Raw genomic sequence first — 267,092 nt, 5'->3', positions numbered from 1 at the left:
TTGTCCTATCATCTGGCTCACAGTCTCATTACACTCTCTATCTACTTGTACGGTGTATCAACTGCACCATCACTCTGGTTCCCATCCAAGTCAGTTTAATTCCTCTCCAAATGCTCCAGAAAACTTACCTGCAAGGATGTTAGTGCCCCTCGAGCTCAGGTCATACCTTCCCCAGAAGAGATTCCATTGAGCCATAAATCTGAAACCCTGCTGTCTGCACCAATTCCTCAACCACACGTTCATCTGCCGCATCATCCTATTCTTACCGTCACTAGTGCGTGGCACAGGCAGCAATCCAGAAGTCCTGCTGTTCAGCTTTCTACCTAACTCTCTGTATCCACTCTTCATAACCTTTTCTTATCTATGTTGTCAGTATCAATATGTACCATGACTTCTGGCTGTTCACCCTCCCCCTTTAGAATGCTGTGGATTCTATCGGAGACATCTCTGGCCCTGGCATCTAGGAGGCAATATACCATCAAGGTGTCCCTTTTGTGTCTGCAGAATCTCCTGTCTGCTCCCCCAACTATGGAATCCCCTATCACTTCAACACTCCTCCTCTATCATCCCCTTCCCTTCTCAGCCACAGAGCCTGACTTAATGCCAGAGACCCCTGGCTTCCCCTTGCCAGGTCATTCTCCTCAACAGTATCCAAAGCGGTTTATATGTTATTGAGGGAAACAGCTACAGGGTACCATCCACAGGGGTTCTGACAGTTGCCCAGATATCTGCTCCCTGCAACTTCGGGGTGACTACCTCCCTGTAGCTCCTATCTATCACCCCTCTTCCCATATGAGCCAAAGTTCATCCAGCTGCAGCTTCAGTACCTTATCACGGTCACCAAGCAGCTGCAGCTCGATATACTTCATGCAGGTGTAGTTATCAGGGAGACTGAAGCTCTCCCAGAGTCCCCACATCTCACGCATAGAACATATCACTAACCCTGGATCCCTTCTGAACACACTACACATACAGTATATACTAATACACAAAGAAAGAGAATAAAAAGCTTGCTGGAAACTTACTTAGAGCTTCCGCCTGTTTTTGCCAAATCCCATTGAGCCAAAACCGCAGAATCAGAATCAGGTTTAATATAATATCACCGGCAGATGTCGAGAAATTTGTTATTTTGCAGCAATGGTACATTGCAACGCACAATAATACAAACCTTAAAGTACAATCAGAAGCAGATAGAAAAATAAATTTCAGTGTTCAAAAAGAGAGGGGAAATACTGAGGTGGTGCTCATGGGTTCACTGGCCATTCAGAAATGTGATGGCAGAGGGGAAGAAACTGTCCCTGAAATGTTGGGTTTGTGGCTTTAGGCTCCTGTGCCTCCACCCTGGTGGTAGCAATGAGAAGAGGGCATGACCTGGGTGATGAGGGTCCTTAATGATTGAGACATTGCCTTTTGAATGTGTCCTGGATGCTGGGGAGGCTATTGCCCGTAATGGAGCTGGCTGAGTTTACAACTTTCTAAAGCTTTTTCTGATCCTGTGCAGTGGCCCCTCCATGTCAGACGGTGATGCAACCAGTTAGAATGCCCTCCACAATACATCTATAAAAATTTGGAGTTATCCTTGGTGACATACCAATTCTTCTCGAACTCCTAATGAAATATAGGCACTGTCATGCCTCCTTTGTAATTGCATCGATATGTTGGGCCCAGGATAGATCCTCAGAGATGTTGCACCCAGGAACTTGAAACTGCTCACCCTCCCCACTTCTGATCCCTCGACGAAGACTGGTGTCTGCTCCCTTGACTTCCTACAATGGCCGCTCCAATTATACCTTGCTTCGTTGCTAAGTTGCCAATAACTTGAGCAACCTCCTGCTCTGCAGACCAGTCCTGGCAGGCCCAGCTCACTTTTTAAAATGGCACGTAGGTTCCAAAACGAATTGTCTCCAAGTCTTTGTAATCTCCTGCTCCGCAGACAGATCCCTGCAGGCCCCAATCGCTCTTCAAAACTAGGGCTCAAATTGGTGCATGTCCAATGTGGCAGGAGTGGAGTTTTTGATATGTTCCATTATCAGCCATTCAAAGCACTTCATAATGATTGGTGTCAGTGCCACGGGCTAGTTCTGAGGGTGTCGAGTTCTTTGATACAGGGATGATTTGAAACATGAGGGAGCAGTAGCCTGGATGAGTGATGTCCATGAAGGTGTCAGTGAGCTGGTGTGCATGCTGCCTGAGTACTCGGCCTGGAAAGTTGTCCAGCCCAGCCACCTTAAGGGGGTTGACTCTCTGCAGAGTCTTTCACACGTTGGCAGCTGTGGCTGCTCATCCAGAAGGGGAGTAACTTTAGTGGGTAGCGTTGTGTTGCATGCCTCGCAGCGTGCATAAAAGTTATTTAGAGTGTCGGGAAGGGAAGTGTCTCTGGTACAGTCGCTGGTGTTTTCACTGTGGAGTCAGTAATGCCTCTGATCCCCAGCCTTGTATGCTGGGGATCGTTGTCTGACTGGTCTCCTTAGAACTTTTGAATGTAGGCAGTCTTGATGCCTGAGATTGCGTTTCTCCTAGCTGCCCTGAAAGCTGTTCTGTTTCCAGACTTGAAGGTAGCATCCTGAGCGTTTAGTACGGAGCACACTTCTGCATTCCGCCAGGGCTTACGGTGTACTGTGAGATGTCTGTTCCAGAGGTACCAATGTCATCAACACACTCACAGAGATAGGCAGTTGCAGATGAACATATTCCTCGAAGTCTGTGTCTTTTCTGTTTGTGGCCGTCTCCTTGAATATCTGCCAGTTAGTTCATTCAAAGCAGTTCTGAATCATAGAGATAGCCTCATTAGGCCATACAGTGATGGTCTCTCTATTTTCAGCAGTGGTCAATATGCTGGGGTTAACACTATGAAGATGTGGTCAGAGAGGCATGGGATGGCTTTGTAAGTATCACATCTGTTTGTATGAAGATGGTCCAGTCTGCTTGTTCCCCTGTGGCCATGGTGACATGTTGGTGGAATTTGAGTAAAAAGTCCTGCAGGTCAACATGATTGAAGTCACCTGCAATTATGAAGAGCCCGACCAGATGCTTGTTTTGCCAAGAGCTGAATGTACTGTAAAGCTCTCCCAGTGCGTCCTTAGCATTTGCACTCGGTGAGATGTCGACAACGGTGAGGAACTTAACAGTGAACTCCCTGAGCAGGTAGTGTGGCCGGCATTTAGTTGTAAGATGCTCAATTGCCACAGAACACTCTTGTGAATGCCGCTCATGTGATGTGTTGCCACAAGTAAAATTTTCATTGCATCTGTGCAAAGACATACTTGTGCATATAATATTAAATTTGACTTTGACTTTGAACACAGTGAAAACTAAAGTGAGAAAGTTGCGTATCAGGGAGCTGTTACCCCTAGGTAATGTAACCTTTATAATGTGTGATGAAGACCTTAAGGTTTCACGTATCGCCTTTCAAAAGCTTGTCATGCATTTGGTCTCACCCTCAGCATAATAAAGGACAAGGACAAGGAGTTTTAAAAGATTGGTTCATCATTCTTAACAAGAACCAAAGAGAATGAGATTTAAAGTCTAGCTGCCTGGTTCTACAGTGACCACTGATCTTTCACTGGATGAAAGCTCAACGTTCACATTAGAAGACCTGCTACCATCTTTAATAGACTGGCTAAATAATCATGGAATAAGTCCAAGATCACCAAGACCAAAATACTTCCTGCTCAAAATTAGCATGATTAGTTTAGAGTTGGAAGCAGGGACAACTTGGGCACAAGGAGAGCAAAGAGTGAACAGTTTCCAGTTGTGCTGCTTGCATTGTAAACTCAATATTAACCGGTTAGATAGAGTCACCATCATAAAGATTCTTCAAGGGAGATATTTTCCAAGTATACTAGCCCTTCACAGACAGAGACAGCTGCAAAGGTTGGTCTATCGCAGCAGACTCAAAACTGGTCTTAAATATAAGTAGATGCTATAAGGCGAATTACTGGAAGGAACAAAAATGGGTCACCACAGGCTTTGCCATAAAGCTGCATGCAAGCACGATATGAAGGAATTTGTAAACGATCCCACTCAACTGGAAATCTAGGGTGAACAATTTGAACAAATGGTACCAAATCCCAAGACAGAAATTGGCTCTAATAATTTGAAAATCCACAAGACTCAAGTCATTTTTGAAATAATTCTAACAATTCTATCTAATTCTCAAATTGGTATATTTAACAACATGAGACTCTATGTCCTGGGCTAGAACATGCACCATTCTACACAGATAAAAGCACTGATGATGATCTCCATAGACTGTAGTGAAAGAGTACTGCCATCCTCTGGTAAGACACCATATAACAACCTGGAAGATCGTAATAATTGATATTGCTTTTGTTGCAAATGTGAATTGATTTACTATTTCTGGTTTAATTGATATTGTCTTGATTTTGTAGTCCCGTAGCAAAGGAACAACACTCACTACTGACTGTGAAGTACCCTGTTGACATTCAATCATCTTTGTGGAAAGGACCTTTTTTCGGACACGAGTTCTTATGAGCCCTTGACTTCTGGAGATCTCTGGTGTGCAACAGCTGCATTATTATATCAAGCTGGCTGATCAGCTAACCACATTAAAGATTTCCTACAGAGAGCAAACTGGGAAAGAGGAAGGCTCTAAAAAAATATTTTTAATAAAGGCTGTAAAAATAGACCAGAAAATTATAGCAACACACATCAATGTTGCTGGTGAATGCAGCAGGCCAGGCAGCATCTCTAGGAAGAGGTACAGTCGACGTTTTGGGCCGAGACCTGAAATGCCGACTGTACCTCTTCCTAGAGATGCTGCCTGGCCTGCTGCGTTCAACAGCAACTTTGATGTGTGTTGCTTGAATTTCCAGCATCTGCAGAATTCCTTGTGTTTGTGCCAGAAAATTATAGGCTGGTGAATGTGGCATCAGTAGTTGGAAAGTTTTTAGGAGTTATTCTAAGGGACCTAATTTATGAGTATTTGGATAGACATAGACTGATTAAGGATAGTCAGCATGGCTTTATGCGTGGTAGGTCATGTGTAACCAATCTTATAGTGTTTGTTGAAGGAATTACCAGGAAAGTTGATGAAGGCAGGTAGTGGATATTGTCTACATGGACTTTAGAAAGGTATTTGACAAGCTCTTTCATGGGAGGCTGGTCAAGTAGGATCATTCACCTGGCATTCACGATGAAGCAGTAAATTGGATTAGACATTGGCTTTGTGGAAGAAGCCAGAGTGTGGTAGAAGATGGTTGCTTCTCTGACTGGAGGCCTGTGACTAGTGATGTGCCACAGGGATCAGCGCAGGGTCTATTGTTGTTTGTCATCTATATCAATGACTTGGATAATATTATGGTTAACTGGGTCAGCAAATTTACGGATGACACCAAGATTGGGGGTGTAGTGGACTGTGAGGAATACTGTCAGGAAGACTTGCAGCGGAATCTTATGCCAGCCAGTTTAGCGAGAAGAGCGATGGACACCCTGGCTGAAATCTGGAGGAAAACACACAGAGGATGCAGAGGGGGATCACAAAGTCGAGGAAAGAGGACCGGGTCGAGACAACAGAGACTTATGGAGAAGAGGAGTTCGGTGGGTAATAAAATGGTTGAGTTCACGGCGCTAGCCAGGAGTCAGAGAACATTTCAAGAGTGCAGTGTTATGTGTTTCACTGGAACGGGGCTGCACGAGGACATATCCGAAAACTTTTCCAGACCATTCGGGCTGACCCGAAGTGCACTGAGAGCGGTAAGCGTAAAGGAGTTGGGGGCTTGCTGTTCTGGTTAACAACGGATGGTGCAATCCAGGTCATATTATGATCGAGGAACGTGTCTGTAGACTGGATATTGAACTTTTTACTGTTGGACTCTGGCCATATTCCACCGAGATACAACACTGGGCGTCACGGGAGGTTGTTCCTGCCTGTGGCCATCGAACTTTGCAGCTCCTCCCGTGGAGGATCAGACACCCTGAGCCAATAGGCTGGTCCTGGACTTAATTCCATCTGGCATAGTTTGCATTTTGTTGTTTGATTGTTTGTGGTTTTTGGATTGCTATATTTATGCTCCATTCTTGGTTGGTGCGGCTGTAATGAAACCCCATTTCCCTCGGGATCAATAAAGTATATCTATCTATCTATCTGGACCAACTAGGAAAATGGGCTGAAAAATGGCAGATGGAATTTAATGCAGACAAGTGTGAGGCGTTGCACTTTGGGAGGACCAGCCAGGGTAGGTCTTACACAGTGAGCAGTAGGGCACTGTGATAGAATAAAGGGATCTGGGAATACAGGTCTATAATTCATTAAAAGTGGCATCACAGGTAGTTTGGGTCCGTAAAGAAAGCCTTTGGCATCTTTAATTCAAAGTATTGAGTAAAGGATGTTATGTTGAAGTAGTATAAAGCATTGGAGAAGTCTAATTCGGAGTATTATGTGCAGTTTTGGCCATCTACCTACAGGAAATATACAGAAAAGGTTGAAAGAGTAGAGAGAAAATTTGCAAGGATGTTGTAGATGATGTGGGACTGGAGGATCTGAGTTATAAGGAAAGACTGAACAGTTCAGGACGTTATTCCTTGAGACATAGACAATTGAGAGGTGATTTAATAGAGATATTTTCCTCTGAGGTTGAGTGGGACTACAACAAGCGATCATGGGTTAAGGGTGAAAAGTGAAAAGTTTAAGGGGAACATGAGGAAAGGGAAACTTTTTTACTCAGCGGGTTGAGAGTGTGGAATGAGCTGCCGGCACACCTGCTGCATATGTGCTTGATTTCAACATTTAAGCGAAGTTTGGATAGGTACATGGATAGCAGAAGTGTGGCGGGCTATGGTCCTGGTGCAGGTTGATGGGAGTAGGCAGTTTAAATGGTTCGATGCATGCTATATGGGTCAAAGGGCCGGTTTCTGTACTGTGCTTTTCTATCATTCTATGACTCTATGACAAAGCGTAAATTAAAAACAGAGAATGCTGTAATACTTCACGTTAGGCAGCACTTGTGTAAAGAAAAACAGGGTTAAGTGTTTTATCTCAAAGACCCTTCATCAGAATTTGTATTGGTATTGGAATTGACTTACTAGTTCAAGTTCAAGATTAATTATCATTTAGCTATACGTGAAAAGCCATGAATACAGCCAAACAAAACAGCATTACTCTGGGGTCAAGGTACAAAACACAGTACTAACAGTCATACACAGCATAAGGCACTATAGCACATATGAGGTGGCAGGCACACAAGTTATTGGCAAAATACAGACGCACAAACAAAAGCAACACACATCAAAGTTGCTGGTGAACACAGCAGGCCGGGCAGCATCTCTAGGAAGAGGTACAGTCGACGTTTCAGTCCTGATGAAGGGTCTCGGCCTGAAACGTCGACTGTACCTCTTCCTAGAGGTGCTGCCCGGCCTGCTGAGTTCACCAGCAACTTTGATGTGTGTTGCTTGAATTTCCAGCATCTGTAGAATTCCTATTGTTTACACACAAACAAAATACAGTCCAAGACCCTGAATCCATGAACGTTCCAGCAGTCTGCAGCTGAACAGAATATGGCTTGTCTTTCACTGAGCGAACACCGAGGACAGCACTGACTCCAGCTTGGACGTTGTGCCACGCCGCCCTCGGTATTCCGGTGGAGCAGACTGGCTCCAATGCATCTTTTCTGGATTGTAAGCAGGGGAAGCTGCAGCTTGAGGCCCAGTCCCCACTGCAACCCTGGCCACACAGCTCCCATGCTGTCCACCAATAAATCAGTGAATCAGACCTGCAGCATTCCACATTAACAATGTCCAACAGGGTCTTATGGTCACAAGAAAAGTGACTAAGATGATCACCTGCTGTCGGACTGCACACTGCCTTACATTCCGACTCCACCAACACCTCTCTGACACAGGCAGCAGCGCGTGCCGCACCAAGTCCAGCTCCTTCAGTTTCTCCACCAACGAGGAACTTACTGATGGTGCAGACCTGCAGTACTCAGTAGGCAGCCGTCGATACCAGGGGATCATGGGTTTGTGCCTCTGGTGGACTGTGTCCTCTCCAGGGCGCAGGCCTGCGCGGGAAGATGTGAAGAACCGGCTGTTGCCCATGCAGCAGGTTCCCCCTCTCCACGTCGCTGATGTAGTCCAAGGGAAGGGCAAGAGCCGATACAGCTTGGCACCAGTGTCGTTGCAGAGGTTGCCAGAGTGAAGTTGTAAACAACATCAAACTGTCTTAGGGTCCCCGGCTCCAAATTTCTTCCTTGGGGTTTACTCCCGAAGCCTTTTCCATGGGTGGGTATGGCTGCAAGGCAGTGGAGGTTGAAAATCAGAGTTTTCCTTCTCCTGGTGGGCCGCCGTCCAAGGCTGACGAGGCCCACCTGCCCAAAAGCAGTACTTAAAGTTCTTAATTTCCTGCAAGGTCTTGCGATCATCAAAAAATACTTCTAATAAACACAATAACACATTTGTTTAACCCTGTAGACACCGTTGTGTCCGGGAATGCATACAATATCACGGTAATACACGAATGCATACAATATCACGGTTGGTATTATTGTCACATCCAGTGGAAAGCTTGCCTTGCATACTCAGTAAAGTATAGAATAAGATTAAACAAAATCAACACCCAATAAAATGTGAAAGGTACTCAAAAATTGCAGTGCAGGTAAATGAGATTATATAAGACTATAATAAGGTAGATTGTGAGGCCAAGAGTCCATCTTATTGTACAAGGGGCCCATTCAAAAATCTGATAAAAATGGCATAGAAGCTGACCTTGAGCTTGGTGCTTTCAAGTTTTCTGTATCTTCTGACTGATAGGAGAGGGTACAAGAGAGAATGTCTGGGGTGTTTGGGACTTTGGTTATACAGCCTGACCGATAGGAGAGGGTATAAGAGAGAATGTCCAAAGTGTTTGGGACTTTGGTTATACAGCCTGCTCTACTGAGGCAGCGAGAAGTAAAGATAGAGAGAATCTGAATCAGAATTAGAATGAGACTCAGGTTTAACATCATTGGCTTATGTTGTAAAAGTGAAAAGTGTATGTTGCAGATTGTTCATACAGATCCAAACAATAACAAATTGCAGATAAAGAGTAATAGCTACAGAGAACATGCAGTGCAGGTAGGCAATAAGGTGCAAGATCATAATGAAGCAGATTTTAAGGTCAAGAGTCTATCTTGTAGTACAAGGGAAATATTCAATAGACTTATAACAATGAGGTAGAATCTGATCTTGAGTAGGTGGTATGTACTTTCAGGTTTTTATATCTTCTGCCCAATAGGAGGGGGGACAAGAGAGAATTTCCAGTGTGGGGTCTTTGATTATGGTGGCTGCTTTACTGAGGCAGTGAGAAATAGACAGAGTCCATAGAGGGGAGGTTGGTTTCTGTGATGTCCCGAGCTGTGATAAGAGAAGGAAATAGTAAATGTTTTTCCCAACAAGATGAGGGTTCATGGCAGCCAACTGCATAACTTACATTAAGAATCCAGGAAGATATTTGGATATGTTCTGGAAAATGAGCCAATATGTAAAATGTTTATTCCTACACTGTTGTCAGAGGATTTTCATTTATTTTAGTTGTTTTCTAATTGTATCAAAACTTCAGGCTTGCTAGTGCTTGTTTAAGTAGTTTTTATGGTCTGCAACTCGCATTTGTTATGCCTGTAAAGCTGTTTGATTTTTAATTTAGATGTTATAGCATCCAAACTTTGACAGTATGCTTTAACTACATAGTGTAGTGGAACAGTCATCTGTTACACCAGTTAAAGGCTGCAATTAATTTAGAATATAGAAGTTTCCATTGAGATAAAAACCAAAATATCTTCAAAAAGTAATCTAATGAACCTAACTGTCTGACTAGCTATGTGTCAAAATTCTTGGTTGGTAACTCAAATGCTCCTCTTACACATGAGTATAGTTATATACAAGCTTATGAAAAAGACTAATGCTGAAGCTTTTTTAAGTATATAAAGGGTAAAAGAGAGTCAAGGGTAGATATAGGACCAATAGAAAATGATGCTGGAGAGATTGTAACGAGAGACACAGAGATGGCAGAGGAATTGAATGCGTATTTTGCATCAATCTTCACAGTGGAAGACATCTGCAGTATCCTGGACGTTCAAGAGTGTCAGGGAAGTGAAGTACATGCAGTGAAAATTATGACTGAGAAGGTGCTCAGGAAGCTTAATGGTCCGAGGATGAATAGATCTCCTAGATGGAATGCACCCTCGGGTTCTGAAAGAAGTAGCTGGAGAGGTTGCAGAGGCATTAACAATGATCTTTCAAGAATTGATAGATTCTGGCATTGTACCAGATAACTGGAAAATTGCAAATGTTATTCCGCTATTTAAGAAGGGTGGGAGGCAGCAGGAAGGAAACTAAAGGCCTGTTAGCCTGACATCAGTTGTTGGAGTTGATTGTTAGGATGAGATTACGGAGTACCTGGAAGCACATGACAAGATAGGCCAAAGCCAGCAAGGATTCCTGAAAGAAAAATCCTGCTTGACAAACCTACTGCAATTTTTTGAGGAAATTACATGCAGGGTAGACAAAGGAGATGTAGTAGATGTGGTGTACGTGGATTTTCAGAAAGCCTTTGACAAGGTGCTGCACATGAGGCTACTTAGCAAGATAAGAGCCCACGGAATTACAGGGAAGTTACTAGCATGGATGGAGCATTGGCTGCTCTGCAGAAAGCAGACAGTGGGATAAAAGGATCCTATTCTGGCTGGCTGCCGGTTACCAGTGGAGTTCCACAGGGATCAGTGTTGGGGCCCCTGCTTTTTACGATGTATGTCAATGACTTGGATTATGGAATTAATGGATTTGTGGCTAAATATGCTGATGATACAAAGATAGGTGGAGGAGCAGGTAGTGTTGCAGAAACAGAGAATCTGCAGAGAGACTTAGATAGTTTAGGGGAATGGGCAAAGAAATGGCAAATGAAATACAATGTTGGAAAGTGTATGGCCATGTACTCTGGTGGAAGAAATAAACTGGCAGACTATTATTCAGGTGGGGAGAGAAATCAAAATGCAGAAATGCAAAGGGACTTGGGAGTCCTTGTGCAGGATACCCTAAAGGTTAACCTCCAGGTTGAGTTGGTGGTGAAGAAGGCAAATACAATGTTGGCATCCATTTCTAGAGGTATAGAATTTAAGAGTAGAGATGTGATGTTGAGGCTCTATAAGGCACTCGTGAGACCACACTTGGAGTATTTTGTGCAGTTTTGGGATCATTATTTTAGAAAGGGTATACTGACATTTGAGAGGGTTCAGAGAAGATTCACGAGAATGATTCCAGGAATGAAAGGGTTACCATATGAGGAACGCCTGGCAACTCTTGGGCTGTATTCCCTGGAGTTAAGGAGAATGGGGGGGGGGGGCGCGTGGATTTCATAGAAACATTCCGAATGGAAAAAGGCCTGAACAGATTAGATATGGCAAAGTTTAGGTTATGAAGGCACGCAGTCCTCTTTTATTGTCATTTAATAATGCATGCATTAAGAAATGATACAATATTTCCTCCGGTGTGATATCACAAAACACAGGACAGACCATGACTGAGAAAAACTAACAAAACCACATAATTATAACATATAGTTACAACAGTGCAACAATACCATAAATTGATGAAGAAGTCCACGAGCACAGTAAAAGTTCAAAGTCTCTCACGCAGACGGGAGAAGGAAGAAAAACTCTTCCTGCCATACCCGACCACGGTCCGACTCTGAGTCATCCAAAAACTTCGAGCTCTGATCAGCTCTCCGACACCGAGTACTGAGCGCCATCTCTATCCGAACAATTCGACCTCCATCTTGGTCGCCAACAGTAGGCAAAGCCGGAGATTTTGAGGCCTTCCCTCCGAATGATTCCCGACCACGCAGTAATGACAGCAGCGAACGAGCGTTTCAGAAATTTTTCCAGATGTTCCTCTGTGCTTTCATGTCCCTCTCCATCAAATCAGAATTGTCCACGGCCCCTATTTAACAGATACAATATCGTTTTTCACTGGAGGGCTGTGCATGCGTGGCGCGCTGCTATCGCCTCCTCCCACCTTATTTCCCATGGTAGAGGATTCTAGGACAAGAGGGCATGACTTCAGGATTGAAGGACATCCATTTAGAACTGAGATGCAAAGAAATTACTTTAGTCAAAGGGTGGTAAATCTGTAAAGTTTGTTGCCATGAGTGGCTGTGGAGACCAAGTCATTGGGTGTATTTAAGGCAGAGATAGGTTCTTGATTAGCCAGGGCATCAAAGGATATGGGGTGAAAGCAGGAGGTGGGGATGACTGGATGAATTGGATCAGCCTATGACTGAATGGTGGAGTAGACTCGATGGCCTACTTCTGCTCCTATATCTTATAGTCTTACGGTCTTATTAAACTATGAAATGATTCTAGTTGTTCAACACACTGTTCAATACAAATATTCATATATGCAAGATTTAGAAAGTTATCATTCTGAAACTCAGCAGTTTGAAAAAATTTCCTGAAGTTTGTTTCATTTTTCTTTCTTATCCCTCGAATTTTCATTATAGTTTCTTTTTTTGCTCTTAGCAGACAGTGATTGATAGGGGCCTTGGATAATTAGACTGTCTTTATATGTGGATTTGAAAAGGTTGAGGAAACTTTCTAGTAAATTGAGACCAACCCTGACTTCACCCAATATTTGTTCAACCGCCTTTATGAAAAATGCAATAAAGTAAGAGCACAATCACATCACCGAGCCCCTCAGGCCTGCCCCAGCTTCCGCACCTCTTCTATGCTACTTCTGCAAAGCCTGAATTCTCTGAACTTTCGACAATTTATTAATGTCCTCTTCAAATGCTTTGACTGATCTCAGACAACATCTTGACTGTTCTATCTCTGATTCTTTTGGTCTGTGCTGAATTTCCAGTGAACCTTTTGATATAATGTTCATAGCTTTAAAATGGCTAATGGAAGGATTATAGGGTGGTATGTATTTCTGTGGCTTACAAAAGTTTGGTTGTGTAAAGTTCCCAGGGAAACTGCATCACACACAAATACTGGAGAAACTCAGCGGGTCAGGCAGTATCTATGGAGGACAATAAACAGTTGATGATTTAGACCGCGATCCCGGGACTGACAAAAGGTCTTGGCCCAAAACATCAGCTGTTTATTTTCCTCCATAGATACTGCCTGATCTGCTAAGTACCTCCAGCATTTTCTGTGTGTTGCTCAAGATCTGCAGCATCTGCAGAAACTCTTGTGTTTCTGGAAAAGTAGCATGCTTGACAATTTTCAAGAGTTTAGAATTCAGCAAAAAAAAAGAATTGAGAGCAAAAATAGAGTATGAGATTACATTTGCATGATACATAAAACTGGACTGCAAATAAGATCAGTCAAAGCCATTGTAGGTCCTGTGCAGTTAGAAATGGAAGAATTTATAAGGGAGAGCAAGGTACTGATAAAGCAATTGAACAAATACATTGGCCCTAACTCCATGAAGGACACAAATAAGCTCTCAGGAAAGTTACAGGACTAAGAGTCTAATGAAAAGGAAACAAATAAAGGAAATCAGAATTAACTAAAATAAAATTATTGAAAAAATAATAGGATTGAAAACAGATTAATCCCCAAGGCCTGACAACAGGCATTCCAGCATAGAAGTAGCCATGGAAACAGTAAATACAATTTGTTGTTATCTTCCAAAATTCTATAGATTTTGGAATCAGTGCTGCAGATTAAACTATGACATGTGTAACTCAACAGTTTAAAGAAGGAAGGAGAGAGGAAAGAGTGAAGTACTAACTGGTTAAACTGACACCAGTAATTGGAAAAATGCTGGAATCCACAATGAAGAAGGTAAAACGAGGTCATAGATTTATGGAAGGGAAATAATGTTTGATAATTTTGCAGGAGATTATTTTTAAAATGAATAGAGGAATAAAGGAACACCAGTGGACGTGGTAATTTTGATTTTCTGAAGGTAAGAATAAATAGATGTTTTCAGGGTGGCAGGATGTGATGAATGGGTTACTGCAAGGATTCACAGTTTAAGTCAATGATTTGGAGAAATAAACTCAAAAATATTTATAAGTTTGCAATTCTTATTGTTTAAATATGAAACTGGATGAGATTGTGAGTTGTGAAGAGGATACAAAGAAGCTTCACCGAAACTTAGACAAGTTAAGTGAGTGGGTAAATACATTGCAAATACAGTACCATGTGAAATTATGACAAGGAAAAGGAAAACTCTTTTTGAACTCTGGCAGACTGAGAAATGTTGATGTGCAAAGGAATATTAGTATTTAACATTCGTTGAAACAAACATGCAGCTGTAGTAAGGAGTTAAGAAAGGAAAATGACATGTTAGACTTTGATGCAAGTGATTTTGAGTATAGGAGCAAGGATATTTTGCTTCCATTATACTGAACCTTGGTAAGACCACATGTAGATATTGTGTGCAGCTTTGGTCTCATTTTCCAAAGAAAGAATATGCAAGTTCAAATTCAAGTTTATCGTCACAGGCATACAGAGACGAAGTATAAATGCCATGAAAATTAACCTTTTGCAGTAGTAGTACACTACATTACAAGCATGAAAAACAAATTAAAATGAACTTATTATCATCAATTGTACTAATACTTTATACTTTATTGTGGCCAAACAATTGATACTAGAATGTACAATCATCACAGCGATATTTGATTCTGCGCTTTCCGCTCCCTGGATTACAAATATTAAACATTAAAAATATTAACAGTAGTAAAAATTAGTAAATATTAAAAATTTATATTATAAGTCATAAATAGAAAATAGAAAAATGGAAAGTAAGGGAGTACAAAAAAACCGAGAGGCAGGTCTGGATATTTGGAGGGTACGGCCCAGATCTGGGTCAGGATCCGTTCAGCAGTCTTATCACAGTTGGAAAGAAGCTGTTCCCAAATCTGGCCGTACACGTCTTCAAGCTCCTGAACCTTCTGCCGGAGGGAAGAGGGATGAAAAGTGTGTTGGCTGGGTGGGTCGTGTCCTTGATTATCCTGGCAGCACTGCACCGACAGCGTGCGGTGTAAAGTGAGTCTAAGGACGGAAGATTGGTTTGTGTGATGTGCTGGGCTGTGTTCACGATCTTCTGCAGCTTCTTCCGGTCTTGGACAGGACAACTTCCATACCAGGTTGTGATGCACCCTAGAAGAATGCTTTCTACGGTGCATCTATAAAAATTAGTGAGGGTTTTAGGGGACAGGCCAAATTTCTTTAGTTTTCTCGGGAAGTAAAGGCGCTGGTGGGGCTTCTTGGCAGTGAACTCTGCTTGGCTGGACCAAGTCAGGTCATTTGTGATATTGACCCTGAGGAACTTAAAGCTTTTGACCTGTTCCACTTGCGCACCACCGATGTAAATTGGGTCGTGCAGTCCGTTACACCTTCTGAAGTCAACAACCAATTCCTTCGTCTTGCTGACATTGAGGGATAGGTTATTGTCTTCGCACCATGCCACCAGGTTCTTAATTTCCTCTCTGTACTCAAACTCATCATTACCCGAGATACAGCCTACAATTGTTGTGTCATCAGCAAACTTATATATTAAGTTTGATGGATACTTGGCTACACAATCATGGGTGTACAGTGAGTACAGCAGGGGGCTGAGTACACAGCCTTGTGGGGCACCGGTGCTCAGAGTGATTGTAGAGGAGAGCTTGTCCCCTATTTTTACAGCCTGGGTCCTGTCTGTGAGGAAGATCCAGCTGCAGATCTGAGTGCTAAGGCCCAGGTTCCGGAGCTTAGGAATTAGTTTATTTGGAATGATGGTATTAAAGGCAGAGCTGTAGTCAATGAAAAGGAGTCTTATGTATGCATCCTTATTCTCCAGGTGTTCTAAGGAGGAATGTAGGGCCAGAGAGATGGCATCTGCCGTTGACCTGTTGCTCCGATAGGCGAATTGCAAAGCATCGAGGTTGATGTGTGCCATAACCAATCTCTCGAAGTACTTCATAGCAATTGATGTCAGAGCCACAGGTCGATAGTCATTCAGGCATGCCACCTTTCTCTTCTTTGGCACCGGGATTATCGTTCCCTTCTTAAAACACGAGGGGATCTTAGACTGAAGCAAGGAGCAGTTGAAGATGTCAGCAAACGCTCCAGCTAGCTCGCTTGCTCAGGCCCGAAGAGTCTGTCCCAGGACGCCAACTGGGCCCGTTGCCTTCCTTGGATTTATCTTCAGGAAGGCCCTTCTAACGTCCTCCTTGGTGATGACACTAGGTCGGTTCATTCGGAGGGAGCGGGACGCTCCTCTTGTGTTCGAATCTTGCGTAGAATACGTTAAGTTCGTCAGGAAGAGAAGCGCCACAGTTCACAACAAAACAAACATAACAACAATAGTGCAAGTTGAGAAAGAGAGATAATGAGATATAGTCTGAGGCAGTGTTAGGGCTCTTTGGCTTGGTTCATGAAGCTGGGGAAGAAGCTGTTGTTGAAACTTGAGGTGTGGACTTTCAGGATCCTGTACGTCCAACCTGAAACAGTATTTAGAAAAGGGCAGGGCACTCAGATGGTGGAGGTCCCTGATAATGGATGCCATCTTTCTGGACATTCAGCTCATGTAGGTGTCCTGGATCGTGTGGAGAGCTGTACCCGAGATGGTAGACTGAGCGGGTTCCACTTTCTGTAGCCTCTTGCATTCCTGTGCTTTGCAGTTTCCATACCAGGCTATGATGCAACCAGGCAGAATGCTGCACATCTGTAGAGGCTTGTCAGACTCGTCAATATCATGCTGAATCTGTTTATGCTTCTAAGGAAGTAGAGATGTTGGCATATCTTCTTCACGGTTGCATCCATGTGCTGGATCCAGGAGCTTGAAACTGCCTACTAAGACTTTATTTCTTGAGGGGTAGGAGACTGGAGGTACATAAAATCATGAAGGGTGGAGATGTGTGGAACATAACAGTCTTTTTTCTCAGGAAAAGGAAATCAAATTTGGTAGACATAGGTTTAAGAGCGTAAGATTTAAAAAGGACCTGAGAATCAACTTCTTCATGCAGAGCATAGTGTATTATGAAGGAGTTGGCAGAGGAAGCAGTTGAAGTATGTACAGTACTTTAGGGAACATTTGGGCAGGTAACTAGATCGGAAAGGTTTAGAGAAATGTGTGCCAAATGTGGGCAAATAGGATTAGGTTAGACAGGCATCTTGGTTGGCATAAATGAATTGAGGCAAATGACCAGTTTTGGAAGGGCTGTGTTAGATTCACAACACAAAATGCATCAAGTGGGTATAAAGGGAGAGCTGGAAACTACTATTGAGATAGAGTATCAGCTGTGATCCTATTGAATAGAGGCTGGAAGTCTGAATGATCTTACTCATACGTCTATTTCTCTATGTTGAGCTTAAAGCTCTGTGTACTTGACTGAAATACATTAGTTTCATCCCAATGTATAAATCACAGAAATCAACAAGTAATTTTTAATGACTGTCACAAGCAACTAGCATTGATGGTGTCTTCATTCACATAAACACCAATAACAATAATAGGGATTCAAAGTTATACTAATTACAATTTGTAGTTTCATTAGACTCATTATTGAGTCTAAACGCAATATTGTCTAATCTAATTGTAGTTTCTATGGTTTCTATGGTTTCCATCTTCTAATAAAATATCGTCTAGTCTCTTCTTCAGAAAAAAGGAAATCAAAATTCAGTATTTTATTATTTTAAAAGAATCCTACTTTCAATTGCTTATGTATTCAATTTCTTTCTGTTTGTTGTATTCTTTGTCTATTTAGCAAAAGCACAAGAATTACAAGTTAATTACATACACAGAAAGTAAAATGATAGATTTATAGTGATGCATTTTCAAATAATTGTTTAAAATTTTGGTGAAAGCATGTCACAGAGGTATAAGGAATTATGGGTGGTGCAGATAGGGTAAATGCAAGCAGGCTTTTCCAGAGGATACGACTATAGGTCGTGGGTTAAGGGTGAAAAGTGAAAAGTTTCAGGGGAACATGAGGGGTAACTTTTTTCAGTCAGAGGGTCATGAGAGAGGGGACCGAGCTACCAGCATAAGTGATGCACGTGAGCTCGATTTCAAAGTTTGGACAGGCACATGGTAGGGGCAGACAGGTAGGGGTATGCAGGGCTATGGTCCCAGTGCAGGTCGATGGGACTAGGCAGTTTAGGCGGTGTGGCTTGGATTAGATGGGTCAAAGGGGCTGTTTCTGTGTTGTAGTATTCTATGACTCTATTTCCATGCTCAGAGACAAGAAATAGTCATTGAATAGCTGTTAACAATTAGCCCATTTTTTAAGCATTACCTTTTCTGTACTGGTTGAGATCCAGGGAATGAACCTGTCACCTTCCTCAACGATGCTGGAAGACAGCACTTGTTCCTGAGTGGACCCATCGAGTTAACTTGCTCCACTTTTTTGACCCTCTTTTCGGTTTCCCTCTCTTATTCTGATGTTAATTCCTTGTTGATATACAGTTCCACTCGAATTATTACCTGTTTAAATAATCAGCCAAGTGTCCATTTGTTCTCTGGGTTCAGACTGTTAATGTCTGAAGTCTATTCTATTCTTGAACTGTTACAGCTGATCCAGAATTGGATTGATCCATTGTTCCATTGTTCTAATAGAAATGGGTTCTATATAACCATATAACAATTACAGCACGGAAACAGGCCATCTCGGCCCTTCTAGTCTGTGCCGAACTCTTACTCTCACCTAGTCCCACCGACCTGCACTCAGCCCATAACCCTCCATTCCTTTCCTGTCAATATATATATCCAATTCAACTTTAAATGACAACATCGAACCTGCCTCAACCACTTCTGCTGGAAGCTCGTTCCACACAGCTACCACTCTCTGAGTAAAGAAGTTCCCCCTCATGTTACCCCTAAACTTTTGCCCTTGTTCTGTGGATACGCTGAGTTGAATGGGCCTTTAACTGTGCCAGTTGAAATCAGCAAATACAGAAAAGAAATGCTGGAGAGCTGATGGGTCGGCAGCCATTCTTGATAAGGCAGAGCCTCAAAAAGGTGACATCCATCACTGGTGACCCTCACCATCTAGAATATTCCCTCTTCTCATTACTACCATCACAGAGGAGGTACAGTAGCCTGAATGCCCTCCCTCAATGTTTTAGAGATAGTTTCTTCCCCTCAGCCATCAGATTTCTGAATGGTCATGACCCCATGGGCACTACATCACTATTTTCACCATTACCTCACTATTTTGCTACCCATTTGCATTATTCCAAGTAAATTTATTATCAAAGTACATACATATACAACTCTGAGATTCATTTTCTTGCGAGCACACTTAGTAAATCCAATAGCCATAATAGAATCAATGAAAGACCGCACCAACAGGGTGGACAACCCATGGGTAAAAGACAATAAACTGTTCAAATATGAAAGAAAATTGAAAAAATATAGGCAAGCAATTTCAAAGAGTCCTTGAAAGTGAGTCCTCAGGTTGTGGGAACATCTCAGTGATGGGGCAAGTGATGGTGAATGAAATTAACCCTTTTTGTTCAAGAGCCTGATGGTTGAGGGGTAATAACTATTTCTGAAGCTGGAGATGTGAGTCCTGAGGCTCCTGTACCTTCTTCCCGATGGCAGCAGCGAGAAGAGAGCATGACCTGGGTTACGGGGGTCCTTGATAATGGATGCTGCTTTCCTGCGACAGCACTCCATGTAGATGTGCTCAATGGAGAGGAGGGCTTTAACCGGGATGGACTGGGCTATATCCATTACGTTTTGTTGGATTTTCTGTTCAAGGGCATTGGTGTTTCCATACCAGGCTGTGATGCAGGCTATTAATATACTCCCCACCACACATCTATAGAAGTTTGTCAAAGTTTTAGATAACATGCCATATCTTCACAAACTCCAAAGGAAGTGAATGTGCTGCCTTGCTGTCTTCGTAATTGCACTTATGTGCTGGGCGCAGGACAGATCTTCTGAAATGATAACACCAAGGAATTTAATGTTGATGACCCTCTCCACCTCTGATCCCCTGATGAGGACTGGCTTACGGACCTCCAACTTCCTCCTCCTGAAGTCAATAATCAGCTCCTTGGTCTTGCTAACATTGAGTAAGATGTTGTTGTTGTGCAACCATGCAGCCAGATTTTCAATCTCAATCCTATACACTGATACGTCACCACCTGTGATTTGGCTAACGACAATGGTATCATCAGCAAACTTGTAATTTATGTAATTTTTATACTGTGCTGTTGCTGCAAGACAACAAACTTTTCAACATACGTCAGTGATAACAAATCTGATTCTGATTCTCAATGCTTTTTTGATTTAAGATGATTTTTTTTAGATTAGATTATGAGGACACTCAGTCCTCGTTTATTGTCATTTAGAAATGCATACATTACGAAATGATACAATGTTCCTCCAGAATGATATCACAGAAGCACAGGACAAACCAAGACTAAAACTGACAAAACCACATAATTATAACATATAGTTACAACAGTGCAAAGCAATACCGTAATTTGATAAACAGCAGACCATGGGCACGGTAAAAAGAAGTCTCAAGTCCCGATAGCCCCATCATCTCACGCAGGTGGTAGAAGGGAGAAATTTTCCCTGCCATGAACCTCCAAGTGCTGCAAACTTGCTGATGCAGCACCATTGGAAGCACCCGACCGCAGCGGACTCTGAGTCCATCCGAAAACTTCGAACCTCCTACCATCCCTCCGACACCGAGCACCGTCCTCTGCCGAGTGCTTCGACCCCGCCCTGGCTGCCGAGCAACAAGCAAAGCCAAGGACTCGGGGCCTTCCCCTCCGGAGATTCTGGATCACACAGTAGCAGCAGCAGCGAAGCAGGCATTTCAGAAGTTTCACCAGATGTTCCTCCGTGCTCTCACATCTGTCTCCATTAAATCAGAATTGTGCACGGCGATCCTACTTGACAGCTAACAGATATCACCACCGGAGTGGCCGCTGCGAGCTGTGTCGCGCTGCCATCTTTTCCTCCCGCCATTGAGAAACTCTGAAAGTATTCAAGTGGGTATTGAGGAAAGTCAGTACATAGTCTTTACTGTTGCATGAATGACAAAAAAGTTATCAGGCAAATCCAGACAGGAGATGAAAAGAAAATAGCTCGTTGACCTTTGAAGGGGATGAAATTTAAGAACACACAGGTTTTGCTGTGGTTTTTATGGTGTTATTTTTGATGAGACCATACCTGGAAAACTGTACACATTTTGGTCTTCTTATCTAAAAAGTATATACTGTAGTAGCATTGGAAATAGTCCAAATGTGATTCACAGGGTCAACCCTGCATTGACAGGGTTGTATTATCAAGAGGGGGTAGTAGTTTGTGTGCCTCTGGAATGAGGGAGGAAATCGGAGCACCCGTGTCTGCTCGGGATTCCTCCACATGCTCTGGTTTCCTCGCACATCTCAAAGATGTATGTTTAGGGTAGGTAAATTGTCGGCATGCTATAATGGTGCCAGAACCATGGTCACCAGCACAATCCACACTGATTTGATCTGATGCAAGCAATGCATTTTACTATATGTTTTGACGATATGATGTGCAAATGATAAATACGGCTACCCTTTTAATCTTTTTATCTTTCATAATTCTTCAGAGGAGTGACAGTCATTCATGTAAGATTCTAAGGGGGCCTGACAGCAGAGACGTGGAATTGTTTTCACTTGTAGGAAATTCACGAGCAAGGAACATAGCGACAAAGTAAGAGGCCATTTGTTTATAACAGATGTGGGCAGATGAAATTTAATAGGAAGTAGAAATATTAGATTTAGATATGCAATGGGGAGAGATGGTCTTGAGTTCGGAAGCCCACTGTATGAGAAGGATTTGGGCATCCTGGTAGACTCATCGCTAACAACATCTAGACAATGCTCAGAAGTGACTAGGAAGGCTAATAGAATGTTGGGCTATATAATGTGTTCAGTGGAGTTCAAGTCTAGAGACATTCTACTTAAGCTGTGTAATGTGCTTGTGGGGCCACACTTGAATACTGTGTGCAATTTTGGTCTCCGTATTGTGTGAGGGATGTGAAGACACTGGAAAGAGTCCAGAAAAGGGTGACTAGATTCATTCCAGTTCTGCAGAGTATGAGCTATGAAGAAAGATTGAAAGAATTAAATCTTTTTAGCCTAAGTAGACGTAGAATGAGAGGAGAGATGATAGAATTGTTCAAAGTTGTTAAGGGTATAAGTAAGGTAGATTCAAGCTGCGGCTTCAAAATTAATCCATCAGCAAGGACATAGGGCCGTAGGAGGAGACTGGTTAAAGGAATGATTTCAGACTAACATCAGGAAGCATTTCATTACACAGTGCATTGTGGACACATGGAACAAACTACCTAGAGCAATACCTTAGAGACTTTCAATTCTAAACTCAATGGTTATTTCAACACACTATATGAATAAGAACTTGGCAAGCTTTGTTAGGCCAAATGGCCTGTTCTTGTCAAAAACTTTCTAATGTTCTAATGTTCTAAGTTGCCGAGTTAAGTATAATTTGTTGTTGGACAGAAAATAGCAAAACTTGGCTCTAAAGAAAGTGATTTTCCAATGCAGTTGATGTAGTAGCCTTTCCTTTTTTTTAAAAAAAGTGATTTCAATTTATTGTTGTTCTCTTTTAATCTTAATATTCAGTGTGATTCCATGTCGAAGTTCCATTGATGCTGGCATCACTCTTGTACCTTGAAATGAGCACTCTTCATGCCTGAGGATGATCAGTGAAAGCTGCAGGATTTGTGACCCATGGACATTAGAAGCCACTGTGTTTGAAGTATCTTCACTTGACAGACACAGACATTGACTGATTTTTCCTCACCATTAGTCCTAAGACATTCAGATGAATTGTGATCTAGGGGCGCCTCGAGGCAACTCGTGTAGCAACAGAACTCTCAATGGATACGATTAAATATTCTCGTTTCAGCCTGTTACAGCTAAAAAGCACAGCTGCTTCCAAGGTCTGGTCAGTCAACAAAGATATCTGAATGCATTTAAACAAACTATCGCTGCTTAAAACTGATGGAAACAATGCTGACTTTGGATGGATTCATCCTCGTAGGATTCCACACAGGAAACATGGCTGCAGGTCAGGGATACAAGTACGTTTAAGGGGTTTTAAACTTCCAATATTTTCAAAAGCAGAGGTGGAGGAGTATGCCTCATGATCAACTCCTCTTGGTGCACAAATATATCAGTGCTGTCCCAATTCTGCTCACCAGACCTGGAATATCTAGCAGTTAAGTTCCATCCTTTTTACCTACGGCAGGAGATTTCTGGGATCATTTTGGTAGTGGTATACATTCCACCTCAGGCCAATGTCAATCAGGCTTTAGATGATCTGAGTAATGGGATCAGCATGCACAAAACAGCGCACCCTAACACCTTCATCATTTTGAGGGATTTTTACCATGCTAGTCTGAAAAAAATCACTAAGCAATTACCATCAACAGATCACTTGCAATACTAGATGAAACAACACACTGGACCATTGTTACACCACCATCATGAATGCCTACCGTGTTATTCTATGGCCTCACTTCGGGAAGTCTGATCACCTGGCTGTACTTCTATTCCCTGAGATTAGGCAGAGACTGAAGACTGCAGCACCAGTAGTGAGGACTAAGAAGGTTTGGAGAAGGGAAGCACAGGAGTGCTTACAGGACTGCTTTGAATTGGTGGAATAGACCGTATTCAGGGATTTATCTTCGAACCTCTACCAGAAAACCAAGTATGATTTGCGGAGGGCTATTTCAAGGGCGAAGAGGCAATTTTGAATGAGATTGGAGGCGACATCAGATGTACAACAACTCTGGCAGGGTTTGTAAGACATTACTTCCTACAAAGCAGAACCTAATAGCATGAATGGCAGCGATGCTTCACTACCAGATGAAATCATCGCCTTCTATGCCCACTTTGAAAGGGAGAATATAACTACAGCTGTGAAGATCGCTTCTGCAGCTGATGATCCTATGATCTCTGTCTCAGAAGCCGATGTTAGGCTGACATTAAAGAGAGTGAACCCTCACAAGGTGGAAGGTCCTGATGGAGTACCTGGTAAGGCTCTGAAAACGTGTGCCAACCAACTGCAGCAATGTTCAAGGACATTTTCAACTTTTCACTGCTATGGGTGGAAGTCCTCACTTGCTTCAAAAAGGTAACAATTATACCAGTGCTAAAGAAGAATAATTTGTGAGCTGCCTTAATGACTATTGCCCGGTAGCACTCATATCCACTGTGAAGAAATGCTTTGAGAAGTTGGTCATGACTAGACTGAACTCCATCCTCAGCGAGGACCTGGACCCATTGCAATATGCCTATCGCCACAATCTCAATGGTTCTTCACATGGCTTTAGACCACCTGGACAACACAAACACCTATGTCAGGTTGCTGTTCATCGACTATAACTCAGCATTTAATGCCATCATCCCCACAATCCTGATTGAGAAGTTACAGAACCTGGGCCTCTGTACCTCCCTCTGCAATTGGATCTTCGACTTCCTAACAGGAAGACCACAATCTGTGCAGATTGGTGATAACATCTCCTCCTCGCTAACGATCAACACTGGTGCACCTCAGGGGTGTGTGCTTAGCCCACTGCTCTACTCTCTTTGTACCCATGACTGTGTGGCTAGGCATAGCTCAAATACCATCTATAAATTTACTGATGCTACAACTATTGTTGGTAGAATCATAGATGGTGATGAGAGGGCGTATAGGAGTGAGATATGCCAACCAGTGGAGTGGTGCCACAGCAACAACCTGGCACTCAACATCAGTAAGTCGAAAGAGCTGATTGTGGATGTCAGGAAAGGTAAGATGAAGGAACACATACCAATCCTCATAGAGGGATCAGAAGTGGAGAGAGTGAGTAGTTTCAAGTTCCTGGGTGTCAAGATCTCTGAGGACCTAACCTGGTCCAACATATCGATGCAGTTATAAAGAAGGCAAGACAGTGACTATACTTCATTAGGAGTTTGCAGAGATTTGGCATGTCAAGAAATACACTCAAAATCTTCTATAGATGTACGGTGGAGAGCATTCTGACAAGGAGCATCACTGTTTGGTATGGTCGGGGGAGGGCTACTGCACAGGACCAAAACAAGCTGCAGAGGGTTGTAAATCTATCTTGGGTACTAGCCTACAAAATACCCCAGGACATCTTCAAGGAGCAGTGTCTCAGAAAGGCAGCATCCATTATTAAGGACCTCCAGCACCCAGGGCATGCCCTTTTCTCACTGTTATCATCAGGTAGGAGGTATAGAAGCCTAAAGGCACACACTCAGCAATTCAGGAACAGCTTCTTCCCCTCTGCCATCCGATTCCTAAATGGACATTGAACCCATGAACACTACCCCACTTTTTTGATATATATTATTTCTGTTTTTTTGCATGATTTTTAATCTATTCAGTATATGTATACCGTAATTGATTTTCTTATTTATTTATTACTATTGTTTTTTTTCTTCTTCTATATTATGTATTGCATTGAACTGCTGCTCTCAGTTAACAAATTTCATGAGACATGCTGGTGATAATAAACCTGATTCTGATATAATTAGTTAACTCTGCACTAACCCATGACAATCTGGGACTTCCTAGTTCATACAGATGCATATTATTAATTGAGGACCCATGGGGAATCTCTATCCTTCATTTTCTGTTAAGACACAGTGGAAAGGAAATTAATCTCTAGTTGCCATTTCTAAGTGCATGGGAGAGTATTGGCTACTTTAACCTCCTTTAACCTTCAATAGAACTAAATCTATAGCCAATAGGCACTTCTGCACATAATTATTGTTGGCAATTAAAGTTGAATTATAGCCATTTTGTTTAATAAGCTGCTTAATGTGGTCCCTCTACAGTGTCCTATATAAGGAGGCCTGATCATGTATGTTAATTGTTTTCTCTGTAATTACTCAGTTTTATCAATTTTTTCATACTTGCAGTCTTTAATATGATTTCTCACACCTCATGCACAATGCACGTATAAGGCAGTGTAAGGGAAGCTTATATGTTGGGTCTCTCTTTGCTCAATTGCAACACTATCCTGTCCCATATAAGGATGCCTTTAAAAATATTCTATTGTATTTTGTGGTATCTAATTCCAAATACATTTACATTGGCCTTCCCCCGACTTCCTAGCAAAAGCCCCAATGGCAGCCCATCACAAGACCCTAAACTCTTCAGAATTTCGTTGGTTTTGTAAGCAGAACAGGCTCTGTCCAACCTTTATAATCTGATGACCTCAATAGCAACCTTAGTGCTCAGTGGGGTCTTTCTCTTTTGAGAGTACTCAGTTCACTCGTTCAGCTCAGACCTTTATTGGAGGTCAGTAAGCTGGGCAAAATGATTAGTGGTGGCATCCAAACAGAATGGAAAAGCCCCATTTAAGAATAAGTGGCTTAGACTATCTGAAGATGCATATATGAAGAAATGGATATGTGACCTTGCTCAGAGGACCTCAGGTAGGAAGGATGAATGAAGAGAGAATTACAGTGTTTTCATTTGCAGGTTGGGAGATACTCCCATATTGATTTGGTCACTAATAGGCTTAATGTGAATGTGTTCCTCACTAACTGCACAAACTCTTGTCAGGAGTAGGGGCTGCAGGTGCTATGAATTTTCAGGGCTGCTTTTTCTTTGAAAAATGAATTTGGCTGCACAAAGTGCAAATTTCATCTGACATCATTGATTTCACTGAGATAGTATGTTGAAACCCCGGAAGAGTATAAGTCACCACCATTTTGATCTCAGTCGTAAAACTACTCAGATACCAAGGCCATGCTTTCCGACATTGAAATAAAGAGCATTCAAGGATTATTGTAGCCTCAGCTTGTCAGACAATCATGTAAGAATTACTTTTCATATATTAACATATTGTAATATCATAAATATTACCCTTTATTGGCCATATCCCTCACTTCAATAGCAACTGCTACATGTGAAGAAATGAAATTCTTGGTGTTGGGAAATGATTCTCAAAGATAGATGAAAATAATATTCAAAATCCTCTCTGGGGTGTGTAGCACATTAGACAGCCATATTATTATTTTTATATGATTTTAATAACAATAGAACAGAAACATTATATAGTTCTGTTTAGTTTAAAGAAAAGACACATCATGTCACATTTATAGCAGGCACTGATGTAAATAGAAATTTACAATGAATAAGAGTTTATGCACAATAATCACAAACAAAATGGTGGGGCTGGTTGTGTTAGTCAAATTCAAGGTTACATTTTCCTCCCTATGGTTCAACTTACACAATAATACATTGGGCAATAATGAAACAGTGCAGGCCTAACCTAAGTATGCAGGTGTCAACCAGTACTGAACATTGCTTCATCTCTCTGTGCCCCCAACATCATAGTTGAGTTTTACAAACACCAACTTCTGATTTTCAACAGACCTTTATGTTAACCAGAAAGGCATGAAATTGAGTGAGATTAAAATCTGTAGTAGAGAGTCATTTTTACCAGGTTAATCAATTTCTTTATTCTGGTATATTAAAACTAAAGAAGAATGTATTTGGTGGGTTTGTGAAGTCCTTTTAATAAAGGTACCAACACGCATTCTTCATTGTATGAGCTTGGGTGTACAGTACTCTGTGAGCTGTTTGACCACAAATCATAGCGGATAAGCAATAATAATTTGAATACACCCAAGTTAAATTCTTTAGATGTGCAAGTCCTTCATGTGTCACATATTTCTAAACTACAGATCACATATCAACAACAATTTCAATCATACTGCTTCAACACTGGGCCATTTTGAGTTTAGCTAAATCAATTAGTGGATTTGAAAAGGGAGCCTTACCATATCATATTTATCATCTGATGGAATTTCAGTTCCCTCCCTTAAAGTATTATGTAAAACATTTTAGTAAATGGTCGAGTATGGACACAAAGCCTTGATCTGAAACTGATTGTACTTATTCATTCTGTGCAGCTCTTTTCTTCTGTAGGACTTTCATGAGATCTGACATAAGATCTGGCTTGTCTGGTGCAGGAAGAGGTCTAGGATTCTCACTCCTCTTTGGCGGGATGACTATTTTGGGAGCAGTGTTGGTTAGAGATGGAGGAGGAGGAGGAGGTGGTGGTGGTGGTCCTCCACCTGAAGAGCTGTTAACGCAAGGAGGAGGCGGAGGCAGAAAATCAGGTGGTGGCTCTGTAAAGTTCTCTGGATCTGGTGGGGGTGGTGGTAAATCCACAAAGAGGGCATTTGTTTTTGGTTGATTTCTCGTGGCTGAATTCTTCCGCTTGATTAAGGTTGGAGGCGGTGCTGCTGATGGTGCAGCGGATGGAAAATGCTGGCCAGGTATTGGAGGAGGTCCTGAGAAGAACTTTGGCTTAGCTGGCACTGTTGCGGGTCCAGGACTTTGGACAGGTGGGGGAGGAAGTTCAAAGCTTGGAGGTGGAGGAGGTGGGAGCTCCTCATCTTCAAAATTGGTTGGCTCTTGATACATTACTTGAGCAGGCGGTGGTGGGAGGAAGGTGTCAATATCTTTGGTTGTCTTCTCCTTAAAATGGAAAATAAATGTTATTTTCTGAGCCACGCACAGAGCACTCATTGAACTATAGATGTTTTCCTAATCAAGCAAACAGCACTGCCTGGGAGCTACTAGAAACTGCACAGAATTGTGGATACAGCACAACATACAAAAGAAGCCTCCTGCCTATGTATTCTGCTTACACTTCTCATTGCCTCAGTAAAGAAGCCAACATACTCAACCCACCCCAGACGTTCTCTCTTCGGCCTCCTCCCATTGGACAAAAAAATACCAAAGTCTAAAGGCCAATAACACCAGGCAGTTTGTATCTCATAGTTATGTTTATTGAATATATATTGAATGGTACCTCATTGTGGCCTTGCACCTTATTGTGGTAACCAGAGTACATGGAGTTGATATAACGTAGAGAAGAACCAGAAGAAGAGAAGTAATTTATTTTTAATCTAATGGGTTTATCTGCTCAGGAACACACTGCATGAAAGCAGATTCAACTGTACCTATCAGATAGAAACTAGCTGTTTGCTTAGAAAGGAAATCTTCTCAGGACAAAGGGGAAATAATAAAATGGGATTCTAATTGAGTATCTATTTTAAGGAGCTGCCTCAGAACCATGGGCGAAATATTGCTTTTTACTCTATAAAATTCTATGATTCTCAGAGCTACTTCTGGCCTTAATTTTCTCTGCGTGTGACTTGTATTTCAGCTGCAAAGCAAGGGAGTAAAATATAGATCTCTGACACTTGCAAACATGCACACTAACTAAGGAGCAAAGATACTCATCTTCTTTTAGACCTTTTGCGGTTTATCTTAACTCGGTATCTTCTGGTTACTGATCTACAATGCTATTTTGATCTTAATATACAAAATCTAACTTCATATTCTTGATTTTATGCATCAGGCCGACAAGGATATCTGGGTAGAATCTTGCAAAATGTACGCAATTTACCTAACATTTGTTTGTAAGGTGCAACTGAATTTCAGATTAGCTACCAATAAAAAAATGGCATGGTTTATGTGAAAGGTAATTTTTTTCAGAAATCAAATGGATTTAATTTATACATTCCCACTTAGATGAAGGAAGGAATTGCTTTTATGGATAGCACTCCTTGATATATTATGCTCAATGGAAACTAATTAATTGTGAAGTCTAACAGTCTGAGAAACTGTTAGTGATTCTCAACCTTGCTTGGTCCATGGCATAAAAACGGTTGTGAACCACTGCATAAGACGCTTCACCAGTATTCATTGTATGCATAGAGTCATAGAAAATGACAGTGCAGAAACTGGCCCTTCAGACTGTGCTGAAACATTTAAACTGTCTCGCCCTATCGATCTACACCTGGACCACAGCCCTCCATACCCCTCCTATACATGTACCTATCCAAACTTCTCTTAAACGTTGAAATCGAAATCACATCCACCACTTGCATTGGCAGTTTATTCCACACTCTCACCATGCTCAGAGTAAAAAAATTCCCTTCATGTTTCCCCAACACATTCCACCTTTCACCCAAACTCAGTGGGGGGAAAAAAGCCCATTTGCAATGACACTATTTATACCCCTCATAATTTTGCATATCTCTATCAAATCTCCACTCAATCTTCTACTTTCTAGGGAATAAAGTTCCAACCTATTCAATCTTTCCTTATAACTCAGGTCCTCCTGTCCAGCAACATCCTTGTAAATTTTCTCTGTACTCTTTCAATCTTATTTGCATCTTTCCTGCAGGAAGATGACCAAAACTGTACACATTACTCCAAATTAGGCCTCACCAATGTCTTACACAACTTCAACATGACATCTCAGCCAACCTAGCTTATTAAAGAAAGATTTAATAATTCCATTGTTGACGTCACTGGGCTAAAATACATATTAACATTTGCTGACAGCTTGGAAGAGAACTGCTGGAGAAGTCCATTCCGTGGGTCTTTATGCTCCTGACTTCTGTGCCTGTCCATGGAAATCACAAGCCTGTTGGTGGTCAGATGCCAATGCATCCTTTTTCCTGATCTGCTGCTGGGGAATGTTTGATGCAGTTTGTATCTGATTCCTTAGCTTATATCAGCCATGGCTACGTTCATTTGAATGTGTGGGAAAGTTAAGCAAAGGTATGTGGTTTGCTTTCTTTTTACTTTTGTTCTAATTACTGTGAAAGGTTAATTAACTTGCTTCAGCATACTTCTTAATTTTTAGAAACTGTGGAGGTATTTACACTGTTGAAAAAGCTCTCTTCGTTATAAACTAGCAAAGCAGTATAAGACTGGATATTGAGATGTGTAGCTTGGTCTCACTCATGGACTGACCTGTGGGATGGTTGTAAACAGGAAGTTCCATGAGACAGGACAAACATCAGATGTTGGCTGCTTTTAACATGTTTAACTTTTAAATTTTTAGAGAAAGAAAAAAACAATTGCTATAAATAGTCACTACAATAGACAATAGATAATAGGTGCAGGAGTAGGCCATTTGGCCCTTTGAGCTAACACCGCCATTCACTGTGATCATGGCTGATCATCCACAATCAGTACCCCGTTCCTGCCTTCTCCCCATATCCCTTGACTCCGCTATCTTTAAGAGCTCTATCTAACTCTTCCTTGAAAGAATCCAGAGAATTGGCCTCCACTGCCTTCTAAGGCAGAGCATTCCACAGATCCACAACTCTCTGGGTGAAAAAGTTTTTCCTCAACTTTGTTCTAAATGGTCTACCCCTTATTCTTAAACTGTGGCCTCTGGTTCTGGACTCCCCCAACATCGGGAACATGTTTCCTGCCTCTAGTGTGTCCAATCCCTTAATGATCTTATATGTTTCAATCAGATCCCCTCTCATCTAACTTCCAGTGTATACAAGCCCAGTCGCTCCAATCTTTCAACATATGACATTCCCACCATCCCTGGAATTAACCCAGTGAACCTATGCTGCACTCCCTCCATAGCAAGAATGTCCTTCCTCAAATTTGGAGACCAAAACTGCACACAATACTCCAGGTGGGGTCTCACCAGGGCCGTGTACAACTGCAGAAGGACCTCTTTGCTCCTATACTCAACTCCCCTTGTCATGAAGGCCAACATGCCATTAGCTTTCTTCATTGCCTTCTGTACTGGTATGCTTACTTTCAGTGACTGATGAACAAGGACACCCAGATCTCATTGTACTTCCCCTTTCCTAACTTGACACCATTCAGATAGTAATCTGCCTTCCTGTTCTTGCCACCAAAGTGGATAACCTCACATTTATCCACATTAAACTGCATCTGCCATACATCTGCCCACTCATCCAACCTGTCCAAGTCACCCTGCATTCTCATAAAATCCTCCCCACATTTCACACTGCCACCCAGCTTTGTGTCATCTGCAAATTTGCTTATTTACCTCTGGTAAATTATGCTATGGTCCTCTCTGCCTATGACACACGTATACTGTATACATGGGCTAGTGTGGTCAGTAAACTTGCAATGCACAGGTGACCTCATGCTATGAAATGCAATGTCGTTAGTGAGACTGCCTTTGAATCCTGTCCTGGAATGCTCAAAGATATTCCCCATGTCTTTGATCTCACTGGTAAGGCTTTCTTTTTATGTGGAGGATGAGAAGTGGAGGAGAGTTAATGATCATACTCTGCTCAATGTTAGGGCACTACATTCAACAGTATGGTCTCATCAGGTCCCAGAGACTTATACTCCCATCACCTGCTCAAAACAAAGATTAATGCAAGTTGCTTGCTTTAATTGAAGTAGCATTCTCATGGACGTTCAAGCCATATCCTTTGTGCTGCTTGCATAACTTTGGAGCTAACCTGCAGATTCCTTGCAACAATTATATGCACCAAATCTTCATCCATATCTTCACCCTTGCAACTCAAATGAAAGCTCTTGCCATTGCCATCAGGAAAAAGGTCTAGGAGTGTCGGGCATCACACCACTAGGTTCAGGAACGTCAGATTTCTGGACCATTGGAATCTATTCTGGGGAAGTCATGACCTGTACAAAAGGGATGGGTTACACCTGAACCCAAGGGGGACCAATATCCTTGCGGTCAGGTTTGCTAGATCTGTTGTGGAAAGTTTGAACTAACTTGGCATGGAAATTGGTTGGGAAACAAAGTGATAGGGCTGGGGATGTGACAGTTTGTTAACAACTTGATGTAGTGTGCAGTGAGATTGTCAGGAAGGACCTGCAGATGAGAGGACAGAATTGCAGTCAGTGAGATGAGTTGCAGTGTAACATGGTTACAAAACCAAGATGGGTGATGGATACAGGATTGAAGGTGTTATACTTGAATGCACACAATATATGGAATCAAGTAGATGTTCTTGTAGGCAGTTTTGGTAGGTATGATGTTGTGGGCATTACTGTGTTTGGCTGAAAGAAGATCATAGTTGGGAGCTTAACACCCAAGGAAACACATTGAATCAAAAGGACAGGAAGGAAGGCAAAGGGGGTGGGTAGCTTTTTTGATAAAAACTGAAATCAAATCCTTAAGGAGAGATGACAGAGGATCAGAAGATGTAGGATCCTTGTCCACCCTGTTGGTGCAGTCTTTCATTGATTCTATTATGATCATTGGATTGATTGAATATGCCCGCAAGAAAATGTATTTCAGGATTTTATATGGTGACATACTGTATATATACTTTAATAACAAAAATACCTTGAACTTTGCAGGTCCTCTTTGCAGCACCATTTTTGCCAAGATAATGTTTGTAATGTTGATAACAACATAATGAAACTTTTAGGGAAAATCTACTCATTCACTAGTCAGCTAGAATTTCACAAAAATAATTCTATCATTTTCCCCTAGATTTTGTCTTTGCATACCTCTTCATTATACCGGGCTCGAGGTGGATTCATTGATTGCTGGGCTCGCCCTGCGTGTCCGTTTGCTTGAGGAGCAGCTTGATGATAACGTGGAAAAAAAATAATTATTGGGAATTAGTGAATGACAGACGAATGAACTCAAGGACATTAGATGCTAAACATAATTGCACCTTCATTAGCTCAAAAGAAAATTTTAAACATAAATATACAAAGCACAGTGTAAAAGAAAGTTAGTGCATTATTTATCTTAATTTTAAAATGTGACAGAAATGGAGCACTCACAGATCGAATATGCCTCTTTTGCTAAATTCCAAATTTCTATGTTCCAGGAGGTAGATGGATTGTAAAAGAAGTAAGTAAGTTTGCTTTAAGACTTCCAGTAGTGTCTTCATGGACATCTCCTGACTCTTGGCCTTTGAAAGCCATTGGGCCAGCCTGGCAGCAGCCAGTTAATGTTTTCTGAGGAGAGAAAGCTTTTGCCTACATAGAATGGAAAAGTAAATGTAATGTCCTTGGAATGAGGACATTATTTTATATGGTCTCTCTGAAATTATTAGTTCTGATGAACACTTGCTCCATTATCTGTTCCTTGCTAAATTCTTCCAAGCTGAAAATGTGCCCCATGATTTTTGTTAGAACTGAGTTTAATTTTTCACAGCATCCCTTGGTATCCTAATCCATTGCCACAGTGAAAAATCTCCTTTGTCAACTTTGTTCCTTCTAATTCATTATACTTCTAGTCCTCATTTTTAATGATTGAGGTGGTAGGAGACCTGCCTGGCCTACAATATGAAGCAGGAGGATGGAAAGCTCTTTTTATCAATAACCTTTTTTTTTTACTTTGTGCCTCTAACAAGGAGCAAGAAGAAACTGGAAAGATTTAGGTACAATTTTTTGAATATAACTAGATTTTAGATTTTACAATATTAGTGACAATAGTACAATATTAACTATTCTTTCATCAATGCTACTAATACAAAACTAGACACCTGTTGTATTTGAAAAAAAACATTGATCCAACATTGTGTTGTTTCTGAGTTTTCTTGCAAGATAGAACAGAGAAGAGTACAACACAGGAACAGGCCATTCGGCCCACAATGTTGTGCCGCACCAACTAAAAAGCAAATCAAAAACACCCAAACACTAATCTCTCCTTCCTACACCATGTCCATATCCCTCTATCTTCCTTACATCCATGTGCCCATTCAAATGCCTCTTAAAAGCCTTTAATGTATTTGCTTCTAACACCATACTTGGCAGTGCATTCGAGGAATCCAGATCTCTCTGAGTAAAAGACTTAACCCTCACATCTCCCTTGAACCTACCCACTCTCATCTTCAAGACATACCCTCTGGTATTAGACATTTCAACTCTAGGAAAAAGATACCCTCTGTCCAGTGTATCTATGCCTCTCATAATTGTGTAAATCTATATCAGATCTCCCCTCAGCCTCCAACGCTACAGAGAAAACAACCCAAGTTTATCCAGCCTCTTGTGTTATCACATGCCCTCTGAACCAGGCAGCATCCTGGTAAACCTTTTTTGCACCATCTCCAAAGCCTCACCATCCTTCCTATAGTGAGGTGACCAGAACTGTACACAATAATCCAGATGTGGTCTAAACCTGAGTTTTATAAAGTTGCAACAGAACCTCCTGACTTTTGAATTCAATGCCTTGACTAATAAAAGCATGCATTCCATAAGCCTTCTTAATCACCTTATTGACCTGTGTAGCCACTTTAAGGGAGCTATGAACTTGGATCCCAAGATCTCTTTGCTCAGAACACTGTTAAGCATCTTGCCCTTAACTGTGTACTGTCTTTCTGCATTTGCCCTACCAAGGTGCAACACCTGACATTTATCTGGGTTAAACTCCATCTGCTATATCTGCAACTGATCTATACCACACTGTATTCTTTGCCAGTCTTCTGTACTATCCACAACTCCACTAATCTTGGTATTATCTGCAAATTTACTAACCCACCTGTTCACATAAGATGATGAGAGATTTTTTTTTCTTATGTTCTGGCTTTTATTCTCTTGTCAAGGCTTTGTCCTAACAGTCAGTAGTCATTTTATGGAATATATTCTTTCACATTTAACCTTGAAAGCAAAAAAATCCAAATTGCAAATGCTACTGATTTGAGACCTGAGTCAATCTTTTCTGTTTTGTAAAAGAGGTGAATTAGTGACAGTCTTCAATATTATGAATTAAAACTGACAAAGATGACTGAATGAATTATACAAAGAGTTACGTATGATACCAATGGATGCAGAGAAAAATTAAAGTTAATTCTAACAAAAGTCATTGGGAATATTTTCAGCATGGAAGAACTTAACAGGAAATAGTGATTTGCAGCAAATATTAAAAATGGTTTTAAAAGACAATTAGCTGAGAACACTAACTAAATTATTTAATTGCTTTTTAAATTTCCAGTTTATGGGTTCATGTCTTACTCCAAGATTCCAAGTTGGCTGCTTACAGCTTCCTCAGCATTTTGGATCAGATGTAGAACTGAAGCCAAAGTTATATACACAATTTTAAATGATAATGTTGCCATACCATGAATATTCTCTCACATAATACCAGTGTTCAAAATGGCACTTTTTAATGGTCTTTTTGGAATAGGCATTGAGATCAGAGCCTGCGAATTTGCTTTTGTTGGAGTTTAATCTAGATATTTACTTAACTGTTTAGTCATGACACATTTGGGGTTTTGCTTTACTTGCTTATGAAATGCAAAAACAATTCTCAGAGATGTACAAGATGATATGAGGCATAGATCAAATGGACAACCAGAGAGCTTTTCCCTAGGGGGGCAGAAATTACTAATATGAGATGACACCATTTTAAGGTGATTGGAGAGAAGTACAGGGTGGGTGTCAGAGGTAATTTATTTTGCACAGAGTGGTGAGTGACCTGCCAGTGATAGGGATAGAGGCAGATACAATAGGGGCATTTAAGAAACATGAATAGTAGAAAAAGGAAGGTTATATAGGAATGAAGAGTTAGATTGATGAAGGGTTGGCACAACATCATGTATCAAAGGACCTCTACTGTGCTGTAATGTTCTAATTAAAAACTATTGGCAATGAATTATTTAAGGATGTACAAAGTTCTATACAAATGTAAGCTGCAGCTAGCCTGAAGAGAGAATGATTATGTACTTGGTGGTTGGAAGCTGATGATGAAAAAGAGGCAAATTTTTTCTATGTTTCCCAAAATTAACAGAAGTGCCAAATGAACTGAGAGAATACATTGGTTTCCTCAATAATAATGCATGGATATTAGAAGTCCGGAAGGTATTAAAAACTTTTGCATACCTGGATTGGTGGTGGTGGTATTGACAGACTCTGTGTTTGATAAATTCGCCCATCGGGATGCCAGGCCAGCCCGTTGTAATGCCACTTTGTAATTGTCATACAATGTCTTATTGTACTAAATATAGAAAAGAGAACTCATTATCCTCCATGGCCTTGCTAACAAAAGATACATTCTCAAGTGTTGCTACGTTTGATGTTGTATCCACTTTAAAAACATTATATATCTCTATTTTTAGAACACTGTATGGAATAGAGTAGAGTAGACAACAATGGAACAGTATGATATCCTTACTTACTAGCAGCAAACTATGTTTAATTACTAATATAGATATTTAATTACTAATATAGGTGCTAAATTGGCAGGATTTACTCCTTCAGCCAGTAATCTGACATTCATAACAAACTAACATTAATCTTTGATTGGAGGTGTGCCCATTTTTGATTAGTTAAGGCAAATGGATCCTAGCCGAGCAATATCTACAGCATTTGTTTTTATTCTGTGGTTAGAATTACTGGTCTCCAAGTAAGGGCTGATAGATTCATATACAGTGGAATCCAGTTAATTGGGGCAGGCGCTTACTTGGGACAGCTCTTAAAGAACAAAACCAAATCGAGAAAATAGCCTGCATTTGGCTGTCCACTATCTTGCACTAGGTGTCTGCGCTGGTTTTGTTCATTAACAGTCAATTGAAGGAGCATGGCAGCATACATATATTGGATGAATTGCTCCTTTGTAAACAATTAGGAGCTAATACATAGCTTTATAGTACTGCAGTTTTCTAATTTGTTGGGTATTTCATTTAAGTACATAATCTGTTTCTTAGTTTAATGGTAGTTCGTCTTTTTTGTACCTTTTTACCTATTTCCATGAAACTTTGGCTAATTGGGGTAGATGTTAATAGGGCCAACATATACTGGTCCTGATGTGTCCCAATTAACTGTATATCAAAATAGAAGACTATTAAAAAAAAGATAATAAGTAGTTCTAAAACAAAGTGTTCAGTTATATAATGCAGGGAAAATGCACTGAGCAAGAAAGGCTGAGGTCAGACGTCAAATCAGCCAAAACCTTACCTAATGGCAGAGCAGCTTTGCGGTACAGTATTGTTTACCGCTGATCTTATTTATGTTCTATGGTGGATTGATTTTCCAATGTTCAGTTTTATTCACCCAAATTTGATGTCGGGAAAGACACTGACAACATGGAAGAAATTATTTGGTTCATCCATCCCTCTTGTGTATTTAATGTTTTATGTGATATTTAAATATTAGGATACCAGGAGTATAAATATTGGCTCAAACAGGGCTTACAGCTGCTTGGCAGATCTCAGCTGTGTTTTTAGTGAGGGAACAGGGTAAAATGTAGTAAGTAATAGAGAAGAAAAATAAATCTTTAAAGTATGATTAACAAACAACAAAACAAGGGAAAATGTTTCAGAGATATATTTCCTGATGGATGCTGACCAATTTCACTATTACTGTGGAATACAGACTGCCAGAAGAAATCTTATGTTTCAGTTTTCATTGCTGCATTTTATTAAGAGATCCAACATTTCTGTTTTCACTCACCTTGCCTATTCGTATCCCGGTTACCCACTGTTGTAGAGTCCAAGCATTATCGCAGCACAGATACTTAATGTATTGTGAGTCCTTCTGTATCTGGGGGTGCTAACAAATGATATTGATCATCAAAATCAGAGCCAATTTCTGATCTTCTAAAAATAAAGTACAATCAATATTTGCATTTCTGTTTGGGTGTTAGGATAATCTGATGTAAGTGCAATGCATTTAACCCATGAAAAAAGCCTTGCCAAATTTGGAAGAACTAAAGTCAAAAGCAAAATAGAAACAAAACCTATTGGGTGGACAAAGTTCAGCTGTTGGATGAACATGAGATTTGCTCAGTTGTAATTTAGAAGTCAGCTATTCAGCACTGCAGAACTTTGTTTGGGGTAAAGGGCACACAGCTTTAAAATTAATTTAAGGCATAAGATGATACTTCCAAAACCAGCATTTATTTGCAATCACTAAATGTGCTTCAGAAGATGATGGTGAACTAACTTCTTGAAGTACTACAGTCTTGATGAAAGTACTCCTGCAATGTTGCGCTTGCTATCGGTTTATTTCAATAATTTCTTCTATTAATTTTGCTCAATGTTTCACATTCTCTTTAAACAGATTCGTGGCATTAATCCAGATGTTTGAGCTGTCAGATTCCTACTTGCACAACAATAATATCTCTCACTCTGCCAGAATATATACCCTGCAATGATGAAAAAACTTCATTGAGAATATTTCCAGCTCGGGGTGGTGTACAATTGGAATGGTGATCCCCTCCCTCCCATGCAACTGCTGCGCTTCTCCTTCTGTGTGGTAGTGGCTGCAGGTTTGGGAGATATTATTGATAACCTAGGCAAGTTCATGCAGCGCAACTTATTTATTTTGTTATTTATCCAAATAAATAAAAATAAAATTGGAGCGCAAAGTACTCTACATTCACGGTGGCTAGGCAATGAACGGTTTGGATGGTAGATAGAGTGTTCATCCAGTAGGCCGTCGATGGCAATGAACATCTTGGGTATTGTTAAAACTGTACTCATCAAGTGTTCTATCCCTCTCCTGAAAATAAGGGAAATTAAGTAACAATTGGATTGCATTTCTTTTTATAGTAACATTCCTTTTTATAATGTTCATAGAATTCATAGTCATATAGCAGGCTAACTAGTCATTCGCTCCAAGATGTCCCCCCAAAGCTGGATTCATTTCCCTATAACCTTCTAAACCTTTCCAATCCATGTACCTGTGCAAATTCCCCAACCACTTCCTCACTAATACCACCATTCAACATGCATATCAACATTTGCCCCTCAAGTTCCGATTAAATCTTCCCCTCTCTCCGTAAACAATTGTTTTTTAGTGCCTGATTCCCCACCCCTGGGGAAAAGGCTGACTGTTTTTACCCTATCTATGCCTCTCATGATTTTGTACACCACTGTAATATAATCTATCAGTCTCCTACGCTCCAAGTAATGTTCTAGCCTGTTGAACCTCTCCCTGTGTCTTCGTCCCTCAGTTTGATGCCCTTATATATTTTCACTTTCAAAAATAATATGAAAATATTGATTTTACTCTTTCCTCATATTTTAGATCCATAGATATTTGAACAGAATCCATTCTGGATAACTAATCGTATATGATATTTCTTCTGTAATAAACGAGGTGGAAGATTTAATATCTCTGTAGACTCTTACAACAAAAAGGCCTCTATGTGTTATAAATTTTGCTAGAAATCAAGCAAACAAATAATTTACTGTCCTACATCCTGATGACATCATCACTGAACTGCAAAGTCACCTTGCAGTGAGTACTGCAATAACTAGTACAAAGACTTTTTCATTTTGTTGTGTAACTGAAGTAGGATGTGACACTGCAAGTAGCTGGATTGATGGTATGGGTCTCTAAAGGAATGCAATTCAAAAGGTATTGACTTAAAAGATAAAGAATTGAAATAAATATGTAGCTGAGCCAATAAGCAGAAGATCAATCACTGCTTTACGCACTGCATTCCAGATGATGTAGCACAGAAACTTAAAATACAATAACAATAACTTGCAATATTTACTTCATTAGGAGTTTCAGAAGATTTGGTGGGCCACCTAAAACACTTGCTAGTTTCTACAGATGTACCATGGAGACCATTCTGACTGGCTGCGTCACTGTCTGCTATGGGGGGGAGGGCTACTGCACAGGATTGAAGTAAGCTGCAGAAAGTTGTAAAATTAGTCAGCTCAATCATGGGCACTAGCGACTTCCATCATTAAGGACCTCCACCACTCAGGACATGGTCTCTTCTCATTGTTACCATCAGGAAGGAGGTACAGAAGCCTAAAGGCACACACTCTGTGATTCAGGAACAGCTTCTTCCCATCTGAATGGGGATTGAACCCATGAACATCACCTTACTACTTGTTTATATTTCTGTTTTTGAACTACTCATTTAATTTAATTATGTTATATATATACTTACTATAATTCACTGTTTTGTTTCCAATATTATTACATATTACATTGTACCGCTACTGCAAAGTTAACAAATTTCACGACACACGCTGGTGATATTAAACCTGATTCAGATTCAGAATATTCCAGTAAGGGATTGCTACTTAAGGGTTCTAGAAGTTGGGACTTTGTGAATACATGTGCAAAAATTTAAGTAAATTTGAATCTGAAGCAATCTATTCATTGTTTCTGGATTGTGTCACTTAGAGATGAAGAATGCTGGAGAATGGAACATTCTTCCAAATTCCAATGAAGAAATATTCAAAATGGTGGTATAAATATGAGGTGATTCTATACACTCTGTCCTAACTTAAAAGCACAGTTGAATTTCATACTTAATTCTTAAGAAAATAGAAACAGAAGACTGTAATATATTAAGTAGAGTTAGCATGATTTACCTTTAGTACAAAGCAATGGTCAGTCGGTGCTTTGTATTTTGCTTTATAATTCATTCCGTAGTAAATATTGACATTCTCAAATTGGATGAAACAAACCAGATCACAAGACGTCTGTTGGAAAATTCAAATCTTTTAGAATCTATTTGCAAAGTCATGGAAATACTGAAGAGAGAACTCATCATCAACATAATTTCACTGAATTTCCCTGGTAGATTAATAGATAAATTTGGCTGGCTACTTGATATGTTACTGCCACTAGGAGGAGTGCAAACACTTCTGATGCTCCTTATTAATAGATTTCATGCCATGTGGGCTTTCGTTGGGAATCTTTTCTTGACTTTAACATTCAGGATTCTTAATTTAGTAAAAGCAGATTTTTACATTTCCTAACCTTAGTTTTTCCTTTAGGAACATAATAAATCCCAGATGCACGCAGAAGAAAGTACCGCCGCTTCCATGATTTTTTTCCATCTTCTCTTACATATAGGGTTCCTTCTAGCTCTGGTATAACGACAGACGTTCCACAAAAGCATTCCTGTGTGTGCATATAGATTTAATTAAAATGATTGGAAATTTAAATGTTTTAAGCAGATTGTTTTCATTACAAATGTTTTAGAACAGAGCTAATAAACATGAGTTGCAATCAGGTCAGATACACATGATGGAGTGGTTTAAAGCTCAAGGAAAATCAAAAACCTGGAAATCCAAAACAAAACAAGAAATTTTGGAAACACACTGTATGCCTGGCAGCATCTGTGTAAGGAGAAACATAATATTCTGGACACAGAGACACTTTATTGTTTTATGCTGGTTTCAGAAGGATACCATTAAGCTGAAAATAGTACAGGAAAAATTTACAAGGTTTCCCAGGACTGGAGAGATTTGTTTATAAGGAAAGGCTGGATGGGCTGGGACATACTGTATAACATAGGAGCCTGACGGATGACACTTTAGAGATTTACCAAATCACGAGGAGTCTTGATAAAGTAGATTGCCACAACCTTTTAGTTCCCTAAAATTTTGTGGTGATTCAGCCAATTCCACCCAGACTATGCAAAAGGAAGCAGGAGTTCTGTGCCAGTGTATATGAATACTAATTGTATGTTGTGTGATGTCTTACAGTTGATTAAACATTATGGGAATGATAATTGATATTTATTTTGAAGAGATTTGAATTGAGACTTATCTTGTCCTCAGTCAGAAAACACAAAAGAGATACCAGTAGTGATAAAGGTCAAACATTTAGTGGAACTGCAACTGGATTCTTGACTACCTCATGCGGTGAGGATGGGAAACAACATCTCCTCCTCGCTGACCATCAACACTGGTGCACCTCGAGAATGACTATGTGGCTAGGCACAGCTCCACTGCCATCTATAATTTTGCCGATGACACAACTATTGTTGGCAGAATTTAAGATGGTGATGAGGAGACATACAGGAGTGAGATAGATCAGCTGTTTGAATGGTGTCACAACAACAACCTTACGCTCAATGTCAGTAAGACTATGGAATTGATCATGGACTTCAGGAAGGGGAAGTGGAGGGAACACACATCAGTCCTCATCGAAGGATCAGCAGTAGAAAGGGCGAGCAGTTTCAAGTTCCTGGGTGTGAACATGTCTGAAGATTTATTTTGAGCCCAACGTACTGATGCAATTACAAAGAAGACAGGACAGCGGCTTTATTTCATTAGCAGTCTGAGGAGACTTGGTATGTCACCAAAGACTCTCTCAAAATTTTATAGCTGCATTGTGGAGAGCTTTCTAACTGGTTGCTATGGAGGGACCATTGCACAGGATCAGAAGAAGTTGTAGAACGTTGTAATCTCAGCCAGCTCCGTCACGGGCATTAGCCTCCTCAGCATTGAGGACACCTTCAAAAGGCAATGCTTCCAAAATATGGCATCCATCGTTAAGGACCCCAACACCCAGGACATGCCCTATTCTCATTGCTACCAACAAGGAGGAGGTACAGGAGCCTGAAGACACACACTCAACATTTCAGGAACTGCTTCTTTTCCTCTGCCATCAGATTTCCGAAAGGACAATGAAACCATATACATGAATGACCTCATTATTTTTTCCTCTCTTTTTGCACTAATTACTTAACTTATTTTTTTATATATGTACTTATTGTAATTTATAGCTCTTCATAATTATGTTTTGAAATACACTGCTGCCACAAAACAACAAATTTCAGTACTTACTGTATGTCAGTCACACTAAAACTAATTCTGCTTCTGATTCTGAATAGTTGAAACTGTCTTGTCCTAATGTGCCGAAACAACTATATCAATCCTACCATGGAGGCCAACTGATTCAGAACAGGTTACAGATTGACTTTGGAACTTGGTATTTTTGGGTCAGTATTGCACTAGGTATAATTTTTACTGTGATTCATGGTACAATTCTGCACTGTACTAACATGATTGTAGCCTTGGCTCAAATCAATGTACTTACGGGGATTCAGCTGGCTTGAACCTCCTTGGCTTTATCTTCCTGTTTTCAAGTGGACAGCTATTTAACCAGAATTAATTACATTATATGTGAGCTGAAAATTTGATGATAAAATTGATTTTCCTCATGAGTATCCTTACACTAACTAATTTTCTGGAAGTATAGGTTCTTGTCATGAGGAAATTGATCATATGGATTGTTCTAATTGAATTAATATTCTCTTCCAAAGCTAATATGCTTTGGAGCGATATAACAAATTGCAGCCTCTTAAGCACTGTGCAATTGCTATGAACTATTAATCAAAATGAGCTAAAGCAATGCAAAATGAATATATTTATGAATAAAATTCCATCATCATGTGAATAATTATTTTCTTACTAGAATTTATTTGTCTTGCATTTCTTGAGAATATTCACTAAATCCTAAATGTTTGATTTTCTGGTAGTTAAAAAACAAAGCTTTTAAGACAAATTTATGATTTACTATCATGATATTAAATAATAGCTATAAATAAATTGATTCAGTGCTTTGAGACTGGTGGCTTTTTAAGTCCCATGTCTAAAAAAATTGGACTTAGGTGTATTTTAGAACTTTGTTAATCTGGACTGTTCTTTCACAAATCCTAACTTTGTTTCTCACACTGGAGGCCAGTGAATAGTGGTATGCTACAGAGTTGGTGCTGGATCCTTGTTATTTGTAATTATGATTAGGACATGAACGTACAAGGCATAGTCAGTATGTTTGTGAATGATGCTAAAATGGTGTTGTAGAAAGTTATGACAAATAACGGGAATTAGATCAGCTTAATCATGTGGGCTGAAGACTGGCAAATCACTTTCAATCCAGATAAATGTGATGTATTGCATTTTGGGAGAACAAACCAGGGTGGGACTTATACAGTGAATGGTATGGCCCTGGGGTGTGCTATGGAACAGATGGACCTGGAGTGCAAGCACATAGCTCACTGAATGTGGTATCACAGACAGATACGGTGGTTAATAAGGCTTACGGCATGCTAGCTTTTAGCAGTCAGGGCACTGAGTGTAGAAGTTGGAGAATTATGTTGTAGTTATATAAGACATTGATGAGGCCACACTTGGAGAATTGTGTACAGTTTTGGTTTCTCTATTATAGGAAAGATGTTATTAACCTAGAACGAGTGCAAGAAAAGATTTAACAGGGTGTTGCTTGAGTTGTAAGAAGAGGTTGGTTAGACTAAGAATAGGAGACTGAGAGGTGACCAGATAAGATCATGAGAAGCACAGACAAAGCTAAAGTACATGGTCTTTTTTTTCCCGGTAGGTGTACTAAAACACTAGAGAGCACAGATTTAAGCAACACACGCAAAATGCTGGGAGAACTCAGCTGGTCAGGCAGCGTCTATAGGGGAAGTGAACAGTAGCTGTTTCAGGATGAGACCCTTCGCCAGGTTTAAGACCCTTGATGCGACCCTTCAACAGAGGTTTATGTACAACGTAGAACATTACTGTACAGTACAGGCTCCTCAGCCCATGAGGTTATGACAAACTTCTAATTTACCCTCAGGTCAATCTAATCCTTCCCTCCCACATAGCCCTCCATTTTTCTTTCATCCATGTGCTGATCTAAGAGTCTTTTAAACGTCCCTGATGTATCTGTCTCTGCCACCACCCTTGGCAGCATGTTCCAAGCACCCACCACTCTCTGTGTAAAAAAAAAACCTACCTCTGACATCCCTCCTACACTTTTTCTAATAACTTTAAAATGTTGCCCCTTCGTATTAGTCATTTCCACTCTAGGAAATTGTCCCTGTCTGTCCACTCGATCAATATCTCTTATCACCCCTAACAAGTCACTTCTCATCTTCATTAGATCCAAACAGAAATATCCTAGCTCACTCAACCTTTCTTCATCAAACATGCTCTCGAATTCAGGCAGAATCCTGGTAAGTCTCTGAACTGAAGCTTCTTCATCCTGCTTATAATGAGCTGACCAGACTTGAATACTCCAAGCGTGGCCTTACCCGTGTTACAGAGCTGCAGCATTACTTCACGGCTCTTGAACTCCTTGACTAATGAAGGCCTACTTACCATATGCCTTCTTAACCATCCTATCAACCTGTAGGGAAATTTTGAGGAATATGTGGATGTGAATTCAAAGATCCTTCTGTTTTTCCACATTGCTAAGAATCCTGCCATTGAACCTGCACTCTTCCTTCAGGTTCAAACTTTCAAAGTGTATCTACCTCACACTTTCCTGGATTGAACTCCATTTGGCACTTCTCAGCTCAGCTCAGCATCATATCAATGTCTGGTTGGAACCTATGATAACCCTCTGCACTATCCACTATAATATCAACCTATGTGTCATCCGCAAATTTATTAACCCACCCTTGCACTTCCTCATCTAAGTGGAATGAGTATCAAAGGTGAGAACTTTTTCTTCACACAAAAGGTGGTCTGCATTTGGAATCTGCCCGAAAATGTAGTTGAGATGGGTACATTAACAACAGATAAAAATTTGTGGCTAAGTACAAGAAAATTCCAGGAGAGAGCTGCGACAACGAGCAATCTTTAGCAGAAGACCAGAGACGGCATATGGGGCCATCAAGATGAATGTGGAGGAATAAGGGTTGGCGGTCACTCTCTTCACGGGAGGTCGCGCCAGGCGGAGGTCATTTTCTACGTGGGAGGCCACGTTGGGCTAGAAGTCACTCTCCATGGGTGACTGCATCTGGCCTGAGTTTGGGAAACCTCATGTTGACAGATTAAGACAGGTCACTCCCCATGGAAGGAGTGAGTTCGAGCTGTCGCTGTCCTTGATGCTGACAGAAGATGTTTTTGAAATTCCAAGACCCAGGTGATTCCAAGACCCAGGTGATTCCAAGACCCAGGTGGACTGTAGTTTATATTGGTCTCCTTCAGTTTACTGCGCTTTCTTTTCTGTTGCTGATTGACTGGTGGGTGAAATGGTGCTTTTTGGGTGAGGGAGGGTTGGGATTTGGGGTCTGATGTTCTTGTTGGTGTGGGTGATCTGTTAGTTTTTTGTGGTGTGAGAGAGGGCATTGGGGGTTTGATGTTTTAGCTGCCGTTTTCCGGGTGGGCAATGTGTCAGTCCTTGTGCAAGGGAGAAGTTGGGGGAAGGGTTTGGGGTTTGCAAGTTTTGTTCCATTTTCTTTTTTGTGTGGGGAAGGTTGGTATTCTTTTTTCAATGACTTTTATGGGTTTTCTGTATTTCATAGCTACGTGGAGAAGACAAATCTCAGAGTCGTATTCTGCATACATACTTTGATATTAAAATGAACCTTTTTCATGGATAGAAGGGGGTTTGGAGGCCCACGGGCAATAGAGGCAGATGGGATTAGCTCGCTGGTCAACACAGTCGGCATGAATGAATTAGGTCAAAGGGTCTATTACCATGCTAGATAAATCTATGACTCTAAATCAGTCTTATATTAGAACTTAAATAAGAATTGGAGTAAATTTTGTGGTCTCAAGCCAGCTGTGCTACTCATTTCATTATAGTTTATTAGATCTTGATCTCAGCTTCACTTTCCTGTCTGCTCCTCCATCGTCCAAAATTCTATCTTTCTCACCCTTGATTTTATTTGATATTCCTGCTGGACCTGTGCTAATAATATCAGATATACCTGATTAGCAATACTCAGTACTTGTATTGATTGCATGCAGGGTGAGATCTGACATATATTAACAGAGTCAGAATATGTGGAAAATACAGCATTAAAAGTCGGGTGTTCATTTGGTATTTTGCAGTGCTTCCTGTTGTATTGAGTCTGGGTGAATAAACCTGTCATCTTCCCTGAAGAGTGAAGACAACATGAACAGTGAGAATCAATGAGATCTCAGGAGAATTCTCAGCTCTTTGTGCAGGTTAAATGATTAAGTGGCTCTTATTGTGTATTTTCCAGTTAAGGATAAACTTGGTACTTGAAGCAAGCTTCAGAGTTTTCAACCTATACTGGAATTTAAGAGAAAGAGGCTAATTGGTCTCGTAGAATCAGGATTGTCAGAACTTCCTATTATTCAATGTTCAAAGTTCAAAATAGATTTATTATCAAAGTACAAATATGTCACCATATATTACCCTGAGATTCTCTTTTTTTGCAGACATTCATAGTAGAACAAAGAAATTCAATAGAATTAATGAAAAACACATTAGGGAACTGTGGTTAACCAAGTCTGTATATTGAAGGTTCTGTCAGGGAAAAGAAAGAAGTACATGTTGAGTAAAGGTAAATGATATCGATTTTACAGGGGATAAAGGAGAGAATTTAAGAAAGAAATTAAGAATTTTAAAATTAAAAAGGGGGATGAAAAACGTTGGCAACCAGAGTTATGGAAAATAGATCCTAAAACATTTTAATAGTATATAAAAAGCAAAAGATAGCTAAAAAAGAATTGGTCCCTTCAGGAACCAGATGGGTAATCTATATGTGGTTATGAATGGGGTCCTAAATTTATACTTCTCATTTATGTTCACCAGTGAGAAGGATTTGGATGTTGGAGAGTTGGGAAGGGGTACACTGATATTCTGGAGCATATCTCTGTCGGGGGAGGAAGATTTGGAAAGTTAAGAGCGCAGTAGGGTGTACAACTTCTCAGGGCCTGATGGGACCTATCCCTAGATTCTTTGGGAAGCAAGAAAGGAGACTGCTGGGACCAACAGAGATGTCTGCGGCTTTTGTAAACTGTGAATGCGGTCCCAGGAGACCAGGAGGATAGTGAACGATGTTCCATTGTTCAGAGGGGTGATATCGTTCAAGCCAGTAAGTCTTATCCCTGGTAAGAAGGATTCTGAGGTACAAGATTTGCATTCACTTGCAAAGGCAGGGACTAATAAGGAGTCAGCAAGGTTTTGTGCACATTTCTGATTGAGATTTTTTGAGCAGGTATCCAAGAAAATAAGGAGTCAGAACAGTGATGTGGTTTGGTTGGTTCTGGACTTCAGTCAGACCTGTGATGATGTCCCCTTTTGGTTGGCTTAGAAAGTTAAAGCAAACGGGACTCAAAGCAACACACACACACACACACACACACACACACACACACAAAATGCTGGGGGAACTCAGTGGGTCAGGCAGCATCTATGGAAATGAACAAACAGTCGATGTTTCATGCCGAGAACCTTCTTGAGGACTGGAGAGAAAGGGGGAAGACACCAGAATAAAAAGGTGAGGGGAGAGGAAGGAGGATAGCTAGAAGGTGATAGGTGAAGCCAAATGGTGGGAAAGTTAAAGGGCTGGAGAGGGAGGAATCTGTTAAGAGAGTGGACCATGGGAGAAAAGGAAGAAGGAGGGGCACTTGGGGAAGTGATTGGCAGGTGAGAAGAGGTAAGAGACCAGAGTGGGGAATAGAAGAAGAGGGGAGGGGGAGGGAATTTTTTTTTTACCAGAAGGAGAAATCGATGTTCATGCCACCAGGTTGTCATCATTTGTTGCTCCTCTACCCTAAGTGTCATCTCATCATTGCAGAAAAGGAGGCCATGGAGCAACATGTCGGAACGGGAATGGGAATGGGAATTAAAGTGATTGGCAACTGGGAAATTCTGCTTTTGGCAGAGGGAGCAGAAGTGCTCGACAAAGTGGTATCCCAATTTATGACGGGTTTTGCCAATGTAGAGGGGCACTGGATACAATAGATGACCCCAACAGGTTTGCAGGTCTGCAGAGCTGCCTCACTTGGAAGTACTGTTTGGACCCTGAACAGAGCAGAGGGAGGAGGTGAATGGGCAAGTGTAGCACATTGGTCACTTGCAAGGATAGCTGCCAGCAGGAAAGTTAGTGGGGAGTGATGAATGGACAAGGAAATTATGGAGGAAGCGATTCCTGCAGAAAGCAAAGGACGAGGGAAAGGTAAAGATGTGTTTGGTGGTAGGATTCCTGTGGAGACGGCAGAAGTTGCAGAGGCTCATGGGGTGGTGACGTCCTGGAAAGGAAAGCCAGATCCTGGGAACAAACGTGGCGGAGATGAAGAAACTGAGGAAAGGGAATTTCATTTTTACAGGAGATAGGGTGGGAAGAGGTGTAGTCAAGATAGCCGTGGGAATCTGTAGGTTTATAAATGACGTTGGTAGACAATTTGTCTCCAGAGATGGAGATGGAGAGATTGAGAAAGGGGAGGGAGGTATCAGAAGTGTACCAAGTGAATTTAAAGGCAGGGTGGAAGTTGGAGGCAAAGTTGATGAAATTGATGAACTCAGCATTGGTGCAGGAAACAGCACCAGTGCAGTCATCAATGTAGCGAAGGAAGAGTTATGGAGCATTACCAGGGAAGGCTTGGAACATGGACTGTTCCACATAGCGACGAAAAGGCAGTCATAGCTGGGTCCCAAGCAGTGTCCATGGCAATCCCTTAAGTTTGCAGAAAGTGGGAGGAGCCGAAGGAGAAATGGTTGAGGGTGAGGACCAGATCTGCTGGACGGAGGAGGGTGGTGGTGCATGGGAAGTAGTTGGTTCTTTTGTTGAGAAAGAAGCAGAGAGCTTTAAGGCCTTCTTGATGGTGGATAGGAGTGTATAGGGCCTGGACACCCATGGTGAAAATGAGACAATCAGGGTCAGGGAATTGAAAGTTGTTGAGGAGATGGATTGTTGAGAAGTGTCAGTGATGTAGATGGGAAAGGACTGAACCAATGGGGATAGCATAGAGTTGAAGTATGAGGACATGAGTTCAGTGGGGCAAGTACATTCTGAGACAATGGATCAGTCAGGTTTGTAGATCTTGGCTAGGAGATAGAATTGAGCAGTGTGAGGAAAGGGAGCTATGAATTTGGTGGCAGTGGATGGGAGTTCTCCAGCTTTGATGAGGTCAGTGAATGTGTCGGAGACAATTTTCTGATGGTTCAGAGTGGAGTCCTCTTCAAGGAGCAGGGCAGAGGGGATGTCTGGGAATTGCTGTCTGACCTCAGCAAGGTAAAGGCTAGTCCATCACACTACAACAGCAGCTGCATCATAGAAACATTGGTGCACAAACACGGTGTGCAGTCTAACAGCGAGTGATTGTCTTAGTCACTGTCCTTATGATTGCAGGACCCTGTTGGACATTGTTAATGTGGAATACTGCAAGTCTGATTAATTTTTTGTTTTGGTGAATGGTAAGGGAGCTGCATGGCCTCCGTTTTAGCGAGATCTAGGCCTCAAGCCGTGGTGTCGCCTGTTTGCAGCCACCCTGGAGTGAGATGTCAGAGTTTCTGCGTTCCACCAGAGTGTGGAGGTAGTGTGGAGTGGCATCTGTGCTGGAGTTGGTGCTGCCTTCTAGTGTTTGCATGACGGAGGCTGCCTGGCCTGCTAAGTTCCTCCAGCATTTTGTGTGTTGCTTGGATTTCCAGCATCTGTAGATTTTCTCTCACAACACACTGGAGGAACTCAGCAGGTCGAGCAGCATCCGTGGAAAGGATCGGTCGACGTTTCGGGCTGAAACCCTTCACGATGCAGATTTTCTCTTGTTTGTGACAAGATGAATGCTGTTTGACTGCAGTCTGCCGGAACACTCATGGAACCTTTATGGATTCTGGGTCTTGGACTAAATTGTTTGATGTGTGACTGTACTTTACTGTTGTCTTATATGTGCTGTCTTCTTCATGGATTGTCACCTTGTCGTGGTGGAGAAACTTGTGTGGTCCTGTGATCCTGAGAGCAATGCCGTCTGGAGCTATGCTCCTGGTAGGGTCACCCATGGTGGTAAGGTTGAGGGTGAGGTCCCTGACAAAGAACAATCCAACCAAGACCTCAATGGTGGAACAGGTGGACGAAGTTACTTCGAACTCAGCGGCTGTGAAGGCGGATGAAGGCTGCAACAAATCCATCAGCTCCAACCATTGTGGTTTCCATGCCTTTGGAATCAATTGGTTGATTTGTGAAGTATCATGTGCTTCTTGGAGTGCAACATCAAGTACACGTTAAACAAATACACGCACAGGCGTCTTCACTCTGTGGGCCACTTCTTCAGAATGAAGACCATTATCCTCGACCTCGAGGGATAGCCACGACGATGATGATATGTGCTATGTGTGCCTTCTGTTGTGGATGATTGCAGGTACTGTGTTTTGCACCTTGGTCTCGGAGTAGTGCTGTTTCAATGGGCTGTATTCGTGGGTATTCATGTATGGTTGAATAAAAATTAAACTTGAACCTGAAAGAAAGGCATGGAGAGATATGGCCCTAATGGAAGAGAGGCATCAAGATTGGCGTGAACATGCTTGGACAAAATGATCAGTTTCTGTGCTGTATGGTTCTATCACTCAAAGCAATTTCAGTCATAACAACATGAAGATACCCAAAAACATGGCTGAAATTACAAATGCCAAAGCTTAATTGCAAATATGTAGGAAATGAAAATATATTAAAAAAAACAGTTGTTGTTTTCTTGAAGGGTGTTAATGGCATTTAGCGAGGCTGAAAATGACTGAGAGTGTTGTTTATCCACTATAGGAGCGTCCTTATTGCTTAGATCACCACTGCTGAACATGGTAAAAATAATCTCACATCACATTCATTGTGGGTGTTGTTTAGAAGTACAAAAACAATACACTATTTGTCAAAGTGAAGATATGGATGAAAACAGTGCAAGCTTCTCATGTCGATCACTCAGCAGAGACCTCTTCATTTGAGCATTGCCTGTGGTTTGTGCCTGCCACACAAGAGTCATAAAATCTATTTGCTGCATTATTTCTGAATAGTTGCAATCTAGTCTCAAGCAATTGAAAATTGTCATAATGCATTTATACATAGACTGTAATTTATGGTGTTCCATCATTAATAACTATAATTTTATGCTAAATATCTTCACAATGCTTTATTAATCCACATTCTGTTTTAATAGTTCAAATTATAGAGTATCTAATGCAGAGTTCAAATTTATGTCAATATTTCCATATAAAGCTACTCTGAACGTTGCATGAACTCCATAAACACTACCTCATTGTTTATCATTCGCACTCTTTAAGTATTTATCTGCCTATTTAATTATTTCTATTTTTCTATCTACCTATCTATTTATCTATTTTTGTGACTTCTAGTAATTTTTATGCTTTGCATGATACTGCTGCCGCAAAATAACATTGTTGATGATTAGATTAGATTATGAGAACACGCAGTCCTCTTTTATTGTCATTTAGTAATGCATGCATTAAGAAATGATACAATGTTCCTCCAGAATGACATCACAGAAACACAAGACAAACCAAGACCAAAAAACTGACAAAAAACACATTAATACCGTAATTTGATAAAGAACAGACCATGGGCACGGTAAAAAAGAAGTCTCAAAGTCTCTCGAAAGTCCCATCATCTCACGCAGATAGTAGAAGGGAGAAAAAAAACTCTCCCTGCCATGAACCTCCAGCGCTGCAAACTTGCCGATGCAGCACCCTGGAAGCACCTGACCACAGCCGACTCTTGAGTCTGTCCGAAAACTTCGAGCCTCCGACCAGCCCTCCGACACCGAACACCAAGCACCATCTCTGATGAGCACTTTGACCCCGGCCCCAGCAACAGGCAACAGGCAAAGCCGAGGATTTGGGGCCTTCCCCTCCGGAGAGTCTGAATTGCACAGTAGCAACGGCAGCGAAACAGGCATTTCAGAAGTTTCTCCAGATGTTACTCTGTGCTTCTCACATCTGTCTCCATCAAATCAGGATTGTGCACGGCCCCTACTTAACAAATACCAACATCATTTCGGAGCGGCCGCGCGCGCTGTGTTGCGCCGCCATCTCCTCCTCCCCTCTGTGAGAGTCCATGATAATAAGCCTGATTCTGATTCTGCTGGTTATTTTACTGACTGTTATTCATCTTCCTGTTCCTTAACCATTATGAATCAATGAACAGATGGTTTTTAAACTAGGTCTACCAGGGTTGATAAAGACCAGAGTGATCAAGGTGATATATTGTTCAAAGCAAAATCTGAAGTGCAAGAACCACCTCATAGTTTGTCGATATTTATAAACGTAAAAGTTAGGTCAATGTTTTGTTTTTATGCCTGAAATGTTGCTCTATTCAGTACTGACAGCATCTGAACCCCCAACCAGTATCTGCTCTACTAATATTCAATATGCTTGTGAGGAAATTCTAGGGTACTTTGAAGACTGACACTCTAGAAGCTTGTGGGTGCTGTGACACAGCATGTCTATATTCCTTTGTTGTATGCTGCTCCTTTTCTTCACTTCAGTGTGGTCATGTTGAGTTCTTAGCAGGGAGATAAAAATAGTGAGGAGAAAAGACACTTATTCTAATTGCATTTCTGAATATTTTCCTCACTGCAAAGCCGTCCTTTTGGTCTAATGCACCCAGAATTATCTGAATTGACCAGAAAGCAAAGGTTTCACTTAGCTCAGTCGTAGCTATTCACTGTTATGGTGTTCTGGGCTCGACTGTTGTCGACAGCTTCTGTGTTCCTTTGTTACTTTGCTGCAGTCATATCTTTAAACTGCAAACTGTTGTTTCTGTTCCCCCCCCATACTAAAATATTTGATAGATATTACAGTTCGAACAAACTGATTCCTCTGTGTTGTTATCAAAATTTGAACATTCTATAGTGTAGGGAAGTGTATGGTCGTGCACTTTGGTAGAAGGAGTAAAGGCTTAGACTATCTTCTAAAAGGGGAGAAAATTCAAAAATCAGAGCTACAAAGGGACTTGGGTGTTCTTTATGCAGGATTCCCTGAAGGTTAACATGCAGTTTGAGTTGGTGGTAAGGAAGGCAAATGCAATGTTAGCATTCATTTCCAGAGGACTCGAATATAAACGCAGGGATGTAATGCTGAGGCTCTCTAAGTCAGCGGTCCCCAACCACCAGGCCGCGAGGAAACGATATGATTTGGCGATATGAGTCAGCTGCACCTTTCCTCATTCCCTGTCACGCGCACTGTTGAGCTTGAACGCACGTGAGGTCATTAACAGCGCGTCATCCACGTCAGCGCGGGAAGGCTTGCAAATGACGACGGGCTGAAAAGTATGTTTGACATAACATCTCTGCTGGCATTCTGGATCAAAGTCAAGGGCGAATATCCTGATAGCCACGAAAGCACTGAAAACATTGCTTCCATTTCCAACATATCTCTGCAATGAATGCAACATAAACTAAATAGACTGGACATAAGGAACCTCCTTCGAGTATCGCTGTCTCCCTTCACCCTTCGATAGGACCGTGTTGTTGCAGGAAAACAAGCCCGGGGCTCCCACTGATTCAGCGATACTGGTGTGTTGCAATGATTTTGTATGTTCATACGGGGAAAATATGTGCTGTGTGTTTAATATCCAAACGTTACTTAAAATGTTATGATGCTATTGACTGATAAGTGACTTATATAACCATAGAACAATTACAGCACGGAAATAGGCAATCTCAGCCCTTCTAGTCCGTGCCGAAAACTACTCTCACCTAATCCCACTGACCTGCACTCAGCCATATACCTATCTAATTTTTCTTTAAATAACATCGAACCTGCCTCTACCACTTCTACTGGAAGTTCTTTCAACACTTCAAGCTCCCCGTCCTCCCCTGATTGTTGATTTATCACTATATTCATGCGAGGAAAATATGCGCTGTGTGTTTAATATTAAAATCGTTAGATAAACACTTTTAGAAATGAAATTGAGTGTATTAGCCCCTTATTACCAATATTCCGGTCGTGATGAACACCCCCCGCCCGAACAGAATCGCCAAAAATGCTTTGCAGAGAATAATATCAGCAAGCAGGTACACGCATGGGCAGGTTACGCATGCGCACTGGTGCCCGCGCAAGGCTTCATGGTCATTATAGTCTTTCTTTGACTGCTACTCTTGTCCGTTGGCAACCCTCCCCCCCGGGTCGGCTGGTCTGCAAGAATATTGACAATATTAAACCGATCCTCAGCGCAAAAAAGGTTGGGGACCCCTGCTCTAAGTCATTGGTCAGGCTACATTATGACCAGTATTGTGAGCAGTTTTGGGCCTCTCACCAAAGAAAAGGTATGCTGGCATTGGAGACGGTCCAGAGGAGGTTCACGAGAATGAAACGGTTAATGTATGAGGAGTGTTTGATTGCTCTGGGCCTGTAGTCACTGGAGTTTAGAAGAATGAAGGGGGAGCTCATTGAAACCTTGCGAATGTTGAAAGGCCCGGATAGAGTGGACGCAGAATGGATATTTCCTATAGTGGGGAAGGCTAGGACCAGGGGGCACAACCTCAGAATAGAGGGATGTCAATTTACAACAGAGATGAGGAGGGATTTCTTTATCCAGAAGGTAGTGAACCTGGGGAAATTAATTGCCACAGGTGGCTGTGGAGGCCAAGTCATTGGGAATATTTAAAGTAGAGTTTGATAATTTCTTGATTAGTAATAGTGTCAAACGTTACGGGGAGAAGGCAGAAGAATAGAGTTCAGAAGGACGATAAATCAGCTATGATGGAATGGTGGAGCAGACACAATTGGCTGAATGGCCTAATTCTGTTTCTATGTCTTACAGTCTAAAATTATATCACATAATCAAACAGCATAGAAAGAACCATCAAATCATTCTGCTCTTTTTGTTTCCCTTATGGTCCTATTTTTTTCTTTTTTGATATTGAATCAATGCCTTCTTCAAAGTCACTTTTGATGTGCATCCAAAACCCTTGCAGGCAGAATATCATAGAATGAACCAATATGTTTTCAATGTTGTTTTGGTTTCCTAGCTATTACTGCTCAAAATGATCTATTGATGATGCAATAGCCTCTGTCCTGTCCCACCTGGAAAATGGGATCTCATATGCCAGGCTGCTGTTTATAGACTTCCATTCAACATCATCATACTTCAGAAACTGGTGGGGAAACTGTCCTCGCTGGGTCTTATTACTTCCCTCTGTAACTAGATCCTGGACTTCTTAACAGAAAGGCCACAGGGAGTCACGTGGGTAGCAACATCTCTTGTCCCACTACACTGAAAACTGGCACTCCCCAGGGCTGTGTGCTCAGCCCACTGCTGACACATGACTGTGTTGCAAGATCCAGATCAAATTGTGTCATCAAGTTTGTAAATGACACAACAGTGGTTGGCCTCATCAACAATGATGACGAGTCGGAGTACAAGAGGACGTGGAGCAGCTGGTGGGCTGACTAAGTCTGCGTGTGGAGAAGACCAAGGAAATGACTGTGGACTTCAGGAAGGTGCAGATGAACCATCCCCTTCTGCGCATACATGGCTAACCTCTGTATACAGAATTAAGTCCCCCAAATTCCTGGGATTTCAAGTCATGGGTGACCTCACCTGATCCCTCAATATCACCTCCCTGAGCAAGAAGGTGCAGCAACACCTCCACTTCCTGAGGAAATTGAGGCAAGCAAAGGCCCCCCCCCCCACCCCTTAACTTCAGTGAATTTTACAGGAACACCACTGGGAGTGCCCCGACAAGCTGCATCTCCATCTGGTGTGGAAGCAGGAGAGCATCGGACTAAAAGTCTCTACAAAGGATTGTGCGAACAGCTGAGAGGATCATAGGGGACATTTATCAGGAGCACTATGTCCATAGGGCTCAGTATTATTAAGGATACCACCCATCCATCCAGCACCCTCTTTGATTTTCCACCATTGGGCAGGAAATGACGATGCATAAAAACAGGAACGGTCAGGATGGCAAACAGCTTCTTCGCTCAGGCCATTAGGCTTCTGAACTCACTGCTGCATCGCATTTGAAGTGCCACTGGAATTCGAACTGTACTCTACAATATTTAATTTAATGCACTTTACTTTGTTTATCTTGTGTAATTCATTTGTGGACTTAATTCTTTCTTTCCTGGTTATTTTGTGTTACTACTGTGCTTTACATTGTTCGTTTGGTGGTACGCATATATATAGTTAAATGACAATAGACTTGACTTGATTTCACTATGGCCAATTAATGTTTGTTTTTCACACTGATGCAAATGCTTGGTTTGATGCGTTCTGGTACCAGTCATTATGCTGCTACAGGGGTTAGAGATTTACTCACCTCCAGTAAAGCCTCCTTATTTTTCTCTTTCATATTTTTTCCTTCTGTTTTCTTCTTTGCAATGTAGAAATTCTGGACATAAAAAAAAAACACAAAGAAGACATTTTTTTAAATATAAAGAGAGGCAATTTATTTTTGAAAGATAAGACTATTATGATCACTATTTTGAACGCTGACTGCAAAGCTGGTGATCAAAGTCTATTAGATGATATCTTGTGTCAATATGTTTCTCAGTCATTGCCCAGACCTGGTGACCTGCACCTGTGGGGTTTGGCGTCATCGAGACACAGGATGGAAACAGGTACTCTGGCACAACTCATCTATGCTCAACAAGTAGCCTTCTAGCTTGCCAGCATTTGGCCCATATCCCTTTAAGTCTTTCCTATCTATATCATTGTTTAAATGCTTTGTAGATGTTGTAATTGTGGCGACCTCTACTGCTACCTTTACCACTTGTTCAATATACCCACCACCCTCAATCTAAGTTTAAAAGAAGTGGACCCATTGATTCAAAGCTTGCTAAGTTCTAGGAGAGTACCAGAGGATTGGAAAGAGCCAATGTGACTCCTCTGTTCAAAAAGGGAGGAAGGCAGAAGATGAGGAAACCACAGGTCAGGATGCGAGAGTCAATAACTGAAGCAGGATCTTATATTCAAATCTATTATACATGCTACTATATCAGTCTTTGAGGCTGCTTCAGGGAGAGTTGATATAGGAGAGCCTGTAAATCTGGTGTATTTAAATTTCCAAAAGATATTTGACAAGGTGCCATTAAAGAGAGCCCAAAGATCGAAAACTGGCTGTCACATAGAAAACAACGAGTTGGGACAAATGTATCCTTTTCAGATTGGAGGGATGTAACCAATGGAGTATCCCGGGGATCAGTTCGTGGCCCTCAATGCTTTACTATTTGTGTTAATAGCCCGGAGGAAGGAACAAAACAGTTTACAGGTCTGCCGATAATACGAAGGGCACATTGTGGTTGCGCCGTGGAATATTGATTGACTGAGTGATTGGGAAAAACCCTGGCAAATGGAATTTAGTGCGGACCCAGAGCTGCCCTCGTGTTTCAGCTCACAATCTCATATAGTGCCACCCAACCTGTCCATTCGTCCAACACTCTCTTACAGTGTTAGGAAGAAAGTTGCAGCATGCATCAATAATACATTAATATGCCTAAAAGGCCATGTTCCGATGTATATTGGGACAGAGACAGGGAAGATAGGAGGACATTTTACAGAGTTGTCAAAAACTAGAAGATGTGGATTTTGGATGAGGTTTAAGGGTACTGAGAGAGAATGTTTGCAATTAGGTGTTCAGAATCGGAAACACACTGCTTAAGTGGATGGTGAAAGCAGGCACTTTCATAACATTTAACAATTATTCAGAGATGAGCAGCTGGACTGCCAAGGCCTAGAAAGCTATGGATCAACCATAGGTCAATAAGAATGGTGTAGAGTGACAAGAGATGGGCTGCACCTATGAGGAGGGCCGAAGGGCCTGTTACTGTGCTGCATGACTCTGTAACAACGTGATCATGACCAGATACTCCACTACATCGATATTTAATGTGGCTTAAATATTGTCCAGGATGCCAGGGATAACCTCACCATCTGGTCATGCCCTCTTCTCATTACTACCATATGGAGGAGGTCAGGAGACTGAAGAACCACACTCGGTGTTTTAGGAACAGCTTCTTTCCCTCCAACACCTGACTTCTGAACAGCCAGGAAGTGCAACGTTATTTTTTTTTTGCTCTATTTATCTATCTACATATCTATCTATCTATCTATCCTTTGAGTAATTTTTATGTCTTGCACGGTACCGCTGCAACAATACAACAAATTTCATGACACGTGTCCATGATAATAAACCTGATTGTGATTCTGTTTCTGCTCTTGAGGAATGAAGCTTTTACATGTTTCACATCATATGAGAGAAAAGGCAATCCTCTGTTCGATGTTTCAGTTGAAAAATGAGACGTGGTTTCACTATGCGATACTCCCTTGGTTCAGTACTAGACTGTCAGCCGAGACAGTGCATTCAAATCGCTGGAGTGCTTCTTGGTCTTGGAATCATCTAACCCAGAAGGTTGTCAATTAAGTTAGAAATTAAGGCTTTGTATACATAAACTTCTCCAGACTGGGATCAAAATTTTAAAGATACAATGTGTCTGTGAATCCTATCCATCTGGGGTTAATGCAAAGATGAGTTAAATGGAAGGGAAAACTAAAAAGCAGGCAACTGCCTCAACATAGGAATATTGTGCAGATTTTAAATCCTGCAAAGTTGGTATTGGGCACAACAGACATTTCTGAACTGTGACAGAGAACAAAACACTTTCTCCAGGGGTTATATGTTCCTTCAAGCACTAGGATCACTAGCCTAATTATACCATAGTGTTTTATCTTTTAATGGTTCAGGATTAGGAAGAAACTCTTTAGTATATTTAATATACGCGGAAATTCAGTGACTTCAATGATGGCACAGTTACTGTTATGACATTGAAACTTTTCAATGCCATCTTCTGGAGAGCAACTGAGGTTTAATTGCCTAACTTAACTATCAGCTCTCATGGTAAAGATTCAGCTTCATTGAGAATCACATGCTCCATGTCACCATTTAATCACATAATTTTAGTAACATAATTCCTGACAATGTGCAAAAGAGATATTATGGAAGATCCTAAAAATATGTAATCATTTCAACATAGTTTGAAAATTGATGGAAAAGGAGAAATTTTAGTTTCAGTATCAGATAAATTTTGCTGTCCGTGTATATTAATAGTAACAAGAAAGCCTCCACTGTGAATTCTGCAAAAGAGTTCAGACTAAGTGTATTTTAACAGCCTAATATTTGTCTTCAAATACATTATAAAAAGAGATAAAACTAATTTAATTAAGGATAACCTGCATGGCTTCCTCCACCATTTGTTTTCTCAGGACACGTATGGGCGGCAATTCTTGAACTCGAATCATTTATCACCTTTCCTGATGACTTCTGCTGCTGTATTACATGGTCTGTCTCTGACTCATCCCAAGTGACACACACAAAATGCTGGAGGAACTCAGCAAGCCAGGCAGCAACGATGGAGGAAAGTAAACTGCTGACTTTTCGAGGCCAGTCTCAGCCCGAAATGTCGACTGCTTATTTCTCTCCGTAGCTGCTGCCTGACCTGCTGAGTTCCTTCAGCATTTTTTGTGTGTTACTCCAGATCTCCAACACCTGCAGAATTTCCTGTCTCTGACTTTCTTTCTTGATCTATTTATGGGATTATTCTGGGGTTATGAAATTATGGATAGAAAATATTCACTATATGAGAACTAATCTTCAAGAAATAAAACTTGTTCACAATTTAACTTCAACTGATACATTAAGGCTATTGAAACCTATCATTGTGGGACATTGTGATGCTGAGTCTGTGGAAGACAGTAGATAAAAGTTACGGTAATCGGTGGTCATTGAAAACTTCGGATGGAGCTCAGGGAAGGCACTAAATGGCCAGCTCTAGTACTAGCGCACAATTAAATATTTCAGTGGCCACTCCTGTACTGAGTGTATTTTCATTGTTTTCTGCTTCTGTGGCCAATCCACATCAAGACTCAATGTGTTGTGCATTCAGAGATGCTCTCCTGCACACCACTGTTGTAATGCCAGGCCACTTGAGTTATTGTCAACTCTCTGTCAACTTGAACTAGTTTGGCCATTCTCATCTAACCTCTCTCATTAACAAGACATTTTCATGCACAGATCTGCCGGTAACTGGATGTATTTTTGTTTTTTGCACCGTTCTTTATGAAGTCTAGAGACTATTGTGCATAAAAATCCCAGGAGATCAGCAGTTTCTGAGAAAATCAGAGCACCCTGTCTGGCACTGACAAGGTCAAAGTCACTTAGATCACATTTCTTCCACATTCTGATGTTTGGTCTGAACAACAGCTGAACCTTGTGATCACGTCTGAATGCTTTTATGCATTGAGCGATTGCCACATGATTGGTTGATTAGATATTTGCATTAATGAGCAGTTATACAGGTGTACCTAATAAAGCAGCCACTGAGTATATCTCTGCCACTTAAGCAACACACATAAAAGTTGCTGGTGAACGCAGCAGGCCAGACAGCATCTCTAGGAAGAGGTGTAGTTGATGTTTCAGGCCGAGACCCTTCATCAGGTCTTGGCCTGAAACGTCGACTGCACCTCTTCCTGGAGATGCTGTCTGGCCTGCTGCGTTCACCAGCAACTTTTATGTGTGTTGCTTGAATTTCCAGCATCTGCAGAATTCCTGTTGTTCTCTGCCACTTAATATGCAATTCAGGATATGTCTGCTTTGTTGGTTAATATTCTGTCTAGCTGTATATTCAGGAAACTATTGCTCACACTGTAACAAAAGGGACACACACAAAGTGCAATGCAGAGGAAAAATGGTTGACATTTATTCATAATTTCTGATGAAAGGTCTCAGCCCAAAATATTGACTGTTTATTATTCTTCTAGATGCTGCCTGGCCTGCTAAATTCCTCCAGCACCTTGTGTGTGTGCTTTAATATTTCCAGCATCTGCAGGATCTCTTGTGTTTGTAACAAAAGGGATGTATTTTGGGCATCTGGAGTTTATGCTCAGAAACTTTTGGAGCACCCGTCAGTCCTAAACATTCGGCGGGGGGGCCGTTGCCAGTTGGGATGTCCCACCATTGTAAATGAGTAATTCTGCAATGTTACCTATCTATGTGTAAATGTTAAAGTGTTGAAGTGAAGTTGATGATTACGGTGATTGAAACTGTCTATTGTTATATTTGTTGCTTAGAATGTGTAAAACATTGTGTCAGGAGAGGAGAGCTGGATTACCTGCAGAAGATCTGCTGCATTGAATGGGGCCTTTTATATCTCCCAGTTACAGATTCCGTATGGCTCAGTTTAGTCAATCACATCAATGTACATGGTAATATAAGGCACTGAAACCCAATAAAGGTGGCGCAGAGTGACATTATTTAGGAGCATTTAAGCATGGTATTAGCTTAGTGGAAACATTTACGGAATCATCATGAGGAACTGAGATGCTAAGGGTTTAGAAAATATCATAACTTGACATAAAACTATCAAGGCATTTATAAGGGGAGGTAGAATGCTGAAATAATCCAGTGAGAAACACAAACATAAAAGATTGTGAAAATTCCAATTGATAAGTTAGAGGGCAAAGATTAGTGAAAATTAATATGCATCTCTTACATACACAGACAGGAGATAATTATGTGCGGAATAAGGATATAGCAGAAAATACATTATTTTTTAAAATCTGACATCAGAAAGAAGAAAATTTTCTCAACTGAAAAGACATCTTTGAAATAGTGGAGAATAGTGGGTCAGGAGTAAAAGAGAAGCTGAAAATAGTAACACACATCAAAGTTGCTGGTGAACGCAGCAGGCCAGGCAGCTTCTCTAGAATGAGGTACAGTTGATGTTTCAGGCCAAGACTGAATTTCCAGCATCTGCAGAATTCCTCATGTTTCAGCTGAAAATAGCCTTAGTTTTTGTGAAATTAATAGGATTTATAGCCAATAAATCCTTAGGATTTGCCTTGCAACCTAGGATTCAGGAAGAGGTGGTAATGGACGTAATGGATGCACTGACTTGCAACCACTATCTTCAAAATTCCTTCTAGAATAAATCCAACAACATTTTACAAAATTGCATAGATTCCAGAACACATTCTTGTTGATTGAACTGGAGCAAATGTAATCCCATTATCTAACAAAGGCCTAAGAGAGAAAATGGCCATTTAGCTGGGCACTGTTAACATGGATTATATTCATAAATCAAATCTGGTGACACAACCACTCCTTACTCCCACAAGTTCTCCCGACACCTTCCCATGCAATCACAGCAAATGTATCATCTGCCTTTCAGCATTCTCCATGTATGAACTAAACTTATCTAAATGTTTTTGCTTATTTATGATTATCTTGAAGTGGCAGATGTTTAATTATTATCAGGTCATGTGTTCTCTAAATGGCCCACTCTACTTGAGGTGACCTATTTCACTGAAGCAAGTAAATACAAGAAAGTGTTGTAGCCAAGTCACCATCCTAAGGCAAAGAGATGAAATACAGAAATACCCCTGTAATACTCTGTCATTTTCTAAAGCACTTTGAATATTTTTTCCTATTTCTTGCAAACCTCTATGCTTATTTTCTCCAAAATAGTCAAGGCCCATTTTGAACCTTTCATGTTTCATCAAATAAACTAGGTTAGAATTCATTTTTATTGTGGTTTCCTTGTTAGTCACACCTGGGGTTCAGGTGATGTTCTCTAGTTACAAAGGAGATGGTGCATTGTTTTATGAAATATTTGCTTAGAATTGCCACTTAGTTGATATCATGCATAGGATAAAGTTTGTTAATGTTGGCAACTTTTTGGAAATTTGGCATTCAACTTCATAATTATTTTCTTTTTATGACTTTTACTCACCTGTGGATTTTTAAAGACAGCATACTTCTCTTGTCTTTCAACAAACATAAGTTTGTTTTCACTGTCACGCGTCCAGTGGGACAAAGTTTCCACCAGATTCTCATGGTCTTCAAGAAATCTCTCTAAACAAAAGGAACAAGGACAAAGTTACAAAAAATCACAGAAAACAACAGAACAGGATGCAGCAATCAATGAAGTACAATTTTCCTCCATCACAAACTGATCACGTATCTCGTCAATATTTGCAGGATATACAGTACTCTTAGCAAGATTATCTATGGATAACATTTAATACATATATTAAACAAGGATTTTTATTATATATTTTGTTTTTAATCTTTCTTCTATGCTTTATACTATGGGACCCATCTGATATTGTTGTTTATCCTCTTGCTTTTATTAGTGCTGAGATTCATTGTGTGGAATGAATATGTGTGTTCTGATCTGTGGCTAGGCCTTAGATGAAATAGTGAGGAGACACTGCACTGAAAACTTCGAAACATGCCCTCAGCTTTTTCGTCTGCAGAAAGTCTGAACAAATTTAACAATCTTTGACATTCAAAGAGTTAAAAATATATTTCAAAAGACATTTCAAATGCAAAGCAGATCCAATAATTGCAATGCAGCTATCACATCTCAGACTACATCTATAAGATTAAATCTATGATCATTTATTCTTTGTAAAGGAAAACTATTGTAAATAGGCATCATTTTAAGTTCTGATTTTTTACTGTTGTCTCTGTATTACAATGACTCATTCAGCAAACCTTTGTGTGATTAGGGTCTTTTCAATCTTACATGAAGTCTTTACCACAATGATGTATTTAAATGCTGGATACAATATACCTTATATAATACTCGGTGGTTTCATTATATCTGTCTACTTGCTGCAGTGAGCAAAAACTCAGCCTTGTTTGATCAGTACCATGACTACTAGACTTCTATTACCAATGTAAAAAATATGTACTTCTGGCAAGAATATTCACCAAAATGTGATGAAACCTGCCTAATTTGATTATTTAATTTAAAAAGAAAAGGTAATATCCATCTTAATTCACCAAATTTCTGCTGCTTCTTCTAATTGCCTTTAACCTATACTGATCTCTTGGCTACCTTCATCAATACTCTGATTATTCATTAATCAATACTTACTCTGATCCCTACAGAAGATGAAGAAATTGATATTAGTCAATCTTATGTCCCAACGACTTTAACTTTAACTAACATCTTCCTGCAAAAATGAAATATCAATGTGGCTCCTGAAAATCTAGAAATGAACTTCTGTGTACTCAGCACAGTCTAACCATGATGTCACTTCCTCAAAGAAATCAACAAACCATCTTCCCCCTCTGAACCTATATTAACTTTCATTTTCATACAGATTACCTCTGCTATTCCATTGACTAACCAATCCCACAATTTTAAATGAAATTGAAGCACGTAATGAAAATATACATGCAAGAATTTGATTTGTTGCCCATTAGACCATGAACACTATATCGGCCTCTTTGGTATCTACTGACATCTCATTAGGTGCTCAGTGATACTCTTAAAATGATTGTTGGCATCTCATACATCTCCTGAAGCCAATTAGGTCAAGGACTATCTATGTGTAGAGACTAACAGAACTGATTAGAACATAAGAACATAAGAAATAGGAGCAGGAGTAGGCCATCTGGCCCATCGAGCCTTCTCCGCCATTCAATAAGATCATGGCTGATCTGGCCATGAACTCATCTCCACGTACCTGCTTTTTTCCCATAACCCTTAATTCCCCTACTATGCAAAAATCTATCCAACCTTGTCTTGAATATATTTACTGAGGTAGTCTCCAGTGCTTCATTGGGCAGAGAATTCCACAGATTCTCCACTCTTTGGGAAAAGCAGTTCCTCCTCATCTCCACCCAAAACCTACTCACCCAAATCTTGAGGCTATGTCCCTTCATTCTAGTCTCACCTACCAGTGGAAGCAACTTTCCTGCCTCTATCTTACCTATTCCTTTCACAATTTTTAATATGTTTCTATAACATCTCCTCTCATTCTTCTGAATTCCGATGACTACAGTCCCAGGTGACTCAATCTCTCCTCATAGTCTAACCCCCTCATCTCTGGAGTCAACCTAGTGAACCTCCTCTGCACTGCCTCCAAAGCCAGTATATCCTTCCTCAAGTAAGGAGACCAGATCTGCACGCAGTACTCCAGGTGCAGCCTCACCGGTAACCTGTATAGTCAGAGTATAACCTCCCTGTTCTTAATTTCAATCCCTCTAGCAATGAAGGCCAACATCCCATTTGCCTTCTTGATAGCCTCCTGCACCTGCAAACAAACCTTTTGCGATTCATGGTTAGTTGCCCCCACCCCCATTTTAAACCCTGATACAGCAAATTTCTATTCATGTGTTTCATCTTAGATGCTTCAACTGGAAGCTTCTGCATTTATTTTGACATTGTTACATTCTGGGCTCTAAGACAAAGCTTGTTTATTAGATTCTAAGGAGCCCTTCAATTTCCAGGAGCTGCAAGACGAGTTAAACAAGTTTCCAGGGATGAAATATTTTTCTAGGACCCTGATGTCTGTTTGTTTTACTATATCTTATTTGTGGAATGTATTTCTTTCTCTAAATGATGCTGGAAGGTATTAATATGAAAGTGATAAAGGGTTAATTAAAATAATAAGAGCATTGAGGAGAATTAACATGGATTTATGAGAAGGGAATCATGTCTGAGTTCTTTGAGATTATAACTGGGTTGTTATTAACAGAATATGGAACAGCAGGTAGACTGGCCTTGGAGTATCCGAGGCCATGACAGAAAGAGAAGAGAGAATGGGGAGGCTATGTCTGTTTTTCCTGGAAAAGAGGAGGTAAGAGAGGATATAATTGAAGTATCTAAAACTATGAGGCATATTGATAGGATAGCTTGCACGAAACTTTTCTCATGTTACAGCCAGGTAAATTTGGCCCCAGTGTTGCAGGACTGTCCGTGTGTGTGGCTGGGTGGGAGGGAGGAAAAGGGCTTGTTTTGCTGTTGTTGTTTTATTGCTTGCTGCATTCTGTTTTGTTGTGCTCTGAGCTGCTCTTTTGAGAATTGTAGGCATGCTCGATTGAGACTGGAATGTGTGTCCTTAGGTTGTGTTGGTTGTCAATGCAAATGATGTATTTCAATGTGCTTCAATATACATGTGATGAATAAATGAATCCGAATTGGAAAACTAGAACACCTAGAGTTAGGGTAAGTGGTATGAAATGTGGGAGGACCATTTTTACCCAGAGTGTGGTGTGTAACTGAAAATGAAATTGAAATTAGTTTAAGAAAATTGACATACTATAGTGATATACACTGAGGTCCAGTAAAAAAAATGCTTTGCGTTACATTCACACAGATAAATTCCTTACAACAGTACATTGAGGTAGTACAAGGACAAACAATAAAGAAGTGCAGAATAAGGTGTTACAGTTAGAGAGGAAATGTAGAACAGGTAGACAATAAGGTGAAAGGTAAATTGTTACGGCAAGGGTCCATTTTACCATACTAGGGAAACGTTCAATAGTCTTTTAAAAGGAGGGTAGAAGCTGTCCTTGAGTCTGGTGGCCTTGAGCCAAGTGGCCAGTCTCACTTTGGTTGACAATCTCCCCTAATCAAGCATTTATTTCCATGCTTAAGGTCAGCAAAAAGGGAACTGTCTCCACGTGACACTTATCTGTGCGGAAAGTTGTATTCTGACCTTTTCAAGTTATACATCTATGTTTATCAGGGGAAAGATTAAATGTGTATTTTGCATACACTTATCATGATACATGCAAAATGGTGTTTTAAAAGCAAAGTTGAAAAATAATCACACGTAAGTTCCCTTATTGTTTGTGACTGTTCCTGCTATCTGTTGGAGCATTGCAAAATTATTTTGAAAGTTCCACTCATTGTTCAACAGTTTTGATGGTGCAAGCTTCCTGCTGTAATATCACCAATGCACTAATGTACTACAATGGTTACAAAACATATTCAAGGTTTTTTCGTAACTCAGTATATGAGTTCAAACTCACAGCTCTCTGGAGCAGAGATTCACCATCCTCTACTCATATTCAAACACAAACTGTGACTTAGTTCCTGTCTCCTATGTCAGGGACATATATTCCCTGCAGTTTACCTGTTGCACCATTAACCAGTTAAGATTTTGCATTCTTTAAGCTCTAAAGTGTACAGGTCTAGTCTCTCATTCTCTCCTCATCTGTTAAATCCACCTTCCCTGCAACTAGCCCAATGCATCATTGCTGTCCACCTTGTGTAATATGTACATCCTTACTTCCGGTGCGGTCATACCAAGGCCCTGCACAACTGGAGTACGACTTCCTTGCTTCCCTGTTCCAATTCTTACTTCTCTGTTAGCAAAGGTGAACTTACCATTTTCCTTGTTATGCCGGGAATGTTGCTTCCAGTAATTTGCATACAAGTACACCAAGTTCCTTTTGAACATCAGCACTATTTAATCACTCATAATTTCAGGATCAGAATCAGGTTTATTATCACGGGCATGTGCCAGGAAAGTTGTACTCTGCTTTTTTGTTCCGTGCATCAAAGCAAATATCCTGCCCTTGTGTCAAACTGTGACACTTAGTTCAAACAACCTCACAAAATTCTGCATTATATACCATCTGCCACATTCATGTCCACTTACTGGGCTTGTCCATCTTCCCTTGAAGCCTCTTTTTACCCTCCTCTGTATTTACTTTCCCATCTGGCTTTAAATCACCCGCAAACAATGACATTTGATCACGTTGTTGATACAGATTGTGAATAGCTGGTGCACTGTCACCACTCCACTGGTCACAGGCTGATAACCTGATAAGAAAGCATTTATTCCAAACCTTGCTTTCTGTTCAATAACTCTATTCAATCTTTATCAATATGTTACTCCAATTCCATGTGCTCTAGACCTGCTAATCAGCCTCCTGTGTGTGTGCGTGTGTGTGTGACCTTACTCAGTACTGATTATCATAAGACAACAGGAATGTAAAGTTTATCTGGAAAACACAGCAAAGGACAGTTATGTTTGCATCAGAATGGGCAACAAGAACTGTGGCCTGCTGTGCACTTTAAAGTTTGCGGAACAAGTTAGTCTCAATTTGGGAAGAGCAGGTTAGAATGCTATTGGAGACCAGTGTTGGAATCTGGAGCAGCATGAGAGAACAGAGGAACTCAGGGGACTGAAGAGCATCTGTGGAAGGAAAGGAGTTGTTAACATTTTGGGTTGAAACCCTGGATCAGTCAAGTTATTGCAGCAGAATTTCCTGAATTAGGGAGGTAAAGATTTCTGTTCAAATACATCACTTGAAGGTGTTCAGAGAGTGATATAGGTCAAATGTTTTCTTCCATTTAAATCACATATTATGATGACATTTTTTTCCTATTTGCTAATAAAGTTTATATAAACGCAATGCTCATCAAAGCATATGACAACTGCTCAACCTTTTCGCCCTGATGTGATATAGCATCATCTGTATCAATAATGTGACTTTTCCGCTGTGCCTAAATCAACAATGTGCATTTTCTGCAGCAATGTGAAAAAAATCAATGTACATAGAAACTTCCATGAATAATCACAAAGAACAGCACATTCAGTGTGCATGCAAAAAAGGGAAAGTAAATGCAAGCTCTCATATTGCAGAATATATTGAGAAGCTCATTATAGAAATAAAGGCAAAAAGTGCTTTGTCAGTAACAGCATATGTGCAGTTACCCGATATCCATTGGTATACAGTATTGGTAAAGTAACAGGCAATCATCCTGACTAATTAACCACAAATAATATGGATAAGTGGGCACGTGGCCAAGTGGTTAAGGCATTGGACTAGCGACCTGAAGGTCGTGAGTTCGAGCCCCAGCTGAGGGAACATGTTGTAACCATATAATAATTACAGCATGGAAACAGGCCATCTCGGCCCTTCTAGCCCACACCGAACTCCTACTCTCACCAAGTCCCACCGACCTGCACTCGGTCCATAACCCTCCATTCCCTTCCTGTCCATATACCTATCCAAATTAACCTTAAACAACAACATCGAACCTGCCTCAACCACTTCTGCTGGAAGCTCGTTCCACACAGCCACCACTCCATGGGTAAAGAAGTTCCCCCTCATGTTACCCCTAAACTTTTGCCCTTTAATTCTCAACTCATGTCCTCTTGTTTGAATCTCCCCCACTCTCAATGGAAAAAGCCTATCCACGTCAACTCTATCAATCCCCCTCATAATTTTAAACACCTCTATCAAGTCCCCTCTCAACCTTCAACACTCCAAAGAATAAAGACCTAACTTGTTCAACCTTTCTCTGTAATTTAGGAGATGAAATCCTGGCAACATTTTAGTAAACCTCCTCTGTACTCTCTCAATTTTATTGACTTTTTTCCTATAATTCGGTGACCAGAACTGTATACAATACTCCAAATTTGGCCTTACCAATGCCTTATACAATTTCAACATTACATCCCAACTCCTATACTCAACGCTCTGATTAATAAAGGCCAGCATACCAAAAGCTTTCTTCACCACCCTATTCACATGAGATTCCACCTTCAGGGAACTATGCACCATTATTCCTAGATCCCTCTGTTCAACAGCATTCGTCAATGCCCTACCATTTACCATGTATGTCCTTTTTTGATTAGTCCTACCAAAATGTAGCACCTCACTTTTTTCAGCATTAAGCTCCATCTGCCAACTTTCAGCCCACTCTTCTAACTGGCCTAAATCTCTCTGCAAGCTTTGAAAATCTACTTCATTATCCACAACGCCACCTATCTCAGTATCATCTACATACTTACTAATCCAATTTACCACCCCATCACCGCTAATATATATGACAAACAACATTGGACCCAGTACAGATCCCTGAGGCACACCGCTACACACTGTCCTCCAATCTGACACACAGTTATCCACCACTACTCTCTGGCATCTCCCATCCAGCCACTGCTGAATCCATTTTACTACTTCAATATTAATGCCTAACGATTGAACCTTCCTAACGAACCTTCCGTGTGGAACCTTGTCAAAAGCCTTACTGAAGTCCACATAGACAACATCCACTTCTTTACCCTCATCAATTTTCCTAGTAACCTCATCAAAAAATTCAATAAGATTTGTCAAACATGACCTTCCACGCACAAATCCATGTTGACTGTTCCTAATCAGACCCTGTCTATCCAGATAATTATATATACCATCTCTAAGAATACTTCCCATCAATTTACCCACCACTGACGTCAAACTCACAGGCCGATAATTGCTAGGTTTACTCTTAGAACCCTTTTTAAACAATGGAACCACGTGAGCAATATGCCAATCCTCCGGCACCATCCCTGTTTCTAATGACATTTTAAATATTTCTGTCAGAGCCCCTGCTATTTTTGTGTCCTTGAACAAGGCACTTAATCACACATTGCTCTGCGACGACATTGGTGCCAAGCTGTATGGATCCTAATGCCCTTCCCTTGGATAACATTGGTGTCGTGGAGAGGGGAGACTTACAGCATGGGCAACTGCTGGTCTTCCATACAACCTTGCCCAGGCCTGCACCCTGGAGAGTGAAGACTTTCCAGGTGCAGATCCATGGTCTCGCAAGACTAACGGATGCCTTTATGGATAAAACATGTAACACGAAACAGAAGATGGCAGATTTTAGCCATTTGAAGAGATCGGGAGTTGTACAGCGGAGTTCTCAACTGTCCATACCAGGGACCATCACATTTATCAATGATTTGGACATCGTTATGCAGAACACAATTTACAAATTTGCATATGCCTCAAAACTTGATGGTGTAACGAGGAGGATGGTAAAAGATTTCAAGGAGTTATAGTGTAATAGAGTAGGAAGATGGGAGATCCTTAAAATTTAATGTTGAATGTGAAGTGTTCCTTTGGTAGGAAGAATAAGAAAAGATAGGGAATTGACTGCAAGAGCCATGAGGTAATGTTGTTGCTTTTCGTGCTTTGTGGTGCATCGGGCAGCTTTATGCCATTTCTTTGGCATTTTTTTCTGTTTTTTTTTACCAGGCCAGTTCAATGTTCTACCCAGCATGGAACCGGCCTGATTCAAACCCAGGACTTTGTCAGAGATGTTCTTGTTGTTTTATCCATCACTCCATTTTCTCTGCTTCTTCTTTTCTTTCTGTCCCTCTTCCCAGTACCTAAAACACTAATCTTGTTCTCTTGCTCCAGTTGCTTCCACACCTACTGAATGCTTACAGCACCTCCTGCTTTTATTAAGCCTACAATTTGAAAAGGACTCCTCCTTCATGCATGACCAAACAAATATTCCTCCTCTACATTCAATTGGTAAATCTTGACTTCACAATGCCCTGAAAGGTCACTTGAAGCCATAAAGGGTCATGAGACTGAGCAGGGTCTAGGTTATGACACTTGACTCCTGGAAAAGAGCAGCAACACCTTGTGTCTCTGGGGTCTTCTCCTAACGTGCACATTCCACTGGCTTCCTACTCTCAATGTCTGCAGTCATAGGAAACAGCATCATTAGGTACTCTGTGCTGATGTTTGATTGCATGAAGCTTTTAAGAACAAATTTGGTCTCTTAAGCAAACTCTAAACAGTTCGTGCAGTGCAGGGTAGTGCAGTGGATGTGATCTATATGGATTTTAGTAAGGCATTTGACAAGGTTCCACATGGTAGGCTTATTCAGAAAGTCAGAAGGCATGGGATTCAGGGAAGTTTGGCCAGCTGGATTCAGAATTGGCTTGCCTTCAGAAGGCAGAGGGTGGTGGTGGAGGGAGTACATTCAGATTGGAGGGTTGTAATTAGTGGTGTCTTCTTTTCGTGATTTTTATTAACGACCTGGATGTGGGGGTAGAAGAGCGGGTTGGCAAGTTTGCAGATGACACAAAAGTTGGTGGTGTTGTAGATAGTGTAGAGGATTGTCAAAGATTGCAGAGAGACATTGATAGGATGCAGAAGTGGGCTGAGAAGTGGCAGATGGAGTTCAACCCAGAGAAGTGTGAGGTGGTACACTTTGGAAGGATAAACTCCAAGGCAGAGTACAAAGTAAATGGCAGGATACTTGGTAGTGTGGAGGAGCAGAGGGATCTGGGGGTAGATGTCCATAGATCTCTGAAAGTTGCCTCACAGGTAGATAGGGTAGTTAAGAAAGCTTACGGGGTGCTGGCTTTCATAAATCGAGGGATAGAGTTTAAGAGTCGCAATGTAATGATGCAGCTCTATAAAACTCTGGTTAGGCCACACTTGGAGTACTGTGTCCAGTTCTGGTCACCTCACTGTAGGAAGGATGTGGAAGCATTAGAAAGGGTACAGAGGAGATTTACCAGGATGCTGCCTAGTTTAGAGAGTATGCATTATGATCAGGGTTTAAGGGAGCTAGGGCTTTACTCTTTGGAGAGAAGGAGGATGAGAGGAGACATGATAGAGGTGTACAAGATATTAAGAGGGATAGATAGAGTAGATAGCCAGCGCCTCTTTCCCAGGGCACCACTGCTCAATACAAGAGAACGTAGCTTTAAGGTAAGGGGTGGAAAGTTCAAGAGGAATATTAGAGGAAGGTTTTTTTACTCAGAGAGTGGTTGGTGCGTGGAATGCACTGCTTGAGTCAGTGGTGGAGGCAGATACACTAGTGAAGTTTAAGAGACTACTAGACAGGTATATGGAGGAATTTATGGTGGGGGGTTATATGGGAGGCAGGGTTTGAGTTTCGGCACAACATTGTGGGCCGAAGGGCCTGTAATGTGCTGTACTATTCTATATGTTGTATGTTCTAAACCAGTGGTCCCCAACCACCGGGCCGCGGACTGGTACCGGGCCGCGAGGAAGCTATATGATTTGGCGATATGTGTCAGCTGCACCTTTCCTCATTCCCTATCACACCACTGTTGAGCTATTACGCATGCGATGTCATTACCTGTGCATCATCCATGTCAGCGCAGGAAGGAGATCAACTCCTCGAGCATGCAAATGACGGCGGGCTGGGAAGTATGTTTTACGTAACATCTCTGCCGGCATTCTGGATCAAAGTCAAGGCTAAAAATCCTGAGATAGCCACGAAAGCACTGAAGATGTTGCTTCCATTTCCAACATATCTCTGCAATGAATGCAACGAAAACTAAACTGCGGAACAGACTGGACATAAGGAACCCTGTTCGACTATTGCTGTCTCCCATCACCCTTCGATAGGACCATGTTGTTGCAGGAAAACAAGCCCAGGGCTGTCGCTAAGTCAGCAATATTGGTGTGTTGCAATGATTTTATATCTTCATATGGGAAAAACATGTGCTGCGTGTTTAATATCCAAACATTACTTAAAATGTTATGATGCTATTGACTTATATAACCATATAACAATTACAACACAGAAACAGGCCATCCCTCCCCTTCTAGTCCATGCCGAACGCTACTCTCACCTAGTCCCACCGACCTGCACTCAGCCCATAACCCTTCATTCCTTTCCTGTCCATATACCTATCCAATTTTTCTTTGAATGATAATATCGAACCTGCCTCTACCACTTCTACTGGACTTCAAGCTCCCCGTCCTCCCCTGATAATTGACTTATCACCATATTCATGCGAGGAAAATATGCGCTGTGTGTTTAATATTAAATTCATTAGATAAACCCTTTTAGAAAGGAAATTGTGTGTGTTAGCCACTTATCACTGATATTTCTGTCATGATTAACACCCCCCTCCCCCCCGAACAGAATCGCCAAAAATGATTTGTAGAAAAAAATCGTACATGCGTGCCAAATCATGCATGCACACTGGTGCCCGTGCAAGGCTTCATGGTCATTGTAGTCTTTCTGGGGTAAACCCAGCATATTTGACTGCTACTCTTGTCCGTTGGCAACCCTACCACCTCCCCACCGCCCCCGGTCGGCCAGTCCGCAAGAATATTGTCAATATGAAAACGGTCTGCAGTGCGATAAAGGTTGGGGACCCCTGTTCTAAACAACAGAGTATAGAACTTTGGTGTATGGAAACAGCCACAATTCAGGCCAATATTGTAATCAAGCAGTAAAAGCAATTCTTAAGTATGCAATTACTGAATTCATATAGGAATGTCAGATTATCTTAAAGATAATTTAAGTGCGTAAGGAGGAGGAGTTACAGTGTCTTATAGCCACGGGGAGAAAGGATCTCCTGTGGTATTCAGTGCTGCACCTCGGTGGAATTTACTAAAGATGCTCCTCTGTTTGTCCAGGATGTCATGGAGAGGGTGAGAGGGTTTGTCCATAACGCTTCGTAGCTTCTGCAGCATCCTCCTCTCAGACACAACTACCAAGGAATCTAGTTCCACCCCCAAAACAGAACCAGCCTTCCTGACAAGCTTATCAAACTTCTTGGCGTCTGCTGCCCCAGCAGACTACAGCGTAGAATACAGAGCGGGCACAGAATCTGTGAATTCTAATTGCTGTGTTTGCAGTCCATGGTAAAGCGGCAGTGTTCCTGCTGACTTTTGCGAAAACAGCTCACAACAGTTTTGTGGCAAGAATTTCCCCTTTTCCAACTGTTGCTGTTAGGCATCAGTTCAAGGAGATCCCCAGCACCTGTCAGCTGTGATGCCCTCATTTGGCTGAGCTACCAATAAGAGAAATATTATTACAAATAGAAAATAAGTGATTAGCCTTTTAAACATTATGCAGAGAGCTAAATAAGAAAATAGGATCTGAAAAATAAATAAAATATTTTTAAAACTGTTATATTTTTGAAATATTCATGCAAATCCAGGTGGCTTGGTGCATGAGAAATTATATCTGACAACCCTTTTAGACAGTGGCTGTTGTCTATGTAAACTTCAGCATGGCCTTTTGCAAGGTCCCTTGTGCCAGGCTAGTTTGGATGATTAGATCACTTGAGATCCAAGGAGAAAGAGCACATTGGGCTCATAGTTGGCTCAATGGAAGGAAGCAGAGAGTGATGGTCAAAGATTGTTTCTTAGACTGGAGGGCTGTAACTAGAGGTGTGTCATCAGGTTTGGCTCTGGGACCTTTGTTGTTTGTCATTTGTATCAATAATTTGGATGTGAATATGCAAAGCACAGATAACAAATTTGCAGATGATAGATGGTGCTGTAGATGGAGAAGAAGGTTATCAAAAATTACAGGGAACATTGATCTGCTGGGTAGGTAGGACTGAGCTTTCAGATCAGTTAAATGTGAAATACTGTATTTTGGCAAGTGCTACGACTTATACGATGATTGGTCAGTCCCTGGGGAGTGTTGTGGAACAGAGAGATTTAGGAGTACAAGTGCATACAGTAATTCACTGTAAAGGCATCACAGGTGGATAGGGTGATGAAGAATGTGTTTGACAGGCTGACCCTTATCAAGGCATTGGTGTAAGACATTGGTGAGACCGCATATGGAGTATTGTGTACAGTTCTAGTCACCCTGTCATAAAATACACATCATTAAACTGGAAAGAGTGCAGAGAAGATTTGTTGCCAGGAGTCCTTTTTTCCAAGTGAAGACAAACTGAAAGCTAGAGGGCATTGGTTTGAAGATTATTAGCTCTTTCACCAATTCTTTTCCATGCAGAGGTGGAGCACATATAGAATAACCTGCCAGAGAAAGTGAATGAGACAGGTACTTTAACAACATTAAAAAAATGTTTGGACAAGGACACGGATAGGAGGGGTTTAGAGGCATATGGGCCAAACATAGGCAAATGAGACTAGTTTAGACTGGAATCTTGATCTGCACTGTCAAATTGGGCAAAAAGTCTTGTTTCCCTACTGTATTACTCTGTGATTCAAAAGATGTATTAACCTACACTTTAATCACAAAAGCCAGTCTAGCTATATTCCTCAGTACTGAAGAAGGGTTTTAATCTGAAACATTGACATTAATTTCCATAAACGCTACCTGACCTGCTGAGTTCCCCTACCATTTTTTGTGTGTTAGCTATAAAAATAATAGATTACTACACTGTTAAAAAGTAATTTCATAGATGATCCTTGCATCAAAGATGACTTTATTCCACTTTGACTTTTGGATTTTTGTGTTCAGCTCCACCATAGATGCTACAGGGAGTACCCGACGATGGGTAGTTTGTCTCCTTCTGTCATTTACGCTAACCTTCACTGCGTTCCTGAAGCAAGGGCTTGAAGTTTTTAAGAATATTACTTATTAACTTTTATAGGGCAGTGAATCCCAGAAATCAGTATACTTTATTATCAAAGTACATATATGTTACCATACACAGTGGATTTCGATTAATTAGGACACATCAGGAGCTAGACATTTTGGTCCAATTATGCGGCTGCCCCAATTAGCTGAACTTTCATGAAAATAGTTTTTTAAAAAATTTAGAAAAGTTAAACTACTGTTTACTTGAGTAACAAATTATGTTTTTAAATGAAATACAGAACCAACTAGAACACTGCCAATATTAGTACAGTATTATAAAACTGTGTATTTGTTCCTAATAGTTATTGACGGAAGAATTCATCCAGTGTACACTGCCCTGCCCTTTTGATTGACTGTAAATGAATACAATCAACACGGACACCTAGTGCAGATAACAGAATGCCTTCATTGCCTTCCTGCATGAAGTAGTATCAAAAATCACTGCTTTTTAATTCAGTGTACGTCTACCCAAATGAATAACATAACACAAGCTTACACAACTGATGCTGTTTAAAAACTGTCTGCTCTAAGCAAAGTGTAGTGTCTAATAGCCACACAAGTGAAAACGACTGACACTAGTTAGTCTCCAGTCTCATTTAACTTCCTTTGTGCAAAGGATGACTCCAACAACTCCTTTATGCTCCTTGGCTTCAGTGTTACCAGGGCTCCCTGATGTAATATTCATCTTGATTTGGACCACAGTTATAATGAGGTCTAGAGCTTGTAAAATGCAGGCTGAACAAGAAGACTATCGAGGAGTGCATAGCGTCGCAGGAAATCCCAGCTATTTTCTTGAGTTTTGAGATTTTTGTTTTTTTTCAGTGCCTTGCTTAACTGGAATCCACTGTACTACCTTGAGGTTCATTTTCTTGCAGGCATTTGCAGTAAAATAAAGAAATTCAATAGAATTTACAAATAAAAGTATACATAAAGACTGACAGTAACCAATATGTAAAATAAGATAAATAGAGCAAATAAAAAATAATGTTTAACTGGAATCTGTTCCCTGCTCATTCAGAAGAATGTGAGGGGATTTTACAGAAACATACATATAAAATTATGAAAGGGATAGATAAGATTTGCAGGAAATTTGTTTGCACTGGTAAGTGAGACTAGAACTAGGGGACATTGCCTTAAGGTTCAGGGGAATAGGTTTAGGATGGAGATGAGGAAAAACAGCTTTTCCTAGAGTGCAGTGACCCTGTGGAATTCTCTGCCCGGGGAAGCAGAAGAGGGTATCTTGTTAAATATATTTAAGAGACAATTGAATAGATATTTTCATAGCAGGGGAATTAAGAATTATGGGAAAAAGGCAGGTGAGTCCACAGCCAAATCAGCCATGATCTTATTGAATGGTGGGGGGAGGCTTGATAGGCCAGATGGCTACCCCTGCTACCATTTCTTCCATTCTTATGTCCTCAGATTTCTGCTTTCGTGTAACCAAGTGTTAAGATCTCCTGTGCTTTTGTAGTGAAAATATTTGGTAAATGAACTAAGTTTATGACAGTTCAAGTGATACCAGCATGAGTCACGATAATAGCAAACAGTGGAGCCTGTAAAGATGTATTTAATTGGCAGTCACGATTAAACAGCTAATGGGAAAAGGGATCAAGAATATCCTTAAAGATGACTGGGCCCAGCATACATATTTGAAAGAAAGGACTGAAGAATTTGTGACTGTGCCACCCAGAATGGATGATCCTCTTGAGATTTGCACTATTGTAAAAGATAGTTTTTAATGAGGTTATCATGTCAGACATCAGTTACCTAGCACAGAATCAGGCCCTTTGTTTGCTAAATCTACTCCAATTATCTAGCACTAATTCAATCCTAATTCCATTTTATTCTTCCTGTATTCCTATCAACTTCCCCCTGACTTCACCGCCCAACTACACAATGGAGACAAATGGTGGCCAATTTGTCTACCATCCTGCAATTGTTGGGAATGTGGGCGCGAAGCGGAGTACCAGAAGGAAGCCTACATTATTACAAGGAGAACATGCTCCATACAGACTTCTCCAGAGATCAAGATCGAAAATGGGTCACTGAAGTGTGAGGCAGCAATTCTATTAGTGTGCCACTTTCTCAAGGACTCGTCCCAAAGAGTTAGCTGTGCTTCTAGCTAAGTTATTCAAGTACAGTTAAAATACTAGCTTCTATATGAAAATCAGGAAAGTTGCTCAGACATGTCTAGTTCACCAAGAGCAAAACAAATGCATTCCAGTTAATTACCACTCAATCTGCCCAAATTCAATCATTAGCAAAGCAGTGCAAGGTATCGTTGACAGTTTATAATATACCACCAGCTCCTCCATAGTCTTCTTGTTCAGCCTGCATTTCACAAATTCTAGACCTCATTATAACCTTGGTCCAAATCAAGATGAAAATGACTGCCCAGACATTTTCCAAAATATTACATCAGGGAGCCCTAGTAACACTGAAGCCAAGGAGCATAAAGGAGTGGTTGGAGCCATCCTTTGCACAAAGGAAGTTGATATTGATTTTCGGAGATCAATCATCCCATCCTCAGAGCTTTGCTGTGAGGGTGTATCAGGGCACTGCCCTATACCCAGCTGACTTAACTGTTTCTTCATTGATTTTTCTTCTATTGCAAGATCAAAAATATGGATGTATTTACAGATAATTGTACAACATTTAATTCCATTTATCCTCCTCAGAATAGACATCAATTCTTAGCTGCAGGCATCAGGACTGAGAGAACATTTTGACATGGGCAGTTAAGTGACCAGCAACATTCAAAGCACAAGACTGCCAGGCCCTGCCCATTTGTAAAAGGCAGGGGTATAATCACCTCCTTATGGCATTACCATCACCAATCCCCTGACACCAACAGCCCAAGACTCAGCATTGACCAGAAACTCAGCTGCACCAACTAGGTAGTGAGGAGATCCAGTCACTCAGGCAGCAGTCAGAGTTCTGGATTATTGATCCAAGTTATGAGTTTGAATTCTGCTGTTACAGTTTGGGAATTTCAAAGTATTTACTCAAATTTTGATTTACAGCTGATTTCAATGACCATGAAATTACTGAAGTATTGTAGAAACATCTTACTCATTAGTTTCTTTCAGGCAAGTAAATCTAATATTTTTACTTAGTTGACCTATTGGACTCAAGACCCACAGACATTGTCAGTTAGTTACTGGCTCAGCCTGAAAACCCTACATCCCTTGAATGAATAAATAAATATTAAAGAATTCACTGTGTCCTCAGCTCAGGGTGATAAGGAAGAGGCAATTAATGCAGAATTCTTATCCAAATCCACCCCCTTTGTGTGAATAAGTAAAAAGAATATTGCAGCCTTTCTACCACCTACAGGCCACAAGGCAGGGGAATGGTCCCTGCTTGCCTGTATGTGTGTAGCTCTAACAAGAAGTTCAATACTGTCTTGACTGGCATCCCATCCCTCATCGTAAACCTTCATTCTCCAAGTCATTCGGGCATCATATATTGCATCTACAGAATGAGTTACATTTATTCTCCCAAGTTATTCTGATAGCACTTCTAAAATTCATGATCTCCTCCATTAAGTAGGACAAGGTATTTAAACACATAGGAACCTTAATACCTGCTGGCTTCCTTCCAAGTTATATAGCATACTGACTTGGAAATATACCTCCATTCCTTTCTGATCACCAAGCCTAATCCCATCTCCCTCTCCAACAGCTTTGTCCTTCACTTCAATGACTGTAGCAGTTAAGCAGATGGTTCACTACAGTGTTAGGATTGAATTCTATCCCGCTTTTTAATATGAGTATTGAACAGATCTCTTGTACAATAAGATAAGACTTTTGACCTCATAAACTACCCAGTTATGGTCCTTGCACCTTGCTGTCCACCTGCAAGCACTTTCTCTGTAGCTGTAGTTCTGCATTCTGTTATTGCTGTTCTATCATGCGACCTCCATGTACTGATGTTGTGAAAGGAACTGTCTGGCTGGAAAGAAATGATTTTCACCCTACCTTGGCACATGTGACAATAATAAACCCTTTTAACAACCACTTACCTTGACTGTGATATTTGCATTTTTAACAATAGAAAAATAATGTATACAAAATGTATTTTCTTTGCTAAAGTATACATCTGTGAAAAACCAGAATCTGCTGATGGTTTCACAGAATAGTGAACATGAACACCACTAGTTTCACTGTCTTTGCAAAATCCAGGCCTTGCTTTGAACTGACTCTGACTAGTGGACATTATGTTAAAATTCCGCTTCTTACCGATCTGTAGCTCAGGATTATTTTCATACAGGCACCACTCCACACTGCAGTTACAGTGAGACTTCTCAAATAAGCTGTCCAGAACTTCTCGCACGGTCTGCCTTTCATCAACCATCAGTGTTTTACTACTGCTGTCATTCATGAGGACCTTGACAACAAGCTGCAAGGTAAATATTACTGAGATTGAACATGCATGTATGAACAGATACTTTCCAATAAGCACTTAGATTCGAACATATGATTATCAATATATGCCCTAAAATTTAGAGGGTTAGTGAAAAACTTGATCAATGCTTTGAAGAAATTAATGGTAATTTCTATGGAATAGGGAGTATATACAAGGACTGAGTCTCAAGCCACATTGTTGCTGGGGGGAGGGGGCATTCCACTGGGGTTGTTGTGGTCAACTGAAGTTTTCGATGGGCTGGGGGGGGGTATAACTATCTAGAGGTATATTTTGTGTAGTTTTATTCTATCTGGGCTCAATGCCTTTTATGTGTGTGGATTGGGCCTCAAGTCATTGGTGTCGCCTGGAGCTGAGGGGGCAGAGCAGTGTCCAGGCTGGGGGAGAAGAGCTCTACTCTGTTCGATTGTGGATTGATGGTGCGATCTTTTGACTCTCATTGTGTGATAGTGATACTATTTGTGCTTGCTATTTTGTGTGTGCTTTGTGCTGTCTGTTACTGTTCATACTGTGTTTTGCACCTTGACCCCATAGTAACACTGTTTCTTTCGCTGTATTCGTGTGTATTCATGTATAGTTGAATGAAAATAAAATTTGAATTGAAACAACACACACAAAATGCTGGTGGAACGCAGCAGGCCAGGCAGCATCTATAGGAAGAAGCACAGTCGACATTTCAGGCCGAGACCCTTCGTCATGACTGAATTGAAACTATACTTTTGTGTACGAACATCAAATATCTTAATTTCCTTAATAAGTAAGTCCTAAGGATTGAATATTGAGAGGATACCCTAAGTATTAGAGCCAGGTCTTTCGAAAGAAAAATAAAATACTTCTTAATGCAATATATAGGGGATTAGGAAAAACTATTTTCATAAGTATAATGTTAGCATGGTTTCATGTATTAATATCAAATCTCTTAATATTCAAGTTTTAAGGATTGAAAACTGAGAGAATACCTTAAGTATTAGAGCCAGGTTTCAGAAAAATGTTTATAAAAGTCTTCTTAATACAAAGGGTAGTAGAGGTTCAAATGAATTCCGCATATTCCTGCATTCCCAGGATTTCCAATTGTCAGATTATTTCATTCATCAAATTGTATTTTGTTGGAATAACAAAGGAAACAGATGTTTCAGTTCTCTCAACTACAATGGTAAATTAATTTCTTAACATTTCTTTCACTGAGAACGCAAGTCCTTTTTTTGTGTAGCAAAGCACAATCTTTGGAAGTCACCACATAGCACGTAAAACAAATCTTGCCCTTTAGCAGAAGTGGTTCCAGTTTGTGGCAGGGTCTGAAGACAATGGATTTGATCAGCCTAATATTTGGGACATTTCTGCTGTCTCTCTGTATAAAAATCGGGTAGATGGACCTCTCATTATTCCCTAGGAGTAATCATCAGGAAGTGTACAAGAGCATCAGGTGTAGGCTAATTTAACCCTTGTGTTTTGCTGTTTTCTGTTTCTTGAGGAAGTGTCTCATTTCCCACACATGGTCTGACTGACAGCAGAAGCCAAGGAGGAACAAGTGATTTCTGTACCAGACAATCCTGAAGCTTGTAAATACTAAGGCACTGGCTGCAGTACCAGCCAAATGACAATTGTGGTCTAGACAAGGTCAAATCATTTTTTTTTCTGTTACAGATTAACTTAATAAACAAGCAGCTGAAAGTAGCATTGGTAATAATAGAAAGAGAGAAATTGGAATTTGTGGAAGATTCCTTATGAATAGAATTCTATAAGTGTACCTACGGAGATATACCTAATTACAGCATATATATAGGCATCCGTTAGTCTCATGAGACCATGGATTTGCGCCTTGGAAGGTTTCCAGGGTGCAGGCCTGGGCAAGGTTGTATGGAAGACCAGCAGTTGCCCATGCTGCAAGTATTCCCTCTCCACGTCACCGATCTTGTCCAAGAGAAGGGCATTAGGACCCATACAGCTTGGCACTGGTGTCATCACAGAGCAATGTGTGGTTAGGTGCCTTGCTCAAGGACACACACGTTGTCTCAGCCAAGGCTCGAACTAGCGACCTTCAAATCACTAGACGAACGCCTGAACCACTTGGCCACGTGCCAACACTAAATTTACAGCATATTTGTTATGTTTTCATGTGTAGTTTGAACTTCATGGATTACTGTCAAGCTTCCCTGTGAGTTACGTACAGAACATAATGTGAGAGGGCATTCTGGGTAGATGACTTACAAGCGAGACTAACCCCTCCATCTCTCGTGTGCATTATTCACGGCCACTCTGCATCCCAGAACCATAAACGTAACAACTGGCACCAGGTGACAGGACCCCACGCGCTATTTATTGCTTTGCTCCCTTCAGCAAGGAAAGTCTGTGTGCAATACTGCTGGTATATAGTTGTGTGATGTGGGCGAGCAATAAGAAAATGGCTGCAGGAAACATGGTAAGTGAAGAATCCGAGAATCCAAGGGGAGAGAGTGAGAATGGGTGGTTAAATAAAACAAGTAAAGGAGAGAGAGGGAGGGGGGGGGAGAGAGAGAGTGAGAGAGAGACAGAGAGATAAATATATATATGGATAAGTCTAGTTAACTTTTCTGGAATGTGATTGTGTTTGAAATGGTGACAATGTTTGGAAGTATGGGACCATATGATTGAATGGAGTTCATATACTGAAAGATTAGAATATTCTTCATCAGCAAACCAAATATCAGATGATATTCATGTTCCAACTTTTCTAACTGTGATGGGTGCAAAAATGATTAATTTATTACACAGTCTCATGCAAGTAGCTTAGCCTGGCGATATGCCTTATGAGGACATAGTTAAAACCTTAAAGGACCACAATTCACCTAAACCTTTGATTATCGCTGAGAAGTATAGATTTCAGAAAAGGGATCAAGAGCAATCAAGAAAAAAACCTATTTCACAGTTTGTGGCAGTGCTGATACAATTGTCAGAACACTGTAATTATGGGCATTTGCTGAATGGCATATTATGTGATAAACTCATGTATGGTCTGGATAGTAAGGCAATTCAGAAAAGTTTAAATAAAGAAGGCAGACTAATATTACAGAAGGCAATTGAGATTAATACATCTATGGAGATGGCAGCTGAAGAAGCACAACTATAAAGCACATCTTCCCAAGTTCATAAAGTTTCTACTGACTTTAAGAATAAGTCACCTATTGGCCATCAATGCCAGTAGATGTCTTATTATGGCAAAACTGGGCATTCAGCAGAAGAAAGCTAGTATAAGGATTTAGACTGCCGAAGCTGCAGCAAAAGAGACATGTTGACTGCGCCTGTAAGAGTAAAAAGAAAAATGATTTTTGGAAAAACAAAAAGGAGCATGTGAACAAGAAGGAGCATACTGAGAGCAGACTGAGTGACTGTCAATCTGTGGTCGAAGCTTTGCATGTTTTACCTGCTTCAGGACACAAAAATGGCTATTGGGTAACTCTGCGGCTGGACAGGGCCACAGTGAGAATACAGGTGGACACGGGTACTGCAGTATCGCTGGTGTCAGAGACAGATTACAAGGGCAAAGAGGTGGCTGCAGGAGGCAGAAGAGCGGCTACAGGATTGCTTCGAGTCGGAGGACTAGGACTCATCAGAGGATCTGAATGAACAAAACATGGTTGTCACAGACTTTACAAAAACAGTCGTAGATGAATGTGCCCCCAAAAAATCATTCAGAGTCTTCCCCAACTTAGAAGCCCTGGATGAACCTTGAGATCCACAATGTGCTGAAGGCCAGATTAAATGCATTTAAGTCTTCCGACCAAGTAAGAAACACGAGATCCAGGTACGATCTCCGGAAAGCCATCTCACGGGCGAAGTGGCAATTCATGACCAAGCTTGAATGAATAAAGGATAAAGGATGTGGCAGGGCTTGAATCACCTATTACAAAGTAAAATCAAACAAAGTAGTTTTCAACAGGGCTTCACTTCCAGATGAGCTCAATGCCTTCCATGCTCACAGTGACCATCAAAACATGGAGGGAACTTTACAAACTCCCACATCCCCTGCTGACCCTGTGACTTCAGTCTCTGAGGCTGGCTTGAAAGCATCCTTCAGGAGGGTGAACCCACAGAAAGCATCGGCCCAGATGGGGTAACTGGCCAAGTTCTAAAGGCCTATGCTGGTCAACTGGCTGGAGTATTCATCAATATCATAAACCTCCTGCTTTGGCAGTGTGAAGTACCCACAAGATTCAAGCAGGCTTCGGTTATACTGGTGAACGTGGTAACCCCTGCCTCAATGACTATCATCTAGTAGCACTTGCCTCCACAATGATGGTGTTTTAAGAAGTCGGTAATGAAACGTATCAACTCCTGCCTGAGAGGTGAATTGGATTTGCTCCAATTTGCCTACTGGCACAACAGGTCCACAACAAATGCCACTTCACTCAACCCTGGAACATCAGGACAGTGAAGATGCATATATCGGGGTGCTCGTTATTGACTACAGTTTGGCATTCAATACTATCACCCTCTCAAAACTTTGGCCTCAGTACCTCCTTGTGCAGTTGGATCCTCGATTTTCTCGTTTTCAGACCACGGACAGTTCAGATTAGCAACAACATCTCCTCCACAATCTCCATCAGCATAGGTCCACCACAAGGCTGTGTGCTTAGCCCCTGCTCTACTCACTTTACACTTATGCCTGTGTGACGAAGTACAGCTCCAATACCATATTTAAGTTTGCTGATGACACCACTGTTTTAGGCCGAATCAAAGGTGGTGACGAATCAGCATACAGGAAGGAGATTGAAAGTTTGTCTGAGTGGTGTCGTAACAACAACTTTTCACTCAATGTCAGCAAGACCAAAGAACTGATTATCAACTTCATGAGGAATGAATCAGATGATACCATTGTCGTAGGCTGAATCACAAGTGGTAATGAATCAGCATATGGAAGAATTGTGGTTGAAAATCTGGCCAAGTGGTGCCAATACAACAACCTCTCCCTCAATGTCAGCAAGACCAATGAGCTGGTTATTGACTTTAGGAGGAAGAATGATCCAATCCTCATTGGGGGATCTGAGGTGGAGAGGGTAAATAACTTTAAATTCCTCTGTGTTGTCATTTCAGAAAATCTCTCCTGGGCCCAGCATGTGAGTGTAATTACAAAAAAAGTACGGCAGTGCCTCTACTTCCTTAGAAGTTTGCAAAAATTTGGCTTGGTATCTAAAACTTTGACAAACTTCTGTAGATAAATGGTGGAGAGTATATTAACTGTTTCAGAGCCTGGTATGGAAACACCAATGCCCTTGAATAGAAAATCTGACAAAAAGTAATGAATACAGCCTAGTCCATCATGGGTGAAGATCTTCCCCACCATGGAGTACTTTTGCTGGAAAGCAGCATCCATCATCAGAGACCCCCACCAACCAGGTCATGCTCTCTTGTCTCAACTGCCATCAGGAAGTATGTACAGGAGCCTAGGTACCCACACCACCAGGTTCAGGAACAGTTATTATCCCTCAACCATCAGGCTCTTGAACCAGAGGGGATAAATTCACTCTACTTCACTTGCCCCATCACTGAACTGTTCCCACAACCTATGGCGAGACCCGACGCAGACTGGGAGATCGTTTTGCTGAACACCTACGCTCTGTCTGCCAGAGAAAGCAGGGTTTCCCAGTGGCCACACATTTTAATTCCACATCCCATTCCCATTCTGATATGTCTATCCACGGTCTCCTCGACTGTAAAGATGAAGCCACACTCAGGTTGGAGGAACAACACCTTATATTCCATCTGGGTAGCCTCCAACCTGATGGCATGAACATTGACTTCTCTAACTTCTGCTAATGCCCCACCTCCCCCTCGTACCCCAGCTGTTATTTATTTATATACACACATTCTTTCTCTCACTCTCCTTTTTCTCCCTCAGTCCCTCTGACTATACCCCTTGCCCATCCTCTGGGTCCTCCCCCCACTTGTCTTTCTCCCTGGGCCTCCTGTCCCATGATCCTCTCATATCCCCTTTGCCAATCACCTGTCCAGCTCTTGGCTCCATCCCTCCCCCTCCTGTCTTCTCCTATCATTTTGGATCTCCCCCTCCCCCTCCCATTTTCAAATCTCTTACTAGCTCTTCCTTCAGTTAGTCCTGACGAAGGGTCTCGGCCCGAAATGTTGACTGTACCTCTTCCTAGAGATGCTGCCTGGCCTGCTGCATTCACCAGCAACTTTGATGTGTGTTGCGGGACTCACTTTCAAGGACTCTTTGTCTCATGTCCTTGACATTTATTGGTTATTTATTTATTATTATTATTAATTTTTTCTTTTGTATTTGCAGTTTGTTGTCTTTTGCACATTAGTTGTTTGTCCACCATGATGGATGTGGTATTTCATTAAATCTGTTAGCTTCTTGGATTTGCTGAGTATGCCCACAAGAAAACGAATCTCAGCATTGTATGTGATGGCATATATGTACTTTGATTATAAGTTTACTTTGAACTTTGAAATTGCAGCATCTCACCGCAGAAGGGGCAAAGAAGACTTACACTGGTGAGGTTATTCTAGTGGGAGGAGTAGTCCATGTTACAGTGGAGATTAATGAACAGAAAAAGAAACTTCCAATGTACATTGTTAAAGGTAGTAATCCAGTGCTTCTGGGATGTTTGTGGTTGGAGCAGCTCAAACTCAACTGGCATGAAGTGCACTTGATTAGTTGGAGCACTGGTCTACATGGGGAATCGAAGACACACACCGAAGTAGTCAATGGAGAACTGAGCAGTGTGAAAGCAATCAGTGTTAAGCTGGCTCTTTAGTCCAATACAACACTCAAATGCCTGAAGGGAAGACCTGTTCCATACACCCTCAACCAAAGCTAGAGGCTGAATTGGAAAAACTCATCCAGCTAAAGAAATATCCAGGCAAGTCCATGATAAAGAAATTGGCATTTAAAGAGAGCAAATTTATAATGCTCCATTCATGGAATTAACTATATCATCTGAATGAAAGCAAGTTGTCAAATCATTCAGTTTTTTTGTATATTTAAGTTAAAAAACTGCCAGATCATGCAATCATGAAAGGATATTATAAATTCATCAGGCACACTTCTCTGTAATTTACAAAAGGCAATGTTTATTTTATAAGCAACACACATCAAAGTTGCTGGTGAACGCAGCAGGCCAGGCAGCATCTCTAGGAAGAGGTACAGTCGACGTTTCGGGCCGAGTCTCTTCCTCAGGACTAACTGAAAGAAGAGCTAGTAAGAGATTTGAAAGTGGGAGGGAGAAGGGGAGGGGGAGACCCAAAATGATAGGAGAAAACGGGGGAGGGGGAGATCATGTCCCATAATCCTCTCATATCCCTTTTGCCAATCAACTGTCCAGCTCTTGGCTCCATCCCTCCACCTCCTGTCTTCTCCTATCATTTTGGATCTCCCCCTCCCCCTCCAACTTTTAAATCTCTTACTAACTCTTCCTTCAGTTAGTCCTGACGTTAGTCTCGGCCTGAAACGTCGACTGTACCTCTTCCTAGAGATGCTGCTGGGCCTGCTGCGTTCACCAGCAACTTTGATGTGTGTTGCTTGAATTTCCAGCATCTGCAGAATTCCTTGTGTTTGTGTTTATTTTATATACTGTCAATAGTTTTTCTGGGTTGTTGGTGGTTCCAGAACAATTGTAATTAGAATCTGTACTTATTTGGCAGTCCGTGAAAAGAGAGATTGTTGATTTGAGAATATTAATTTTAATTTGCAGAACTTACCAAGGGCTGACCTATCAGTGATGCTACAGCCCTCATCTCCATCCAGGGGCATCCCAGAACAAACACAGGAAGGTAGCTGACTATTTTGGTGGGTGGAGTATTTGGGTAAAACTTGCTAAGTTGTCGTGGGGCTCAATGGAGATCTTTATGAAGCAATCACATGGTGCTGATGAACCTCTTGATGTTTAAAACTTTGCAGTTTGGCAGGGTGTGATTTAGCCTTAATGACATCCAGGTTTCTGTCCAAGTACCATATCTTTTTTCTATCTTTTTAGTATTCTACTGACCTTTTTAACCTTTGCTTCTTTCAACTTTTCCAAAGCAAGTTTAATCTTGTCATTTTTTTCCTTGGCCTTTTGTTCTTCCTGCAAAATGAAAGATGAATAACAGAGGAATCTACTGAATTCAACATGAAAATTGCCCATCAGAAATATTTCTTTCTCGGGTACGTGGTTGTTCTGATTTAGTATATTTCTGCCCCCAGGCATTAAGGCAACTAAAAAACTTGTTTCCAAGCCAGATGGTGAAACCTCCATAGTTCCACTTCTGTCTCCTTAAAATATCTTCCCCTGAGGAGGAAATGGGCAAATCAGGAAGAACAATCGTTGTGTGCCTATTAGATGTTTTTTAATAGGCTTGAAGGTCCTTCAACATGGTGTGAGGAAGGGGACTGACTTGCACACATAGAAACATAGAAACATAGAAAATAGGTGCAGGAGTAGGCCATTTGGCCCTTTGAGCCTGCAGCGCCATTCAGTATGATCATGGCTGATCATCCAACTCAGAACCCTGTACCAGCCTTCCCTCCATACCCCCGATCCCTTTAGCCACAAGGGCCATATCTAACTCCCTCTTAAATATACCCAATGAACTGGCCTCAACTGTTTCCTGTGGCAGAGAATTCCACAGATTCACCACTCTCTGTGTGAAGAAGTTTTTCCTAATCTCGGTCCTAAAAGGCTTCCCCTTTATCCTCAAACTGTGACCCCTCATTCTGGACTTCCCCAACATCGGGAACAATCTTCCTGCATCTAGCCTGTCCAATCCCTTTAGGATTTTATACGTTTCAATAAGATCCCCCCCCAATCTTCTAAATTCCAACGAGTATAAGCCTAGTCGATCCAGTCTTTCATGATATGAAAGTCCTGCCATTCCAGGAATCAATCTGGTGAACCTTCTTTGTACTCACTCTATGGCAATACAAAGCTGCTCAATATCCTGACTTCACCCACCATCATTACATTAAAAGGGACGGTTTTAAGCACCATATGCACAAAATGGCACATTATTAATTCACTGTAAAAATAGAACACTACTTTGACTAAGAATAATCTGATGATTTAGAAACTCATAAAGCTGACCACATTGAACAATCTTGCAATTAACTCTGACACATGCAGTCAAATGTATTTGCAGAATTGCTGATTTTGATTCTAATTCTAGCATAAACATTAATGACTAGAAATTGTGTTGGATAGCTCATAATCTTAGGAAGTATGCAATAGTTTTAAAGTGCAAAATTAATTGTGGGAGAAGGCTAGCAACTGGCCTTGTAAAAAAACAGACAAAATGCTAAGGCAACGACATGGTTGCCACCCAATGTGCACAAGGCGAGAGAGGAACAACAACACATGATAAATTGGCACTGGGCGGGAGCACAAACACATGCCAGGAAGTTGTTTCTATTTCCTGATAGGAGATCAAGCGTATTAATTTTGAAATTGCGTGTAGTTATCATGCATTTCTGAGCCATAGGTCCTCGAGTAATGACATCTGCACACATGATTCTTTGTGTGCATTATGTGCAGGAAATTTCCTTTCCAATAGATCCAGAAAAAACTCAGTTTGTGCTGCTGCCCAGTGCCAATTTATCATGTGTGGTGAGCCTAAATATCGAGAATTATAAATTCTAGAGCAGACATTTTCCCTTCTCTGGCCTCCCATTGGGCAGAAGGTATAAAAGCATGGAAGCACGTCCCACCAGGTTCATGGGCATCTTCTAGCCCAGGGATTTCCAGCCTTGCGTCCACAGATACTCTTGGTTAATATTAGGGGTGTATCACATAAAAAAAGTTTGGAAACCTCTATTCTAGACAAACTTAAATACTTAAGTATTGGAAACTGCTCTACATGGATTAAGGTCTTCATCTGTTTATAGTTTTTAAAGCAAGCATTTCAAAGACTGTCCATCTACAATAATTCTGTCAATGCCTCCCCATCCTGACATTGCAGTTTGACTGCTCAGCTCTTCTAATTTCAGTGCAATGCTTGTTGCAAAGCAGAGAGCGGTCACTGCATGAAGACTAATACCTTTCACCGTCGGTTTCCAGAAGATGTAGCTGTGCAGCGTGATTGTGTGTGGCCACCCCTTGACAGCCAGCTACCACTGGAACACATCGAAGTCCAGAGGGTGTTTAACAATTGCCTAAGATTGCAGTGGGATTCTTGTCATTGGAAATTAATCTGACAGAACTCTACTCCGCTCAAATTGCCTGAAGGAGCAAAGTTGGTCACTTATTTTTAAGCAAGGATAGTGACCTCCAACTACAGTGATCCCAATTCTATAAGGCATTCAGAGTTAAAAAGCAAAGAAATTCCCTCATTCTTTACTACCTAATTTATACCACCCAACACTATATAGTGTGCCACCTATCATATCTCCATAGATAACAGAACCTTTAACTACCTTGGTTCTTGTCTCTAAGACTTCTACTCTTGACAAAAAGCTCTTCACATTTTATCTAAAATCATAAAATAATTACATAACTTCCATCAAATTTCTATTTCCTAACTCTTTTACTCTGACTAAGCACATTCTCATTTATTCAATTATTTTTAATTTTATGCAAAGAAGTGCCTTGAAGCATACTACATCAAACTATATAAAGAAACAGAAGGCTTAAAATGTCAAAGCAGCTTTCCCTTGAAACAACTAAATATAGGCACTGGAAAATTGCAAAACGCAGTTAATTTCCTCACTTCATAGCAGTGAATGTAACACACCAGCAGTCTCTTGTATTTGCTGTGGCTGCGTTTCCATGGATGTGATCATTGTGGTTTGACTTCATTTCAAAGAATCGTAGAGAAGGAGGCCATTTGACCCACTATGCCTGGCTACTCTTTGAAAGAGCTACCAATTCATCCCAATCTCCTGCTGCTTCCTCACAGTACTTACTGAATTTGCTTCATGGCCCTTTGTTCCCTATTACAGGCAGTTCATGGTTCTGAAAAGGTTCTGTTCCTGACAACAATCTGCAACCAGATTTCTCGTAAGTCTATGACCCTGTCAGAAAAGTCCATCCTCTACTGCCACCTATATCATGTGACTCTACATACACTTGCTACAATTCTTTAATTCTAATGTACGTTCATCCTAACACTACCCATAATTAAACTAATGGAATATGTACTGTCTCCAGTCATTAATAAATATCATGAAACATTTCATTATTATCACTGTTATGAAAACTTCTTTAAAAATGTATGGGAGAATTTGTGTGAAGTCAGATTTCCATTAGTCAAGCTATCTGTGACCTTGGGTGTTCCAATATTTGTTTCTTTTTCTTTTACGTATTATCTTAGGTAGTCACCCTCTGGTTACTAACTCACCAGGCAGTAGATCACTTCTTCCTTTTTTATGATTTTGGACAATTCTGTCAAATTCTACCTTCTCTGCAACAGCAGAACTCTTTTACTTATTTCTGGACACTGTGTGTTGGTACAATCATTGTTCCCTTGTTTCATTTGAGAAAATTTCCTCTACATCTTCTGAAAGTGCTTGATATATTTAGATAAGAATGCCCAAGAATATGGTACGTTTGCTAAACAGAGAGAAGTTACTCCTCCAGCAATGGTTTAAGGACCAAGGGAAGTGAAGAGTAAAGTTAACTCAGTGGTCACTTCATAAGGTATTTTCTGTACCTGATAAAGTCATAGAGAAGTACACACAGAAACAGGCCCTTCAGCCCATGTTGTCCATGCTGAAGCCACTTAAACTGCCTGCTCCCATCAAGCTGCACCAGGGCCATAGCCCTCCATATCCCTACCATCAATGTACCTATCCAAACTTCTCTTCAACATTGAAATTGAGCTTACATGCACCACTTGTGCTGGCAACTCATTCCACACTCTCATAACCCTCCGAGTGAAGAAATTTCCCCTCATGTTCCCCTTAAACTTTTCATATTTCATCCTTAACCAATGACCTCTGGTTGTAATCCCACCCAATCTCAGTGGAAAAAGCCAGAATGCAATTACCCCATCTATGTCCCTCATAATTTTGTATACCTCCATCAAATCTCCTCTCAATCTTCTACATTCTAAGGAATAAAGTCCTAACCTATTCAATCTTCTGTTAAAGTTCAGGTCCACCAGACCCAGCAACATCTTTGTAAATTTTCTCTGTACTCTTTCAACCTTGTTTACATCTTTCCTGTAGGTAGCTGACCAAAACTGCACACAATACTTCAAATTAGACCTCACCAACGTCTTATACAACTTCAACATAACATCTCATCTCCTGCATTCAGTACTTTGATTTTTGAAGGCCAATGTGCCAAAAGCTTTCTTCGTGACCCTATCTACCTCTGTTGCCACTTTCACTAAATTAAGGACCTGTATTCCCAGATCCCTTTGTTTTAGCACACTCCTCAGTGCCCTACTATTAAATGTGTAAGACCAACCCTGTTTGATCCTATAAAGTGCAAAACCTCACATTGGTCTGCATTAAATTCCATCTGCCATTTTTCAGTCCGTTTTTCCATTTGATGCAGAACACTCTGCGAGCCATGATAGCCTTCCTTACTCTCCACTACACCATAATCTTGGTGTCATCCGCAAATTTGCTGATCCAGTTAATCACGTTATCATCCAGATCATTGATATAGATAACAAACAACAATGGACCCAGTACCGATCACTAGCCACAGACCTCCAGTCAGAGAGGTGACCATCTACTACCACTCTCTGGCTTCTCAGACAAAGCCAATGCCTAATCCAATTTACTACCTCATCTTGAATGCTGAGCGACTGAACCTTCTTGACCAAACACCCATGCGGGACCTTGTCAAATGACTTGATAAAGTCCATGTAGACAACATCCACTGCCTTACCTTCATCCACTTTTCTGGTAAATTCCTCAAAAAACTCTATAAAGTTGGTTAGACATGACCTACCACGCACAAATGCTGACTATTCTTAATCAGTCCATATCTATCCAAATACTTATATACATTATACATGGTCCCTTAGAATACCTTCCAATAACTTTCCCACAACTGATGTCAGACTTACCAGCCTATAATTTCCTGGCTTGAATTTAGAGCTTTCTTTTAAACAGGGGAAAAACATTGGCTATCCTCCAATCCTCTAGCACGTCTCCTATCACTAAGGATGATGTAAATATCTCTGCCTGGGCCCCAGCAATTTCTGCACTTGCCTCCCATAGGGGACGTGAACACCTTATTAGACCCTGGGGATTTATCCACCCTGATTTGCCTCAGGATAACAAACACCTCCTCCTCTGTAATCTATACAGGGTTCATGAGGTTGATGCCTCTTTGCCTCACCTCCATGGAATCTGTATTCATCTCCTGACTAAAAAAAAGATGAAAAAAAGATTCTCCCCCATCTATTTTGGCTCCACACATGGATTACTATTCTGATCTTCTGGAGGACCAGCTTTGTCCATTGCAATCTTTTTGTTCTTAACATATGTGTAGAATCCCTTAGGATTCTCCTCCACCTTGTCTGCTTGAGCTACTTCATGCCTTCTTTTGGCCCTTTTGATTTCTTTCTTAATTGTTCTCTTGCTTTTCTTATACTCCATAAGCTCCTCATTTGTTCTACCCTCCTATACCTGCTATGTACCTCCTTTTTCTCTTAACTGGTGCCTTAATATCTCTAGAAAACCAAAGTTCTCTACATTTGTTATCTTTACCGTTTATTCTGACAGGCACATAGAAGCTTTGTCATCTAAAAATGTTGCTTTTGAAGGCCTCAAATAGCCACTGAGTGTATGTTCGTGGTCTTTTGCACCTGTAACCCATCCACTTCAAGGTTTGATGTGTGGTGTATTCAGGATGTTGTTCTGCACACCACTGTTGTAATGTGTGGTTATTTGAATTACTGTTGTCTCCTTGTCATCTTGAAGCAGTCTGGCCATTTTCTTCTGACCTCTCTCATTAACAAGGCATTTTTGCCCACAGAACTGCTACCGACTGATTTTTTTTGGTTTGTTTTGTGAACTCTGGAGACTATTGTGTGTGAAAATCCCAGGAGATCAGCAGTTTCTCAGATACTCAAACCACCCTGTCTGGCACCAACAATCATTCCTTGGTCAAAGTCACTTAGATCACATTTCTTCCCCATTCTGTTGTTTGAACTGAACCTCTTGACCACATTTGTATGCTTTTATGTAGAGTCGCTACCACACGATAGATTAATTAGATATTTGCATTAAAGAGCAGGCGTAGAGGTGCACCTAATTAAGTGGCCACTGGATGCATAATTAAAGTATGAGAAATAAACATATTTACAGCAAAAGTAGGGATGCTTACGAACTCATTGTTTGAAAAGTCATGGGAATAGAAACAAGAAAGCAAGAAAATGGGACTAAAAAGGTTGTTTTCCATGGAACTGACAGGGATATGATGGATTAAATTACCTTCTTCTGTGTTCAATCATTAGCAAGCCTTTTTCTGCTTTACAAGACAATAAAGGTCTTGCAGAGGTTTTTACTGTGACTACATATCGTCATTGTGCTTTCTTTATAGTAACTAATATGGATTACATTATTAACTGACAGCAATAATAGAATGAACCTTTGACTTAAGTAATCAAACACTTGCTCTGGAGACTTGTTTCTATCAGCAATAATGATGGAACTTTGTTGTCAGCAATTATTCCAAATACAGATACAGCGTGATCATCAAAACTCACTGCACTCAACCTATGGCAAAGAAATTCATACCATTTTCCTCATTTCTAATTTTAATTTCTCAAACCAGTTTCTTCCTCTTTTCTTATCTCAATTTCTCAATTTGTTGCCTTATGCAGGACGTTAGTTTCATAGGCACAGGCACCCTCCTGTGAATGTGTTCAAATAGATTTATAGAGAGCCATGCAGTGTACAGAAACAAGCTCTTCAGTCCACCATATCCTTTCTAACTATTGCACCCATTTATATTTACTGGCAGTAGTTTTATAGTCTTTTATGCCCAGGACATTCACATGTAAATATAACTCTGGACAGTAAGTTTCAAAACTTTCAATACTTTTCCCCAGAAAACCAAAATGTTACTGAATTCTTACCTCTGTTAATGGCTCTGTAGGTTCCGGAGGGGGTGGTAATGGATCAGGCAGAGAAACAGAAGGGACTGGGGGAAACAAGTCCACAGGGGGTGGTGGTAAATCATGACTAGATGGCTCAGTGTGTCTGACCGGTGGCTTTGGCGGTCCTTTTGAATGGAAATTTGGAACATTTGGTGTCACAGCTGGTGCTGGTGAAGGTTCAGCTTTAATGGCAGTGGCTTTCTCTGCCTCATCGATCCCTTGCATCAAGTCTGCCATTAAAGCATCAAAGTCAGTTTCTTCAAGTGATTTGAGAGACTCTAATGGAACAAAGGAAAAAAGGAGCAATATGAAAATGGAATGGTAGATCCAAGGGACCAAATTCTGAAGAAGAATAAATAGTGCATTTGGTTACTCTCCTGTCACTGTGGACCTCTGAACATAGCCTTCAGGGATGATGCTTGTCAGATGTGAAATGAATCTTAGTGGGATTAATAAAGCAGTTTTTTAAATGTGAAGTGCTTCCTTTACATTAGGGTTGCTGATTCAATGATTCTATACTCAGTTCAATTATGGATGAAGCACAACACAAAACTACTTCAAATTACTCTGGCTGAAAGGTTTTTATGAGGCATAAGTCAAAGCTGACGTACATAACCCAATCTGAAAACTCAGAGCACAGCCGAAATTAGATTTGGATCCGTTCTAATAACTGAGGTGAAACTGTCAGAATCTTTAAGAACTCCAGAAGTAAATTCCTGCTTTGTTCAGTTTAGCTTTGGCTAGCAACTTAGCTATGTGGAAGACCCAACAGTCAAATGAAGAATCTACCTGTATTCTCAGATCTCCTCACGAGTGGTTCTGCATTCTTCAGCAGTTCTTAGCTAAAGGGCTTATAGTCATAAAATCATATTAATCATACAGCATGGGTATAGGCCCTCTGCCTACACCATCAGTGTTGACCATAAAACACCCAATTCAATTTCATTTATCCCATATTCCCATTAACTCCTCATGGATTCTATCACTGATCTATACATTAGGGTCAATGCTCAGTGGGCAATTAACCTACCAATCTATTTTTGGTATGAGGGAGAATGATGGAAGAAACCTACACTAAGACATGATAAGTGCCTTCGAAAGGACACATCCAGAGAAGCAAATGGACTGGGAAAGCTCCTTTTAATTCAACAGCAGTGATGAAAGCCCCCGTTAGCTGTGGTAATGACCAACACTGCTGGATCTAAAACCGAATAAACAGTACAATAACTACATTGAAAAATAATGCCTTCTGTGTAATTACGTTGCGTGAAATGTCTGATAATCTCTTTAACCATTTAGGTTGTGTACTCACTGCTAACATAATCCCAGAATATATGCATACATCAGGGATTTAATTGTCTAGCACACTTGCAATCTCAGGCACACCACGATCTACAAATAGCTGGGATGGTGTTGAAGGGGAAAGCAATCTTTATTAACATGATCACTGGAATTAGTTGGTGATTGTAGCTGTGATTATTCCATAAATATAACAATGGAGTTTATTCAGATATTAGTGAAGGCTGTATGCCAAGGTTTACAGGCAGCATCAAGCACTTTGGTGAAAGGAATCAGGGTATAGGCTATTTTCTGAGTTGGGAGTGAATTCAGAAATCATTCGCGCAAAGGGACTTGGAAGTCCAAATGCAGGAGTCCCCGAAGGTTAACTTGCAAGTTGAGTTGAGTCAGTAGTAAGGAAGGCAAATACAATGTTAGCTTTATTGGGTATTGGTTAGACTGCATTTGGAGTATTGAGACCAGTTTTGGGCCCTTATCTAAGAAAGGATGTGCTGGCATTGGATAGACCAGAGGAGGTTCACGAGGATGATCCTGGGAATCAAAGGGTTGAACGATGAGAAGCATTTGATGGCTCTGTGCCTGTACTCACTGGAGTTTAGGAGAATGAACCCTACTGAATACTGAAAGGACTAGACAGAGTAGATGTAGAGAGGATGTTTCCAATAGTGAGGGAGTCTAGCACTAAAGGGCACAACTTCAGAATACAAGAATATCCCTTTAGATCAGAGCTAAGGAGGATTTTTTTTAGCCAGAGGATGTTGAAATCTGTAAAACTCATTACCACAGATGGCTGTAGAGGCGAAGTCAGAGGGTATATTTAAAGCAGAGTTGTAAGGTTCTTGATTTGCTCGAGTATTAAAGGTTACAGGGAAAAGGCAGGAGAATGGGTTGAGAGGGAAATAAATCAGCAGAGCAGACTCGACAGGCTGAATAGCCTAATTTCTCCTATTATGTTTATCAAGGTAGGTTGCACATTAGATAGTGTCAATGAGAACAGTGATTTGCAATGGAGACTTTGGTTTTAGTAGCTGATGGAGTTTAACGTGGGGAAGTAAGAAGCCATTTTCCTCAGGCTAAGTTCAATTAATCAATCTATTTTCTACATAGTGAAGTGCTAAATAGAGGGAAGGCAGCTTTAGGGAATACTTGACCAGCAAAATTGAGATGCTGATAAAACGAATGGCTTCAGCAACTGACCCACCTCTTGCAATTTGTTGGGTATTTGTACCCTACTGCTAGCTCTGTTAAAATTGGGAGTGGATGAGTGAGATAGCATGCAAAAATTGCTGGAGGAACTCAGCAGGCCAGGCAGCATCTGTGAAGGGAAATAAGTTGCTGGTATTGACAAGCTGAAATCAGCACGAAAGGTTGCTCGATGCTGAAGCAGGGCAAGGTTTAAAAGCAGCTTGGAAACTTTCAGCTCTCCTTCGGCTGTCTGAAATCAATGCCGGGCCAATAAAAACAAAACTGTAAGCGGAGCTTACACTTGTTGGAGTGGGCCAGTGTTTGAGTGGCTGGCCTTGGCTCAACAGGCTTGGGCAAGCACAGGTTCTAAATAAGCAAGTAAGTTGGAAAGCTTCTAGCAAGTTTTATTTTCTGTTGGTACGTAGCTAGTGGGCTGAGAATGGATCCGGAGGTAGTGGTATGAGATGTGGGAAATCTGGAAGACCTCCACTTTCCATGATAACTTCAGAGCCTGGCTCTGTGCTCAGAAGGGAAGTGAGGAGAAAAGGAATGCAGTAGTCGTAGGGGATTCTGTAACTAGAGGAGCAGGAAGCAGGTTCTGTGGATGATGCTTCCCAGGTGCCAGGGTCAGGGATGTCTTGGATCAAGTCCTTAGTATTCTAAAGGGGGAAGTTGAACAGCAGAAAGTTGTGGTACATATTGGTATCAACAATACAGGTAGGAAATGGGAGGAGGTCCTAAAGAAAGAATACAGGGAGTTAGGCAGTAGGCTGAAAAGCAGGACCTCCTGGGTAATAATGTTTGGATTGCTGCCTGTGTCACATGCCAGTGAGGTTAAGAACAGGATGATGAGGCAGATGAACGCGTGCCTGAGGACTTGGTGCAGGGGTCAGAGTTGCAGATTTCTGGATCATTGGGACCTCTTCTGGGGAGGTATGACCTGTACACAAAGATTGGGTTACACCTGAACCTGAGGGGGACCAATATCCATGCGGCCACACTTGCTAGAGCTGTTGGGAAAAGTTTCACCTAACTTGGCAGGGGGATGGGCAGCAGAATGATAGGGCTGAGGATGAGGCAGCTGACATACAACTCGATGCAGTGTGCAGTGAGGCTGTGAGGAGAACAGGCAGATGACAGGGCAGAACTACAGTCAGTGGGATGAGTTAAAGTGTAACAGGAGGCCAAAATCAATAAGGGTGATGAATACAGGACTGAAGGTGTTATATTTGAATGCACTCACAACACGCCGGAGGAACTCAGCAGGTCAGGCAGCATCTGTGGAAACGATGAGTCAACGTTTCGGGCTGGAACCCTTTGTCAAGGACTGAAGAGGGAAGGGGCAGAGGCCCTATAAAGAAGGTTGGGGGAGGGTGGGAAGGAGAAGGCTGGTAGGTTCCAGGTGAAAAACCATTTGAATGCACACTGTATGCTGAATAAAGTAGATGATCTTGTAGCTCAGTTTGATATTGGCAGGAATGATGTTGTGGGCATCTCTGAGTCTTGGCATCCTAGAATATACATGGTATCAAAACCACAGGCAGGTAGGCAAAGGGGCTGTGGTGCCCCTATCCGTAAAAAATGAAATCAAATCGTTGGAAAGAGGTGACATAGGATGAGAAGATGCAAAATCCTTGCGGTTAGAGTTAAGAAACTGCAAGGCTAAAAAGACCCTTATTAAAGTTATATACAGGCCTCAGAACAGCAGACAGGATGTGGGCTACAAATTACAATGGGAGACAGGAATGCATGTAAAAATGGCAATGTTTTTAGGAGCTGAATATGAGGCTACTGAACAAGATAAGAGCCCATGGTATTACAGGAAAGGTACTAGGATAAAGAGAAGATTGACAGGCAGGAGGCAAAGAGTGAGAACAAAAGGGGCCTTTTCTGGTTGGCTGCTGGTGACTGGTGGTGTTGTGCAGGGGACAGTATCGGGAGTGCTTCTTTTCACGTTGTATGTCAATGATTTGGTTGAAGGATTTGATGAGTTTGTGGCCACATTTGCAGATGATACGAAGATAAGTGGAGAGACAGGTAGTGTTGTGGAAGCACGGTGTCTGCAGAAGGACTTAAGCAAATTGGGAAAATGGGCAAAGATGTGACAGATAGAATATTGTGTAGGGAAGTGCATGGTCATGTTCTTTGGCAGGAGGAACCTCGGCGTGGACTATTTTCTAAATGGAGAAAAAAATTAAATTTAAAAAATCAGAGGTGCCAGAGGAACTTGGGAGTCTTCGTGCAGGATTCTGTAAAGCTTAACTTCAGCTTGAGTTGGTGGTAAGGAAGGCAAATGCAATGTTTGCATCCATTTCGAGAAGAAGGCTAGAATATGAAAGCAAGTATGTAACACAGAAGCATTGGTCAGACCACACAGAATATTGCGAGCAGTTTTGGGCCCCTCTAGGAAAAGATGTGCTGCCATTGGAGAGGGTCCAGAGGAGGTTCACGAGATTAATCCCAGGCATGAAAGGGTTAACATATGAGCATTTGATGGCTGTGGTCCTGTACTCATTGGAGTTTAGTTGAATGAAGGGGATATCTCATTAAAACCTATTTAATATTGAAAGGTCTGAATAAAGTGGATGTAGAAAGGATGTTTCCTATAACAGGGGAGTCTAGGACCAGGAGGCACAGTCTCAGAATTGAGGGATGTCCATTTAGACCAGAGATGATGAAAACATTTTTTTAGCCAGAGTGTACTGAATCTGTGGAATTCATCGCCACAGATGGCTGTGCAGGAGAAGTCTCGAGGTATATATAAGGTGGAGATTGATTGGTTCTAGAATCATCTGGGAGTCAAAGGTTACAGGAGTTGGCTAGAGAATGGGGTTGAGAGGGATAATAAATCAGCCATAATGGAATGGCAGAGCAGACTTGATGGGCCAAATGGCCTAATTCTGCTCCTATGTCTTATGGTTTTATGATATTTTGAGAGAGACACTTCTTTAGGGCCGAGACCCTTCATCGGAATTTTCTCCAAACTTGTTCTATGACTTGTTGAGTTCCTCCAGCATTTTGTGCATGTTGCTCAAGACTTTCAGCCCCTCCAGAAATGCTTCTGACTTGAGTTTGAATCACATTGAGATTCTCTTTGAGCTTTTTAACCTTTTAACACTCAATTAACTCAAATGCTTAGGGGATTAGACTTTTTCCTTCCTCATCAACTTCATTCCCACCCGGAACTACATTTTATAGAACATAAAATAATATAGAACGGGACAGGCCCCTTGGCCCATGATAATGTGCGAACCTAATGAAAGGAATGAATCCTAATTAATGTAATCCATCTTCCCTGAACATTGACTCTATACCTCCCTTCTCCGTATATTAAAATGTTCTTAAACACTGCTATGCTATTTCCCTCTACCACTGACCCTAGCAGTGTATTCCAGTCTGCGTAAGTAATTTGCCTCACTCATCTCCTTTGTACTTTCCCCTCACCTTAAGTAAATGTAATCTTTTTTTGTGTTGGATGTTCTGTCTCCCTTTTCTCCATATTTCATGTATATAGTAGAATAGTCATATACGTACGTTTCTTTATGGACTGATTGCATTTGTATATTTGTCACATTTCAGCTGAGTGAATGAATACTTGGCTCAAAGGCGTTGGGTCAAAGTGAAAAAAACCTATTAAGGGGTGCAGCAACACTCATGTGCAGTGAAGAATTGGAAGGGAATTAATAACATTGGAAAAGAAATGTAACCCGTGGCCCAACGCTGGAGTCGGGCATTGTTCAGCCAGCTCTACGAGGGTTCATGGACGACATCACTATAACAACTGTGTCACATGTCCAAGCAAGGTGGGTATTGGAAACCCTGGACAATGTAGCCACTTGGGCGAGGATGTCCTTCAAGGCTAAGAAGTCCAGGTGTATGGTGATCAGAAAGGGCAAAGTTACTAGCAAGTTTAGCCTCCAAGTTCAGGGTAGGGTCATCCCTTCCATCGAAGATAACCCGATTAAATGCTTGGGGAAGTGGTTTAATGTGTCACTGACAATTGTGTCAATGTCACCAATGCTGTGAAGCAGATAAATGAATAGCTGAAGAAGATTGACAAATCCGAACTTCCCGGTAAATTCAAGACCTGGCTGTACCAATACGGCCTTCTGCCCATGCCTCTTCTGGCTCTTCACACTTTATGAGTTCCCCATGACTGCTGTAGAGGGCATTGAGAGGAAAATCAACAAGCACCTGCGGAGATGGTTGGGAGTTCCCCCAAGCTTCTCTTCAGTGGGCCTCTGTATTTGATCTGGGCAACTGCAGCTTCCCCTGTCACCTGTTGTGGAGGAATTCAAGGTGGCAAAATGCAGAGCCTTATTAAGCTTGAGAGATTCCAATGACGTCTTGGTAAAGCAACCAGGCGTTACAACCAGATCTGGGCGCAGGTGGGCAGCCAACGCAGCTGTGGGGCCGGCAGTGTGTTCTCTGAAGCTGCGAGGTATCATCGGCAACACCTGTGTTGGGCTGCAAGGCCTCGGCTCAGTTCACTTCCAGCAGTGGGGAGACGCAAGCATAAGGGACAGGCGAGACATGGTACAGACAGAAGTACAGATTCGTGAGGAAGAGAAGCAGATGTCAAAGGCAGTGGAACAAGGGTCCCAGGGTGCCTGGACAAAATGGGATCTGCCTAAGCGCAAGATCTCATGGGCAGAGTTATGGAGACTGGAGCCCTTCTGTATTACCTTCCTCTTGCGATCTGTGTATGACACCGTTCCTTCACCATTACATCTGTACACATGGGGGAATGAGAGGACCCGAACTGTAAGCTCTGTGGTCAAAAGGGGACACTGGCTCATATACTGTCCGGGTGTAAAACAGCTCTAACTCAAGGACAGTATAGGTGGCGCCATGATAAGGTGCTTCTGGCTCTTGCTGACACTAGAGCGAGAGAGATGCAAGAAGAGGACGGCTGGCACAGATTTGAGGAAGGCCATCACTTTCATTAAAGAGGGAGCCAGGCCTTTCGTAGCCAAACAACCAAAGCCCAATCTGCTGCTAACGGCCAGGTCCTGGGAGATGAGGGTCGATGTGGGAAGGAGGTTGCAGTTTCCCGGATGTGGTGCACACAACCCTACGCCTGGACATTGTACTGTGGTCAACTGAAGACAGGAAAATAATTCTGGTTGAGCTGACTGTGCCGTGGGAGGAGGGATGAGAAGAGGCCCACGAGAGAAAGGCCTTGAAGTACCAGCCCTTAGTGCAGGAGTGTAAAGACAAGGGAGGGCAGGCATGGTTGTTCCCTGTGGAGATCGGCTGCAGAGGTTTCCCAGCCGAATCAGCATGGCGGTTGTTGTCAGATCTGGGCCTGAACAAAAGGAGCAAAAAGCAAGCAGCTCGTAGGATGGGGGAAGAGGCAGAATGAGCCTCTTGTTGGATTTGGAGTAGGCAAAAGGAGGGAAGCTGGAAGCCAGGAGCAGATGGGCAGTGATTTGGCCACCACTGCCGGCCCACCAACTGGAGCGTGTCATGGTTAAGGGTTGAAACACTCGGTGAAGGTTGGGAACCACCTGATGACATCTGCTACTGGCTGAAGGCTATGGTTACCTTATAAGGTAACTGGGGTGTATGTTCAAGTAACAAGTTTCATAGCCAAATACTCCTTCACACAAGGAATCTGAAGTTGTTTTTTTGTTAGATCAATCTTCAACAGAAAAGGAAATTTATATTTCTACTCTTACATCGGAGATATATCATTTCTGTTGTCCCAAAGCATCAATCTTTATGCCCTTGAGAAACCACAGAGGAGAATTTTTGATTTTATTGAAAAAAATAAGATGTGAGGAAAAGTTAAAGTAGTTCACCTGTTTTCTTTGCAATTGCATATCATGCACAGAGCATACAAGCATGCAATTGTGTATCGACAGTGTCAGAATCCATAATAAGTGGTAGAAAAGTTAAAATAAAGGCTCTTTATCTGAGCGCATATGACATTTGTAACAAGCTAGATGAATTGAGGGCAGAAATAGGTACAATCCAATAGCTGTTTAGAAAATCTGATTTTAAGGTGACCGGATTTGGGAAATAAATATTTTAGGGTGCTTAACTTTTAGAAGGGACGGGAAAAATGGAAAATGAAGAAGAGTATCACACATGATCAGGCGACAGAGAAAAAGGCTCCTAACTTCGAACAAAACAATCTGGATGGAACCAAGAAACAGCAATAAAAAAAGAAAATATTACTTATTTATTGTAGCATTGTAACCCTTTTCCTTTCAGCTACTAGTACTGTATCTTAATTTCTCTTGTTTAGAAAATGTATCGACCTCTGTTGTGAATGTATTCAGCGACTGAGCCTCTGCATCCACCTTGGCTTTGACATTTCCAAGATTCATTACCGTCTGGATGTTTTTTCTTCCCTCTTGCTCCAAAGTTCTAACCTCTTATTTTGTCACTGTGACCCCTGGTTCAATGGTCCATGGCTGGGGAAGTATCATCTCAACATCTACCTGTTGAGTTTAGAATTGAGATTATTCCTCAATTCTTATTCTTCTACCTCTAATTTTCTAAACGTAGGAAGAGCAGAAAACCATCAGAATATAGTGAAGAACAATGCAAAACAATGCACTTAGTGAGGGCAAAAATAAAAATACTGATATTGTGGGAATGAATGTGATCAAAAGACGATAAATCTCCAGGTCCTAATGCCATGCAACCTAAAGTTCTGAAAGATATGACTGCGGATGCATTGGTTATCTTTCAAAATTCCATATAGACTCAAATTGTTCCAAATGATCAGAGCATAGCAAGTGTAACCCACTATTTAAGAGGCAGAGAGAGTGATAGGGAAAATTCCATATTAAGTAAAACGGAAAGGGAGACTTAGCATCAACAAAAGTTAATGAAAAGGAAATCATGTTTGACAAATCTACCACTGATTTTCAAAGTTGTAACTAACTGAATAGCTAAAGGAAAACAGAGAATATGGTGTCTTTTGAATTTCTTTTTGGTACCATGTATGATATTTAAGCACATTTCGATCACTTAGAATAAGGATCCTATACTTGCAACTAACTGTACCATTAGTTAAGATATGCTAATGGATAAAGTCATTTTCAGGTTAGAATGCTGGAGACCCATGCTAAGACCCTGGCTTTTCACAATCTATGTGAATGATTTAGAGGAGGACACCAAACATAATATTGCCAAATTTATTGATAATAAAATGCTGGATGACAAGGTGAGAAAAGAGAAGATTGCAGAAGGGACTTACTTAGGCCAGGAGAATTGTTGAGGAAATGTTAAATAGGATATGTCTTGGAAAATGTGATCTCATTTGATTGAAAAACTAGGAAGGTGGTTTATTTTAAAGTGATGAGAGATTGAAAGATGCTACTGCTTTGAGAAACCTGTGAGTCTTTGTACATGAGTCACTGAATGTCGACCTGCAGGTACAGCAAACAATGAGAGAGACATTATGTTTGTCTTCATTGCAAGAAGATTTGAGCACTAGAGTAAAGAGATCTTAGGTGACAAGGCAGATGAAGGGATGATGCTACCCCAGGCTGGAGAATCTAGAATCAGAAGTCATTGTCTCGAAATAAGATGATGGTCATTCAGGACAGAGGTGAGAATAGATTTCTTCAGAGAACAGCATGTTTTGGCAATTCTCCGTGCAAGAGAACTGTGGAGTCTGAGTGTAATCAATGAAGATTGATATTCTTAGATAGCAAGGGAATTGAGGGATAGAAGTGCGAGGCCTACAAAAGTGAAAATTTGAGAGTACAGAGTTTGTAAGCTCCTGTCAGAATAAAAGGGAAGGATAACAGGTTTGGGCAACCTTGGTTTTTGAGATGTATGAGTCCCTGGTTATGGAAAAGAAGGAAGTGTATAGCAGGTATATTCAGGCAGGAAAAAAATAATGTAGTTGAGAAGAATAAGAAATGCAGGAGAACACTTAAGAAAGGGATCAAGAGGGCTAAAAGAAGACTAATACTCTAGCGGACAAGGTCTATGGCTTCTACAGATACTGTATGTTAAGAGCTAAAGAATATCAAGGAGCACAATTGGTCCTCTGGAGGGACAAAAGTGGTCCTCTGGAGTGGTAATCTATGCATGGAGCTGAAAGAGATGGATTTTTTTGCATTTCGATTTACTCGAGAGACGGACACGGAGTCTACAGATGTGAGGCAATACAGCAGCAAGGTCATGGATCCTATACCGGTAACAGAGGAGGAGGAGGTGTTTGCTGCCTTGAGGCAAATTAGGGTGGACAAATCCATAGGGTCTGACAGGATGTTCCCTCGGACCCTGTGGGAGCTGGTGTAGAAATTGCAGGGGCCCTAGCAGAGATATTTAAAGCATCCTTAACCACTGGTGAGGTGCTGGAGGATTGGAGTATAGCTGATGTTGTTCCATTGTCTAAGAAAGGCTCTAAGAATAAACCAGGAAATTATAGGCTGGTGAGCCTGACATAAGTAGTGGGAAAGTTATTGGAAGGTATTCTAAGGGACTAGATATATAAGCATTTGGATAGACAGGGACTGATTAAGGATAGTCAACATGGCTTTGTGCATGGTAAGTTGCATCTAACCAATCTTACAGAGCTTTTTGAATGAAGTTACCAGAAAAGTTGATAAAGGCAAGGCAGTGGAAGAGTGTTCAGTCGCTTGTCATTCAAGTTGAGGTAGTAAATTGGATTAGAAATTGGCTTCGTAGAAGAAGTCAGAGAGTGGTTGTAGATGGTTGCTGCTCTGACTGGAGGCCTGTGACCAGTGGTGTGCTGCAGGGAACGGTGCTGGGTCCATTGCTGTTTGTCATCTCTATCAATGATCTGGATGATAAAGTGGTTAACTGGATCAGCAGATTTGCGGATGACACCAAGACTGGGCGTGTGGTGGACAGCAAGGAAGACTATCAAATTTGCAGTGGGATCTAGACCAGTTAGAAAAATGGGCTGAAAAATGGCAGATGGAATTTAATGCAACCGTGCTGCACTTTGGGGGGGACCAAATAGGTCATGGTGAGTGGTAGGGCACCGATGAGTGTGGTGGAACAGGGGGATCTGGAAACACGCATCCATAATGCCTTGAAAGCAGATAAGGTGTTAAAGAAAGCTTTTGGCATATTGCCCATCATATATCAATGTACTAAGTACAGGAGTTGGGATGTTATGTTGAAATTGTATAAGACATTGGTGAGGCCTAATTTGGAGTATTGTGTTTAGCTTAGCTCATCTGTCTACAGGAAAGATATAAATCAGGCAGATAGAGCACAGCGAAAATTTACAGGGATATTGCTGAGACTTGAGCTCATAAGTTATAGGGAAAGGTTGAAAGGTAGGACTTTATTCTCTAGAACGTAGAGAATTGAGGGCAGATATGATAGGGATATACAAAATTAAGAGGGGTATAGATAGGGCAAATGCAAGCAGACTGTTTCCACTGAGACTAGTGGTCATGGGTTTAGGATGAAAGGTGAGAAGTTTAAAAGGAACATGAAAGGGAACTTCTTCACTTGTTGGATCGTAGGAGTATGGAATGAGCTGCCAGTGCAAGTGGTGGATATAGGGTCAATTTCAACAAATAAGGGAAATTTGGATAGGTACATGAATGGAAGGGGCATGGAAGGCTATGGGATTAGGCAGATTAATGGTTTGGCACAGACTAGATGGGCCAAAGGGCCTGTTTCTGAGCTGTAGTGTTCTATGACTCTCTTCCTTCTGTTCTAATAGCCTTCAGGTATAATTGACATTTACAATATAGATAACTAGAAGCAGCAAAGGCCTAGAATCAAAAATGATGTTCCTAAAAATGAACAAGCTAGGATTGGAGAAAGCAGAAGCCAAGAGTGGCCAAAAATAAGAGGTCGCACTAAAACATTGCATTCAAAGGCTAACCTTCCTGGATAATCAGTGTTTAATGCACTTCTGGTTGCATTGTTTAATGTATTCTTACCATTTTCATCTGTAAAACCAATGGAGAAGTTGAACTCCATTTTCTGATTGGCTTTAATGGGTTCAGGTGGATTATCATCCACCCCCAGACTCTGTAAGAAAATTTGAAAAGCAAGCAGTTTATTTTTTTTAAATCATAAAACAACACCAAAAGATAGTATATTGAATACAACATTTTTCTAATGTTAGACTGATTAACATTTGGGTCTTTTAAGTGATAGCAACACACACAAAATACTGGAGGAAGAGGAACTCAACAGATCAGGCAGCATCTGTGGAAAAGAGTACAATTGGCGTTTCAGGCTGCATTTTGTGTGTGTTGCTTGGATTTCCAACATCCACAGATTTTCTCTTGTTTACTATTAAGTGATATATTGCTCACAATGTATGAACTTCTTTGATACCTTCAGTATTAGTCTTAAACACACCATTAAAAGGAGCAAACAGAAATATGAACAACTTAACGTTTGTGCTACTATCTGAACAGTTTAAACAAAATTTAGGATTGATTACAATAATTCTCACTTTGTTCTTTATAGTTACTTTCCTTGGGGCCGATAATGTTTTGTTATTGTTTTTAGTTGTTTTAGCTGCCAGAGGCTTAAATCACCTTGGGGAATGGACTCTGATAGTATTTAGGCTAACAAGTTAGCAGTACTCAAGGTGTAGTCCTGGCCAGCTCACCAGCAGCAGGCAGTGGAAAACTGGCTGTAATCAATGCAAAGCTGACTGCAGTGCAGGTCTGGGGAGCCTGTGTAGGAGTGTACCATGTGAGAGATCAAAACCCAGGGTTACGGTTACTTGGAAACATGAGGTGGGCCAGACTAACTTGTCGGAAGACAAGCAGCACTCCAGCTAACTCTGAGCCCTCTCCCTCCCCACCCCTTCCAAAGCATTTATTAAAAATGCACCTTTTCCTTACACATTTAGAGTCTGCTGATAAGCCTGCCTGTAAAAAGTGACCACATATCAGGATGTACCTTGACCGATAGAAGGCAGTAGACTTCAAGCATCCTGCCCAAATGTCCATTAAGAACATCTTAGAGACCCATAATTGACATAGAGCTCTGATGTCCGTATTGAAATATAACCTCTCTATAATGGTGCCCATTTCAGGATCCTCCTGTGGGGATCATATTGTGTGGGGCGCTTCCAGCTTTCAGTGGGTGTGGGCATCACCTACCTTTAATCCATTGCCACTCTGTTCTTAGTAAGTCAGGAAGCACCTACAGGAAGGAGTAAACAGACGGCGTAAAGAGTAATCCGGTCCTGATGAGGGGTCTCGGCCCAAAACGTCGACTCTTTACTCTTTCCCATAGATGCTGCTGGGCTTGCTAACTTCCTCCAGCATTTTGTGTGCGTTGGTTTAATTTCCATCATCTGCAGGTTTTCTCATGTTTGTGATATTACTCTGTTCTTGCATGGTGATAGGATACGGGTGGGATGCTGGGGAGAATAGGGTAGATGGTAGTGTTACTGGGCAAGTGTTGGAGTGAGAAATGAGGAAGGAGAGATAATGTCACAGCCCAGAATGCTAATCCAGTACTGGAGTAAATGAATATTCCGGTTTATACTGCCTACTGCAGCAATACGTTGAAGGCCCAATCAGATGGCATTTAGAATTAAACTAGTTGCTCTTATCAGTGACTTAATTTTGAAATTGGAAACAAAAGACAAACTTTATTGTAATTTGTAGGTTAAATAATAGTGCATGGTTTGAATTGAAAATGAAATTTCAATTAATTTGTTGGTTACTTCAGGCTGCCTTGTGCTCATTCTAAGTTATTTAAAGATCGAACCCTTTGTTTCCATTGAGGAAGAATGGAAGATGGCTAAGCACCATGCTACAGGTTTTATTTTTCTTTGCCTATTATGCTGTGGAACCTAGTCAAGCTTTACACAAGGACACTCTAAACAGATGTGTAATAGAAGTATTGAAAGACCCTGATGCACTCAGCTGATTGAGGCAATAGGGAGCACAATGCAGTATTGAGTGTTTCTTTTTCTCTCCAGTCCTGCCGAAAGGTTTTGGCCCAAAACGTCAATAGTACTCTTTTCCATAGACGTTGCCTGGCCTGCTGAGTTCCTCCAGTGTTTTGTGTGTCTTGTTTGGATTTCCAGCATCTGCAGTTTTACTCTTGTGTTTGAGTGTTTAAGCACTGACTGCTGATTCTGATGTAGCCTGCAGCTTCCACTTCCTCACTTCCAGCGACAGTGTCGTTCAACGATTAGTCTCACTGTTGGTTCAGGTTTCCCAGCGTACTCGGTCAGTGATTCAATTAACTTTAAAGAAGTGAATGAGCTCACCTTTACTGCTTCGTTTCACTCTACCCTGTCACTTTCTCTGAAGTCATATGATTTAAAATGTGACTTCATAGCTTTTTATTTCTGGGAAGTAAATAGTTGATCACTTTGCACTAAAGTAGACTTTTGTTTTGCTGTAATTGCACATTTTTAGTAAAAAATTGTTTAATTATTCAGCACCTCCAAAATCTGTTATTACCATCCCTTCTGGAGGGGCAATAGATGTGTGCATTTTTTATACCAAGTTCTCTGTCCAACTCAATGAGTTTGATTATACAATCAATACTGACAACTGACTGTACTCTGTCTGCAACGTTCATTCGATTCACTTCAGTGGAACTGATTTTCAGAGACAGAGAGCAATGAACTGTCATGTTATATGGTGCACTAAATGTATGAATTTCTGGGCAATGTTCACCTTTCTATCATCATCAAAATCCATAGATTCCCTTCTGATTCTTGAAGGAATACCTTCACTACTAGCTCTCTAAGAGTTTGAGAAGGGTCACTACTAACTACCTAAGTATTCCATGCAAAAGCCTTAACTCAAGAATGATTTTTGCTGAATTACAAGGATAAATTTGTAAATATTTCCACTGGTTGTGAGTTATTGCATTGAACTACAGGCGCGTGGCCAAGTGGTTAAGGCAGTCGTCTGGTGATTTGAAGGTCACTAGTTCGAGCCTTGGCTGAGGCAATGTGTTCTGTCCTTGAGCAAGGCACTTAACCGCACATTGCTCTGCGATGACACTGGTGCCAAGCTGTATGGGTCCTAATGCCCTTCCCTTGGACAACATTGGTACCATGGAGGGAGGAGACTTGCATCATGGGCAACTGCCGGTCTTTCATACAACCTTGCCCAGGCCTGCGCCCTGGAAACCTTCCAAGGCGCAAATCCATGGTCTCATGAGACTAATGGATGCCTATTAACAGGACAATAGAGATGACCTGAGTACTCCCTAAGCATCTCTTTACTGCCACTGACCTCATGGATATAAATGACATCTAGAGACCTGAATATTTTCAGAATCTGTCCAAAAGCATTTTTTTTTCTTTTCTTTCTGACAATGGAATGTTTGGGGAGGGTGGAAGAAGCTTAATCTGTGTCAGACATACAGAAACCTCAATAACTGACTGAAATGCTCGGTAATTATTTTTATGTTGTGAGTCTATGGGCAAAATGTGATGTTGGATATTACTAAACTGGACATAAACATTCTGATGAAATGCATAAGGAAGCTGGAACAACTCGGTGGGTCAGGCAGCATCCTTGGGGGGAAACGCACAGTCAACGTTTTGGGAACATTCATCAGAATAGTCTGAAGAAAATGGAAAATAATTTCTCAAAGGAATAGTAGCCACCTAATTTAATTCAACTCTCCATTAGGACTGAAAAAGAGTCTTGGCCTGAAACGTTGACTGTTTATTCTTCTCTATTGATGCTGCCTGGCCTGCTGAGTTCCTCGGGATTTTCTGTCTTGCCAGTGATATTAAATCTGATTCTGATTCTGAACTCTTCTGTTTCTTTTTTCCTGCTTGCATCAAAATTTAAATCATTTTCCTACGAAGAGGACATCTCAACATCTCTTTGAGGTTTATCTTGTCTTCACTTGCAAGCAAAACATAAACATTTCAATGCATTATTTCTCTCCTCAATGCTGGACTCTTCCTGCTGCTGTCCAATCACCTGTACTTGGTTTGCTCCTTCGCTAATGTAAAGAACAAATCAAGTACAACCAACCTGTGTCAGCAAGTCCATTTCTCCCAGGAGATTGCTGAACATGGCATCGATGTCATCACTGGCATTGCCTCCTCCGGGCTCCATCTGGAAAGGAATGAAGCAGACATTAATATAGGGAGCTAAATGTATTGCATGAAATAGAAAATTTACACATAGGGCCACCATATGTGTATGCAACCATTTGAAATCATTGCTTTGAGAGACTGATTGTGGTTTAGGAAAGGTACGCTGATGAGGAAGTCTAAGAGAGCTGCATTTGAATTGCATCTGGGTTACCCAAACACTGAAGGCTGGGCCAAATGATGGAAACTGTGATTTACACAGATGGGTGTCATCTGTCAGCACAGACATGGTGGGCCACATGCTGCGTGCCCCTATGACAAGTCAAGAGTTGCTATTGCTGACCCTTCAGTGATTGCTGGCTATTGGTGGGAGAGCAACCTGCAATCAGGAGGCCTAGACTGATGTTCATGATCCTGAAAGCCAGAGTGGCCATTGGCTTTCAGGCTTGTGGGGAAGGTGACGGATTGAGGCTGGGAAGGTTGAAAGCATCCTTTAGACCAGGGGTTCCCAACACTCTTTATGCCATGGTCCAATACCATTACGCAAGTGGTCCGTGGGCCTCAGGCTGGGAAACCCTGCTTTAGACTATTTTCCAAAAGAAGCAATTACCCTGGGGAGCCAGCAGCTCCAGCTTTGCCTTTGTGTCTTCCAACCCTTGTCAAACCCAGACAGCTACAGGAAGATGTGAATCCTCTTCCCAATTCTGCTGTAGGACCCCAACTTAAAATTCTCATATTCCATCTTTCAATACTGTGAAACTGGCTATGACTAGCAAGTTAGGATCAGGTTCCTTGGATTAGATTTTTGGCCCTTACCCACTTAAAGCAGGCACGGAGATTGCATTGATATTGAGGCTGTAAGCAACATCTCTCACCACAGACACTTCCTGAGATTGAATATTTCAAGTATTTCATGAAATACAGAAGGATCCCACCCACCCTGCTTATGGACTGTTAGCTCACCCCATCAGGGAAGAAGCTGCACAGCATCCACGCCAGGACACCAGACTCAAAAACAGTTACTTCACCCCAAACGGTCAGGCTAATCAACACCCCCACCCTACCACACCCCCCACCACTACATAACATCACCTAGCACAGTTGTATGTGCATACAATCAGTCTGTGTAAATAACTGTTACTTATACTGTACATTGTACTTAATAGGATTGCTTTTTATATTTATTCTGTTTTGTTTTCTTTTTTTATTATGTTCTTTGTGCTTCTTTTCTATGTTGCATCAGATCCAAAGTAACAATCTTGGATCTTGAACTTCCAATCTTGTATTTTCTGGTTTTCTTTCAGATTTTCAGCAGCCTCAGTATTTTGCTTTAGTTCATTATAATATGCTGATGGTTGGGATACCACCATGAGGCGATAAAATCAAAAATAACCATGAATTAGAAAATTAACTGTGGCCCAGTTGCAATAAAGTTGTGCTCAGGAGCGGGGTCGAGAAATGATGAATTGGCTCATCTCTTCTGTCAAAGGCAAGTGGTCTTCAGAACTGCAGTGAAAGAAGTGTGTGATACCTAGATAATAATTCAGGTCATCTATGAAATCAACAGATAGCTGAACTGCACACAAGAGCTGAAGGCATTCAAAGGAGTTGTATTTTTACAGTTCTGAGCATATTATTTGTGCTCCACCCTTGCCTTTATCCTGTTGTTACCTATATCAACATGGTTCTTTTAAGCATTTTGTGCACGTGTAGGAAAGGAGATGAAAAAGCAAAAAGTGGAAGGATATATAACAGCTTCTGTATGAAAATAACTTTCTTGACATCTGACACCAGACAGTGTCTGAGCGTGACTCTTGATTGCAGCCAGGAATCTATATTTCATTGGTCAATAAAAGCAGAAAGCAACAGTAAAAGGGAAAAAAATAATCTCACCTTCAGATGCAGTTCAGTAATTATTCACAGTCACATCACAGAATTGGTATGAGATGCATGTCTCAATGATAAAAGTTCGAGAGCAGTTTGAGAAATGGCAATTTAATGCGCATTTCTCCAACAGTTTGCACTGTTTAATTTAGGTAAACACACTCTGCTGAAGCTACTGCATTTCTTCCAGCGAGATGACAAGCTAGGGCATGGGTAAAGAATGTAACATCGAAACTCAGGCAGGCTTGAACTACTGCCGCGTTCCAACAAGCAGAAGTGAAAAATGCCTTCTGCACAGAGGATGAATACAAAGTGTTTCAGTTCAGTGTCGTTTAGTGATTGGATTGGGATCATCACTTATACATGTTACAGCAGGCAATGCCTTGGCTTTTTTCTCTTAACTAAGCAAATGAATTAAATGTAATAATGTAAATGAGGAAATGGGAGAACTAGAAGTGTTAAGTCAGAAGTTAGGTGTTTTAAAACCTGAGTTAAATTTATATCAATTGTGAAATGGCATTGCTAAGTAATAAGTCACTTATGTTTCAGAGATATCACAGGTCTCATTTCAATTTCCACTCCTTCCTTCTCCCAGACTTCCTTTCTGAATTGCATGTGGTTATGTACACTTTCAAAATCAGAGGTCAGTTACATCACTATTATCCAGCCTATGCTGGTCATAAGACATACTGCAGGAATAGAATTAGGCCATTCAGCCCATCGAGTCTGCCCCAATATTCCATCATGGTTAATATATTAACCCTCTCAACCCCATTCTCTTGCCTTCTCCCCTTCAGAGGCTGAAACAAAGGAGTTCGAGAGGAGATTTAACTGAAGGTATGAGGTTGTGTCAGTCCTAAATAAAAGATGAAGGCAGAAACCATTTCCCTTAGTTATGAAATCAAAACTAGTAGAAAGAACATTGGAAGCTGAGATACAAAGTACATAAAATTGTGAGAGGCTTAAATAGGGTAAGACCTTCAGAGTCTTTTTCCCAGGATGATGTCAGTACAGGATTCTGGGTGACGAGATGAACACAGAACACCAATGAATCAATGAGCATGGATCAGAACATAGGACTGTGTCATAAACACAAGAAATTCTCCAGAGGGGCAAATATAAAACACTGGAGGAACTCAGCAGGTTAGGCAGAATCTATCGAGAGGAATGGAAAGTCAATGTTTTGGGCCGAGACCCAAAATCATTAGGACTGGAAGGGAAGGGAGAAGAAGCTTAAATAAGAAGGTGGGGAGAGGGAAAGGAGTAGAAGCCAGCAAGTGATAGATTTCAGCTTAAATGGATCATAATTTGTTAAGTGTGTTCAGGGAAGGTTTCTCAAGCAATATTTTGAAGGGTGTAATAAAGAGGGTGTAAAATTTGAACTCCACCAGGTAGGGTAAGTGGCTGATGTGTCAGTGGGGGGGGTGCTTTGGAGCCAGTGACCATAATTCTATTAGCTTCAAGATTGTTACAATAAAGGATAGAACTGAAATTAGGTCTTAAATTGGGGGAAGGCTAATTTTGCTGGCATCAGACTAGAACTTTCAAATGTCCTTTGAAACTGTTTCCAGGTAAAGCAATGTCTGTCAAGTGGTAAGTTTTTATCAGTGAGAAGAGTTCAGATCCAGCATGTACTTGTTTGAGTGAAGGGTGAGTCTTGCCAGATTAGGGAACCTAGGTTGATGAGGGATATTAAGGGTCTTGCATCCAGCACCCAGGTACATAACCCAAGCTCGTGTAGAAGTGTATGCCCAGGGACAATATTAGGCACTCGGGCTTTGGAAATAACCTCCATTGTGCTGGTTGTTCGGATGCTCTGGCTCCTGGATTAGGCCGAATTTGATGTGTGACGTACATACAGATGGGCTGCATTTGGAGAGTAGGCCCTGGCTGACATCCACACATGATTGAAACATGCAGAGTACGTAGATTTCGGCAGCAATCCTTTGCAATGCTGATCAGATAAAACTCCTGTCAAACTGGACTTCCATGAGCAACTGACACTGTTTACTATTTGCTAAACATGCTGTTTGTATTTTTGGAAAGCCTAATGTTTAGCAGCAGGAATTGTCACCATCTTCGCTACTTAAATGTATCCTTAGTTATACACAGGTGAATGATCGGAGAAGGTCGCTTGTAAGGTGGTGATGCTTTTCAGTATGTGGCTGAGACTGGAGTTACAGAATACTGAGACTCAGGTCATTTAACTACGAAAATGTATATAATGTATACAGAAATGAGGCAATGTTTCTTCCAGCCAGGGTGAAGTATATAACACACATAACAAATGATATCTTATGAAGGTAAGGATACAATTTACAGATGAATCACACATAACCCAACATGCATTAATATTAAATATGGTAAGCTCCAGGACAGATTAACCAGAGACACTTTAAATACGATGCTGCCAGGGGTTCAGAAGCCTAATGGCATTGGGGAAGCAACTGTTCCTTGTCCTGACGGTTTCTGTTTTTATGCATCGTAGTTTCCTGCCTTAAGGTAGAAGGTCAATGAGGATACTGGATGGATAGGTGGGTGGGATCCTTAATAATACAAAGGGCCCGGCATATGCAGCGCTCTTGCTAGATGTCCCCAGTGGATGGTAGGGAGACCCCTATGATCCTCTTAGCTGTTCGCGCAGTCCTTTGTAGGGACTTCTGGTCCGATGTTCATACATGGTTGAGGCAGGTACAATATGAACATGTAAAACACATTTGGACAGGCACATGGATGGCAAAGGTTTAGAGGGATATGGGTCAAATACTAGCAAATGGGACACGCTTAGGTGGGTGTGGAAGGGCCTGCTTCTGAGCTGTGTGATACTATGAATTGTAATATTGAAGTTACCTCTAAGTTTAGGCAAAACTACTGGATAGGAAGGTTTTTGGTGACCATTGATTTAAGTCTACAATGAGATGGGGGAACGAGAAGATGGCTGCTGAGAAAGGCTATCTGCTTCGGTTGAGATGCAGGTGAGGCTGGAACCATGTAGGATTGCAGCAATTCCCAATTCATAAGGGACTAATGTGGAAGGATGTCCTGCTTACCCAGTGGTGTGCTCTCCAAAACCTACAGCCACAGACCAAACCCTGCTCTCAATGCAAATAGACGTGATGGTTACTATGATTTTTTTTTCGCTTGAGCGTCTTTTCAGGCTGGTACTGAATGCACAAGCATATCAAGGACAACAATATTAGGGTGGAAGTGGAGGTTATATTTAACAGAATCAATTAATCTGTTTCTCACTGAGTGGAGAATAGCAGGAATCCCAAGGATTATGAGATTTCTTAGTAGTGTCAAATGTCATCTCTTGCATCCACATCACCTTGAGGTGTCACACAACAACCTGGAATATCTGGGAATCACAAAGCATTTCATTATCTGAATGTCCAGCTGTTCAATGATGGCTAATGCCTACAATGCAGAGTGCAGTTTTGACTCATTCAAGGTGGAGGTCACTCAGTTCATTGTACCTGCTCCACCCTCAATAAAACTCTGGTTGATCTAATTGTAAATCCAACTCTACATTCACATACACCTCCAACTTTGGATTCACTACATGTACCTGATTTGTGATCATTAAGCAGGAGATAAACCAAAGACCAATGTGGTCTATGTAACTCAATTGCTCCTTGATCCATCTTGTAATAATTAAACTAAAATTTACTGGTTCCCCGAAGCTTTCCTTCCTCAGGTAGAACACTTTAGCTGATAACCATTGTTATCACATGATGACACCATTAATTCTTACTCCTTCCTGCCTGGTGAGATAGAACAACTGCTATAATTGTACCATTACAGCACATGTCTGTATCTTCTGTTCCACATTTCTGATTCACATATTCTGTTTGCCAGAGTGAAAGGTGGTGGCTTTGGATCAATAACTATCCTCAGAACAGCTGGCTGAGGATAGCACATCATAGTCTACACATAAGAAGGGAGAACCCCACTACCATCAGTAATGTTTCTGAGGAAGCCGTTAGTCTCCTCAGTCTCCTCAGTCAATGACTCTGCTAACATGACTAAGGGCAGTCTCTCTGCAAGTCATATCCTAAAAGATATAGAATAGAATATTCTTGGGCCCATTGAGTTAGAGTCAACCATCAAGCACTCATTTACCCTCACCTTGCTTATTCTCTCCACATTCCCACCAACTCTCTCCTGATTGTATCACTCACCAACACACTAGGGGCAACTTACTACCAGTGGTCACTTAATTAGGTACAGGAGGTATCTAATAACAGTGGCACTGAGTGTATATGGCCAATGAACACACCAGCCCCCGCCTTTGGGATGTGGGGCCCTAAGGAAAAGATGGTGGTGAGATGGCAGTCCGCTGAGTCGCAGCGGCTCCTACGGGGCCAGGCAAAGTGTTGCTGTCTTTTTTTAATGTATTTTTTATGATGGCAAGACCCTGCTGGACATTAAAAACTTAAAGTATTGCAGGCCTACCTCTATCAGCGAATTGCTTATTGGCAGAGAAGGAACTGGACGGTGCAGATTGTATCAGGGGGGTGTTGGTGGAGTCAGGGCGTGAAGGCGGTGAGTAACAGAGAGTGATCATCTTAGTCACTTTTCTTGTGATCTTGTGACCCTGTCGGACACTGTTAATATGGAAAGCTTCATGTCTGAGTCACTAATTTATTGGTGGACGGTGGGGGGAGCAGGTGTCCTGAGTCATTGCAAGGACAAGGCCTCAACCAGAGGTTGATAGATTCTTAACTGGTCAGGGAATGAAGGGATATGGAGAGAAGGCAGGAGATTGGGGCTGAGAGGAAAATTGGATGAGCCATGATGAAATGGTGGAGCCGACTCGGTGGGCCAAGTGGCCTGAATCTGTTCTAATATCTTATGGTCAGTTTGCGGTGTCACCTGTTTACGGTCGCCCAGGTGAAAGACATTGGAGTTGAAAGTTGTGTGGTGTGGCATCTCAACTGGAGTCAGTGCTGCCCCCTGTGTTCACTTGGCAGAAGACAAGCCATATTGAGTTCGACTGCAGACTACTGCAACATTCATGGACACAGGGTCTTGGACTTTTTTTTTGTATGATGGTACTTTGCTGATATCTTATATGTTCTTGCTATCTTATATGTGCTATATGTGCCTTGTGCTGTGTATGACTGCTGGTACTGTGTTTTGAATCTTGCCTCCAGAGTTACGCAGTCTCATTTGGCTGTATTCATGGGTAATCATGTGTGGTTGAATGACAATTAAACTTGAATTTGAAGAATCCTACTGGTTACGAGAAAAACCTGTCAACTTCACATAGAAATCACTAAGGGTCGGGATTGAAGCTCGGTTACTGGAGACGTGGGGCAGCAGTTCTACTGCATGTGCACCTCTGCTGTTAATTTAGTCACAGTGTGTGTGACAGTCAGACCAGCAAGAACATAAGGAACAGAAGCACAAGTGGGCTTTTCTCCCTTGAGCCTGCTCCATCATTTGGCAAGGTTATGGTTGATCTTCTACTTCAAGAACCCCATCTTCTATCTCATATCCCTTTAATCCATTAAGACCCTAATTCTCTCGTATCATTGCAATAACAGACTTCCATGGTAGAAAATTTGAAAGGACCACTGTGCTTTGAAGGAGAAATTTCAGTAATAAATGGCCTATTCATTATTGATTGCAGGATCTCAACTCCTTGGCCAGGAGAAAGATCTCTGCAGATACACATCAAGCTCACGATAAATCTTGCACATTTCAGTAAAGTCATGCATCCTATTTGTTGAACCTCTTACTGCAGACACACCAAATGCAGTAATCTCATGAAGCAGTCTGGTGAAACTTTGCTGAATGATATGAGATCAAAACTGTACACAAGACAGCAGGTGTTCTTAGCAAAGCTCTATCTATTTGTAATATGTCATCTTTACTCTTTACACAAATCCTCTTGCAATATAGGCCAACATACCATTCAGATTCCTAGCTAACCGCTGCACCTGTTGGCATGTACAAAATGCACAGGTCCATTTGAGTGTCAACTACAATACTCTTTTACTACTTAAAGACGCACAGCACCTCTCTTTTATCTACCTAAATAGAAAACATCACATTCTCCCATCTGCCATTTGTTGCATGCTCACTTGGCTTGTCCTTAAACCCATGAAACCTCCTTGCATCTTCATCACCTCTGAAAGGAACACAAGAAATAAGAGAAAGAGTAGACTGTCCCTCAAGCCTGTGCTGCCATTTGTCAAAATCATGGCTGATCTTCTATTTCGGATCTATTTTCCTGCACGGCCCTTTTCCCTTTATCTCTGCTTTGAATGAACTTAGTGGCTAAGCTTCCATAGACCTCTTGTGCAGAGAATTCCTAGAAGGACCACCACCATCTGTGAAGATATTTCTCCTCCCCTCAATTTGAAATGGCTTATGGTTTAATTCTGAGACCGACCCTTGCTTCTAGCTTCATTACATTGAAACACAGAGTGAGATGTGTCATTTTGCATCAATGAGCACAGCTCAAGCATTGTAATGGGGGAAGCCCACTAATGCCGCCACCCTTCTGATGCTATCATAGCATGGCCACAACTTGCTAACCCTACCGTATGTCTTAGCTATACTTTGCTGCTTTGAACAGCAGTGGCTGGAGTTTCTAGGGGTGATATGGAATGTGCAGGATAGATACACCCCAAAGACAAAGAAGTATTCTAAAGGGAGGATGAGGCAACTGTGGCTGACAAAGGAAGTCAAAGGCAGCATTAAAGCAAAAGTGAAGGGCATATAATCTAGCAAAAATTCATGGGAAGTGAAAAGATTGTGAAGCTTCTAAAAAACAGCAGAAGACAACTAAAAAAAAATAAGGAAAGAAAAGATAAAATATGAAGGTAATCTAGCCAATAATATCAAAGAGGATACCAGACATTTTTTCAGATATATAAAGTGTAAAAGAGAGGTGAGAGTGGATATTGGGCTGCTGGAAAATGACACTGGAGAGGCAATAACGGGAAACAACGAAGTGGCAGACGAACTTATTAAGTATTTTGTGTCAGTCTTCACTGTGGAAGATACTCCCAGTATGCCAGAAATTTGAGAGTGTCAGGGGGCAGAAGTGAGTGCAGTTGCTATTACTAAGGAGAAAGTGCTTGCGAAGCTGAAAGGTCTGAAGGTAGATAAGTCACCTGGACAAGATGGACTACATCCCAGGTTTCTGAAAGAGGTAGCTGAAGAGATTGTGGAGGCATTAGCAATAGTGTTTCAAGAATCCGTAGATTCCAGAATGGTTCCGGAGGACTGGAAAATTGTAACTGTCACTCCACTCTTTAAAAGGGGAAGAAGACAAAAGAAAGAAAATTATAGGCAAATTGGTCTAATTTAATGGTTGTGAAGATGTTGGAGACCATTGTTAAGGTTGAGGTTTTGGGGTACTTTGAGGTGCATGGTAAAGTAGGTCAAAGTCAGCATTGCTTTCTTAAGAGGAAATCTTGCCAGGCAGATCTCTTGAAATTCTTTGAGGAAGTATCAAGTAGGATAGACAAAGCAGAGTCAATGGATGGTATCAACTTGGATTTTCAGAAGGCCTTTGACAAGGTGCCACACATGAGGCTGCTTCACAAGATAGGAGCCTATCATAATACAGGAAAGATACTAGCACGGATAGAAGATTAACTGACTGGCAGGAGGCAAAGAGTGGGAATAAAGGGAACCTATTCTAGTTGGGTGCTGGTGACAAGTGGTATTCCGCAGTGGTCAGTATTACTACTGCTTCTTTTCGCGTTACAGGTCAATGATTTGGATTACAGAATTGATGCCTTTACTGCTAAGTTTGCACCTGATACAAAGATAGGTGGAGGGGCAGGCAGTGTTGAGGAAGCAGGGAGTCTGCAGAAGGACTTGGATAGATTGGGAGAATAGGCAAAGAAGTGGCAGATGGAATATAGCGTTTGGAAGTGTATGGTCATGTACTTTGGTAGAAGGAGCAAATGTGTAGACTACTTTCTAAATGGGGAGAAATGTCAAAACTCAGAGGTACAAAGGGACTTGGGATCTGTGTGCATGATTCGCAAAAGGTTAACTTACAGGTTGACTTGATGGTATGAAGGCAAATGCTGTTAGCATTCATTTCAAGAGGACTAGAATATAAGACCAAGGATATGATGCTGTCTTTATAAGCATTGGTCAGACCGCAATTACAGTATTGTGTGCAGTTTTGAGCTCTTTATCTAAGAAAAGAAGTGCTGGCGTTGGAGAGGGCCCAGAGGAGGTTCTCGAGATTGATCCCAGGAATGAAAGTGTTAACATACCTGGAGCATTTGATGGCTTTGGGCCTATACTCGCTGTAGTTTAGAAGGTGGGGGTGGGGGGGGGGGGGAATCTCATTGAAATGTATTGAATATAGAAAGGTCTGGATAAGGTGGATGTACAGAGGATGTTTCCTATAGTGAGGGAATCTGGGACCAGAAAGCACAGCCTCAGAATTGAGAGACATCCATTTTGAACAAAGATGCGGAAAACTTTCTTTAGCGAGGTGGTGGTGAGTCTCTGGAATTCATTGCCACAGATGGATGTGCAGGCCAAGTTACTGAGTATACTTAAGGCAGAGGTTGATATGTTCCTGATTAATCAGGGAGTCAAAGGTTACAGGAGAAGGCAGGAGAATGGGGTTGAGGGGGATAATAAATTAGCCATGATGGAATGGCAGATCAGACTCATTTTATTCATTCGTATTCCAGAGAATGCAGGAATACACAACTTAATCTCTCTTTCAATAGCATATCCCCCAGTCCTGGAACCTGTCTGATGAATCTTCATAAGAACTCACATACCTATTTAGCTCCTAAATTTCCTCCTGAAGAAGGTGTGCTGAGGAGAAGGAGCTGTCAGAGAGAGAAACCTGTCTCTACAAGTCTGGCACTTTGTGCCAGAAAAAAGAGGGTTGGTGAGTTAGCAAGAGTTAGTTATTTTTTTCAGTCATGGTTTATTGGCTGGAATGTGTGAAAGATATGATATGTGGGTTTATCCCTATTAAAATGGGGGCTTTGTGTGGTATAAAGGAGTCCTAATTGATAGAATTTATTGTTTGTTAATGGCAGGATTATATTGCAGGTTATAATGTATGAGGTGCAGGTTTTGCAATATTTATGCAAGAACATTGGAAAATATAAAAGGGAAGCAGGTGAAGGTCATTTAACACTTTGCCATCACTTTCCTGGAGTAATTCTTCACCATTGATTCCCTTTAAATCCAGATATCCATGAATCTCTGTCTTGAACAAATTTAGGAATAGAGTATCATAGCTGTCTTGTGTTGAGATTTCCAAAGAGTCACTGCCTCTGGTGAAGAAGCATCTCCTCTCAGTCATTGACAGCCAATCTTTTATGATGGGTGTATCATGATACCCTGCTTCAAGGTGCTGCAATGGGAGGAAATAACTCCCTGATCCCATTAAGGCTCCTAAGAGCTTAGATGGCTTCACTGACTTCATCTCCCATTATTCTGGACTCTAGATTCTGCTTAATGTACTTACATTGTTTCAAATAAGGAGAATTTAATTTGCAACTTCAGTGTGTGTTTTCTACTGTTTTACCCTTGGCAAAAAACATCCTTAACCTTAGAATTTTCATCCCTTTCAAGACGTAATCTTCCCTGTAATCTCCTTCAGTCTTGTAACTTCTGAGATATCTGTACTATTTTAAAACTAGTTTCTTAGTTGCCTTGAATTGAATTCCTCTGACCACGCTTTTTGATACGGAGGCTCTCAGGCTTGGACTAACTTTCCCAAACACCTCTGTTTCCCTACCTCCTTTTAATCCCTCTTCAAAGAGGTTCTATTTGACCAAGTTTGTAGTCATCTCCCTTAAAATTCCCTCAGTAACATTGCTGCAAAGTTCCTTGGGATGTAACACATGCTGTTATTGATTCCCGCTGTGGTTTTCTGCCCACTCTGGATCTTCTCATCTCAGAAATAAAATCCTGTCCCGATGAAGGGTCTTGCCGGAAATGTCAACTGTTTATTCATTTCCTTAGGTGCTACCTGACCCCTGATTTCCTTCAACATTTTCTGCGTGTTGCTCTCAATTTCCAGCATCTTCTGAATCTCTTGAGTTTTAGTTATTGAAAGAGGTTGCCAACACACTTTTTGTCCCTCTTCCCTCCAGGAGAAGGCTCAGGAGCTTGAAGACTTGTACGGCCAGATTTGGGAACAGCTTCTTTCCAACTGTGATAAGACTGCTGAACGGATCCTGACCCGGATCTGGGCCATACCCTCCAAATATCTGGACTTGGCTCTCGGTTTTTTTGCACTACCTTACTTTCCCTTTTCTATTTTCTATTTATGATTTATAATTTAAATTTTTAATATTTACTTTTGAGTTGTACTCCAGGGAGCACGAAGAGCAGAATCAAATATTGCTGTGATGATTGTACGCTCTAGTATCAATTGTTTGGTAACAATGAAGTATGAAGTATAAAGGTTGCCATTTGCTTAGAGTGACCATTAGGTGATCAGTAAGTTTAGAAATTAGCTTTAGTAGCATGAGATTGAACATTTGAAGATAATTCAGAATGCACTATGTAATAGTTAAATTATTTTGCAGAACTTTGTATAATGCACTTTTCAATCATAAATCACCTTTCAGCTAACTTCAGTACATGGGAACCAATTCCAGTCTCTACTCATGACTGAAGTTCTCTAGTCCCAGCAACATTCTTGTAAATCTTTTCTATACAGTACTTTCTCCGTGACAGGGTAAAACCAAGGTGACCAGGGGATAAGCAGTCAAAAGGGTTATCTGATGAATGAGTGAAGGGGAGCAGTTAGAGAATAAGAACAGAGACAAAAGAAATTAAACAAAAGAAATGTGGGAAACTGAAGGTTATTCCAATGCATATGTCATTAATATATCTTCTGTCTTGTTTTTTTTATCTGTATTCTCCCCCTCTAACTGTTCACACTCATTTATTCACCAGATAGCCTTCCTTACTGCTTATCTCCATGGTTACCCTGGATTTACCTTATCAGAGATGTCCCTTCACAACCCTTTCTGCAGCTTTACAAGTTTCCTTTGTCTCCTTTTCTTTTATGATGAAGGGGCTTTGACTTGAAATGTTGACTCTGTCGATGTGGTCTGAGTTGCTGTTTAGATTTCTAGTATCTGCAGTTCTTTTGATATTCAGGGTTTTTAAAAAATTGTATTAGTTTCATTTATTAGTATATATTATCATATGAAATTTAGCTGAAAAGTTTTAAAAGTTTACAACTTTAGAAAAAAGAACTCTGAGCTCAGAAATTACACCATCTGTCTTTTCAAGAGCCATTGATTCACTTCTTGAGAGAGAGACTTTATTGATCCCAAAGGAAATTACAGTGTCACAGTAGCATTACAAGTGCACAGATATAAATATCAGAAGAGTAGAAAGAATAAAAAAGAGGTTACCACAGTCTAACAGGAGGGGGTCATCACTTCTCCAGCTTTAGGCTGACTTGTTATAGAGCCTGATTGCCAAAGGTAAAAATGACCTTATAAAGAGCGCACTTTGGAGCAGCGCAATTGTCTTAGTCCATTACTAAAAATCCTTCTCTGTTCAGCCAAAGTGGCATGCAGAGGGTGAGAAATATTGTCCAAAACTGCCAGGATTTTCCATAGGGTCCTTTGTTCTACAGCAGCCTCCAGTGTGTCCAGGTTGACTGCTATAACAGAGCCAGCCTTTCTAATCAGTTTATTGAGCCTGTTGGCATCACCTGCATTGATGCCATTGCCCCAGCACACCTCCACATAGAAGCTTGGAGGTAAGAAATTTTAAAGGAGGTAAGAAATGAAATAAAATGGTGGACAATGGATAAAGTAATTGTGCAGCAATATTGCTCAGAGCAATTTTTAGATTTTATTTATCAGCTTCTATCTTGCTGTTACAGGACTCGTGAAGGAATCTCTCATACATTAAAGGTGAACGTCTGATCTCACAGTCTACTTTGCCATGGCACTTGCACTGCCCTTTCTCTGTAACTGTTACATGATAGTCTTTATCCTGTTACTGCTTTTCACTTCTACTCTCTTGACTACTTAAGCTTTGAAATGATCTGTATGGATGGCTTGTAAATCTTTGTATCTCAGTACATATGATAATAGTCAATCAATTACAATCCTAATTACAACCCCAATTCCAATTCCTACACAAATTGAAGTGAGGCAGGACTCACACAGCAAGGGTAATATAAGTAAAAATGAGTTTCCCATTGCTTCTTTTTATTGACAAACGGACACTGTTTCTTGGCCTGTGTCTGTCTGTTGATATCAAACCATTGATACCAGGTTTGGACTTGTCTAGGCTTTACCTTAAATTTGTCAAAGTGGCCTGGAGTCATTCTGGCAAGCAAGGGTAACTCTGACGATCACTTCACTATGCTAAACCTGTGAGTTAACTTTTTACTGAGGTAACCTTTGATCTTTTTCCTCTGTTAAAGCGGTACCATTAGAACAGTTAGTGAGGATCTCCTCCTGTTGCTCTTTTTATTTCCTGGGTACATTCTCTCATCATCCTTCCTCAGGTATGTGATTAATTTTAATTTTTAAGCCAGATATAAGTCTTCACATTAGAAAGAACATAGCATTGGGAGAACAGCCAGGATTATTGATTGTGGGGATGGGAAAGACTGCTCAGAAATGAAGTATTGTTACATGTGAACGAATGAATAACACTTATTTCGGTCAGTACAAACATAACAAAAAGCATCATTTTCAACGATGATTTCATAATGATGATTTCATAGGACAAAATTACAACAAAAAAAACATAGATACTCTTTAAAAACAGACTGAAAGGGTGTAGGCTGAAGCTACAGCTTATTATGCCTACCCCTCTTATATAACAACATATTTGGCATCAATCATCACATCAAAACAAAAAATTTCATAATCTTTTAACACAAAATCCAATTCCAAGTATCATCTATTTAGATTACTCCCATTCATTTTAAATCACGTATTTTATGTTTGTTCATTAAATTATTTTTAAATAATTTTTTAAACTTGTTAAGTGTGGTGCATGTTTTTAAATTCTCACTACAACTGTTCCATAGATTCACCCCCTGACTGAAATATCACGATTTTTTACATCTGTTCTTATCCTTTGTTTTTGGAATATACATAATCCTCTCAATCATGTTGACTTTCTCTCATTTTAAACAACCTTTGGATACTTTGTGGTAGCTGTCCATTTTTTACTTTATACATAATTTGTATTATTTTAAAATCTACGAAATCTCTGAATTTTAAAGTGTTTAGTTGAATAAATAGTGGATTGGTTGTCTCATAATAACTTGTCTTATTTACAATTCGTATGACTTTCTTTTGGAGTAGAAAAATTGAGTTTGTATTTGTTTTCTATGTATTTCCCCATGCCTCTACATAGTTAGTCATGTATGGGACTACAAGTGAACAGTATAATGTTCAGAAATCTTGTGCTTTGTACAGTATTGCAATAGATTTTGACATTTTTGCTTTGACATAATTTATATGTGGTTTCCAGCTTAATTTATTATCTATTACCACTCCTAAAAATTTTGTTTCAGATACCTTATCAATTTCAACATCCTTTATTCTAAGTTTACTATATGAGTTTGGTACATGGTTTCCAAATATTATAAATTTAGTTTTACTTAGATTCAGTGATAGTTTGTTGGTATCAAACCATTTCTTTATAATTTTTAGTTCTTTCTCCACTGTATCCAAAAGTTGTTTCAGATGTTCCCCAGTACAAAATACAGTTGTATCATCAGCAAATCATATACATTTTAGTGTCTGAGAAACCATACTTATATCATTTATATACAAAATGGACAGCAATAGACCAAGCACTGAACCTTGTGGAACCCCACAAGTTACCCTCAAAAGTTTTGAATTTGAGTTGCTTATATGTTTTGACAATCTTGACAGAGGGACATCTTTTTATACTCAAACGGTGGCATTTACTAAGACTCAGACCTATTTGTCTCAAACCCAAAACCTTTTATGAGATTAGCAAAGATATGGGCCTGTCAAGGCTCAATCTGTTTGAGTAAAATTCATTTTATAATAGTTAAAAATTAGTTTAAGTTAGCTTCTGGTCTTAAATTCTACTTCAGGTAATTCTTACATTTTAATTTAGTTGACAGATTTAGGTTGAAGACCAAGGCCAGTTTGCACAGTATAACCTGACTAATCAGATTAGAATCCAAGTGGCAATGGTTAGAGATAGGCTCAGTTTTGCAAAAATGCACTGTGGAAGGAAGTTATTTGCATAGGTTAAGGAAGTCAATTTTTGCTGTTGACAGATATATAAGTGTGAGGAATTTTCTGAAGATCAGTTTTGCTAATGTACTTGAGCAGAATTTATGTCCTCCATTACCAGCTGACCTTGTACTTTCCAACTTCTGGTGGAGCATGCCGATACCTCACAAGGGGGTGGGGGCTAGGTCAGGGGTAGTGGACAGGGTGGTGGGGGGGGGGGGGTGAAATGGGAAGGGCAGAGCTTCCAAGAAGATTCAGAAAGAGGGGATGAACATAAAAAGATCGTCCATTTATAAATGAGACAAGATTGTTGAAAATAAAGACTGGAACAAAAGGAGGAATAATTCAAGTGTCTTGTTTTTCCAAAACTGCTAAAGTGCTGTTGTTAAATGTTAGAATAAAGAGTGATGCTGGTGTTGGAAAACCAGGGAAGAGGCTAGCTCATGCAACCCCCGAGCGATGTGGAAGGAGGTGCCTGGGACTCGGAATAGGATTGGGTCTTCCATTATCCCAAGGGTTTCCTTGCAATTCTGTACAAGGTTAATAACCTCATTTGGCCAACAAAGGTAAACAATCCTTCCAATGTGGGCCAGCAAATGAATTCCAGGGAGACGGGCAGTTCCTATGCAAACTGCCAAATGTAGGGTCCCATAACCTCATTCCAAAAGCAGAGTCACTTGTTAAAATTTATGTTAAAAGTGTCACATCTTGCAACAGCTGACAGGGCAATGGAAGTTTGTACCTGACATGCAAGAGATTTGGCAAATGTGGGTAATCTTGAGCAACAAACACAAAATACTGGAGAAACTCAGCAACTCAGGCAGTGGAATAAACAGTCGACTCCTCTGGCTGAGACCTTTCATCAGGACATAGGATTCTGTCTGACTTGCTGAATTCCTCAATATTTTGTGTGTTGCTCACACCTGAATCCCTTGATTCCTTCTACCTAACAGTAATTCTGTTTGCTTATGGATTTATGCTGCTTTCATATGACCGACAACAGCCAATTAACATACTTCTTTTCCCTGCAGGGGAAAACGGTGCACAAAGTCAGGGAATACACATGTCCCTATCCCTGGTATCTAAGAGCACATGAAAAGAAGGCAATTGTTTTAACTGATATCCACTTTTGGACAGGGATCAGACCAGAAGACCATAAGAGATAGGAGCAGAATTAGGCCATTCAGCCCATCGAGTCCACTCTGCATTTCTTCATGGCAGATTCCAGATCCCATTCAATCCTATTCACCTACCTTCTCGCCATATTCTTTGATGCCCTAACCAATCAGGAAACTAACAACTTCTGCTTTAAATATACCCACGGAAGTCCTCCATCGCAGTCTGTGGCAGAGCATTCCACAGATTCACTACTCTTTAGCTAAAAAAATTCCTCCTTACTTCTGTTCTAAAAAGTTGCCCCTCAATTCTGAGGTTGTGCCTTCTAGTTCTGGATGCCCCCACCAGCGGGTCATCCTCTCCACATCCACCTTATAGGTAAGGTCCACTTGTCCTTTCAACATTTGGTAGGTTTCAATGAGATCCTGGCACATTCTTCTAAATTCCATTGAGTACAGGCCCAAAGCTGCCAAACACTCCTCATATGCTAACCCCTTCGTTCCCGGAATCATCCTTGTAGGTTGAAGGTTGAAGGGATGCAGGTTCGAGAATCTTTCTGCCTTCCCAGGGTCATTGAGGTCAGGTCCCATTACTTTGACCTTCAATCTCTTCACTAGCTACCATTTTCCAGATTAGAAACTCATTGATGTGGAAAGGATAATCTTCATGGCATACTCATATCAATAACATCTGGAGTCTCCAAGTCCAGAACCAAAAGTGAACATTATGGAAGACAAAAGTCTGTGATGAAAAGCAAAACAAAAACAGCTCACAGATGGTAGAAATGCTGGGAATACCCATCAACCCAAGCAGTGTCTCTGTAGAAAGAAACAGAGTTATTATTTCAGATGTGCGATGTTTCTTTGGATGTGTATCTTTAGCATTTTCTGTTTTTATTTAAGGAAACTTGTGCGTCCCTTTAAGCCGTATCTTACTCGCAGCCTCTCACCCAGTCAGCTGTCATACATGAGACACAGTTTAAAAAGATACTAACTGTGTTAGAGGCAATGAGTTAGGCTCAGGAGGATGTGGATTGTAAGGGGATTTTGGTATAGCCTGGTCATTAAAGGTGTGAAACCCACAATGAAGACTATTAAGATCCAGCTGGAGGGTGCTGACTCTGCTCTTCAGCACCAATTCCAGCACACAGACTGGAGCGCGTTTGCTGCCCATGCCACCACAGACTCTCAGATCAACATTGACTTGTATACCAACTCTGTCCTTGAGCACATCAACAAGCGTGTAGATAGAGTGACGTCACAAAAACAAATAAACGTTTCCCCCAATCAGAAACCGTGGATGAACAGAGAAGTTTGCCTCCTGCTCAAAGCCAGAGATTCAGCCTTCAGGCCTGGAGACTGAAGGCTCAGCCAGGGCCAACCTGAGTAGGGGAATCTCAGGCTAAACACATATACAAACAGAATCGAGGAGCATTTCAACTCCTTGGATCCCCGGCACATGTGGCATGGCATACAGGTCATTACAGATCCTGTGCCCCCTTCCAGCTCTGCTTCCCTCCCTGATGAGCTCAATTACTTCTACGCTCGCTTTGATCGAGGGAACAAGGAGGTCACCCTCAAAGCGGATCTCCCACCTGGTGAACTGCCTCTCTCACTTTCCACCTCCGATGTTTGTGCCACCCTGAGCAGGGTGAATGTACGGAAGGCAGCTGGTCCAGGTGGAATACCTGGCCGTGTGTTCAGAGTCTGTGCAGGGCAATTGGCCGGGTTCTTCACGGACATTTTTAATCTGTCCCTGGCCCAGGCAGTTGTCTCCACAAGCTTCGAGATCGCCACCATCGTGCCAGTGTCGAAGCATTCCACTGCCACGGGCCTGAATGACTTCTGTCCAGTTGCACTCACCCCCATCATTCCAAAGTGCTTTGAGAGACTGGTTCTATCACATCTGAAATCCTGTCTGCCCACCACCCTGGACCCCCAACAGTTTGCCTATTGCACCAACAGGTCAACAGAGGACGCCATCTCCACAGCACTTCACTCTGCCCTGACCCACCTGGACAGCCCCAACTCTTATGTCAGAATGCTGTTCATTGACTTTAGTTCGGCATTCAATACTGTAATCCCCTCCAAGCTGATCACCAAACTTCGCCAGCTTGGTATCGGCTCATCCCTCTGCAATTGGACCTTGGACTTTCTGACTAACAGACCCCAATTAGTTAAGTTAGACAACCTCTCCTCCTCCACTCTCACCCTGAACACCGCCGTGCCTCAAGGCTGTGTGCTGAGCCCTCTTCTGTACTCCCTTTTCACCTATGACTGCGTTCCTATACATGTATCTAACTCCGTAATCAAGTTCGCAGACGACACCACGGTGGTTGGCCTGATCAGGGGGGTTGACGAAACCGCCTACAGGGACGAGGTCCAGCACCTGGCCGTGTGGTGTGCCGACAACAACCTGGCCCTTAACACCCAGAAGACCAAGGAGATCATTGTGGACTTCAGGCATGCTAGGAGCCACACTCACGTCCCCATCTACATCAACAGAGCTGTAGTGGAGTGTGTATCAAGCTTCAGCTTCCTTGGTGTCCACATTTCCGTGGATCTCACCTGGTCCCTGAACTCCTCCATCCTGGTCAAAAAGGCGCAACAGCGCCTTTATTTCCTGCGAAGCATCAAGAAAGCTCACCTCTGTCCCTGGATACTGACGGACTTTTACTGCTGTACCATTGAGAGCATACTCACCAACTGCATCTCAGTGTGGTATGGCAATTGTCCCGTATCGGACCACAAAGCACTCCAGCGTGTGGTGAAAACTGCCCAGCAGATTATCGGCACCCAATTGCCCACCATTGAGAACATCTACCATAAACACTGCCTGGGCAGGGTGAAAAGCATTATCAAAGATGCATCTCACCCTAACCATGGACTTTTTACTCTCCTCCCATCCGGTAGGCGCTACAGGAGCCTCTGCTCCTGCACCAGCAGGCACAGGAAGAGCTTCTTCCCTGAGGCTGTGACCCTGCTGAACCTCACATCACAGTGCTAAGCAGTATAGCATCCATATTGTACTGTCTCAGTACTTTTATATTTGTGTGCTGTAGCACTTACTTTTTATTCGCAGTTATTTTGTAAATAACACTATTCTTTGCATTTTTGGTTAGATGCTAACTGCATTTCATTGGCTTTGTATCTGTACTCAGCACCGATAAAGTTGAATCTGATCTAAAAATGAACAAAATACATGTCAGGTCAAGAAGGTTCAGTCACTTGGTATTCAAGTGGACTAGATATTGACTTCATGGAAGAAGCCAGAGAGTAGTTGTAGATGGTTGTCTCTTTAACTGGAGGGCTGTGAGCAGTGGTATCCGCAGGGATCGTTGATGGGTCATTATTGTTTGTCATCTATATCAATGATCTAGATGATAATTTGGTAAACTTGGTGTCATCTGCAAATTACTGGATGACACTAAAATTGGGTGTGTAGTGGGCAGCAAGAAAGACTATGAAAACTTGCAGCAGGATCTGAACTAACTGTTAAAATGGCAGATGGTATGTAATGCAGATAAGTGCGAGGTGTTGTACTCTGGGATAACCAACCAAGGCAGGTCTTACATGGTGAGTGGTAAGGCACAGAGGAGTGTGGTAGATCAAAGGGATTTGGGAATACAGATCCATAATTCCTTGAAAGTGGTAGCACAAGTAAATAGGGTTACTGTATAATAAATAGGGTTTTTGCTACATTTGCCTTCACTAATCAATGTGTTGAGCATAGGACTTGGAATGTTATGCTGAAATTGTATAAGACGTTGGTGAGGCCTAAATTGGAGTTGTGTGCAACTTTGGTTACCTACCTACAGGAAAGATGTCAATAAGATTGGAAAAAGTGCAAAGAAAATTTACAAGGATATTGCCAGGACGTGAGAACCTGAGTTTTAGGGAAAGGTTGAATTGGTTAGGACTTTATTTTTGAGAGTGTAGAAGACTGAGTGGAGCTTTGATAGAGGTACAGTATACAAAATTATAAGGGGTATAGATAGGGTAAATGCAAGTAGGCTATTTCCACTGAGGTTGGGAGTGACTAGATCTCGAGGTCATGGGTTAAGTGTGAAAGGTGAAATGTTTAAGAGGGACATGAGAGGCAACCTCTTCACTCTGACAGCTGTGAGAGTGTGGGATGTGCTGTCAGCGCAAATGGTGGATGTTGGGTCAGTTTCACCATTTAAAAGAAATTTGGACAGGTACTGTATATGGATGGACTGGGTATAGAGGACTATAGTGTGGGTGTAGGTCGATGGGCCTAGACAGATTAATGGTTCAGCCACAGACTAGCCGAGCTAATTGGCCTGTTTCTGTACTGTAGCGTTCTATAACTTTATGACTGTAGATCCTGGCTGCAGAGCAAGTAGATGTTGAATATATATGACTGCTCTAAGGAGCTGGGCACTTCCCAATACAGAGACTTCTATAGAGGGCATCTTTGTCCCTTCATTTATCATGTCCTCACTCTTATTCAGACCCACACAGTAATTAATTTGAAGGAAAGTGGAAAATTGCAGAAACTTATTAACTCCTGCAGCAATCTGAGTAGGGAGAGCTGCCTTCAGCCCGATGATTATATTTATGAAATTACACACGGTGAAGAAAGTTCTATGAAAAATACTTGCTGCTAAACCATTATAAAACAACCTAGAACAATTTAGCACAGGAAGAGGTCCTTCAGCCTCCCATGTCTGTACCAACCAAAAGGCCTGTCTACCCTATAACGTTTGCCTGCAGTTGGTCAGTATCCCTCTATTTCGTGAGTGAGCTAGGACTTTTCTCTTTGGAGTGAAGGATGATGAAAGGGAAATTGAAAATGTGTATACGATTATGAAAGGCATAGAGAGAGCAGACAGCTAGCACCTTTCTCCCAGAATAACAATGGCCAAAATCAAAGACATAAGGAGAGCATTCTTAGGGAAAAGATTCATGAGTATTTGGAAAACCATAGCATAATGAGATGGCTTTCTATTGGGCAAGTCATGTCTTCCTAACTTGGTTGGTTTTTAATGATGAAGTGATGAGGATGATGGATGAAAGGAGAGCTGTGGATGTTGTCTATATGGATCTTATTAAGGCGTTTGACAAGGTCCCTCATAAGAGGCTCATCCAGAAGATTAAGGTGCATGTTATCAATTGTGATTCAGAAATGGCTTGTCAATAAAAGACAGAGGGTGGTAGTTGAAGGGACTTATTCTGGCTGGAGGTCTGTGATTAGTGTTTCTCAGAGATAAGTTCTAGGAGTCTGCTGTTTGTGATGTATATAAATGACCTGGATAAAAATGTAGATGGGTGGGTTACTCAGTTTGTAGGTGATATGAAGATTGTAGATGACTGGTAAAGAATACAGTGGGATATAGATCAGTTGCAGATATGGGTAGTGAAATAGAAGATGGAGATTAACCCAGCCAAATGTGAAGTGTTGCACCTTGGTAGGCCAAATGTAAAGAGGCAATACACTATTGAGGGCAAGATTAAAAATTTACAATATTGCTCAAATATTACTGAAATATTATACATACTCCAATCTGTTTATGGTGAGTGGAGGAGAGTTTAGGGGAGATGTAAGAGATCGGTTTGTTTACATGGAGAGTAGTGGGGGCTTGAAACGCACTGCCAGGTGTGGTGGCAAAGACGACATTTAAGAGACTTTTAGATAGGCAAGTGGACGTACTGCAAGATAAATGGAGGGTTAAGGGCTGTGTAAAAGGGAACCGTTAGATTGATCATGGAGTAGGTTTATATATATTGGTCTGTGATCTATGTTCTACACTCCTGCCTGTCAAGTATCTGTATAAATGCACTTTAATATCCCATGCAATTAAGCTATAAATAAAATATGTTCTTCAGCCACTCAGCCAATCTTTCCTTGTGATCTTCATCTCAAGGGGACTGTGAGGCCTCCATTGGTCAGGGTCGACCATGAATTTTACGTTCAAGCAATGTACATAGTCGATACACAAGCCAAGGCAGTACAATATGGAGAACAAGCTGTTGCCTATGCAGCAGGCTTCTCATCTCCACGAAGCTGATGGATGCATTGGAACAGCAGAGACTGATACAGAATCAGGTTTAATATCACCAGCATATGTTGTGAAACTTGGTTTCTTGCAGCAGCAATACAATGCAAGGAATAGTAGTAAAAACTATAAATTACAGTAAGAATAATATATTAAAAGATAAATTAAATAGGTCGTGTAAAGAGAGAGAGGGGGAAAAATCTGACAAAGTGTTCATGGGTTCATTATCAATTCAGAAATCTGATGGCTGAGGTGAAGAAGCTGTTCTTGAAATGTTGAGTGTGTGTTTTCAGGCCTCTGTACCTCCTCCTTGATGGTAGCAATGAGTAGAGGGCATGTCCTGGGCATTGGGAGTCCTTAATGATGGATGCCACCTTTTTGAGGCATTGCCATTTGAAGGTGTCCTTAATGCCATGATAGAGCTGGCTGAGTTCATAATTTTCTGCAGCTTTTTCTGATCCTGTGTAGTGGCCCCTCCATACCAGACAGTGATGCAACCAGTTGGAATGGAACCCACAGCAGTCACAGCCCTCTGACATCCTGATGTGCTGGCACTGTGGAAGCGGCAAGGCATATGCACTTCGTGGCATTTGTACAGACTGTGGTCTCTCAGTGAGGAAGTCAAGGATCCAGATGCAGAGGGAGGTATAGAGGCCTAGGTTTTGGATTATGCTGGTTAGAACTGAGGTACTTATTACGGTGAACCCTGAGCTGTAGTTAATGAATAGCAAACTGACATCTTTAGAAATTTGCAAATATCTTTGGTGGCATACCAAGTGTCCTCACACTTCTGATGAAATATAGACACTGTCCTGCCTTCTTTGTAATTGCATCAGTATTTTGGGCCTAGAATAGATCTTCAGAGCTGTTGACATCCAAGAACTTGAAACTGCTCACCCTTCCCACTTCCGATCCCTCAAAGAGGACTGGCATGTTTTCCCTTGACTTACCCTTCCTGAGGTCCACAATTAATTGCTTGGTATTACTGACATGGAATGCAAGGTTGTTGCCATGACACCGCTCAACCTGCTGACCTATCGCACCTGTATGCCTCCTTATCATCATCTGAAATTCTGCAACAAATAGTTGCGTCATTGGCAAATTTATAGATGGTGTTTGATCTGCGCCAAGCCCAACAGTCATGGGTGTAACAAGAGTAGAGCAATGGGTTAAGCACACATCCTCAAGGTGCATCAGTGTTGATTGTCAATAAGGAGATGTGGTCTCCCAGTGAAGAAGTTAAGGATCTAGTTGCAGAGGGAGGTACAGAGGCCTAGGTTTTGGAGCTTGATTAGAACTGAGGGTATGATTATGTTGAACACAGCTGTAATCAATTAACAGCAGCCTGGCATAGGTATTGTAGGGTAATCCAATGGGTGAGAGATGACACATATTATTCATAATAGAAACCGTTCTACATAATTCCCAAACACCGCCAATGAGTTGCGTTCACTTTAAGGGACAGTGTCTGACATAATGACATCAGGGTATGGCGATTGACTTTGGTTTTGTTTGTAATGGAAGTAAAGGGCTACGGCTTTCGTTAAGCACGTAAAACAACTCTCGCATGTTTTATTCACAAAATCGTCCATTGGTAACTCCGACGCTTTCGGACGATTCCAGAGTTACTCAATGACATGTTGACCAATGCGTTGCTTCGAAGCTGCCGCAGTTTTGGGAGCAGCACACTGCCATGTGGTTTCTGAAGGCAGAAGCCCAGTTAGCGCTGTGAGAAATCACCACGGACAATACCATATTTTATTTTTTGTAGCATTGCTAAGTTTTTCTGCAGCCAGAGTAGCAAGTCTATTGGAAGACCCGCCTGCATGTGATAGATGAAAACTCACCTATTACAGACTTTTAGAGTGTCTGAGTCTGAGTGAACCAAGCAGTTACTCTCCTTGGCTGGCCTGGATGCGCTAGGCCTTTAGAACTAATGGGTCACGTACTATCTCTCCTGGGCTATCACCATCCTTGTTTCATCTTATAGAACTCTTTATGCAGTAAATGCCTGATCAAGCTTCACACAGCCCTCACTAATACACCCCTGAAGGACTATAGGGAGCTTGCAAAAATGTTCGATAGACTACACTCAGCCAAGCAGAGGTTTATTGTTCTTTCTCCTTTCTCTGTCTCAATTAGCCTCGTCAACAGAACCTCCAACAGGCTCAGACCCACGGCTCTGAACCAGACAACAACCGATCTATGCACCATGCATGCCTTGGCACGAACGCCAACAAGTGCCGACCGCCCCGCAGCTTCCACAGTGCTGGCGCATCTGGCCCTCGGAGGTGTGTGAATGCCGTGGGTTCCAGCTATAAGGGTAGTCCATTGTTCATTATGGACACCCTCTTAAGGGGACGCCTCCTGCCTGACATGGGTGCTGAAGTGAGTGTGCTGCCAGCATCACCTATTGATTATAGGCAGAGAACAATGGACCCTGATGGATGTCACCAACAGCAGCATGATCCTGACTTACGAGACACGGTGGCACGTGATGCTCTGCTTCAGTGAACATCGGTACACATGGGACTTTGTCTTGGCAGAAGTTGCTAGAACTCTGCTCGGCGCAGATTTCCTGTGCATCAAAGAACTGTTAGTAGATCCTCAGAACTGCTGGCTCGTGGATGCAAAGTACTTTTTGGGTCGCTACCCTGTAACTCTAGTAAGTTCCGCACTGTGACTCTGTCTACTGCATGTTCCACCACAAGTGAACTCACTCGCCTACTGGGCGAATTCCCGAACTTCACCAAACCCACCTTTTCCCCTACAGTCGCAAAGCACGGGGCCGAGCACCACATTTCCGCACTGGCTGACCAGTCCACGCCCATGTGTGTAGACTGGACTCAGAAAAGCTGGCCAGCGTGAGGGCTGTATTTGTCAACATGCTAATGCTTGGCATCGTACACAGGTGAGCCCTTGGGTGTCACCCCTCCACGTGGTCCCTAAGCCCGGTGGTGGTCGCCGTCCACGCGGCGGTTACTGTTGCCTCAACCGGGCCACCATCCCCAATCATTACCTGGTCCCACATATTCAATACTTTTTGGCATGCTTAGCTGGAAAAATAACTTTTTCTAAAGTGGACTTAGTCACGGGCTACCATCATTTGCCTGTGTGCACTGAAGATGTTCCCAAAACTGCTGCAATAACCCCATTTGGCCTATTTGAGTTTCTGCGCGCGCCATTTGAGCTGGAAGATGTGGCACAGACTTTCCAGTGACAGATGGACTCTGTTAAAGGATTTTAGATTTTCTTTTTGTTTACTTGGACGACATACTTGTCACCAGCATCTAAAACCGTACATTTATCACATCTCCGCTAAAGCCAACATGGTCTGATTACTAACCCCACTGAATGCCAGTTCAGGTTGTCTACTATTGACTTCTCGGCCACCACATCTCTGCAGAAAGTGTGGCACCACCGCTGTCAAAAGTCACCACTATTATAGACTTTCCACTGCCCTGCACTAGCAAAACACTGCAAGGATTTTTAGGTATGGTGAATTTCATTCCGTGAGCTGCTGAACTTACGCTTGCCTTATATGGTGCTCCTAATCAGATGCTTGAATGGTCAATGTTCGTGACCAGAGCATTTGATAACACCAATTGACCTTTTTGAACCCCACAGGCGCAGCAGCTCGCCAATGCACTTATAGCTATTACCACTGACGCCTCAGACAAAGCTGTGATTGCTGTGCATGAACAGTTGGTTGGAGGCGTGTAGCAGCTTCTCACCTCTTCAGTCGGCAGCTCTGACCCCCAGCCACCACAGGGGAAGTACAGTACGTTTGACTGTGAGCACCTCGGTCTCCATATTTTCATTTTCTACTGGAGGTTTGGTATTCCACAGCATCCATACGCCACAAACCCCTCGTGCACGTGATGACCAAAGCGACAGACCCTTGGTCTGTACAGCAGCAATGCCACCGGGCCTACACTTTGGAATTCACGACTGACGTACAGCACCTCAGAGGGAATAATAATGCTGCGGCTGATTGCCTCTCATGGTCTGCCGTCAATGCCATACACATCGGGGTTGACTATGACGCCATGGCAATCGACCAAGATACCAACCCAGAGGTCCAGGCTTACAGGTCGGCAGTCACGGGCCCATGGTTGGCTGATGTCGAGTTCGGGGATGCACAAGTTTCTCTCCTGTGTGATGTCTCAACCGGTCGACCTCGCCCATAGTGCCTGTGAACTGGAGGTGTACTGTTTTTAATGCTATTCATGACCACTTACATCCGGCTGAGAAGGCTTCTCAGAATCTAGTTGCTTTAAATTTTGTGTGGTACGGCCTTAAGATAGACCTGTGAGACTGGAGTGCAGCCCGTGTTAGTGGGCAAAACTTAACCATCACATTCAGGCACCGTCGAAACCTTTTAAGGTCCGTGAGTGACTGTTTCACCACGTCAGTGTGAACCTGGTTAGTCCTCTACCTGCTGCCCTCCCCCGGCGGTTTCACACATCTCCTTACCATGGTGGGCCGTACCACCAGGCGGCCAGAGGTTGTCCCTCTAGAGTTGATGATGGCGGCCGACGTGGCTCAGGCGTTCAGCTACACCTGGACTGCTTGGTTCAATACCTCATTTGATATCTCTTCTGACTACAGACCCTACTTCGTGTTAGATGTCTGGGCCACAATGGCCCAGAACCTCGGTGTTAAATTGCGTCACACAATGGCATATCACCCCCAGCCCAACGGTCTGTGTGAGCGGTTTCACCACTCCTGAAAGGCTGCTCCAAGGGCCTTCCTGGTGGACAAGTGTTGGCACGATCGTCTCCCCTGGGTCCTGCTGGGGTCAGAACTGCTCCAAAAAAGGACCTGTATGGGTAGCTGCATCGGGTGATTTTAATTCTGATGCCATGATCGCCTGGTCAGCATCTCAGCAGCGTTCTGCACCCCCCCCCCCGCAATAAACTTAATTCCTTTACACCTTTTCCTACCTCCTATCATGGCGTACAGCACTCGGGTTCCTGCTGACCTAGGTTCCACCTGGTTTGCTTTTACCCACCATTATGCACATCAACACCCCCTTAAGCCCCCTTATGATGGCCCTGTTCTACTTCTTGGAATGGGGCAACAAGGCTTTTATTGTACATAGGATGGGTAAACCTGAATGTATTTGTGCAACACACACATTTCTGTAGTTTACCTCGGGGCTTACTGCCAAAGCCTTTCCCATAAGTGGGTATAGCTGCAAGGCAGTGGAGGTTTGAGATCAGAATGTTCTTTCTCCCGCCAACCACTGCTGATGAGCCCCATCTGCCCAAATGTGAATGACTGGAAGGTACAATCCATCAGAATATTACAGTAAATGAAAATTTATAAAGAATAACTGCAGACACTGGAAATCTAGCACCTGCTTCCACCAAACCCCCTGGCAACAGATTCCAGGCACCTACTAATCTCAACACAAAAAAAAAAATCATGGCTTTCAAATCTTCCTTACACTTTTCCCCTTTCACCTTAAACCTATGCCCTTTAATATTGGACATTTCCAGCCTAGGTGCAAAAGCTCTGACTCTCTAACACACAAACACACACACACACACACACACACACATATATATCATAATTTTATGTGCTTCTCTCAGATCACTCTTTCGCCTCCAGGGAAAACAAGCTGAGATTTTCCATCTGCTCCTTATAGCTATTACATTCTATCTTGCAACATCCTGGTGAACCTCTGCTGCACTTCCTGCAGTGTCAACATCCTTCCTATAACGTGGTGACCAGAACTGTACAGAAAACTCCAAATGAGCCCAAACCCAAGTTTTATAGAGCTGTAGCAAGACCTTACAACTTTTATATTTCTTGTTGAACTAATGAAGGGAAAGGTTGAGCAAGGTAAAACACTGGAATAAAAGGTTGGTAGATTTGTGGAAAACCCTACAGCAGGCTATTATGAATGATATAGAACAGTAGTGAGCCAAATCATTTGGATGACACATTAATGGTTTTGATAGAATGTAGCCAACTGAGAACTTGCCTTCTGTTGGGAATACATTAAAATATGAATTGGACTTTGGAAGAGCAATTTCCACAGTAGAATATCATTAGCTGGTGACTGTTGAAAGAAGGACCGGGTGTTAAGAAAGCTTATGGGGTGTTAGCTTTCACAAGTCGAGGGATAGAGTTTAAGAGTCGTGATGTAATGATGCAGCTCTATAAAACTGGTTAGGCCACACTTGGAGTACTGTGTCCAGTTCTGGTCACCTCACTATAGGAAGGATGTGGAAGCATTAGAAAGGGTACAGAGGAGATTTACCAGGATGCTGCCTGGCTTTGAGAGTATGCATTATGATCAGGGATTAAGGGAGCTAGGGCTTTACTCTTTGGAGAGAAGGAGGATGAGAGGAGATAGGTGTACAAGATAATAAGTGGAATAGATAGAGTGGATAGCCAGCGCCTCTTCCCCAGGGCACCACTGTTTAATACAAGAGAACATGGCTTTAAGGTAAGGGGTGGGACGTTCAAGGGGGATATTAGAGGAAGGTTTTTTACTCAGAGAGTGGTTGGTGCGTGGAATACACTGCCTGAGGCAGTGGTGGAGGCAGATACACTTGTGAAGTTTAAGAGACTACTAGACAGGTATATGGAGGAATTTAAGGTGGGGGTTATATGGGAGGCAGGGTTTGAGAGTCGGCACAACATTGTGGGCCAAAGGGCCTGTAATGTGCTGTACTATTCTATGTTATAATTAAGAGAGCAATGTTTCTGTCATCTATTGATCCACTTTTACTCATCACTCAAAGCAGCTGGGAGCATAAAGTTTTGTCAGTTTGAATCACCTCTCACAGCTGAAGTATGAATAAACCTCTTGCATTACTTTTAATTCAAATTTATTTATATTTTGTTTTGCTTCAAAGGCATATATTAACATTGACCAAGTGAAATTTATTGCAGCACATCCAGTTGTAAGGGTGACAAAATGGTTGCACGTCAGAGAGTGCCCAGGGCGTCAGATGATGGAGGTAAGTAGGTGGTTTTCCAAATTCACGCAGAGTTCTCTAACCGAGAGCTTGCTTCTAAAGTGATCTCTTCAATGTAAGAATGTTCTGATGTGGTTGTGTATAATACCAGTTAACATTTGCAGAGTCGATCTGAAAATGAACTAGCAACTTTTTTGAGAAAAGTGAGCATGTTGCCAATTTTAATGATATTGCATGCATATTGCAAGCCTGTGGTTGTTGAGGGAGTGCCTGTGTTACATTGATATTTAATCGTTCAAATTTTCTGACTTGGACTAAATGGAACTTGACACCTTACTCTCTGACATTCTTAAGTAAGCTTTTTTTTGTCTCATTGGTGGAAAAGAAGATGCAATGTAGAGAGTGTTTTTGTAGCTTTATATTTTTGATAAGTGAACTTAAAGTAAAGGTAGTACTCAGCTGCTGATGAGTTCAAATGTTACCACACACATGCTTTGCTTCACAACATCCCTTTTGCAAGCAGCTAAGCTAGGAAGTGGCAAACCGCAAAAAGGGCCATGTGACAGTACGGTACATTAAAGCAATGGAAGCACTGATACATGACACTGAAAACAACAAACAAGATGCTGCGGGAGCTTAGTGGGTCAGGCAGTATCTGTAGAGGGAAATTGCCAATCGAAGGTCTGGGTTGAGAACCTTCTGAACTGAGTGGATCCAGATAAAGGGTCTCAACCCAAAATGTTGACTGTCCATTTACCACCACGGGTGCTGCTTGACCTGCTGAGTTCCAACATCTTTCTCCAGATCCTAGTATCTGCAGTCCCTTGTGTCAGAATAATGCTAAGAGTTCAGGTTAACAAATGCAGCTCCATCCCTTCCTAGGTTAATGGAATTAAAACAATAATCATGCTTAGCATTAAGTGCTATGTTTTTGTCAAACTCCGTCTGAATCATTTTTGTACAATTTCCTTTGCCTTACAGTACTTCCCATCTTTTCACCATTTTATTTTCCACGCCGATACCTTGGCAAGAACCTTGTTTGCAATAGCTGCCCTTGAGTATTAGAGGTGAGTTGTTCTTCCTATGATGATGAACAGGAAGCTGTAATAAGAATGTCTCTGTAGACTATAGAGCACAAGAACAGGCCCTTCTGAATAAATGAATAATCAAACACCCAACTGAACTGATCTCTTCTGCCTACTCAATGTCCATATCCTGTACACTCATGTGCTTAACCAGGAGCCTCTTCAATGCCCCTATCATATTTGCACCCACACCACCAAAAGCACAGCATTCCAGGCACTCACCACTCTCTATGTAAAAGTCTTGGCTCGCACATCTTCTTTGAACTAACCTCTTTTCACCTTAAAAGCATGTCCTCTGGTATTAGACATTTCAACCTTTGGGGATAAAATATGCTGGCTGTCTACTCTATTTTTGCCTTTAGTAATCGTACAAACCTCTGTCAGATCTCCCCTCAGGCTCTCAAGGTTGTTTAATTGTCATTCAACCATACATGATGACCCACGAATAGAGCCAATCAAAATGGCATTCCTCAAGGGCCAAGATGCAAAACACAGTGACAAAAGTCACAAATAACACATATAAGATAGCAGTAAACACACAGTCACACACAAAAAAAGCCTAACTCACTGAGTCCATGGATGTTGTTGGATTGAACAAGCCCCCTTAAATCCATAAATGAATTCAGTCCAGCTTGTCCTCTACCAAATGGACACTGGAGGAAGAACCGGTGGGTGAGACCAGAGCCCACTCCAGCATGGACACTGTGCCACAGCACCTCCAACATCACCTCTCCTGGATGGCTGCAACTGGTGACACTACATCATGAGGCCTTGTCTGTGCTACAACTGAGGCCCCTGCCGTCAGTCTGGCCAATAAAGCAGTGACTGTTACCAATGTCCACCAGGATCTCACAATCACTAGAAGATTGTCCACAATGCTGTTAGACTGCGCATCAAGTTTTCACACCGGCTCCAACGACTTTCTGTAGCAGGCACCAACACGGTCGCACTAAGCCCAGTTCCTCTGCTAACAAGCAACTCACTGATGGGGAAGGCCTGCAATAATTGAAGGCCTTAATGTCCAACAGTGTCTTGTGACCATAAAAAAGACGTTTAAAAAAAGACAGTAACACCATTGGTTGTCCCTGCAGAGGCCACAGCATTTGAGCACAGCTCCATCTGATCGGAAATTGCTCTGCTACTCCAAAGAAAACAAATCAAATTTGCCCAACCTGGCCTTATAGCATAGGCTGCCTAATCCAGAAAGCATCCTGGTAACACACACAAAATGCTGGAGGAACTCAGCTGGCCAGGCAGCATCTATGGAAAAGTGTAAACATTTGACCTTTTGAGCTGGAACCCTTCTGAAAATGAAATAAGAAAGATGAGAAGTTAAAGTAAGAAGTTGGGAGGAGGGGACGAAGAAGTATGAGGTGGTAGATGCTTGGTAGAACTGGAAGAGGGGAAGTGATGAAGTAAAGAGCTGGGAAGTTGATTATCCTGGTAAACCCCTTTTGAACCCTCTCAAAACCTTGACATACTTATAAAGGCGTGACCAGAACTGAATGCAATACTCAGATGCAGCCCAATCAGAATTTTATAAAACCATAATATAACTTCCTGACTCTTGAACTCAATTCTTTAATTAATTGTAGTTTTATTCTACCAAGACCATTCTATCATAAAAAAATGCACAGTAACTAGTGTAGCATCTAGAAAGATGGTTGTGATTTCTGGAAGTTACTTATCCCAGCTCCAGGGCATCTTTTGAAGGAATTCCTCAGAGGTAGTTTCCCAGGCCCAATCATTTTTACAATAGACAATAGACAACAGGTGCAGGAGTAGGCCATTTGGCCCTTTGAGCCAACACTGCCATTCGCTGTGATCATGGCTGATCATCCACTATCAGTTTCCAGTTCCTGCCTTATCCCCATAACCTTTGATTCCGCTATCTTTAAGAGCTATATCTATCTCTTTCTTGAAAGCATCCGGAGACTTGGCCTCCACAGCCTTCTGGGGCAGAGCATTCCATATATCCACCACTCTCTGGGTGAACAAGTTTTTCCTCAACTCCGTTCTAAATGGTCTACCTCTTATTCTTAAACTGTGGCCTCTGGTTCTGGAGTCACCCATCAGCGGGAACATGCTTCCTGCCTCCAGTGTGTCCAATCCCTTAATAATCTTATATGTTTCAATAAGATCCCGTCTCAGCCTTCTAAATTCCAGAGTATACAAGCCCAGTCGCTCCAATCTTTTGACATATGACAGTCCCACCATCCCGGGAATTAACCTTGTGAACCTAAGCTGCACTCCCTCAATAGCAAGAATGTCCTTCCTCAAATTTGGAGACCAAAACTGCACACAGTACTCCAGGTGTGGTCTCACCAGGGCCCTGTACAGCTGCAGAAGGACCTCTTTGCTCTCATACTCAATTCCCCTTGTTATGAAGGCCAGCATGCCATTAGCTTTCTTCACTGCCTGCTGTCCTTGCATGTTTGCTTTCAGTGACTGATGTACAAGATTACCTAGATCTCGTTGTGCTTCCCCTTTTCCTAACTTGACTCCATTTAGATAATAATCTGTCTTCCTGTTCTTACCACCAAAGTTGATAATCTCACATTTATCTACATTAAACTGCATCTGCCCACTCACCCAGCCTGTCCAAGTCACCCTGCATTCTCATAACATCCTCCTCACATTTCACACTGCCACCCAGCTGTGTGCCATCGGCAAATTTGCTAATGTTACTTTTAATCCCTTCATCTAAATCATTAATGTATATGGTAAACAGCTGCGGTCCCAGCACTGAACCCTGCGGTACCCCACTGGTCACCGCGTGCCATTCCGAAAGGGACCAGTTAATTGCTACTCATTGCTTTCTGTCAGCCAGCCAATTTTCAATCCATGTCAATACTCTGCCCCCAATACCAAATTCCCTAATCTCCTATTCCTATCTCCTGTTTCATTAATGACTGCCCTCTATCATAAAGTCAAAAGTCAGGATATTCATTGATGACTGCGCAAAGTTTCTAATTTATTTGCAAAGAAATTATTTCATACTTCCATGTGGCATGTCCACTCTCTCCTGCAGTGAATTCCAGGCTCCACCATACTCCGAGTGAAAATGTCAAACTTCCTCTCAATCTCTTACCCCTCATCCTAAATCTACATCCTCAAGTTACATTCACCATTGATAAGTTTCTTACGGTCTTCCCTACCTACACCCTTTGTAATTTTATATACTACGATCATGTCCCCTCTTAACCTCCTCCGCTCCAGGGAAAAATGACCTACCTTCTCCAGAATCTGCTCATAACTAAAGGGAACATCTTGACGAATTGTCTCTGCATATTCTCCAGCACTATCACACCCTTTCTATAGTGTGAACTTAAAACAGAACAGTACAGCACTGGGACAGGCCCTTTGGCTCACAATGTTGTGCCAAACTAATTAAATTGATAATAGAAACATGGAAACATAGAAAACCTACAGCACAAAACAGGCCCTTCGGCCCACAATGCTGTGCTGAACATGTACTTACTTTAGAAATTACCTAGGGCTACCCATAGCCCTCTATTTTTCTAAGCTCCATGTACCAACTGCCATTTCTTAATTGCTTAATGAAATGTCCAACTCCTATTTCCTCTCCATTCATGTGCCTATCAGCCTCTTGAATGTCCCTACGGTATTTTCCTCCACTACCTCCCCAGGCAGTGCGTTCCAGACACCCAGTACTCTCTGTGTACAAAACACAGAGAGCGCACATCTCCTTTGAACTTATCCCCCTCTAATTAAATGAATGCCCTCTGGTATTAGGCAAGAGGCGACCAGGATTTCGTGCAGTATTCCAGCTAAGGTCTGCCTAGTGTCATATGAAATTAGAACATATCCTTCTGCCTTGACTGGTGAAGGCTACCATCCTATGTGCCTTCTTAACCATGTTATCTGCCTGTATTTCTATCTCAAGGACTGCTGTTCTTGCACTTCAAAGTCCCTCTGCTCCTCAGTACTGCCAAGGATACCACCATTCATAACCAATGGCCTAGCCTTGGTAGTACTCCCAAAATGCATTTACCTGAATTAAACTTCATCGCTATTTCTCACCCCATTTCACTAAGATATCAACATCTCCCTGTACCCTAGGACTATCCTCCACCCTGCTAACATATCCACAATCTTAGTGTCATCAGCGAACTAGCTAATTATATCTTCTACTGTATATTCACATCCAAATCGTTCACTGGTCACGGACATCCAATCACATCCCAGACCTGTCCTAGACATGATTGGCTGTAAACTTTTGAATCAGCTTCTGCTGTAAGACCTTGTAGAAAGCTTTACTAAACTCCAGGCAGGGGGTTGGTGGAAGATAAAGCGTGTCAACTTTCACCAGAAAATTACATTGTTCAGCTACATATATATCGCAGGTAAGCTAGAGTCTGTGTGTCATGTGATAAGTTGATTCTATAACTTACATATCAGGGCACATTGCAAATGTGATGGTTCATTCTACTCTTGTCTGGTTGAGTACAACCCCAAGCATTCTCAAGAAACTCTGCTTTGCTCAGGGTAAAACAATCACATGGTTGACATTTCATCCAGCACCAGGTGCACAATGACTACATGTGTGCTGTGTGCAAGAGCACAGCTCCTTTTTTTTTGATATCACTTCCCAAATCTGTTGTGTGTATTTCCTAGAAAGAGCTGGGCAGCAGGGTCACAGGGATGCCATGAACTCCAACGTGTGCACCATCTTAATTTCAAACTATATTTCTTCATGATCTATGGGGCAGAAACTAGAATAAAAGTGGCACATATGACCTATTAACTATATTCTTGCCTGGACACTTAAGATGCCATTTTTTTTCTCTCTTTCATCACTGAGTGGTATAATTGAACACTAAGGAGGTAGTTTCATCCCCACTTTCTCACTCATTCTCACATTCCTTCTCTTTTATCCCCTTCAACTCTTTGTTCTATTCTCATTTGACCGCTATTATTGAAATGATATCCACTGCTCTCTCCGACTTTATACTTTAAATCTTAACTTTAGGCCATGCAACATAATTATTTCTTCAAGTCTCCAGTTCACTTCCCAATTACTCTGTAGTCCTTTGTTCTACAACGTCTCAGCCATTGAAAATAACCTCTCCTGCCAACTCTGCCTAGAACCTTTTTGACCCTGAAAATCTTCTTCAAAATCCCCCTCACTCCATTCTGCTCTAATGGAGGAACACAAGCCATTCCATGCAGCCAAAACATCTGTCACAGGGCACCCCTGAAACCTTTGCAGTAAATTTCCTCACATCATCCGGGATAAATTCAACAGAGCAGCTGGCGCATTGGCTGAGTAGAAATGCTCATGCAATCTATAAGACTTACCAACAACCTCACTGACCTGTACTGCTGCCCAGCAGCCCTCAAAGTTTAGTCCACCATCATTTAAAGGTCTTTGTGATGGGATTGTCTAGCCAGGCACTTGCTGTTCCAATAAAGTGATTTACCCATTGTGCATGAACATTGAGTTCTCTAACTTCTGCTAATGCCCCACCTCCCCCTTGTACCCCATCCGTTATTTATATACACACATTCTTTCTCTCTCTCTCCTTTTTTCTCCCTCTGTCCCTCTGACTATACCCCTTGCCCATCCTCTGGGTCCCCTCCCCCCTTTTCCTTCTCCCTGGACCTCCTGTCCCATGATCCTCTCATATCCCTTTTGCCAATCACCTCTCTTGGCTCCATCCCTCCCCCTCCTGTCTTCTCCTATCATTTTGAATCTCCCCCTCCCCCTCCCACTTTTAAATCTCTTACTAGCGCTTCCTTCAGTTAGTCCTGACGAAGGATCTCGGCCTGAGACGTTGACTGTACCTCTTCCTAGAGATGCTGCCTGGCCTGCTGCGTTCACCAGCAACTTTGATGTGCGTTGCTTGAATTTCCAGCATCTGCAGAATTCCTCATGTTTGCAATTTCATCCTGCCTGCCTGTTCTGTCATTCAATACGATCCTGATTAATCCCAGCCTCAGTATCACTTTACTCTGCTGACTCCGTATCTCACCATTCCCTTAATACATTAACTTGACAAATCTTGTCTTGAATATAATCAACTGATTGAACCTTCAGAACGTCCTTTGGTTGTGAAATCCAAGTGTTTTGCTAGGTGAAAAAATTCTCTTTTGTGATGTTCTGAATGACCAGCCAATTAATTTTGAGGCTGTGACTCGACAGAGGAAGCAACAGCTCCTCAACCTCTTTGTCAGTTCCCTTAATAACTTTATATATTTCAATGTAATCACCTCATTCGTCACCAAAGCCTTTAACTACACTATTTAAAAATGCTTTTCATTTCAAAGGTGTGGGCAGCTCGTGGCTGCTTTGAGAAACCAATGTAGTGGTTTCCAGAGGTTTTTCGGTGACTGTCTTGAGTCTGAGAGGGTAACATTACAAGTAGAAATGCCCTACTCCTCCACCATGGAGATGATTTACAATCCAACACTGAGTGTTTTTATAGTTTTTATTTTACCAGATGATTGGAGGTTGGCAGATGTTATTACTTCGTTCAAGAAAGGGAGTAAGGGAAACCCTGGGAGTTATAGATCAGTGAATCTTACTTCACTGTTGGGCAAATTATTGGAGAAGTTTCTTAGAGACAAGAGTTACTAGCATTTGGAGCAGCATAGTCTGATTCGGGGTAGTCAGCATGGCTTTGTGAGGGGCAAGTTATGCCTGATTAAATTCTTTGAGGATGCGACAAAGCACATTGATGAAAGTAGAGCAGTCACTGTGGTGTATATGGATTTTAGTAAGCCATTTGAAAAAGTTCTACATGGTAGGTTTATTCAGAAACTCAGGAAATAGGATGAAGGGAAACTCGACTTCAGAACAGGCTTATCCACAGAAATCAGCGGGTGGTAGGGATGGAACATATTGTGCCTGGAGGTCGGTGGCCAGTGGTGTTCTGCAGGGATCTGTTCTGGAACCCCTGATCTGTGTGATTTTAATAAATTACTTGGGTGAGGAAGTGGAAGGGTGGGATAGTGAGTTTGCAGATGAAGATTGGTAGAGTCGTGGATAGGGTAGAAGTTTGTTGAAGGAACATGTACTGATCCTCGTAGAGGGATCAGAAGTGGAGAGAGTGAACAGCTAATGCTGCTGCGAAGTTAACAAATTTCACATCACATGCCAGTAAGAATAAACCTGATTCTGATTCTGAAATGTAGTTACATTGGACTTCAGCTAAAACTGGAGCTCTGCAGTATAACATCCTATTAATTTTCTAACAATCATAGCTTGGCATAGCACAGAAACTGGTCCTGCATCCCTATTGATCTGTACTAACCAGCTACAGTAATCCCACATTTCCTTTTCCATCCTCAATAACTCTTCCTACCACCTTATTCTTCTGTCACTCACCTACAGTTCAACTCACCAGTTAACCTATGAACAGACACTTCTTTTAGGACGTGGGAAGAAACCAGAGGACCCAGAAGAAATCCGCACGTACAAGCTTCACATAGATAGCAAGCAAGGTTGGGATCAAACCCAGACCTCTGGAACTGTAAGATAGTAGCACTAACCGATGCACCACACATCAGTAGAATTTCTTCACCCCATGTAACTCTTCAAAGCTGCTACAGTTGCAAAGTTTGTTTTGATTTTGGGATCAGATCTTTCATTTCCTCATGGAGACCCCTCAGCTAACCAACATCAACTGTCCGTCCACACTAAACTTATTGTTATCCTCCATTTGAGGTTTCCCTGACACTCTTGAGCAAACACATTCTGAAGCTGGAGATTGTTGAGTGAAAAATGGCCATTAGTCATTTTGTGAATATGCTGGTAAAATTTGGCAACAGAGTTCCCATTGGATGCATATATCAACTGTGGGATGACATGTGATTGGTACATTCATTAAGGAAGTCACTACAAAAGCTGTTACGCCAAAATTGCCCAACTGTTTAAGCTTTGAGGCTTAATTAATTAATTCCATTTTTGAATAAGAACTGGCAAAACCACATGTAACTCTTTACAAAACCCAGTGAAGTATACTGTAGATGTAAGCGTGCCCCAGTGAAAGTGGTTCTGCTCAAAGTTTCTTCCTCCTGTTATTTATCTTTTGAATGGAATGGGATGCAGCTTCTGACTGGTCTTTGTCATGAGCGACAGCAAATAAAAACTCTTGTGAAAGAAACAGTTCCTTTTTACAACCAGTTCATTTATTAGAATGATGCTGCGATGTGTGGGAACGATTCTATTCTGGGACTCTGTCACTGATGTTTCTTTCTCCATGAGTCACACAGGCTCCCTGTGGCTCCCTACCTCGTCCATGAGCTTATGGAGTCACTGAAGTGGAAGCCACACCCTGCTGGGTGATAGAGTTCCTGTAGCATCTAAAGCAACTGTAATCTTTCTTAATAATTTCCAGCAACTGTGTGCAATAGTGGTCAGCACTCTATTAAGAGCTGTTGCCCAGAATTATTAATGTTTCAGCTTATCTGGTGCAAGGGCTCGGTAACAGGATTATTGGTTCAAATGCTTTGACAGAGAAGTCAGCTGCTACATGAATTAAAGATACAAAAGCTCTTATATGAGGAGTGCAGTAGAAAACCATACTCTGATGGTTCTGGTGGAAGAAACTTGAGTTCCTTACACCGTTGTTCTTAAAGAGTATTGAACTATTAACCTAGACTACTTATTATAGAAAATATTTTCCATAGTTGGTATTGTGCTTTTGAAACTGAAATTCAGTGCGATGGGGATTGGTCAAACTTTAAAAATGGGGAACAAAGAGTCAGTTACTGCTTAATAATGATCTTACACAAATTGTATAGGACATGGAGTATTTTGTCGAATTCTAAGGCGGGGAAAATTTAGTTAAATCCACTATGCACTCTAAAAATAATGGTTGAGAACGGTGTGTTTACTTGTTATACATGTGTTCATTTGAAAATGAATCAACTGGGTGTGGTGTGGTTTAGCCACATAATGGCAAGAAAAACATTTTTTGCAATCTTTGCTTATACACTGTGAGCTTCTGATACAGGATCCCCATTACTCTACCTGGGTGGGTCAACTTGACAGATGGACAAACTAGAACAACAACCAGCCTCTGAAGCAGAGCAGTGAAAAGACACTGCCTCTTACCAACTCTAAGATATGATTGATCGAAGTTATGAAAGGAATACTGATCCTCCAAAATTGCAGCTAATAAAAGGATTATTTAAAAAGCTATCAAGATGCATGGATTCCAGGAGACAGAATTGTTAGTGATATGAAGGAAGTACATACATATATAATTTACCCGGTTGTTCATCACATATTTCATATATTACCATATACACTTCCTCTTTGCCTGTCTCACTGAGCTACACAGTCAAAAGTTCCCCATGTTATTTCTTAGCATTTCATTATAAGGCAGCAGAGGATCACAGTTTTTTATTAATACATTGTTTAAGTGAGACAGGAATGTGCATAAAATCAAAATGAGTATACACAGGCTGAAGGTACAAAGTCTGCGAGCATGACGTAACCGGTAATTTCTAAAGGGAAACCAGTTATGTATTAAGTAGGAGGCCTATTCTGTCATGCACTAATATGAAGGGATCCACAATAGTTTGGAGCTCAGCCTCAGAGCATGCACATTATCTGTAAATAGAAAAGCAAAGCCTAGAAGCATCTTCTGGAGAGTGGGTTACTTATATACTTCAAAACACTGCAGTAAATCCCACATTGTTTTCATAAAATCTATCAAATCCACTAGCGAATTGGCAAATCAGTATCAGTGTCCTGTTCTGCATACGTAATACCTGAATCCAGACTTCCGTTCTAAGCTCCGCCATGACAAGAGATTGCAAGGAAACCTTCCGAAACTTTAAAGAAAGGAATCACTGAGGCGGGTGATTCCTTGCCAGAGCCTGGTCAAATTGGTAGAAAAACAACAGGGCAAGGAGAGGCCAAGAACAATCAGTGGAAGGAGTGTGGAATGATCCCAAGCGATCCACCATCCACCCTATCCAGCCCCACCTTCCCCTCCTTTTGCAGAGCCTGAGGATCTCACATAGGGCTCATCAGTTACTTTGAAACCTTCAGAACTGCAGTGAAAACAAGTCAACTCAACCCTAAGGACCATCTAAGAAGCAGGTCAGATATATGAAAAGTAAGGGAACAGAAAAGATACGAAAAAGGAGAAAGTAATGACTTTAAGCTCTTTTAATTAGATGGCAGAGGCAGGATGGACATAATAAACTCATTCTGTGCTGTAAACTCTTATAATGACATTACCTCATCTCTAATTCATGATACTTTTTAGCAAGCCTTCATGCTGCGAACATTGTTCAAAACTGCCTGATAAAAAAACCTAAATGAGGTAGGTTCTTATTTGTCATGTTGCTTAATCCTAGGTGGCCACACTTCTTGAGGAACACCACCTGTGCACTGCTCTCTTACCCCTCCAGCACTGAACAATGGATACTTACAATGCAGAAACCGTAAATGAAAACTCAATGAACTGCAAATGTTGGAAGTCTGAAATTAAAATCAGCAAATGCTGGAAACACTCAGCAGGTCAGATTTCCAGCATCTGGAGTTTCTTTAATTACCATTTCTAAATTTCACTTTTGCTTAATTATATCAAGCATTTTTCAATATTAGCCTGCAAAAGGGGTATCAATGATCATATGAGAGGGATCTGGTATCATCTCCTATGAATCTCCTCCCCATAGGTACGTCAGGGTTCTCTTTATTTTCCTTTCTCCTCACAATTATTCAATTATTTTTGTGACGAATGTTCAGTGTCTATTCAGCAATTAGATTATTTGCAATCAATGCAAAATTCATTTCAGACGTCAGCTGCTGATGTGATTTTCTATTCCTACTTATACTTCCTCAGGACTCATCTTTTATTTCTTTACTTGCCTTAATACTACAAACTCTTTGTCATAATCCCACTTGATAATTATTTCCCCAGATTTCCACCCTCTTTCGATCTTTCCTCTTGTCCCCTCATTCTGCGACTCTGATGGACTCAAACTCATAGAGTTGTACAGCACAGAAACAGGCTCTTTTGTCACTGCATCTATGCCATCAAACACTAATTTTTGGCTCACACCCCTATCAATTCCTACCTCCCTCCTCCCCCTGATTATCTTGCCAGCTATCAACTGTAGGAACAATTTACAGCTGCTAATTAACCTAATAACTTTTTTGTCTTGTTTGGTTCTGAAGAAAAAAAATCTGTTAGCCTGAAATGCTAAATTTATTTTTCTCCTTCAGATGTTACGTAATCCAGTAGGTATCTCCAGTATTTTCTAACTTTACAAATTATTTGTTGTTTCAATTTCCTGAAGTACTGTAAGGCACACACACTTTAAAACTTGATGGCCTTTATATGTTTGAACTGCCTGAATCCAATGAATATTTTTCATTCTAGACCCTTGAAAAGAGGTTAAATTTTAATATATAGTAATTTCAGAATTGAATTAGCAGCTGCTAGTAACACTTTTCATTACATAGAGAGAGAAACAGGACAAGAATTAAATTCAAAACAATATTTTTTCTTTTCTGCAGGTCCTTTCAAAATACAATCTTCAATTTCAGCTAATTTTCATCATGGCTTGGATCATACAAGAAAGGTTTAAACAAACTGCTTATTTCCAAAAGATGATGAGAAATCCCTCGGATAATTAATCTTCAGCTCCAGCCTTTATAAAAGTTACTGAAATATACAGGCGCTCTTGAATTTGTAGCTGCCCAGTGAATAGCTCGTAAACTCCACAGGAACGGGGGCAAGTGTGAGATTAGAGAAGGGATGAGGATGGGGGTGATGTGTGACAAGCCACAGGGGTTTAAGCCCCGTGAAGAATGCCTGTGGACGCTCATGAGCATATAAGTATATTGATATTTAACGTCCCTCTGAATTGGTTAAATAGTCCTACAATCAAATGAGAAATGCTGGGAGGAGAATTTCTTCGTCCTCTTCTTGCACATGCACATAGGTTTGTTAAGAAAGGGTATGGTGTGTTGGCCTTCAGTAGTTAAAAGATTGAGTTCAAGAGCCACAAGGTAGACCTGCAGCTCTATAAAACTCTGGTTAGACCACACACTGGGAATTAGCAGGAAGACAAAGCATTAGGAAGCTTTTAAAAGCCTACAGAGAGCAGCTAAAAGAATCGTTAAGAGGGAAAAGATGAAATATGAAAGCAAGCTAGCAAAGTTAAAGTGGATAGTAAAAGCTTTTTCAAGTACGTAAAAATATAAAAGAGAGATGAGAACTCATGGTACTACAGGAAAGTTACTGGCATGGTTAGAGGATTGGCTGATTGGTAGGAGGTAGTGAGTGGGAATAAAAGGGTCCTTTCTGTTTGGCTGCCAGGGACTAATGATGTTCCACAGGGGTCAGTATTGGTGTCGCTTCTTTTTATGCCGTACATCAATGAATTAGATGATGGAATAGAAGGCTTTTTGCCAAGTTTGCAGATGATATAAAGATTGGTGGAGGATCAGGTAGTGCTGTGGAAATAGGCAGGCTGCAGAAGGACTTAGACAGATTAGGAGAATGGGCAAGAAAGCGGCAAATGAAATACAATGTTGGAAAATGCATGGTCATGCACTTTGGTGGAAGAAAAAAAAATGTACAGTCTATGTTTTAAATAGAGAGAAAATCCCAAAATCTGAAGTGAAAAGGGACTTGGGTGTCCTTGTGCAGAACAACCTAAAGGTTAACTTGCAGGTGTAATTGGTGCAATGTTAGCATTCATTTCAAGAGGGATTGAATTCAAGAGCAGGGATGTGATGCTGAGGCTTTATAAGGCACTGGTGAGGCCTCACCTTGAGTATTGTGAACAGGTTTTGGCTCTTCATCTAAGAAAAGATGTGCTGGCATTGGAGAGGGTCCAGAGGAGGTTCACAAGGATGATTCCAGGAATGAAAAGGTTATCATACGAGGAACGTTTGATAGCTCTGGGTCTGTACTCACTGGAATTTAGAAGGATAAGGGGGGACCTCATTGAAACCTTTTGAATGTTGAAAGACCTGGACAGAATAGATGTGGAAAGGATGTTTCCTATAGTAGGGGAGTCTAGGACAAGAGGGTACAGCCTTAGGATAGAGGGACATCCATTTAGTCAGAGGGTGGTGAATTTATGAAATTTATTACCACAGGCAGCTGTGGAGGGCAGTTCATTGGGTATATTTAAGGCAGAGCTTGTTAGATTGTTGATTGGACACGGCATCAAAGGTTATGGGGAGAAGGCCAGGGAGTGGGGCTGAGGAGGGGAATAAAGAATCAACCATGATTGAATGGCAGAGTGGACTCAATGGGCCAAATGGCCTAATTCTGCTCCTATGTCTTATGGTCATGGGATATTATATTCAGTTCGGGTTGCCTCATTATAGGAAAAATGTGGAAGCTTAAGTAAGGGTGCAGAGGAGATTTACCAGGATGCAGCCTGAACTAAAGGACAACTCTTATGAAGATAGGTTGAGCGAGCTAGGATTTCTCCTATGGAGCAAAGGAGGACGATAGGTGACCTGAGAGAGGTGTACAAAATGTTCTATGCTCTTCTTTAGTCTACACTCAAACCCTTCAATCCCCTAGCTTTGAGAAATAAACTTGAAAGTTGATCTATAATATGGAACTGATCTGATCTGAAGGGTGTCAGCCTGAAAGGTCAGCTGTTTTCTCTTTCCCATAGATGCTGCTTGGCCTGCTGAGTTCCTCTGGCATTTTGTGTGTGTTGCTTGGATTTCCAGCATCTGCAGATTTTCTTATTAATAATATGGAACTCCTCACTTCCTTTTTATTTACAGGAATTTCAGTTCCTTAAAGTAAGAGATAAAAATGCAAGCGAATACTTCTGCTCTTTGGTCAAGGGCAGTTATTTGGGCACAAGTGAAGTATCTCAAGTGCTTCCTCAAGATTGCTTAACTCTGACTGAACTGAACTTCAAAATGCCTTATAAAAAGTATAAATCACTATGTAATCAATGCCCATCCTAGGCTGTCTATCAGTGCTCAGTAGATGGAAGAGCATAAAGCAGAATGTTCAGGAGCACCTAGTATTTGTAGATCTCAGAATCTCAATATGATAGCTGGGCCTTCATTGTAATTATTATTCTGACACAAGCAATTTCTGAATTCTCCTTTGGCAAGAGTTGATGAATATGTAATACAAGTACGAGGCATTCCCTCTCTTATTCCACATATTCAAAAACACAGAATTAGATACTTTACCATAATCATAAAAAGAAAAAAATATTGACCAAATATAACAGGATTAAAAATCTTTGCAGATGCAGTGCAGGGCTAGGTCATCCCTTGCACTATTTATTAATTTTTGTAACTTACAGATATTTTTGTGTCTTGGACTACACTGCTGTTGCAACCAACACATTTCACAGCATGTGTCAGTAATAATATACCTGGTTCTGAATACACATCACATTCCTGAGGCTAAATAAAATAGGTGATTAGCTCCATGTAACTGTGTTGGCAAAAACAAAGTAAGTTTTGAGGTTCAGGAATAGAAGGATGAGGATATGGCAGGCAATATTAATAGGATACCAAATAACTTGTGGTTGCAGAGAATGATAATTGGAAGAGAGACAAATGAACAAGGGGATAAATTTCTATGTATGTTTTGATGTTTCAATGTACATGTGACAAATAAAGCATATCTCTTTGAAGCTTCTTTAAATCTTCCTCTTGTAGCCAAATATATAATGAAGCTGATAAAGCTAGAAATCCCCAGCAATATATCCAACCGCGTTTCCAACATTTTTTCTTGACTTTCATTCACTATTCTTATAGAAATGTCAAAACTTAAACCAGCTTTGCATCACGAACAGATGTGTAGCTGCACATCTGAAACAGCTCTTGAGTATCTATTGTTGCCAATTTTACCAGCTGAGCATCTGCATGATATTCATCTATTATGTGGCCATAAGTTTGTTTATGTTAAAGGACCTGGTTCCTCTCTTAAGATAATATATGGTCATGTGGCAGTATTGCAAATGTTAAGTGAAGGCTTCGGGGGGCTGTAAATCATAAACACCAGGAAGTCTGCAGATGCTGGAAATCCAAAGCAACACACACAAAATGCTAAGCAGGTCGGACAGCATCTACAGAAATGTCCCAAAGAAAGGTCTCAGCCCGAAAAGTCGACTGTTTGTTCATATTGATAGATACTGTCTGACCTGCTGAGTTCCTCCAGCATTTTGTGTGTGCTGCTTGAGGCCTGTAAAATTGCCTGTGCTTTTTTACAGGCCTTAAATATAATGTTACTAATGTCCCTCAAGCTATTTCAAATAACCTCAAAGAATTTATAGAATTCAGTATCCCAGTTTTAAGATAGTGCAACGAAGACAGAAGAGATGGCAGAAGCTGGAATCAGGAGCAACATACAAAAAGCTGGAAGAATGGACAGTCGATTTGAAAAAAATTGCTATGGGCTTGACACATCAGATCTGTCGGGTTAGTAGCACCATTCCTCACAGTCGAGATCCAACAGAAAGGTCCTCATCTACACTCATCTGAATAGAAGGGATATTAGGGCATGTTTACAAGAAGTGATGGGAGAGAGAAGGCAAAGCTCTCTGGTAATAAGATGGGGGAGGACTTAGGGTCAGCGGCAGAAGAACCTGTGGAAGTTTCTGAAATACAGTGTGTATGGAAGTCAGCATCATAATCCTAAATACAATTTCAGCAGGAAGTTCTCAGAGAGGTATTCGTAAGGGCAGAAGCATAGTGACAGAGCCCACACAACATTTTGACTTTGAGAGCAGCACACATACTTGTGAACGATTTAAGACTTGTCCTCAACCTCCGAAAGCCGCAAGTTCATGCTAGTGCCTTTGTGTGTTAGTGTGAATACTTTATCCTGAAGTCAAAGCTTCAAGAGAGTTTGGAGAATGGTTTTAGTGCTGCCTTTTTTGCTGAATATATTTCTCATCTTTTTACTCATTAAGAATATAAGAACATAAGAAACAGAGGAATTGTGAGGTATTGAGTCCATGGTTAAGAAAAAAAAAGGAGGTGCATAGCAGGTATAGGCAGGCAGGAACAAATGAGGTACTTGAGGAGTATAAGAAACGTAAGAAAACACTTAAGAAAGAAATCAGGAGGGCTAAAAGAAGGCATGAAATTGGTCTAGCAGACAAGGTGAAGAAGAATCCTTAGAGCCTTTGCAGAAATATTAAGAGCAAAAGGATTGTAATGGACAAAATTGGTCCTCTGGAAGATTAGAATGGTAATTTATGCATGGAGCCAAACTAGATTGGGGAGATCTTAAATGGTTGATGGGACTAGGCAGTTTAAATGGTTTGGCGTGGACTAGATGGGCTGAAGGGCCCATTTCTGTGCTGAAGTTTTCTATGAGTCTATGACTAAGCAACTAGCCTGTACCAACCAACTGATTGTAGTGTTCAAGGACATCTACTACCTCTCACTGCTACAGGCAGAATTTCCCACGTTCTTCAAAAGGGCATCAATTATACCAGTGCCCAAGAAGACCAGGGCAAGCTGGCTCAGTGACTATCATTGGGAAACACTTACACCTAGTGTGATTACTTTGAGAAGTTGGCCATGGCTAACTCCTGCCTGAGTAAGGACCTGGAGCTTGTCCCACTGCAATTTGCCTACCACCTCAACAGGTCTACTGTGGATGCAATCTCACTGGCTCTCCACTCAGCTTTGGAGCACCTGGTTAACAGCAATATGTATATATCAAGCTGCTGCTTATCAATTACAATGCAGCATTCAACATCATCAACCCCTCAGTACTAATCAACAAGCTTCAAAACCTATGAGTCTGTAACTAGATCCTTAACATCTCCTCCACACTGACAATGAACACAAGCACACCTCAATGATGCGTACTTAGTTCATGCTTTATCCTCTCTATACTCATGACTGAGTGGCTAGGCAGAGCACAAATGGCATCTATAAATTCAGCGATGACCCCACTGCTGTCTGCAGACTCACATATGGCAATGAGGAGGCATACTGGAGTGAGCTAGATTGGCTGGTTGAGTGCTGTCACACCAGCCACCTTGCACTCAATGTCAGCCAGACCAAGGAATTGATTGTGGACCTCAAGAAGGGGAAGTTGGGAGAACACCCACCAGTCCTCATGGGGGGTTAGCAGTGGAAAGGGTGAGCAGCTTCAAGTTTCTGGGTGTCAACTTCTCAGAGGATCTAGCAACACACATCAAAGTTGCTGGTGAACGCAGCAGGCCAGGCAGCATCTCTAGGAAGAGGTACAGTCGACGTTTCGGGCCGAGACCCTTCGTCTAGTCCTACAAGGGGCACCTCTCTCTGGACTCATAAAGGTGCAAATAGGCCCTTCAGCTCACAACATCTATGCTGACCTTTCTGCCTGTCCCATTTTCCTGCATTAGGACCACATTTCTTCTATAATTTGCCTATTTAATCATCTGTCTAAATGCCTCTTAAGTGTAGTAACCATATCTAATTCCACCACCTCCTCTGGCAGTGTGCTCTCTATATCAGGCACTCAGTGTAAAATACCCCCGAGTCCCTGTAAAACTCCCACCTTTCATCTGAAATCCATGATGTTCTTCTGTACTTAAATGAATATAGCCTGCTCAATCTCTCTTTATACTTTAACCCATTCATCTCAGGAATTAAACACAGTGAACCTTCTCTGCAGTACATCCTTCCTTAATTAGGTAGATGAAAACTCTATGCAAAACACCGGCTATGGGCTCAATAGCACCTGTGAAGTTACATCAAAACTTCTTTTATTCTTGTACTCTGCACTTCTAGCAATAAAGACCAAACTTCCATCACCTTTTTAATTGCCATGCCATTCTTTTGTAGTTAGTGACAAATACTGCAGATCTTTTTGTCCCATAACACTTTGTAGTCTCACCCGACGTATTAAAATTAGTAACCAAAGTCAATAATCTGGATATTTTCCCCTATTACAATTCTTTCTTTTCAAATCTTTTTATTGCATTATAATGAGTTAAATGAACATATCAATAAAAACAATACCAAGAGAACAGGATTACAATACTAGCAATCATATATACAAACATAAGTTTCAAATATCATATCCAGATAGGTCCTCCCGATCTCTTGATAATTGAAACCGAAAAAAGAAGTTCAAAAGATTTGTTCAAAAAAAACCAAAAAAACCGCAACCTCCCCCCCCCCAAACTAAACAGAAAAAAAAACTGGGCTGCCATAATTTGTCATTTATAATTATTCTGTCCTTGGCTCCGTTCCTCCTTCCATAAACAATTAAATATTAGGAAAATGGATTCAAAAAGAAAATCAACTTAAGTCATATGTATGGAAATATTGAATTAAGGACTCTCAAGTTTCCTCGCATTTAATCGAGGAATTAACTGTGGTACTCCTGATTTTTTCTAGGTTTAAACAAGCTATAGTTTGAGAAAACCATTGAAGTGTAGTAGGGGGATCAGAATCTTTCCATTTAAATAAAATGGAGCTTCTGGCTATCAGCGTAACAAATGAATACTCCTTTCAGGGGTATCTGATAAAATAAAGAATGAATGGGAATGAGAACTTCAAATAAATGTATCCATAGAAGAATGGAAAAGATTCTTAAATTAGTTAGTCCTGACGAAGGGTCTTGGCCTGAAATGTCGACTGTACCTCTTCCTAGAGATGCTGCCTGGCCTGCTGCGTTCATCAGCAACTTTTATGTGTGTTGCTTAAATTAGTTAATACTTCTTCAATGTGTGCTAGACATACTGTAATACAATTTAAAGTGGTTCATAGAACATATATGTCAAAGGATAAACTAGCCCGTTTTTATTCCCATATAAACCCTATGTGTGACAGATGTAACTCTGACGTTGCTTCTTTAACCCATATGATTTGGTCCTGCCCTCTCTTGAAAATATACCGTAAAGACATTTTTGATATTGTTTCAGCAGTTTTACATATTGATTCACAACTTCATCCTATTACTGCAATTTTTGGATTAACAATGATTGATTCCCCTATTACAATTCACCTGTTAATTTCTGGGCCACTGACTCAACCTATTTACTGTCTATCACTTTGGAGGCGTGTTGTGTCCTCCTCACCATTGCTATGGAGTGTAAACATAAGGAGGTTCTGATGAAATTTTACAGAGTGCTGGAGAGACCGTAACTGGTGTATTATGCATGGTTTTCATTTCCCTATTTAAAGAAGGATGCACTGAAGAGATGGTTTACTCAGTTAATTTCTCACAATTGTAACCAATCTATTTTTTTATGTCATCATCAAGCTTGGCTGCTTCTGATTTGATGAACATGAAAACTTTTTGCATGATTTCTGGGGTTTCTTGTCACTTAATTTTGAGAAGGACTCATCAATGGGGCCTTGATGACAGGAATCCTAGTTTGGGTCAGCACACGCTCACTTGGCAGAAGACATGGGCTTCACACAGGAAGTCAACATATTAAAACCTGGCTGCTCTGTAGCTGAGTGGCCCTGATCGTGACTCTAGGCAACAGAAAAGCTTGATAAGAAGCTACTTTCCACTGCAGTTGACCCATTTAGATGTCAGAAGAATAATACACATTTCTGGTACCTATTTTAAAATAGACATGATTTTTCTTGAGAAAAGGGAAAAGAAAAATGCTACATTTTGTAAATCTGACCACTTCCCCAGACAGTGTAAGTGAACAATCGCATGAATAGCTATCTTTATGGAACTCAACTTTCTCTCAACTTAATCTGTGAGTTGCCATGGGATATTTTGCAATGTTAAAGGTATAATGTACGTCAAGTTTGTTGTCATCAAGCAGATGAAAGACTCAGCCCTTGCTTTTGCTACTTGGCATCAACATGACTCATTGTGCTTGGTAACCACAATCCAAGTGAGACTGGGAATCACCCTGGATTTTATGTCTAGCTCATGTTTGGAAGAGACAATGAACAAACTCACATCACCACCCTCTCCATTCCACACCTACTAAGTATGTGTTAATAGTTTTACTGAGACTGCAACATGAAATGGGGACACTCCTCTGTGAGCCAGAAGGGGAATTATGAGTCCTCACTTCCAAGCACTCATTTGCAAGCTGTCGAGTGGGTAATGCAAGCCAGTCTTTCACTATCAGCAATTACTCTGTTTCCCATTTCAGAACATTTAGGACAGGAAGTAGAGAAGTGGCAACAAATTCACCTGGACACGTGTAGACCCTGATACAAGGAGAGACAGAGTGCCTTTGGCCTCCCCTTAAAGACTGCTCTGGGTTAATGTTTTCACGATTAAGCCCTAATGAAAGAATTGCTCAGTATTAATACCATCTCATCAGTCCTCTTTGCCACTACAGCATTGCTGGGTTTTCTTCTGTGGGTTGATAAATGATGTGCCCACATATTAGAGTCATAGAGGCGTGAGGTCATAGAAAAGTACAGCACAGAAACAGGCCATTTGACCCATCTAGTCCGTGCTGAAACCACTTAACCTGGTCAGCCCCATCGACCTGCACTGGAACTGTAGCCCTACATACCCCTACCATCCATGTACCTATCCAAACTTCTCTTCAACATTGAAATCAAGCTCGCATGCATTGCTTGTGCTGTCAACTTGTTCCACATTCTCACAACCCTCTGAGTGAAGAGATTTCCCCTCATGCTCCCCTTAAACATTTAACCTTTCACCCTTAACCAATGACCTCCAGATCTAGTTCCACCCCTCAGTGGGAATAGGCTACTTGCATTTACCCTAGCTATACCTCTCATAATTTTGTATACCTCTATCAAATCTCCTCTCAATCTTCTACATTCCAAGTAATAAAGTCCTAACCTATTCAATCTTTCCATACAACTCAGGTCCTCCAGACCCGGCAACATTTTTGTAAATTTTCTCTGTACTCGTTCAATCTTACATCTTTCCTGCAGGTAGGTGACAAAACTACGCACAGTACTCCAAATTAGGTCTCACCAATGTCTTATGCAAATTTAACATATTCCATTTCCTGTACTCAATACATTGATTAATAAAGGCCAATGTGTCAAAAGCTTTCTTTACAACCCTATCTACCTGTGATGCCACTTTCAATGAATTATGGACCTGTATTCCCTGATCCCTTTATTCTACCGCTCTCCTCAGTGCCCTACCGTTCACTATGTAAGACCTACCTTGATTTGTCCTTCCGAAGTGCAACACCTCTCACTTCTCTGCATTAAATTCTATCTGCTATTCTTCAGCCCATTTTTTTGAGATGATCCTACTGGGTTTTCATTTCAAATTCTTATAAAATGCTATCCTAAAAATTGGATATATGTTCTTCGCAGCATTGAATTAGTCTTTTCTACTACCTTCAAAAGACAATTCCAAACCGAAAATTCAAAGGATAGGCTAGAGATTTGAAGGAAATGAATTAACAATTATAGCTTTATTTCAAAGCCTGGCTCAGCACAATTATAACTCTATGTCAAAGCACTCCTGGTGCATTCCAGGCTGAAGCTTGGGAACTGCTGCTAAGTTACTCCAATGCTCAAAGACCAGACCATGTATAGTGAGCCACTTATCTTCCATTGGTGTAGTAGCTTTACAAATGCAATTTATATATTGGTTCTATTCTAAAGGAGGAATTACTAGAGGATTTAGTGAGTGCACATTCACATTCACTGATTATGATCAGAAATTTTCCTCCTGTGCTAAAATATTTCAGTCTGTCCATTCACAGGAAGTTCTATTCTTGAAAGAAACATTATGGTTCTGTAGTATACCAATGTCTAATTTTCCTTTGTCCTAATCAATAATTACTCTTGCCTTTCCTTCACATATAATGTCATGCCAACATCCAAAACATTGTTTGTTGGTTTCTGATGTGGCCAGGATAATATTTTTAATATTTTTATTGTTTGGTCTGGATACTTGATATTATGAATTTCTATTTTGTCAACTCATTTTGGTTGGGAACTTCACCCAGTATTAAGGCTGTGAGAAAAGTCAACTCAACTGAAAGAAAGCCAACACTGGGTACTGGAGTTGGTATATACTATTATTGTAAGCTTCTTACAATATAGACCATAACAGGATTTACATTTTTCACGGTATGACTAGAGCATGGTCTACAACACTGAAGCAAATTTTTCTGAGGCACTATCGTCACTTTTTTTCCCAGCCGCAAATTTTCATTACTTCATTTATGGCTTTAAAAGTTTGACTAATCGCTCCGTACACAGTATCACCAAAGGAATCTGAGTTACTGTAGTTCATTCTCGCTCCATGTGCTACTACGTATGCTAATTTTATCTTTTAATACATATTTCTAAGTATATGGAACAAAACTCACCTTTATATATATTCTGAGCTTTAAACCAGTTTCAGATTTGTTCAGTGAACATGAATTTTGTAATATTCAACGTCCTCCAGCTTGATTCTGAGGGTTAACTGTTTTTGCTGGGACCGACTGTTTCCTGTGTTAACGGAAATTGGTTGCATGTTCGTTGAAAATAATTTAAAGAGGCAATTGACTCTTAAAGGCTTCTAAATGCCACCTACCGGATAGGGTGTATTGCTCATTCCATCTGGTCAAGTCAGCCTTGTTTCTCAGTTACATTTACTTTCTTCCATTTCTTTTTCATCAGCTTCTCTTCAAAAGACAACTTTGAATCAATCTGGTAAAACTTTGTTTCACTCCTCTATCGCAAGTATAATCTTTCCTAGATAAGAAGATGAGACCAGTACACAATATTCTAGGCACTGTCTCATCTGGGCACTATGTAATTCCAGTCTATACTCTGTATTCAATTACTCTTGCTATAAAGATCAAAACAGCATTTACCTTTCAAATTGCTTGTTATACACTACCGCATGTTAAGTTTCAGTTATACATGTCCCTTCAAACAATAATATTATATTCTCTTATTATTTATAAAATTTAAAAATATATTCTACCAAGGAAGATTACTTGACGTTTTCCTACTTTGTATTCCATTTTCCCTGACCATGCCTTAATCACTGAACTTAATCCCTTGAAGACTCATTAAAAATGGACAACTTGAACTAACATCAACAGACTTCAATATAGCAGTTATCATCATCCCAACCATTGACATAGAGCATGATGAAATCAAGTCGCATCCCTGATCTTTAAGGTTTCCTACTGGTTTACAACCTTTCAATCCAAAATAGATATGAAATAAAAGCTGGTGGTGTTGGAAATATTCAGCATATCAGATAGATGTGGAGAGAAAAGCAAATGTAATGCTTCATGTCGGTGACTGACAATCAGAACCTTCATCTGGTGAAGGGACATTGACCAGAAATGTTAACTCTTTGTAGCTCTATGGGTGCTGCTTAACCTGCTGACTGAAACATAGAAACATAGAAAACCTACAGCACAATACAGGCCCTTCAGCCCACAAAGTTGTGCCGAACATGTCCTTACCTTAGAAATTACCTAGGTTTACCCATAGCCCTCTATTTTTCTGAGCTCCATGTACCTGTCCAGGAGTCTCTTAAAAGACCCTATCGTATCTGCTTCCATTACTGTCGCCGGCGGCCCATTCCATACACTCACCACTCTCTGTGTAAAAAACTTACCCATAAGACCATAAGACAAAGGAGCAGAAGTCAGCCATTCGGCCCATCGAGTCTGCTCTGCCATTTTATCATGAGCTTTACCCCTGACAATCTCTTCTGTACCTACTTCCAGGTACCTTAAAACTCTGTCCTCTCATGCTAGCCATTTCAGCCCTGGGGAAAAGCCTCTGGCTATCCACAAGATTAATGCCTCTCATTATCTTATACACCTCTATCAGGTCACCTCTCATCCTCTGTCGCTCCAAGGAAAAAAGGCCGCGTTCACTCAACCTATTCTCATAAGGCATGCTCCCCAATCCAGGCAACATCCTTGTAAATCTCCTCTGCACCCTTTCTATGGTTTCCACATCCTTCCTATAGTGAGGTGACCAGAACTGTGCACAGTACTCCAAGTGGGGTCTGACCAGGGTCCTATGTAGCTGCAACATTACCTCTTGGCTCCTAAACTCAATCCCATGATTGATGAAGGCTAATGCACCATATGCCTTCTTAACCACAAAGTCAACCTGTGCAGCAGTTTTGAGTGTCCTATGGACTCGGACCCCAAGATCCCTCTGAACCTCCACACTGCCAAGAGTCTTACCATTAATACTATATTCTGCCATCATATTTGACCTACCAAAATGAAGCACCTCACTCTTATCTGGGTTGTACGCCATCTGCCTTCTGGCACTTTCTATTTTATTTCCAATTTCCAAAATCTGCTGATTATATATTTCCAAAAATATACTTATTTCTACATCTTGTACTTGTATTATACTCTCCCATGTGCTCTAATTTTGTTCTATAAAATCATGTTTGGTGCTCTATTGAAGGCCTCTGGAAGTCCAAATATACGTCAAAGTCCAAATGCACCTCATCCAGAATTTCAAACTAATCAATTTGCTGATTACAACCTCAATAAGTACTGACAAATTTTTCAAACGTTTTTCCCTTTCTTGTTGATTCAGTCCAATTCCATCATAATTTGCTAAGTGCACTATTACCACTCCCTTAATAATTTACCTACAAATAGCATTGGACATTGGGCTAACTAGTTCCCTGTTATCGCACCCTCTCCATTCTTAGATAGTACATTTGCTACCTTCCAGCCTGTGGGAATTTCTAAAGAATCTATAGAATTTTGAATGGACAATCAGTCCATCCACAGTTTCTATTATCACCTTTGACAGAACCTTAGCCTCCAGGTGATATGTTCTATGGCATGATTAGTTTTAATTGCTAAAGTACTAGAAGGATTGAAAGACTACTGAGAAAATTTACACATATATTATGGGGATTTGAGGACCTGAGTTGGAGGAAAAGATTGATTAAGTTAGAAACACCCAGGACATCTTCAGGGAGCGGTGTATCAGAAAGGCAGTGTCCATTATTAACGACCTCCAGCACCCAGGGCATGCCCTTTTCTCACTGTTACCATCAGGTAGGAGATACAGAAGCCTGAAGGCACACACTCAGCAATTCAGGAACAGCTTCTTCTCCTCTGCCATCTGATTCCTAAATGGACATTGAACCCATGAACACCATCTCACTTTTTTAACATATATTAGTTTTGTTTTTTGAATGATTTTTAATCTATTCAGTATACATATACTGTATTTGATTTATTTTTTTATTTTTTTCTTCTGTATTATGTATTGCATTGAACTGCTGCTGCTAAGTTAACAAATTTCATGATTCTGATTCTGATACTGAAGTTAATTCCCCAGAGTGTAGAAGAATGAGGGAAGATTTGATAGAAGTATACAAAATTATGAGAGCTATAGATATGGTAAATCCAAGCAAGCATTTTCCACGGTGGATGGGTGGAGCTAGAGCTGGAGGTCATGGGTTAAATGTAAAAAGGTGAAATATTAATGGGAACCTGAGGGGGAACTTCTTCACTCAGAGGGGGATGCATGTGTGGGATGAGCTGCCAGAAGAAGCAGTGGACGAGAGTTTGATTGCAACATTTAAGGGAAGTTTGGATAAGTATATAGAAGGGAGGGGGATAGAGGGCTAAGATCCAGGTGCAGGCTGAATGGACTAGACAGAATAACAGTTCGGTATGGACTCGATGGCTGAAGGGTCTGTTTCTGTGTTGTACTGCGCCATGTCCCTGTAAGGCTATAGACTAGTAGATAGGCCTAAAGACCAAATGCAGGCAGATTGGACTAGTTTGGTGGACAACAATTATCATTAACAAGTTAGGCCAAGGGGCCTGTTTCCATGATTCTGTGACTCTATGACTTCTTTTTATATACTAATGCTGATTTATACAGTTCCTCATTTACTGTTGCTCTCTAAACTTTCTGAGAGTACTTCTGCATCTTCCACAAAAACAAGCACAAAACATCTGCTTCATTTCACTGACATTTCCTTGTTCCTCAATTGGCCCTGCCAGAGTCAATGAAGTATTCATATTAACGTTAACTAAACCTTTGTATTTTACACAGTTATATATATATATTTACAGGCTTATTATGTTTCATTCCTAATTACTTTATTGTCTTTATCATCCTTTTGATCTCCTTTTGATAAATTTCAAATTTCCCCAATCCTCAGGCCTACTGTTCTTTTAGGCAAAATTGTAAATTTTCTTCATATTATCTTAACTTCTCTCCTTAGCAACAATTTGACTATTTTTCTCACCAGGTTTTTATATCTTAAATATGTGGGAAAACATTGATTAAAATTATACAGTATGTTTTAATTTTTTAAATATTAGCTCATCTGCAGGCCACCTCGATTCAAAGTTGCTCAAAAATAGCAACAGGAAAAGGAGCAACCAGAAACCAGAAAACAGATCATAATGTGAACCATGGTCCAATCCACAAACCTGAAAAAACTGCAAGGGAGAGAGAGATCATTCAAATGCAGGAACCTTCCTTCTCCATCAGTGAGCGAGAGGGAGAGAGACCGTCATATGCAGACAGTCTCTCCAGTAGCAGCGAGCGAGAGGCTGGTAGGCGGCTGGTAGACAGTATTTCCTAGGTTTTCCCAGTACACCTGTAAATTTTAAACTTAAAGTCTGTCCCCAGCCTTGTGGCCCATCCAGCCGGTGCTTATGCTGGTTTCTGTGGTGTGAAGCGACTGAGAGTATGAAACTCCCCTCCCCCCCCCCCCGGATAAGACGCCAGTCTATCACGAGGTTAACCCCCAGCATTTGCCGGTACCCATTTTCAGCTGGGTGGACTGGAGCAGTGTGTGGTTAAGTGCCTTGCTCAAAGATACAACACGCTGTCTTGGCCGAGACTCGAACCGACGAGCTTCAGATTGTGAGCCCAACGCCCTAACCACTTGACCACGCGTCACACCCACCTGTAAATTACTCATTGTTTATTTTATCACCATTGTTACACATGGCCCTAATTTACTAATTTCTGCATCACCGTTACTCTTTTGGAGCTTAATAAATAATATGCTCACCAAACTTTCCTGCCCTTTGTTAATCCTGAAATACACTCAAACTGAAATTCTTGTGTTTATGATTCTAACTCTGATTGGGATTTTTTGAGTGATTATTCTTCATCTTCACCCGCTTAGACTGCTAATCCTTTTGTACTATTTTGCCCAGCTCCGATACCAGGTTTTCAATAGAGGGCTTAAAAGCCTGAAAGCATGTGCAATCAGGCTCAAGACAGCTACAGTCCTGCTGCTATAAAACTATTCAATGGTTACCTCCTGTGAGAAGATGCTCTCTTGACCTTGTAGTCTACCTTGTCATGATCTTCCATCTTATTTTCTACTATTTTCTCTGTAGCTGTTACACTTTATTGTGCACTCTGTTATTGCTTTGTCTTGTATTACCTCAATGCACTGTTGTAATGAACTGGTTGGTATCAACAGTTTGCAAAGCAAGCTTTTCACTTTACGTTGGTACATGCAATAACAATAAATCAATTCCAACTCCAGTTCCAATATTTATTTCCAATCCTTGGTTACCTTGCAACCATCACTACTGAGAAAATGCTTATCTATTCCATTTATGCTATCAATTCACCTACCTTGTTAGGAACGTTACATAAAGATGTAACATTGTTGGCTTTTTACCACTGTTCTCCGATCTGACTCTCATTAAGGGTATACTCTTATGTTTCTACCCTCTGTTCATACTTGATGGACTCTAGTTAAATTGTTCATTTTCCTACCCTGCATTATTATCTTATATTTTTTATTTTATTTTTCTAAATTTTCCCTGATTTGAATCCTGACCCCCATCCCCAGTGACTTAGTTCAAAGCCTTAGGTATAGACCTAATTACTGGAATCACACAGACATTGGTCCCTGCTCAATTTAGGTGAAAACCCAAACCAACAGAGAAAGCTTCCCTTTGCCCCAGTACTGCTGCTGGTGGCCCACAACTGAAACTCATTCTTCCCACGAAAAAGTATCTGGTGCTTTCCCAGCGTATATGATGAGTAAACACATCTCGGACTTCCAGCCAGGTACACGTATCGATTTTAACTGACCTTTTGATGACTAACTCTGCTAGCTTTATCAGGGATGATGCCTGGACATGTCTAGTCCGGCGGTATTTATACGCCCGTCATCTGTCCCTCCTGATTGGTTAGCCCTCATCCAATCAGGTTTCCACTGTCCCACCTTGTTTACAATTGAATTCTAGTTCTTATTTAGAGAGAGACCTTCATCTCTGTTAAAATTCTTTTCCTTTAGTTTTATTTCAATGGCTTCATTCACCAGGTAGTTCCAAAAGCCATTGGTGTGGTTCAGTAGTTTTGTGCCATTGAAGTCAATTCTATGGCCATTGCAAATGCAATGTTTTGCTACCGCCATTTGGTAACCCAAATGGATACATCTCCTGTGCTCCTGGATGAGTGTTTCCACCGTGTGTCTTATCTGGCCAATATTTGCTGCTCCACATTCACAGGGAATCTTGTAAACACCAGCCATCTTGAGTACCAGATCATCTGATGAATGAAGCCATTGAAATAAGAATAGAGGAAAAGATTTTTAACAAAGAGGAAGGTTTCACTCTAAGTAGGAACTGGAATTCAATTGTAAACAAATTGGGACAGCAGAAACCTGTTTGGATGTGGACTAACTAAACAGGAGGGATGGACAATGGGGGTATAAATCCCAGTGGACTAGACATGCCTATGCATCATCCCTGATGAAGTTGGCAGAGTTTGTCATCGAAATGTTGGTTAAAATTGATACTACCAGTATCCAGCTGGAAGCCTAAGAGGAGTTTATTCATCATTCTTTCCGCATTAGCTTTTCAGCCAAGCATTTCTGATCTCACTGATACTTGATCAATTTCCATGCAGCTCAGGTAGCCGTGAAGAGATTCTGGTTCCGCTTCTTAATTTAGACTTAGTTTCTCTTTCTCCTTGAGTGGAACCCTGCCATTTGTTCACCTCTGTCAAAGGGAAGGTATCACAGCCTTCACGGCTCACACTGGTGGCTACAGGGAACAATGTTGCCTTACCTGTTGGGCTCCTCCAGTACTTTGTGTGTGTTCCTCAAGATTACCACATCTGTACAATCTCCCATGTTTGTCCATAACTATACTGCCCCCTGTCTGTGCTATGTTCCTTTTATTCTCACACAAAGACTCTTGTAAATTTCTACAAATGTACACGTGGAGAGAATTCTAACTGGTTGTATCACGCTGTGGTATGGAAGGGCCACTCCACAGGATTGGAAAATGCCACGTAAAATTGTAATGTCAACCAGCTCCGTCATGGGTTTTAGCCTTCCCAGCATCGAGAATAGCTTCAAAATGTGAGGCGCCAGAAAGGTGGCACCTATTGCCCAAGGCATGCCTTCATCTCATTGCTACCATCAAAGAGGAGGAACAGGAGCCTGAAGACACATACTCAATGTTTCAGGAACAGCTTCTTCCCCTCCCACCATCAGATTTCTGAATAGACATTGAACTCATAAACACTACTTCACTGTTTTTCTCTCTTTTTGCACGGCCTACATAACTTAATTTTATTATATACATGTAAACTTCTAAGTAGTGTGATGGGGTTTCTATACATTTCTACAAAAGGAGGTATAAGGCACTCCTTCCCTCCACTAGCCTGAAGGTCACCCTTGGGCAAGGTGTAGCACCTGCTTAGCCCCAATGATCGGGTCACGTGAAGCCACGGGAGCAGGTGTTGGACGGTCATATGAGCAGCTGGTGCATATCACAAGTCCTGGTTTTGTGACCACTGATGCCAGGCAGACAATCTCTGAAGAGCATTGATAGTGGCTGGGATCATTCATCTTGAAAAGACACCACCCAGAAGAAGGCAACAGCAAACCAGTTCTGTAAAAAAATTTGCTAAGAACAATCATGGTCATGTGTGACCATGATTGCCCACGTCATATGACAGGGCACTTAATGAACATGATGATATTTAGTGTAATTTATAGCTTTTAAAATTATGTGCTGCTGCAAAAGAAGAGATTTCATGACATACAGTACGCCTGTAATAGTAAACCATATTCTGATTCCTCTATCACAATGCCATCTCTCTTTGCTCCTGTAGTTTCTGCCCTTGTCCTGTGGAGGAAAGTTACACTTATTTGGTTAGGATTCTCTTGTACTTCCTTCTACTTCTCCAGGTCTGTTTCACACCTAAGCACATGCTTCTTTCCCTCTTGGCAGATTTTCAGCTTTGAATCTGTTGCATGAATGCCTGTTGGATAATTTCCCCTTTGTGCACACCCCAGTGTCTGAAACTCCAATCTAGGCAATATCCTGATTAATCTGCTCTTGCACTCTCTCCAGCGCAACCACATCCTTTCTATAGCATGACGCCCAGAACTGCATACGATACTCCAATTGCAGCCTCACCAATGTATTGTAAAGTTGCAATATCTATGCCCAACGTCTATGCTCATTCCTGTAGAGGAAAGTAAGCCTTCTACATCATCATAAGCCTTCTACATCATCATAAACCTTCTACCATTGCTGCAGCTTTCAGGGAACTACAAGCTTGAACTCCAAGATCCCTCTGACCACCAGCATTCTTTGGCCCCATAACTTATGAACACAAGAAATGAAAGCATTAGAAGGCCTTTCAGACTCTTGAACCTGCTCTGCAATTCAGTTTGAACATGCCCGATTTGATCTTGGTCTTAGTTTTCTGTCTGCTGAAGCTCAAAACTGGTGTTAAAAATTTAGATTTGAATATATCGAATGATGTCACCTTTTAATCTCTTTAGTGAGGTGACTTTCTAAAAATTAAGGGAAAAGCTTCCTCGCCTCTGATTTAAATAGTTGATTTTACTTTCAAGCAAAACTTCTTGTTTTAAAGTCTTCCATTTAATATCTTGTCTTTTAGTCATAGAGCACTACAGCACAAACTAATATAAAAGATAAAATTAAGATCTTATCTTTTAATAAGATCACTACCCGTTTTTGAAAATTCCAACAAGCCAAAACTATTATTGTTCCTCACAAGACACGTTCTTTCTCAGAGAACCAAACATTTCAAAATTGCTTCTAATGTTTATTTTTAATTCTTAAATGCTTGTAGATTCTTGTGTGGAAGAGAGCAGAGGCCTCTGTTGGCATGCTGGAATCCATATTAGGCTGAGGTGGTAGGAGGCTTGTCCTTCCCTTTGGTATGGCCTTCAAGTGTGGAAGAACAAGCTGGACAAGAATAACATCCCATGCCTCACCAATCTAAAGGCCACATAACTCATGGATTTTGGCTATATTATTTTTTTTTGACTGTATGACTATATGTCTGCTATCTGCTATCATAACCATATGTGCTATATGTGCTGCTGGTAAAGTGTTTTGCAACTTGGCCCAGAGGAAGGCCATTTCATTTGACTATATTCATGTACAATTGAATGACAATTAAACTAGAAAATTAATGCCCACAGAGGCTTCTACTGACTTCCACACAAGAATCTACAAGCACTGAAGAAAGCAACACTCACAACACGCTGGAGGAACTCAGTAGGTTGGGCAGCATCCGTGGAAATGATTAGTCAACGTTTCGGTCTGGAACCCTTCGTCAGGGCTGTAGAGGGAAGGGGCAGAGGCCCTATAAAGAAGGTGAGGGGAAGGTGGGAAGGAGAAGGCTGGTAGGTTCCAGGTGAAAAATCAGTAAGGGAAAGATAAAGGGGTGGGGGACGGGAAGCAGGGAGGCGATAGGCAGGAAAGGTGAAGAAGGAATAGGGGAAAGCACAATCGGTAGTAGAAGGAGGCGGAACCATGAGGGAGGTAGTAGGTAGCTGGGGGAGGGGGCAGAGTGAAACTGGGATGGGGGAAGGGAGGGGGAGGGAATTACCGGAAGTTGGAGAATTCAATTTTCATACAAAGGGGCTGGAGACTACCCAGACGGTATATGAGGAGTTGCTCCTCCAACCTGAATTTAGCCTCATCACGGCAGTTGAGGAGGCCATGTATGGACATATCCGAATGGGAATGTGAAGCAGAGTTGAAGTGGGTGGCAACCGGAAGATCCTGTCTGTTGTGGCGGACGGAGTGGAGGTGCTCGACGAAGCGGTTCCCCAATCTGCGTCGGGTTTCACTGGTGTAGAGGAGGCCGCACCAGGAGCACTGGATGCAATAGATGACCCCAACAGACTCACAATTGAAGTGTTACCTCACCTGAAAGGACTGTTTGGGGACCTGAATGGTGTCAAGTGAGGAGGTGTAGGGACAGGTGTAGCACTTGCGCTTACAGGGATAAGTGCCGGGTGGGAGATCTGTGGGGAGGGATGTGTGGACCAGGGAGTCGCGGAGGAACTGATCCCTGCGGAAGGCGGAGAGGGGTGGAGAGGGAAAGATGTGCTTAGTGGTGGGGTCCTGTTGAAGGTGGCGGAAGTTGCGGAGGATAATGTGCTGGATCCGGAGGCTGGTGGGGTGGTAGGTGAGGACAAGGGGAACTCTGTCCCTGTTGTGGTGGCGGGAGGATGGGGTGAGGGCCGATGTGCTGGAAATGGAGGAGATGCGTGTGAGGGCGTCATTGATGACAGTAGAAGGGAAACCACGATCCTTAAAGAAAGAGGACATTTGAGACGTCCTGGAACGGAAAGCCTCATCCTGGGAGCAGATGTGGTGGAGACGGAGGAACTGGGAATAGGAAATGACAGTTTTGCATCTTCCCACCCTGCTACATGCAAAAATGCCATTCCTTATTCCCAGTTCCCCCGTCTCCCTCTTCAGTCCTGACGAGGGGTTCTGGCCCGAAACGTTGACTGATCGTTTCCACGGATGCTGCCCAACCTGCTGAGTTCCTCCAGTGTGTTTTGAGTGTTGCTTTGACCCCAGCATCGGCAGAGTATTTTGTGTTTACGAAGCACTTAAGAATTAATGATGAAGACAAGAGGCTATTTAGAGATGTTTGGTTTCTGTGAGAAAGGACGTGTCTTGTGAGGACCAATAGTCATTCTGAGTTCCACCAGGACCAGTCAGCTCCAGACCTCCATAGCCTGAGCCCAAACACGGTCAAGGAGCTGAATCCCCGTTGAAAGTCACTGGTGTGGACATCAAGGCAGCATTTAGGTGTATGTGACCTGAACCACAATGAATATCCATCATGGTTGTCATGTAGCTTAATATATAATGTTTCGTTTATTAAATTGGCGGCATTGTTTGCTAAACTGCAGAAGATACTCAAACAATTAAACAAACAAGATCAATTTCATAAGATTTCAAGCTATTTCCATTTTATGGTCTTGTGTGCTGATTTATTAAGACTCCTCAGGTGAAAGGCGTGGGCTGGCCGAGCAAGCACCCGATCCTGCACATCCCATTTCCATCGTTCCAGTTTATGGGCTGTGATATAGAGGGGAAGAAAACGTGTCTCAGGCTGAAAACTTCACCATGGTTTTAGACCCTCAGGGTCCTTCTCGCTACATAAAGAAGCGCACCTGCTCAATTAGGTTGCTTTGTGATAGGTTGGATCCTTCTCTTTGATTCACTTTGCTGTTGCTGCTATTAATAACAAAAACACTTGTTACTCTATTTTACTCTGGCTCACTCAATTGCTCATTTTGAACTTATACAACCATTATGTAAATTGATAAATTATTGCTGAAATAAAACTTAATTTACTGGTTTTTTTACTACCAATAAACTAGTGAAATGGTTTAGTATTGTCCCCAGTACTGAGTGACAGTGAAAACTTTGTTTTGCATCCTGTCCATACAGATAATTTCAGTACAATAGTGCATTGAGGTAGTACAAGGAAAAAACAACAACAGAAGGTAGAATAAAGTGTTACAGTTATAAGAAAGTGCAGTGCAATGCCATCTTAACTAGTGATGAAACATATATCTTCACAACAGGGTGAAAAATTGCCCAAAATTGCATTCCTGACTAATTATTGCCCTATCTCTGTACCATCAATCAATGACGCAAAGTGTGGCTAACAGTGGTATCAAGCAGCAATTACTTAGTAATTACTTGCTCACTGATGCCCAGTTTAGATTTTGCTAGAATCACTCACTTGGCTCCAGACTTCTTCTGCCTTAGACCAAAGAGATGAACGCCAGAGATGAGGTAAGAGTGACTGTTCCTGACATGAAAGCAACTTTTTGAGGTGTGTGGCCTCAAGGATCTCAGTTGAACCTGAAGTCAATGGGCACCAAGTGGGAAAACATTCTATTGGATGGATTCTAACTTGACAAAAAGTAAGGTAGTTGTGGTTGTCAGGTTCTAATCATCCCAGAATCAGAATACCACTGCATTTTCTTAGAGCAGAATCCTCGGCTCAACCATTTTCATCACTGACCTTCCTTCAAGTGTGTTGGAATTTGACATGTCCGCAAATGATGGTACTGTATTTGGTTCTATTTGCTACTAAGTTTCAGGCATTCCAGGCATCCATGACTCCCAGTAAAGAAACGTACCACTCGCAGCCCCATTGAACCCACCTCCTGCCACCTTCAATGGATGCCCTCTGGTATTAGACATTTCAACCTTGGGAAAGAGATACCCTCTGTTCACTCTATCTATGCCTCTCGTTACCTCTACCAGATCTCCCCTCAGCCTTTGGCGCTCCAGAGAAAGCAACCCAAGTTTATCCAGCCTCTTGTGATAACACATGCACTTTGAACCAGGCAGCATCCTGGTAAAGCTCTTCCGTACCCTCTCCAAAGCCTCAACATCCTTCCTATAGCGGAGCAACCAGAACTGTACGCAATACTCCAAATGTGGCCTGACCCGATTTTCATAAAGTTGCAGCGTAACTTTTGAACTCAATGCCTCAACTAATCAAAGCAAGCATTCCACAAGCCTTCTTAACGACCCTATCGACCTGTGTAGCCAATTTCAAGCAGCTATGAACTTGGACCCCAAGATCTCTCTGCCTAGCACCACTGTTAGGGATCTTGTGCGTAACAGTGAACTTTATCCTTGCAATTGTGCTACCAAGGTACAGCCCCTCACATCTATCTGGGTTAAACTCCATTTGCTATTTCTCAGCTCATAGCTGCAACTGATCTATATCATGCTGTATTCTTCGCCAGTCTTCTACACTATTCACAACTCCCCAAATCTTGATAACATCCGCAAATTTACTAACCCACCCATCTACATTTACACAGTGTACATCACAAACAGCAGAGGTACCAGCACAGATCCCTGTGGAACACCACTAATTACAAACCTCCGGATTGAATAAGTCCATTCACCCACTACCCTCTGTCTTCTCTGCAAGTTCTCAATCCAAGCAGTCAACTCGCCGCAGACCCCATGTTGAATTAGCCTCACATGAGGTAGTTTGTCAAATGCCTTACTAAAAACCATGCAGACAACATCCTCTGCTCTACCTTCATCAGTTTCTCTTATTACCTTTTCAAAAAAGTAGATCAAGTTGGTAAGGCACGACATACCAAGTATGAATTAGTCCATTGGTTTCCAAATGCTCGTCTATCCTACCCTTGAGAATTTTCTCCAGCAATTTCCCTACAAGTGATGGGAGACTCACTGGTCTATAGTTCACAGGATTTTCCCTTGTTCCCTTCTTAAATAGAGGTACAACATTAGCCACTCACCAGTCCTCTGGATTCTTGCTCATGCCTAGAGAGGACACGAAGATACTGGTCAAGGCCCCAGCAATCTCGTCTCTTGCCTTCTTCAACCACCTGGGGTAAATCTCATCACATCCTGGGGATTTATCCACCTTATTGCTGTTACGTACCCCGTAACTGGGTTGCCAAACCAGCAGAAATGGATCACTCAGTTGGAGTCTAGATTACTAGAACTGAGAAAGTTTTATTAAAGAAACAAGCAACACAGTACTCTAATCAAAAGGATAATAAATGCAACAGTTCAGCAATGATAAACACACATGTACACAGAATTAAGATAACAGGATCAATCAAGCTCTATCATTGTCTAGGGGTAAATGACCAGTTTCAAAGTGACGCAAAGTTCAGTTCAGTTCGCAGTAATCGCTGCCGTGGTGATGGACAGTGGGGGGGAGGAGAGAGAGAGCAAAAACGAATGAATATTCAAAATGGCTTCCACACAGACCTTTTTCGGGCGAGTCCTTTGTGATGTCATCTGTGGTCACCGACCGTGACCCCTCCGTTTCCAGATACGATCGTTTCTCTGCGGTGAACCTGGCACCCAGGCAAGGGTGGATACACACCAGGTTCCCGCCGATCGTGCCTTTCCACCCTGTGCGTCTATGGCCTGGTCCTGCAACCAGCCTTTCAAAACTTCCCACCGACTTGTGAGAGACGCACCGCTTCCAGAGTCTCGTTACCTCGGGGTGTCATGTGTGTCTTGCCTTAGCGAACCTGTCCCTTTTTATCCCCCTGCTGGGGTATCACCTGTCCATCACTTCAAACAGTTCAGGGTTCAAAGGGGGAGCTGATCTTGACAGCTCTCCTTCCCCTTCATTAACATCTCCAAATGCTGCTCCATTGTTTTCCTTATCTCTCTCTCCTGATGATAGGTGGCAGACCAACTGTTGATCCCACTGGTGCCAGCACAGGACAGCTACATCTTAATCTATGTGTATTCTTGTCACACTTCCCCCCCTTTAAGGATTTTTACCGGGGTAAAAATTACAAACATGAACACATTATTTGATACACACAAATACACATCTTTATCAGCTATTTGGCTAATACAGTGAATTTGACGTTGTGAACACCTGGCAGACAGTCAGCCATCACATTTTCTGTTCCCTTTATATGTGTTATTAATAATCCCTTAGACCAGGCTCCAACTTAGCAAACTTCATAGTGGCCAAAAACACTGATGAATTGCGATCAATGTAACCTCTCATTGGGTTTCGTCCCGGACCACAATAACAAGGGTCGTCCCGTTCCGACTTAGTTTTCTCTCGCAAGGGCTTAGTAGGAGGGGGAGGGGTAGTAACTGCAGAGTTATTGCAAAACTTCCTACAGTACCCCACCATCTCCAAGAGCCTTCTGAGGGCCCTCTTGTCTGTCGGGGTTGGGATGTCAACGATAGCCTGCACTGTAGCTTGCTTCGCTGCCAGCTGCCTCTGTGTCACCACAATTCCCAGGTAAGTGACCTTCGTGTGGCCGAACTCATTTTTTTCAAGGTTCACTATCAAGCTGGCTTCAGACAGCCGTATTACATTGCCAATGCACACCACTGTGTTCGTCAGCCCTTTTGTCACTGAATTACTCATTCTATATGGCTGTTGCTCGCTAGGCTATCCTAGTATAACAAACACCACCCAACGTCACAGTTCTTTGCATCGCCTCGGGACAATCAAACACTCATGTGCGAGTCATTTAATTACTTCTCCTAAAGAGTCACTTTGTTTGGGGATTAAGGGAGAGACCTTATCAGCAGAGCTGGCCAAAACAATAGCCTTCTCCCATCTGGTCGATACATACTCATCTTTTCAAAATGGTTTTTTTCTCTTATCAGGGGGACCCTAGCTTCATTGATTTCCGCGCTAACACCGACTAGGTTTGTTAGCATATCAAAAGCCTGTGACCGTCTCAGTTCGCGTCGGTCATAATCAATAACATCCTTCCTCCTGGGCAGCCAGTAAACCTCTTTCATGATTCCACCAACTGTTTCCTCTAGCACTGCAAAATGTCCACCGGGGGGTACCTTGGGGGCCAGGCTAAAAATCTCATCCCCATAACTCTTTTGCACCACCCCCCATTCCTCATCTGCGGGTACGGTACTTGGTCTCCCTTTCTTCCTTAGCACTTCCTCCTCCACACAATAGCCTGCTAGTTCCCTTGTTAAGTCTGTGTCAGAGAGAGCTGTCTCTGCCAAAACCATCAACCTCTCGCCTCGCTCCTGCGCCTGCACAAATTCTTTCCTGGCTAATGCTAAGTCTGCCTCAGCTCCCTCACTACCTCTTGTTTCACTACACTCCTTCTTTTCACTTTCTACCCCCTTCTTGTACAAGGCTGGCAGAAACGTCTCAGCTAAATTTACTACTGCAGTCCCGTGATGAACCTGTGAGTCCATGGGCGGGGCCTCATTGCTGGCAGGCTGACCTGTCAATCTCACGGCTGGGAACACGATTCCCCCGGCGAGGTCATTACCGAGCAAGACTTCCACGCCTTTCATCAGTAATTCGGGCCTCACCCCGATCGTGACTAGTCCAGAGACCAGGTTGCTTTGTAAGTGTATCTGGTGCAAAGGGACGGCCTCTGTCCTTTCCCCAATACCTTTGACCTTGACCTCCCCAGTCTGGGTCTCTGAGCTAAACTCTAATACACTCTTCAGTATTAGTGACTGACACGCTCCCGTGTCTCTCCAGATCCGCACTGGAACTGGTTTTAACCCCTCCTTCACTGACACCAATCCGGCCGAGATAAACCTCTCGCGCCCTTCCTGAACTTTGGCAGACCTGTCCTTCCCTAGCGGTTCGTTTACCAGCTCGATACAGACAGTCAAAATCGCCGTTTTCCCTTTTCCCATCTCCTTCTTTGGGGCAAAGCACCTGGACGCAAAGTGTCCGACTTTCCCGCAATTATAACAGACTACCCCAGGAGACTTCCTACCAGACTGCTCCCGGTCTACCTTATCCTTCTCACTAATCCCCGGCTTACTTTCTGACTTTTCTGGCGGACTCTCCCCGCCATCCTGACTACCCTTCTGGTAGCCTTTGCTCGGGGCAAACTTCATTTTATGCGTCAACGCATACTCATCCGCTAACTTAGCAGTTGCGGCTAACGTGGCTGCCTCTTTCTCATCTAGGCAGGGTCTCATACCCTCAGGGACACAACCTTTAAACTGCTCAATCAGGATCAGCTGTAGCAGTCTGTCATAATCCCCCTCTACCCCCTTCGAGGCGCACCAACGCTCACAATATGTCTGCATCTCACGGGCAAACTCTAAATACGTGCAGTCCCACTGCTTCCTCGCATCCGGAACCTCTGCCGGTATGCCTCTGGGACCAACTCATAAATCCTGAGGATGGCCTCTTTCACCACCTCATACCTCTGGGCATCTTCCGTGGACAAAGCTGAGTAAGCTTGTTGGGCTTTCCCTTTCAGCACACTCTGAAGCAAAACAGCCCACTTATCCCTCGGCCAGTCCTGACTTGTAGCAACTTTTTCGAAATGGAGAAAGTACCGATCCACGTTGGTATCGTCAAATGGGGGAACCAGCCTAATCTCCTGGGTTGCCCGGAACCCTCCACCTTCGTTCGGCACGGGCCCCTGCTCTGCCCTTATCCTTAACTTCTCCAGCTCGAATTCCCTTTCCCTCTGTTTCTCCTCTCACTCCAACTGTCTCTCTCTCTCTCTCTCCTGCCTTTCTAACTCTCTCTCCTGCCTTCCTAACTCTCTCTCTTTCTCTTCTTGCTCCAACTGCCGTACCCGGAACTCGTGCTCGAGTCTCAGTTTTTCAAGCTGCACCTGTACCGCGTCTCCAGCAGGTTTTTCAATAGACACCACCTCCAGCTGGCCTTGGGGAAACACATCTTTAGATACATAGTGCTCTACGATAGCTCTGTGTATCTCCTCTCTCCTCATTGTTGACTTCCCCTTAGCAAGATTCAACCGTTTGGCCACAGCTACCAATTCCGATTTCCTGGCATCCTCTAATGCCTCCAAGGTCGGCGCCTTTATAATTTCCTCAGCCTCCATTTCTGCTGTTTGTCTTTTCTTTCTTTCGTGAATTTTGACCCAATCAATTTACTCCGTCCCAAATTTAGCGTTCAAAATCGTGGACGAGAACCCCACTTATGTTACGTACCCCGTAGCTGGGTTGCCAAACCAACAGAAATGGATCACTCAGTTGGAGTCTGGATTACTAGAACTGAGAAAGTTTTATTAAAGAAACAAGCAACACAGTACTCTAATCAAAAGGATAATGAATGCAACAGTTCAGCAATGATAAACACACATGTACACAGAATTAAGATAACAGGATCAATCAAGCTCTATCGTTGTCTAGGGGTAAATGACCAGTTTCAAAGTGACGCAAAGTTCAGTTCAATTTAGTTCAGTTCAGTTCGCAGTAATCGCTGCCGTGGCGATGGACAGTGGGGGGAAGGAGAGAGAGAGCAAAAACAAATGAATATTCAAAACGGCTTCCACACAGACCTTCGCAGTCAGCTTTCGGGCGAGTCCTTTGTGATGTCATCTGAGGTCACTGACCGTGACCCCTCCATTTCCAGATACGATCGTTTCTCTGCGGTGAACCTGGCACCTAGGCAAGGGTGGACACACACCAGGTTCCCGCCGATCGTGCCTTTCCACCCTGTGCGTCTATGGCCTGGTCCTGCAACCAGCCTTCCAAAACTTCCCACCGACTTGTGAGAGACGCACCGCTTCCAGAGTCTCGTTACCTCAGGGTGTCATGTGTGTCTTGCCTTAGCGAACCTGTCCCTTTTTATCCCCCTGCTGGGGTATCGCCTGTCCATCACTTCAAACAGTTCAGGGTTCAAAGGGGGAGCCGATCTTGACAGCTCTCTCCTTCTGTTACTCTCTCTCCCGTCCCTTCATTACACATCTCCAAATGCTGCTCCATTGTTTTCCTTATCTCTCTCGCTCCTGAAGACAGGTGGCAGACCAACTGCTGATCCCACTGGTGCCAGCACAGGATAGCTACATCTTAATCTATGTGCATTCTTGTCACTTTGCTCATTAGGAGACCCAACACCTCCTCCTCCTTGACCTCTAAATGCCCTATTTATACCTTCAGCACTGATCTCCTTGTCCTCTATGTCCTTTTCCTTGGTGAATATTGAAGCAAAGTTCTCATTAAGTACCTCACTCACATTATCTGCATCCAACCAAATGTTCCCCCCTTTATCCTTGAGTGGTCCCACCCTTTCCTTAGTTATCCTCTTGTTCATGATGTATGTATAGAATGCTTCGGGATTTAGCTTAATCATACTGACCAAGGACTTTTCATAGCCCCTGATGGCTTTCCTAACTCCCTTCTTTAGTTCTTTTCTTACTTCTTTATCTTCCTCATATGCTTCGTTTGATGGTAACTTCTGAAGCTTTACATACTTTTTTCCTTTTCTTCTTGACTAAATTCATCACCTCTTTGGACATCAAAGGTACTTTTATCTTTCCATCCCTGTCCTTCATTTTAACAGGAACACACCTTTCCTGTATTTTGTGCAATTGATCTTTAATCACCCTCCCAATGTATAATTTGCCAGAGAAAAGGTGTTCCCAGTTCACGCTTCTTAGTTCCTACCTAATGCCCTCATAATTTTCCCTACTCTAATTTAAAACTCTCCCACAAGGACCATACCTGTCCTCATCTATAGCTATCCAGATAGTTAAGGAATTGTGGTCATTATTCCCTAACTGCTCGCTCACTGAAAAGTCAGTCACCTGGCCAGGCTCACTACCCGACAGCAGGTCTAGTACAGCCCTTCCTCTTGTTGGACTGTCGACATATTGATTTAAGAAACCTTCCTGGATACACTTAACAAATTCTGCCCCATGTAAACCCCTTACACTAAGAAGGTTCAAGTTTATATCTGGGAAGTTGAAATCCCCCATGACAACATCCCTATTATTTTCTTTAATCTGATTACATATCTGTTCCTTGATGTTCCAGTGGTTATTAGGGAGTCTGTAGTACCATCCCATCAGTGTGATTGCACCTTCCTATTGCTGAGCTCCACACAAATGGACTCAGTGCCTGACCCCTCCATTCTGTCTCCCCTGAGTGCAGCTGTGATATTGTCCCTGATTAGTAGTGCAGCTGCCCTCCTCCTCTATCTTTTATACAACTTTGAAAACCTGATACATTAATCACCCATTCCTGCCCCTTTCTCAACCAAGTTTCAGTAATGGCCATAACATTGTAGTTCTATGTAGTGATCCATGCTCTAAGTTCATCACCCTTACCCATATGACTACTAGCATTAAAATAAACAAACTTCAAACTATCTGACCCATCATACCTGTCACTTTGATTTTGCCTTTCAGTACTTTTCCTGACATCTACCTTCTGGTCTGACCCTTTCCTTAACGACCATGGGCTCTGGTACCCAGCTCCCTGCAAAACAAGTTTAAACTCTCTTAAGGACCATCAGCAAACCTCCCAGCCAGGATATTGGTTCCCCTCCAGTTCAGGTGCAACCTGTCCCTCTTGTACAAGAACTTGAAACTCTGTTCTCTGCACCATCTGTGCAGCCACTCGTTCATCAGTGCTCTCACCCCATGGCTACCTGCACTAGCCCATTGTTACTCATCAAGCCTCTGTCTGCAGTTTTGGTCTCCAAATTTGAGGAAGGACATTCTTGCTATTGAGGGAGTGCAGCGTAGGTTCACAAGGTTAATTCATGGGATGGCGGGACTGTCATATGTTGAAAGATTGGAGTGACTGGGCTTGTATACACTGGAATTTACAAGGCTGAGAGGGGATCTTATTGAAACATATAAGATTATTAAGGGATTGGACACGCTGGAGGCAGGAAGCATGTTCCCACTGATGGGTGAGTCCAGAACCAGAGGCCACAGTTTAAGAATAAGGGGTAGGCCATTTAGAACGGAGTTGAGGAAAAACTCTTTCACCCAGAGAGTGGTGGATATATGGAATGCTCTGCCCCAGAAGGCTGTGGAAGCCAAGTCTCTGGATGCTTTCAAGAAAGAGATGGATAGAGGTCTTAAAGATAGCAGAATCAAAGGTTATGGGGATAAGGCAGGAACTGGATACTGATAGTGGATGATCAGCCACGATTGCAGTGAATGGCGGTGCTGGCTCGAAGGGCCAAATGGCCTACTCCTGCACCTATTGTCTATCGTCTATTGTCTATTGTCTCCCATCTCAAGCCAAGTTCAAATTCAGTCTCTCTCTCTCAAAGCCATTCTGACTCTCTACCCCTTGTTCTCCCTCTCTTTTCCTGCACTAAAGTAATTGATAAAAGAATAAGTTGAAGCCCCTGTATAGATCTCCATGGGTTATCATTCCTTGATGAGCTTAATGCATTTGTTGAACATAAGAGTATTGGGTGAAAACAGAAGAGAAGTGGATTGGAAGAGGATCCACCTTCTCCTGCAGCCTTTAATGCACCTGAACCCACCGTCACCATTGCAGACGTCAGATCAGTCTTCTAAAAAGGGAGCCTACAGAAAGCATTTTGCCTAGATGCTATCCATGGTTGTGGCCGTAGATCCTGCACAGATCAGTTGGTGGTATTTGCAGATATTTTTATCCTCTCCCTACTTCAATATGATGTTCCACCTGTTCTAAAAAGACCACTATCATCCAGCATCTAAGAAAAACAAGTAATATTCCTTAATGTCTACCGCCCAGTGGCTCTGACATCCACCATCATGAAGTGCTTTGACAGTCTGGTCATGGTACACATCAACTTCAGCCTCTCAGACACCTCAACCCACTGCAACCAGTCTGATGCGAAAACAGGTCTATGGCTCTCTGACATTCATCTGTGGAACACCTGGACAGTAAAGGCACCTTATGTTAGACTATTGTTTAATGACTACAGCTTCATCTTCATACTACAGGCATAATTCCAAGCAAACTCATTTCCAGACTCCTAGACCTGGAGCTCAGCCTCTCTCTTTTCATCTGGATCCTTGGGGTGGCACAGTAGTATAGTGGTTAGCGCAACACTTTACAGTGACAGATGTTCAATTCCTACCTCCGTCCATAAAGGGTTTGTATTTTCTTCCTGTGATCATGTGAGTTTCCTTCAGGTGTTCTGGTTTCCTCCTATGCTCCAAAGACATATGGGTTAGGGTTAGTAAGCTGTGGGCATGCCATGTTGGCATTGAAAGTATGACACTTGAGGGTGTCCACCAAGAAATCCTTGGACTATGTTAGTCATTGATGTAACCTATGCATGTGACAAATAACACCATCAGACTATAATCAGTAAGCATAAACAGCAGCCCCTCCACCACTGCTGCCCCACAAAGCTCCATCCTCGGCCCCTACTGTACTTCCTATGCACTCATAAATGTGTGGCCCGACACTACTCTAACTCCATCTAGTTTGCAGATGATCCCATGGTAGTGAGCTGTATCTCAAGTAATGATGAGTCAGAGTACATAAAGGAGATAGGGAGCTTAGTGATATGGTGTCTATCATGACAACAATCTTTCCCTCAAAGTCAGCAAAAATGAAAAAGCTAGTCATTGATTTCAAGAAGGGGTTGGTGCACATGCTTTTGGTTACATCAAAGGTGCTGAGAACAAGAGGGTTGAAAACGTCAAGTTCTTAGGAGTGAACGTCACCAATATCATACCCAGGTTTGACCACATTCACACCATGGTCAAGAACACTCAGGAGGCTAAAGAATTTTTGCATGTCCCCTTTGACCCTTACCACTTTTTATTGATGCACCATAGAAAGCATCCTTTCTGGATACGTCACCATGGTATAGCAACAGCTCTGCTCAACTGAAGAGTGTTATGGATGCAGCTCAGGACATCACAGAAACCAGTCTCCCCTCCACCAACTCTGTCTACACTTATTGTTTCCTCCATAAAGGCATCTGTTAGTGTTGCGAGACCATGGATCTGGGCCTGGAAAGTCTTCACTCTCCAGGGCGCAGGCCTGGGCAAGGTTGTATGGAAGACCAGCAGTTGCCCATGCTGCAAGTCTCCCCTCTCCACGACACCAATGTTGTCCAAGGGAAGGGCATTAGGACCCAGCATAATCAAGAACCCTACCCAACCCACACATTCTTTCTTCTCCCTCTCTCATCGGACAGAAGATACAAAAACCCGAAAGCATGTACTAACAATCTCAAGGATGACTTCTATCCTGCTGTTATAAGACTATTGAATGGTTCCCTGGTACAATAAGCCGGACTCTTGACCTCACAATCTACCTTGTTATAACCTTGCACTTCCACTGTAACTGTCTCACTTAATTCTGCAATCTCTTATTAGTTTACCTTTCACTACCCCAATTCACTGTTGTAATGAATGGATCTGTATGAATGCTGTGCAAGACAAGGTACTGACTGTACCTTGGTACATGTGACAATAATGAGCCATTTTATCAATTTACCAATTTCTTGGGAGAGGTTGGGTAGGCTGGGACTTTATTCTTTGGAACGTAGGAGTCTGCAGGGTGTCCTTGTAGAGGTGTTTAAAATCATTGGGGGCATAGATAGGGTGAATGTACGTGTTTTTTTTTCTCTCAGAGAAAGTAATCCAAAAGCTAGAGGGCATGGGTTTAAGAAGGGAAAGATTTAAAAAGTACTTGAAGGGTTTCTTCTTCAAGCAATAGGTGGTATTTACATAGAACAAGCTGCCAGAGGAAGCAGTTGTGGCAGGGATAATGTCTATATTAAAAAAAACACCTGGATATGTATTTGGATAGGAAAGGTTTAGAGTGACGTGGGCAAATAGGGCCAGTTTAAGTGAGCACCTTAGCCGGCATGGACGGTTTGTATTGAAGGGCCTGTTTCCAAGCTGTATCATTCTGAATTTTTCTTCTAAAAGCCGTAAAATTTAAATACTTGAAATTTGTTCTCACCACCCAACTCACAAGTGAGTAAAATCTGCCATCAATCTATGTGGAAAATATGAATGCAAAGGGTCTCACGTGAGACACGCTTTGAAAATCCAGGTCTGTATTGGGACTCTGCTGAGTTATTAATGTATTTTCTCACGTACCCTTCCTCTCCATTCAATCCTGACCTGCAGCAAACAATGTGGAATAAAATAATTATTTTATCGAAGGGAAATTAAGTGCTATTCCTAATCTGTTGTGGAATTTCTTGCTTTCTTTCTCCTTCCCAATGTTGCTAAGTATCACTTAGGTGCCATTTATTTAAGAAATGTCATTAAAACTGAATCAGAGCAAGTAAATTCAGGTTACTTGGAACTCAACTCATTATAATTAAACCAGCAACTGTTGTGATTTATGCAGACACTCTTCAGTTATTTATTGTTTTTGGAAGGAACCCACCTGGAGAATTCTTCTGTTTTCTCAGACTTGACACGTTATGCAGGTGGAGTTTAAGAATTTAAGAGATTTTGCTGGAGAGTAAGCCTTGTGTTCTTTCATTCGTCAAGATCACGGCTTCTCTTTCATCTTGCTTCCTTCAATCCTGCAGCATCACCTTAATCCTTGATTCCCATAATATACAAACATCTACAGTATCTATTCAATGATCAAGAATCAGCTTTATTAGCCATATACAGTACATTTACATGTATTAGGAATTTATTATGGTGTGTTGGTCAGGTGAAATGTGCAACAAAAAGTAATAACATTCAACAATTATAAAAAATGATGAAAATTGTGTTGGAGGTTGAAGGACAGATGTGGAATAAAATGTGCATAATATATAAATCCATGTTTTGAGTAAACTCAATTTCCCCAGCTCTCAGGGTAGCAACTTCCAAAGATTCACTGGTCTCCGCATAAAGAAATTTCCCAGTCCCGCAAGGGAGGCTAATCCAAAAATTAAAATGCATTGTGTCCACAGTGAATTAGCTGTTTGGATCCAGAACTGGCTTGTACATAAAAGGCAGAGGGTAGTGTTGAAGGGACTTATTCATACTGAAGGTCTGTAATTTGTGGTTCCACAGGGATCTGTGCTGGGACCTCTGCTGTTTGTGGATGATACCAAGACTGGTGGAGTTGTGGATGATGTGGAAGACTGGCAAGGAATACAGCACGATATACACCGGTTGCAAATATGGGCTGAGAAACGGCAGATGGAGTTTAACCCAGATAAATGTGAGATGTTGCAACTCGGTGGGGTAAATGCAAGGAGACAATAGACTGTTAAGGGCAAGATCCTCAGCAGTGTTGCTGAGCGAAAGATCTTGGGATCCAAGTTAATAGCTCATTAAAAGTGGCTATGCAGGTTGATAAGGTGGTTAAGTAGGCTTATGGAATGCTTGCTTTTATTAGTCAAGGCATTGAATTCAAAACCGGTGGTTATGTTGCAAATTTATTAAACTGTGATTAGTTCAAAGTTCAAAGTAAAATTTATTATCAGAGTACATTGTCATAGTCCGGTCCATAAAGTCCGTGCTCCGGTTCATGGTCCGGTCCATGGTTCCTTGTTCTGGGGTTTCTGGTTTTCCCCAGTTTCTGTTGTGGGCACATATTTCTCGTTTTGGAGCTGAGATGTAAATACCTCTGCAAACCAGGGATTCCCTGCTGGACTGTCCTGTTCCCCTCCCTGTCTTTTCCCCCCTTGCCTGATTCTCTGCCTGAATACCTCGCCTGACTCTCTGCCTGCTCACCTAGCCTGGATACCCCGCCTGTATCGCTGAAGTTTTACCGCCGGAGCAAGACCGGAGCCTTGTTAGGTCAAGATAAGGAACTGACTTTCGTTGTGTGGAATTGTCTCTCTGTATCAGAAAGGAAATTATAGCTTGACATCGGTGGTTGGGAAGTTGTTGGAGTCGATGGTCAAGGATGAGGTTACAGAGTACCTGGAGGCATATGACAAGATAGGCAGAACTCAGCATGGATTCCTTAAAGGAAAATCCTGCCTGACAAACCTATTACAATTTTTTGAGGAAATTACCAGTAGGCTAGACAAGGGAGATGCAGTGGATGTTGTATATTTGGATTTTCAGAAGGCCTTTGACAAGGTGCCACACATGAGGCTACTTAACAAGATAAGAGCCCATGGAATTACGGGAAAGTTACATACGTGGATAGAGCGTTGGCTGATTGGCAGGAAACAGAGAGTGGGAATAAAGGGATCCTATTCTGGTTGGCTGCTGGTTACCAGTGGTGTTCCACAGGGGTCCGTGTTGGGGCCGCTTCTTTTTACATTGTACATCAACGATTTGGATTATGGAATAGATGGCTTTGTGGCTAAGTTTGCTGACGATACGAAGATAGGTGGAGGGGCCGGTAGTGCTGAGGAAATGGAGAGTCTGCAGAGAGACTTGGATAGATTGGAAGAATGAGCAAAGAAGTGGCAAATGAAGTACAATGTTGGAAAGTGTATGGTTATGCACTTTGGCAGAAAAAATAAACGGGCAGTCTATTATTTAAATGGGGAAAGAATTCAAAGTTCTGAGATGCAACGGGACTTGGGAGTCTTCGTACAGGATACCCTTAAAGTTAACCTCCAGGTTGAGTCGGTAGTGAAGAAGGCAAATGTAATGTTGGCATTCATTTCCAGAGGAATAGAGAATAGGAGCAGGGATGTGATGTTGAGGCTCTATAAGGTGCTGGTGAGACCTCACTTGGAGTACTGTGGGCAGTTTTGGTCTCCTTATTTAAGAAGGATGTGCTGACGTTGGAGAGGGTACAGAGAAGATTCACTAGAATGATTCCGGGAATGAGAGGGTTAACATATGAGGAACGTTTGTCCGCTCTTGGACTGTATTCCTTGGAGTTTAGAAGAATGAGGGGAGACCTCATAGAAACATTTCGAATGTTGAAAGGCATGGACAGAGTGGATGTGGCAAAGTTTTTTCCCATGATGGGGGAGTCTAGTACGAGAGGGCATGACTTACGGATTGAAGGGCGCCCATTCAGAACAGAAATGCGAAGAAACTTTTTTAGTCAGAGGGTGGTGAATCTATGGAATTTGTTGCCATGGGCAGCAGTGGAGGCCAAGTCATTGGGTGTATTTAATGCAGAGATTGATAGGTATCTGAGTAGCCAGGGCATGAAAGGTTATGGTGAGAAGGCGGGGGAGTGGGACTAAATGGGAGAATGGATCAGCTCATGATAAAATGGCAGAGCAGACTCGATGGGCTGAATGGCCGACTTCTGCTCCTTTGTCTTATGATCTTATGGTGTCCACACCTTCGCTAGGTAGGTCCGACCGTTTGCCGCCACCTTGTGTTGGGATCCATCTCTTTATGTTCAGTGTTCTGTGTATGAGTCCCGGCCCTACGTCCTGTTCCCAAGGAGGGGTCTCAGCCCTGTGTTCCGTGCTCCTGTCTCTTCTAGTCCATACCCAAGCCTTGAAGTACCCTACACCCAAGACCCAAGGCCCCAGCCTGCAGGCCTCAAGACCAAGACCCCAGCCTGTCTCCAAGCTCAAGCCTCAAGACCCCAGCCTCCAGTCCTGCAGTCATGTCATGTCCATGCCTGGTTCTGGGGCCCGAGCCTGAGGCAAGATCCAGGTTCTGGGTCCTTGTCCAGTCTCTGGCTTGGAGCCCAAGCCAGGCTCCTAGTTCATGGTTCCAAGTCCTGTTCCTTGTACTTCAGTGTCTGCGTCTTGCATTTGGGTCTGCTATCAGCACCCCATTATGACATACATATATGTCGCCACATGCAACCAAGATTAGTTTTCTGCAAGTGTACTTAGGAAATCTTTATAACAGTAATTGTAAGAAGGATCCATGGACAACAAACTGTGCAAATAGGCCACATCTGGAGTATTGCATACAGTTCTGCTTGCACCACTATAGGAAGGGTGTTGAGGCTTTGGAAAGGGTGCAGAAGAAGTTTACCAGGAGCCTGCAGGGTTCAGAGGGCAAACTTGGGGGTTGTTTTCTCTGGAGCGACAGAGGCTAAGGTGAGATCTGATAGAGGTTTATAAGATTATCAGAGGCATAGATAGTGTGGACAGAGAGTATCTATTTCCCAAGGTCGAAATGTCTAATATCAGAGGGCATGCTTTGAAGGTGACAGGGGATAGGTTCAAGGGGAATGTGGAGGGTAAGTTTTTTCACTCAGAGAGTGGTGGATGCCTGGAATATGCTGCCTGATATGATGGTAGAGGCAAATACGTTAGAGGTTTTTGAGAGATGTTTGGATATGCACATGGATGTAAGGAAGATGGCGGGATAAGGACATGGTGGAGGTAGGAGGGATTAGTATCTGGGTGTTTTTGACTTGCTTTTTAGCTGGTTCAGCACACCATTGTGGTCCAAAGGCCTGTTTCTGTGTTATACTGTTCTAAGTTCTATGTCTCAGTCCTCAACAGTGTAAGCCTTTTTTGAATATTTTCCCTGGTTCTAGGCTGCACAGCCATGGAAAACATCTTCCCTCATCCATCTTCTCAAGCCTTGAGTTTTAATGAGTCCTCCACTAATTTTTCTGAAGTTGGCCTCAAACCTCTGCATTTCCATTGAGTTTAGAAAAATGAGAGGAGTTCTCATTTAACAAGGACCTGACAATGCAAACATTATCTCTGCTTATACCATCATTCTTGATTTATTTGGATTTGTCTACTTGGTTTCCAGCATCCAGCAATATTGATAATTGAATATTGACACAGAGTGAGAAGGCACCAGGCAAGTTAAGTTCCCTGCCAAATTCCTTCCACTTCCCAAGTTTCAATGGAGAACTCAGCTTAATGCCAAAGAACAACCCCCCTCCATTTACTGCAAACTTTACCGATCCAGCCCGAGAAAGATCAATGGATATCTGTTTATTCTAAATAGGGAGGGAGGAGAAGATGGCGGCGCGACGCTGCACGCGCGGCCGTTCCGAATGATATCATATGTGTTAACTAGGGGGCCGTGCACAATCCGGATTTGACCGTGAGAAGCACGGAGGAACACCTGGAGAAACTTCTGAAATGCCTGCTTTGTTGCCGCTGCTACTGTGCGATTTAGAATCTCCGGAGGGGAAGGCCCCAAATCCTCGGCTTTTCCTGTTGCCTGTTGCCGGGGCCGGGGTCGAAGCGCTTGGCAGAGATGGTGCTCAGCGCTCGGTGTTGGAGAGCTGATCGGAGGCTCGGAGTTTTCGGACGGACTTGGAGTCGGACTGTGGTCGGATGCTTCCAGGATGCTGTATCGGCAAGTTAGCGGCGCTGGAGGTTCACCGTCTGCGTGAGATGATGGGACTTACGAGAGACTTTGAGACTTTTACCATGCCATGTTCTGTTCTTATCAAATTACAGTATTGCTTTTCACTGTTGTAACTATATGTTATAATTATGTGGTTTTTGTCAGTTTTTAAGTTGGGTTGTCTTGTGTTTCTGTGATATCATTCTGGAAAAACATTGCATCATTTCTTAATACATGCATTACTAAATGACAATAAAAGAGGACTGCGTGTCCTCATAATCTAATCTAAATAACCTATAGGGACTTCTTGGTTCCTTAAGGTAGTCATGGCTGGGGGAGGTAGTGGGGATAAATTCCCAGTATATATTAAATGCTCCCAAGGGAGTGCATCTCAAATATCTTCTGACAACCAAGACCAGGTCCTGGCCTTCACGTGCGGATTAGGCCCGGCGGGTGGAACCATTTCTCCTGACAGGAGAAGGGGCAAAGGCAGATTACTGGTGCCTTAAAACCAATTGCCCCGGGCAGATGGAGCTCGTCAGCTGTGGTTGGCAGCTCATCTGGAAAGGAAACGCGGATCTCAAATCTCCACTGCCTTGCGTCAATACCCACTCATGGGGAAGGCTTCAAGAGTAAATCCCTTAAAATATTGGCAACGAGATTGGAGAATGTATTACCCCAAATTATTTCTGCTGATCAAACTGGATTTATTAAAAATTGTTACTCTTTTTTTAATATTATGAGATTAATGAATATTGTTTATACGCCTTCACCCAAAATTCCAGAATGTGTCATTTCATTGGATGCTGAAAAAGCTTTTGATAGAGTTGAATGGGTATATATATTTAATACCCTTGAGAAATTTAATTTTAGTCTGATATTCATTTCCTGGATTAAACTGATATATTTTACCCCTTTGGCCACGGTATTTACTAACAACCAAAGATCCCCTTTCTTTCATTTATTCCATGGTACTAGGCAGGGTTGCCCTCTTAGTCCACTACTATTTGATATTGCCTCGGAACCGCTAGCCGTTGCCATTCATGACTCCCCTAATATATTTGGTATTACCCGTGGAAATGAGACTCCTAAATTATCACTATATGCAGATGATCTACGATTATATATTTCTAACCCAGGAAAATCTATTCCGGCAGTATTAACTTTGCTTGCTCAGTTTAGTAGCTTTTCTGGTTATAAACTGAACCTAAGTAAGAGTGAACTCTCCATTAAATATGCAGGTTCCTATTTATAGAAATTCTCCATTTAGACTGATTACTGATTATTTTACTTATTCGGGAGTTAAAATTACTGAGAGACATAAGGATCTATTCAATCTCAACCTTTTACCATTAATTAATCAGGTTAAACAACTGATTACTAAATGGTCCCCTTTGTCTCTATCATTGATTGGCCTTATTAATGCTTTTAAAATGATTATTTTACCCAAATTTTTATATTTATTTCAAGCGATACCGATTTTTATTCCTAAATCTTTTTTTGATATTATTGACTCTAAAATTTCTTCTTATATATGGCAAAATAGAAATCCCAGATTAAGTAAAAAATACTTACAGAAATCTAAGAACGAGGGTGGTTTGGCATTGCCTGTCCCAAGATTTTACTACTGGGCAATTAATATCCGATACTTAATATTTTGGACACAAGATTGGAATATAACTCCAAGCCCACATTGGGTAAACCTTGAAGGCCATTCTGTACAAGGGTTTTCTTTAGCCTCCATTTTAGGAACTTCATTGCCTTTTGCACTATCTAAATTGAATAAACAAATTTTCAACCCTATAGTTAAACATACATTGCGAATATGGTTTCAATTTCGTAAATTTTTTGGCCTGAATGAATTTATGTTATCAAGTCCTATTATATCTAATTTTTTTTTCCAACCTTTGGTAATGGACCAAGCGTTTTTGATATGGAAAACGAAAGGCATAATATGTTTTCGTGATTTATTTTTGGATAACCGCTTTATGTCTTTTGAGCAGTTATCTGAGAAATTTGATTTGCCTAGATCCCATTTTTTTAGATACTTACAAATAAGAAATTTTTTAAATATTATGTTGCCTACCTTTCCGACTTCCAATCCTTCTGGCACTCTTGATAAAATTTTAAGTTTTAATCCTTTGCTGAAGGGATTAATAGCAATAATTTATGATATAATTATGAAATTACAGCCAGATATATCTGATAAAATTAAAAATGAATGGGAAAGGGAACTTCAACTTTCCCTGTCTACAGAGAAATGGGATAAAATTTTTCATTTAGTTAGTACTTCTTCTATATGTGCTAAACATACTTTAATACAATTTAAAGTAGTACACAGAGCTCATATGTCCAAAGATAAACTAGCTCGTTTTTATTCCTATTTAAACCCTACCTGTGATAGATGTCACTCTGAAGTGGCTTCTTTAAATCATATGTTTTGGTCCTGTCATCTTTTGGAAAAATATTGGAAAGACATTTTTGATATTATTTCAACAGTTCTATGCTTCGATTTAAAACCCCATCCTATTACGGCAATCTTTGGATTGCCAATGGTAGAACATAGATCTTTGTCTTCTTCAGCCTGTCAAATGATAGCTTTTGTTACTTTAATGGCGAGAAGATCTATTTTGTTGAACTGGAAGGAAACTAATCCTCCAACTATATTCCAATGGTTTTCTCAAACCATATTAAGTTTAATTTTAGAAAAAATTAGAAGTGATATTTTTGAGTCTTCGGTTAAATTTGAAGAAACTTGGAAACCTTTTATGCAACATTTTCATATGATGTAATCTGACCTTTCCGAATCTTTTTTCTAAACTTAAGTTATATGATGAGAGGAGCGGAGTTAATGACATTATTGAACGTGTCCGATACAAGCTGTTGGTCTAGCCCTGTTTTGTTTTTATTTTCTTGGGTTTTTTTTTCTCTTTTTCTTTTGGGTTTTTTTGTTTATATATATTTTTTTCTTTTTATTTCTTTTTTAATGTTTAATCTTATTATGAGTTTAGAAGTCTTTTATATCTATGTTACTTAAAATTCATTTTATATATGCTGATGAACATTTTTCCAATCTCTTTGTACCAACTTTGTTATTGAGTTTATAATTTTGAAAAATTAATAAAAAGATTTAAAAAGAAAGAACGAGTAAACCCCGAGGAAAAATCCGGAGTTTAAATCCCTACGTCGAGTTCAACGCTGATAGACAACTCCTGCAATGCCGTTGGTGTCAAACTGTATCAGTCTCTGCCGTTCCTTTGGGTTCATCAGCTGCATGGAGAGTGGGCAACAGCTTGCTCTCCATATCGTACTGCACTAGCTTGCGTATCGCGTAGACGCAATATCCACGATCGACTCCGAACAGCGGAGGGTTTCACGGGAATTTCTTGGAATAAGCATGAGGAAAATCATGCATTGGGAAAATAAAACAGATGAGCCTTTAAAAGATCTGAAAGTGATTAGCTTTATTTGTTATCAGTTGGGCTGTGCCGCTGTTGCTCTCTGCCTAAAGTTAACCCTCGACTAGTTGTTCCAACTCTTCTGTAAACGAACGTCCCCGCAAGCACCACTTAGGTCGCCTTCCATGGACACTTGTTGCCTGTGTTAACTTTTCGATTAGTGCTACCACCCCCGCCCCTACCGAAATGTTAATCGAGTTATATCATTGTAATTGTGCTTTAATATGAAATTTGACGAAAGCGCTACCTACAATAAATGTGTCGCGGCGGTGAAGAGGTTAAACCCCTCATTAGTTTCTGGAATGCTACATTTAGCATTCACTCACAGACTTCAGAAGTGGTCTTGGTGGGTGAGGGGACTGAGTAAACACTGGGAAGAAAGAAACTTGGTTTACAACTATCGCTTCGAAGCCAACAGTCGCATCTGCTGCTTGAGGTAAGAAAGTTTCACTGTTATTCTTCACTGTTACCAAATTCTATAGAATGCGAATGTGTTTAATTTAAATATGTTTAGGAATCGTTGTGTTTCTCTCTTCCCCCCCCCCCAGATAATAAAGATTTTTTTTGTCGCGACCAGGCGGGATGCCTTCTGCAGTGGTCTCACTCCTGCTTGTCCTAACCTGGCTGTCTTCGGTACCGAGTGCCGGTGCTACTGCAGAGATCTGCCGTGGTCTTCATTGTTATGCAGCGGTCAGCAGAGAGGGCAGCCGGCTCTGTCACGGAGTCCATTGCCAAACCAGACCCTTCACACCGTCCCGGGCCAGTTCGGGTCTTTCTCCGGACCGAGCTAGCACGGCTTTTAGAGGATATCCGAGGAATGGCAGCAGCAGGGCGACTTCTAGATCCACCGCTGATCCCAACTATTTCCAGCATGTTGGAAGAAGGAAGGAAAACCTTGGCAACAGAGAGGCTCCTTGCCTGCGAGTCGGGGGCGATTGCCCAGGGAAACAAGGCAAGCACAACGGTACGAAAGATTGCAAGGGCATCGAGTGCAGGCTGCCGCTGAGGATCCGACTGAAGCCCAAAGCCGGTGCTCAATGTATTGGCGAGCACTGTCCCGTTGCCCCTGTCTCACTGGGAGCTGAGGAACTTGGCCAGCCCAGCCCGATCCACGTGCGGGACACCGCAGCTCAATTCATCAGCGAGATTCCTGACCTCGGCTACTCCACCACGGAGTTGGGTGCATCGGCGCTGGGAATTCAGCTGACGTGTGACATCAAACCAGGTTGGTGGGACAGTCTTCTGCGATCTCGATTCCAAATACAAACTCAAAGGGAAACACTGCTAAACAAACGAGATTAACATTTGAATTCTGTGTTGTCACTTTCTTCTTCTCTTTACTTTTCATAAACTTTTTGAAGTGTGAAATAAAAAACATATTGTTGGTCAGGCAGAATCTATGGAGAGAGAAGCATCAGATTACAAACTGGGAAAGCGTCAGAACCATTATCTTGGAAACCTCTCTCAGGTATTTTACCCAAGTTAACTGTTCCTCCTCCTTAGACTGTTCCTCCTCCTTCGAGTTCAGTATCAGAATCAGGTTTATCATCACTGACTGACATGTTGTGAAAGTTGTTGTTTTCCCACAGCAAATCGTATGTTACAAATTGAATAAATAGTGCAAAAGATGAATAGTGAGGTAGTCTTCATGGACTGTTCAGAAACCTGGTAATGAAGGAGGAAGAAACTGTTTCTAAAACATTGAATGTGGGTCTTCAGGATCCTGTACTTCCTCTCTAAGAATTTATTCAGCATGGAGTGGGTCCTTCCGGCCTTTCGACCACGCCACCTCAGCAACCCCACAGCCCCAATCAACTCTAACTTAATCACGGGAAAATTTCCAATTTCCAGTTAACCTACCCGGTACGTCTTTGGACAGTGGGAGGACACTGGAGTACCCGGGGAAAACCCAAGCTTTCCACAGGGAGGGTGTACAGAGACTCCTTACGGAACAGCACTGCAACTGAACCCCAAGCTCCGGAATGTCCTGAGCTGTAATAGCATCATCCTAGCTGCTACGCTTCTGTGGCGGCCAATGATGTCAAAGATGAAGGGGAGAGGGCAGCACCATGGGGTTGAAAGGGAAAATAAATCGTCCATGATCGAATAGCAGAATTGACCTGATGGGCTGAATGGCCTATGTATTATGGTCTGATGGTAGTAACAAAAAGAGGGCATGTCCTGGATGGTGAGGATCTTTAATGCTGGCTGCAGCCTTCCCGAGGCACTGCCTTGTGAAGATGCCTTCAGTGATGGGGAGGGTTATGCCCATTATGGAGTTCCTGAGTCTATAGCCTAATGCAGCCTCTTGCCATCAAGTGTGCTGCAGTTGCCATACCAGGCTGTGATGTAACTGGCCAGAATGTCCCCCATAGATAGAAATTTGCCAGTGTCTTTGGTACCAAATCTTCTCAAACCCCTGGTGAAGCAGAGCCTCTGCTTCATGATTGGATCAATGTTTTGGACCCAGGGCAGATCCACAGGGATGTTGTGCTCAGGAACGTAAAACTGCTCACCTTCTCTACGGGAGGAACTCGGCAGGCCAGGCAGCATCTTTGGAAATGTTTCATGTCAAGACCCTCTCCACTGCCGACTCCTCAGTGAGGACTGGTGAATGTTTTCCTGACTACCTCTTCTATGCTAATCCCCTTTGTCTGTATTTGGCCATATCCCTCTCAATCTTTTTTGTCCATGAACCTGTCCAAATGTTTTTAAGTGCTCTAATTGCACCTGCCTCTAAAAATACTTTGGCAGCTCATTCCATAAACACACCATCCTCTGTAGAAAAACTTACTGCAGATGTGGCTGGTCTGACCTGCTAAGTGTTTCCAGCAGTTTCTGTTTTTAATTCAGATTTCAGCAACTACGGTTTCTAAACAAAAATCTAGGGAAAAGAACCACTAATTCACTCACTGGTTCCTAGAAACATTCCTTCAGGAATAATCAGGAATAAAAGCAGGAAATATTTTAAATTTTTTGAGGTCAGGTAAACTCCATTGAGAGAAAACCAGAGCCAATTTCTCAGGAGAATATCTTTTAAACAGCATCAGAAAATCAACTTAATTCTAAAGAAAGATCATTAACTTGAAATTTTGACCTGGTTTCTTTCTCTATGTCTGCTCAATGACCTTATGTAGGCTTATAAAGTAAGTCGAAGCTCAGGCAGCTTGAGTTGACACAGTCTTTTCCTAAGAGAACAAAAATTTAAAGGTGATGAGAGGGGCACCTTTTCACACAGGATGGTGGTTATGTGCCAAAGGAAGTGGTAGAGGTGTGTACAATTGCAACATTAGACAGGTACATAGATAGGAACATTTGAGAGGAATATGGGCTAAGCACAGGTAAATGAAAATAGTTCAGGTTGGCTGCTTGGTCAGTATGGATGTGTTGCAGCCAAGGGCCTGCTTCCTTGCCATGCAGTGATATGACCTACAGAATATTATTGCCTGTTTAGGTGCTTATTTCAGTTCTCGAGGATCTTAAATATATATATATATTTTTAAAATGTATTCTTTGAGGTGATATATTGAACGTATGCCAGTTTTTCATGTCATCATCCATATGCGCCATGTCGTATCATGGTCCTCCATCTGTCTTTAAGACCTCCTTCACTCTGATTTTTCTTCTGCTTTTCTTTATATGTGAATGTTCTTGGCAAATTTTTGTACAGAAGTGGTTTGCTTTTGCCTGCTTCTGGGCAGTGTCTTAACAAGATGGGTGACCTTACCCATCATCAATACCCATCAGAGATTGCTTGCCTGGTGTCAGTGGTTGGGAGAACCAGGACTTGTGATCCTCACCGCCTGCTCATACGACCACCCATCACCAGCTCCCGTGGCTTCACGTGACTGATCGAAGGGGCTAAGCAGGTGCGACACCTGCATGCTAGTGGAGGGAAGGAGCACCTTCTATCTCCTTTGGTAGGGGTGTATTGCCACCCCAGCACCCGAGTTTTTCATGTTGGCATTTTATATGATACTTCGCAGAGAATATGTGTTGTATATTTCTATCATAATTGCTGTAAGTCAGTGGGTAATTGAAAGGGAAGAAAACGTCAATGTTGAAAGTATGAGATAAAAGTAGAAAGTAGTGGGCACACTCAGTATCCATGGAGAGAAGCAAAGTTAATGCTGCAGGTCAACGACTTTTTTTCACAAGTTGGAGAAGTTTCTTTGTCCACAGAAGTTACACATAAATTTGAGGCTCTCAAATTGTAGGTGTCATCAGATTCTGAATACATTTGAAGTATCTGATGCTTCCAACTGGAAAATTGCACTTCAGTTTTGGGGCCAGTAAGAATTTGCATTTAGTGATCTCCCAGTACATCAGCTTACCTCTTTGTGTATGCACAGAGAGGGAGGTCATTTCCTCATGTGTAACATTTTGGGGCTTAAGCACAACATTTCTGAAGGGTAAGGATCTCCAGCAGATGAGCTGAGCAATTTTAAATCCATCCCGCTACACATGGAGCGAAACCAAGCTGTAGGTAATTCCTGAGTCAGATTGGGATATTATCTGTAGTCATAGCCATGTGTTCATTAATCAAAAACTGTAAAGCAAAAGCAGTCCCAGACAGCATAGTACTTTACTCATTATTCAGACATAAAACACCTGAACTTTGATCTATAATTTGACCTGAACTTCACTGATTACTTTTGTCTTGTAATTCATGAGGAAACATTTGGTTTCCTTGGCTTATAGTAGATATAACAAAGGGAAGAATGAGAGCAGGCTCATCAAGTAACTTACCACAGGCTATGTACAACACACTTTTTCATGTACTCTGCCTGATCTATTCATTCTTCCAAGGAAGGTTCTGAAGTTTCTCCTCATCCCTCCTTCCTTTTGATTAATCAAGTAGAATCCAATATGTCAGTTTAATCTTCCTGCTCAACCCATTAATCCTTCACCACATGCTTCTCTTTTGTTACAGACTTTTCTCTTCGAATGATTCTTTTAATGGCTGAGAAGTAGTAGAATAAAGCCAAATTGATTGAATGGTCAACACACTGAACAATATGCAGCAATTTTACAGCATCTCCTGATAATGTGTTCATTTCTCTGTTCAGTGAATAATAATCAAAAGACTTTTTTGATTCTTGTTTCCACTGTGAGACCTAGTTAATTGCATGATAGTTTGTACAGGCAATGCCCAGGTTATGACAGGGTTCTGTTCCTGAGAACTGTTAATCATCAGAACTCTTCCTAAATTGGAAGTGAACGGCAGAACAAGTATGAGAGAGGATCACAGATAATGACTGTGATGGGAGAGCAAGCGGGCGCGGGAAGAGCAGCCATCAGCTGGCCTCACTACCAAATGAGTCTGTTCAGTTCTCCCAGTTCCACTCGGCTCAGCCCAGCTTTGATTATTGAATTTCTGGGGTTTGGAAGAGATGGCATGTTGAAATGCCTTGTACCCATCCAACAGGAGATTCATTGCATCATTTTTGGTCACCCTATTATAGAAGGGTGCAGAAGAGGTTCACTTGGATTAGAGGGTATGTGTTATAACCATATAACAATTCCAGCACAGAAACAGGCCATCTCGGCCCTTCTAGTCCGTGCCGAACTCTTACTCTCACCTAGTCCCACTGACCTGCACTCAGCCCATAACCCTCCATTCCATTCCTGTCCGCATAGCTGTCCAATTTAACTTTAAACAACAACATCGAACCTGCCTCAACCACTTCTGCTGGAAGCTCGTTCCACACAGCTACCACTCTCTGAGTAAAGAAGTTCCCCCTCATGTTACCCATAAACTTTTGCCCTTTAACTCTCAACTCATGTCCTCTTGTTATAAGGCAAAGTTGAACAGTCTTGGGACATTTTCTGTGGAGTGCAGAGGCTGAGGAGAGATTTGATAGAGATTTATAAGATTGAGAGGCATAGATAGAGCAGACAGTTGTTCAAGAGGTCAATTGCTGAACAAAAAATCAACTAGCAATCTGAGAAATAAAACTGCAAATGCTTGAAACACTCAGCAGTTCTGGCAGCATTGTGGATGGAGAAACTGAGTTAACACTGCAGGTTGAAGGTCTGAAGGAGGATCTCTGACTTGCTGTATCTCTGGGTTAATGCTTCTCTTTCCACGTGTGCTGTCTGAACTGCTGAATATCTCAAGTATTTTCTGTTCTTGCAGTATTTAGAAGTCAGCTAATCATCCTTGTTAATCACATGTTAGTACCTTGAGTCATTGTACTTAGAGATCATCATTGCCTTATCTGGGCAGGCCCAAGTGGAATTCCAGAATATCTTTAAAATCAAGTAGTGCATTTGAAATATTGATAATATTTGAATTTAGAAGTCTTGAATGAAAGGAATAATGGTGCTGTCAATTATCCTATGTAAAATGGATGACATCTTTTTGAATCAGCCACAGATTTATTAACACTGACTTGGTGTGAAATTTGTTGTTTGGTGGCAGACATAAAATTACCATACATTACAAAATAAGTAAAACAAAGAAAGAAATATCAGGTTTGGGTTCATGGACCACACACAAATCTGATTGCGAAAGGGAAGAAGCTGTTTATGAATCTTTGAGTGTGTGTCTTCGGGCTCCTGTACCACCTCCATGATGGCAATAGTAAGAGGATGTGTACTGGATAGTGAGGTTGCTTACTGATGGATGTCACCTTCTTAACAAATTTCAAATCAGTGATAATAATCCTGATTCTGTCTCCACCGTTCCTTCTCCCATCCTGCTCCATTCGCCCACCTCATTTGGATCGACCTAACATGTACCAGCTTCTACCTCCTTCCTTTCAACTTTTTAAACTGGCTATCTCCCTTCTACACTCTTAATCTTGATGTAGAATCCTTAAACTGAAATGTCGACCATCTCTTTATCTGTACAAATGCTGCTCGACTTGCTTAGAACCTCCAGCAGCTATTTTTATTTGCTTAGGCTTCCAACCTGATGCCATAAACATCGATTTTTTTTTTTTTTGAACCTCTTGTAATTACTCCACTCTACCACCTTCCCTTTTTTTCCATTCTGCATTCTGGTTACCCTCCTGTCTCACCTCTTTTCCTCTACTGCCTATCAGCTCCCTCTGGTTCCCCTCCTCCTTCCTTTTATTCTGTGGTCCCTTGTTCTCTACTATTCAATTCCTCTTCTTCAGCCCATTACCTCTTCCAACTATCACCTCCCAGCTTCTTACTTCATTCCCCACCCACCCAATGTACCCCTCACCTGGTCTTGCCCGTCATCTGCAAGCCTCTGTATTCATCCCTCCTCTCACCTTTTATTATGGCCTTCCAGTCCTGAAGAAGGTTCTTGGCTGGAAGCATTGAATTTTATTCTCCTTCATAAATGCTGCCTGACTTGCTAGGTTCCTCCAGCATTTTGTGTGTTTTGAGCAAGATTTCCAGCACCTGCAGAATCTTGTGTTTACATGCATTAAGCCTTTCAATCTGTCTTTGCCATTTTCATGCCGAACTTCCAGCTCAACACTGTTTTCGGCAATATTTTTTTCCCCCTTGTTCTACGTTATGTCTAGAAATTTATCAATTCCTTTTACTTTAGGATGATCTCACTGGAAGTTGATTATCTGGGTCTAGACTCCTCACCAAAGGTAACACCCTCTCCTTGCATTCAGCCTATGCAATCCTCTAAGAATTTTGTAAATTTTCATGAGAACTTTTCTCATTCTACTAAATACTGGAGAATAAAAGCTCATCTACTCAATCCTTCCCATGTGATAAACATGCCTTCCCTGGAACTAATTTAGTAAACCTTTTATGCAAACTCTTTTAAAGCAAGTATACCATTTATTTTTGGTTACAGAGATCAAAAGGGTAGACTGAATTCAAGATGTGTTCTCTCAAATGCAATATATAATTGTAGTATATTGGTATAAAATAATATGCATCAATATTGATTATATTCTGTTTAGAATTGCTTGTTATTTACCTGAATGGAGGTTGTAGAAAGAACAGACTATTCAACTCACTACTATCGTAATTGGTATTATTTTATCAAAGGAATAAAGTAAAATTCCTTTATGTTTGGAATCTGTATTTGTTGAATCAGTGATTAATCTTCATTCCATATTAACCAACTTGCTGTGCTAATTGCTTGATTGTATTTCCAATTTGGCTTCAAGGATATCATTACAATACAGTTTTCTTCAGATTTTCTTTTTAACCTTGACCTCAAGATATTTGCTATTCATCTGAATCTGTCTGTAACCTAATCTTTGAATATATGTAATAGACAAAGAACAGACTTTTTTAGATTTTAAAAAAGAGTTCCAATATACCACTACATTGATAAAGTTGATTTTTACTATTTGCATTGAGTATTCTCATAAGGTACCAAGCAACCAGTGGGTTATTAATGGCACACTGTTTTAAAACTGAACCATGAAAGGTTACGTGACCAAGCAAGTCCGTTAAATTCCTTTTGAGTGGCTTTATTGTAGATCATTCAGATGTAAAATTGACCAATGCATCTTCAAAGAAGTGTAGCTGCCTGACCTCTATAACCTTTACCTGTATGACTTAAGTAATTGCATCTTTGAAGCTGTGCCTTCAGTGATGACCAGATCAGACTTAAGATGCACTGATGTAACTAAAGTCTCTTGATTCTACTGTCCTTGTAACCTGTGTTTGGCCCAAAACAGGATAGATCACAGCAGAAGATGGCCTCCATATAATATACAAGCCTTAGACCAAAGGCCACTTTTGGACCTAGTAATTGTGTGGCATAAAATGAGCCCAAGTGGCAAGTATGCTTCAGTGCTTCTTCCTTGGAATCTCGCTTTATATAGCAATGTCATTGCTTCAGTGGTGCTGCCAGAGATTTGTTTTCTTGCTGGTGCTACAGTGGGGCTGAATTATTCAGTGATGGTGCTGAGGGATGCACTGTATGGTAATATGTATTCTCAAGGCCAGATGCGTGGTGTTCAAAAGTCAGTTTCAAGCATTATGTGCCTATTATAAATGCCTCTGTTGATTCACAAGCAACAGCAATTGATAGATATAATATAGAAGTGAACTGTGACAGTGTCAATGGCATCAGAGACAACCCGGCCTACACAGAGCATAAACAAACAAACCAACAGAGCATCCGACCCACAGCGCACAACGTGAATCACGCACCAATCCCGCAATCAGCGTCAAATGCCTGCTTTTCAACTGAAAAACACAACATTAACCCACAATGTCCAGTGCTATTAGCATTACATAGACAGAAAATGCCAAAAGATACACTGTTATTAAAGTCAACTAAGGCAAACAACAGATGCGAGGCTTTACCAGGAGTTGGACAAATCGTACTCTGACCATGCAATACCTCAATTAATTCAGCTACTGAATTTAAAACAAAAATCAACAGAATCACTGCTTGGAAGTCTAAGCAAAACCAGTAGGCTTAATAGCAGTAAATGTAATAGTTTAGTATTTGTAGGAAACATAAGGGCTATGGGGTATCCACCACATAATAATCAGCATTAGTCTTGGCCCAAATTTTATATATAAAAAAAAAAATCAACTGCACTCACTGTTGATGTTTTCAGAGAAGTACGATCCGTCTGTTGTTGTGATTGGTGGCGAAAGCATCAATGATTTTCTGGATGTCAAGTGCTTTGGTCCTCCGGCTGTTTATGGTCAACAGAGCCAATTTGCTGTTCTGAGCATCACCACTGCTATTCCTTAGGTAGTTTTTGAGACGTTTGAGGCAAGAGAAACTCCGTTTGCATGAGGTAGATGTCACAAGTAGAGTCAGTGATATGCAGATTAGTTTGTATAAATCTATAAATGCATAGCGGTAGCATCTCATTAGAGCTAGAAATTCCACTGTCATTCACTGTCTGTCCTTGCTGTTTTGTTTTGTTTCCAGCAGATGCCAAACCTGATGTAGCTTAGCAGTCAGGTTCACTTCAGTCACTCCATAGTATTGGGCCATTGGCCAAAGACAATTCTTGCTTAAGTGGACTCAATGCTGAGACTCCAGTCAGAACACCTCCAGTCTCAAATGAGAACTGTCTTTTCATTTCAGTCAGAAGTCTGTCTATAGCCGGGTAGAAACAGTGCTTGCTAAGGTCATCAGAGGATGTGACAGGTGTGTGTTCGGTTTGGGCCTCAGCAACAAAATCATGTAGGCGGCGGGGTGGCTGGGCCTGTCTCCTTTCATGTGGTCTGCTCTGTATACCGGCCTTGACGCACAAGTCCTTAGCTCTTGCCTGAATTTCACTCTGATTTCTCTCCCCGTTTTGCTGAGAGTGCATCAATAACAGACTGAGCCAAGTCCACAGCGGATGAAAGCTCCAAACTGGGAGATTGTAGCTGGTCTGACATGAACTTGGTGACTCGGAATAAATCCCCAAACAGAGTGAGAAGTCAAGCAAACTGCTCGTCAATCAGTCCATTTACAGCTCTGGCCTCCGTTTTACTCCGTGCATTTGGTTGACCCATAATATCCTGTAGTGTAGCTAGAATGGCAGGGAGTGATTTCCTGATAGCCCACAAAGCTGTATACTGCCATGCCCAGCGTGTATCTGACAATTTCTTCAACTCCACGGGCTGTGCAGTTGATTCCAGTTCTCTCTTTTTTCATGAAAAGATTGTGGGCAACAAAGTTTGAAAAGAAGTTGTAAAGCAGCTGCACAGTTTCAAAAAAACTCACCTGCCTGCTTGTTGTACATTGCTCACAACATCCACTAAAACAAGATTAAGTGTGAGCATGGCAGTGTATATATAATGCCTGCGGGACCACTTTCCTGAACCTCTCTTGTACCCCATTATGCACACGGACATCACTGCCACCCCGTCATAACACTGATCTATACACGCGTTCTTATCAATAACACACTGGGTGAGTGTCTGTTCAGTGCTTTTAAGAAGCGACTCTGCGTCCAACCCTTCTGCTGGAGTGAAGTGCAAGAATTCTTCAAGCACTGTTTCGTTATTCAAATACCGCACCACCACTGATATTTGCTCCTTTTTACTCAAGTCTTTACTTTCATCCACCACGATGGCAAAATGTCCAGCCTCCTTGATTTCTGCACTTATTTGACGTCTGACCATACCTGCCATAATTCCCATAATTTTATTTTGGATATCATGATGGGTGTTTTTTGCATTTCCAGGATTGTCGTCTTTTTTTTTTTTTTAGCTACAGTCTTATCAAACTTCCCAAGTACATTGAGCAACTCAACCAAGTTTCCCCTATTGCCAGATCCATCATCCTCCCGGTGTCCTCGCTGGGCAATGCCTTGGCACGCAGTATAGCGTAGAGACTCAACCACTGCTCTCATATTCTCACGATTTTCTTGGACAATCTTTGCATGTCCTTTGTCAAGCATATTTCCCAATCTTGAACTGTCTTGTTTTCTCAATGCGAATTTGGCCCATGCTGCCATAGCAAACTTATGAGCTGCACTTACGTGGTGGGTTGTTGTAGCTTTCCGCCAGTTGTGGTAACCAGTGATAGTGAATGTAGACTCAAAATGGAACCCATGTCCTCCACACAGGAAATGCCTGCATGTGAAGCAGAACGTAGTATCTTTTATGATTGAATATTCCAGCCAGTCAAACCAGCCACAAATAAAACTCCTTTGCTGATTGCTAAATTGTTGCGAGCAGAGAAGGGTATTTTTTTCAATGCTGGCCGACAGGGTCCTTCCTCAGGCTGCTGGCTAACATCGCTAACAGTATTCCCACTAACCCTAAGAGCAGCTTCATCCAGGTTCTCTTCCGAATCCCACTCCATTTCTTGTTCCTCTACTTCACCCTCACACTCCCTCGATGAACTGCTGTCGTCCTCATCTCCACTTACTTTCTGCATATCGCTTTCAATTAAGACAGGCTCAGGCTGAGACACCACTGATTCCTCTGGATGAGGTCATTTTCTCACTAAAAATTGATCCATTTTTCACGCTGGCCAAAATAATGCACGTGCCGGCCCACAATAGCTTGTAACAAGTGTATCCTGATCCCGATCCCGCAACGGCAAGACATTGACAACGAATGAAGTAGAGTGGATCTGACCTTAGACCAGCACAGAGTTTATAACTTTATCGCTGCATGGGTGCTACGGTAATTGGGGGCGCTGTTTCACTAGATCAACCGGAGAAACAAGCTGTATTCAAAACTATACAGAAAAAGCAAAGCAGCTGCAATTTGTATGTCAAATTTCAAGTAATTTCTTGGTGGTGCTATTGTAATTTCTGCTGGGGCTATAGCACCAGCAAGCACCACCTCAGCGCTGCCCCTGCATTTCTTGCTCATCAGCTATGATAGCTTTAATTTTAATTCCATATGACGGAGCCAGAGATCATCACCTGAACAACTTGCCAACAAGTTGATTAAACAAAGCAAAAAAGACAATTTGTAGGGTTGTTTGTAAAGGAGATATAATCAGCCTTTTTCAAATACAGTTCTTTCCTTAGATGTGCCTTTTCGTACCATTTATAGTTCTTCCTGAGTGCCACCCTTGTAAGGAAACACTGGTGTGTTATGTAGTTTCATGTCCAGTAACGCCCATGTTAAATTGCTGCCTGATGTTTAGTCAGTCTGAAATACAAGGGAGAAAGGAATAATCTGCCTAATGAATCTCATCTGCAGCTCTCTGTTGCTTTTTGATTACAGACAATTTGTAATGGATCAGAGTATAGAACCGTTAATCAGATGCCTCCCTGACTTTGTGCCATTCAACCGAAAAAAGAAAAGAACATAATATAAACACGAGATTCTGCAGATGCTGGAAACCATGAGCAACACAGAAAAAGTGCTGGAGAGGCTCAGCAAGTGAAGAGAAGAGGGGGAGTGAGGAGGAAACCAGAACAGGGAAGAGACAGAGAGAAGGGGAACAGCAGAACAATTACTGGAAGTTAGAGAAATCTCCAACCTGAGTTTAGCTTTATCTTGACGGTAAAGCAGCACAGTAGTGTAGGTGAGATGGCACAGTGGTTAGTGCAATTGTTTTACAGCACTTGCTATAAGATCAGGGTTTGATTCCTACTGCCGTCTGCAAGGAGTTTGTGCATTTTCTCCATAACTGTGTAGATTTCCACCAGGAGCTCTGATTTCCTTCCGCATTCCAAAGACGTACTGTATGGTTAGGGTTAGTGAATAGTAGATGTGCTATATTGGAGCTAGACAGCCCATTACAATTCTGGCTGATTTGACACAAACAATACATTTCACTGTATGTTTCGATGCACATGTGATATATGAAACTAATCTCTAATCACTTTAGAGGAGGCCAAGGGCAGACATATCAGAATAGTAATTGAAAGTCAAATTGAAATTGATAGCCGTCGGGAAAACTCTCCTTTTGTGGTGGACAGTGCAAAGGTGGCTGATGAAGCAGTCTATCAATGTGCGTCAGATCTCACCCATGTACACTGATCTCCTCAGCTCTCTTGTTCCCCTCTCCCTTCCTTTTAATCCATGGTTCACTGTCCGCTCCTGTTTGCTTACTACTTCAAACTTTTACGTCTTCTACATATCACCTCCCAGCTTCTAACTTCATCCTCGATACCCTAGCCACCCATTTTCCCTCTCACTTAGTCTTGCCTATCAACTGCCTCCTGTATTCCTCCACCTCCCCACCCCACCTTATTCTAGCTTCTGTCCCCTTCCTTTCCAATTCTGATTTTGATTAAGGATCTCAGCTCAAAATATCAGCTATTTATTCTCCTCTGTGGGTGCTGCCTGGCTTGCTGAGTTCCTTCAGCACTTTTTTTTATGTTTAGCCCTGCAAGATTGATTGAGTCTTCCATGAAATTGAATGTAGAATGTTGCATAGGACTAGTTTCTTTAATTAAAAAAAATACTTTATTCATAAACATGCCTCCATTATAATATGTAAATACCCTCTGCATTCCTTGTACTATCAAAACAACACATTGTTTTGTTGGAGGACTTTATCAGGTGCAAATTTAAACTTTCTATGCATATGTTGTTTGTGAGTTTGTTGCTCTGTAAGGGAGTTGGGTTGAAATATTAAACAAGAGAAAATCTGCTGGAAATCCAAGTAACACACACAAAATGCTGGAGGATCTCAGCAGGCCAGGCAGCATCTATGGAAAAAAGTACAGTCAATGTTTCAGACTGAAACATTGACTGTACTTTTTTCCATAGATACTGCATAACCTGCTGAGTTCCTCCAGCACCTTGTGTGCTCTCTGTAACCCCTGTTTTGAGTAGTTTCAGTCACGTACATTGCTGCACTGCTGTCAGGAGAAGTACTTGGGACATAGGTCAGTGTTTGTTGCTTAAGTGGGCAAGTTGAGTACCACAAGCCAATGGAAAAGTATGTTTCTGTGTTAAATAACTGTTACGTTTCCTTAATGTTTCAGGAGATAATGAGGTGCCATCAGAAGATGCTCTGATCTTGCAACTCCAGTTGTCAAAGGGACAAGAGAAATTCGTGGAGATGTTGAAGAGTCAGCAGAAAACGATTGGTGATTTGCAGCAGGCTCTTGCAGAGCAGCAAGCCACGTTGATTAAGCAGCAAAGGGAAATTGTGGAGCAGCAGAGGAAGATGTTTGAACAGATGGAGCTAGTGAAAGTCCAGTATGGCATGCTCTTTGATACCATTAAGCAGACATCATTTTTGAATCTGCAGGCCGAGATTCAGGACCAGTTTGATTCTCACTTTCAAGGCCTGCAGAGCGAGATACAAAGTCAACTTCAAAAAACCTATGCAGTACATAAGGTGGACGTGGATGCGACGGTTATTGATGTTGGAGACCACCTGCTGGAGTGTGGCATTTGCCAAGCTGATGAATATTGTGATTTCCAGAAAGAGCCACCGCAGTGCGAGAGGTGTACCATTTGCCCGGCAGGGTTTTTCCAGGTTACTGAATGTTCTGCCACTGCTGATCGAATATGTCAGGTAAAGCAATCTTCCATTCCTTCCATTGCTTCAGTCTGTAAGCTCTCTTCCTTCTGTCTGTGTGTCATTGCCTTGGCTATTGCTTCCAAGAAGGATTTTAAAAAAAACTTCACCCTCTTTGAAGTTGTAAGAGACTGCAGATGCTGGAGGAATTTAGCATGTCAAGTGGTATCTGTGTGATCTGGGAAGGAATTGTCATTGTGTTGGGTGGGAACGGGTCATTTCTGTGGGCCTTCTGTCCCCGTCCATGAGCCTCAATGAAGGGATCTCAGCCTGAAAAATTGACTCTTTATTCCTCTGCATAGATACTGCCTGACCTGCTGAGTTCCAGCAGCATTTTATGTGTGTTACTCAATAATCGGGAGCTAGGCTGAGCTGAGCGGGGAGTGCTGAGCAGAATCGTTCACTCTGAGTCAGGCCTTGGCTGATCTTCCCCTGCTGTTCACTGTCCCATCACAGCCGTTTCAGTGATCCTCTCCCACGCGCTGTTTCTCTTCACTTCTGACTTAGGAGCACCTCAGCTTTCAAACAGGGCTTGGGAACAGAACCACGATGTAGCCTGGGCATTGTTTGTGGAGACCATGTGGCTAACTGCATCTTACTGTGAAACAACATGGATCTTTTATACAACAATCAATCTGCTGGAGGAACTCAGCAGGTCGAGCAGCGTCTATGAAGGTGGGAGCGTGAAACAAATTGTTGACTTTTAGGGTCACATCCTGTATTATGACAGGTGATAGTTCCTGATGCAATTCCTCTCGAACTGCTCTGTTTCTGCAGCACTGCAGCAGACTGAATCGGAATCAGAATCAGAATTTGTGGCAACAGTCCAGTCCAAGACATGAATTACTATAAATTGCAAATAAATAAATATTGAAATAGGGGAATAGCGATAGTGTTCATGGCTTCATGGACTTTTCAGAAATATGATGGTGGAGAGGAAGAAGCTGTTCCTAAAACACTGAGTGTGGGTCTTCAGGTTCCTGTACCTTGTCCTCAGTGGTAGTAATGAGAAGAGGGTGTGTCTTGAATAGTGAAAGTCCTTGAATATGGATGTTGCCGCCTTGAGGTAGTGCCTCTTGAAGATGGCCTCGATGGTTGGGAGTTTTATGCATGTGATGCAGCTGATTGAGTCAACAACCCTTAGCAGCCTCTTTCAATCCTGTTCATTGGCACCTCCTCCATACCATATGGTTATGTAACCAGTCAGACTGCTCTCCACTGGTCATCTGTAGAAATCTGCTGGAGTCTTTGGTGACATTCCAAATCTCGTCAAGCTGCTAATGAAGTATGGCTGCTGCTGTGCCGCCACTGTGATTGAATCAACCTGCTGGACCCGGGATGGATCACTTGAGACGTTAACGCTCAGGAGTTTGAAGCTGCTTACCCTTTCCACTGCTGACCACTCAGTGAAACCCTTCTGATCTCCTTTGAATCCAGTTCTTTCATTTTCTATACTTTTCCCACCTGTCCTTACTGAAACTAGAATCCCATGGGCAGGATAGCTAGCTTATCAATAATTTGTCTAAGTATTTTTCCTTCATGAAGGAACTTTTGATGTCATGTAACTAACTCACAGTGGCAGTTCTCATCCCATGACCCTAAGGCTTGTGGCAATTGTGCTGGTTGTCTCCCTATCTTCCTGGTAAGATGGCAGTGGGCTTGATCTCAGAGGTCTCTCTGGGTCCAATCAAAAGTGTAATTCTTTATCCTTAACATTTTTTATAATTGCAAGACACTGCTGCATATTAAGATCAAATACTGTAGGTCAGGGTCCCCCAACCTATTTTGCACTGCGGACCGGTTTATTATTGACAATATTCTTGAGGACTGGCCGAACGGGGTGGGGGGGGGGTAGGGTTGCCAACGGACAAGAGTAACCATCAAATATGTTGGGTTTGCCCCGAGAAGACTCCAATTACCATGAAACCTTGCGCGGGCACCTGTGTGCGCATGCGTGTACGTGCCGTTTTTTTTAAATCTACAGATTGTTCTTGACCATTCTGTTCGGGGGGTTGGGGGTGTTAATCACGACCGGAATATAGAAGATCAGTCAACTATAAGTTACTTTTTAGTGGTTAATACACTCAATTTTGTTTCTAAAAGGGTTTATCTGACGAATTTAATATTAAACACAGCGCATATTTTCCTCGCATGAATAAGTCAATTACTGTATAAGTCACTTATAAGTCAATAGCATCATAACATTTTAAGTAATGTTTGGATATTAAACACACAGCACGTATTTTCCTGGTATGAACATATAAAATCATTGCAGCACACCAATATCGCTGAATCAGTGGGAGCCCAGGGCTTGTTTCCCTGCAACAAGACGGTGCCATCGAGGGGTGAAGGGAGACAGCGATACTCGAACGGGGTTCCTTATGTCCAGTCTATTCCGCAATTTAGTTTTTCTTGCATTCATTACAGAGATATGTTAGAAATCGAAGCAATGTTTTCAGTGCTTTCGTGGCTATCTCAGGATATTTAGCCTTGACTTTGATCCAGAATGCCGGCAGAGATGTTATGTCAAACATACTTTTCAGCCTGCTATCATTTGCAAGCTCGAGGAGTTGATCATCTTCCCATGCTGACATGGATAATGCGTGCGTAATGACCTGGCGCGTGTTCAAGCTCAACATCGGGCGTGACAGGGAATGAGGAAAGGTGCAGCTGACTCATATCGCCAAATCTATTCATTTCCTCGCGGCCCGGTAGCTCATGCTTTGCGGCCTGGTACCGGTCCGTGGCCCGGTGGTTGGGGACTGCTGCTGTAGGTCTACCCGACTAGCAAGTTGCTTAATAACAGAGGAGCTGGACTTCTTGCCATCTGCTACAGGAAGGTGTTGGAGGTGGTGTGTCATACAACAAACAATGCAAGTGATTGTCTTGGATGTTTTTCTTCTGATCACGAGATCTTGTTAGACACTGGGAATGTAGAACACTGCATGTCCAGCTCATTGGCGAGACTGCCGGGGGAGCCGCGTGGCCTTGGCTGTTGCATGGACCAGGCTCTCATGCCGTGGTATTGCCTGTTACAGCTGTCTCGGGGAGGAGACGCTGGAGGCAGGTGGCCATGCTGGATAAGGGGCTAGTCCCTCCTATTGGTGCAGCCCCACCCCTCCAGTGATTGTCTGGTGGAAAACAAACTGGATTGTGCTTTTCTCTGGCTGCACTAATGCGTATATCACATGCATGATCATTTTACAGGGCATGACACTCAGGGACTTGGTCTTTTTTTTTGGTTGTATGCTTACTGCTATTGTAAGTACATGTGCCTGGTGCTGTGTATGACTGTCGGTTCTGTGTTTTGCACCTTGGCCCTAGTGAAACGCTGTTTCATTTGGCTCTATTGGTTGAATGACAATTGAACTTGAACTTCATCTGTGTTTACATACCTCCGTTTCTGTGTCTCCACTACAGTATCCACAAGTATACACAATTAGTGGAGGGCAGTCATATGAGTGGCTGAGGAAGTGGTGCACGGGGCAGGGCATCAGATTTCTGGATCATGCAGATTTCTTCCGGGGAAGGTGTGACCTGTACAAAAGTGATGGGTTACACCTGAACCCGAGGGGACCTATATCCTTGCCTGCAGGTTTGCTGGAGCTGTTCGGTAGGGTTTAAACTAAGTTGGTACAGGGATGGGAACCAGAGTGACGTGGCTTAGGATGGAGCTGTTGATATGCAAGTCGATGCTGTGTGTAGTGAGACTGTGAGGAAGGACAGGCAGATGGTGGGGCAAAATTGCAGTCAGTGGAATGAGGAGAAGTGTAACAAGGTGGCAAATTGAAAAGGGTGATGAATACAGGTGTTATATTTGAATGCACACAGTATACGGAATAAAGTAGATGATCGTGTTGTGCAGGTACAGATTGGTAGGTAAGACGTTGTGGGCATTACAGAGGTGTGGCTGAAAGAAGATCATAGTTGGGAGCATAGCGTCCAAGAGTACACCTTGTGTGAAAAGGACACACAGGAAGGCAGAGGGGGTGGGGTGGTTCTGTTGGTTTTTTAAATATATAATAAAAAAAAAAAAAAAATCCTTAGAAAGTGGTGACGTAGTGTTGGAAGATGTAGAATCCTTGTGGGTAGGGTTAAGAAACTGTAAGGGTAAAAATGCCCTGGTGGGAGTTATATACAGGCCTCTGAACTGTAGCCAGGATGTGGGATATAAATATCAATGGGAGACAGAAAAGGCATGTAATAAGGGCAATATTATGGTAATGATGGGAGATTTCAACATACAGGTAGATTTGGAAAATCAGGTTGGTGCTAGATCCCAAGAGAGGTAATCTATAGAATGCCAAGCAGATGGTTTTACAGAGCAGCTTGTGAATGAGCCTGACTGGGGACAGGCAGTTCTGGATTAGATGTTGTGTAATGAACCAGATTTGATTAGGGAGTGTGAGGTAAATGATCCCTTGGGAGGCATTGATTGTAATATGATAAATTTCACCCTGCAGTTTGACAGGGAGAAGATGAAGTCCGATGTATCAGTATTACAGTGGAGTAAAGGGAATTACTGAGGCATGGGAGAGTTGATGGGGGTGACAGCAGAACAGCAAAGGCTGGTGTTTCTGGGGGCAATTCGGAAGGCACAGGAAAGATGCATCCCAAAAATGAAGAACTATTCTAAAGGGTGGACAAGGCGACCATGGGTGGCCAGTGGAAGGCAACTTTTTTTATAAAAAAAAAAAAAAAAAAAAAAAAAAAACACACGGAGAGAAAAGATGAAATATGAAGGTAAGCTAGCCAATAATATCAAAGAACATACCAAATGTTTTCTTTTCAGATATACAAAGAGCAAAAGGGAGGGTCAAGAGTGGAAATTGGACAGCTGGAAAATGACACTGGAGAGATAGTAATAGGGGACAAAGAAATGGCAGATGAACTTAAATATTTTCCATCAGTCTTCATTATGGAAGATGTTAGCAGTATGTTAGAAATTTGAGTGACGGGGGCAGAATTGAGTGTAGTTGTAATTTCTAAGGAGCAGGTCTGAATGTACAGTAGATAAGTCATCTGGACCTGATGGACACACCCCGGGTTCTGAAAGAGGTGGCTGAAGAGATTGTGGAGGCATCAGTAATGATCTCTTAAGAATCAGTAGATTCTGGAATAGTTCTGAAGGAATGGAAAATCACAGAAGGCACTCCACACTTTGAGAAGGGAAGGAAGCAGAAGAAAGGAAATTATAGGCCAGATTGCCTGACTTCAGTGGTTGGGAAGGTATTTGAGCTCATTATTAAGCATGAAATTTCTGGATGCACATCATAAAATAAGCCAAAGCCAGCATGGTTTCCTTGGAGAAATCTTTCCTGACAAAATTTGCTGGAATTCATTGAGGAAATGACAGGCTGAATAGATAAAGCAGAGTCAGCGGATGTTGTTTACTTGGATTTTCAAAAGGCCTTTGACTAGGTGCACACATGAGGCTGCTTAACAAGATAAGGGCCCATGGTATTACAGGAAAGATACTAGCATACATAAAGATTGGCAGCAGGAAAAGAGGTATGATAAAGGGATCTGCAGGGATTTGCGCGGTATTCTCCTTCTCAAAGTGTGCATCAAAGATGTTGAGCTCATCTTCATTTTGATGAAATCTGTTGTGAATTCATTCAGATTTGAAGATGGGTCCCTGAATATTGTCTTGTCCACGGACTCAAAGCAGCCCTGTAAGCACCCCTTCGCCTCCATTGACCGTACCTTGGTCCTCACCACTGGTGCTGCAATCTTTAGTCTCTGCCTACGACCTGAGTAAAAGTACAGCCAGGTAATCAGGCTTGCCAAAGTGTGGTCATGGGATGGCATAGTAAACGTTTTTGATGGTGGTATAACAGTGGTCAAGTGTGTTGGCTCCTCTGGTTCCACAGGTGATATATTGGTAGTAGTTCTTCAGAGACTTTTAGCCGGCCTGGTTGAAATTCCTGTAATTATAGGCAGGGCATCTGGGGTGCATGTTTTGTGACTGTTGATCACAGTGCCCGGCTCCTCCAGTGCCTGCCTGACTTTGGCTTGAGGTGGAATGCACACTGCTACCAGGAATGATGATGGAAAACTCCCTCAGTAGATTAACGGATGACATTTGACTGTTAGATATTCCAAGTCGGGTGAGCAGGACTGTGCACCATGATGAGTTAACCATAAGGCATACTCTACCTCCTGTAACTTTAAAAGACTGAGCTGTCCTGTCTTTGCAGACAACGGTGGAGCCATCGAGCTGCAGTGCGGCATCCAAAATGGCGGGGCGAGCCATGTTTCTCTGAAGCTAAGTACAAATAGTCTCTTGAAGCCTGGTATGGAAACGCAAATGTCCTTGAATGGGGGGAAAAAAAACTACAAAATGTAGTAGATATAGCTCATTCCATCACAAGTATAGCCCTCCCCACCATTGAGCACTTTGATAAGGAATGCAATGGCAAGAAAGCAGCATCCATTATCAAGAACCACCACCACCCAGGCCATGCTCTCTTCTTGCTGCTGCCATTAGGAAGGAGGTACAGGAGCCTCAGGTCCCACATCCATAGGCTCAGGAACAGTTATTACCTCTCTACCATCAGGCTCTTGAACCAAAGGTTATAACTTCACTGCATCCTGTAGGTGAACTACTATTGATTGGGTGACTCTGGTTACAGCGTGCAGATACCATAGGTTGAAGAGCATCCCATTAGCTTTTCCCACAACCTATAGACTTACTTTCAAGGACTCTCCATCTCATGTTCCTGATATTTATCATTATTATTGTTGTTTTTTCTTTTTATATTAGCAGTTTCCTCTTTGCACACTGGGTGTTTGTCTGTCTTTGTGTGTATTGTTTTCATTGATTCTATTGAATCTTTGAATGCCCACAAGAGAATCAATCTTAGAGTTGTATTTGGACACATACTGTATATACTTTGACAATAAATTTGTTTTTAATATCAGGACCTTTAATAGCAATCCAGCAAAGTTCATTATTCTTTTCCTTCCTATAAACCCTCAAGTTAAACTTGGTCTCAGAATTTGTCAGTCCGGTTTGGCGGTGTGAATTTGGATTGCTCAGGTGGTTTTGCACACCACTATGCTATCATATTTCCTGCTGTTTCATCAGCAAAATTTCAGGCAGAGTTTCACAGAAATTAACCAGATGTGCCTAGTGTTTCAGTAAGCTAGCGATTTCTCCTCTTCCTTCTCCCATGTGAGTATACTCACCCACCTTTAGAGTTGTTTGGTACAGGACTGCTGCAGATCGTGTCTGCCTTGTTGTTCGCTTTATGATGGTTGATATTACTCTTGACCAGTAGACTGAGTTTTGTGTAAGGTTTGAGGTCTTGATTATCAGATGTCTTTTTCTTTTAATGAAGGCTGTGCTGGCATATGAACTTACATAAATAAATGGAAGCCATCAATGTCTTCCTTTGTGAAGGATGGTTTCTGAGGTATTGAAAGTAGCTGTTTTCCAGTGTCTTTTCATGGACCTTTTTTTTTGTTGGAGAGCTGTGTGGTACAGCAGGGAGGAGTTTAGCAAGTGAGTGTAAGACGCATTCCATCACTGAGAGCACTGCAAATGCATAATCTCTGATCAATTCCAAACACAAACATTGACTACATCCTATAGGTGAACTACTATTGATTGGGTGACCCTGGTTACAGAGTGCAGATACCATAGTTTCAAGAGCTTCCCATTAGCTCAGAAGATTAGCTGTAGTCATGCATAAGGTTGGATTGGAAGTGAAAGTGAACTAAGGTCATTATATTATCCCAGGCCAACATCCCTGGTATTGAGGCTCTAGCCCTCAGCCACATTGTTAACGGTATATGTCTAATAACAAACTTCTGAAATGGCTGCATTATTCTACGATCTGTCATGTTTAAAGATTATCAGGAGTAGAGTGAAAACAATTCAAGCATGCGGTGAAAGTTTTCTTGAAGAGGCAATCTTGGCAATCTCTCGCCCATGACTGCTGACGTGGAGAAGGAACATACAGAATGTAGCTATCCCACCTCTCCCGGAAGTTCCAGGAGTCTCCCGCATATTAACAGTGGCTCCCTGATGCCCACAAATTTTATACAATATCCCAGAAATCAATTTTTTTGAGAGCACGCCATGGGAGAGTATTCCAAAAAAAGAAAATATAAAATGTATGTCACCCTAGACTACCCTAAAGTGTACCCCTGCCTCATAGGGGTCAAAAATAATGACAGTGTTGCTCGCTGCACTGTTTGCAACAGTGACTTTTCTATTGCCCATGGTGGGTTAAGACTGTAAAAGACGTGTTGAGGTGAGTTTAACAGGTGTCATTTGTTCATTAGCATAGCTAACGTTATTTAAACTAGCTGCTAAGGAGCTACTCTATTGCAGACATCCTACTTCTCCTGGAAGTTCCGGGACTCTCCCGCAAATTGATGGTGCTACCTCCCTGAAATGAGTTTTTGCAGGGCGGGATGTCTGAGAATGGCATTGAAAATCTCACCATTCATCATGGCATAAGTGAAGGAAAGCATCCACAACCTCACAAACTCTCAGCCACTCAGCCACTTCCTGCATACTCTGTGAAAGACTTGATTCTGCAGTTACCTCACTGGTCTCAACATTTTTGTCAGAACCCACAGAACTATAGTGGAAGCAAATTCACCTCCCTGCTGAAGCTCTACATGTAAAGAAGTGAGGTGTATCATACTTCACCTTTCTCTTTCCCTTTTATTATCTTTCTGAATTTGCAACTAGCTAAAGACTCAATTGATATGTCATGTAATTCTTTTAAATCTAAGGGTAATATACTCTATTCTTACTTTTGGTTTCCAAATTAAGTGCCACTTTTTTCTGTCATTATTGGCAGAATCTCTCTCAACAGATTGAAGTTGATTTGAATAGTCTCTCAGGCAATGTTATCATTGTTTTTCTAGGGGGAATGGTAATAAATAGTATCTGCTAGCTGGCGGTTTGCTTTACCTCAGATTTACTTTCATCTCAATGGGAGGATCAACTACAAGTTATAATTTTTGAGAGATGGCCTTTGTATCTTTGAGATTTGAGTTGATAGCTTGTGGAAGAAAAATTAAGAAGAGAATTAAATTTTGTCAAGCTTGACTAGCTAAGTATTGCTTAAGATTTGGGTGATGGAGTGACAAGATAAAATGCAGACTCTGCCTTGCTTTTGCTGGCTAACAATCGCTAACAATAGATCATGTCATTAATGAGGTATTGTTAACTATTGTCCAAGACTGTCTAGTTAATAGAGGAACTGACTGAAGACGTGCAGTTCTAATTTTGTGTATCGCGCAAGAACATTTGTAAACTGACTGACGCTTAATGAGTGCTTGAAATCGCTGATTGAGTATGTTAGGCTGTTGGCTATTGCCCAATATTTAACATCTAAATTTAAGATGTAACCTGACAATGGTAGAGTTGCAAGGCAATGGCTCCCTGTGATCATGTATTAAAGGGTTAACCTTTTACTGAAGTCTGTGTCTTTATCTCTGTTTGATAATGGGGTAAATTTTCTTATAGTAAAATATAGTAAAACAGGGTAGATTCTTCAACATGGCTCCACATCAAAAGACTTTCTTGCTTAATGGTAAAAGACAGATGCTGCAGACATCACACCCTGCAAAAACTCATTTCAGGGAGGTAGCACCATCAATTTGTGGGAGACTTCTGGGAGAGGTGAGAAGTCTGCAATAGAGTAGCTCCTTAGCAGCTAGCCAGCTAGTTTAAATAACGTTAGCTATGCTAATGAACAAATTACACCTGTTAACCTCACCTCAACATGTCTTTTACATTTCAATCCACCACGGGCAATAGAAAAGTCACTGTTGCAAACAGTGCAGCGAGTAACACTGTCATTATTTTGACCCCTATTAGGCAGGGGTACACTTTAGCATAGTGTGGGGTGACGTACATTTTATATATATATATATTTTTTTTGGAACACTGCCTCTGAGTTTTTTTGGAACTCTCTCTCGCTCGCGCTCGCTCTCTTGCTCTTGCTCTCGCTCTCTTGCACTTGCTTTCTTGCTCTCACACACTCTCTTGCTCTCTCGTGCTTGCTTTCTTGCTCTCATGCTCTCTCTCTCTCGTGGTCGCTAGCTCTTGCGCTCGCTCTCTCGCACGCTCTCTTGCGCTCGCTCTCAGAGAAAAAAAAAATCAATTTCCGGGACATTGTATATAATTTGCGGGCATCAGGGAGCCACCATTAATTTGCAGGAGACCCCCGGACCTTCCGGGAGAGGTGGGATGTCTGGATGCTGGCTGTTGCTTTATTTACCTGCTATGTTCCTTCAGCCTTTTGTGTGTTATTTTAGTTAAAGCAACACACAAAATGCAGGAGGAACTTAGCAGGTCAGACTGCATCCATGGAAATGAACAAACAGTCAATGTATTGGGCCGAGGCCCTACTTCAGGACTGGAAAGGAAGGGGAAAATGCCAGAATAAAAAAGGTGGGGGAGGGGAAAAAGAGGATAACAAGAAGGTTAGAAAAGCTTAGAAAAATAGAGGGCTATGGGTAAAGCCTAGGTAGTTCTAAGGTAGGGACATGTTCGGCACAATTTTGTGGGCCGAAGGGCCTGTATTGTGCTGTAGGTTTTCTATGTTTCTGAGGTGAAAGGTGAAGCCAGGTGGGTGGGAAAGGTAAAGGGCTGGTGAGGAAGGAAAATCTGCTAGGTGTGGAGAGTGGACCATAGGAGACAGGGAAGGAGGAGGGGCACCAGGAGGTGATAGGCCAGTGAGAAGAGACAAGTTCCATGGATGTGGCCTGATTTGCTGAGTTTCTCCAGGATTTTGTGTATATTTATTTGTATTTCTAGCAACTGCAGAATTTCTTGTGTTTTTGTTGCTTTATTTAGTTGTCCATATCCAAGTTGCTGTTCTCAGATGGAGCTATGTTAAATTCATGTAGGTCTGGTAAAGATTCTAAGAAACTTGATGTCCTGTACTTTGGCTTAAGAAACTATGTGGACACATTGATAGGAATATTTCTGTTTAAGTTTTAACAAGAGGTACGGTGTGTCATTTGGGCCACATTTCCTTGCCTTTGGATGTCTGTCGACATGTCGACTGGGGACCCTTCTGACATACAACTCAGAGGTAGGTAAAAGGAGATTTGCTTGATGTAGCCCAATGAATAGTATGGAAAGTCAGGTCTAATTGTGTAGTGACGTGTGACAGAGCATGGGGAGATAGCCCAAACTGCACAGGCTACAATAAAGAGGCCCAGATGTTGTGAATCCTGGCTGCAAGGGATTCCTTCAAATAGTTTTTGCTTTGCAACAGCCATGTGCCAGCTGTTTTTTGTTAGTATTCATGCCTTTGTTTGAGTGGGTTCTGACAAGAAGCCATTAATCATAGTAAAAGGAGGATGTTATTAATTAACCAGCTATATATTATAACAATTGAGGATGCTGGAATTCAGACTTCATAATTGCAGGAACATAAAACTGCAGAGAGTAGTAACTTCATCCCAATGTGATGGGCACTTCCCTGCCTACCATTGAACATGCATACAGGAGTACATAAAAGTATCTATCCTCAAACATCCCCATTACTTGGCCCATGCCATCTTCTCACTGCTACCATTGGGGCAAGTTACAGAAACCTGAAGCTCCACACCCACGAAATGCAGCAAGTTAGGCAGCACCTAATATTGCACAGATATTGTACTAGCTTTTCTTTCAGTTAGTCCTGACGAAGGGTCTTGGCCTGAAACGTCGACTGTACCTCTTCCTAGAGATGCTGCCTGGCCTGCTGCGTTCACCAGCAACTTTGTGTGTTGATTGCACAGGTGAAGACCTTTTGGTCCAACAAGTCCATGCTGAACATAGTGCCCACTCATTTAGTTCCAATTCCCCCCTGTTCAAGGCATATCCCTCCAGGCCCTGCCTCTCCATGTACCTAACTGTTGATGTTTCTAACCAGTAGAAACATCGTCTATTTATTTCCCTCCATAGATGCTGCTTGACTTGTTGAGTTCCTCCAGTATTTGGCGTGTCGCTCAAGGTTTCCAGCACCTGCAGAATCTCTTGTGCTTATGAAGTTTTCCACCACAAGGTTCAAGGACAATTGAACAATTCAACTATTCTGTTCTTGAACCAGACTGCACCACTCCAGTAAACAACAGCTATGACCAATTTGCACTGCAATAGACTTTATTTATTTGTTCTAATTGTATGCTTATATAATGTTTTTCTTGTGAATGTTTTGTCTCTAATGCTATGTGTCTGTGCTGCTACACTTACACTATATGTACTTGTGCAATGGCAATAAATTTGAATTTCACTTATAAATACTAACAACACTTACCAAGTCAGGTTCCATTGTATTTAATGTTTCAGGTGAATAAAAGATTTAATACTTTCACAGATGCTCCCAACATGCTGAGGATGTTGTTAGGCCTGGGATGACATCAGTCCCCCATGTCTTGTCCTGTCATCAGTAAAACCTGACAATATCATGAAAGAGTTAGCAGTTTTTCCTCCACTTTGTCTCCTCTCTTTTTATGGTCAAACTTTCTACATGTGGAGCTGTTGTGGATTGAGAAGTCATTCTGAGAAATAAGAAGTGTAGAAGTGTGTGTACAAAGGTTCACTAACAATTGTGGTAAAGACTGACTTTAATCTTGTGCAGGGGATTTGGGATGCATATTGTGATCCAACCATCCACCTCTGAGCGCTGTGCCTGGGTGGCAGTTTCTCACCTCTCGTGTGCCCAGCAGTTTACTTCCACCCAGTATCTTGTGGACAATGTCTGCAATGTGTCAGTCACGGTTTCAGAGTGGGGATGCCAGCAGTGATTCCCAGGGAATTGAAAAAAGCTTCCAAGCAGTATAAGGCGTACTGGTCAGAGGAGATGAGAGGGACTACATTTTCTGGAATCTAGAACAAAACTTAAAAAACCCGATCTCGGCTTGCAACAATATCAACTTAACAGTTTCTGCCTCCAAGGATATTTCTTGATTACTGAGTTCATACCATGTTCTGCTTTTGTTTAGTGCTTGGGAGGAGGATGAGAAGCCTCAGTGTATTCATGTAAATTGGTTTATTGTTGTCACTTGTACTGGGGCACAGTGGGAAGTCTTGTCATGCATACTACTCATACAGATCAATTCATTACAACGATGTATTAAGGTTGTAGAAGGGAAAGTGACAACAAAATGTAGAATAAAGTGCCACAGTCACTGAGATAGTGCAGGCAGACAAGATGGTGCGAGGCCGTAAAAGATTGCCAGATGGTGCCCCTTGAGGGTGTTTCAAATATATAAAACGGATTCACTACCTCCTGATCTTTGCCAGCTTTTGTCAGTACATTGGGGCCAAGGTGAGTGTGCTTAGGATAATGTTGGTGATATCACATGAATGCATTTTTTGCCATTGAAACCAGTTCTGAACTTTAGGCAAGTCCAACTAGTGGGAGTGGCTGTGCATCCCTATCTTTACACCCTCCCTATGCATCCCACTGTTTTAAGTCCTACAGGATTGAATTAACATGAACTTTATGAGAGTTAGTGTATGAAGCATTTTAAGGCTCTGGGCCTGCACTCGCTGGTTTAGCAGAATGAGGGGGTATCTAATTGAAACCTATTGGATATTGAAAGACCTAGCGATGTTGAGAGGATGTTTCCTACAGTGGGGGAGTCAAGGACCAGGGGGCACAACCTCAGCATAGAAGAATGTGCCTTCAGAACAGAAATGAGGAGGAATTTCCTTAGCCAGAGGATTGTGAATCTGTGGAATTCATTGCCACGGATGGCTGTGAAGGTTGGGTCAAAGGGTGTAGTTAAGGTGGAGGATGAGAGGTTCTTAAAGGTATCCAAGGTATGGGGAGAAGGCAGGAGAATTGAATTGAGAGGAATAATAAATCAGCAATGATTGAATGGTGGAGCAGACTCGAAGGGCCAAATGAGTAAGCCTGCTCTTATTTCCTGTTCAGCTGGGCACTGATTGAAATATCTAATCCTTTAAATTTTTGAGGTGACAGTTTCAACTCCAAGTGGCATTTTGAATTTGCCCTGTGTTGTAAAGTTGCCTGCCTGCTTTGGATGGGACAGTGGTATTGTTAGTTATTTTATGCAAAATTATCTGCAACGGTTGTGATTGCAGAGATAATCAGCTTGGGAAGTGTAAGATTATCTCACCTTGCAGCTCTTCCCTGCTTCATCATCTTGCATTTGGAAAATTGTTCAGGCGCTACAGATTATTCACCACACTAATGAACTTCTGCAGTCTTCCCTGTTTTTATTTCCCCAGTGCAGATTAACGTGAAAAAAATGTTCATGTTATGGAGGACCTTCAAAGAAAAACTAAGGAGAAATGATTTCCAAAGATAGGGTATTTTACCAGAAGACACTTATTGATGGTAACATGCTAAAGAATAGCCTTTAATTCTATGTAAATGGAAAATTCTTTTGAGTTATTTCTGCATTGCCTGAGAGTTTAGCAGATGTACTGTAGTTTCAATAGCAACTTGCAACAAGGAAATGGATGAAAGGAATCAGAATTAGGTTTAATATATGTTGAGAAATGTGTTTTGTGGCAGCAGTACAGTGCAATACTTAAAACTATAAATTATGGTAAAAATATATATAAATAAGATCAAAAAGCAAGCAAAAATACTGGGGTAGTGTTTATAGGTTCATTTCTGTTCAGAAATCTGATGGTGAAGGGGAAGAATTGCATTTAATTGACTTTATTACTTAAGTCCTTCACATCCATGAGGAGTAAAAATCTTTACGTTACATCTTTGTCTAAATATACAATGTGCAATTTATAGTAATTTGTAACAAATAGTATGTACAACAGGACAGTCAATATAACATAGAAATACAGTTGTATCAGACTGAATTAATCAGTCTGATGGCCTGGTGGAAGAAACTGTCCCGGAGCCTGTTAGTCATGGCTTTTATGCTGCGGTACCGTTTCCTGGATGGTAGCAGCTGGAATAGGTTGTGGTTGGGGTGACTTTGGGCCCTTTTTACACGCTGATCTTTGTAAATGTCCTGAAAAGTTGGAAATCCACATCTACAGATGCGTTGGGCTGTCCACACCACTCTCTGTAGAGTCCTGTGATTGAGAGAAGTACAGTTTCCGTACCAGGCAGTGATGCAGCCAGTCAGGATGTTCTCAGTTGTGCCCCTGTAGAAAATTCTTAGGATTTGGGGGCCCATACAAAACTTCATCAGCTGTCTGAGGTGAAAGAGGTGCTGTTGTGCTTTTTTCACCACACAGCCCATATGTACAGACCTTGTGAGATCCTCGGTGATGTGTATGCTAAGGAACTTGAAGCTGTTCATGCTCTCAATGCCAGATTCATTGATGTCAATAGGGGTTAGCCTGTCTCCATTCCTCCTGTAGTTCACAACCAGCTCTTTATTTTTGCAACATTGAGGGAGAGGTTGTTTTCTTGACACCACTGTGTCAGGGTGATGACTTCTCTGTAGGCTACCTCACTACTATTTGAGATTAGGCTAATCAATGTCGTATCGTCAGCAAAGTTACTTAGCAGATTGGGGCTGTGTGTGGTGACACAGTCATGGGTATACAGAGAGTAAGGGAGGGGGCTTAGGCCACAGCCCTGAGGGGCTGCTGTGTTCAGGGGCAGAGGTGAGGGAGCCCACTCTTATCACTTGCCGGCGGTCTGACAGGAAGTCCAGGGTCCAGCTGCACAAGGCAGGGTGAAGCCCAAGGTCTCTGAGCTTCTTGTCGAGGCTGGAGGGAGTTATGATGGTGAATGCTGAACTGAAGTCCAAGAACAGCATTCTCACATAAGCATCCTAAAATGTTAAAATCCTAAAAAAAATCTTAGAAGAAGCTGTTCCTAAAATGTTGAGTGTGTGTCTTCAGGTTCCTGTAACTCTGTGATGGTAATAATAAGAAGAGATGTAGTTATGGGGTACTTAATAATGGATCCGGCCTTTTTTGAGGCATTGCCTTTTGAAGATGTCCTCCATGCTGGGGAGGCTAGTATTTATGGAGCTAGCTAGCTTCTGCAGCATTTATCAGTCCTATATGGTGGCCCCTCCATGCCAGATAGTTGTTCAACCAGTTAGCTTACTCTCCATACCACATCCTTAGAAATCTGTTAAAGTGTTTGGTGACATACCAAATCGCCTCAAATTCCTAATGAAGTATAACCTCCTTCAAAATGGCATTAGCCTGTTTGGCCCAGCATAGATCTTCAGAGATGTTGATACCCAGGACTTGAAACTGCTCACCCTTTCCAGTGCTGATCCGTCAATGAGGACTGGTGTGTGCTCTTTCGATGTCCCCTTCCTGAAATCCTCCGTCAATGCCTTGGTCTTACTGGTCACCATCTTTGCTGTCTGTACAGAATTGGGAAAAGAATAGGCGCTGAGACTATTAGAATACTTTGGTATAGTCGGTCAAGACCTGTATCTGTGCAGTATGCCTATGTGATGCTGTCAGCCAGAAATCCATCCTGTATAGGTTGCATTACTCGGGTTATAAAGTACGTGCAGTATCTTGTATTTTGCCTCAGAAGTTCAGTTTTTTTTTTTTTTTTGAAGGCACAAACTTGAATTTTAGAGTTGGGTTATAGTGGGTTATTGTACTATTAGGAAACGAGTTAGGACAAGTGACAGAAGTCTGTGTAGGGGAGCACTTTGGTTCCAGTGATCATAACACCATTAGTTTCAACTTGATCATGGACAAGGATAGATCTGGTCCTAGGGTTGAGGTTCTTAACTGGAAGAAGGCCAAATTTGAAGAAATGAGAAAGGATCTAAAAAGCGTGGATTGGGACAGGTTGTTCTCTGGCATAGATGTGATTGGTAGGTGGGAAGCCTTCAAAGCAGAAATTTTGAGAGTGCAGAATTTGTATGTTCTTGTCAGGATTAAAGGCAAGGTGAATAGGAATAAGGAACCTTGGTTCTCAAGGGATATTGCAACTCTGAAAAAGAAGAGGGAGTTGTATGACGTGTATAGGAAGCAGGGAGTAAATAAGGTGCTTGCGTATAAGAAGTGCAAGAAAATACTTAAGAAAGAAATCAGGAGGGCTAAAAGAAGACATGAGGTTGCCTTGGCAGTCAAAGTGAAGGATAATCCAAAGAGCTTTTACAAGTATATTAAGAGCAAAGGATTGTAAGGGATAAAATTGGTCCTCTTGAAGATCAGAGTGGTCGGCTATGTGCGGAACCAAAGGAAATGGGGGAGATCTTAAATAGGTTTTTTGCGTCTATGTTTACTAAGGAAACTGGCATGAAGTCTATGGAATTAAGGGAAACAAGTAGTGAGATCATGGAAACTGTACAGATCGAAAAGGAGGAGGTCCTTGCTGTCTTGAGGAAAATTAAAGTGGATAAATCCCCGGGACCTGACGGTGTTTCCTCTGACCTTGAAGGAGACTAGTGTTGAAATTGCAGTGGCCCTGGCAGAAATATTTAAAATGTCACTGTCTACAGGTGAGGTGCCGGAGGATTGGAGAGTGGCTCATGTTGTTCTGTTGTTTAAAAAAGGATCGAAAAGTAATCCGGGAAATTATAGGCCAGTAAGTTTAACGTCGGTAATAGGTAAGTTATTGGAGGGAGTACTAAGAGACAGAATCTACAAGCATTTGGATAGACTGGGACTTATTAGGGAGAGTCAACATGGCTTTGTGCGTGGTAGGTCATGTTTGACCAATCTATTGGAGTTTTTCAAGGAGGTTACCAGGAAAGTGGATGAAGGGAAGGCAGTAGATATTGTCTACATGGACTTCAGTAAGGCCTTTGACAAGGTCCCGCATGGGAGGTTAGTTAGGAAAATTCAGTCGCTAGGTATACATGGAGAGGTGGTAAATTGGATTAGACATTGGCTCGATGGAAGAAGCCAGAGAGTGGTGGTAGAGAATTGCTTCTCTGAGTGGAGGCCTGTGACTAGTGGTGTGCCACAGGGATCAGTGCTGGGTTCATTGTTATTTGTCATCTATATCAATGATCTAGATGATAATATGGTAAATTGGGTCAGCAAGTTTGCTGATGATACAAAGATTGGAGGTGTAGTAGACAGTGAGGAAGGTTTTCAGAGCCTGCAGAGGGACTTGGACCGGCTGGGAAAAATGGGCTAGAAAATGGCAGATGGAGTTTAATACTGACAAGTGTGAGGTATTGCACGTTGGAAGGACAAACCAACGTAGAACATACAGGGTTAATGGTAAGGCACTGAGGAGTGCAGTGGAACAGAGGGATCTGGGAATACAGATACAAAATTCCCTAAAAGTGGCGTCACAGGTAGATAGGGTCATAAAGAGAGCTTTTGGTACATTGGCCTTTATTAATCAAAGTATTGAGTATAAGAGCTGGAATGTTATGTTGAGGTTGTATAAGGCATTGGTGAGGCCGAATCTGGAGTATTGTGTTCAGTTTTGGTCACCAAATTACAGGAAGGATAAAAATAAGGTTGAAAGAGTGTAGAGAAGGTTTACAAGGATGTCGCCGGGACTTGAGAAACTCGGTTACAGAGAAAGGTTGAACAAGTTGGGACTTTATTCCCTGGAGCATAGAAGAATGAGGGGAGATTTGATAGAGGTATATAAAATTATGATGGGTATAGATAGAGTGAATGCAAGCAGGCTTTTTCCACTGAGGCAAGGGGAGAAAAAAACCAGAGGACATGGGTTTAGGGTGAGGGGGGAAAAGTTTAAAGGGAATATTAGGGGGGGGCTGCTTCACACAGAGAGTGGTGGGAGTATGGAATGAGCTGCCAAACGAGGTGGTAAATGCGGGTTCTTTTTTAACATTTAAGAATAAATTGGACAGATACATGGATGGGAGGTGTATGGAGGGATCTGGTCCTTGTGCAGGTCAGTGGGACCAGGCAGAAAATGGTTCAGCACAGCTAAGAAGGGCCAAAAGGCCTGTTTCTGTGCTGTAGTTTCTGTTCCCAGAACACATTTATAAGTAATCTAGAGTATGAAAGTACCAGAACAGCTTCTCTTTGTCTCATTTACCCAGCATTGCTTGAATTAAATGGGATGAGATGGTTGCACAGTGATTAGTGCAACAATATTTACAGTGCCAGCGAGCTGGGTTCAAATCTGCCGCTGTCAGTTTGTAAGTACTCCCCATGACTACATCCTCCCACATTTCAAAGACACACAGGTTAGTAGGTTAGTTGGTCACATAGATGTTATTGGGTGGTATGGCCTCACTGGGCCCGATGGTCCTGTTACCGTGCTGTATCACTAAACGAATAAACCTGCTGGGGTAGTATATGCATTCATCTAATGTGTGGGCACCACCGTTGGTTCTTTTTCATTACGTGTTTAGGATACTGCAAGCCATTTCCTGTCTCATCTCTATAAAATGTAGATATCACTGGGGCTAAAAGTATTTGAGTGTATTTGCTGCTGGCGATGTCCACTGGGGAATGTGTGGAGAAGAGTGCCGCTGGCGACAGACACTTTTGCAGACATTTAGCACTAGCATGAGTTTGCTTTGGGAATAAGTTTGCACTTATTGAATGACTTTTCTATTTTTTTTCCCCCTTAAATCCAGGATAAAGACGAGTGCATGGAGTCAACAGGTCTTTGTGGTGATCGATTAAAGTGCCTTAACACTCCAGGTAGGCTCTTTTATAAGACTGGTTGTTAGTAAAATGAAGATTGGCAAGCTCGACCAGGGATCCCTCAATTCATCCTTTCTCTCTCCTGCTTCCCTAACAGGTGGGTTCCGATGTCTGGGCTTTGCTGAACATGACGTTACTCTGGGGCTTTGTGGGCATGGCTACTACTTCAGCAAGGAAATGCAGGAATGCCAGGCCTGTTCGCTGTGCGATGATGGCACAGTGCTTCATCGCTGCTCCCAGCACAGTGACACCATTTGCACCCAGCTGCCTGAAAGCCGTCTCTCAGAATCCTGGTCGACCTGCACCGAAGTCCTGTTGATAAAGCTTGGACAGACCCCCATTCATCTGGGGTTGAACCTGCCCTTGAAGGGGAATGCCCAGTCTGATCTGCTAAGCAATGAAGATGGCAGGCTGGTCTTCAGGCAGCATGGACTGATCTGGGCCGATTACAACATCGCCATTAGGCACAACTGCAGGAATTTCCTCCAGTTTTCATTGAGGATGAATGTGGAGGAGGAGGGCATCGAAGAGGAGGAGGACAAGGGTCATGTACTCAGTGGTGTTCGAATTGAGCAGCCTGACGGAAAGTACTACCAGAGTGCCAGTGTGAGTAGCTCGGCTGAGGTTGAGCCTGGCCACATGCTCCATGTCTTTGTGAAAAGTCCCAATCAGTTCTGTAACCGGAGCAACAATTTCAACTTCTACCACCTCCATAACCCATTCAGCCTCTTCTGGCTGTCCCATGACACGGGTGCAGTGGCAATGAGTGCTCACATGTCGAGCTCAATCCACTACCAGACTAACTACCGGCCCGTCTTCAAGCTCCTCTCCACATCTGACCCCTACATGGTCACCATGTTCCATGATGGCAGGGCTGTGAGATTCACCGAGGAGGGGGTGGTGAAGTTCGTCTATCACCAGGCACTCTATGCCATGGGCCATACCTGTGTCCGCGAAGGCTTCACGTTGCTCTCCTACATTAACAGGAATGGAACCGCTGAGGAGTTGACACAGGTTTATAAATCTGGTGTCAATTATCGTGACACCTCAATATCTGCCTCTGGAGCTACTGTGGTCAATGCCGGAGACACAATCAGTTTCCAGATCCACACCCCTGCTCAGTGTAGTGTGCGCTACTTTGGGGACTCATCTGGGATCAGCATTTTTAGCCTCATTTGGATTCCGTCGGCAATATCCTCAGTCCTCACACTAGCTGTGTCAGGGTCCGGCTTACCCACTGGGGCAGTGAGGAACAGGCTTCTCAGTTTCCGGGAGGTTTTGCCCGCAACCGAGCAGAGGCAGGTTGTACTGGTGACATCGGGGCAGTTTGCACACAAGCATGTTGTGTTCCTTGGCAGTGGGGTGGCCAGCATTGCTTTCAACATCAAGCTGATTCACTCGTGTGATATCGTCAAAGTTTCTTTGCAGCAGCTGCAGAACGATCGCAGCCCGCCATCTGTTGTCGCACAACAGATTGGAGGTCAGATGCCTTTAGGTAGTCAGTGGACAAGTGTCAGCTTGCATGCTTCATTTGCTGTCCAGAACAGCACAGTGGCATACATCTCCTTGGATTGTATTCGAGGGCGGATTAATCAGATTGCACTCCGACATGGGACGAGCTTCTCAATTTTATGGGTTTCATCGTGAAGTACTCTACTGATTGAGGAGAATGACAGGAAGGAAAATTTAATCAAAGAAAAGTATCACTTCTGGACTGTTTTCAGATCATGGGCTCCAGCTATTACTGATCATGGGTTTGAACTTGTGATAATGTGGAAGGAAGAAGAATAAAAATTGAATGCAAGTTTGAATTTGGTGTCCCACCCCTAACATAGCAGTGTAAAAAGAAAAGAAAAGTCAAAATATTTGGAAAGTGATGCCAAATGAGAAAGATCAAAAATGTAATTAATACAATGTTCAGTAAGATTACAGCTACATAAGTCCTGTGTGGTGATCCAGTAGACAAGTTTTATGATATAGGTCTCACTCTTTTATGAGCATACTTTTTGTGAATGCAATAACACCATAAGATATAGGAGCAGAATTTGTCCATTTGGCCCATTGAGTCTGCTCCACAATTTCATCATGGCTTATCCATTTTTCCCCTCAGTCCCAATCTCATGCCTTCTGCCTGACTAATCAAGAATCTATCATGTTCTGCCTTAAATATACTCAATGACTTGGCCTCCACAGCCACCTGTGGAAATGAATTCCATAGATTCACCACCCTCTGGCTCAAGAAATTCCTCCTCATCTCTGCTATAAAACGATCCCCCTCTCTCCTGAGGCTGTGTCCTCTGGTCTTTGACTCCCCCCACCATAGGAGACATCCTCTTCACATCCACTCTATTGAAGCCTTTCAACATTCAATATATTTCAGTGAGGTCACTCCTCATCCTTCCGAATTCCAGTGAGTGGAGGCCCAGGGCTATCAAACACTCCTCAAATGACAAGCCATTCAATCCTGGAATCATTTTTGTGAACCTTCTTTGAACCCTCTCCAATGTCAGCACATCTAAGATAAGGGGGCCAAAACTGCTCAAAATATTCCAGATAAGGCCTCACCAGTGCGTTATTAAGTCTTAACATTACATCTCGTTTTTAATAATAGTAAAATTGTTATAATGACTAGAATAATGAAGCACAGAAATGGGTCTTTCAGCCTATTAATTCTGCCCAATTATCAAGTATCCATCTATATTAATCCCATTTTATTCTTCCCACACACTCATCAGACAGATACCACCTCCACAGCCTCAGATTCTACCACTCATCTACTCACTAAGGAAAATTAGTGTGGCCAATTAACCTACCAAACTCCATATCTTTGGGGTGTCAGTGGAAACTGGAGTACTTGGAGGACCACATGTCACTTGAAAATATGCAAGCCCCACACACCATATCCTTATTATACAATAGCTGTGCAATTACTGTATAATAAGAACAGGACTTGCGCAAAATCTTTTTCCACCTATTTCTTTCCAGCTCCTTTCCGAAGGTAATTAACTGATCACAAACTCTAACATTCCCAAGGGTAAATGAATATTAACAGTGAAATTCTGCTGCCTTGAGCATAGTTGTTTTGACCATGTAGTTTCTCAAGAGCTAAGAAAACAAGAGTAAGAGTAGGCCATTCAGCCTCTAAAACCTGCCCGCCAGTCCATATGATTGTGATTAATCTGGTCCAGGACTCATCTCCTTTTCCTGTATTAATAATCTTCAATCCATGCTAACACACTTAGCCTAACATCATGTGCTTTTATCTCATGCAAGATGCCTGTTGCATGGCTTCTTGTCAAATGCCTTCTGAAAACCCAAATACTCCATGCTACTTGTTACAACCTCAAGGAACTCCAACAAATTTGTCAAACATATTTGTGGTTTTACCTATCATAAAACTACATTGATTTAGTTTGATTGCATTGAGTGTTTCCAAATGACTAATTACTTCTTCCTTAATATTGATTCCACAATCTCAACAGCAACACACATTGAGCTGGCAGACCTTTAGTAATCCACTTTTTGTCTTCCTCCCTATAGTTGTGCTTTTCATTTTTCAGTCTACAGGTATCTTCCTGGAACTTGGTGAATATTGAAAAACCTCAACCAGTGGTTTCCTATATCTCTGCAGTGCTTCCTTTAAGACCATCGTGAGCATTTAGGACCTGGTGACTTTTCTGCCTTTTGTCCCATTTTCTTATACCTTGTTTCTCATGGTGGCAATTGTTGTAAGGTCTTCCATTGCATTTAAAACCAGCCCATCCAAGATCATTAGGATGTCATGGTGTGCTCCACTGTGAAGATTGTAGCAAAGTATTGATTTAACTTATCTGCCATTTCCCTGTTTCCAGTCATTATTTCCCCAGTCTCACTTTCTAGGGTCCCCATATTTACCATTAGCTACTCTCTTACTCCTTGTATATCCATAATAAACCCTGGTGTTTGTTGTGATATTACTTGCTGGATTTCTTCCTTGATCAGTTTTCTCCCTTCTGATTAACCTTTTGGTCTCTTCCTACTGGGGTCTTTATAATATTCCCACTCCCCTGGTCCCCACCAGTCCTTGTTACTTTTCTCTAGCCTTTATTTGATATTTCCTTTTACAGCCTTCATTAGCCATTGCTAAGCATTGATATTTAATGTTTTCCCCGGTTCTAATTGAGGTAAGTTTAGTTAATGAAGTTAATGTTCCGATATCTGCCATTGCTCATCCACTGACCTCTCCCGTAGCCCATGTACCAAGACCAGTCCAGGCAACTTCATACCATTGCAATTGCCCTCATTTAATTTGACAACATTGGTTGTGGACCCCAAGTGTCTGCTCTCAAACCGTATCCAGAATTCCATCTTGTTGTGATTCTTCATCACGCCTTTTATTAATCCTACCTTGTTACTCGTGACTAAGTCTAAAGTATCCTGTTCCCAGGTAGGTTCTGTAACAAACTGCTCCAAGAAACAATCCCCAAATATTGCAAAAATTCTACATTCTTGGTACACTTGGCAGTTTGATTAGTCTAATTAGTATGTGGAAAATGACATGTGATTATTACAGTTCCCTTAAATTGAAATGTACCTATTTATGCTTTGTCTGGTCAAGAAGTAAATGGCTAGCAGACCTACAGATATTTCCTTCCCCTGCTTTTCATTATGTTCAACCAAACCAATTCCAATGTCACTACTTGGCACCATCCATGAGGAGACTACTAGTTCAGTGCTGGGGCAGGTGGCAAGGCACCTATGCTCCTGGATTTACTTTGCTTGAATAATGGACTTGGGGACTTCTGTTAAGAACTACAGATACTCACCAGTGTGAGTAGTGCCACTAAATATAAGGTCTTCTTGTGTTTAGTAGACTCCACTCAAGTGCACACAGAAGAGTTAGCACATCATCCTCTGCCAGCAGTAACTTCTTGCTTTTAGCATTTTTTTCACAAGTTAGTATGTTTTCACAAATGAATAGTTTTTTATGGGATCTGGGCCACAACCTTTCCTCCTGTACAGTGGGAGTCGTACTTTGAATGTGAATTGTGCCAAAGTACTGCTGGGAAAAATTCATTATCTCTACCTCTCCAAGTGCAGCTAATAAGAGCAGTTGATGACAAGGTTAGAAACAGTTCAGAATAATACAAATCATTCTGGTGAACATCTAGCAAGAATTCTTGCATGGAGACTTTTGATTTATGGTGATTCACATTGCCTTTTATTAGATCCTTGGCACTGCACCAGCTGTTAAATGAGAAAAATAAGTTCATTAGATCTAGTGTGGTGGTGAAAATATGTTCTGATGACTATGTCCAGCAGGATGGAAATCAGTGCTTTGATGAACATTTTGTATTTACTATTGTGCGTGGTGAACGGAATGATATTCTACCCATGCTTCCCAGTGGGAAAATGCAACTGTAGACTCTTAATTTCTGAAGAAATCTTGATTATGATCACATTTTCACTGCATTAGATGTAGGATAGTCAATCAAAACTGTCTGGGCAGTATGGTCGCGTAGCAGTCAGTGCCAGCGATTGCTGATGTCTGTAAGGACTTTGTAAGTTCTCCCTGTGATTTCCTCTGGGTACTCTGGATTGCAAGCGTGTACGGTTAGTGAGTTGTGCGTGTGCTATGGTGCTGCTGGAGGTGTGGTGACACCCATCCTCAGACTGTGTTGGATGTTGATACAAAAGCAATTATATGTGTGGCAAATAAAGCTAAAGGCTTTCTAAATATCTCTAAAACAAATGGATATAAAGATTAGGCAAATATTAAGGTATAAAATTTGCTGAGCCCATTTGCAATTTCTTGAAAAAATCGAATGAAGTCAATTTTTATTCTAAGTCATTCTGTGATCAGGAACAGAAGCAAATGGGAATTTGCCTATTAAAACTTTGACCTACTCTCAGAGTTTTCAGAAATCATGTCTCACCTGTTTCTGTTACCTATGTTGCCTTTAAACTCTCTGGGGATCTATTTCCTACACTCTCTTGAACCTCACCCATCAGTAATCCAGATGATCAAAATTATGAGGATCCCTGATATTTGGAGTTCAGCCCTACTAATATTCCCACAGTGTAATTTTAATATCACATTGGTTCCAGAGGAACTTGTAGAAATGATAAAACAGAAAGCTGGCTAATAATGTGGTATATGAGATTCTTTAAAACAAATGTAGTTTTTGTATTGTTTGCTGTAGTGTTCACATTCTAGACAAGATACCCCTATCTATCTTTCAATTACAACCACACTTACTACATTCATGTTTTCTAGTAAAACCATTAAGAATTATATGCATGCTTTATTTCAGATTATATACCAAAAATGTACAGTGGACATTTGCTAGTCTCGTTTTTATTTTTAATAACTTAGAACCATTGCTATTAATAAATCACTATTATAATCTGTTCATCCATTTTGTTATATACACATATAATTATTCATACAGACTTTGCTATCAAAGCCAAAAGGCTTCACCTAGCCTGTCACCTCCCATAGTGTCCCTCCTCTTTCCCTTTTACCAATGGTTCACTCCCCTCTCCACCAGATTTCTTCTTCTCTCACCCTTTATCTTTTCCACCTATCACCTCCCAATTTCTTACTTCCTCCTCCCCCACCTACCTGCCATCACACATCACATTCTAGCTTGTGCCCCTTCTCTTTCTCCCCCACCCACATTATTCTGACTTCTTCTCCCTTCCTTTCCAGTCTTGATGATGGTACTCAGCCAGAGTATCGACTTTATTCACTTCTGTAGATACTGCCTGACCTGCTGAGTTCCTCCAGCATTTTATGTGTGAGATTCTGGATTTCCAGCATCTACAGAATGTCTTGTGTTTATCATATATACATTGCAACTTAAACATACCATGGCAGAGAATTATTAAAAATCATTTATTATTTCTAAATATCTGTACAACTTTTGGTATAATAAAATGCTACGACCATAAAATGTTCAAAATTCAAAGTAAGTTTATTGTCAAACTATGTATACGTTACCATATACTGCCTTGAGATTCACTTTCTTGCAAACAATTACAGGGAATAAGAAATACAGTAGACATGAAAAACTATACACAAAGACTGACAAACAATGGACAAAAGACAATGTGCAAATAACAAAGTAATAGTGAGGGCATAAGTTGTAAAGAGCCCTTGATTCCGAGTTTGTAGGTTATAGAATTAATTCAGAGTAGTGGTGAATGAAGTTATTCACACTGGTTTAGGAGCTTGATGGTTGTACAGTAATAACTATATCTTAACCTATTAGTGTAATGAGTTCTTCGAGCCTGTGTGGGGCATCAGAGAGTGTTGAGTGCCAAAGATTTTAAAGCATTTGAATTGGTTGATTGTAGTTTAATGACAGTTGTTAATCATTTAGAGTTCCTTGTGTTTTTCTTGAGCAACTTGCTCCTTGTAATGTGGGCTCCTGGTGCCTTCTGTTCAAGCTTGTTAAGTTTATTTTGATGGGCTCAGAGATGCTGTGTTACTTGTATTATATAAGCAGATGCTCCATTAGCACTAATCTCAGGGTCCTAGTTTTGAGAATGTTATTTCTCATGGTGTTGCTTGGGTGAGCCACTGATGTTCTTGTGGAATTATGAATAAACTCTCATTGCTGTCTCTGCATCAAAGTCTGTCTTTTCTCTAGACTTGTGTTCCAATATTGACAATGGCAATTGGTCCTTGACCTAAACACAAGAGATTCTGCAGATGCTGGAAATCCAGAGCAATATTCACAACGCAGGTCAGGCATCATTTAAGAAAATGAATACACAGTCGATGGTTTGACCTAGACCCTTCATCAGAAACGCAAAGGAAAAAGAGGGTGGGGGGAAGGAGGACAAGCCAGAAGCTAATAGGTGAAACCAGGTGTGTGGGAAAAGGGGAACAAAATAAGCTGGGAGGTGATAGGGGGGAAAATAGAGATGGAGAAGAAGGAATCTGATAGGAGAGGAGAATGGACCATGAGAGAAAGGGAAGGAGGAGGGGAATTGGGGAGAGGTGATAGGTAGATGAAGAGAAGTATGAGTCAGAGTGGGGAAATGAAAAAGAGGGAAGGGGGAGGGAGAATATAGTACCGGAAGTCGGACAAATTGATGTTCGTATCATCAGGTTGGAGAGTACCTAGATGAAATTTGAGGTGGTGTTCCTTCAACCTGAGAGTGCCCCTGCAGCTGAGTTGTAGGTCATAGAATCAGTTCAGAGTAGTGGTAAGTAAAGTTATTCCTCACTGGTTCAAGAGCTTGATGGTTGTACAGTAATAACTTTAACCTATTGGTGTAATGAGTTCTTTGAGCCTTCATGGGGTATCGGAGAGCATTGTAGCGGAAGCGGAGGTCTTGGACCGACATGTTGGAACAGAAATGGAGATGGGAATGGGAATAGAAATAGCTGACCACTGGAAAGTCCTGCTCTTTGCAGATGGAGGTGCTCAACAAAGCGGTTCCCCAAAACTATGACAGGTCTCTCCAATGTAGAGGAGGCTACTTCGCGAGCACTGGATAGAATAGACAACCCCAACAGGTTCACAGATGAAATGTTGCCTCACCTGGAAGGACTGTTTGGGGTCCTGAATAGAAGTGAGGGAGGAGGGGAAAGGGCAGGTGTTGCAATTCTGCTGCTCACAGGAGGGAGAATAGTGAGGAGGGATGAGTGGACAGGGGAATCAAGAAGGGAGGGGGGGGAAGTAGTTACATTTGGTGGTAGGGTCCAGTTGAAGATGTTGGACATTGAGGAGAATGATGTGTTGGATGTGATGGGTGGCAGGGGAGGACAAGACAAACTATTGCTTTTGAGGTAGCAGGAAGATGGGGTAAGTGTGGATGTCTGGGAAATGGAGGAGATGTAGGTGGGAGCAGAATCAATGGTGGAGGAAGAGACCCCATCCTTTGAAGGAGGATGACATCTTTGATTACTGAAAAGGAAAGCCTCATCTGGAAACAGATGCAGCAGGGGTGAAGGGACTAAGCAAAGGGAAAGACATTTTTAGAGGAGACAGGGTGGGAAGAGGTATTGTCAAGATAGTGGTGGATTTATAATAGACATTGGTAGACAATTTGTCTCCAGAGATGAGAGAGAGATTGAGGAAAGGGAGAGAGGTGTTAGAAATGGACCAAGTGAATTTAAGGGCAGGATGGAAGTTGGAGGAAAAGTTGATGAAATTGATGAGCTCAGCAGGAATACATGAAGGAGAATTAATGTAGTTATCAATATAGCACAAAGAGTTGGGCTGCATTACCAGTGAAGGTTTGGAACATGGACCGTTACATGTAGCCAACAAAAAGGCAGGTGTAGTTCGGGCTCATTTGATGTCCTCCACAGCTGTTTGTGACAATGATTTCCACAGATTCACCATCTTCTGGCTAAAGAAATATCTGTTCTAAAGGGATGTCCTTGTATTCTGAGGCTCTGCCATTTGGTTGTAGACTCCCCCATTGTAGGAAATATCCTCTCCACATCCAGTCTATCTCGGCCTTTCAAAATTCGATAATTTCAATTAGAACCCCCTTATTCTTCTAAACTCTTGTGAGTACAGTCCCAGAGCCATCAAGTTCTTTTTATCTCAAAATGAATGCTAACATTGCATTTGTCTTCCCCACCACTAACTCAGCTTGCAAGTTAACCTTTAGGAAATCTTGCATGAGGGTTCCAAATTCCCTTTTCACCTTTGGTTTCTGAATTTGCTTCCTATTTAGGAAATAGTCTACACCTCTGGTCAGTTCACTCGTCTGAGTGCTACTGGTGCCATGTAACCCAGTACTACCTGTCGCATGGTCGGGTGGTTAGCGACTAAACCGGCTCCCCTACCAGGGTTGCCTGGTGAGGAGGGTGGCTAGACACCCTGCAGGAGGAAAAACAAGACCTGTCAAAGGGCAACTGAACCCTCTTGTAGGGTCAACAGCCATCTAGCAAACACGTGCCATGAAGCGTGGAAAGGGCATCCCTTGCATCGAAACTTGGTCTGGCCATTCATTGCAATAGAACTTCCTCCAGCCATCTTGGACCCCGCCGTCCCACTGGATCCGGGAGGGGATGTCGAGAGGGCAGGTCTGGTTCTGTGCAACCCCCTACTCACCTAAAATCCACTCATGCACATGCTGTTCCTTTCTGAGGAGTGGGGTACCTTTCTGACTGGAAGGAACCATCATCATCATCCTATGGGATGGATGGAGAGAGAGAGACTACACCTTTATTTCTTCTATCAAAGTGCACGAGCATGCATTTCTGTATTCCATCTGCCACTTTGCCTATTCCTCATCTGTCTAAGCCCTTCTGTGGACTCTCGACCTACCTTTATATCATCCGCAAACTTGGCCATAAAGCCATCAACTTCGTCATCCATTTTATTGACATATCATGTAAGAATAAACAATCCCAACACCTAACCCTGGGGAACAGCACTAGTCACTGGCAGCCAACTAAGAAAGGTCACATCTATTCCTACTCTTTGCCTCCTGCTGGTCAGACAATCTTTTATCCATGCTGGTGTCTTTCCTGTACTACCATAGGATCTTATCTTGTTTGTGGTATCCTACTGAGCATTAATTGTACACATAAATAGTGATTATATTTCAGAAGTTTTCTAATAACTCTGAAATCATGACACATATCAAACAAATGTGAAAATGCTATTGCATACACTGTATTGAGTGTTGGACATGATTAAATGTTATTAAAAATTTGATTGCCATCAGAATTCCAGCTTTGCTTGCTCTCCTTCTCTGCAGGATATCACTTCTTCCAACAAGCCTCTTTATTTTGAAGTCTTCTAAAATTTCCAGACATCAAATTCTTTAAGATACTGAACTATTCTTAAGCAATTGAGTCACAATTAGCTTAATGTCATCTCCTATGTTATCAAAATAAATGTCTTGCCAGCAGAGTTAACTAAAGAATACAATGAGTATTTCTGAATTGTAAATCTTAACCAAAGACCTACAGTGGCATGCAAAAGTTTTGGCACCCCGGTCAAAATTTCTGTTACTGTGAATAGTTAAATGAGTAGAAGATGAACTGATCTCCAAAAGTCATAAATTTAAAGATGAAACATTCTTTTCAACATTTTAAGCATGATTAGTGTATTATTTTTGTTTTGCGCAATTCTAAAGTGAAAAAAAGGAAAGGAGCACCATGCAAAAGTTTGGGCACCCCAAGAGATTTGAGCTGTCGGTTAACTTTTACCAAGGTCTCAGACCTTAATTAGCTTGTTAGGGCCATGGCTTCTCCACAGTCATTGTTAGGAAAGGCCAGGTGATGCAAATTTCAAAGCTTTATAAATACCCTGACTCCTCAAACCTTGTCCCAACAATCAGCAGCCATAGGCTCCTCTAAGGAGCTGCCTAGCACACTGAACATTAAAATAAATGATGCCCACAAAGCAGGAAGGCTATAAGAAGATAGCAAAGCGTTTTCAAGTAGCTGTTTCCTCAGTTCATAATGTAATTAAGAAATGGCAGTTAACAGGAATGGTGGAGGTCAAGTTGAGGTCTGGAAGACCAAGAAAACTTTCTGAGACAACTGCTTGTAGGATTTCTAGAAAGGCAAATCAAAACCCCCGTTTGACTGCAAAAGACCTTCAGGAAGATTTAGCGGACTCTGGAGTGGTGGTGCACTGTTCTATCGTGCAGCGACACCTGCACAAATATGACCTTCATGGAAGAGTCATCAAAAGAAAAACTTTCCTGTGTCCTCACCACAAACTTCCGCATCAGAAATTTACAAAGGAACATCTAAACAAGCCTGATGCATTTTGGTAACAAGTCATGTGGACTGATGAAGTTAAAATAGAACTTTTTAGCTGCAATGAGCAAGGTATGTTTGGAGAAAAAAGGGTGCAGAATTTCATGAAAAGAACACCTCTCCAACTGCTAAGCACAGGGGTGGATCGATCATGCTTCGGGCTGGTATTGCAGCTAGTGGCACGGGGAACATTTCACTGGTAGAGGGAAGAATGAATTCAATTAAATACCAGCAAATTCTGGAAGCAAATATCACACCATCTGTAATAAAGCTGATGATGAAAAGAGGATGGCTTCTACAACAGGATAATGATCCTAACCACCTCAGAATCCACAATGAACTACCTCGAGGCACAAGCTGAAGGTTTTGCCATGGCCCTCACAGTCCCCTGACCTAAACATCATCGAAAATCTGTGAATCGACCTCAAAAGTGCAGTGCATGAAAGACGCCCAAGAATCTCACAGAACTAGAAGCCTTTTGCAAGGAAGAATGGGCAAAAATCCCCCAAACAAGAATTGAAAGACTCTCAGCTGGCTACAGAAAGTGTTTACAAGCTCTGATATTTGCCAAAGGGGGTGTTACTAAGTATTGACCATGCAGGGTGCACAAACATTTGCTTCAGGCCCTTTTCCTTTTTTGTTATTTTGAAACTGTAAAAGATGAAAATAAAGAAGTAATCTTGCTTAAAATATTAAAGAAATGTGTCATCTTTAACTTTATGCCTTTTGGAAATCAGGTCATCTTCTACTCAGCTATTCACAGTAACAGAAATTTTGACCAGGGGTGCCCAAACTTGTGCATACCACTGTATATTCTTAGCTCATTGAAACCTTTTCAACACTGAACAGCTTTACTTGGGTTAAAACAAACAACGTTAGTTCATGTGTATAAACTATACTTAAGAATCAAGAAATGAAAGCTTGGTTCTGGATTTCAAAAGAAACAAGAAATAATTCTTTCATAGTCTCTACTTGTTCTCTCAAGTGGAATAAAATAATGCAGATTTTACATCACATTCAAGTGATACTGATTTCCTGTGGTGGATTTTAACAGGCCAGTGTATAAATACCACGTTCTTCCCGACAACAATCAATAATCATAGTCTTTCTAGTAACCTTTAGCTTCCTTGTAATTAGGGTTCCATCAAAGCTTTGCATTTAAAATATATTGCGTTTGGAATCCCTGCAGCGACAGCACTTGGGAGAGAAGGGGAATAGGGAATGAGAGACACACGAGTGTAGAAAGAATGTATGAAAATGAATGATAGAGTGTGATGAACATAAATGTAGAGGAAATGTAGTTTATAATAAGATAAATTTGAAAGCATTAAGAAAATGAGTGAGTATTTCCATCTTCCATCACTTGAGACTGTAAAAGGATATTAAACCCAGAGTGATTATAAGTCAGGTTTATTTTTCTAGACCTCTGATTTATTTTTTGTTCAGTACTGTGAAATCATTCAAGACGGGCTTGCATTATTAGTAAAATCTGAAATATGTGTCTTTTGTAATTGCATAGGTCCATTGCAGTCTTCATATTATCAGTTGTAGATATGAGCAGATTAAAAAGGCAGATGGAGTTTAACATGGCTAAATGAGTCATGTTGCACCTCAGTATGTCAAATGTAAAGGGAGAGTACATTATTAAATGCAAGTCCCTTGAGGTGATAATGAGCAGGGGGATTTTGGGTGCAAGTTCACAGCTCCCTGAAAGTGGTTGAACAGGTAGGAAGGCATATGGCATGCTTACCATTGTTAGTTGTGGCTTTGAGTTCATAAGGCAGGAAGATATGCAGCAGCTTTATAAAACTCTAGTTAGGCTGCATTTGGAGTATTGCGTACAGTTCTGGTCATCCCATAAGAGGAAGAATGTTGAGGCTTTGGAGAGGGTGCAGAAGAGATTTACCAGGATGTTGCCTGGATTAGAGGGCATATGCGATAATGGGAGGCTGGACTACCTTAGGTTCTTTTCTTTGGAGTAGCAGAGGCTGATGGGAGATCTGAAAGAGGTTTATAAGATCATGAGAAGTATAGATAGAGTAGTCAGACAGTATCTTTCTCCTAGGGTTGAAATGTCTAGAGGGCATGCATTTAAGATGAGTGGGGGTAATTTCAAAGGAGATGTGAGAGGCATGTTTTTTTACACAGAATGTTGTGAAAGCCTGGAATACATTTCCTGGGATGGTGGTAGAGGCAGGTACATTAGCGACTTTTAAGATAGGCACGTGAATGTGAGGAAAATATGAGGATATAGATGTTGTGTAGGCAGAAGAGATTAGTTAGCCAATTGATTACTAATTTAGTTGCTTTAGCACAATGTCCTGCACTGTTTCTGTGCTGTACTGTTCTATGTTCTATATTCTATGTAAGCTGCTCAGATGTTTATTTAGATTGTTACTATAAACTATTTTGTTGGGTATGAGTTGAGATCTACCTCTTCTGAAACCATTTGGATTCTGATCTGTGTACAATACTTGCCAGTGGGGTGGAACGATACATCCTGTTTCAGCAGGCGGTTCCAATGTGATTGCCTGTATTCCACCTCACACAGTGCTCATGGTGCTGAAAGCACATGGCCAAGGCTCCATATTGTACTTGGATTTCTTAAACATTTCTTTATATTTGATCCTTTCCAAATGTGCTTTCATCTGGAAATGATGTACATATTTAATAACAGATGCATTTTCTATATCAAAGCATCTCATTTCCTTTATAGTAGGGAAACCTACTTCCTCTTTGACAGTAATGACTAGTGCAGTGGTTTTAAATATTTTGTCAAAGTGCTTACGGTATCAAGTTTGCTTTTCTGATCTGACATTTCAGTTTTAATCAATCAAGAAACAAGAAAGAAATCACATTTAATAATAAACTATTGAAACTTTCAACCTCCTTTAAAGAGTTTCATAATTTGAAGGGTAACTAATAACGCAGGTAACATTGGCTGAGCCATTGTAAAGCCAGAAGAAAGTGAATGAACAGTATTTACAAAGCATTTGTTCCATACCAGGGATGTCTAAATCTTTTCGGAACACACATTATGTTGGAGCTATATTGCTATGTAGGAAAAGGATAAGGCCATAAAACACCAATCTGTTAAGTAACCAGTTGCACCGGTATCCCAAACACAAAATAATCTGCAGATGCTGGGGTCAAAGCAACACTCACAACACACTGGATGAACTCAGCAGGTCAGGCAGCATCCGTGGAAACGATTGGTCGATGTTTCGGGCCAGAACCCTTCGTCAGGACTGTAGAGGGAAGGGGCAGAGGCCCTATAAAGAAAGTGGGGGGAGGGTGGGAAGGAGAAGGCTGGTAGTTTCCTGGTGAAAAACCAGTAAGGGGAAAGATAAAGGGGTAGGGGAGGGAAGCAGGGAGGTGATAGGCAGGAAAGGTGCAGAAGGAATAGGGGAAAACACAATGGGTAGTAGAAGGAGGCAGAACAATGAGGGAGGTGATAGGCAGCTGGGGGAGGGGGCACATCTTTCCCTCTCCACCCCTCTCCGCTTTCCGCAGGGATCGGTCCCTCCCCACGGATCTCCCACCCGGCACTTATCCCTGTAAGCACAAGTGCCACACCTGTCCCTACACCTCTTCTCTTGCCATCATTCAGGGCCCCAAAAAGTCCTTCCAAGTGAGGCAATACTTCACTTGTGAGTCTGTTGGGGTCATCTATTTCATCCGGTCCTCTCTGTGCGGCCTCCTCTACATCGGTGAAACCCGACGCGGACTGGGGGACCGCTTCATCGAGCACCTCCGCTCCGTCCGCCACAACAGCCAGGATCTCCCAGTAGCCACCCACTTCAACTCTGCTTCCCACTCCCATTCAGATGTGTCCATACATGGCCTCCTCTACTGCCATGATGAGGCTAAACTCAGGTTGGAGAAGCAACACCTCATATACCGTCTAGGTAATCTCCAGCCCCTTGGTATGAATGTAGAATACTCTAACTTCCGGTAATTCCCTCCCCCTCCCTTCCGCTATCCCTATGTCACTCTGTGCCCTCCCCCAGCTGCCTATCATCTCCCTCATGGTTCCGCCTCCTTCTACTACCCATTGTGTTTTCCCCTATTCTTTCTTCACATTTCCTGCCTATCACCTCCCTGCCTCCCCTCCCCCACCCCTTTATCTTTCCCCTTACTGGTTTTTCACCTGGAACCTACCAGCCTTCTTCCCACCCTCCCCCGACCTTCTTTATAGGGCCTCTGCCCCTTCCCCCTACAGTACTGATGAAGGGTTCCGGCCCGAAACGTGGACCAATCGTTTCCACTGATGCTGTCCGACCTGCTGGGTTCCTCCAGCGTGTTGAGAGTGTTGCATCGGTATCTCAATCTGTACTTACAATAGTGATTGATGGATAAAAACTGGCCCAACCACTGAGCCACACATCCATATTCTGTGAATAATAAGGGAGAAGGGTTGTACTATTATTGTGATTATTTAAAACCAAAGGATGTCCCAAATATGTTTGAACATAGAACATAGACATAGAATAGTACAGCACAGTACAGACCCTTCGGCCCACAATGTTGTGCCGACCCTCAAACCCTGCCTCCCATATAAGATTCCTCCATATACCTGTCTAGTAATCTCTTAAACTTCACTAGTGTATCTGCCTCCACCACTGACTCAGGCAGTGCATTCCACGCACCAACCACTCTCTGAGTAAAAAACCTTCCTCTAATATCCCCCTTGAACTTCCCACCCTTTACCTTAAAGCCATGTCCTCTTGTATTGAGCAGTGTTGCCCTGGGGAAGAGGCGCTGGCTATCCACTCTATCTATTCCTCTTATTATCTTGTACACCTCTATCATGTCTCCTCTCATCCTCCTTTTCTCCAAAGAGTAAAGCCCTAGCTCCCTTAATCTCTGATCATAATGCATACTTTCTAAACCAGACAGCATCCTGGTAAATCTCTTCTGTACCCTTTCCAATGCTTCCACATCTTTCCTATAGTGAGGTGACCAGAACTGGACACAGTACTCCAAGTGTGGCCTAACCAGAGTTTTATAGAGCTGCATCATTACATCGTGACTCTTAAACTCTATCCCTCGACTTATGAAAGCTAACACCCCATAAGCTTTCTTAACTACCCTATCCACCTGTGAGGCAACTTTCAGGGATCTGTGGACATGTACCCTGAGATCCCTCTGCTCCTCCACACTACCAAGTATCCTGCCATTTACTTTGTACTCTGCCTTGGAGTTTGTCCTTCCAAAGTGTACCACCTCACACTTCTCTGGGTTGAACTCCATCTGCCACTTCTCAGCCCACTTCTGCATCCTATCAATGTCTCTCTGCAATCTTCGACAATCCTCTACACTATCTACAACGCCACAAACCTTTGTGTCGTCTGCAAACTTGCCAACCCACCCTTCTACCCCCACATCCAGGTAGTTAATAAAAGTCACGAAAAGTAGAGGTCCCAGAACAGATCCTTGTGGGACACCACTACTCACAATCCTCCAATCTGAATGTACTCCCTCCACCACGACCCTCTGCCTTCTGCAGGCAAGCCAATTCTGAATCCACCTGGCCAAACTTCCCTGGATCCCATGCCTTCTAAGTTTCTGAATAAGCCTACCGTGTGGAACCTTGTCAAATGCCTTACTAAAATCCATATAGATCACATCCACTGCACTACCCTCATCTATATGCCTGGTCACCTCCTCAAAGAACTCTATCAGGCTTGTTAAACACGATCTGCCCTTCACAAAGCTATGCTGACTGTCCCTGATCAGACCATGATTCTCTAAATGCCTATATATCCTATCTCTAAGAATCTTTCCCAACAGATTCCGCACCACAGACGTAAGGCTCACTGGTCTACAATTACCCGGACTATCCCTACTACCTTTTTTGAACAAGGGGACAACATTCGCCTCCCTCCAATCCTCCGGTACCATTCCCGTGGACAACGAGGACATAAAGATCCTAGCCAGAGGCTCAGCAATCTCTTCTCTCGCCTCGTGGAGCATCCTGGGGAATATACCGTCAGGCCCCGGGGACTTATCTGTCCTAATGTATTTTAACAACTCTAACACCTCCTCTCCCTTAATATCAACATGCTTCAGAACATCAACCTCGCTCATATTGTCCTCACCATCATCAAGTTCCCTCTCATTGGTGAATATCGAAGAGAAGTATTCATGAGGACCTCGCTCACTTTCACAGCCTCCAGGCACATCTTCCCACCTTTATCTCTAATCGGTCCTACCTTCACTTCTGTCATCCTTTTTGAAGAATGCCTTGGGGTTTTCCTTTACCCTACTCGCCAAGGCCTTCTCATGCCCCCTTCTTGCTCTTCTCAGCCCTTTCTTAAGCTCCTTTCTTGCTTCCCTATATTCCTCAATAGACCCATCTGATCCTTGCTTCCTAAACCTCATGTATGCTGCCTTCTTCCACCTGACTAGATTTTCCACCTCACTTGTCACCCATGGTTCCTTCACCCTACCATCCTTTATCTTCCTCACCGGGACAAATTTATCCCTTACATCCCGCAAGAGATCTCTAAACATCGACCACATGTCCATAGTACATTTCCCTGCAAAAACATCATCCCAATTCACACCCTCAAGTTCTAGCCTTATAGCCTCATAATTTGCCTTTTCCCAATTAAAAATTTTCCTGTCCTCTTTGATTCTATCCTTTTCAAGGATAATTATAAAGGCCAGGGAGTGGTGGTCACTGTCCCCCAGATGCTCACACACTGCTAGATCTGTGACCTGACCCGGTTCATTACCTAGTACTAGATCTAGTATGGCATTCCCCCTGGTCGGCCTGTCCACATACTGTGACAGCAATCCATCCTGGACACACTTAACAAATTCTGCCCCATCTAAACCCTTGGAAATAATCAGGTGCCAGTCAATATTAGGGAAGTTAAAGTCACCCATGATAACAACCCTGTTATTTTTGCACCTTTCCAAAATCTGCCTCCCAATCTGCTCCTCTGTATCTCTGCTGCTACCAGGGGGCCTATAGAATACCCCCAGTAGAGTAACTGCTCCCTTCCTGTTCCTGACTTCCTCCCATATTGACTCAAAAGAGGATCCTGCTACATTACCCACCCTTTCTGTAGCTGTAATAGTATCCCTGACCAGTAATGCCACCCCTCCTCCCCTTTTTCCGCCCTCTCTATCCCTTTTAAAGCACTGAAATCCAGGAATATTGAGAATCCATTCTTGCCCTGGTGCCAGCCAAGTCTCTGTAATGGCCACTACATCATAATTCCATGTATGTATCCAAGCTCTCAGTTCATCACCTTTGTTCCTGATGCTTCTTGCATTGAGGTACACACATTTCAGCCCTTCTACCTTACTGTCTTTACACCATTTATTCTGCTTCTCTTTCCTCAGAGCCTCTCTGCTTGAAAGATAACCAAGTGTTATTGTTGCTGTTTTGCAGTAAAAATGACAGCCAGTTTACAAATCGCAAGCTCTTCCATGCAGGTAATAACTTATGCTGTGATCTGTCTTAGTTGATGGTGTCCTACTCATACCCTCTCTTAAACCACGCTTTTTCATCGTAATTGCTTGATACTCCTGGCCCACTGCCAGGCAGCAGCTGGCAGTGCCAATAAGGGAACACAGTTGATAGGAAAAGGCTGTAGAAGCCCACAACATTGACTCCAAGCCACATGAAATCAAAGGGACAAGTGAAACATGAATAAGGACATTTCTTCTTGGGTGGTGGCTTCATCTTGAGGATGACTTGTTCCCATTGTGTCTGTGTCATGGAATCATAGCTTCGTAGAATTATTCAGCAGAGAAATAGACCCTTCACCCTTTTTGCTCATCTACACTAATCCCTGTTAAAGGATATCGTCCTGAAACATCGACTGTTTATTCCTCATATATAGATGCTGCCTGACCTGCTGAGTTGCTCCAGCATTTTGTGCATAGTTATACAAGTCCCATTTGCCGACGCTCAGTCCACATCCTTAGCTGCATTGCCCATTTTTGTATCTGTCTAAGTGTAGTGATTATATTCAATTACATCACACTCTCTAACAGTGAGCAACCTTGCTCTAAGTTCCCCATTAAAACTCCTTCCTCTTCCCTGAAGCTACATGTCCGGTTGTTTTCAATATCTGAGGGTTTAGAATTGGTTGATCATGTCAATGTGGGAAACACAGAATAGCCAGATATATTGCCAGAGCAGATTGGTGGGTAGATTCCAAAATGGTCTGCTAGTTCTGCTATTTATCCTGGGTTTCCCTAGGCCTCTTTCCCATGTATCTGAGGTTCTCAGTTCCTTCTCCACTTCGATTGTTGGTTGGGGTAGCTGTAACTTTTGAAAAAAAGTATTTGAGAATATCCTTGAACCCTTTCTGTTGTCTTTGCGCAGACAAAGAGGTAGTTTGGATTTTCTAGGGTGTTATCATGAACCTGTATTATTAGAGGGCTGTGTTGAGAGCAGGGACAGGTGGGTAGAGAACCCTTTCTTTGCACACTGTATATTTTGGTGAATGAGTCAGATTGATATTATTTTTATTGATTCAAACGAGGTGAGCTTCTTGGGCTGAGCCAGCACTCAATTGGTCATATGAAGTTGATGATGAGCTGTCTTCTGTAACTGCACAATGCTGTTAGGGAGGCAGATCCAGCAGCTTTACCCAAAGAATAGCAACGGGCAGGTTGAAACTCTCTAGTCTGGCATTCAGAATCAGATTCAGGTTTATTATCAGTGTCTTAGGAATAATGAAGTAATGTTTATGGACTTTTCAGAAATTTGACAACAAAGGAGAAGAAGCTGTTCTTGAATCACTGAGCGTGGGTCTTCAGGCTATTTATAAAATATGTCAGAGTCTTTACTGACATTGTTGACTATTACCATGTGATCTCAGCTAGGTAATTCACTATGCAACTCTTAATTAGTTGAAGCTTGCACTTTATTGCCTCTGGACAAACAGCAATGTTACCATGTTCACCCCAGGCCAACAACTTAAAATATGAGTTCTACTGTGCCCTCTGTACCAATACTCATTCAGATCACTTTCCCAATTAATAACATTGAAACAGGGGATCTCCTGTTGGCCAAAAGACTCTTCTCCCAGTCACTAGCATGGGATTCTTCCTTGCAATAGGAAGGAAGTGTCTGGGATTCCCGCCACTTAGGCTCTCATTCTTATGGCTGTAACCCTCTCACCATGGGTCATAATAAACCAGGCTCGTTAGCTAACCTTGGCTAACAACTACGTGACCCAACTTCTCATGGGTAATGTTGGGAAGGCCACCGTCAATAAGCAACACACACTTAGGGTTGGTATGTTTCAGATTCAATCAAACAGGAAAGTTGGAATGTTCTGATGAGGGAATGGAAATTGTGGTGAAGTTATTGTTCAGCAGACCATACACTGGCATAAAGTGGAAGTGTAATTACCGATATTTCGACTTTAATAAACAGATAAATAAACAAGAAAGAAGGACCCATTACAGTTAAAACAGCTTAAGTGCACACATAAACATTGGAGCTCGTTTCTGAAGTCGTTGGGTGTATCGATTTAAGTAGTCACAGCAGCATCCACAGTTCAAAACTTCCTGTGAAGGGCATTAAAATAAACCAGCTAACTCAGAAATATTGGCACTTCTTCCTTAGAAGCATTCACCTGCACAAAATACTTCTTACAACAGGGTCTCCCCTTCAGGTGGGGTTCTGTGAATACCTTCCCTTGTGCTCTTCTCCACACCTTTTTGACTCCTGCAACCCCTCCAATTATATTTGAGCCCACTTTCCCCTCACTGTCTATTATCACATCTGTCTGTCCATTGGTAGCCCTCCCCACTATATCCAGGTTGGAGATTCAGACATCTCTTCATCAGCTCTTGGGGAGTTTGCACAAGATAAAGCACACCACATTCCCATTTCCTCATCCTCTGAGTCTGTACAGTATTCAGTGGGTTCATCTGGTTCCTGTTCAGGTCTTTCCCCTGAAATCACATTATTCTAAGCTTATTGCCTTTCTGTTGTCCTCCTTCTGCACGGTGTTCTCCTACTGGGTATAGGTTCCGTGTCAGACTCTGGATCAACATGTACTTCCTGCCCTAGAGGTAAAAGGTGAATCCGACGGAGAATTTTGACAGGACCATTCCCATCCTCTGGCTTCTCCCTGAAAATGATCAAATTTGGTATCTAGCCTTCCACTACTTAAGGCATAGAAACCCAGTAGTCCGCCAACTTATGCTTCCCTTGTAGCCCCAGATTTCTTATTAAAACTTTGACTCCAGCATCAGCTGAGAGAAGCTGATTGTTTGATCATATCTCTTCTTGTTTCCTTGATTTTGCTTGATAGCAGAAACTGCTGCTAGCTCATAAGCTTTCTGCAGTTCTTTCTTCATGCTGGACATATACCAGAGATACGTCTTCTGCAGTGAGTCATTGCTGGTTGCAAAAGAAATATCTATAGGCAATCTCGCTTTGCAACTGAACATCAAATAGTATGGCGAGTAGTCAGTGGTCTGTGTACAGTTGTAGCAGTTTACCAAATGATTCCACTTGTTCTTTTGTTGGCATCCAGGGATCCAAGCTTATCTAGTAATGTTCAGTTGACCAAATGATTCCACTTGTTCTTTTGTTGGCATCCAGGGATCCAAGCTTATCTAGTAATGTCCAGTTGAACCTTTCAGGCTGAGGATCACCCTGAGGATGATATAGCCTGGTTCTTGACTTCTCAACTTCAAGCATGAATAAAATATTTCTCCCATAACACTTTGGCAACTGTAGATGCTCTCTGATCATTTGTGGGAAAGGATTGAGCATATTTGGAGTAGTGATCCATGATGACCAAGACATCTGCTGCACAACTGGAATCAGGCTCTGTGGAAAGGAAATCCATACACACTAAATCAAGTGGTCCCGTACTTTGTAACTGAGATAATGGAGCAACTCTTTCAGGTAGTGTTTTTCTCCGAATACATCGGATGCACAACTTACAGTACTCTTCAACTTAAGGCTTCGTGCGGGGCCAATAGAACCAATCTCGGACCAACCCATAACTCTTGTGGTCTTGTCAAACTCTGAATGACCTGAGTCATCATTTTGTACAATATTCCGGTACTTCTCAGGCAAAACCAACTGGGAACACTGAGGCCTGGCTGGAGGAGACGTAACCCTGAATGAACCTTTGCTCCTCAATTCCAGTTTGTTCCATTCCCAGGGGTATGGTAGGGTGTTTTGTCTTCTCAGTTTGGGCCATATCCCCTTTGACAACAGATGACCAAATGGCACCTATACAAGGGTGATCTTGCTAGGTTGCTGCCAATTCCACAGGACTCAAAGAGGGCAACTGATTCGTCTTCAGCGTGGTCAAGTTGCAATATGCTGGTGGAATGCCATGGCTGGAAGCTCCCAAATGATCAATAGCTCTATTAGACCATATTCTTGGCTCTAATTTCATCACAGTGGAAAACTGGCACATCGCTTTAACACCAGAGGCATGAGCATTCTCTCTCTCTCTGTGTGTTACTGACACCTCATGAGAATGTTGTGACAATGCATCCACATCAATGTTCTGAGATCCCAGCCGATATTTAAAGCTGAAATCATATGCAGACAATGCTGCCAACCAGTGATGACCTGTGGCATCCAATTTCAGCAAGGTCAGAATACAAGTCAGTGGATTGTTGTTGGTCCTCACCTCAAACTTGGCACCATATAGTCATTAAACTTATTTACCGCTGTCTATTTCGGTGCCAGAAACTCCAATCTGCATGCAAAAGTTTCATTCAGATGGTGACAGGCTCCAGCTAACAAGAGCAACAGGTCTCAGCCCCTTACCTTGGTCTTAATATAGAGCACGGCCTAATTCCTCATGGCTGGTGTCTGCGTGCAGTACATATGGCAACCGGCGGTTTTTTTTTTGCAGGCACAGGTGCTACAGTCAGCAACTCTTCCAGCAGGAGCTGAAATACCTCTTCACACTTTGCATCTCATCTTTCCTCAAAAGTCTCCGAAGGGCTAAGATAAACTTCATTTTTTCTTCTTTTGTTCTCCTTTCCTTCCCCAAGGGAGGGTAACCACACAGAAGCTGATTGAAAGGGTGGCTTGTTCTGGAGTAGTCCTTCATAAATCTCCGGTAGTACCCACAGAATCCAAGGAATGAATGTAGGGCACTCACACTCTTGGGCCTTGGCCATGTTGTTACCGCCTCTATCTTGGACGGATCCATAGCCACCCCATCCTGAGAGACTATGTCTCTGACATAGTTGACTGACTGACATCTTACAGAACAGGCACTTGGCCAGTGACAGTTTTAAATCTCCAGCTTTTGGATGGTCTAACACCTTCAGTAGTCTCATCTCCTGCACCTCTGGTGTTGACCCAAACACTATGAGAACATCCAGGTACACCAGTACCTCAAACAGGCTCATGGAAAGTAGCTGGTCGGCACATCGAGAAGTGCTCCTGATATGCCCCGGGGCACTCTTTCAAACTGAAAGTAGGAAAGCTGACTTTTCTTTATCAGCTTCACTCATGGGTATCTGATAATACCCACTTCTTAGATCCAACACACTGAACTGAACCATTTTGCTCCACTCAGGCATGCCAGAGCAACTTTGATCAGTGGAACAGTATACTGGCCTGGGACAGTACATCTGTTCAGTGTTCGATAATCAACATGTATTCGTAGCTTCCCATTCTTCTTCTTCGCCACCACTACAGGTGATGCATAGGGACTTCTCGACTTAGTGATAAGTCCAGCTTCCTTCGGTTTCAGCAGGTGCTGCCAAATATTTTCCATCTCTGCTGGAGCTAACTGTCGAGACCATTCTCTGAACGGGGTGTCCTCTGTCACTTGGATAGTGTGGTGAGTACTCTTGGAGCAACCAAAGTCAAACTGGTTAGTAGAAAATAAACCTTTGTGCTCCAACACCTTCTGAGTTGGTCTCTTTTTCCATTCCTCAGGTACCGGGGAGTCACCAAAGTTGAATGACTTCGCTGTCAACTTCCCTGTTCGCACAAGAATGGAAGCTTCACCTTTCCTGACCAGATCAGGGTAGACCGACACTGGATTATCAATAGTCCTAGGTACTCCAACACCTGCTTCCGAACATTTCAGTTTCAATGACAAGTAACCATCGTACAGTTAATCATCAGCACTAAGCCCTCAAATCTCAAGGGTACTGAGTGGTGTCAGTGGTAAATGTGTCAAATACCAGTTCTAAAAAGATCAGTAGAGTAAAGTAACTTGAGAAGCTGTGTTAAGTATGGCTCTAGCTTAAGTACCTTCCATCCATATGGATACATCAGAGTTTGGTTCCATTAAACCTTCAGGAATAATGTTTTGCACTTTAGTATTTCCCTTGATGTATTGATTGGAACATGTTCTCTCTGAGACACCAGGCCATTCCCTCACTGGGTCCCTCCGAAGTTTTCTGACTTCCTTTTGATTGGTTATTCAGCATCTACAGATTTTCTCGTTTGTTATTTAAGTAACTGTTGGGTTACTTTCCAAAGATTTTCCTGTCCTTCACACTCCCTCTTGAAATGTCCATCCTCTCCACAGATGTAACAGAAAATACTGGTTGCTTCTTTAGTCAAAAGACCCCTCTCAGTGGAATTCCTCTGCTTAGTTCGTGCTACAGGTTTGTCAGGTTTCCTAGCTGACCTGTCAGGCTTCGCTGCAGCACTAGCTGACATCAACCAGGATACACTGGCTTGCAGGATTTTCACTTCATTTTGCAAATCATCTACTTGTGTGGCTTCAGGGGTATCTTCAGCAACAAAGGCTACAACTGAGGACATTAACCAACTGTTGGAAACCTCCCACTCCTTCGTCATATTTTCCTTCTCTCCTATTTCTCCAAGTAGCTCAGCAAAAGAGGAAGGGGGACGCATCTTGTGACTCATTCGAATATGTAGAGCAATCAGATCATGTGACAGCGTGCCCTTCACAACTTGCTCCACCCTTAACCGATTTCTCTCAGCCGGTTGAATGTCCCCTTTACGGCACAAGCAGTGCTGCTGTCTATCTAGTTTGAAAAGGTAGGCAGAAAGTTACTCTCCTTTTTCCTGGAATGTGTGCTTAAACTTTATCATTAGATCGGCTGGGCTGTTCGACACGTCAAGAGTGTTTTCTAGTGCCTGCATATAGTTAACTGACATGACCAGCAGATTTTCTGGGTTTAAGAACCTCACCACATCAGCAGCCAGATATTTAAGACATTCTACCAGTCTCTGTTTTTTTCATATTATCTGAGCACTGCCATTCATCCAGTAATTGGGATGTCTGCTCAGCCCAAGCCTTATATTTTTGTTCCCCCTTGGGTGTGGGCTTGACCTCAGAGAACACTCCCAGACTGCAATAGCTTTGCCTCTCTGCAGGTACACTTTAGCATTTATTGATCAATGATGTAATAGCTGAAACCAACTCAGAATTTAAAAAAACCTATTAGACCTTTCACATCAGTCAGATCCTTCCCCTCACTTTGCAGAAAAGAGAACAACTTGTCTTTAAAATCTTCACCCGCAGCATATCCAGCACCCTCAGTTACATTCCCACCATCTCTAAATTTATGGACTGGCCATGGCCCTGCCTCTCCAGGTGCCCCTATCCTATCGGGCAGCATGACTTTAGTCATGTCACTGTTAGTCTGGAGTAATACGACATCCTTACCAACTGATTCATCAAAATGCCTTTCTATCAGTGTAACTTTGCTTTGTACTTTACAGTGTCCTAAGTAGCAGTTCATTAGGAATTCAAACAGCAACCCTGCTCAGAACACAAGCACTTCATGTGGGTAATCTCTTCGTATCGCACCAGACCTTAATCTCCGCAGCATCCATAATAAAGTACCTTAATTATGATGCACTTCACTTTCCACAAAACACAGGCTTAAAAACACAAATAAACTGCTTAATCAATCCTTATACAACATTCATACAGCACTCTATCCTGGACGAGCCCCCAACAATTGTAACCCTCTCACCGTGACTCATAATAAACCAGGCCCCTTAGCTAACCCAGGCACGTGACCCAGCATCTCATGGGTAATGGTGCGAAGGCCACCTTCAATGAGCAACACACGCCTAGGATCGATGTGTTTCAGGTTCAATCAAACAGGAAAATTGGAATGTTCCAATGAGGGAATGGGAATTGTGGTGAATGCTGTGTAGATGCTGGCCCATGCAAAATTATTGTTCACCAGGAAATAACAGAGCTTACACTGCGATGAAATTAAAGTAGAAGTATACTTACAGATATTTCAACTTTAACAGTTAATCGAAAAAGAAAGAAGAAGGGCCCATTACAGTTAAACCAGTCTAAATATGCACATAAATGTTGGAGCTCGTTTCAGAAGTAGTTGGGTGTATTGCTCTAAGTACTCACAGTGCCAGACTCAGTTCAAATCTTCCCTTGAAGAACATTATGAATAAATTGGCTAACTCATAAGTATTAGCACTTGCTCTTTGGAACCATTCATCTGCACAAAGCATTTTTTCCAATAGGGTCTCCGCTCTGGGTGGGATTCTGTGAACACCTTCCCTTCTGCTCTTCTCTGTACCTCTGTTCTTCTTGCAACCCCTTCCAACTAAAAACACAAAACCAGACCACTGTCCCTCGGAAATTTGATCCCACCCAGCTCTCTTGAATATTTCATGGCATACACCTGGACAAAATGTATAGAATGTTACCACGGCTAACCCGATTGGCTGATACAACATTCCTAAGCAGAGCAAAAAGTTCCTAATCTTAGCAGAAGCCAAAACACTACTCTATGAAGCTTAACTAACAGAACACATTGTGTTTTTCAGAAAGGCTGCTGCAATAAAATAACTAACAGCATGCAATAAAATGTATTCTTAACTAGGGCATTACATACTCTTTCCTTAGTAGTTCAAATGTTGTGTTTCAATCTCATTAGCTTGAGGTCATCTGTCTGACCTATATCCGATTTCTATTGGATGAAGTCCAAGCCAGCATCAATTTATTGCTCTTTGTAATTAATGTCTCTTTGTTCTTAATCAGCCAGTTACTAGGCTTGACTTACTCAGGTCAGGCACAAGCTCTCCTATTCATAAACCTGCATGTTCTATCATACCAAAGAATACCTCAGAAATAACTTCTAATTTGGAAATTATTTCTAATTTATCAGATTACCAGGAGTATCCATGTGCCCATTTTAAAGCACTTTGATTGAACTATTCCTGAGCAAAAACAGTTCACAAGATAGCTCACAAAATGGAGGTTACAGAGCGGCTTCACAAAATGGCAGCCTCCATTCCTTCAAGTGCATGGCAAGAACAAGGCCTTTGGTTTCTGGCCTTGACCCATTGGAGTTCAATGTTTTCTTCCATATTTTAACTTCTTCATGGCTAACATCTCCAGGCTCAGGGTCTTTGGTAACGTCTTTGAAATATGTCAGAGTCTTTGGTAACATACCAAATCTCCTCAGACTCCTAAAGAAGTAGAGCCACTGGCATGCCTTCCTCATGATTGCATCAATGTGTTCAGCCCAGGACAGATCCTCCAGAATACTAAAAGCTGTTCATCCTTTCCACCGCTGACCCCCCCAATAAGGACTGATGTGTATTCTCCCAACTTCCCTTCCTGAAATCCACAATCTAGTCCTTGGTCTTGCTAACACTGAGTGGAGATGTTGTCACAATGTCACTCAACCAGCCAATCTATTTTATTCCTGCATGCCTCTTTGTTACCATCTGAAATTTTACCAACAACAGTGGCGTCATCTGTGTTCCAGCAGCTCCAGTTATCTGGTATGTTTTGAATCTGTAGTACAGATGCACATGACTAACTAATTCCAACCTAGCTCTAACTAAGATCTAAACTTAACTAAGATATATAGCACCTATCAGTGCAACCTTTGTGAACTCAGCCAACAATGATCTCAGTTGGAAGAATTTCCTACTTATAGACATTTTGGGTGACAGACAATTCTTGGAATTGTTACATCAGGAAGTGTCTTTATTTGAAAAAGGAGGTCTCCTACTCAGAGGAAGTTGATTACGGAATCTAGTGTAAGAAGGCAAATAGCAAAGCCTGCTTAGTGTAACTGATTGGGTATCAGTAAGGGGATGTTGGAATGCCATTGCTGGGAGTCAGGACTGTCAAGTAGGAGAGCTTCAGTTATTCAACCATTACAGCAAGAAATCAGTAACATGAGGAGCTTCTATCATATGTTGATACATGTAGAACCATCACAACATTCTCTGACCACGACTTATTTACAGAATTATACTACATAGTAATATTACTTTGATGTGCAAAATCCATTGAAAATCCTAGTTAATGATAAATTTGTAAACTTAAATTGGTTTATTATTGTCATGTGTACTGAGGCAGAATGAAAAACTTTGCTTTGTGTGTTATCCTACAGATCATTTCATCACATCAGTTCACAAGATAGCTCACAAAATAGAGGTTTCAGAGCAGCTTCACAAAATGGCAGCCTCCATTCCTTCAAGCGCAAGGCAAGAATAAGGCATTTGGTTAGTCTGCTTCCACTGGTCTTGACCCATTGGAGTTCAATGTTTTCTTTCATATTTTAACTTCTTCATGGTTGACATCTCCAGGCTCAGAGTCTTTGGTAACATGTCTTTGAAATATGTCAGAGTCTTTGGTAACATACCAAATCTCCTCAAACTCCTAAAGAAGTAGAGCCATTGACATGTCTTCCTCATGATTGCATCATTGCGTTCAGCCCAGGACAGATCCTCCAGAATACTAAAAGCTGTTCATCCTTTCCACTGCTGACCCCCCAATAAGGACTGGTGTGTATTCTCTCAACTTCCCTTCCTGAAATCCACAATCTAGTCCTTGGTCTTGCTAACGCTAAACTTTGCTTTGTATGTTATCCTACAGATCATTTCATCACATTAGTTCATTAAACAAGAGAAAACAATAACAATGTGGAATAAAGTAGTACAGTTCAGAGAAAGTGCAGAGCAAGTAGACAATCAGGTGCAAGGCCATAACAAGATAGATTGTGATGTCAAGAGTCCACCTTATAGTTCTTGAGAGCTGTTCAATAGTCTTATACAGTGGAATAGAAGCTGCTTTTGAGCTTGGAAGTACATGTTTTCAGGCTTCTGTATCTCCTGCTCTGTTAGTCAGATGAGAAGAGAGAATGTCCGGAGTGGATGTGGTCTTTGATTATACTGGCATCTTTACTAAGGTAGTGAGAAGTGTTGCAAGAGTCCGTGGAGGGGAGATAGGTTTCAGTGATGCTCTGAGCTGTGTACACAGCTTTCTGAAGTTTCTCATGGTCTTGGGTAGAGAGGTTGCCAACCAAACCGTGATGCATCTGATTAGGATGCATTCTATGGTGCTTTGAGAAAAGTTGGTGAGGGTCAAAGGGGACATGCCAAATTTCCTTAGCTGCCTTAGGAAGTAAGGATGCTGGTGCACTTTCTTAGCTATGGCTTCTATGTATTTTGACCAAGGGAGGCTGCTGGTGATATTCATTCCTAGGAACTGATATATTGACAATGTATTTTGTTTCACCAGCGATTATTGGACTGCAGTGAGTGAAATTGAAAGGGGTACATTTATCTATATTACTTTTAGTTCAACATGTGTTTTTGTTGCAATGTAAAAGTCTCATTGAATTTGAAGCTGTATCTTTTTTTGAGAGCGATGGCCATTGGAGAGAGCAAATTAATATCTTCCATTAATAGGATTAAATGTTTGTGGCTGAGACAATCATGTTAGATTTAGCACCTTGCACCAATGGGATCACCTGAAAAGTAATTCCTGTTTGTCAGGAAGAATGGAATGATTTCCTTATATTTTCTCCATTCCTATTCACAGAAGCACCAAGAGCTAACCCACTGAACACTTCATTGTGAGCACCATGTTCACTGCTACTGCATTTGAAGAATCTTACAGATGAATTAAGTACAAATTTTCTTGTAATCATTACATTAAAGTCTGCGATCCTCTGCATTTTAGAGATGATGAGAGGTTGGTAGTTGGAGATGTTGATAATGTTATTATTGGTATTGGGATTATGGACGCATTTGTTGAAAAGGTTTGGGATCTAAAGTAAATTTCTAGAGAAAACCCAAGTGTTAACTGAGAAAATAAATTTCACTTTTAAGAATTTTCACTTTTTGTTTTAAAATTTCAATAAGTAAGTAAATGCAAGTCTATAGCTCCCTGAAAGTGCAACATAGGTGGATAGGGTTGCAAAGAATGCATATGGCATGCTTACCTTCATCAGCTGAGCATTGATTGTAACAGTTGGGAAGTCATGCTGGAAATGTATAAACCCTTGGTTAGGCTTAATTTTGATATTATGTGCTGTTTTGGTTACCATGTCGAAGGAAATATGTTTAGGCTTTCAAGAGCATGTTGTCGAGTTTCATTAGGATGTTGTTTGGATTGGAGTGTATTAGTTACAAGAAGAGTTTGGACAAACCTGGGTTGTTTTCTCTGGAGCCTTGCTGGTTGAGAGGTGGTCTGATAGAGGTATATAAAATTATGAGATAGGGAAGATAGGCAAAATCATTTTGCTTTGATAGGATTATGCAAGAGGGCTTAGGTTCAAGGTGAGAAGGAGAAAAATTAAAGACGTGCAGCATTTTTCACAGAGTGTGGTAAGTATCTGAACTGCACTATCAAGGAGACCACAGCAGTGTTTAAAAGGCACAAACCAATAACACAGAATAGATGGATACAGATCATTTGCTGGCAGATAGGATTACTTTAGAAAGGTGCCTTGGTTAGTACAGACATGATGGGCTAAAGAAGCTGTTCCTGTGCCATACAATTCTATGTTCTCAATCATTTTCTTAATGATGAATCTAACACTGCAGTCCTCTGTTCACAAACATTCCAATTCCAATTGAACCAGCAATTGATCACTGCAGAAACAATTAATCAAGTCATTTCTCATGCCATTTGTCAGATATTACAATGCTTTTCCTGTGATACCAAATACATCTCCAATGTGCTTTATTGATTATGAAGCACTTTGGCTGGGTAAAGCATCACAATGGTTAGCACTTGTTTAAAATGCAAGCTCTGAATACCGAATTGGCTGTAAGATATCCAAGGAAAGTTACAAGAGTTAACATTAAAATGATATTTGAATAAGATGAAGCAGGGAAGAATAAGAAAATAGTAAGTTTGAAAATGGACTTGAGTATAAAATATGAACCCATTGCTGTTGAAAGGTCTTTATTGTATTGTACAAACATACCAGTGAAATGTTGATCAATACAGAAAATGCTGGAGTTACTAACTCAGCAAGTCATGAAGCATCTATGGAGGGGATGAAAGAGTCAGTTCGGGCTGAGACCCTTCATCTGTCCCGATGAAGGGTCTCAGCCTGAAATTTCAACCCTCTATTCTCCTTGATAGATGCTGCCAGATTTGCTGAGTTTTGCCAGCGTTTTGCGTGTGTTGCCAACGATTTCCAACATCTGCAGAATCTTGTGTGCCAGAGAAATGTATGCTTTCAATACAGCACGGTTTGAAAACCATTCAGTACAATATTTATAAACAGAGAATTGGTGACTAATGTATTCAAGTGCAGACTGTTGAAAGATGATTGTAAGAATGGATTTCCTCATTTCCTGCCCTCTCCCATAAATGGCTGTGCAAGCAAGAGTCTGATTCTACCATGGGTCCCATAGATCTGAAAGTTAACAGTTTTTGACTAGTGGAACTAATGGATTACTAGTGCTAATCATGTTAATGTGAATGTTGGCACACTCAAAAGCACACTGTGATCTCTATTACTGGCACCAATGGAAAGAGAGCACCGAACTGAGCAATGGTTGTTTGATTTGCTCAGAGTTATCTATCTCTGTTTGGGCCAAGAATTAGCAGTTTCTTTTGCTAGAGGCATGCCATTAGGAATCGGCAATATTATGTTAGACAAGAGTCATTTTTAAGGCTGAACAGATAGAACAACAGTTTCTTTCTTTGAAGGTTATCAATAAGATATACACATTTTACACACATGATTCTTTGTATCTGCTCCGGCATTTCATCATGGTTGATGTATTATCCCTCTCAATCCCAGTCTCCTGCCTTCTCCCTGTAGCCTTTGATGCCCTTTCTAATCAAGAACCTATCAATCTCTACTTTAGATATACTCTATGAGTTGGCCTCAACAGCTAACTGTGGCAATGAACTGCACAGATTTATCACTCTCTGGCTAAAGGTATTTCTCATCTCTGTTCTAAAGGGATGTCCCTCTATTATGAGGCTGTGCACTCTGGTCCTACACTCCCCCACCATAGGAAACATTCCACGTCCATTGAATTTAGGGCTTTGTATATTCTATAGGTTTCAATGAGATTCCCCCCATCCCCAAACTTCATTCTTCTAAACTCCAGTGAATACATGCCCAGAGCTATCAACCAGTCCTTGTACATTAACCTGGACCCTCTCCAATCCTAGCACATCCTTTCTTAAATAAGGAACTCTTCTATAAAGGCCTTTATCTTGCATTTCTCCGATGCAGATATTCTGTGCTCTTTGCGTGCAACTTTGCACAACATGACACGGCTGTGCAGCCTCACGCATTTTCAAGACAGGAAGGAGATGGAATGAAATGAGGTCAGGGAGGGCTATGCGCATAATCAGAGTCAAGTTTATTATCATTGACATATGTCATGAAATTGTGGCAGCAGTACAGTGCAATACCTAAACTATACTATACATTTTCATAAGTATATTAAAAATAAATTAGTAGGACCAAAAGAAAGCAAAAATAGTATGATAGTATTCATCGGTTCATGGACCATTCAGAAATTGATGGCAAAGGGGAAGAAGCTGTTTCTAAAACATTGAGTGTGTGTCTTCAGGCTTATGTATCTCCTCCCTGATGATAGTAATGTGAAGAGGACATCTTTTTGGTGGTATGCTAGATTCCGCCTTTTTGAGCCACTGCCTTTTGAAGATGTCCTCCTTGGTGGGGAGAGCTGTGCACATCATGGAACTGGCTGAATTTACAATCCTCTGCAGCTTTTTCTGATCCTGTGCAGTGGTCCTTCCATACCAGACAATGATGGAACTAGCTAGAATGGTCTCCAAGGTACATCCAGAGAAATTTGCTGGAGTCTTTGATGGCATAGCAAATCTCCTCAATTCCTCAAAATTGGAGGATTAATAAGGAAGAGTTGTTAGATGAATGAGGATTGCTAAATCCCCAGATGAAATCAGTCCCACAGGTTGCTACTAGAAGGAAAGGAGAAAGCTGGGACGCTGACAGAAATTGTTACAACAGAAGATTTTCCTGAAGATTGGAGCACAGCTAATGTTTCTTCTGTATTTAGTAAGATCAGCAGAGAAGAAGCCGGATAAATACAGGTGAATCTTGTGTAAGTGGTAGGGAAAATACTGGAGAAAATCCTAAAGGGTAAGATTAATTTCAAATATAATTAGTTGATCAGGGATAATCAGCATGGTTTTGTGTGGGGAGACTCCTCTTTTACAAATTTCATTGAGTTTTTTTGGGGAAATAATTAATAAGATTGATAATTGCAGGGCAAGAGACATGGCATAGACATTACCTATATTTTCTATAAAACATACATGCTATTCAGATATAGAAATTAAGACACTTGGTATTTGGTACATGGTACTTGACAAGCTGGTTAATTGGTGGTGTTGTGGATAGTGATGAAGGTTGTCTAACACTGCCGCAGATGGGTGGAGCACTGGCAAATGGAATTTAATGTTGGCATGTGCTAATTGCTGTATTTTGAGAAGTCAAATAGGGATAAAACACATACAGTAAATGGTAGGAATCCAATAAATGTTGACGAACACAGAACTTGGCATTCAAGTCCATAGTGCCCTGAAATT

General features: G+C 41.8%; 1 protein-coding gene across 1 annotated transcript; it reads right to left on the bottom strand.

The window, feature by feature from the left end:
- Positions 1 to 26,843: 26,843 nt before the first annotated feature.
- On the bottom strand, positions 26,844 to 166,600 carry apbb1ip (amyloid beta (A4) precursor protein-binding, family B, member 1 interacting protein). Its single transcript, XM_072253863.1, has 14 exons — positions 166,458 to 166,600; positions 112,917 to 113,000; positions 108,873 to 108,963; positions 96,472 to 96,770; positions 89,448 to 89,525; positions 81,279 to 81,438; positions 63,898 to 64,019; positions 57,432 to 57,503; positions 41,425 to 41,568; positions 41,034 to 41,144; positions 38,146 to 38,244; positions 36,577 to 36,691; positions 33,253 to 33,329; positions 26,844 to 28,446 (listed from the first exon to the last, which is right to left on the bottom strand). Exons 2-14 carry the CDS (start codon positions 112,998 to 113,000, stop codon positions 27,859 to 27,861), a joined length of 2,040 nt encoding a protein of 679 aa, XP_072109964.1. The 5' UTR covers positions 166,458 to 166,600; the 3' UTR covers positions 26,844 to 27,858.
- Positions 166,601 to 267,092: the final 100,492 nt, after the last annotated feature.

This window comes from Mobula birostris, chromosome 3, assembly GCF_030028105.1.
Source record: "Mobula birostris isolate sMobBir1 chromosome 3, sMobBir1.hap1, whole genome shotgun sequence".
In the NCBI taxonomy this organism is placed as follows: domain Eukaryota; kingdom Metazoa; phylum Chordata; class Chondrichthyes; order Myliobatiformes; family Myliobatidae; genus Mobula; species Mobula birostris.
Note: the sequence above shows the minus strand (reverse complement) of the source record. Positions and strands in the feature narration are given on the sequence as shown.

Bases quoted from the DNA above. Each gene is read 5' to 3' on its own strand.
- apbb1ip (XM_072253863.1), bottom strand. From the start codon at position 113,000: ATGGAGCCCGGAGGAGGCAATGCCAGTGATGACATCGATGCCATGTTC. The intron at 64,020-81,278 runs GTAAGAAGCGGA...CCTTTTGTTTAG, and splicing joins TAATCCTGAGCTACAGATCG to AGAGATTTCTTGAAGACCAT. The intron at 38,245-41,033 runs GTAAATCATGCT...ATCATTTGTTAG, and splicing joins ACCATTGCTTTGTACTAAAG to CACCCCCAGATACAGAAGGA.